The 256,699-nt window shown below is 40.7% G+C and overlaps 12 protein-coding genes and 2 long non-coding RNA genes across 36 annotated transcripts; 7 read left to right on the top strand and 7 right to left on the bottom strand.

The window, feature by feature from the left end:
- Window positions 1-18,981: 18,981 nt before the first annotated feature.
- Window positions 18,982-94,518, bottom strand: LOC100710856 (endonuclease V). 12 transcript variants are annotated; one of them, XR_003220548.1, is made up of 10 exons: window positions 94,342-94,517; window positions 93,039-93,210; window positions 88,967-89,101; window positions 87,390-87,429; window positions 86,058-86,170; window positions 79,196-79,264; window positions 78,877-79,005; window positions 58,583-58,652; window positions 19,222-19,324; window positions 18,982-19,191 (listed from the first exon to the last, which is right to left on the bottom strand). XR_003220548.1 is itself a non-coding variant. In XM_025908208.1 (9 exons), exons 1-8 carry the CDS (start codon window positions 94,383-94,385, stop codon window positions 19,262-19,264), a joined length of 765 nt encoding a protein of 254 aa, XP_025763993.1. In that variant the 5' UTR covers window positions 94,386-94,518; the 3' UTR covers window positions 18,982-19,191; window positions 19,222-19,261. The 12 variants fall into 12 exon arrangements, 11 of the variants coding, with proteins under 11 accessions (XP_025763993.1, XP_005470150.1, XP_005470149.1 ...); XM_025908208.1 differs by lacking the exon at window positions 58,583-58,652 and having other exon boundaries at window positions 94,342-94,518; XM_005470093.4 differs by having other exon boundaries at window positions 18,982-19,324.
- On the top strand, window positions 48,753-53,489 carry LOC112847163 (uncharacterized). Its single transcript, XR_003220549.1, has 2 exons — window positions 48,753-50,670; window positions 52,814-53,489. It is a non-coding gene; the product is annotated as an uncharacterized LOC112847163 (long non-coding RNA).
- Window positions 94,519-95,684: 1,166 nt separating the features above from the next.
- On the bottom strand, window positions 95,685-98,008 carry anapc11 (APC11 anaphase promoting complex subunit 11 homolog (yeast)). 2 transcript variants are annotated; one of them, XM_003447981.4, is made up of 3 exons: window positions 97,850-98,008; window positions 97,624-97,741; window positions 95,685-96,233 (listed from the first exon to the last, which is right to left on the bottom strand). In XM_003447981.4, exons 2-3 carry the CDS (start codon window positions 97,730-97,732, stop codon window positions 96,088-96,090), a joined length of 255 nt encoding a protein of 84 aa, XP_003448029.1. In that variant the 5' UTR covers window positions 97,733-97,741; window positions 97,850-98,008; the 3' UTR covers window positions 95,685-96,087. The 2 variants fall into 2 exon arrangements, with proteins under 2 accessions (XP_003448029.1, XP_005470147.1); XM_005470090.3 differs by having other exon boundaries at window positions 97,846-98,004.
- A 2-nt stretch (window positions 98,009-98,010) lies between these two features.
- LOC112847132 (uncharacterized) lies at window positions 98,011-99,748 on the top strand. The gene is made up of 3 exons (XR_003220503.1): window positions 98,011-98,131; window positions 98,874-99,148; window positions 99,616-99,748. It is a non-coding gene; the product is annotated as an uncharacterized LOC112847132 (long non-coding RNA).
- An 847-nt stretch (window positions 99,749-100,595) lies between these two features.
- si:dkey-237i9.1 (SEC14-like protein 1) lies at window positions 100,596-138,029 on the bottom strand. 2 transcript variants are annotated; one of them, XM_025908053.1, is made up of 17 exons: window positions 137,661-138,029; window positions 135,633-135,716; window positions 117,320-117,469; window positions 116,954-117,085; window positions 114,982-115,110; window positions 114,286-114,550; window positions 113,679-113,788; window positions 113,247-113,436; window positions 112,517-112,605; window positions 111,990-112,060; window positions 110,036-110,207; window positions 108,861-108,995; window positions 108,608-108,742; window positions 106,909-107,160; window positions 106,628-106,806; window positions 106,194-106,220; window positions 100,596-104,334 (listed from the first exon to the last, which is right to left on the bottom strand). In XM_025908053.1, the coding sequence occupies exons 2-17, from the start codon at window positions 135,693-135,695 to the stop codon at window positions 104,229-104,231; spliced, it is 2,205 nt and encodes a 734-aa protein (XP_025763838.1). In that variant the 5' UTR covers window positions 135,696-135,716; window positions 137,661-138,029; the 3' UTR covers window positions 100,596-104,228. The 2 variants fall into 2 exon arrangements, with proteins under 2 accessions (XP_025763838.1, XP_003448030.1); XM_003447982.5 differs by lacking the exon at window positions 106,194-106,220.
- A 5,335-nt stretch (window positions 138,030-143,364) lies between these two features.
- On the bottom strand, window positions 143,365-168,871 carry LOC109194462 (uncharacterized). 3 transcript variants are annotated; one of them, XM_025908051.1, is made up of 3 exons: window positions 168,848-168,871; window positions 145,262-145,371; window positions 143,365-145,139 (listed from the first exon to the last, which is right to left on the bottom strand). In XM_025908051.1, exons 2-3 carry the CDS (start codon window positions 145,369-145,371, stop codon window positions 143,831-143,833), a joined length of 1,419 nt encoding a protein of 472 aa, XP_025763836.1. In that variant the 5' UTR covers window positions 168,848-168,871; the 3' UTR covers window positions 143,365-143,830. The 3 variants fall into 3 exon arrangements, with proteins under 3 accessions (XP_025763836.1, XP_025763837.1, XP_013128495.2); XM_025908052.1 differs by lacking the exon at window positions 168,848-168,871 and adding an exon at window positions 147,629-147,792; XM_013273041.3 differs by lacking the exon at window positions 168,848-168,871 and adding an exon at window positions 145,758-145,941.
- rasal3 (RAS protein activator like 3) lies at window positions 150,335-163,670 on the top strand. 2 transcript variants are annotated; one of them, XM_005470087.4, is made up of 19 exons: window positions 150,335-151,208; window positions 153,260-153,402; window positions 153,500-153,578; window positions 154,863-154,927; window positions 155,034-155,119; window positions 155,667-155,796; window positions 155,886-155,984; window positions 156,067-156,741; window positions 156,866-157,010; window positions 157,095-157,239; window positions 157,325-157,561; window positions 157,754-157,955; window positions 158,622-158,713; window positions 158,787-158,903; window positions 159,352-159,517; window positions 160,434-160,565; window positions 160,655-160,845; window positions 161,623-161,707; window positions 163,312-163,670. In XM_005470087.4, exons 1-19 carry the CDS (start codon window positions 150,599-150,601, stop codon window positions 163,417-163,419), a joined length of 3,507 nt encoding a protein of 1,168 aa, XP_005470144.1. In that variant the 5' UTR covers window positions 150,335-150,598; the 3' UTR covers window positions 163,420-163,670. The 2 variants fall into 2 exon arrangements, with proteins under 2 accessions (XP_005470144.1, XP_025763835.1); XM_025908050.1 differs by lacking the exons at window positions 150,335-151,208; window positions 153,260-153,402; window positions 153,500-153,578 and adding an exon at window positions 153,603-154,094.
- LOC100711119 (E3 ubiquitin/ISG15 ligase TRIM25) lies at window positions 164,756-181,139 on the top strand. 3 transcript variants are annotated; one of them, XM_019359555.2, is made up of 11 exons: window positions 164,756-164,805; window positions 169,375-169,993; window positions 171,234-171,329; window positions 171,454-171,687; window positions 173,748-173,916; window positions 174,010-174,036; window positions 174,357-174,404; window positions 174,502-174,591; window positions 176,450-176,587; window positions 176,709-176,768; window positions 176,851-181,139. In XM_019359555.2, the coding sequence occupies exons 2-11, from the start codon at window positions 169,397-169,399 to the stop codon at window positions 177,378-177,380; spliced, it is 1,989 nt and encodes a 662-aa protein (XP_019215100.1). In that variant the 5' UTR covers window positions 164,756-164,805; window positions 169,375-169,396; the 3' UTR covers window positions 177,381-181,139. The 3 variants fall into 3 exon arrangements, with proteins under 3 accessions (XP_019215100.1, XP_019215099.1, XP_019215101.1); XM_019359554.2 differs by lacking the exon at window positions 164,756-164,805 and adding an exon at window positions 168,992-169,134; XM_019359556.1 differs by lacking the exons at window positions 164,756-164,805; window positions 174,010-174,036 and having other exon boundaries at window positions 169,397-169,993.
- A 1,191-nt stretch (window positions 181,140-182,330) lies between these two features.
- LOC109202378 (E3 ubiquitin/ISG15 ligase TRIM25) lies at window positions 182,331-193,446 on the top strand. Its single transcript, XM_019359557.2, has 10 exons — window positions 182,331-182,348; window positions 182,754-183,372; window positions 187,973-188,068; window positions 188,182-188,415; window positions 188,577-188,757; window positions 189,789-189,851; window positions 190,995-191,084; window positions 191,589-191,732; window positions 192,046-192,105; window positions 192,196-193,446. The coding sequence occupies exons 2-10, from the start codon at window positions 182,776-182,778 to the stop codon at window positions 192,735-192,737; spliced, it is 2,007 nt and encodes a 668-aa protein (XP_019215102.1). The 5' UTR covers window positions 182,331-182,348; window positions 182,754-182,775; the 3' UTR covers window positions 192,738-193,446.
- Window positions 193,447-195,311: 1,865 nt separating this feature from the next.
- LOC106098454 (E3 ubiquitin/ISG15 ligase TRIM25) lies at window positions 195,312-204,289 on the top strand. 3 transcript variants are annotated; one of them, XM_019359558.2, is made up of 11 exons: window positions 195,312-195,417; window positions 195,632-196,418; window positions 197,088-197,183; window positions 197,309-197,542; window positions 197,653-197,821; window positions 197,915-197,950; window positions 198,088-198,153; window positions 198,577-198,756; window positions 200,822-200,932; window positions 203,149-203,277; window positions 203,553-204,289. In XM_019359558.2, the coding sequence occupies exons 2-11, from the start codon at window positions 195,654-195,656 to the stop codon at window positions 203,696-203,698; spliced, it is 1,932 nt and encodes a 643-aa protein (XP_019215103.1). In that variant the 5' UTR covers window positions 195,312-195,417; window positions 195,632-195,653; the 3' UTR covers window positions 203,699-204,289. The 3 variants fall into 3 exon arrangements, with proteins under 3 accessions (XP_019215103.1, XP_013128499.2, XP_019215104.1); XM_013273045.3 differs by having other exon boundaries at window positions 198,574-198,756; XM_019359559.2 differs by lacking the exon at window positions 203,149-203,277 and having other exon boundaries at window positions 198,574-198,756.
- A 2,230-nt stretch (window positions 204,290-206,519) lies between these two features.
- Window positions 206,520-217,642, bottom strand: dgke (diacylglycerol kinase, epsilon). The gene is made up of 11 exons (XM_003448011.5): window positions 217,139-217,642; window positions 216,515-216,674; window positions 216,304-216,423; window positions 216,058-216,201; window positions 215,813-215,970; window positions 214,728-214,776; window positions 214,493-214,606; window positions 214,272-214,343; window positions 212,339-212,466; window positions 212,118-212,229; window positions 206,520-210,423 (listed from the first exon to the last, which is right to left on the bottom strand). Exons 1-11 carry the CDS (start codon window positions 217,588-217,590, stop codon window positions 210,202-210,204), a joined length of 1,731 nt encoding a protein of 576 aa, XP_003448059.1. The 5' UTR covers window positions 217,591-217,642; the 3' UTR covers window positions 206,520-210,201.
- Window positions 217,642-225,340, top strand: lg6h17orf67 (linkage group 6 C17orf67 homolog). 3 transcript variants are annotated; one of them, XM_005470082.4, is made up of 5 exons: window positions 217,642-217,885; window positions 220,230-220,387; window positions 222,914-223,014; window positions 224,308-224,427; window positions 225,145-225,331. In XM_005470082.4, exons 1-4 carry the CDS (start codon window positions 217,839-217,841, stop codon window positions 224,422-224,424), a joined length of 423 nt encoding a protein of 140 aa, XP_005470139.1. In that variant the 5' UTR covers window positions 217,642-217,838; the 3' UTR covers window positions 224,425-224,427; window positions 225,145-225,331. The 3 variants fall into 3 exon arrangements, with proteins under 3 accessions (XP_005470139.1, XP_005470140.1, XP_003448032.1); XM_005470083.4 differs by lacking the exon at window positions 217,642-217,885 and adding an exon at window positions 218,962-219,097; XM_003447984.5 differs by lacking the exons at window positions 217,642-217,885; window positions 220,230-220,387 and adding an exon at window positions 221,532-221,812 and having other exon boundaries at window positions 225,145-225,340.
- Window positions 225,341-227,010: 1,670 nt separating this feature from the next.
- Window positions 227,011-230,967, bottom strand: cbx8b (chromobox homolog 8b). Its single transcript, XM_003448012.5, has 5 exons — window positions 230,496-230,967; window positions 230,322-230,365; window positions 230,051-230,116; window positions 229,869-229,935; window positions 227,011-228,579 (listed from the first exon to the last, which is right to left on the bottom strand). Exons 1-5 carry the CDS (start codon window positions 230,562-230,564, stop codon window positions 227,737-227,739), a joined length of 1,089 nt encoding a protein of 362 aa, XP_003448060.1. The 5' UTR covers window positions 230,565-230,967; the 3' UTR covers window positions 227,011-227,736.
- A 6,775-nt stretch (window positions 230,968-237,742) lies between these two features.
- Window positions 237,743-244,892, bottom strand: LOC100712470 (E3 SUMO-protein ligase CBX4). Its single transcript, XM_025908197.1, has 5 exons — window positions 244,609-244,892; window positions 244,365-244,408; window positions 243,770-243,835; window positions 241,834-241,900; window positions 237,743-240,381 (listed from the first exon to the last, which is right to left on the bottom strand). Exons 1-5 carry the CDS (start codon window positions 244,675-244,677, stop codon window positions 238,906-238,908), a joined length of 1,722 nt encoding a protein of 573 aa, XP_025763982.1. The 5' UTR covers window positions 244,678-244,892; the 3' UTR covers window positions 237,743-238,905.
- Window positions 244,893-256,699: the final 11,807 nt, after the last annotated feature.

Here is a 256,699-nt window from a genome sequence, read left to right as displayed (position 1 = left end):
AGAAACTTAAGAACTGCGCCACACAGCAGCGAGTAAATGTAAAGTAAATTAAAAAAACTGGACATATGCTGATCATTTCAAGCTCTATATTTTTATTCTTGAACAGGTAAGTTTATACCTTTTAGCCAACTTGCTTCTTATTGGTTACCCTTCACAAACAAAAGGTTTCAGCAGCAGGTGGGAGGGGCTACCTGAGAAGTTTTATTAATAAATTTCATAACGATGGCTATTTAAAAGTGTTTAAAGTGAGTTTAGTACTAAAAATATGATACTCTGAACATTGATTGTTAATCACAGAATGGATGACGTTCGTACATTTTTTTTGTATGATTGACTATCAATAAATGCCTTCAGATTTATATATTCATTTTACTTTACTGTTCTTTATTTAGAAATGAATATTTCATGTTAGAAAAACAATTTTCCCAGAGGTTTTAAAAGCTTATAATTGACCTTTAAATGATTAATTAATCCATACTAAAGCAATTAGTTTCAAGCTATAAAGCATTCATGAGTGCTGGTCATACAGGAACTCCTTATAAGAAAATGACATAACCGAACAACACGATGCTTTGGGTTTCTCCAAATGATCCTCTGCACTGTGTTCTGTGTTGTCAGATTTCATAAGCCCTCCTCCCATCTTTATTTTCTCCCTCCATTCTGCTCCTCCTCCTCCCCTCCTTCATTCCTCACAAATCCTTTTTACTCCCTCTTATGTTCCCTCTCTGTCGTCCTCTCTGGGGAGGCAGGGTGGGCCACTCACATTGGTCAGCTACATTTAGAGAATCTACAAGAAGAAAAAGGGTGTGAAAAGAAGATTACCAACGAGAGGATAAAAAAAGACAAGACACGAAGAAAAAAAAGGCACCTGCTGAAGACAAGCAGGTCAAAAGGTTTGAGATGACAATATGGGCCAAATATAAGTCTGGGATTTGTATTTCAGTCCCTCTCCTCAGTACTCACAGGAGCTACTGAAGTGCAGGGTGAACTGTAAATGGGATGATGTAACCTCCATGGGGGTTAAGTACACGAAGTACCTCAAGGTCAGGCAGGACGAAGGCTATGAAGTGTCCTCGGATTTAGCTTGGTCAAGACAAACGCCTGGTTTTCCCCTGAGTTTTGAGGGCTCTAATGGCAGGACTCTCCCTGTAAGGAGTGGACAGAGTACATAAAACATGGATGTAGTGGCCTTGACTTCACCCACTGGTTAATGAAGTCCTGCTGTGAAGCCTCAAGCTGTCAAAATCTTAGTGTTTTGAAACTGACTGTAAAACTGGGGCCTGCTCTATGTGCTCTTTTTCATGTGCTTTCCAAGTCGGAATATGAAATCAAAAAGATGTTACAAAGACGATGCACTGCAGCAACTGTTTGGCTGCTGGCTTTTTGACTTTTTAACTGAAAGAGAAAGCCAATGAGAAAGTGCCAAAACCTGCAGTCCCTCTAATGGCCACTTGACTCTAAAAACAAGTCAGTCCCATTAGACACTTGTGCAGCCGCTTAACTTTTCATAAGTCATCGTGAAGTTATATTAGTAAGGCTTATAGATACATGCTACCATTCAGTGTGCTCTGTATTCTGCACCCAATATGCAGGAAATGGGAGACAGGAGTCAAACTTGAATGTAGCTTTATCGCTGCTTCACAAGAACCACAATACAGAATACAAAGGCACTTAAGCTGGACAGAAAGTAGGAACTTATTAACTTGAAAATTATATCAGAAACATGAAACTCACAGGGTGCAAAGCAAGAGGAAATGAGGGGTGACATAGCAGAGAGAGACTGAGACAGTACATACAAGTAAGAAAGGAAGAGGAAACAGGTGGGGAAACAACTAATGCTAATCACAGGGGAGGAGACAAGGGAATTTAAGCTGAATATAACACACACGAGACAAGGGACTATCAAAGTAAAACAGGAAACTAACACTGTGAAAGAGACAGAGAAAAAAACAAAACATGACCGACTGAGGAGATGAGATGAACTACAGAGACCGGACATGGACCAGACAGACACAACTGAGCAACCCTCAACTTAGAGGAGAAGACAGGGGGAACATGGGAAGACAAAAGGGCAAAAGGAAACGAGACTGAGACGACAAGGAACACAGCCGGAAACAAATCAGAAATGGTGAGACAGTGGGAGTAAAACTAGATACAAATGCACAGGAGACATAACACCGCTAAAGTACAAGTGGAAGTAACGAAACATGGACTCACAAACAGACAGAAACTTGACAAAGCAAGAGGCTAAACACTGAGTAATCACCACTAAACTGACACAAAGGGATGTGAGAAAAAGCACAGAAATGGGATTAGACCCGACACAGGAACATAAGGGAGGCAAGAATACAGAACGGGCTCGAGGGAGACAAAATAAACAAAAACCCAGAGCAGGACTGAGAAACTAAACCTCAGAATATGAATATACAGAAAATAACAGGAAAGTAAACAAAACTGAACACACTGAGTCCTAAAGCCAGTTATCCCAACACAGTGTTTATTATTGTGGTTCTTTTTTGAGCCTTTTAATTAATTTAATGAATAACATAATGATTTACTTAATTTACTGACATATAACCAGTTTGTGCTTCGGTGTTGGTGAGTGAAATTATTTTGTTTTGGTTTCTTAATTAGCATTAATTAGTGGCTGTGTCTGCATAAACCAAAACTTTGAAATCTGGATTCATCACTCAGACAAACCTATTCTCATTACCTCATCATTTTATACTTGTTTCCTTTCCTTAGGAGTGGCTTCTTGACAGCCAGCCTTCCTCCATTTCTGATAAGACTTGAGTGAGCAGTAGATGGATCAGTGTCTCAGGTCCTGTGTCACGTCTTTGCTGCATTTTTCATGATTCTTAAGGGTGCAACTTTCTGATACAGTGGCTATAGGTTAGTATTTTAAGCCTGCCACTTATTTTGTTCTCCATTTGTCAAATTTCCTAAAATGTTTGGAAATCACAAATGAAGAGTGGCTCAAGACATCTGCATACAGTCTACATCTGCAACTGGAAGAGTTGCCCCATGCTTGGCCTTACAAAGTAATGTCACTTTTACATTGGCTTCACTTTTGAAGCCAGAAACTATGTCCATGTAGTGAAATTGGTCTATAGGACAAAGCTATGGCATCATACAATCAGAGAGGGTGAAAAGAGGGACCGGTATGTAAAGTAAACAGAGAGCAGCAGCAGCAGAGAAGAGGAAAAATTAGAAGGTATGAAGGAGAAAGATCAAATGTAGCAACAAAAAGGCTCACAAAAGACAGAGGGACAGAAATTCAGCAGCAGAAACAAAGAGATGGTTGAGTTTCTGAGAGGCAGGCGCAGCAGGGCAGGGCTGACGACAGTGAAACTGTGGAGATGCTGCCACTGGCTACATACATATTCCATCTGTAATGCCGCGTGTCTTAGAAAACTCCGTCCTCTTTCTCCACTCTCTCTCTTTCTGCCTCTCCTCTATCGCTGCTTCTTCCATCCCTCCCTCTCTTTCTCTCACTCTCTGTGCCAGAGCACCGCAATAGCAGTATGAATAATTGAACAAGCCTGAAACGGGATTGAGCATTTCTGTTGCGGTTGTGTCTTCTGGTGAGGCGGAGAGGCTGGCATTCATGACAAAAACAAAATAAAAACACACAAACACATTTCCTGACTGCCCCGTCTGCATCACTATAAATGTGAGAGTAACCTTGAATGCGCATTAACACACACACAGATACACACAGATGCACTTCCATGGCTTGCAGAGTAAGTCGCCTGTGTTACATTCTCACTGTTGGGATTTGAGTAAAGGAGAATATTCGGCTACACATGTACTGGAGCCTTTAGCAGCTTTGTATGACATTGAGCTCATGTTCAGAGTCAAGGTCTGAGAGGGAGAACAGGCAATGTTTGATTTGAATATTCCCAAGCAGATTGCCACAGGAGGGGAATCTGCAGGATCGGATCAATCAGCTTTCCCTGTGGAAAAGAGGGGGGAGGGAACATATAAAGGGCACAAGTTGGAAGTGTACTGCAGCAAATATGTGTGTTGCAAGAGGAAAAAAGAGACAAGATTACTGCAGTGTGTGTGTGTGTGTGACGGCGGGAGGGACAAAAGTGTGCAGTATCTATGTGTGTGTGTTTATGTGGATAAAACAGGCTGGGTACCTGCTTAAGTGCCTGTGAGATGTGGAACAGAAGGGAAATGTGTTTGTGTGTGTGCACGGACAGACAGGAGGGTGTATCCACAGGGTGTTGTCAGGCCAGGCCAGGCCTGTGCTCCAGCTACAGCTGCAGCGTGTGTGTGTGAGAATTTGTGTATGCATGCTCCAGTTCCGGCTTAATTGGCCCAAATCTGCCATTCAGCGAGGCCGGTTCCTCGCCCCGCCATGTGGCCTCCTGGGAACGAGAGAGCATAAGTGACACATTAAACTAGCACTCGCTCCCTTACACACCTGCCCACTCGCCTTTCCTCTATCTGGGAACAGAGCCAAGGGATGTGCAAAGTAATTAGGTCAACTGTGAATTGACGATTGCATATTAACAGGTATACAGTACACACACACACACACACACACACACACACACACACACACACACACACACACACACACACAGAAACAAGCTTAAAACAGAACATAAACCACAAACTTCTTGCTGGCAAACATTTGGCTTATGCCACTAATCTCTAACCTCAGACTTCATCACACTATAAAACAGGACAGTTGACTGTGGGTGTCCAATTTTGCCATGTTTGGGGTGTAAAATATCAACTCTAAGACTTTTTGGGAACCGTGTGATAAGAATATTAGGGTCATATCACATCACAGCCAAGCAGTAAAAACGAGTTTCATACAGTAAAGGTGAAACAGGCCGGCTGAGCAGCCGGTTTAAAGCACAGCTTGGTGCACCAGTGTGGTGTTTGGCAACCTACTTTGCTGTCATGTCCCTCCTCATCAATCTTGAAGGATGGCAGAAGTTTATAGAAATGTTACAAGATTTACAGTTATACTGCCATCAATACCGGAAAAGGACAAATGACAAGTTTGAGGCTCACAGAGACCTTTAGGATTCATACTCTGGGATCTATGAATGTCTCTTAAATTCTTTCTTTATTGAATTATTTTATCGAACTGTTGATTCCTTTTAGGCCCAATACATTCTCCTCTAAGGGCAAAAAAATAAAAAATAAAAAAATACTGCTGCTCCGTGAGGTGCTGCTGGCATTGCAGAGATAGGCGAATGGTGTCCTCTGGCATCCCCGCTGGCTTTGGCAATACTTTACTGGGATTGTTGGGAGTTAATGGTCCTGTCATAAATTTGTCAGCCAGGAGATGGGTTTGTGTGCAGTTTGGGACCTTTGCTTTGTTTTGTTGGGTTTTGAGTTGAGATGAGTTGAGCTGGTGACCAGTTTAGTTTTCAAAGTTTTACTTTGTCTTTTATTTCTGGTTAGGTTTAGGCACCAAATATGTCTTAATTAGTTTAAGGTAATAGAAACTCCTTGATTAGATTTAGGAACAGACTGTGATTTTGGTCAAAATATGTGTATTCACAAGCGTACATGTGTGATGAACTGGACCTGTGTTTCTTTGCACCGGTGCCAGAGTACAGCTTACATGAACCTGCGAGATGCCGGCAGCTATTAGATGTCCTGGGAAAGAGAAAAGTTGTGAACTGAGAAAACTGATCACACACTGCAAACTTCAAAGCCACAATGTAACTAAAACAATGGTGCAAAATAATAAATAAACACTCAAGCAGTACACTGCACAGTATGGCTGCATATTTTCATGCTGTTTCCCATGTTGTTGGCTTGTATTCGTAGTTTGTAGAAGCAGTTACATTTTCAGTCAGTCCTGTCACTGAAGTAATTTTGTCTCCGATGCAACAGAGAGGACAACTTTTACGTTTTCAAACCTGATGTTTCGCAAAATGGCTTCTTTTAGCCGGGACCTCCTTGCACACTTTGGAGAATAACTTTTGAAATGAGTTTCCCTGGATTTGAAAGCAGACCTCCTGTTTTCTTCCCTGAAGCACAAGCTAAGATATCTTGATAACACCACAAGGGTTATTTTTCTACTTATTCATGTAGAAGTGAGCTTCTAAAGGGAATCCAGTTGAATCATATGGCTCCAGGTGTAAATCTAAATGAGACATCTGTTCTGTGTAAATAGGAAGATCCAAGAATTATGGGACATAAAAGTAACATTTCTACAACTGAATGAAGTTTGGTAATTTGCTCAGTGTATGTTAGCAAGTGAAACCAAGTTCACAAAGACAGTTAGAGTGTATTGCTTAATGAATGCGTCATGGTAATAACACCGTTGTTCACTAGTCGTGACGACTGTTCGATTCAGTGTGATTCATTTCTGCATAAAGCTTCACTGGCACGGATATTGTTCTGAGTGTTGCTGCTGCAGCAAAAATAAAAAAATATATTACATAATATAACATATAAATAAGTTGGAATTACATAAGCAAGTGCAGAGAAGCAGCAACTTTTTCTTGGATCAGCGGCTGGGGATTGAGAGCTGGCAGATGATGGAGGGAAACAGTCAGAAAGAACCGAATCAAAGCGATGATTCAGCAGTGGAGTGAAAGCCAAACAGAAGGCATGTGGCCGCGAAGTTCGCAGTGACACAGGACTGAGAGAGAGAAGACACTTCAAATGCAACCCGGAGGAAAGGAGCTCTCCTCAGAAAGACGAGAGAACGCAGCGTGGAACAATCTCTTCTGATGTGTTTCTAATAAGCGCGTTCACCTCGGCATGCATACTACTGTACTGTGTAAACACGTTAATGTAGCTGTGACATGGGTGATAAGTTGATTTAAGCTAAGAGAGGTGCCATGAGAACTTTCAGTGCTGTGATGGCGAGGGGAATAGTTAAAGGATTATGTACAGAGTTCTCTGAATTCCCTTTATGTCACTGTAGCCACAGCATTGTTTTTGGGTTGTGTCCATCAGTTATGTACTCAATGCTATTCCTGCATCTTCCAAACATTTCAGAGAAATGTTGATATCTCCCACTGTCCTCAGAGTAAATAAAGCAGCAGCACTTTTAAACTGAATGTGAACATCACGTTTGATTTCCTGCTTATTGTCTAGAATCCCACAAGACGACCAGGATAACAGTAAATATATCCTGCTAATAAAAAACAGAGAGATATTACAGAGCAGTATTCTGGTGACGAGGTAAATCATGTCCTGCCTGCCTTATGGGACCATAATTTATTTCCAGTAAGACATGAAAGTTGTGGCTGAAGTTATAAGCTCATCAGAGAAGTGTTTACTAAGGTCACAGACAAATGAGCCAGGGGGCATTTTATGATAGACTGATGGCGTGCTGTCTTTCTCTGTCTTTCTCTTGCTCTCAGGTGTGATAGAGTATGCCGGAGGTTTTATATTTCTCTGTTAAATCTAAGCTGTACAACTTCTGAAACCCTATGATGTAGCCTACACTGTCACCTGATGTGCACCTCCCTAGAAGTGTAACTAAATGTTGCGTCTATGCAGCCTGCAACTATTATGAGTAGCCTATTATTTAGCAGCACTTCCTCCTGTGCATTTTAGCTGCTTATTTTTTGAAGTTTTTCTATAGATGAGTGCGAGAACAACAAAAATCGCCTCGATATAAGGACTCGCAGATATCAGCAAACTCTCCCTTGGTTCCCTGTATCCTGTCTTCTGAACTCTACCTGACTTCACAATAAGGAAACTGTGTTGGACCAGCGGATTCCCTACACTCCTGCCCAATTCCCCATTTACCTTGCAGTATATATTTTTGAGATGTCACTGTTCATTAAACTGTAAACCCGTCCTTGCATTATGCATTGGAGTCTTTTAGAGGAATCTTAAGAAAGTATAGCTTTCTAGCCCACTCAGAGAAACCATGCCCCACTGGTGCCTTTGTAGTGTGGTGGGAAAAGTGTCCATGTGGTCACAACTAATTCCAGAGGACACCTGAACACAGCCTTGTGTACACCCTCCTACCACCGCCTACTACTGTAAGAACCAACCGGAATAGAAATGTGTCACTGTAGGATAAAGGTGATGTCTTGGAACAACTAAAGCATTGGTTCTCAAACTCTTTGTTGGTTGTATTTATTTATTTTTTGGTAGTTCAATCCTCAGATCCTGTAGTCTGCACGTCAGAGTGTGCTTGGAAAAGATACTGAACCCCAAAGTGCATCAGTGCAAGTGTGTGCAGGATAGTTTGAATATAGTGTGAACAGATTGTGGGGATTAGAGTGCTCAGTTAGAAAAAAGTAGGACATTAGTTTCACTTCATACTCTTTGCATGGCCTGCAGTGGCTTTGTGCCCACAGTTTGAGAACCACTTGTCTAAGTTGACACTAAGGTGGAATAAAAAATCTCCTGCAGTATAACAAACACTGTCACTTTCAATTCATCCCAGCCTAACACATTACCTGGAACCTCACCTTGTCATATTTTAATGTTAAGGCTGTCTTCTCTAGGGTAATATTCTGATGAGGAAAAAGAAAACCTCCCGCTCTCCAGTTTAGAAGATGAAGGACGTGTGTTAAAGTCTGTCAGACCTCCCTGCATGGTGAAAAATGCGAGATTTAACGCAAGGTTTGGCTGATGCTTTTTCAATGTGACGCCAACAGGTCCTGATCAAATATTACTCTGTTACTACTCAGGAGTGAGAATGGGGTGACTGGTTGTTCTGGTATTGAAAATCCATAATCTCAAATACTATGCAATTTAATAATATACCTTACTATTTTTATATAGACTATCCCAGAAGTCTGTGCACCTGTTTTGGTGAGTGAAATTCTAGCCCTTTATAGTCTGTAATTTCACCTTATTTAGCAGGTACACAGTATTTGTTTGTTCATTGCACTAATATAGTTTATAGTCTAAGCATGCTAGCTACCGTTAACTGATAACTAAACCCTTTTCATCCAAAAACTGTCAGATTTTACTTTGGACAAACAGCATAGTGGTGGGCAAAACAAAACAACCACAGCCACTGTGGAACACTAGCTATCTGGTAAGTGTCACCAGTTTGAGTCACTGAACAGAGGCCTGTACTACAAAGCAAGTTCACCATGTCCAGCATATTTTTCCTTTGGCTGACTTCGTTTACGCTAACAAGGTGTTTATTAAGTGTATAAGTTAACTCAGGGTTTATCAGTCTAGTTATGAGCAGCTTACATGAACAGCAGGGTGCATCTGCATGTGACCATAGACAGGCCCACTGGCAGGAGAGCAGCTGATGTTGGAAAGGAAGCTAAAACTACAATGTTAGAAAAATGTGAAGAGGTTAAACACACAATACAGGTTGAGACCAACAAAGCTGCTGCGTACAAATCAGCAGTTTAAAAAGAAATCTAAAGAAGGATGTCGGGGCGTCGCGGTGTGGATAGAAGGAAGAGAGGACCCAAACGCAGGACTCGTGGGTTGGTGAAGGATGAGGATGGTGTTTATTATATAGGCAGGACGAACAGAACATAACAGAATGCCTGACGCTGACTGACTGAATGGCTCGCTAACCGAACTGAAAAACACAGTCATGGAATTGATGATGAGAAGACCCTGAACTGAGGGAAACTGAGGGATCAAATGATGACAGGAAACCTGTGAGTACACAGCTGAAGTTAATCTAACTAATCACACACAGGAAGTGGAACAGAACAAAATGCACACACATCGACGTAAACATAATAAAACAGGAAACATGAACATGTGGAAAATAAACAAAACACGAACAAACTGAAAACACTGGATCAGCGACCCAGGAACCCTGACAAAGGAGTGCCACAGACAGGGCAGAGAAGTCTAAAAAAGGCAATCTAATTGGTCGGTTTTACTTTTTTATGGGATTTGCTGAAATGACAAAAAAATAGAAATGTTAATTTCATTAAACACAGTTTGGGTTGATCTACGTTTGGACACCAAAATGCAATCAACAATCTCGGTTACTTAAGTGCATCACATCATTTAATTAAACCCACTTCTGGTAATACTTTATGCACAACCAAAAGCACTATGCTCTATAAAATGAAAACCACAATGGCCTTACAGTAACTTAGCTTCTTTATGATCTTAGTTCATCCTATGGTAGCACGAAGCACAGTATTTAATAAAGTCATGTTAAATCTACTTACAGTGATGTAAATGGATCATGGAGTTTCCATAACTCAGTTTTATCCCCAGTCTTGAGTGACATAAGCAAACATACATATTTGCAAAGAACATCTGCTTTTGGATGAAAACTGTTTGAGGGAATCTGACGGTCTCCTAAGGCCATCACAGGAAGAGGTCCTGAAAAACAACCCCAAAAACATTTCTTCAGTCAAAGGCCCAGAGTCTAATATTAATGTTCTGCTGCAACTTTACCCCAAACAACTGTCAGCATCTTCTCCACAGCAACATACTGTACTAACATTTGTTAGTAACGCATGGATTGAATTTAGATTAAAATCAAAGAGGATAGAATCATAAAAATGAACATAAGTTTCTGCTTATGTAGCAATCATGCTAAATGAAATGTTTTTGATGCTGTGCATCTTCATATGACTAGAGGCAGCTGAACATAAGGCCAGCCAGCTTTTCCAATCCTCCCTCATCAATGACTTCACTGCTGACCCAAAGACAGCTTAAATCCTGTGCCTGTTTCTCCTGTTAGCTACATACAGGTAGCTCAAAGACTCATTAAAAAGCTTTCTCCTGGTCTTGTGTTGTACCCAAATCCCAAAGGAATGTCTGGAAATCTCTTGCGATTCCACTTAACTGTCTCAGACTGACCTTCACACAGAAAAACAAGCAAATAAGCCTCCATGTATGAATAACATTATTTATTTTAACCTAAACCATCCATCTTTTTTCCTAACGATGGGATTTTTTGTCTGTACTCCTAACCCAGCAGTACGTTAAGTACATAAACTGAAAAGTAAGTGAAAACAAACAAAACTAAACGGAAAACACAAACCTCCCAAATACAGAATGAGAAATGTGGTCCACTGGTTGACACGCTTGTAATTTAGGTCACCATAACTCACCCCTACAGCCTCTTTATGCAGACTTTGTCACTCTTGCAAACAGGACTTGTTTTCTCCCAGTTCCTAATACAGCTGTTACACCAACAAAGTTTGTCTGCTACTGGCCTTGGCAGCGAAAAGATTTTTGACAGCTGAGTGCACTCATTTGGAGAAATGAGTCGAGCTTTGGCTGAAACTTATTACACTCATCACCGAGAAAGAGTTATAGTATTAAAAAGTAATGCATCAAGTAAGGGAGGAATGAAATAACTGAAGGGAGGTTTTTAAATATTAAACCTGGACAAAAATAATTTGAATCAAACTGTAATATGTCAGTAAAATCCTGCCCTGCTCTTTGCTTCTGCCCAAAAAGCATCTGTTACACAGCTTATAAACATTTTGCCATGTCAAAGCAGGAAAATCCAATTTGTCATCAATAAAACTAATGAGTACTGCTTTGAATTTAGGTGAGTCAATATCCAGAATCCTGGTATTGTCCATGCTCACTTAATGAAGAGACTGAGTGGTGCTGAGACATGGGTAGTTAAGCGTTTTCTTTTTCTGCTGGTACACAAAACAGAGAAGAGCTCTACAGGTCACAAATTTACTTTCGGATCCACTTTCACAACTGAAACCTCTACAGCCAAACCAGGCTGCTATGAACAAACCCACAGTGTAAACACAACACAATAAACATCACAGATAGAGGGAGTAAAGCAGAAGGAGTCAGATGTTTGCCATCTGAGTTGATGGGGCTGAAAACAAAGTAAAAAACAGAGAGTGGAAAATACAATATGTCAGAAATGTGCTTTTACATTCATTAATAGTGTTAAATTGTGCAGTTTTTGCAACATGTTTAACTGATCATCTTAAAAGGAATTCAGGCTATCAACATCTCGTTTTTGTTGGTTTGTTTTGGGTTCTTTTTGGAGCCGATAGTGACCATTTTTAGGTGAAAAGGTTGAGTACTAAGTTACCAGCTAATGCAAGCAAAGTGGATCCATATACTGTAGTGGTGAAACCTTAGTTTCCCGGATGTTTACTGGGGTACATCACAGCGTACTCATCAGTTTTCTTGAAAATATCACCAGCATTCCTTGAAGATCCCTCAGACCTCGAGTGGATGGACTATAGAAGGATTTAAGGTCTAACGGTGTGTTAAGTCTTTATACTTCTGGGTCTTATCTCAAATTTTCATGTAGACCAAGTGTCTGTTTGAACTGTATTTTGATATTTATTATTTACTTGCTCTCAGAGTGTTAAACACCATCAGTAAGTGCAACTGACAGCATAAAAACTACAACTGTCTTTGCAGATCTAAATCAGATTCCCCCGACTCTAAATGAGTGTTATACTCTGTTGCTGACCTTTCTGCTTTCAAACAGGCTAAACTTTATTAATAAAGGAGTTCTTTTCCTGTCTTACAGTGCACACACATTCATGTAGTGCTTTTAAAACTGAACTCCTGTACCCTGTTTTCCTGTTACTGCTGATTTGTTACGCTCAGCCTGTATTGTGTGTTTAACCTCTTGACATTTTTCTAACATTGCAATTTTATTATCCTTTGCAAAATCAGCTGCTCGACTGCCAGTAGGCCTCTCTTCACTTAAGCTGATGACACTTTTTGTGGACGTTTTTGGCATTTTCTGACATTTTTTTTAGCCCTGGAAGTCAGACAGGACTTCACAAACCAGTGGCTGATACCACAGTGACCATTAGAGAAACTGCAGGCTCTGGTATTTAGGAGTCGGCTTCATTGTTCAACCTCAGAGGTTGCCACTTGGTTCAGATTCATTACAAGGATACTGCTTCCCTTACACATGTTTATATCCTGTAGTAGATATAAACATTCGTGTAATTGGAGGTAGCTGGAAAAATGTTGACTGCGGCGTTGGATTAGAAAATGCTCAAAAGACTCACGATGTGTTGTGACAAGTGATGCATTTTGGTGTTTTGATATCCAAGTTAGTGTTGGGATTTATACCTGTTAATGTCACATCAGACGGAGGTAAGCAGACTCAGAGGCGGTGCTCGCTGTAGATGTTTAGAATGTTTATTTACAGGCAAGAGATAACCACAGGGCACACAGATGAACAGGGTTAATCTGGGGGAAGATCCAGGTTACAGCGAGTCCAAACATCCAATCCTCAAGATCCACTCACACCCTCACGGTTTGAGGGGAAACTCTCTCTCTCACCACACTCCAGGGACACAACGAAGGGGACACCTGCACACAAGGAAAAACGAACAGTCACTGAGGGAAGCCGCAAGGAAAAGCAGGAGAAGTCAACTAGAGAGGAGCCAGGGTTTCACTAACGATGTAGGTCAACGTTCCAGCGATGAATGGTTGTCCACCCCGGCCTTAAAAAGGGCCGTGATTGTTCATCCGCTGCAGGTGGGTGATGAGCCACATGTGACTAGACTCAGGAAGAGTCTAGCCCACGATCAACACTTCACACATCAACATTGGGTGGAGAAACAAGAAGAATCCACGGGGAGATCCAGGGCCATGACAGTTAAGAAAAGATCTCCCTCCTCTTCTGGAAATTAGATATAATTTCAGCACATTGATTTCTGATTCTGGATTGTCCTTGAAAACTTTGAGGATATTTTTCTTTGACTCACAGATTGAACCCTCACATTACACTTAAAGAGGTTAACAGTGGGACAGTTCTGCAGAGGTGAGAGACCGGCACAGAGAGGACACCGAGCTGGACGAATGTAGATAGAGCTCTTTAGTTTGCAGTAAAGAATTCCTGCACATCACTCTAATGCAGACACATTCTCATCTGCTTGAACACACGGTGTTTCCCTCAACCAGGAAGGCGCAGGAGGTGTGTTCTTTATGTTCATGTTTTGTGCAGCTCTGTATATGATTTCTGTCTTGGCCTCTTTTATCTCCATCGAGCTGAAAAGCACCACAAGGTGCAGGTATACAGTAGCTGCTCCAGGAGGGAGACATAGACAGTTAATATTTAATGGCTGTAGACTTTCAGCTCATGAAGAGCTGGGGACCACATGAAACACCGTTTGATGGTTAAACCGAGTAGTGAGAAATCAGCTGGGTGAAACCCTCGGGATAAAAGCGACTGGAAGCAATTCATCTCTTCCTTCTGTTGGAAGTCGTTCATCTGAAGGAATTAAATATTGTTTTGGATCACAAAAATAGTTGTTTCCCATTTCTGTGATTCTGCACAAAGTATCAGTGACAGTGTGATGCTTACACAGACACCAGCATATCAAGGAATACCTCTCAGTGAAACAAAGGAAAACAAGGGAGTCTTATTCATCTACACATGATAAAAGGTCTGGATGTTAAGCCTTGTACTACACAGAGGTGACTGTGTGAGACTCGGATTTCAGTCGCTGATGATCAGCTGTATAAAACTTCTGTTGATACACTTGTGCTGGTGTTCGAATTGGCCAATAGTGGCTAGATTAAAGCAGGAGGCTTGAGGCAAAGAGGTGCACACCAACCAAATGTTTCGTTGCCAACATGAACATGAAATGAAAAACTAGAAAATCTCACCCACTGATGGCACCCGGCAGCCTTTAACAGACGAGCACTGATTGACCTACAAGTGATTCATTTGTGAAGAGCAGGCTGATCAATAAGAATAACCAGATTACATATATTAGACTAAATTTTAGCAAAATCCTTTATAAATCAGTCACCTAATTTAAATAAGATAAACACGCAGCCTATTATTTCAGCAGAAATTTCAAACACATGTTTACATCTCCATCTTCATTTGGTGCATTAATACTTTGTGTACAATTATTCCTGTGCTATCCTAATACTTTGTTATCATAATATTTCCAAAATTGCCAGTGTGTGAATCTATGATTTGCTTCATTGAGAGAAAAATGAAGAGGACCATCACATTATTTTGAAATTTTTCCTAATGATTTCACAAACAAGGCTATTTCTATGAAAAATGAAACAAATGACAGAGGCATTTATTAAAAACTCGTTATAAAAACAAAACGCAGAAACAAAGACAAGTTTCAGGCCTTCTGGCAGTTTTACAGTTTAAAAAAAGACACAAACAGTCAGACATGACCTCGATTTTGACAATAAAAGGCCATTCTGCATTCATAAAAGCAGCATTCACCCTAAAATAATGAGGCACTGTTATATAAGACTTTTGGAAGGATGTTACCTCTCTCTGTTGATTTGTTGTTCTAACTAGCTGCATGTACAGTATTTTTTTAAGAGATTGTCCTAGGAAATGTTTAAAGAAACACACATGTAGTCACTGAAATGAATATCTGTGAAAAAGAAAATGTCATTAAATGCAATATACCGTCTGTATTTCACATTCTGGTGGATTTTATTTTTCTTCACAGCTGTAAAGAAACTCATCAGCCTGCTGCAGACTTCACCGCAGACACTCGCTTTCTATCTCAGACGACTCCACACAAAGGAGAGCTGAACTTTTCTCTTTCAGAAAACCACAGCCTTCACCTCCATCTCATTTTTGTTTGGCTTTGCTGCAGTTCTGCTGAAATGCTGCAGCAAAGCCTGTACTCATTTATCCTGGTCGTGCCTTCAACAGTTTGACTCTTTAGGACTTCCTTTTATTCTTGTTCCAGGCTTTTAAAGACAGTTTCTCCTTTTGCTGTGTAGGCTTGAAAAAAAGAGGAACTCCTCTCTCCACTGATGATTACGGTCCATTGCTTTATCGCCTGTATTTTCTCCTGACCTCAGTGGTTGGAAAATGAAACCAGTGTGGATGTACCAAAACCTCCAGTTCCTCTAATGGCCACTTGAGTCTGCCTGCAAAAAAGAGGGTCAAATCCCGTAGACTCCTAAAATGAAACATGTTTACAGCCTGTTACGAAAATAGGTTTAGTCTGTATGCATCAGTGGTATTCACTCCTTCCTCGCTGAAAAATTATAAAATATGATTACTTCTTTATTAATCATAAAAAATACCATTAGCTGACAACGATGAGTGCGGACGATTTTCTCTTTGAATTATTCCTTAGTAAAAGTATTAAAACACCTCGCCAAACTTAAAACATTATTATTATTATTATAGTATCAAGTATAAAAGTAAAAGTTAAACAGAAAATTGTTCCCCTCCAGTGTTATATGGGTCAATGTTGATGCTGTAGATGGTTGAGGTTTGATACACAGTAATGCATCATGTTTGATAAAATCATGGTTGTAGTGTGTCTTTCCTGATAACTATGTATTTCTAAAACAATGCTTTTAATGAAAAATACCTAAATATCAAAGTATGTTTAATAATGTAGGTATGTATTAGCAAAAATGCAGGTGACCTCTTAAATCTTCTGCATCACTAATGATGGCCAAGATGGTCAGTCAAAGAAAAATTATTGGTTAATAGAATAAATCAGAGAAACTGATTTACTTGCTAATGCTAGGCATATAATTTGGACATATAAGGCTTCAGGAAGGGGTGATTCAGACTGACTGAGTAGACTGCCAACACATTTTAGTCTTCATTGTCTGCTCCTCTCTGCTGTGTTTGAACTGCTTTTCAGAACATTTTCAATTTAATAATATAAATAATAATATGGCTGTCTGTGTAGTACATCCAGTTTTGTTCTTTTTGTGAAAAGCTTGTATTTTATTCATCTGCTTAGCACTGAATAGCAGGTATGTATATATGTGCATTGTAACCATAGAACCATATGAATAAAGTCTATTTTCTCTTTGAAATTTGATCAAATCTTGCTTCAAAAAATAAAAAAATGCCATACAATTTTATTTATGTAGCACTAAATGACAACAACAGTTGCATCAAGGTGCTTTATGTTGTAAGTTAAATGTCCTACAATAAGAAAACCAGAGAAAACCCCAACAATCAGACGACCCCTTGGCAACAGTGGAAAGGAAAAACTCCCTTTCAACAGGAAGCTCCCAGCAGACCAGGCCGATTGTGGCGTAACATTCTACTTTAAAATGTCCTTGGAATCAAAAGTACAGATTCCTCCCAGCGTTACTCGAATCCAGAGTAATGCCATTGAGAGTAAGCATCTAGCTAGATACCGCATAGGTACTAAGACTTTTAGGGCCAAGTTCAATAACTTCAGTTTAATCTTAATTTAAAAGCAGGAAATTACAGGTCACCCAAGTTCTTTATGTCTTTAAGACATTCTTTCATTAAGGCAAGCAAAATCTGCATTTAAAAAGCAGTGTGTGACATCATGTTGGTGACGTACGGCATATCAAATAATGGTTAAGACTGAGCTTAAAAACTAAGTGTAATAAATTAACCCATTGCATTTTACTGTTATAAAAAACAACATAGAAGTGAGAAAGTCATATGGAGCAAGATATGCAACGCTGGAGAAGAGGCCAATACGAGAACTGTATAAAGATGGGAAAAACAAGCCAAAAAGTCATAGTTTATGCTCAGCCGAACAACTTGTTTCTTTAAAAACAACAGGGAAAATGGAGAAGACAGAAATGCTGCAGAGAGAACAATAGCAGAGCTGTCAGAACAGGACTGCAGGATCACTGTCCTCTGTCAGAGTCCTCGGGCGCTAAATAACGAAAAAGCAAAGATGCCCGCCTGCTCAGTGCCTCTGAAACACAGCGACCGAGAGGGGAGATGGAGGAGAAGATGGAGTGATTGCAGATGGGAAAACTGTGAAGCAAACAAAGAACTGCAGAAGAAGCTGTCAGATTCTGTCTCTCAGTGTCAGCTCCTCCCTGACCAGTGAAGCTGAATGATCCAGTAACAACAGTTTACTGAAGACAAAATATATCGCAAAGAAAAATCCAGTAGCATTTACACCGCTAAAGCCTTACCTTCACACAATTTATGGAAGATTGTATTCACACATTAAAATATGACCAGGTGAGGGGCACAAGTAGGAATTTATGTGTTAAAGGTAATGCTCAGGTGCCTCAAACCACCATTTTTGTAAAGTTCAGGATGAACTTTGGTTGAAATTTATATCGAAATTTAAGAGAATATTAATCTACTTCCTAAGCACACATTTTCCTGATGGATTTAATTGCTAGTTGAGCAGCTGAGCTATCAACTAGATCCCCTGTCCCCAAGCATTTAGTTATGGTGTGCTGGGAACTTCTGTCAGACACTCTAGTCCACGAGAACTCCAATTCCTTCCTCCAGCACAGCTTCAGTTGTATTCATGAGGGAGGTTAGGGACTTTGAGTTGAAGAACGAGTCCTGTAAAGGGTTGGTTAGCCTGTGAGACACCAGAGGCTCCGGAGGCAGAGTGTTTTAGGCATGTCCTACTACAACGTGGCCCTAGAGCAGACCCAGGACTTGCTGGAGAGATTGTGTCTCTCAGTTGGCTTGGGAACGCTCTGGTTAATTTGGAAGAGATGACTGAAACTCGCACCTGGATAAGCAGCAGAAAATGGTTGGATGTTTACATGTACAGAAACCTTTTAGTAGCAGCAAAACACCTTTCAGACCTCCTAGTTTCTCTGTTTTAAAAAGTTCACGACGAGAATGCAATTTCAATGTATTTTTTTATAGACAGGGCTTTTGAATTCCCTGAGATCCCTGATCTCATCAGCAATCACTCCGGCAATTTTTAAGCAATATCAATGAGAGCAAACATTGTTAGTTTGTAATCAGTCATCAAGGATATCATATCGCAATCTGTTCACTGTGTATCTACAGTATAGTATTTGTCCAGTGTTATAAGATACATACTTCACTCTGTCCAGTCTGCGGTTTTCATCAGCTGATCTTCCGACCCCTCCTGCTGATCAATACTGCCCCATCTGACCACTTCTATTCCTGGCCACATCCCTGCAGAGTCAGCCCCCTTCCCCCCCGCCCTTTTCCGCTTGCCTCGCTGGGACCAGGCTGGCACAGCGGTGCAGGTTGCCAAGTCCAACTCATTTAAAGAGAGCCACTCAGCGACAACACGTACAGGATATGGCCAAAGTGATGTTTGTGTGCAGTTACCACATGCAGCCATTATAGCTCACCACATAATTCAACATGAATATTACACACATATTAACAGCTGACAAGCACTCTGCAGATCAAGGACATTTATGATTTATTTACAAGGTTCCCAGAGTAAAAAACTGAGTGACCCAAAAACGTAATGAGAACAGTACATAAAAAGAGCCACGCTGACCCATATCCAATTTAAATATGGGGCAAGTACATAAAAAGATACAATTAATCTGACAGTGTCTTTTTGGCAGAGAGTAAAACAGCTTCGCTTTTAAAAATTACTGCGCGCGCGCACGCACACACACACACACACACACACACACACACACACACACACACACACACACTGATGGACTTTTAAGGTGTCTTCTGTACTTGCTGGCTTTTATCGCTGACATCCTTCTCTGCATCATTTGCAACCTGGCACAAGAGAAAGAAAGACAAAGAGCAAACCATTTAACCAAAGACACATAATACAAAATCTATTTTACTGAGTCAACAGTATTAAAGACCAAAAAAGAACAATGTTAAAAAACCTGTAAGTCAGCGTAACTGATGGTCACATTAAAATAAAAGTCATTTAGCATTCAGTAGCTGCTGTCACCTCAGACTGCTAAAAAACACTTGAGCTTTTGTCTATTAAGCATTTCAGAATCACTCGTATTGAAAATTAACCTCAAACTTAAAAACACTCATACTAAGTGGGATGTGAGAGGTATTCATTATGTGTCGTACTCAGCTGGAAGACTGCGTAACATTGCTCTTTTACGCTGCACAGGAGTAGAGACTTTGATCACATGTTGGTTTCTCTTACAGCTCTGGCTTTAAATATTAGTAGTAAAATGTGACATGCAGAAAATATTAGCACTTTATTATGTGTAGATTTTATATATATATAAGTTAATATGCAAAAACAGGTATGAACCGATTTATCAACCAAACACTGACGGTTGAGATTCACCTTTTTGAACATATTACAGTGGCTGGTGTTAGTTTGTGGCTCTTGCATCCAGGATTCACTTTCATAAACTTTTTTTCATGATTCAGTGATTTGTGACTGAATGCTTTTGGCAATATAGTGCATGTTCTTCTTCTTTGGCACCAAGTGTGAACAAGAAAAACAAAGAAATGAGCTAACATCATTGAAACAAACTGTTACTGTAAACAGAGTATCTGCCCTGAAATTCTTAACTGGTGCATCCCAGGACTGTAAGCTAGTAGACGATAATAATATGATGATATTAACATATGCAAACAGAAGCGCTCTGCTGTCTTAGGAAAATGTCAACTATTGAGTAAATGTATTACATGACTGTTTTTAATTAAGTTGTAGAGTGCTCATACTGAGATGCCCAGCTGTGTGAACAGTTTGATTTATGAATCATCCACTCGAACAGTCATCACTTTTTTAAAAGCGTCTCTATTTTACCTTTATTAGACGGGCACGTAAACAGGAAGAGAGGAAACATGGAGATGGACCATTTTTTTAACCTCTAGAGTGAATCTGCATAGCTGTCCTCCTCTACTCCTCAATAATGTTTTGCCACCATTGTCTTACAATAAACTTATAATTGCAGAGATACATTTGGAGTGATTTGTTTTTTTGTTTGTTTGTTTTTTGTTTTTTTTTACATTTAGTCAAGATTCGGACTGAAGGTGGACCAACAAAGACAAAAACATCTAAAACTGAAGTAAAAGTGAATTTTATTAAAAAGCTGATAAAGTCCAACAAACAATGGCAAGAAAAGTGAAAACCACAAACTGGTAAACTGGTGTCAGAACCAGAATCAGCTTTATTGACCAAATGTGCACACATGTCACAGTCTGGCTGCAAAGCTGTGTGGAGTGAGGAGGTGGACCCATGAGCAACACGCGAAGAGACAAAACAAAACTTGAGCGTGACAAAAACGAGCCGTTTATTAAGGCTGGCAAAAAAAGTACAAAACGAAAGGCAAAGATGAAACTAAACAATAACCTAAACTGGGTGAACTAAGATTAAAACATGAAAAAAACCTTGAATGTGGGACTTGGCATGGATACATGGAAAAACCTGGAAACATGACGTGAACTTAGCAGACGACCTGACGACAAATGACTGGAAACACACAGACTAAATGCACACATGAGGTGATCAGGTGAAGTGGAAACGCATGGGAAAAACAGCTGATATGAATGAAAATAACGACGTCACAGGGGGAGAGTAAAACTAAACACACTGAACATAGGACCACAAGACCTCTTCAAAATAAAACAGGAAACATAATGAGACGCAGACATGACAACAAGAACTTGACAACAGAAGACATGCAGACATGAAACACCTGAAGGGCAAAGGAGACTTAACACAGGGTTGAAGACACAAGTCAAATCTAATAAACTAAGAACTATAACGGCAACCTAGGCCTGGTAGAAATGAACTTAGAAAACCTTAGAAAAGGACTTAAACATCAAAATAAACTAAAACTCAAAACGCCGGGTCAAAAGACCCAGGATTGTGACAACACATAAAAGGAACTGGACTCTATTTCCAGAATCAGAATCAGAATCAGAAAGACTTAATTTATCCCCAAGGGGCAATTAAGAGATGAGGTAGAAGGCACCGGAGACTCATGGGAGGGAAAACAGATAATCTGACAAAGTGAAAGTCAAGTCTATACACACACACACACACACACACACACACACACACACACGTATATATATATATATATATAGATATAGATATTCATACATAAAGAGCTGACTATAAAATGCGACACAGATGGAAACAATCAGACAAAGCTAAGATAAATGATTGTGGAGCAAACAAAATTAGGAAGTAAAACCAAAACAAGTGAGAAAAGCCTTAAAGCAGGGGTCCCCAACTCCAGCCCTCGAGGGCCGGTGTCCTGCAGGTTTTAGATCGCACCCTGGGTCTACACACCAGAATCCAATGACTAGTTCATTACCAGGCCTCTGGAGAACTGGAAGACATGTTGAGGAGGTAATTTAGCCATTTGAATCAGCTGTGTTGGATCACGGACACATCTAAAAACTGCAGGAGGCCTCGAGGCCTGGAGTTGGGGACCCCTGCCTTAAAGTAAAACAGGAAGCAACCACAAGAAGCCAAAGGCTCTCATGAAAAGCAGCAGTAAACCTTATGACAGACAGAGTAATACAGAAGGCATGGGAAGAAAATAACAGAACAACTTAAAACTAAACCCGTATAGAAACCATACTAACCATAACTTAGCTATGTCACAACGAGAATTTTCAACCACAGTAATCTCCCGCTGATCAATACGAACCCCAATCTCTTCCTGGGAAAGTATCCTGATGGTGGAGAAGTGATTTTACTTAAAGGGCAGTTTTCCGCCAGGGGGATTCATCATATATTACTGCTCATATTATAGCATCCTACCACAACTCTGTGCTGCAGCAGCAAAAACTGGAACCTAACAACGAGGCCCATTAGCAGCCCGTGTCATTATTTTTCCCCCTCACTGCAGAGGCCGAGCTTGCACCTCAAGTCCAGTTAGTTTGGGCCCTATAGCAACACTACACAAAGCAATTTGCTCCCAATGGCCACCCAGGATATTTCCAGTGCATTACAGAGTCAATCAGTATCAGCAAGTTAACTGGAAGGAGAGCAACACAGAGACAAAAGCGAGAGCCAGATGGAGAAGGAGATGGAGAACTGTCATCGCTCTACAGGTGACTACCGTGCTGGTCAAGGTGCTGAATGGGTAATAAAAGGGCATCGTAATGGAGTGGTAATGGCAATGTGGTCATTACACGAGGCTGAACCAGGGTCTCAGTTGGAGGAAAGAAGATGAGCCCACGCTGTGTCTGCATCAGTGAGTGACGGCCCCCACTGGAAGTGATGTTAATATACTACCGGATATATTAGTTATTAGATATGGACACATTATGTCATGGCTGGTAATTATGGAGAGGTATTATTAGTTCTGTTGGTGGTCATATTGCTTCCTGGAAAATTACCTCTGTAGGTGGAGCTCTGTTAAATTAACATAGCACCCTTGAGTCTGTCCTGGGAGAATAGCACAACATCAAATATAAGAAATTATTTTTCTTATTTTTTTTTTCTTTCTCTTTGTCTTTATAAGTGCCCTTTCTCACTGTCCCTTTTCCCTTCTGTTTTTCTTTTCCTTCCTCTCTTTCTTTCTCCCTTTCCTATCCCCCAGTCATGTCTGTCCATCTGTAACAACTGAAAATAAAATAAATAATAACAACAAAGTTTGATCAAATGGACCAATACGGCAATGCCATGATGATCCATTTGGCAAAATAAATCCATTTGGTATCCTTGTTGGTCTTCAGACAACAATTCTGACGGCTTAAGAACCAAATGGGACAGACAAAAAAAAAAAAAAAAAAAAAATTATTTTTCTCTCTTATTTTAAATTGTAGCTTTATAGACAAAAGTATTCCAGTTCACTGAAAACTGGTCTGTCACAGCTGAGCCATTTTTAGCCTGCTTTATTAATCAAATGTTTTATAACTTGACCTGTTTAGCTGACTTACTTACTTATGTCTACTGATTATGGACTTGGGTGGGCTAGATCATTCTTACTGTATATGAATGTTAACTGTGATGAGGTGACACATTAAACACATTGACATTAAACTGCTCCATCCCTCCCTCCCTCTGAGCTGCTAAGTGGACGGGGTTAACACCTTTTCTAGCAGAAGCCTTTAATTTACTTTATTACTGGCACTTTTTCCATGCAATCCTACTTTCAGTATCAGGATTAAATGATATTTCCAGTGTAGTGCAACTTGTCCATAATTTCTGTCAGTAACAAAGATAGTGTACCTATCAAGAGATACCACACGGAAGGCAGATGGGCAACAAATACAAGCTGCCAGATATTAGACATACCCATGATAGTATGGCATTATTTCTGTATTATGAGTTTTAGGTACCTGTGGATCCCTCTGGGATAGCTTTGTGTGTAATGAGCTGCAGGTGAGCTTCTCTAATTGGCTGACTGAATAACTGTGTTAATGAATATATTCATAATTTTCCATCTTGTGACCAAAGCCCTGTAGACGAGCAAAAATGGGTAACAGTTTCAAGCCAAAAATTGTACAGTCCATTTTTTTATGTTTCAAATTACAAGTATATAGATTATTATTCAAAAGAAAAAAAGCACAACACTGCAGAATTCATGTCATCACTCTATGTGTCTTTCTGAAAGTGCTGTAACTAAGTTTAAGGATATAATTCTGCCACTGTTATATTCTTCAATGCAATGTCCCAAAACAATGCAGAGCAGCTACCTAAACCCTAGTTTTACATCTTCGCTGCGTACGACTCTGGATACTGTGGCTCCTCTGAAAAAGAAAGCCTCATATCAGAACTACCTGACTCCCTGGTATAACTCGACTGCGTTGCGATTTGGAGCTGTATAAATAAAATTGAACTGAATAGCACCAAATTACAACAACAGTCATCTCACAGCACTTTATATTGTAGGGTAAAGATCTACAATAATTGAGATAAAATTTCAGAACCCCTTATGAGCAAGCACCTGGTGACAGTGGGAAGGAAAAACTTCCTTCTAACAGGACAGAACCTGTAGCAGACTAGAGTCAGGGAGACGCAGCCGTCTGACACGACTGGTTTGGCATGAGGAAACTGCGTCAATAATATTTTAAAGAGGTTAACACAAATAGTTATGAAAATATAAAATTGTTTGTTCTATAATTATTTACTATTATTATTTTACATCTGTGCCACATTCTATAATCTTGAATGACCCACCATAGCTAACCTTAGGTGCGCTGGAGAAGACGGGTTTGGTGCATTATGGCCACTGTGCTTGAACACCTTTCTAGCAGCTGTGAAAAAGTATCTAGTAGAAAGTCTTCCAATTTAACAGTAGTGATTACCTATGCTGACAGGCCACTGTTAGTCTGTCACGTACTGGTGTGTGGTGAATGGAACAGAGGACCCAAATGCAGGACTGCTGAGAAAGTGCCCGACTTTATTGACTAAACTGAGAGGCTAAACATAAATGACTGAATGACAGGAAACACGAGAGGAGTTGACGACACCGAGACAAGGAACTGAGAGAAACTGAGTGCTTAAATAACTGGATAATGAAGAGGACTTGAAACAACCGAATCTAATTAATGGAGCTGAGGAAGTAAAATTAAACATAATGTACACTGACAAGAGGCTAACACAATAAAACAGGAAACAGGTATGGGGTCACTAAACAATGGCAAAAGGTCCAAAACTGAAAACACTGAGTGAACAACCCAGGAAGCCTGACACAGACAAATATAAGTTTAGCTTCCTAACCTAAATGCTGACAGCTTAGTAAAGTTTGTTTTCAATATTGTAGAAAACAGCACAAGATTTGAGACAAAGACTTGATGGGCTTTGACAAAGAGTTTAATTGCTTTCAAAAGCTTATTAATAAGTAATGAGATGGATTACTGTTTGCAGTTTTCATTTGCACTTTCAAGACAGTGTGACTGATCTGTATCACACGAAAAGGTGTCATTTTCTGCTTTTATATTGTTATTTTTTCTGTTTTTTAAACTGTTTATAGCATCTCCATTAAGTTCCACAACCCCAAAATTTGTATGAATGATTAACAACAATAAAAAAAAAATCCAAGCTGATTTTAAAAAACTGAACAGCTTGATAACATCTGCAACTCCAGCTTAATTTAGTTTAATTTCCCTTCTTAAATCAGAAGATTAATTTGAATTCACCTGGATTTTTCACATGTCTCAAAGCACTGGCTCTGTCTCTCACAGTTTGAGGAACAATTTCATGTTTTGTCTTGCTTTTCACGTGTGGCTTTTACCTATAAAAATGTAAAAATGTAAAATAAAAACACAGACAATGTCAGACTGACATAGAATAGTTGAAAAGAGCAAGGTGACCTATTCCCATTTCGTCCTGTATTTCTCTACTGTTTGCTATTATAGACACTAATTAAAGTAAAAATATCCTCACTGTTGAGTGTGGCCTCAATCTTTTTTTAAACACATGCTTCCAGCAACACATTTTGACATTGCATGTGTTGTCTATTAAAAGGTGATTGTTAATTAAAGACAGTTAATGAGTGCTGGAACTGACAAAGTAGAACTTTGATGGCTGATGGCTCAGATAATTAGTGTTGGAGAGCATTACTCTAATAGGCTATAATGGATCTTTTCTAAATAGATATAAGACATGATAATACATGAGAGGATACTGTAGGGATGCACCACTAATTATGAGTAGGGGCCACTTTAATTGTTTTAAATACACCCAGACTTGATGCATTTACAAACAGAAAACATGAAGTTAGTACTTTTTTTACTCCTGTGCTGTCTGCATGCAGGTGTCTGGCTGTGTTCAGGTTTAGCCAATAGCCTTGGGTTTCTTTGCTTCAGTCCTCCTTGCTGTGCTGTCAGACACCCCATGAGCTGTGTGTCAAGCAATATTGTACCATTTTTCAAAAAGGAAACCCTGAGGTTCTTTGAAGGATGAAGGAAGAGGAAATCTACTGAGTCCCAAATTATTGATATTGTAGCTACAGGTAACTTTTGAAATAAAATAGAGACTCTGAGTAAACAAAGCTGCTAGGCCTGATTTTCCAGGAAGAGTTGAAATCAATCACAAGTGCCAATGACAAGCAGGGAAAAGTTCTTTCAAATACTGGTTTAACTCAATTTAATGATCAAACTCGGTCACTATTATTCTAATAACGCAGTGTCATTTTAAGTGGGATGCCACAGGGATCCAGATTGGGACCACTTTTGTGCAACCTACCCAATAAATGTATACAAAAAAACCCAATTTCTTTTTTTAAATGAGACTTTCAGGTGATGTTATGGTGTTCGACATTTGCTGTTACAAGTTACATACCAGAATCATTGTCAGTCGACACTCTGAGCATTTTTTAAACAAAAACCTAAATGTTATTATATTCAGAGATAACAAGGTTCAGATAACAAGTCAGTATAACAATCAACCCATCTACAATGTATTTATATCTCATAACCCTTGGCTACACAAAGTTATATATATTGCTGATGACATAAAATTGTTCATTTCCGTGTCCCTAATGATAAAATTCCACAGACTCTCTTTAGAGGCTGTGTAGGGCTTGTTATAGATGGTAAGCTGCACTTTCATAATCACATTTCTAATTTGTTAATGAAGAAATATCAGAAGCTTCTTAGCCCTAATGTGATTCACAGTGCATTTTACACATAGTTCTTTACTCCATTTCTCTCTTTTTGATTTAAACTAAAAAGCATTCATTGACTGAAGCTAATTGTCCACAGAAATCTGCTCTCTGCTTGTTTCAGTTTTCTGTATTCAAATCAATTAAGCCTCTCCGAGTGTCCAAGACCCTTAATGGCTCTAAACAACATATCAGACCCACTTTCAGCCTAAACCTCTAAGGTCTCAAGGCACTCATATCCTTCAGCATCCTAAAGCTTTAAGCCAAGGGTGTCAAACGTACGGCTTGTGGGCCACATCCGGCCAGGGATAATTTCATATGTCACTTATTAATGGCCCCGTCAGTATGTGGGAGCTGAATCTTCAGCCCTGCTGAGAATCCATGCAGGCAGTGGTGGGACTTTATTTTGATGGGCACACCAGGCAGCCAATCACATGCAAAGGCAGACTGGGATGATTATGTGAAAGAAGGAAGGGGGGCAGACGTTCCGAGACAGCAAGTGTAGTGGTACAGGCCAGGTACACAGAGAGACGGGGAAGCTGGATTTAATTGCAAGCATGTCGGAAAAAAGTGACAAAAGGAGCACAAATGCTAAATGAGCAGCATTTGGCTGCACTTTAATGATAGTGGAGACTGCAAAGTGGAGGAAAGAATTTATAAAATTAGGAGCTGGATAAAGGATAAAGTAATACCTGTGAAGGACAAAAACTTTCATACTCATCCAGGCCTTAAATCTCATGTGTGTTCTCCCTCTTACTATTAAGTCCATTTTATGAAAACTAAACAAAATTAAAAAAAATTCCTTCCTTGAAAAAGATTGAAGTTACAGTTCAGCATTGAATATTACATCCAATAAACTATATAGAAAGTGTCTTTGAATGGCAGAGGTGCAGAAAAGTGTGCATGTAGCACACAGCTCAGTGTCTGAGTCGCTAAATGAGTCTCACAGGCCTCAGCGTGTGCTTGAAGCCATTTAGAATTCTTAAGTTGTCTCATCTGCTGCTCACCACAAACAAGCACAAGCAGAAATTTTGGACTTTTAACTATATTTTCACAAGTTTTACAGCTTCTCATTCTGATAAAAACCTCAGTTATGGCCAGTCATACTACACAAAGTAATTAAGCAATAAACAATTAACCTGTTGAACCCCAATATCCCCGCTAACAGGGGTGAGAGGGAGAACATCTGGTTTAACGTGATGTAGCGTCTGATCTGTTATTTAAATACAGACGTGTGGTATCCATAGAAACGTCAGAATCTCAGCTGAAAGCTCACAAACCATTTCAACAACCACCAAACAGCTAATGAAGCAAACGATTAAAGACAGATTCCTCAAAAAGATGTAAACACAAAGCACGGATCTACCCGTTCACCTGACGGCACAGACAAGCCCTCAGGTGCTGAAAGCAGTTTTCGTCTTGCTCTGACCAAAATTCACTGAACCTGCCAAAAAAGGACCTCTGGCAACAAAGCCTAATTTCTGCTATTCAGTACCAAAAAAATTTCAACATTCACAAACATGCCAAATTACAAGAGGCATGCCTCTAATAAAACCCTCAAAACTTCTGCTTTACAGTTTAAAACAAAACAACAACAAAAAACTGGACTGAACTACAGAACCATGTAAAATGAGTTTGACACCTCTGCTTCAAGCAAATCAGGTTAAAAGATTTTATAAAAATTCATCAAAAAAACAGCTGATCTGAAACTTGCACAAGACCATATGTCAGTTTGTAACATCCTTTTTGACTGTTTATGGCTTTTAGGATTTAAAGTATAGTATACATGGCTGCTGAATTTGAAGTTTTCTTCAATTAAAACCAACCTATTTATTCATTTTGTTCTCCTTTTCAATATTTTTTAATATACTTGGAGTAAAAACTCCTGGTCGATTCAATATTGAAGGGCAGTGTTAAACCTGTATAAGAGTGTTTCAGCTGAACTTTAGAGCTATCTTTCACTAAGTGGTTTTACAGAAGGAAGGAAAGAGATAAAAAGGTTGACCTTTGACATTAGCAGCCAGGTGCCATCTCTGCTAACCCGTCCGACCCGTGTGTTTAGTGATCCGCCTGAGTCGGATCTGGTTTCACTGCCCAACCACAGTCTAATTGTATGTCAGACACACAAGAGTGGACACATAACAGAGAATGAGAGCAGATCAGAGGAAATGAGACAGGATCTCTTAGTGCGTGCCAGTGAAAACTAATGGCAACGGAGCCAAAATGTCTCTGTTGCCATTAGAAAAGCCTGCCGCACATGTCTATGGCAGGTTTTCTTTCACTTTAAACACGTCTACTTTTTATATTTAGTTTTATAATAAATACTGCAACATCACCATTTTAAAAGCATTTTTCTCCCACATTATTTGTCTATGCAAGATAAAAGTATTTTTATAGAACATTTTTTCCAGTCAGCATATTTAAACAAAAACTGCATCCCTATTTTCATAACCTTTAGTGGACAAGTAACAAGAGGAAAACCCATTAACTTTTGGCAATCACATTCTACAAAGTTGCACGTTTACATTGTTATCAGCCTTGACAGACAATCCATATCTAAAGGCCGTGACATTTTGTGATAGTTATACCTGCTAAACACCAGTATGTTAGCTTTGCTATTAAATTAGATGCACATGCTTTGCCTCACAGAGCAGCTATTTCAGCTGACAAGTAACACATTGTGATTACTTGTTACAAATCTGATAAATCATACTCCTTTAAAATTTATTGGCAAAATTCAAAGTTATCTGCTCATTATGAGGGGATGCAATTCTGTAGTTGAAAACTATTTCAAACAGAAAGAGGTTAAAAAAAGGAATCGGGCCTCTGCACATCCTTCTTTTGTATGACGTGCATGCAAAAACTGCAAATAACAGCAACATTATGTAAACGTTAAAGAACAAATACAAGACATTATTAACTCATAGAGATTTTTGAACTGAATGTAGTTGTGTGATATACACTTGAGGCTGGCTTCAAAAGCAAGCCAAACCCCACAGGCCCAATCTTACAGTAAAAAATAAACATGTTTGCAGCATAGTACAAAAATGATTTTGCTCTCTATGCATAATTCTTCCTTCTTAACAGCTTTATGGTGGGTGAATATTTATATAACATCCATCTGGATACTGGAGATAGGGGTATGGCTGCTTCGACAGACAGGTGTCCTGACACAAGGAGCTGCAGCCAGTTGCTGTTTGTCTCCTTTCCACTAATTTGAGAAACTCAACTGGAACTAAAAACTCATGTTTGTATTGTTGGTGCCTTTGAGAATCTCTATTAAACATTATGGCATATTGTGAGGTACCAACTGTCCAAGAAGTTTGTGCTTCAGCTTTGCTGAGTAATTAGTCTGCTACTTAATTAGTAACTAAGTAACGGTGATTAGCAGATATGTGTGTCAGTGCATTGCACCCATATAGTTTATAGATGCAGCTTGCTAATTATGCTCACTAGGGTTAGTTGATGACTTAGTACCTCACCCTTTCATCCAAGTACGGTCACTTCTGGCACCAAAAACTCAACATAACCGGAGCCAAATGCTGACATTGAGACTTCAAACTGTGGAGTCCAGAAACAAACAGGAGGATGGTGGTTACATCTTTTATATGTGTTCATAAGGAAGTAATGACACTGACCTTTAATTTACATAACATGAACAAATGGGCATTGATTTATTGTGGAACATTAGTCAGCTTCCCTTTCACTGCCCACCAAGATGAAAATGCAATATAGATTAAAAAAGAAAGAGGAGGAAGAAGAGAAGCACTGCTTATGAAACATACAGTACAGCAGTCAACAACAGCCAGTCTCTGGGTGTTTTTTAATGTACAACAATACATTTACATTTTATAACCCCTGGTCTCACACACACACACACACACACACACATACACCTACACACACACACACACACACACACACACACACATACACACATACACCCACACACACACACACACACACACACACACACACACACACACACACACACACAGTTCTGAAAATGCATCCGCGTGTGTAGAAACATTTGCACATAAAACTCTCTGAAGTCAGCACATTTGTAGATGGTAAACAAGCCTCCGAGCTTCTTTGCCATGCTGGTCAGGCTTCGGGCATTACTAGCGCACACAAGATTTCCTCCACCCACCAACACACACACACACACACAACCACACGGCTGTAAACATTAGCAATATTTTCCCATTTCCTCTGCAAGGCAGGCAGGAGAGCAGTAGATCTTCAGCCCTTCACCGGTAATAATCTCCTTTACACTTCACCGTGCCAGGGAGATGAATCGTGGTGGATGGGGTCACAGTGTGTGTGTGTGTGTGTGTGTGTGTGAGAGAGAGAGAGAGTGCAAGAGAGAGAGAGAGAGGGAGAGAGTAAGAAGGGGGCTCTGATGTACCATGCGAAGGCTGCCCTTTATGGTCTTTGCATGTGGGGTGCAGACAGAGGCCAAGGGTCTTACAGATACAGCCTGTGGAGGTGCTGAGCTATTTTCACTGATGCATATGAGGTCACTGTTTTGTGTAAAGACCTCTAATTTTCCAAACAGCTTTAGGTCACCTTTTATGGCTGATATACATATTGTACTTTCAGTTGATATAGTAGCAATAATGAGCTTAGATTATGCTATGTTTTGCTGTCATAATGTGTTTTCTCGTATCAACAACACACACACCCTTCCTTCCTGTGGACATGCCACAGAAATATCCATCCATCCAAAGAGGCTGATGCCTTCCCGGCTGTGATGGGGGAGAGGCTACAAACAGAGTGGTACCTCTGAGGCTCAATTACTAACATTAACATTACTTCTATAAAATCTCCATACAGTATGCAAAGTATAAGTTGCAGTCTTACACGCCTCTCTGCAGCTTCTCTCCTCCTGCTACCCCCCAAAAACCCATCTCCATAGAGACTGTGTCAGCTCCCAAACAGACAAAAAACAAACCAAAAACCAGCAATAAACAACTTAAACATAAAAAATCACAAAGAAAGAACAATACAGTATCCACATCTGAACCAAAGAGTAAAACAGTGAAATGTGGATTATTAAATATTAGGTCTCTCTCCTCCAAGTCTCTGTTAGTACATGACTTAATAATTGATCAACAAATCGATTTACTCTGCCTTACAGAAACCTGGTTGCAGCTGGATGATTACGTTAGTTTAAATGAATCAACACCCCCGAGTCATTCTAACTACCAGAAACCTCGAAGCACAGGCCGAGGGGCGGTGTGGCAGCAATTTTTCACACCAGTCTATTAATTAACGAAAGACCCAGACAGACTTTTAATTCATTTGAAAGCCTGATGCTTAGCCTCGTCCACCCCAGCTGTAAAACTCAGAAACCAGTCTTACTTGTTACCATCTATCGTCCACCTGGGCCTTACACAGAGTTTCTCTCTGATTTCTCAGACTTTTTATCTGATTTAGTGCTCAGCTCAGATAAAATAATTATTGTGGGTGATTTTAACATCCATGTAGATGCTAAAAATGACAGCCTCAACATCGCATTTAATCTGTTATTAGACTCAATTGGTTTCTCTCAAAATGTAAACGAACCCACCCACCACTTTAATCACACTCTAGATCTTGTTTTAACATATGGAATAGAAACTGAACATTTAACAGTGTTTCTGTTAGGATGCCTGGGTCATTGACCCAGGGTTTTGAGGTTATTATGTTATTTATCATTTCTAGTCTTTGGTTTCTTAGTTGGAGTTCTGTCTTATGGTTTATGTCTCTGTGTTATGTTTCCTGTTTTACTTTGAAAGTCCGTGTTTCATATTAGTGTATCTGGTTTTGCTTTCCTTGTCTCGTTAGTTCTGATTTCTCCCAGCTGTGCCCTCCTTCTGTGTCTCATTCCCCTCGTTACTTCCCAGTGTACTTAAACCCTGTGTTTCTTTGAGTCAGTGTCGTGTCGTCCCTCATGCTGTGTGGATCTCCCTGTGTTTCCCGTGAGTTTATGTTGTTTCCCAGTTTAGTTTAGTTTGCTTTGTATGCTCGTTTTCCCGTGCCAGCAAATAAAGCTGAGTATTTTGAGTTCATCCCTTGAGTCTGAGTCCTGCATTTTGGGTCCACCACTCCTCTTTGCCTGCCTGCCACACAGCCAACCTTAACAGTTTCCTGAAAACCCTCTGCTGTCTGATCATTTCCTGATAACATTCACATTTACAATAATTGATTACACAGCAGTGGAGAGTAGACTTCATCACAGTAGATGTCTTTCTGAAAGTGCTGTAACTAAGTTTAAGAATATAATCCACCCACTGTTATCATCTTCAATGCCCTGTACCAACATAGAGCAGAGCAGCTATCTGAACGCTACTCCAACAGAGGTCGATTATCTTGTTAATAATTTTACCTCCTCACTACGTACGACTCTGGATACTGTAGCTCCTGTGAAAACCAAGGCCTCAAATCCGAAGTACCTGACTCCGTGGTATAATTCTCAAACACGTAGCCTAAAGCAGATAACCCGTAAGCTGGAGAGGAAATGGCGTGTCACAAATTTAGAGGATCATCATTTAGCCTGGAGAAATAGTTTGTTGCTTTATAAGAAAGCCCTCCGCAAAGCCAGAACATCTTACTATTCATCACTGATTGAAGAAAATAAGAACAACCCCAGGTTTCTCTTCAGCACTGTAGCCAGGCTGACAAACAGTCAGAGCTCTACTGAGCCAACAATCCCTTTAACGTTAACTAGTAATGACTTCATGAACTTCTTCACAAATAAAATTTTTATCATTAGAGAAAAAATTACCAATAATCATCCCACAGATGTAATATTATCTACAGCTACTTTTAGTACCATCGATGTTAAGTTAGACTCTTTTTCTCCAATTGATCTTTCTGAGTTAACTTCAATAATTAATTCCTCCAAACCATCAACGTGTCTTTTAGACCCCATTCCTACAAAACTGCTCAAAGAAGTCCTGCCATTAATTAATTCTTCGATCTTAAATATGATCAACCTATCTCTAATAATCGGCTATGTACCACAGGCCTTCAAGCTGGCTGTAGTTAAACCTTTACTTAAAAAGCATCTCTAGACCCAGCTGTCTTAGCTAATTATAGGCCAATCTCCAACCTTCCTTTCATATCAAAAATCCTTGAAAGAGTAGTTGTCAAACAGCTAACAGATCATCTGCAGAGGAATGGCTTATTTGAAGAGTTTCAGTCAGGTTTCAGAGCTCATCACAGCACAGAAACAGCTTTAGTGAAGGTTACAAATGATCTTCTTATGGCCTCTGACAGTGGACTCATCTCTGTGCTTGTCCTGCTAGACCTCAGTGCTGCGTTCGATACTGTTGATCATAATATCCTATTAGAGCGATTAGAACATGCTGTAGGTATTACAGGTACTGTGCTGCAGTGGTTTGTATCATATCTATCTAATAGACTCCAATTTGTACATGTAAATGGAGAGTCCTCTTCAGACACTAAGGTCAATTATGGTGTTCCACAGGGTTCAGTGCTAGGACCAATTCTATTTACATTATACATGCTTCCCCTAGGCAACATCATTAGAAGACATAGCATAAATTTTCACTGCTATGCAGATGACACGCAGCTCTATCTATCCATGAAGCCAGGTAACACACACCAATTAGTTAAACTGCAGGAATGTCTTAAAGACATAAAGACCTGGATGGCCGCTAACTTTCTGCTTCTTAATTCAGATAAAACTGAGGTTATTGTACTCGGCCCTGAAAATCTTAGAAATATGGTATCTAAGCAGATTCTTACTCTGGATGGCATTACCTTGGCCTCCAGTAACACTGCGAGGAACCTTGGAGTCATTTTTGACCAGGACATGTCCTTCAACGCACATATTAAACAAATATGTAAGACTGCTTTCTTCCATTTGCGCAACATCTCTAAAATTAGAAATATCCTGTCTCAGAGTGACGCTGAAAAACTAGTTCATGCATTTATTACTTCCAGGCTGGACTACTGTAATTCATTATTATCAGGATGTAATAAAAACTCACTGAAAAGCCTTCAGCTGATCCAAAATGCTGCAGCAAGAGTCCTGACAGGGACTAGAAAGAGAGAGCATATTTCTCCTGTTTTGGCTTCCCTTCATTGGCTTCCTGTTAAATCCAGAATTGAATTCAAAATCCTGCTCCTCACATACAAGGTCTTAAATAATCAGGCCCCATCTTATCTTAATGACCTTGTAGTACCATATCACCCTATTAGAGCACTTCGCTCTCGCTCTGCAGGCCTACTTGTTGTTCCTAGAGTATTTAAAAGTAGAATGGGAGGCAGAGCCTTCAGTTTTCAGGCCCCTCTTCTGTGGAACCAGCTTCCAGTTTGGATTCGGGAGACAGACACTATCTCTACTTTCAAGATTAGGCTTAAAACTTTCCTTTTTGCTAAAGCATATAGTTAGGGCTGGACCAGGTGACCCTGAATCCTCCCTTAGTTATGCTGCAATAGACGTAGGCTGCCGGGGGATTCCCATGATGCATTGAGTTTTTCCTTTCCAGTCACCTTTCTCACTCACTATGTGTTAATAGACCTCTCTGCATCGAATCATATCTGTTATTAATCTCTGTCTCTCTTCCACAGCATGTCTTTATCCTGTTTTCCTTCTTTCACCCCAACCGGTCGCAGCAGATGGCCCCGCCCCTCCCTGAGCCTGGTTCTGCCGGAGGTTTCTTCCTGTTAAAAGGGAGTTTTTCCTTCCCACTGTCGCCAAAGTGCTTGCTCATAGGGGGTCATATGATTGTTGGGTTTTTCTCTGTATTTATTATTGTGCTATCTATCAATATAAAGCGCCTTGAGGCGACTTTTGTTGTGATTTGGTGCTATATAAATAAAATTGAATTGAATTGAATTATAAACGTCTTGGTGGATATGGTTACTTCATGCATTTCTCAATATTCTGTGTATTTTTCAATTAATAAAACAAAAATATAAAACAAGTATTTCTTTAATGAGCTGCTGGCTGTAGTTTCCTATTTATTATTTATTTCATACCACGGGCACACTTTCAAACTATTACTTTAAAAAAGTACCAAGAAACCAAAATTATTGATGCATGTGATCAAATGTGTCTCATAAATTAATGAAATATTCAGTTTGCATTGTTGCTACACTGAGAGTTGAATTACTGTTTTTTTCCTCTTGTCATATTTTACTATGATTATTTTCAGCTGCGTGGGACAATCATAATGTTAAGTTAGTAAACCAGACATTTGCTTGCTGTATATCAGAGAGAGAAGCTAGACTCACACATAAGATCTTCACCTTGAGCCCTAATCACTAATGCATAAAGGCATCAGACACTTAACCCATGTCATCTGTGTGGGTGTCTGCAGTGTTTGGGTGGTTGAGTTCACAAAGGGCTCTAAAGGCAATAAGAATGAGCGATGTTGACCCACCATCATGACATAAAAAAACCCACTTCCAGTGTTTTATTTTGCATCTATTCTGACAGTTTTTACTTTGTTTGGACTTTTCTTGATAAACCTTTCGCTGGCCTTTCCAAGTAAACATTCTGCTAGGAAAAACAGAACTGAGCAGTTTGATACCACAAATAATTTTTATTTACTCAGAAGTCACAAAAGTCCTGCGACAGACAATAAATAACTAAACTGTTTTTTTAACTGAGGAATTTATGTCCTATTTGTTTTGTCTGTGTAACCAGTGTGTTCCTGTGTTGTGTCTGACGATGAAAGGTAAAAAGAAAGAAAGTCCTCCAAGTAATTAACTCGCTCCAGCTCCTACAACCAAATACAAACAGTCGGGAAGAGGGTTAGCTCAGTCCAACAAGCTAGCAAGAATTATCCATTCATGCTAGCACTGACGGTGCCTACAACACATATGTGGCACACAAGTACTACACATTTATAGCATGTAGCAAAGACAGGAATACTGATGACAATAACTGAACTAAAAACACACAATCAGAAACATCAGGGTGGCTAAATATACAGTATATGTGTGTTGTACAGTGTTGGAAAAAACTGACACCAACTTCTCCCACAGGGGGGAGGGGAGAGGCCAAAGGGGTACCCCGAATTTATAGGGGTGCACCAAAGAGGAAGAGGAAAAGGATGAGGAGGGGCTCTAACTGATAATGAACATAACTACAGGCTTGGAGGGCCTAAAAGTCAGGTATAAAAGGAACGGTTTGGGGTCTAGAACACATTTTGTGTAATTATAACAATATGTAATTTATGGCCCAGTTACATTTGTACCGTAATGAATTTACAAACCATGAACAATATGAGTGTGTTAAAAATGTTGCTGGATTCATTACATGGACACAGTGTCAGTTTTGTGACTGAAATGTGTACACAGGTTTAGGGGAAGAGAGTAAGCAAATTAATTATACAAAGTGATTTACTAAAATTCATAGCATGCAATTTACTGCAGATTGCATGTGTCTTATACTGGAACTTTCTTGCTTTGCATTAAAATGGCAGTAATTCCTACACAGCTGTGCAGTGTTGTTGTTAAAGGTCTTAAATTAAAGCTCAGTCTGCACCTCATTTACATTCTGATTGTTTTAATTCAATCCATCCAAGGCAAGATTACCCAAGAAAGTGTTACTATCCCAAAACCTATCCATAACTGTGCCATACCAAAATATGCTTTCTGTATGGTGAAAATGTATTTTCAGTTTTATGAGTAATTTATGACTAAACTAAATTTTGTATCTGTGTTGTTTTAATGAATCCTGAGCTGTCCCTTAAGCAGTATACATGACCTTGGATATGATTCTTGACTATTTTATCTCATGTATCTTTATTCATTCAAGCACATTATGCAAGTGTAAATATTAATATCCCAGTCCAGAGGACATATATGAATGTAGAGCTGTTCAGTTTGTTGATCGCTCCGTCTTTGTGACATTTCAGTGTTTACACATTTAGAAAACATCACAAGAATATGTAAATCTCATGCTCACATTTCATTAAAATGCAAACAGCTTCACAAAAGTGCAATAAATAACTACAAAAGCTGTCATTTACCACATGACAGCGTCTAGCTTGAGCTTTTTTCCCTACACTATCCTATGTTCTGTTTTGGTTTTTTGGGGAGTGGCAGTATGACCACATTCACGTGTCACTGATGGGCAAGTCTCTCAGGAAAGTTGGCACATACGGTGAATTACAGAAAGTGTGCGTAGGTATTAAGCACTCCTGCCTATGAATCCTTCACTGTGAAAGCTGAGATTGTGCGATTGAAGTGCAGCAAGGTTGATTTTCATCTGAAGTTTGAATGAGATCAATGTGCACTGTAAAAGTATTTATGTGCAGATACATGATTCATGTGTGGAGACATATATTCCATTTAAAACCTTTAAAAATAAAAACATCAAGGTTCAGCCTTTTACTTTAGGCTCTTTCACTTTAAGAAAAGTCAAGATTTTTTACAGCTTTTCACCTTTGTCAATAGAAAATTGTACTTAGTAGTCAGTATAATCTTTTAATAATATAAGTTTGCATATGATAGAATACTGCATGATGACCTCTTTATAACTCAGACTGTTTTTAATTCACTGTGACCCGTTATCATGCAGGGAAGGAGCAGTACCTGCTAGATAAGAGCTTAATAAGCAGTTTCACTTTGTACCAGGTAGAGGAGCCTCTCCTGGCGCGCGCGCGCGCACACACACACACACACACACACACACACACACACACACACACACACACACACACACACACACACACACACACACACACACACACACACACATGCTCGCGCATCAATATTCCACTGAACAAACGTATTCACTGTTGTATTACTCTTCTTGTATATAAATAAAGATCAGGGTAGTGGCAGAGTGCGAGTCTCGGAGCCCTCACTCCAAGTGCGGGTGCTCTGTGGTTGCCCTTGCATGCAAGTAAAACTGTGTGTCTGTGAAGGTTCTCAGTCATCGAGGTCATCGTAGTCAAAGGAGTTTGCAAAGAAAAGCGTCTGGACTTCTTTGAGTTGCTTGAAGACGTTTCACCTCTCATCCGAGAAGCTTCTTCAGTTCTAAGGTCAAATGGCCGAGAGTCCCAGATTTAAACCCAGTGGGAGTATCCCCCCAAAGAGGGAGAAAGGACCCCCTGGTGATCCTCTAATCACATGCGCCAAGGTGTGAAAGTGGGTGTGGGACCTAATCAGCCAGGGTTTCGGGTGAGCTCATTGTGAAACCTGGCCCCACCCTATCATGTGATTTCCTGAGGTCAGATGGCCCAGGATGTGAGTGGGCGTTAAGGCGTCTGGGGAGGGAACTCAAAACTGGATTATAGATGGCAGACAGTTGGTGTCGTAAACCACCGCCTCTGTTCAAAGATGGTCGCTCACAGTGGACATAGATGGCCTCTTTCACTCCTCTTTCAAACCATCTGTCCTCTCTGTCCAATATGTGAACATTGGCATCCTCGAAAGAGTGACCTTTATCCTTAAGATGCAGATGGACTGCTGAGTCTTGTCCCATGGAGGTGGCTCTTCTATGTTGTGCCATGCGCTTGTGAAGTGGCTGTTTGGTCTCTCCAATGTAGAGGTCCGGGCATTCCTCACTGCACTGTACAGCATACACCACATTGTTCAGTCTGTGTTTTGGAGTTTTGGGGGGATACTCCCACTGGGTTTAAATCTGGGACTCTCCACCATTGACCCTTAGAACTGAAGAAGCTTCTCGGATGAGAGGTGAAACGTCTTCAAGCAACTCAAAGAAGTCCAGACGCTTTTCTTTGCAAACTCCTTTGACCAAGTAAAACTGTGTGTTTCTCCTCTCTGATTCTCAGCTGAAGAAGTGTCTTAGAGTACATCTCTTGACAACCTTTAACTGCTCAGACCTCTTGTATCTATAGTCAGCCTCCCATTCTTAGGGTCAGTGGTTCCCAAGTCAGCCAAGAGTCATAGGGCCAGATCTGGGGATTGTGGGTAATCTCCAAAATAGTGCTGACAGGTGTGATTAGTTTTACAGGTGATTTACAGTTGTACTCTTTACAAACACAGGTGCAGTCAGTTCATTTCAATATGAAGTGCTAAAAATAAGACATGCCTTTTTTTCTGTATCACATTCTGATTCAGTAAAAGGACTAGATGTTACAATCCCTGACCATGCATTGCTTTAAATGGAGAAAATCTTGAGGGATGGCTGTTATGAGGAAAGGCAGCCCAGAAACTTTACCAGGGGGACACATCGTTGTGTGCCTCAACTTTCGGTCTTTTACCCAAGCTAATCTGCCATTTTTTTCCTTTCTTGGTTAGGTTTAGGGATTAGAGATCTGATCTAGATTATCATGTTAAAATTTGGGACACATCGTCAGTAGTGGACCTTGGATTCATCGGGTGTTTCGGCCATTATCAATAGACACCCTCATCTAAGCAGGCCCTGCCAGGGTTGATCAGGCCCTGGAGTGTGTCACTGGTTTATGTTAAATTATTATTTCTCTTCTACTTTCTTCTGTTTAGTTTCTACAGTTTATTTTCTTCTATCTATTCACTGCAACTGAGAAGTAATACTTACCTCTTTAATATTTATGGAGCCTTTATGGAGGTGATAGAGACAAGTAAGACAAAAGGGACAAGATAGGAGAGAGCAGAGAGGAGAGCCGGAAGGGGGCACCCGATCTGGCATCCCCCACCTCCCTCACGCCTCACAAATGTTTATAACTCAGGTTGTGCGCTTGATTTAATTATTCTCTTCACTATATTTTGCATCTTGAGAAACGAAATCCCAGAGTTCCTACATTTTACATGCAATCCTGTCACAGCTTTCTCTTAAGCCAATCTAGCCCATAATCTCCCCAGCATGTCCTGGGTCTGCCCCGGAAGCCTAGACCCCCTCAGCTGGCTCCTGTCAATGTGGAGGAGCAGCTCTTCTCTGAGCTCTTCTCTCTGCCTCCAAGGCTTAGACCTTGAACCCTTTGGAGTGTCAGCTGTCTCTTTATTACAGAGATTTGGTAAAGTGTACTCTCCCCCAATCATGAACAACATCCTGACAAATTCCTCGTCTTGGGGCAGCACCTCTTCTCCAGCACTGTACTCTTTTCTGGCTGCTGGAAAGAGTGCAAGAGTTTTCAGTTTTTTATCTCATATTTATAAAATCATTGGAATAGTCTTACTCTCACTAGTCTGAAATAGGTTCCGTGAAGAAGAAGTCAATTAAAACAAGTATTTACTGGTCACACCCTTGAAGTATCTAGATGAAAGAGAGGAGAGGATGATTGACAGGTATCCCGTGATAATATAGAACTTGGAGTATGTGAGATGATGCACTTTCAGGCCTCAGATCAACACTGTGACGTTAGCAGTAACCTGACTGATAAGGACATGGCAGTGTAACAGAGAATGGGACACCTGGCACTGAGCCGGTCCCCAGGAGATGCTTGCTACCTACGCACAACGCTGACCGACTTATGGAGGGGGGAAGAAAAAATGTAGAAGCACCAAAATTTATGGCTGACATCTGTGGTGTGGTGACAGGCCACAAGTCAAGATCAGAGGCTGAGTTTGTAAGAACTCATGCCTTCATGATTCAAAATGACATCAACAGCACATTAGGAGCTGACACTTTTACCAAATATTTATGACAGAAACTTAGAGCAGCAGACTTTGCACACTGCAAATGCATCAGCTGTGCATAAAACATAATGTTGCAGATTAAACTTCTCATATATAAGTTTACGGTTATCATTAATTGGATTATGTTATACAGAAATAAGTTTTTAATGAAGACGTTTTTACGTGGGGCGATAAAAAGGAGGCTGCACCTACTCCCGGGATAAATAAGGACGCACTGGCCAAGGCAGTAAGATATAAATATAGATATAAATGAGCATGCAGATGATGCAATTCGAATTTCAGCTAATGGTTTAAAGCTAGAATACTGATGCAGTGGTGGAGGCAATGCACAAGGATCCACAGAAATGTGCCGGTGAAAAGCAGCAAAGATGGAGCTCAGAGTGTGAGAGAAACACAGCCTGTGCAGAACACATTTAACTTAATGTCCAAACTGAAACACTGAATCTTTTTGGACTGTTTAACTTGTGGCATTTTTTACCAAATGTGCCTCGTGTCAGTCACAACCATGAGAGAAAAGTAGTTAATGTCACCATTTGATCTCTTTTAGCATTTGTACTTTTTGCACCTAATGTATTTCATGCTTTGAATTTAGTAACACAAAAGTGATTTTGTTACAAATTATTCTCTGGTGCTTTTTTCTTCTCTGTGCTCTCGCCCGGTTTTTTGTTTATCTTTGCAGTCGATAATGAAACACTGTCAGGATTCCTTTGAAAACAACGGATCCTAATGAGATTATCCTGTACACAATGAAATCGGCTCAACAGTAGTATTAGTAATAGTACAATAGGTGTTATGTTGGTCTACTGCTATTAGCAACATGTAAAGGCATTGTTAGCAGCAGAGACCACAGACTGCTTTTGGCAGTGTTAACATCAACAGCTTGCCTGCTGAAGCCCACTGGCTCCTTTCCAAAAAGAAATTATTTACAAAAAAAAGGAATATTCCCTCCTTTTCAGCCAGTGGAAGAGAGCGAACAGGAACAGAGTACTACTGTGACGGCTAATAAATGCTGACAGTGTGTTTCAATTCTGCTCAGGATTCAATAACTTACATTACATCTCCATACCTAGCCTGACTCATTTGGCTGAACTGTCCCTAGCACATGTGCAGCTTCTTGACTAATCAGTCAAAGAGAATCAGTGAACAGTGAGAAGTTCAGTCACAGTCCTTCATTTGCTGTCCATCTGTCTCTATGGTTTCTGCTCTACAGCAGCTGCTTGCCAATAGCTGACAATCGCTTTGAAGAGATGCTCCTTCATTCTGAATTCTGATTGGGCCGGTGCGATATGATTCACTGCCTTGCCTGACAGCTGTGTACCAGAGTGAGAAGGTGATGGACAGGAGGAAGAGTCATAGAGACGGCTGAAGCTGGAGAAATGAAGAAGAGGAAGGAAAAGATGATAAGGAAAAAAGGAACAAGTCATATGAACGGTGGACAAAATTGGATGTGGAGAAAAAAGGAGGGAGAAAGAAAAAAATAAGGTAGAAAGGCAGAAGAGGAAAACAAAGTTAGAAAGAAAACAGAGAAATGTTCAGTAGAAAGATAAAGAGACAGAATGTGCAGAGGTGCAGGTGTCACATTAAAAGTCAGGTTTTACCTGCTGAGCCTTGACACTGAATCTAAGATAAGAAGGGGGAGAAAAGATGAAGTATCCATCTGTTACACCCTGTCAGTGAAGAGAACTGACATAACATAACATGCATACTGTGCACCTATAACAATCAGCCCTACTGCCACATAGCTACATGTTCTGTAGCTATGTGGCACAATGTGGCAATCAGACAGCTACAAAATATTATCAGAATGCTGCTGCTTGAAGTTTAACAAACGCTAAAACGATCAAGCACATTACTCCTATTCTCAAACCTCTCTGTGTCCCAAATGATAGATTATAAAATATTTCTACTAGTTTACAAATCACTAAAAGCGCCTAGCTACATTTCAAATCTTCTTTGGCCTTACAAAACATCCTGAACTCTCAGGTCCACAGGAACAGACCCTCTGTGTGCTGCCAGAATTACAACAAAAGAAAGTGAAGCAGCTTCTAGTTTTGATGGTCCTCACCTGTGGAACAAGCTCCCTGAGATCAGCTAAAACTAAATCTTTATTAGGCTTATCAATAAACCATGCCTGCTCTTAACCTTATATTAATTTCTAATGGGTGTTTTTCTGTGTTCACACACGGTATAAAGATCATTCACTGCCAGAGTAAACAGCTGTCTTTAGAGGACTGGATCCTCCTATAGTTTTACTGCTGTTTTGAAATTGCTTTCACAAAAGTTTTAGTAGTAAAACCAGAGGCCTGTACTACACAACAGGATTCCATCTTAACCTACTTCAGGGTTAACCAAGGTTTTCAATACTACAAAGGAACGAAGGATCACTTCTTTCTAGGGTAAATCACCATGTAATGTAACCTGAACATGACAGTATGTTTATCAATACTTTTATCCATAATTGTGATTGGTTAGAAGCTACCAACGGCACCCTTTCATGAGAGCGTGCAGGAGAAACTTAGGATTTGATAACCAGCTCTGCGTGACCGTTTATCCAGATTGCCAATGTTAAGGTAAATAGATCCTGGGTACAGTATGCTAAACTTGCATGCTGTCTACAGTAGACATTAGAGCACCAGATAAATAGACATCTGTGAACACTTCTAATTGTTGCTGTTACATTTCTGTCATCATTGCTTGTGCATGCTTTTCTTGCATGCACAGTTATACGGTTTATACGGTGTAAATGTCTCTTTGCATTCCTCTTTCTAGCCCTCTGCATTACCCTGTGTCTAAATGATGCTATTCAGATAAATTTGACTTGATTTGACTGTGACAAGCTGTCTTTCATAAATTCATGACCGTAGAGTAGATGATGCTTGCATGCATGTGTGTGACATTTGACTTTGAAATCAAATACCAACATAGCTGATTCACTGCTCATCTCGTCAACAAATCACACTCTTGCCTCTTGCCTGGAGTAAAACACCATATTACTCTGATGCAAATCAGCTGCAGTGGGCGTGATGCATGGAACAGGATCTCTTTAGGAAACTTGCAGGCAATACAAGCCGCCACTACTCATGTTGATCTACTCTGCACCAACAAGCACATTCTGGCTTATGAATGGCCTGTGAGACGGAGCATTACAGTGGGCTGCAGTGAAAGAGGCTGCGGGTTCTTTATAGTGACTAATGTGTGTGTGACTGAGCGAGCGGGGTTAGTGCGTGTGTGTGCATATAAGCTGAAGCTTTTTCCCACGGTGAAGTGTGAGCATGACGGCATATTGCAAAATAAATAAATAGGAAAGCCCATACTCATGAGCTCAAACACATACCTGCAGCGAGAACCTCAGGGGAAATGTGAGCGAAGAGCCACACGTGGGCGAGAGGGGATAATGGCACCATAGCTACCGATGGGATGTCAATATGAGAGGCTGATGCTGCAGATCAGAATGTGATTATTTCAGGGGCTTCAACCTATATTTCCTCAGAGGTTATAATTAGTGTACATGGGCATAAGTGTGTGCTTATGTTATAAGAAGAGTTTAAAGTCAAGTGTGCGTGTATGTGGGCAAATATGACAGAAAGAGTGAAAGGGGACAGAAACACCGGCCTGAAGTCCTACCACTGCAGCACCTCATCATAATGATGACTCACCAACAAAAAGTTTAGTTTTAATACACCTGATGTTCAGCTGTATTTTTATAATAATCACTTTTTTTATCTGTAAATATAAAATATAATCTTTGTACTTTTCCGATGCCTATAAGTCAAATTTATACATATAATTACCCTCCTACACTTCATGCCTCCTCACAGGTTAAATAATTTGCTCCATAGCACACATATGGACCAATTTTAAGTATATTTATGACAAATTGATGACACAAATTGTACAAATCTGTCCTATCTTACTACATTAAAGAATCATTTAAAAAAATAGTGTTAATCCCAATCTGGATTCAGATGAATGTCAAACAATGTATCAACAACAGCTATACACCTGCTAACAGCCCCTAGTGACTTCGAAGTTCTTTATGAACCACAACACTAAATTACTTTTCAATCAATTTATTTATACAGCACAGTTCATATAATGAAAGTTAACAAACTCAATAAAAATCCAAGAATTAAAAGAAAAACACAAAATAGAAGAACTAAACATTTCATTAAAAAATAGAAAAACATTTTTATTAGTCCAAAAGAAACTAATAAAGCGAAATAAAAAACTGGTGCACTCATTAAAAGCTCAATTAAAAAGCAAAGGTTTTATGACTTAAATCTGTTTAAATCATCCAAAACTATTTAAAGCTTGAAAAACAACAAACAAGCCTCAAAGTTTATGCTAAAATGTTGTCATACTCAGGAAACGATGGGTTAAATGGTGTCTCAGCTACTCATTTTTGACCCAACACTGCCTGGAAGGTTTAATTAAGCTACTGTTCTCTGAACGAAAGCACTGAACAGTTGAACTTAAATGGCTGGACTGTTAATTTAACATCCTTATCATGGACCAGCAGACACCTACTGAACACACAACTCAATAGTTTAACACAACAGTTCAATGTTACGCAACAAAGCTAAGGTGGGAATCTCATTAATGCCCAAAACGTCCACGTCGGTGGGAAAGACTTCTGAGAGAATTAATCCCACTCTTGACGAAGCCGACCATCACTGCTGACTAAAGCACCTTACAAGTGGGAGCGCAGCGGTCTGCCGCCAGCAACGATGGAGCCACTAAGCAGGGGTGGACTTCACATAATAGCCACTCAATGAAAACAAAAGCCTTGGCCCTGTCAGCTGAGCCTCTCTTCCCCTCGCAGGAAAATCAAATAACCGCCGCCCCCAGTATCTCCTCTGCCTCGTCCAAGGCTGATACGTCCTTATTACAATGGATCGTCCTCAATTGATTTGTCTTTAGAAGCTTCAGGGAAAAAAAGGCCCAATTGATTTTATGGTTTACAGGGAGGCCATGTGAGAAGTTTGGACTCATGGTGAAGACACCTGCTTGGGGTAAAAACACACAGGTGTGATGCTGGTGTTGATGGCTGTGTTGGCGCCGAGGCTTCTATTGGATATAAACAAGGCAATTTGTCCGATGCTGCAGCAGAGCACTTGTCGTTATAAGTCAAGCACCAGGCGGTGTCAGCCCCACCGTCTATCAATCACTCACATGTCAGGTTGCCACAACAGAGCAGGAGGCTGCAGATAAAGGTGGAGACACGGTGTGAGGTCAAAGAGACACTGTTTTTCATTTCTGGGAGAATGAATACAAAACAGAACAAAACCCAGACAGTGTTTCTTTTTGGGTTTAGCCTTTCACAAAGAGAAAAGTGTCATTAAAGGCCGTGTCAAACACACTCTTTGGACATTCATCTTTTACATTTAGATGCTGTGAAAATTCAATTGAAGCCCCTCATCATTAGCCTCTAACACGGCATTGAACATAGGAATGGCATATCCGCATGAAAGGGAGAATAATTTACTGCACAATAAGAACCAAGCAGTTAATCATGGCTAGATTGTTCAGGCTAAAGGCACAGTGATTTATCACTTTGACTCATATGTCTTCAGGAACTAAAATATTCTACAGTTCTCGAACTTACAAAGTTTACTCTAATGATTCAGTAGTATTTGTATATCCACAGAGTAAGGAGGAATTTTCCAAGAAAACTTTAAAAAAAATACCCTTTGGATTATTCGTCTCAGTGCATTTAGAAATGTTCCTCAGACATTTCTCATAGTTTCAGACTATGGAGCCCAAAGGTAAACTGACCTTACTGTGTTAAATTGTTGGAATTCATCTTTGAGAGAAATAACATTAAATTTCTAACCTTGTATTAAATTTAACTCAAACGCAAATCAGTCAAAACGTGGAAAAATTCAACCCAAATTTAGATCAAATCCACTTCAAGGTTATCTTATTGTGCACCTTTGAGCTTCTATTTCCAGTCTATGGTCTTTTTCACATTTTTCTGGATGTCCTGACAACATGTGACCAGATACTACATTTTCGACATGGACTTATAATAAAGCATATTACAAATAACTCCAGAATGTAACTGACTGTCTTTAATTTGAAGGATCATCACTGATGATGAGAGCTGGGAGTCCGGTTTTGTGAAAAAAAGTCCACACACAGTGCGACAGATCAGGAATGTTGGCAGAAAGCTTGTTGGTTTTTTCTGTTTTATTAAACACTGACAGGGCTGCGCACCTTGGCTTCATCCCTCAGGGTGAGACTGTCAGCACTCTCCTCTCCTGTAACATCATCACACATCTGAGGGAGAACTTTCAGTGCAAACAACCTAAAGTGTGGCTTCCTGCCTCCCTGAAGATAAGTCTTCTCATAACTATATCCTCTTTCCCAAAATGAAATTCCAGTTGACAGATGACTAGATTCAGCACACACCACCGACACAATGAAAATGGAGGATGAGCTGGAAGTGGTGCAGAGATGCACTTGATCTTGCAAGTTGCAGGTCGAGTTGTAAAACTTTATCGCACCTCATGCAAATCAAAAACTTTATTTTAACATCAGTGTTAACAAATATTATACCAGAATTAATGGGAATTAATTTATCCATTTAGTAAAACTGTCTCTAGTTATTTGTCCCATAAAACTAACCACAAGTTTAGCAAAAGCACAGCAGTAGTCTTATACAAGTCTTGTTCCCCAATAATCCCTCTCGGTTCCTCTAATTTCTCCAAGTCATAGTTCTTCCTGCATATGGAGAGACAGAGGGGGTGTGATGTATCCCCACATTTTACTCAGAAACAGACAAACAAGATCTTTCCACCCAGTGATTTGTTGGAGCGGTTCATCAGTGCATGAACCTCGATATCAGGCATGACTCCCTCTCACTGACATTATTCACCAGCAGAAAAGGTCAAAGCATGATGGCAGCAGAGAGAAATTGATTAACTTGTCTATGTGTCTTTCCACATCTTTGAGTCACCCAAAGACCTTTCTCCTGCTGAACCGGTGTCCTGCGAACAGAGCAGTATGCGGCAGGAACCTGCGGTGTGACTCAAACCTTCCAACACGACTGCCTGGGTGAATTTTTTTACCGTGACGTGGCTGGAATTGATGGCACTGTTGGGATACGGAAGCAGGCAACAAATATTTATCTTGTCGTGCAGTGACACAGCTTAAATTCACAACTCATCAGCAGCTGAAAAAAAGACCTTAATCCTCTTGTGCCACAGTTTGAAACCTCAACGTCAATGAAATCCTCCTGTAGGTGAAACATTGTGTCATGTGGGGACAGTAGAGCTATTCACATGACCATGTGTGTATATAAAACTGTCTTTTACCTTTAATTTACTAAAAACTACACAAAGAAATTCTGCCATAACATGACGACCATGTTTACCCACAGCATGCGCTGTCAGCCAAAACAGTGCTGTAATGCATACAAATGATACTGTCCTGCATTGTAATGCTGAACAACATGTAAGTATGGAGACATGATTATACATCAGGATTTGATCATCATTTAAAACTCTCATTGAAAAGTTTGCACACCCTGAAACTTACATGTGTTTTAAATTAATACACCCTGTTTTTTTTTTAAACACTTGATTTCTGCAACTTTTTCACCTTTATTGGATCATAGTGATCAGCTCCTTAAAAATGCACCTGACCACCACCTCAAGAGGTCAGACACCGTCTACCATTGTGCTTCATATACATTTTATTACTGGCGGTGGATCCCATACATCACTGTTCTCTATTCTGCTATTAAATGTCAGTCTCTGCATATTTTCTGACTTATCTTTGTACATAGATGTGTAAAAATCAGTAAGGTCTTTAAACTAACAATATATCACGTTTGTCCCCAGGGTCAGAAAAGAGCTAAGCAATAAAAAAATAAATATATGTCACCATTCTTTCCTGAAATAAGCAGCGGAAAGATGTAAAATCAGAACTGGCAACTGTGGGGGAGATTAAGTCCAGTTTAAAGGACGGAGGAAAGATTTATCTTGGTCAGTGTCTTGAAGGTGTTTTTCATATGTTTTTGCAAATGATTAGTCAGACTTTAGAGATGGACTCAAATGCAGGAGGCAAAAGAAAAACAAGGGGCAAGGAAAAAAAACAAGCAGTTGATTGCACATCAAGAAAATCCACAGAAGTTCCACACCTTCACAGAGTAGGGAGGACCGGACTATATGCTAACTGAGGGCTGATTGGGGATTAGACTCAGCTGTGGAACGAGGTGCACGTGCAGGTAACTGACACAGGTGAAGACCATCAGACAAGGAGGAAGCAAAACCCAAAGCAGCAAACAAGAGGAAACATGTAAACCAGGACATGAATAATCACCATACTGAAACAAGGAGACCCTCAAAAATCAAAGATTAATAATAATCAGAAATGAACTCATTCATGAGGGAACACAGAACATTAAGGAAGTCAAACTAACACAGGACTTCAAAGCAAAAGAGGAAATGACTTAAAGGCTACCAACATAGACATAAAAATGGAGGCTTAACAAACACAGGGAGAACTAAGGCATTATTACAGAGATACAAACAGGGAAAAGCCGAGGGAACTAAAAACACAAGAGATAAACTCAGAAAAGGAACTGAAGCTAAATAGAGAACAAGAACTCTAAACGAACACGAGAACAGTAAAAACATATTCAAATATTACAGTCAAACTAAAGCTTACGGTAAAGATGTCAAAACAGGAATCCAGTATATCCAATATATATTCAATGTAAAAATCAGAACTCCAAACACAAAGTTGTTACAATTTGCTGACAAATGTGTTTCACACATGAAAAATGATGCCCAAAGCATGTTAAACTAAAACTAAATTAATGTTTGCAGCTGTGTTTTCATTTCTCTGCCCCCTTCCTAGAACACACCTACTTATCCACCTCTCCTTTTGTCCTTCCCCTCTATCTCCTCGTCTCTGATTCCTGGGGTTCAGCGATTGTTCTTGTTATTGCTGAGGAGCATACAGGGGTTTTGTGTCAGTGTGTTTGACGATGAGACGGCTGCGGTGAAAAATGAGGTGGGTGGTGGCAATTTATCAACACTTGAGCGGCATCCTGGCAGAGGTAGGCAAGGCGGCACAAAATGCGATGCCGAGGGTTTTACTGTGTGCGGCCATGGTGGAATTAATGCAGTTTCTCCTCCAATGCATCAGACAGACGGGAGGGAGGATAAATAAAAAGAAGAAGAAAAAGACAGAGAGGGGAGGGTCGTTTCTCTATCTGCAGAATTCCACATAAAGCATCGGCTTTTCTCCTTTAGAAACTCCCTCGACATCTTACTCCTCTCCTCTTTCTCCTCCTCCTCTGCTTATCCCAGGGAGTCAGTCTTTAAGTGCAACGTGTCCTTTTTACTTTCCCCTCTCTTCTGTTTTCTATGCAATTTGTATCTCTGCTGACGTGGAAACTGATGACAGAATGCCGATAGAAACGGGAAATATACAAGGAGAGAAACTCTTTTACAGTCCAATGATGCCAACTCTTCCTCTCGCCTCCTCCCAGCTTTTAGGTTTCAAATCATCTCGTTATTCGTCTCCTTCCCCATCATCTCTGCTCACAACCTCCTAAATCTGATCACGCAAACCCCTGCCCATCCTTGCACTGCCCGACCCTTTTGCAGTTTGTCTTCTTACTTATCACCCCATCAATGCATAAACACAGAAATGCACACTCATCGTATACACACTCTTCACTGTTACTGTACTATGTCAGCCTCAGGCTAGCTGTGCAACTCTCTCCACTGGGAAGGGTGCAGGAAGGGAAACACACATCAAGGCAACCCAGAGTCAAGCACTAACAAGTAGAGAAGAAAAGGAAAGAAAACATGGATTTAAAAAAATCTTGGCTGAAGGTTGCCCTTCACTAATTCAAAATTACTAATGACTCCATCTGCTAATATCTCAACACAGAGTAGAATGTGCCAGTGATTGCATCTGACTGCCAGATAAAGGAGGAGTCACACAGCGGATTAGAGGGAGCTAAATATATACAAAGCACAAATAAATTTTGATGAAGCTGAGCCAGTGAAACTTGAACAAGTGAGTGGGGACTGTGAAATGAGGCCTAATAAGAAAAGGAAACGGGAGAAGTACCAAAGGGAGTCCTCGGGGATTCAGACAAAAATGGCCTCGTCATAATTCCAGCTTCAATTCCAACATTAAATTCAACAGGGAGCATTTTCTGTTTTTTGTTGCATGCACACACAAAAAACAGAGACAAAGAAAAAGTACAAAGCAGAAACGGAGAAAGAAACAGCCCAACAAACAGTAATAATGCGGTGACATTACTCTGCACCCCGCGCCGACAGGATGTGATAAAGCATATTTGGATTTCGGGAAGTTAGAGATAAAGAGAGATTGTAAATACACGCTGGGCTGCTTGAATGCAGTTCATCGGGCACTTAAAAACAGGGATTCCATATATTTGATTATGAACAGAAGAAATATGAAAAATCTGACACTACTGATGGCCAAATGTTTGGATTTGCAGTTATTGTGAACGCCTACAAAAAAAACAAGCTTCGAGAACACACTGCACGCTTTAAAATGCAGGTTTAAGGCAGCATAAATCAGTGTTTTTTGCTGCTTGGGGCAGAATCACACAGAGGAGGCTGTAACCCAACCCTACTGCAGCGTTAACAGATGACACTGGTTTTTGTTATTTGTGTGTGTTATGTACTCATCAAAGTAACACGTCTGAGAAAGCATCGAGAACAAAGCAATGAAATCTCACCCAACAGAAGTGAGCAGAGAATCAGACCGGCTGTTAAAAAGCCAACTGTTCAGCTAGACTATCTATGTCACTTTAGTTGGAGCTAGAAAATGAGCACAGCCGAAATGTCAATAGATTTTATTGCACGGGAAAAACCGTGTTTATGTTTCCATTTTCTCTTTCCAATTTGTATGTTTAGCCTTTTGGTTTACTGTTTAACCCTCTATCTGCTCGTGTAAATCAATGGCTCACAAATGATATTGGCGTACTCACTAACAATCATCTCTAACTGTACTCCTTCACATTAACTTAAATTGTGAATTGATGGTGTATGCATGCAGCAAAGAGAATGAAAATGAGGAACAAATGGACACAGAGAGTAATAGGAAAAAACTATCATTACAGCTTTGTGCCCCTTATTCACCTGAACATGTTTTATTTACTGTCCCTCAGAAGCAGAGTTGGCGTAAGAAGTGTTTGTTCCACAGTCTGGGTCAGTCTGGGCCGAGCGCCTGACACACACAGCCGGAGGCTACAGTCCTGCAGGACACACTGAGCCGTGGCGCCCTCCACACACAATGATGAAGCAAACTTTGGGATATTGTGTCGGGCCGAAATCTAACAATGATACTCAATTTGAACTTAAGGCAAGACTTTTGATCTAAAATAATCTCTCTGTCACAAATGACATGTTTCATAACTAATAAAATCCCTGCTTGATTCAATGGACTCGAGGTTTTTGATGCTACAGTTCAAAGTAACTGAAGTTAGCTAACATTAGGAAACTCCTCTACCTGTGCTACTGTTTCTCAGCCCCTTTAACTTATTGGTAAATTTGGAGTTTATGTACTTCTAGTGAGTTATCTGTAGTTTTTGTCCACATACAGAGCAGTTTAACTCTGCATATTGTTTTATTTCATAATTTTCATTGCGTTTTCTAGGGCTTGTGTAGCCAACAGTAGTGTTTAGCAAGATTTAGTTATTAATAGGCCACCTTAATTGAGACTAGAAACAGAGGAGAGGTTTCTGACACAACTTCAGCCACCCCACGGTCCACAGAGAAGAGGATAAGCTGTGATAGGACATGATGATGTGAAGTGGTTAAAGTTCCAGTAAAGCTTACAGGATCTGCAAAGAGCAGAAAAATGTGAAAAACAACCAGTTGCATGAACATATACATCTGCCACCGCAGCACCAACAAGGATGGGCTGGTCATGTAAGCACATGGTTTAGAGTCAGGCGATGGGGAGTGTCCAGTGAAACAAATCTGGGTGGTTACAGCGCCATAAGGTGTTAAGATGCATCTGAGCAATGGCGCTTTAAGTTTTGCACCAGCCAAAGTCATACAAATCCACTTAACTCATTTACTTATGCTCTTTAAAATGTTGTACAGGTATTCTTAGCTTTCTAAGACAAACATTTCGGCCATTTACACTAATATTTTCTTACTTTAATTTGCTAAAGAGAAATTAGAGCTAATTTAGTTTGCTAAAGTATTAAGTTCATGTAATGTATCTTTTTTAAGTACGGCACATTCAAAATGAGTATATTTCTACAAACATATTTGTGTGAAGAAGCATAAAAAATCTCTCCTCATACGTGCCAGACTCAAAAAAAGATGTTAGCTTAACTCCAATATAACGCAGCCTGGGCACAAACACACATCTTCGCTCATGACGGCCCAATTAATCAGTCCAAAGTGAGCTGAGACTGAGTGATTGTGTTTAAAAAATGTCAGACTGACAGCCGGTGATAGACGGTGGTACCTGTGTTTCTGAGATGGAAGAATAGAAACACCAAATGCCTCTGCAGCTCCGTCCTCCAGCTAATACTCATGCTGAATACTACTTCCAGCAACAAGCTGTGTCCTTGTACTGCTATAAGTTTTTAATGAGTGCGGCTGCTCCCAACAGAGCTCATCGGCCCAACCTTGGGCCCGACTAGTTCTCCAACATTTTCCTTGACATTTTAGAAATGTTTTTGTAAAGGGCAGTAAAATTTGTATAACAGCAGGATGTAGACTGAACTGATCTCAATAACTCAAACTGAATAGTTTGCAGATGGCTTATTGAAAGTTTGTGACAATGCTACAACGGGGCTATTAGGATATGAAACAACAGAACCTGGACATACTGTAACTCACAAATACTAGCACTCAACCTGTTCAGCCTGTGGCTCATCAGCTTCTTCCCTCTGTCATTTTCTCTCCTATGGAGATGCACATCCTTTCCAGCTCAATCTTTCTTCCTAGCCAAAAGTCCTTTTCTCCTTCCTTAGTGTCCAGCCTCACATGCTTCTCCCTCTGTCCAGAGGATACAACAAACACATTCATGGCAGTTTCTTTCACCACATCAGCTGTACTTTCACAGCTATCTGGTAATTCCTTCCTACCACTCAGAGCTTGTCTCAAGTCCTTCCTGGACTCTGCACAACATTCTTCCTTCTTCAGCTTCCACCATTTAATCCTTAGCGTCTGCCTTCACTTGCTTCCTCTTCTTGATTTCCGAAGCCATCCTACAGACTATCATTAAATGTTGCCTAGCTACAGTCTTCCCTTTACACCACTGTGGAGTCTCCTTTTTCAGAATGCACCTTCTGCATAAGCTGTAGCCCACCTGTGTGCACCTCCCTCCTCACTTATATGTCACCCTATGTTCCTCCCGCTTCTTGAACTAATCAAAAGATCAAACTAATCTATATTAATCTTATACTGGGACTTGGGGAATCCACATAGTTCATCATTTTTCTGAAACAAGCTATGCTTTCCCTGCTCCCTTAAACCTTACTTACTAAACTTTGTAGTTTTCTCTCTGTCTTGTTTTAATCGACAACTTTGTCATGGAGAATAAAAAATATATGCTCACCAGAAACTTTATTAGCACGGGTGCACATAAGTGGTCCGCAGGTGCGCATTCGTTGTCAAAATAAAAGACGCGCACCAGATAAGAAGTTGCAACACGCGTTTGCGAACATAAGATTTTCTGGAGGAGGACAGACATTTGTTTAGGACTCTTAAAGATGTTGAAGAAGCAAGCTCCTTTAAACAATTACTTTGGTGTTCCTCCACCTCCAAAGAAATGTCAGAAGGAGTCAGAACCACAAAAAAAGCGCGTATTCTCGGAAAAGTGGTTGCAGGAGGTGAGCTGGCTTCAAACAAATGATGAACGCACAGAGATGTGGTGCAGAATATGCCATGAAAATCCCACTCTGGCGGACAAAAACAGTGCCTTTTATATGTACGCAAACACACGTTGCAACTTCTTATCTGGTGCGCGTCTTTTATTTTGACAGCGAATGCGCACCTGCAGACCACTTATGTGCACCCCTGCTTATTAGCTATAGTCTAACCTAATTCTCTGGGTGGTCCAAAGACATGCATGGGGTTAGGTTATCTGGTGATTCTAAATTGGCCATAGGCATGAATGTGAGCGTTAATGGCTGTCTGTCTCTGTATTAGCCCTGTGACAGACTGGTAACCTGTCCAGAGTGTACTCTGCCTCTCGCCCTATGGCAGCTGGAATAGACTAAATCCAGACTTGGATTTTTACAGTAATTCCCATGTAAAATACACAGCACCAAGTAGACCACTGAGCCCATTCAGCCCATAGACGAAGGGTTACATCAAACCCTTCTGTAAACATAATGGATACTGTTATGATGACTGTCATTTACTTTGTGCTGTGTTTAAATGCAGAACTGAGACGGCAAAACAGCAGAAAGACAAACTGAAGTCGAGGCAGAAGCAAACTGTCATGCAGAGTAAATCACAACAGGTAAGCACATCCAGCATATCTCTCTATCACTCACATTACTGATAAGCTTTTATCGTCTTGCCTTGACTCCTTTCCTTTTCTGTCTTACACAGCCATTGATTTGTTTTTCCACACTCTTGCTCTGTCTCTCTCCTTCTGCAGCTCCTGTTGTATCCATCCTTTATTGGATCTCCTCATTTCCTCTCCTGCTGCTCCGTCTTTCATGTGTCTCTCCTCTTTCTGACAGACACAGAGACTATTTCTCTTCCTCTGCCACCCAGGGACAGAGTCTTCACAAGGTTAGATATTTTAAATCAGGTAGACTAGCACTGCCGGAGTAGTAAGTGTCCAAAACGTGTCAAAATTAGAGACCTCTTTTAAATGATGTTGAACAGAACTACCTCACATTTCTAAAAGTCTAAAGCTTCAAACACACTTGGGAAAGTAGCTCATAAATCATTGGAGTCACGCAAAAATAAAAAATAATAACAATAAAAAACAAAATTGGATGATGAAATATTTTAGGCTTATGTTATGTTCACATTACGTCTAATCCACCACAAATAGAAAGAGAAGAGAAACAAAACAAAAACAAAACAGAAGAAAATGCATGGATGGATGAGCAAACAGTACAAAGCATTTAGTTAATTAAAAACTGGTATCAAAAAGAACCTATTATGCTCTTGAAAAATATGTATTATTAGCTTTAAATTTTAAATCAGCACTCTTTCAATTGGCTGCCCCTAAAAAACAAAGCGATGGAAACCTGCAGATCCTGGAGTAAAAAAGTTGTCAGAAATCGAGCACTGAAGTCAGTCTGATGCTCAGACAGACAATCAGGAAAGCATAGTGGATCCACTTAAGTGTTGTGGTAGTGGGGTGTGGTTTGTGGCTCAGCTGTGGGAGGAGAGAGGGGGCGGGTGATTCAGGGTGCAGTGCTAGGGGAGGCTCCGTGGAACACCTGTTACATAACGTCCAATCAGCCTCCCCTATTCATGCAGTAGCATGTTGGGACCGGGTGGAGGAGCTACAGTGTGGAGGAGAGTTGACAGCAGCTGAAAATTCAGTATCGAGGTGCACAACGCCCAATCCGAGCACGGTGCAACAAATAAAGAGCACAGCAACTATTGTGTCCGTGTGTGGCGTTGGGAAGGTGGTTCTCACCTGTTCCTATGCAGCATCCCTTTTTTCTGATAGAAAAACATTTCAAAGTAGCAATTTCCTACAAAACGGTCAGCACGCATACAAGTCATAGTCTATCTATTCTTTAAATGAAGCAATTACCTGCCTAAAGTGTGTACTTCAGCTCAAACCACTAAGGTACAGTGCATCTGATCAAATGTGCCTGCAGTGAGTGAGAGGGTAAAGCTGGGTTAAGGCCTGGAGGAACCCGCTGTAGCCCTGCCTACTCAGCACAAAGCCTCTCTCGCTGTCTCAGTCTCTTTGTAGAGAGGGTGATCAAAGTGTGGAGCGCGCTCAGAGGATTCACAAAGTCAGGGAGCTTCTGAGCGGATGAACACGGACGTCCCATTATGTTTCCAAGTAGGGTATCAAGGGACGTGAGGGTGCACACATCCTCAAGCGCGTGAGTGTGAGCTCGCTCGAGCATCTGCACTCCAGACCCAAAGGTTTGATTCTGTGCACGATTAAAAATACTCGGGAAAATGAAAGATGATTGCGTTTTCGAAGCATCTGAGTGTGCTAACTGTCTGCAGCTTTGATCAGTAATGAGGAAGGTAGGGTAAGATTCGGCAGCGCTGCCTGTTATTTCAGATGAGAATCAGAGGATCAAAGGCTTGTTCTCTCCTCATCCTTCCCTCTCTCTGACTGCCTGTGTGTCTCTGCTTAACCTGAAGTGTCCTTGGTTCACCTCTGGCCTGTCCACACCCCCCTGAAAATGCAGAGAACCCGTCAAAGGCTCTTCAACATAAACTTTTCCACTCTTCTGTGGCAGGATGGAGTTGTTTACTGTTGCAGAAGACAAGCTGTAGGACTGCTGCTTCACAAATACTGTAGATGACCTCTGACCTCCCTGAGGATGAAGGATAAAGCTCAAATATCTTCTTACAGACATCGGCATTTGTGCCGTGGAGTCCATAAATATTTGGAGCAGTTTTACGGGTTCTTTCCTGCCGCTCTGCCTTCAATGCTTGAACTAATAAGCAGTAAGAAAACTGACTCTGAGACAATTTCAGTTTTCTGAACACAACGCTATCTTCTGTTTATTCATCTACATAATAGATTTGCTTAATTCCGGCAGCAAATTAAATGAGAATGATGAGGCTTTGTACCAACAATCTGGGCTTTACTTTTGGATTTGGGGAATTTCCTTTGAGTCACTGGCTTTAAAGCTTTTTTTAAGACTGTAAATTACTTTAGCGATGAAGTCACTACACATACTTCGGAGTGTGTATGTGTGAGCGTGTACACCGAAGTGTGAGACCCACACGTGTAAGATTTTGACGCTTACCTCATTCTCTGAATCACGTATCTGCAGCTGGGAAGTGTATGCGAAGGTATTCTCTGGAGCGACAGTCGGCCTGCGGGGAGGGGGAGGTGGGGGAGGGGGAGGATGAGGATGAAGTGAGAAAAAATGAGATTCCACATTTAACACATTGTCCCAAACTGTGTTCAGCAGCGGAGCTGTGATCCGAGGTGAGCAGGAACGCCCTTACACCCCGAAGTCATTCCTCAGAAGTTTGAAGTTAAAATTAAGTGCCTTGATGCTGACTTTGTACAAATCTCTTCTGTTTGCTACCAAATCTGACAAACAAACTAAATGATACAGCAACTGTTTGCACATACGTTTCTGAGGCAGCATTCTCAAACATCATTAGATTTCAGAAATTTAGCTTTGGGTGAATTAAAATCTCCAATTCTTAAATTGTAGCTCTGACTAATCTAACAGAAGAGACAGCACGTGCAATATGATCAAGGGGCCAAAAACTTCCCCAGTTTGTTACTTTGTTACAATTTTTCTAATCTGATAGCTTATATTTAAATATGTAAATGAGACATGATCTACTATCTCACACCACAAAAGCTTTTCTTCATTGTCCTTCAAAGTGCTTCCTTCCTTCCTTTCCTTTGGAATCAGCTCAGAGTTTGGGTTTAGGATACAAACACTCCCTACTTGGAAAACCAGGCTTGGTTAACGCTTCTATTTTCTGTCATTTACTTGTGTCTACTCTCCTGTACAGTCTGTTTTTTATTCATGGCCTTTCTTTGCTCCTCTTTTCTGTCTTCTCTTTCCTCTCCCTGCGCCTGGTTCTGCCAGAGGTCTCTTCCTTTTAAACGGGAGTTCTTCCTCGCTTTCATGACCAAGTGCTTGCTCAGATGGGATCAGGAGATCGTTGGGTTTTTCTCTTTAATATTGTAGATTCTTTACTGCTTACATTGTAGAATACCTTGAGATGACTGGTATGGGGGAACTGGTGCTACAAATCTACACAGACATGTCCTTGACACATTTTTCTCTAATAGTCTGCAGGAAAACATGTTATTTAAGAACAGCCACAGTCTCAATGTGAGACAATACCAAAACAAAATATGTAACAGGTGAAAATGAGTTTTTTTAAGCCTGTATATTTCTTGCATCTTGGTATATTCATCTGATTATTGGTTTATTGCATACATTTCTGTCTAAAAACTGACTTGAACATACCTTTTTTAAATTTGTGTGTTTTGTGGATATACAAATAAATCAATCCCACACTGGAAGAATGGCACTGTCACCTGACATAACAGCAAAAACTACAAAAATAAATAAATAAAAGATAAAAAAAAAATAAACCTCAGTTTGATCGTTTTTGGTTAATTTGTGTCTTCTTTCCAACACATCAAACAGAAGTTACATTCACCAGCGTTTGATCAACACTTTGATTCAGTGAGGCTGTTTCAGTTCATTACGCCACACTGATGTGAAATACTTGCAAGAAAGCGGTGGAGTGTGGGTGTGTTGAGGGAGACGAGCACTTTTAAATCAATAAAAGTGAAGCTGCAGTGTGAGACAAACGAAATAAAAAATAAAATAAATACACTTGACAAAAAGTAAATCATTATGTTTCTCCCAGTGCAACATGCTTACCATAAAGCTGGGATTTTCTTAAGACTGGAAAACTAATAATTGAATCACCTCTATCACTCTGCTGAATACTTCTCATGCTGCCTTAAAGGCATTTTAGCCATCGGCACTCTCATCTAATCTGAATGTGGCGACGTCACATTTCCAAGCTGAACTGTGGATCTGTTGCTTCCCTTTTATGGTGCTCGTTGTGCTGAGACGAAAAAAGTTCTCACAAAGTCGTCCAGCCACTCTGACGGAGCCAGGTAGCTGTGTGTTCAGACTGTGGTTGGAAAAGAAGGAGCTGATCACATTGGTGAACTGGTAGCACTACTGAGCCACTACTACTGCACTACTGGGCTCCAGTTTCATCTGCTAGGTTCCTGTAGGACACTCCCACAAAAGACATTCTTTTTCTCAAGTGTTAGATAAAGATAACCCTTTGTATGTGAACAGACACCGAGTGCAGCTCATGTTAACAGCTCACAGATGGTTTATTAGCATGGATGTACGCAGCTTCCAGCTGTGAAAAGTGAAGCCAATGAGGAAGCGCTTTAAACCTGCAACTTAGAACTTTATTTATTGTCATTGTACAGTTGCCTGCACAACAAAATTAGGTAGCAAAACCACAAAGGTGCAAAAAAGTGACAAATTTCAAAACAACAATATAAAAACACTATATACACAATAGACAATATATATACATTTTATACAATGTATAAGTTACAAAAAAAATGTATAAGTTACCAAAGAAAAATGGGATTATTGCACATTTGCCAAGATATTGCACAGAATGACTGTATGAGAGAGGTCTGCTCACACGTACACACCCACATCCACCCACGCTGACATACACACACTCAGGTTACCATAAGTTCAAAGGGGAAGACTGCAGGTTTGTCAGTGTTCTGGTGCATTGAGAGTTCTGACAGCCCAAAGGTAGAAGCTGTTTTTAGTCTGTTGGTTGGATCTGAACCTTTTTCCAGAGGGCAGGATGTTGAATAGGTGGTGGTTAGGATGGAGGTGGTCTTTGGAGAGACATCTATAACTGTCAATGGAGTCCAGGGAGGGGAGTGGACGGCTGATCACCTTCTTTGCAGTTTTCGTGACCCTCTGGAGTCTCTTCTTATCGGCTGTTGTGCAACCAGCGTACCACATGGAGATGGCGTGCACCAGCACATTGTGGCTCGATAGAAGGACAGTAGTAGGTCAGTCTGCAGCCTGTGCCATCTCAGAACCCTCAAACAAAGAAGGTGCTGCTGGGCTTTCTTCACTAAGGCGGTTTGTAGTGTTTGTAGTCCAAGATAGGTCCTAGGAAATGTGGGTCCTGAAGAACTTAGAACTTAAAGGAAGACACCCTCTCCACATAGGTCCATGACCACTTGTTTGGTTTTCCTGGTGTTGAGGGTTAGGTTATTGTAGTCAAGCCATTCTGTCAGATGCTGGACCACATCTCTGTAGGCGGTGTCATCATCGTTAGTGATGAGCCTTATCAGAGTGGTATCTGTGAATTTGATGATAATGTTGCAGGGATGCATGGGGATGCAGTTGCTGGTGTAGATGGTGTACACGAGAGGACTGTGCTGAGTGACAGGGTGGATGATCTTTGGTTGCCAACCTTGACAGATTGTGATCAATCAGTAAGAAAGTTTTTGATCCATGCACATGTAGCAGAGGGGGGAGTCCAAGTTAACCAGCTTGGCTATGAGGATGTCTGGGATAATGGTATTAAATGGTGATGATGCTACTGATAACCAGCAGGGATCGACTCCTTGGGTTGCACAAAGACGTGTGGTTGTATAGAAGTTTGTGGAATAACAGCCTTTTGCACTGTTGATCTATGTGCCACGTCATGGTTGGCTACACCAAAAACTCAGCTAAAGGCTACAGAAGGACACTACACTGAAGAATGGGGAACATCGTGATGGCATTACTTGCTGTATATGATTAGCAGCAAAATGCTAGTTACACTGAGAAAAAGTCACCTGAAACAAATGTGCAATGTTATACAGTTTTGGTCGTGTGATTAACAATTTTCAATGGCTTTTAAATATATATTCAGTATTTAATCATTTAACCTTGACTATTAAATTCACTTCGGAAAGTTTTCTCAGAGTCTTCTTACTTTTGCAGCATTTGAGCCCTCTGATTTTTTTTCTCTCATGCAATCAGCAAGCAAATGTGTTTCAAGGAGCATCCCTAACTTTTATAAACCAAGCATTTCCTGCTCTACGTATGATTATCACAGTGCACCTGTTTGATCAACAGAAAACGGCAGTAAAAATGCAGAGAAGACTTTGTTTAAAACCAGTTTGCTCTGGCCACAGCTCTGCCACGGTGGGAGCTCAAGAGGTGAACAGATGTGCACCGTTGGCTCTCTACAGGGGCTTTCGATACATTCAGGCCACACATATACAAACACTCACACAAGAAGAGCAAAGGCTCTGGTCCAGTGGCCCAGGGCAGGTCTTTATCCTCCAACTCCCCCAAAGGCCCTTAAGCCCTGCAGCTCTGCCTGCATGCTCTGCTCTGTCTTCCCTTGAAATCCATCCTTCTTTTACCAATTCATTCTCCCTCTACCTGGAATTCACCTCTCATCACTTTCTTTTTTCAAGCCAAATCCTTTTTATCACTCTACTCAAACTTTTTCCTCCAAACCTCAACCTTTCTCCCCCACGCCTCTCTCATGTCCACCCCAGGGCTTCCTCTTATGCTTCTTTCCAACTCTCCTCCAGTTTCTGTCTATGAAGGTCCACAGTCCAGTGACTGCAGCACCAGAATGTCAGACAGCCATATATTAACATTTAGACAGCCTCGGGGCCTGAAGGGGAGCTCCAGTTTAAAACAGTCACATCCTCTCAGCACATTCAGAAAAGTTGCACAGTCCGACTGCTACAGCTGGCACCGGTGGAGCTCTGCTGTCAATCTTCACCAATGTTTTATCCTGTCAGCTGTTCGACGTGACTGTTTTACGGCTGTGTAGCCTTCTCGTTCGCTGAGTTTCTCCTCACAGGCATGTCTCTTTTCTCTTCAAATTCCACTAAAGACATCGTGCTGTGATGCTATCATTATCAAGTCAATGAGATGCTGCTCCACAGAGAATCTGGTTTTTAAAGCAGAACAAATGAGGAGATTCATGCTTGGACTATGAAGTTATTTACTTCGATTAATCTGTCAGGTTGTGTTATTTTTTTTAAATTGAGCCATAAAGTGTCTAAACAAAAAATACACAACCCATTTAGCCTAAACTGGCAGAGCAAACTGAAATATGTTCAATTTTCAAAGAAAGGAAGGAAGATTAATCATTTGAGTCTAAGTCACTGTCAGACTGCCAAACAGCTGGTTTACCATCTTAGTCCAGACTAAACTATCGTGAATTGTATGCTTGAAAAACTGTGTTGATCTCCTAATTGAGCTAAATGGAAATAATGAACAGATGAACTAAAAAAGTATTATGTCTGCTATCTACCACAAACCCTGCCTGAGAATAGTTTAATATTTGCACAAAACTTAAGCTTTACCGTGCACGACAGCCCTTCAGATACACGTGCAGAGACACGCTGTGTGGTAGAAAACATACTTTCTAACCAGGAGCGTGGGTTTCACGATGAATCACATTTGTCTGCATTTTTGTTAAACATTTGCATCTTCTAGAATCATTTGATCACACACGCTTAAAGCACCTAAACACTAAACAATACCACAACATGTGTAACGGTAAAGCAGCGGTCATAGTGTGCGTCATGTCAATTACAGACTGTATATAAAAGATGGACTTAGCTATCGCTGGACATTGCCACCACAACGCCACCCACTGCCTTCTGGATTCTGCATTTTGAAGAGTCGTCTTTATCATTTTTGTAGTGGTTAACACATTTGCCTCATATGCATAAGATCAAAACCAGAAAGAGACAAAAACCCAGTTGCAGGATAAACGGGAGGTTGTGTCAGGAAGGGCATCCCCAAAATCTGTGCCAAATTAAGCATGTGGATCAATCTGTTGTGGAGTATCCAAAAAGTATCTTTTTATCATTGTTGGTCACTGTCGTGTTTTTGTTTGTTTGTCTGGTTTTTTGGGGAGGTGTTTGGAGCCAGAAGTGTCCATATTTAATGTGCAGTGAAAAAGCATCATTACTTGCATAAATACACTTTGTAAGTGAAATGCAGAGGCAAGTGTATCTGCTAATTAGTTGTAAGTAACAAACTAATAAAATACTAGAATTTCATTTACTAAACTTGAGCGCCACCAAACGCCAAACAAACAGTTTTATTTGTTAGATAATTCGATAAAAAATGTTCCAAAAGGTCAAGTTTAGTGACGTGATTTAGGGAAGGTGAGGCGTCGCGAACAGCGATTGGCTGAGGTAGCCTGTGCAGCACACCTGTCAATCAAAGCAGCCACGCCCCTAACAACAAGACCTAGCAGCATCCAAAGAGATTGTTTTTGATTTTAAATGCACCCCCCGGACACGTTTGTCTGTGTAATGCTTTCCTGAATAAGCTGTAATAAACTTCTTGGTATACAGTTAGTTTGTTAGGAAGTGACTAACTGCTGGATGATTTCTTAATTTGAGAGTTATGTATTTTTCCGTGAAGTTCGTGGAAAACATTTTGGATACTGGACCCTTACTCCATGAATACTTTCACTATTACAGCATTATCATGTGAGGTCTATGTTGCCCCTTCAGGATGTGCTGAAAAGAAAACCGGTGATTGAAACTTTAGATGAATCCCTCGATGATTCCTGACATCCACAGGATGCAGTGAAGCCTGGGGCGTTTTATGTACTCAAATATTTTAGTGTTGCCTACAAATTCAAAACTGGCCTTTAAATAATATGTAAATGTGTTGCTTTATTCAGCAGATTTTACACTTAGCTTAATGATAGATTCTTGATCTCAATGGGACTAATGAAGACAAATAATGATTACATTTATAAAACTAAAGCCTGGCTTGTAATGACTTCTAAATTTATTCCAGAAACTGCCTAAAACCCAAAAGTCAGCACATGCACGAAAACAAGTAGAAGTAAAGGGAAATCCATGTGAGCAAAAGCAGGCACTGAAAGTTTCAGAGTTTTTCCTTTCCCCACAAATTACTCAACACTCCAACTTTCTGTAACTTTCGAAGACAGAGAAAAGTGAGACATATTATTATTCAGCGCTGGGACAGCAGGGCAGAGACGGGGTGGAGCACGGTGATGATGTGAAATCCCTGTAAGTACGACTCTTCTTAGTTAGCGAGTCTCAGCGGTCTTACAGAGTCTGGTTCTTTTCTGTCTGCATCGTTTGTGAGGATCGGCACGCACGGGTGTGCTGGCATAGTCACGTGTGTACGTGCATGCACGCGTATGGGTGTATTTGTGTTACTGTTGAGGTGACAACAACCAAAAATACACTAGCTCTGCAGGCCTGAATTATTCAGAGAGTGGAGACACAGCTGCGGGTGGCGGGGGGTGGAGGTAGATGGATGGATGAGAGATGGTGGCGGGAGAAGAAAAAAAACAAGTACAGCAAAGACGAACAAAGTCAAGAAGAGCAAGAAGCGAGAAAGCTGAGAAAGTGGGCACTCGTCAAAAGCAAAAAACACACATGCCATGTACAGAAAAACAGATTTTGTTACAGTCGGCAGAGGGTGTAGAATAAATTCATGCATCTGTAGTCTTAAAAAAACAAAATGTAAAGCTATATATCTGTACTTCTTGCACAAAATGTTTCTGGGTTTCAATAACTGCACACAAACCATGCATCAGCAATATCTCTCAAGCACATGCATACCTCCTCCTTCTCTTCCTCTATCTCTTTTATTCTATGCATGCAGGCTCCCATTGCCAATCACTCACATTGAAATTCCATCTGTTTTTGCAATCTGGGAGCACAGCTGTCAAACATTTCTGTCTCCCTGCCCGACACGGGGGGATATATCGAAACCCAAAAGGGAAACTGGAGCGTGGAGTCACATATATCGCCTCTTAGCATGGGAAACGTGTGCATCTTACATCCAAAGAGGAGTACAGGACTGCCAGGGAAGATGTTATTAGCATGGCTGACTCTGCAGGAAGGTTGTTCAGATGTAGTGTAAATAAATTTATATTGTATGAGGAAAAGAAAAAAAAAAAATCCAAACTTTATGGTGCCTTTTAAGAATGTTATACGTGTTAACTAATTTTTATAGAAGCACACAGCAAGTCAGATGTTTACAGGTAACATCTGTAGGAGGAGCAGGAACATAATTAGCTACTTGTGTTTTGTAAAGCATCCAGGAAAGGAGAGGTCTGGAAACCTGCTGTTACCGTACATCTCAGCCAAATCCACAGAGTCCTGTTACCAGTGGATGTCTTCCCATTAGTGTGTGGAGGAGGAAAGTCTGCATAATAATGGATTTCAATCCCTCAAGTAGGCTTTGTTTTTCTTTTTTTTTTAAATTTCTGCCTAAAAATTATCCTCCAAATCTGTCAGTTATGGCTACACAACCATACGGCCAAAATAAAAGATACGGGGCTGGATAACCTTGGATAATGTTGGAAGTCTCGCCATAGTGGGATTTGAAGTAGTCCAACAATTACTTAGCAAAAAATTCAAGAAAACAACATATACCATTGCTTCAGTGATGTGCTTGAAAAATTCAGTTGCAGCTCCACCAAATTAGATGCAATAGAGGCAAAGCACCACCATCACCACCAGCTGAAGTGATGACAGCTTTATATCTTACAGTACTTGATCTATTCTCTCCGTGAATACTTGAATAGGTGATAAGATTAAGATTTCAAACATCACAATGTTCATTTACAATTTCAGAATAAGGCAAAGTTTGCTCATTGGCTAACAGCTTGTGATTAACAAATTTTGTAGTTGTAATACTACTAGTCTGTACTACTGACAGTAGTACAAAAAGTAGTAACAGCTGTACCAAAATAAGAAGGAAGCATCAGAGAGGCCAGTTACATCCGAGTGAAGCAGTCTGACAGGATATAAGTATGTTTGTCAAGGAGCATTAGCAGAATTAGGTTTCACTGTTGTCCATTAGCGCTTTTAACTGACTGCTGAAGAAAAGGGTGGAGGCGGAGGAGATCGACTTGTTGTGCATGCGTATGTGCACTGGATGTGTGTGTCCATGTATGTTTAGTGTCTGTATACAGTACGTCTGAGCGAAGACATCAGCAGTGTGAGCGTCTAACCAGAAGACAGATGCATTAGGAAAAAGTCGCTCTTGTTGTTGTATTTTTTATTAATGGATTTCCTAATAGATTTTTATATGATATTTCAGTTTGATTTTAACTGGAACATACTTAGTGAAGCTAAATACTAAAGCTACTTATATTATTTTGGATGCAAACACAATTGCTGGTTCACAGAGAAATGTCCTTACAGTTATATTCTCTCTGGGGAGCATGACTTGAATAAAAGTCAAAAGAAAATATTAGAAGTGGTAATTATTTATCAAGCTCAACTGGTGAATGAAGCATCATAAAAGATGAAAGATAAAAGAGCCTGAAAAGGTATATTTTCTTAAAACATAATATATGACACTAAAAAGAGTGAAAAAGCACAAAACATCACCTCAGACAAGAATATTCATAAAACGGAGTCTGCCAAAACTCACAGTTTCAGAAATCATTAGGTCGGTGGTAATTAATGTTTCTCATTTATCATTTAATAAATGCAATCCATTATTGCACCTCCCAGTTATTGTCTCCATTCATCATTTCATCTGTAACATGTCAAAAAATATGAAAAAAGGTCCACTATAGCACCCAGGCTCTACATTATGGTATTTTTGGTCTAGCTTTCTTAAAACAGCAGTCCAAAAGTGAAACATATTCAGCTTTAATTATATAAAAGAAGCAAACAAAGCTGCAACTAATTAGAGAAACAGGAACTAAATCACTTGGCGGGTAGAGGTGGCTGTGGCTCAGGGGTAGAGCAGGTCATCTACTAATCGGAAGGTTAGCGGTTTCATCCGTGCTCCGGTCTGCATGCCAAAGTATCCTTGGGCAAGAACTGAACCCAGAGTTGCTCCCGATGTGTTCACTGGAGTGTGAATACGTGTAAACAGAAAAACACTTTGATATGTTTGGGAAGTGCACAAAGTTACCGTCGAGATTGTTTTGGTTGGTTAAAGAAAGTCTTTTAAATGGGCTTTGTTCCAAAACGTGATGCAAATGCCACAGCTGAGGTTCCTGTTGAATGTTCTCCCTCATTGTGTTACAGTAAAACTCAGCCTGTCTTGTCTGGTAGCTTTTGCAATCAGAATTCGAGTCTTAATCCAGTGTTGTGCCACACACGTGCTGTAGGGTCTTGCCCGAACACAAAGCAGCACATGGAGTGGCCTAGCCAGTCTCTAGACCTCAATCCTATAGAAAATATGTGAAGGAAGCTGAAGCTTCGAGTTGCCAAGCGTCAGCCAAGAAACCTAAGACCAAAACCCTCCTTAGATGTGTGAAAACCTGGTGACCCACTACAAGAAACGTCTTACCCCTGTGCTTGCCGAGGGTTTCTCCACCAAGTATTAGGTCATGTTTTGCTTCAGAATCAAACACTTACTTCACTGACACGCACGTTAATTGATGACTTTTATGTACTGGATTTTTCCTGGATTTTTGGTATTTCTGATATGATAGATGATATATGATTTTTGATATTCTGTCTCTCGACTAAAATGAAACTACCATAAAAATTATAGACTGTTCATGTCTTTGTAAGTGAGCAGAAATCAAATTGAGCCGGGGATAAAATAATTATTTCCCCCGCTGTATATGAAGCTATACATCTTAACAATGCTGCAATCTCTGCGAATTAGAGTGAGCTGCACCTCAGATGACGACAATGAAATCTCTAGAGATCCACGAGATACAGTGAAGTTCTCTACGAGACAACGAACGAAACCCAGAAAAGCTTTTACACGGATTAGATTTGTGTTTTTTGATCTGCAACATCCCTCTGATGTGTTAGCCTCCTTTATCTGCCCTCTGCTTGCTATGCTCTTGATGTCATGGGGACCGCAGGGGATAAGCTGAGGCAGGTGTCTGCTGGTCTTTTACCTCCATCACATGTTGAGGCGTGGGATACCAAAGGACTGTGAGAATTTAATGGAGTGAGGGAGCACAACTGAGCTGAGGCGTGAATTAGCTCTGTGTGTGTGCGTGTTTAAGGCTTTCCACGCTAACATTCTGCTGCAGTGCATTCACACATGAGCCTTCACTGCAGAATCCAACCATGATGTCATCTTTCCCTTTCAACTTTTTTCTTTGTGAATCTCTAAAGCTGCTGAAGGCGGGGTTTATTCCAGTCGTGATGCAAGGTGAGAGGATTTTTGTCAGGCGCGGGAGAGAAGAACAGAGAAGAACACAAGAATTATAGAACACAGGATTCAGATGCACTTGTGTTTAGTTTGAAGACGTAAAAAAAATCCAAGGTCATTTTACAGACTTATAACCAACGTAATGGGGAAAAAGCCCCACAGATATTAAAATCGGCTCTCCTTTAGTTTCAGAAATAAGAACATTTGCTGCCTCTTTCCATCACTGTATGCTAAAAAAAAATAAAAATAAAATCCAGCTCCCAAAAGAACAGTTCAGTTTAACGTTTTTAAAAATAAAGGGCCATTTTTGTCATGATGGAGTTTATCAGTCTTTCAGTTTGATATTATTCATGTTAAAATTTGGTTCTTGTTTCCTTTTATTTGTAAGCCTTCCTGTGTGTCCTCTGTATATCTTACTCTATCACCTGAATTTTTACTTTAGAATATCTTTATGTTTAGTTCTGTTTTTCCTGGTATTAGTTTAGTATTTCAGTTGTCGGCATTCTCCCTCTGTTAAGTTCTCATTTCTCTGTTGATATTGAACACTTCCTGTTTTACATCGATAATGAGTTTCTTCTGTTTAACTCTGTTTAATCTGACTTTCTCCTGTCTCAGTGTTTTGTTTGTCATCACCTGTTTCTTGCTCCCCAGCTGTTTCCATTTTCCTTGTCAGCCCTCAGTAGTTCTTGTATAAGTAGCCATATCTTTCAGTGGCTCATTGTCCAGTCGTACCGTTCGTACCGTTCCCCCAGGTGCTCCAGGTGCTTGTTTCCCTGTTTCCCTTATTAAAGGCTTTGGATTCTAATCAGACAAAATAAATGGTTTGTCCTTCAAAATTCTACCTCAGTTCTTGCATTCAGGTCCTAAACCTCCACATTGCATGACTTCATAGTCAGAAGTGCAAAACTTTCTCTTTTTTTGGTTTAGTTTTACATAACTTGAGTTCTGAATTAAATGATTTGATGTGAAAATGAAAATCAGTTGATCATCTAATTCAGAGAAAACAGGAAAAAACCAGACTGAATCACATTATTTCAAAATGGGAATAATAGTAATAGAGTTATTTTTAAAAGGTACGCAGATAAGATAAAAATATGAAAGAAAATTTCAATGTTGTTAGGCACAATTTCAGCTAAGACATGATTATAAAAAAATACGATTCAAATAATAGGAGCATAAATGAATTACATTTTTAATGGGAGCATGATAAATTATATCAACATCTATGGATCATTAATGATTAAATAGCACAAAATCTGTGATATTTAGAATACTGAATAGCACAAAATAATATATCAGTGATTAAACAAAATATGCAGAGCAACTATTCAAACCATTAACTGCCAGACATGCCAACAAGAATTTAATTAAAGTAAAGAAACTAGTTAGATTCAGGTTAACAATATTAGAAAAAACAGCAGCTATGTGGTGACAATCTTAATAATGGCTTTTTTTTTCTGCAACATGTTTGTGGATAGACTGATCAGCGCCTGTATGTGGCTTTATGAATTACAAATACACAACAGTGCCTTAACAGATTTACACTTTGGGCCTCTGCAAATGGAAATTGGAAATCTGAGTTGAGAGTTACATTCCACATGTAACTATATATGTTTTTTTTTTAATATATGTTTTTTTACACATATATGCACTGATGAGCACAACTTGCCAAATGGTTGTCAACAGGTTATAGTCCGATTAAAAATAATAATAAGATGATTCATTAAATAAGACATTTTTTGCAGTTAAATCACCATTCTGCAGCAACTATATCACTATTTGTGAACGTATTTCTAAATTTTTGCTTCAAGTTAATGAAGCTGTAACTAGATTCTGAATTTAAGTGACTAATATGAATTTCTGTGCACGTAGACAGCAACTGATTTGTAACAGACAACAAGTTTGCACTTTATTACTGTTTGTCACAAACAAATTTGATGTAACTGCTAACTTGTCCCTATTTAACTGAAAACTGATAGCAGACTGACATCTAATTGCTGTTTTCCCTAGCATGACTTTAACATAAAGGCTGTGCTCTCTGATTACTGATTTGTAAGCAATTAAATAACTGGTTATTTGTATAGAACAATTAACACATTACTTTTTCCATTGCAACAAAAAAACAATTTGAATACTCTAATGTGGTTCTTTGTAATCACTTACATTGGAGGGAAAAAAACTGAAGTCTGACAGTGAAGATAGAGTTGCTAAACTGGGGACACAAAATGAAAGAAATATGTAGGACCAGCCCTTCTTCCTGAAGCCAAGGAGCACATCCTCTTAACCTCTAAATCATGAATTATCTCACATTTCTAGTTTTCATGGATCAGACTGAAATCAGTAATTAGGTTTCTCATTTGTCTCTCCATGCCTCTGTGGCACTGTACAACACCATCTATTCTTCACCCGTTCTCTTCATCTAATTATTCATATTCCTACCCTGTGCTTAATTTGTAGATCAGCTGCCAGAACAAAGAGAGGGAGATACTCCAGCGGGTCAGAGGAGAGATAAAATGTCACAGAACCCATCAAACAAATTCACAGAGCTTGGAGCACATCAGAGCTAGTCAGCTCTAACACTGCCTGATATATGTGATTCATGTAACCAATGGCACAATCTACACAGCTTTAACAAAGCTCACACCAAATAAAAGGAAGCCTGAATGCAAATCTTTATATACATAAAAAAGCACTTAGATGCTAAACTGACTTTCTGTGCACAAACTATGAACATCAAGGGTTTTTTTACATTTTATCACAATGACCTCAAAAGAGAAAGTTCAAGCACTTCAACTAAACGAGGTGCACACTCCTTTAAGAATAAATTACAGTTATGCAAAAAAACATACCAAGTTCTAGGAACATAATACCAAAAATAAAGTTAGTTTTAATGTTTCTGTACATCCCAGCTTAAAAATAGAGGAGATCTGAGTTTGTCTGTTTTTGCACCACAGGGTCAGCCACTCAAGGGGACCTTCAGTACCTTATGCTCATTTCCAGCTTCATTTTTTATTGCTGAACTCTCATAGAGCAACTTTGAATGACTAACAGTTTAAAATCATCCATATTTATCTCATACTGGTCCAGTTTGCTCCTCTCCTTTCACTCTAAGACGCTTTTTCTCTGATTAAACGGCGCTCACAAGCAGAACATTTGAACAGATCTGACCGTATTAGGGCTCTCACTGACAAGCAAAGGACTCACAGTACTTGCACATGCATTGACCTCATTACTTGGGAACCTTTGCCATGTTTAATATGATCACTCACCATTTTAACATATTTGATTATAAATAAAGAAAAGCACAACAGGTCCCCCTTAAAAGCCCTGTCAAAATGAGACCAGTGAAGGATGTGTCATGTTTCGGCTGTGTGGAGGCAGGAGAAGGACCCAAACGCAAAACTCACCATGCAGGAATTAAACTCAAAAAGCTGCTTTATTGCAGAATGGCATGAAAACCATAACAAAACTAAACTGGGACACAGATAAACTGACACACAGGAAAACACAGCCATGAGGGAGACTACGACACTGACAAAGAGAAACACAGGGCTTAAATACACAGAGGGATAACGAGGGAATGAGACACAGAAGGAGAGCACAGCTGGGAGTAATCAGGCTGGACGAGACAAGGGAAGCAAAACTAGAATCACTCACATGAGACACGGACCTTCAAAGTAAAACAGGAAACACACTAACTGAACTCTAGACATGCAAACTTAACAGCAACTGAGGAGACAGAACATAGGGACCTGAAACATGGGACAGAAAGGCACAGTAGACACAACATGGACATAACAACGCCACAGGGAAAGAGTAAAACAAAACACAGAACCTCTCATAATGAAACGCAGACATGACTACATGAACTTAACATCACAGACACATGAAGGGCAAGGGAGACTTAACAGGGGTTGGAAGACACAAGGGGAATCTAATAACAAGGAACTAGAAAAACTCATGAGCTTAATCATATAAACATCCAAATAAACTAAACTCAAAACACTGGGTCATAAGACCCAGGATCGTGACAGGATGTTTTTCATCAAGTCCTCCTTCGGAATTTCTTTCTTACTTATTGCACACACTTGTAATGGAGGTCGTGTTATAAATATATAATCTCAAGGCCCAGTCAGTAATAAAAATGTAAGTGCAGTATCAGGGACAAACTAAGGAAGGAATCTCTTTACTTAATATTAAACATGTTCCGTCTGGTTCAGCTCTCCTCTCTTTTTGCTACATACAGATTGGTAAAGGCAGAAGAGCCAAAACAACTCTTGAATACATGCTAAACCTTGATATATTCCCAACCAAGCCAAAGAAATAGGAATGAAAAGCAAGCTCTCAGGAATACACTTGCAAGCAAAATATAACAAATGCGGATGCTTCCATGTTCAGTGAACAGTTTGAGGATGATGTGAATCATAGTTTTTGACCTTTAGCCACCAGACGGCAAGCAAGGACCTGCAGAAGATATCGAGCAGTCAGTTCCATCACATGAGCTCCAAATGAGCCAACGTCTTTTCGAAAAATTCCCTATATATTTTCAGAAAAGTTTAAAAAAGACCTGAAGAAACATAAAGAGGCGCTAAAGTTACTAAACAGGAGGCTCACAATGGAAACATCAGCTTACTGACCTTTGCTTTATTGCCTCTCCTGGCACAAATATTAAGGACTGTAAAAATCTTGCCTTCCTTTCACAATAATGCCCTGGCTGATCTTATTACTGACATTTTAACACTCGTGCAGCACCTGTTCAGGAAGAGTGTCACACGTGTCACCCCAGGCTATCATAAACTCTGTGTTTTGAAAACAGGACAGCCACAGTTATGACGGTGCACTAACTTAAAATCTGTTTGTGTGTATAACTCGTTGTAGGTTGCAGCTTATTCGGGAACTGCTCGTCCAAACAACACAAGTGACTGAAATCATTTGTGACAGCAAAGACAAAAAAATAAATACAATGAAAGGCAAACGTGTCAACCTATCTTTCTGAGAACCTGTTTTTGGCCATGATGCAGTTTTCTAAATGCTAGAACTTTTTGGCAGGCACTCATTAATATTTTACACCTTTCAGTCTCTTTAAGCGTTAAGGTGCGAGAGACTTGGAAAACTTGGACTCGTGTCAGTGAATATCCCCTGAGGCCTGTGTGTTTATGTTTGTCCTTCCCCTTACATACTGAGTGGAGACAGCACGTCTCACTCTAAAGGGAAAAACAGGTTATAGAGGACAACTTTTAGCCAAATTATGAGAAGTCCTTATCTAAATAACATCAAACTCAGCACAGCAGTTCCCAGCAACACACAGTGCATCGGATGAACTGTTGCTAAGCTACAAGAAGAAAAGACAGGTGGACAGAGAGGGATTTCTTGAATTATTCGTAACATCCAACGACCAGTTTTTCACTCCAACCATCTCACATGGTCATGACATCAGGGTATGACCAGTTAATGTCACAAACATTTGTGTGTCACAAGCTTTAAAGTAACAGGTTACTGCAATCACCATTTTTAGTGATGCAATAATGTAAATGCAAATATAAAAATCTGTAATCACACTACAGTTACAATTATTATTACTTGTATAACAAGGGTTTATTAGTTATCTGCACAATGGGAGGATAGGACGAAAAACACGCCTTTTTCTTCCTGGTAGGGGGAGGAAAATGGTGAAGCAGTTTATGATTTGAGGACTGGAGATGTGGACATGACTTTTATTTTTATTACACAAAAAGGAAAAGAGTCCAATGGTAAAGTGCAAACTGTGTCAAGGATGGAAACAACTGCTCTATGCTTGCAAAGAGCCGATGCTGTCGGCTCTTTGCAAGCATCTGCACAAACAGCATGCTAACACAAAGCTAGCCAAGATCCCAGAATGATGTTAAACCTGAGTGTATGCTGACCCCAGCCCAGCAGCCAGAGCCTGAACTTTAACAGGTAGCAAAGGCAGCGATGAGCAGTCGACAGTAGACATAGTACACATGTAAACAATAAAGAAAGGTTGTATGTGTGCCCTCATTAGAACACTGGTTTGTGTCGGTGTGCAGGATGTAGCATAATGGTTATACTGTTAACTAGTAACTATGTGATGGTGTGTTTCAGGTCATGTTATGGAGTAACATCAAAATAATGCAATAAGTAGTGTAACAATTTACTTTCTCAGGTGAATTATTAAGCAACGTAATGCAAACCTTTTGAGAAAAGTAACAAGTAATGTGTAATATATTTTGAATACAACCGGCTGAAATGAGTTTTGTCTGTAGGATGGCAGGGCTCAGCCTTACAGATGAGGAGCTCAAACATCCACAGAGAGCTCAGAGTAGAGCTGTTACTCCTTTTGTGTTAAAAGGAGCCAAGTGAGACGGTTCAGTATCTGATCGGGATGCCTCCAGGGCACCTCCATTTGGAGGTTTTGTTGGGCACTTTGAAGACCCAGAAGAAGATGTGGAACCCACTGGAGAGATTATATTGTTGGGACCTCTCATGCAAACCCATGCTGGGGAGAAGGACATCTGGAATACCCTGTTTAAACTGCTGTTACAGCAACCCGACTTCAGATGAGCAGAAGATAATGGATGACGAATGGTTTAAATGTCTGGCCCAGTACATTAAAGATAACATTTCAGTCAGGCTGAACCATCAAAGGATCAGATCTTCACTTCCTCCCACTTTGCCTTGAAAATCAAGGCACAAATATCTGTATGTTGTTTGTTGATTTCAACCCAGCAGCACAATCTGACATTAGACGTTGGACGTCCTCAGACAGGAGCGTCACACCACAAACCTCCAGGGTTGAGTGTTCAGCCTCGTCTTGTTCACACTATTCTCCCATGATTGCATTCAGAGACGCAGAGAGAACTCTATCGTGAAATCTGCAGAGAGTGCAACCGTTCTGGTGAGATTATAAACACTGATGAGAGGAAGAGAGGATTTATATCTAGAGGAAATCAATAATCTTACAGCATGGTACACAGAGAATAACCCACTGCTCAACATCAGCAAAGGTAGAGAGACAAGGAAGCAAAAACACGCTCGCTGGAGCTGAGGTGGAGCCGATGCAGAACAAGAGGCTGACTAGATGGTCAGCCAAGCAACCTTTGGATGTAAAGTCCTACCAAGTATGTGCAAGTGTGGGACTGACACACAATCTGTTTAAGTGTGGGTAGTTATATATATTTGCATGTTTTTAGTTTGTCCATGATGGACATTTGCACACAAAAACCTGTTTTCATTTTCTATTGTCAGACATATTCAGTTATTCAGTCTTCCTGTCAGGTTGATATCTTTTTGATTTTGCTTTTTTCATGAGATGTGACTGTGATTTCAAAAGCCTGAGAGATGAAAATTTGCCTGCCAGCGAGAGCAAACAGAACTCTAGACGTAACATCGCAGCTGGATCTATGAAGGAGAAAGTACCTGTGGCAGAAGCCGGGAGAGAACACAAGGGCAATACTGGGAGACACAGAAGGGAAGGTGGATGTCAGAGACTGAAAGCAGAACAGTTGGCAAAGAAAGGACGATGAAGAGGGAGGCACCGGTGACTGGACAGAGGAAGGTAAGATTGTTCCTGCTTCTCTCTGATGTCCACATTCAGTCCCTGCTGCTGCCGGCTGCCCCTCTTCCCACCAGCTAAAACACATCACACTTTGATGAAATAACCACACACACACAGGAGGAGGTGAGTTAGCCGCTGCTACTGCAGCTCCCCTGGCGAAAAAACTGATAAAACTGATTTTGAGTGTGTGTGTGTATGTGTGTTTACAGTGCAGTCAGGTGGCTTGCAGTAATCATATGCTGCACTGCAGAAGCACAGCACAGCCTAGTGGCAGAAAGAAAAAGGTGAGGTGAAGCTTGTTCCTCCTCTTCCTCAGGAGAACATTTAGTGGTTGTTTTTGCTATTTTATGTAGTGACTAAAACTTTTAAGACATTTAAAAAAGCACTTAACTTTCTATCCCAACTTACCCTGTTAACAGTGCCAGCATGCACAGGGCAGGAGGCAGAGTACGATATAGCTGAGCAACACGAGAAAAAGGACACTAAAAAATTCATAGTGAACTTAATCGCCACCACTGGGCAACAATTCAGCTCACTTTATTGGGTTGTCTTAGATTTTTGCAGGCTGCAGTTAAACAAAAGGAATCAACAGCACATTGAGTCTCATGCATAAATATTTTTTATCAGTGGGATTTTTAAAACCAAAACCAATCAGTGCAGAGGGCTCATGGGAAATCAGTAATCTCTATCAGAAAAGAAAAAACAGTTGAAATCAGGTAAAAAAGTGTTGATTGTGGACACACCTCCAGCCTCCGTAAGCATTTAATCAAAGGTTTGGTTGCTTCATGACAGTGTGACAGCTCAACTGAAACACTGAGAAGAGCTAACAAAATGCACTCTGGCTTAAACTGTATTTATGTTTCACTTTAAGGAGTGATGGTAGTACAAAAACAACGTCTCACCTTTGCAAAGTAAAGAAGGAAGGAAATTTTGACTAATGATACATTTTATACAAATGTACTCGCAAAGTATTTCAACCTATCAATAACAACAATAATAATAATAATAATGAAAATGAAAATGTTCTCTCCTAATAAAGCACACTGTTTATATATTTAAATGAATAAATATTTAAAATTTCGATTAAAAAAATTGAGTGCATATTTTGATCTATGCAGGCTTACTTTGTAAGCACAATGCACTCTGTGTCAGTGTGGTGAACTGGTGGCACTACAGAGCTGTCATTATGAAAGCTGATTTTAGGTTACACGGCTCTTAGTCGACTAAAAAGAGCTTTTACTTGTTGATGGTCACAGAGAACGTCTAAAGTAAGTAAAATATTATTGGTCTAAGTAAAAAAGTTCACTCTGTTCATCATCCATTCATTTCTGTGCATCTCAAATATAATAGCAAAGTATGAACCATATACTTTCCAACTTTGCAAAGATCCTGTCTGCCTTGCAGTTAAAAATATCTTCAGTGTCACACTATAGCTTTGTTGCACTTGTGTCTGACAGCCGGCATCATCTTATCGTTTGAAACTGTCTGCACAGTTTTCTGCGCCGGGGCTGGAATTCATATAAAAATACAGCCAAAATTGGAACATCCCTAATTTGGCTGCATATATTCTTCTTCTCTCCATTTTTACATGTCTCCCAGGCCCTGCTGCCAATAAAGCACTGCATAGCATGATGCTCACACCTCCTCGCTTCACAGCAGGACACTGTTACACAAGTGGTGAGCACTGCTCGCTCCCTGAAACAGTGTTCTGCTTCTAAGATGAGAAGTTCAACTTTTGTTTCTACTGTTCACAAAAAAGGCTTCTAGCGTTCCTGCAGCTGCTCTGCTCAACACTCCTGATGGCTTTACAGTGTGTGTGTGTGTGCGAGTGTGCACGTAGGCCCACCTGTCTGATTGGCTCAGGGACCCGGTAGCGGCAGCATGCGTGTGTGAGGCGGACAGCTGTGTCCAGGCTGATCTTGTGGCCCACAGACACGTACACTGGCTTCGAGCTCTTGTCAGAGCTTCGCAGTGCCTGAATTCAAAGACAGAAGTCTGCTGTAACTTTTCAGCATTCGTCTCACTCTCCAGTTGTGATCATCATAAAAAATTTGCTGCGTTTGACTTTCAGCAGGGAGGGTTTTCTTTGAAGTCAGCAGCAACAAGACAACACCTTTGTCAGAGGTATTTGTTTCTATTTTCTGTGCATCTGTCCTTTGCCGCACCTTTCCGAGCACTTTGCCTGAGGCGCCTATGAGTGGGAAGCTGTCTCCTCCTCTTTGCAGAGCAGCTATCTGTGGAGGCAAAGAAACAAAAATCAAAGTCAAAACAGATGTACAGCTTGCCAAAACAAATAGCAGCAAGCTGAAACAAAGTATTAACCTCCTGCAGAGGCTTCACACTCGCGTCACTTTGTCTCTAACCTCTGCGTGACCCCACTTTCATGTCTAAAACCGGACCAAATCTTTATTCTACTGAAAGAACGGCGGGTTATGACTTTGAAAAAGAAAATCTGGCACAAAGGCGTACAATAATAAAACTCCTGATACAGATTAGAACAATTAAATAAACTGTATTTTGAAAAAATGTTTTTTCAAAAATAGAAACTTTTTTAATCTAATTTTTCACAAGTAAATAAATAAAATTAGGAATGAATTCATTTAAAAATGAAGGCAAAGATTTTATTTGGACTTTGTCTCTTTGGAAAAATGTCAAAATCTTTTTTCTAAAACTGTGTAAAAACAGAGTTTTGTCTCAACAAATTCAAATTCGTGACATTTTTTAATATTCCTTATTTTCAGTTAACCACCACATATCTAAAGAAGTCTGCCGACTGAGTTTGAGTAGACTAGAGGCCCAAGACCACATTTCAAGTTGTGTTTGAGTTTTGTGAAACGAAAGCATGTGATCGTGCAAAAATATAATTATTATGTATGAGATTCAGAGAGAGAGATTTTGACTCAGCTAGTTACCAATATGTCACTCACCACCAATTGCTAGGAGACGGTCTTCTGTCAGAATCACTTGGGTATGCCATCTGTGCAAGCTGTTAAATACAACCTGAAGCAGGACCGTGCAACAGATCGAATTTAGATTTCAACTGCAATGTTGTCTGCCATCAATTATTAAAATAAGATAATCAAGATAAAATGGTTATTGTGCCACATTCTGCTCATTCTTTTCTGTCAGCGCTCCGGCTTTCATTTCCTTCTGCCGCCCGCCTGCCACTTTGATGGAATATAGTTTCTTTGTTCTCAGTTTGTTTGCTGTCTAAGTTTTGGTTTTCTTTATTCCGGGTTATTTTAGTTTAAGTTACTGTTTGTATTTATAGAGGTTATGTTTTTTGTATTTTCCTCTATGTGTTCCCCTCCCCTGCTGATTCATGTCTCTCTGCTTCCCTGTTCAGTTACTGAGTTATTATTAGTTATTTGTGTCCTGTGCCTTGCTTATAGTTTCACTTCCTTCCCATCCTTTCCTGATTGCCGTCACCTGTCTCTCCTAACCCAGCTGTTTCCATTGCCTGCACTGATCTTTCACAAATCATATCACTGCCACACTGTGCCATGTTCACTTTACTTATCAATTCTTTTTAAGCAAATGTTCTGTTAAAAAGACAAGTTTTTGTCTTTTGTTTTTTAAGTTTGGTGACTCAAATATTATTTTACAAAGTCTCTGAGTAATAGTGTTATATAATCACGACTCAATAGTGGCTAAAATATTTGTGATGAGAACATTTGTCCTAACCTAATCTATGTTATAAAGTTTGGACTTAATATTTTAGACACATTAGACAGCAAAAGCAAACATTTGATGTGATCGTTCAGGCGTTAGACTTGAAGTGTCACTGAGATATAATGAAATAGCCAGACAGGACATAGAAACAGTCCTTGAGTCTGAAAAACCTTTAAATGTATATTTTTTTCCAATTAAGATAGTTTTAAATCTAAAAAAAGAGCTAACTCTAATAAAAGACTAGAAAATTATTGATGTACTAACTGGCTCATCTTTGACGTCTCATGAGAGCCCATCTGCAGGATGTTGGACTCAAAGAAAGATTTTAAACGACCTCTCTCTTGATTTCTGTTAGAGCTAAAGTTTTGTTCTCACAGTCAAAGAGACGGAGCAAAGTCAGATGCAGTGATGCGGGCTGCTGTTGACAGGTGTGCTCTGGGTTATGGGCCAGAGCGATGAAGGGAGTTTAGCCTCCATGATGGATGGAGTGTCTGCTCTACTATGACTGATTACAGCAAGCAGCCAGCAGGGAGACAGGAGGGCCGCACGGGGCATCCAATCCCGGCTGGGATGAAGCCAATAGTGTGTGTGTGTGTGTGTGTGTGTGTGTGTGTCTGTGAAAGAGAGGGTTCGATTCAAGAATAGGACTGAAGCCAGCGCACCAGAAGTCAGAAACACGGGGTAAGTCATCAATAACACACTAGTTTGAGTTACAGCCAGGCTATCAGCGAGAGAAGAGACAAAGAGAGACAAACAGGGAGAAGGAGATGAAAGCGAGAAAGGGGATAGAGTATGAGAGGAGGACCGATAAACTGGAGGTTAAGGGAGAGAGGAAGAAAGAGAGGAGAGGCGATGAAAACCTGAAGGACTCTGAGCAACACAAAACTTCAACAGAGATACAATTTTCCAAAAGTGTACTGAGGACAAAAAGGAGGGAAAGAAACATTTTCTAGCCTCTTTCATCCTGTCTCTTTTGTCTAAAGCTCGGCTCAGACAAAGGCCCACTGCATCACTTCCAGCACAGGGACATCATGTTCAGCTTCAAATAAAAAACAGCGAGCAGAGAGAGAAGGACTTTCATGTTCATGGACACTTCAAGGGGACGCATGCATGTGCTTTAATGACGACAGAAGGCAGGCAATACAACCTAATGATTCTCCATCTTAACAAGTTATCCGGTTCTTATTCACTGCTAAAACATGAAGAAACAGCTGTCTGTTTTCAAGACCTGTGGCACTTTGCTTTACTGACTATTACTATATATAAAAGACGAACTTAATTATAGTCACACATTGTATGTGGACTAATATTTTAAAGCCTCGCATCTGGCATTCTGCCCATTGTTTTCTTGTTTTCTGGAGTCAGCAGTGACACACTTTTGACAAGAGGCTGGAGGTCTAAACATCAGCTGATGCTTACTCGTTTGCTTTATTAGCAAAGTGAATCTATAAGTGCAGCGCTGCTCATAACACTGGAGTTTCACTCTCCAAGCTGGAGTTTAGACAGTGTGTTAGTACAAGCCATATTAAGCAGATAAGTGCACAAACACGACTGGGATTGAAATTAGATGAGGTGAAGCACAGCGTCAGTTTTAGCAGTGAGGCCCCTAAAAATGCTATTTTTACGATACAATTTAAATAGGTGAGTTACAGAAAATAACCCACTCTATGTGGAATAAAGCTGCAAATATAAAGTTGGCATTTTAACCATGTACTGTAGGCAGGTGTAGCTTTCTGAGTGAAGCCACTGCATGCTTAAGTGTGCTGAAGCTGTTTTCTTTTTTCATGGCAGCACAGGGTGACTCCTCCGGTTTAAAGTCTGACTGTATAAAACTGTGAAATTCCCTCCTGCTCACATCTATGACTTCAGTAAACACTGATGGGTTTAAGATGTATTTGATGTAAATTATGGTCGTCATTGGACTCAAAAAGGATGATAAAGCAAGTTGAGCTTTCGGAAGGTATACCTTGTGATTAACAGCCATCAGTATTGGCTGGGACTTTACTAACTAATCGCTGATGTCATGTTGGCCATTCCTAACTTTACCATATGATTTTAAGACTTCAGCCTTAAGCGGCCATTTGATGAACTGCAGTTTTTGGCACTTCCGTGTTTCCTTTTTCAGTCTTGGAGGCTGACATTCGTTTACAGGCTCTTTTCCTTGAATTTTTTTAAACTGATTTAAATCACTCTTACAAAACAGTTAATTTTTTTCCCCCCCAAGTGATAAATCAGAAGATTAATAACTCATTTAAAAGTTTCATCAAAGCAGAATTCATATAATTTTATGCATCTCTATTAAAGGCAACCAAACCCTGAACAAGTTACATTTAAGTAAGAAAATGGTGAAAATGTTTTGACCTACATACAGGTGTAATACATGTGTGATCTTTTACATTTTGTACCTGACAAACTTTGGGTGACACCAAGACCACTAATTGCTATCAAGCCCAAAATAAACAGATAAAATTAGAGCGACATTAATACTCTCATCTCAGATGATGCACTGAGTGTTTCTTCTTCAGTCACCTTTCTCACTCACTATGTGTTAACAGACCTCTCCGCATTGAATCATCCTTGTTATTAATCTCTGTCTCTCTTCCACAGCATGTCTTTATCCTGTTTTCCTTCTCTCACCCCAACCGGTCGCAGCAGATGGCCCCGCCCCTCCCTGAGCCTGGTTCTGCTGGAGGTTTCTTCCTGTTAAAAGGGAGTTTTTCCTTCCCACTGTCGCCAAAGCACTTGCTCATAGGGGGTCATATGATTGTTGGGTTTTTCTCTGTATGTATTATTGTAAGGTCTACCTTACAATATAAAGCACCTTGAGGCGACTGTTGTTGTGATTTGGTGCTATATAAATAAAATTGAATTGAATTGAACTGAATAGAGGTCTACTGTTTCTTAATGAAACTGAAACCTCCATGCAAAAATTAATTTGTTTTACAGTGTCTCTTTAACATTTATGTACATTATAGTTTCTCTGAGCACAGGCTCATCCTGCAACATATTATGTGCATTCGTACATTAACACAATCCCTGTGCTTTACAGTGTTTCATTTTCACCTTTTCAAGGAGCCTCCATCTGATAAAAACACACATACACACCTTTACTTTCGAGGTTTGCACATTTAATTGCTGCAACTAAGAGAAAGTTCTGTAACCTTGAGAGACACTTCTCAGACTGCATATTGGCTTTCAGAAACTCTGTTTGCTGGAAATGTTGAAAGAAACTCTGACATCTGATCTAATCGAGTATGGCAGCGTATCGCTCGTCAGTGGTACGTGGCGGTGTGCTCGTAGCTCCAGTAATGGCTAATCTTGTTTCAAAAGAGCTAATTTTCTGAAATTTGGTAGGAAGCCTGATATGGCTTGTGTTTCACAGATTACTTCACAGCTAATTTCCCACCAAGCGCTCAAGCGCCAAAGCTGGTGTTCCCTTGAAGCGTCGCAATCGTGTGCGTGCCTGTAGACAAATTAGACAGAGCCCCAGAGAGTGACAATTACATCAATATGGGCGGGAAGGGACTTCTAAAATTTCACGCTGATCCAAAGCTAATAGCTTGAGCCAAACATGCAGCATGGCCGTGTAATGCCTGTGCTACCTGATCCTGAAAGTAAACGAGCCACATGTATTTGGACACACATTGTTTCAGTAGATAAGTGTGACTGGATCCTCGGGGGTGACCATGATAGGTGTAAACAAAGATCAGATTCCCCCCAGGGGGAAGAGACGGGCGTAATTTTTCTGACGCCAAAGCCACTAACACTAATTCATGAGATGGATACATTGCAGAGAATTGAATTAGCATCTTACACGACTACACGAAGATTGCCGGGGTTGTAATCACACTATGTATCTGATGCCAATTGAGAAGTGGATCGGATGTCTGTCCACTCCTCTCCGAAACTTTGGAGGACCACTCAGCATTAAAATGCTCATAACTGCAGACCTTTAGATTCTATTTAGAATTTGCATAATGGCTTTTCATAAGTGACCACACTTAAGCTCAGCTAATTCACTGTCAACTCAGACAAGAAGGCCACAGGGTTCGAGCTTTTTCTGTGAGGAATCTGGAAGTTTCCGAGGAAGATGAAGTCTTAAATAACCTCCTGGAGCTGCATGAGCATGTGAATGTGTGAAGTTCATGTAGGATTCAGATTTATTGATCCTTCTGCTCCTCCTGCCTCAAAAAGGAAATAGCTTTCACAGTTTTCACAGGACTGTGCAGTTCTCTGAAAAACGAAATAAACTCCATGATTCAGTACCAATAACCTTCTATAATTTCTGTGAATGGAGTGAAGGTGTACTTACACAGATTCCTGTAAAAACCTCTGACTATATAAGTTGTTTTACTCAGTTTGCGCTGGTTTTGTTGCAGTTCCTTAGTCTATGCCACATGTAGTTTTCGGTTCATTCCTATTCATTAGTTGCATCAGGTTTGACTTGATGTGGTTTCCTCCTTATTACATTAAAAAGAGGGAACAGTTTTTTAAATATTTTCCTATGGCTTTACTGGTCTGTCCCTCTTCAGTTCAGTTTGGCCTGAAGTGAAATGAAAGTGACGCACCTGCTCGGTTCATCAGGTAGATTTAACTTTAAAGAGTTTTGTTTTTTTTCCTCAGCAGGTCACTGAGCTGCAGACTGAAACAAAGGGAGCATTTGCATATTAATGAAAACCAGGTTTTGCTGTCCCACAGGTATACTTTGACCAGCACACATTTGTTGCAGCTTGATTTGTATTCAAAAAGTCACATTAGCGTTAGCTACACAGCAAGGCCTTGGCTCGCAATAAAAGTCACAGTGAGAACAGAATACACACAAACAAAGCGCACTCTCACACACACACACACATATATAAAATGAGAAGTTGTGAGTTTACATGCACACAGAGTCACACACTGAAAAACAACTGAAGACTCTGTCCTTTGCTTCGTCCCTCTCTGACATTTCTTTGCTTTTCTTTTTAGATGCAGCGAGCAGAGAAAGCGATTACACTTTGAAAACTTCAATAATTCATCCAGTGACTCCTGTCAACACTGGGAGCTCTTAAACAAGAGAAACATGTGTACACAACTACAAGAAACATTAAATATGAAGCAGGTTTTCTGAAGGCCAAACCGCAGAGTGACGAGGCTCTGCAGCTCGGTGGGATAAACAGACGTTCAAGTCTTAGACTCGTCATTTTAAAATGGCCTTCTTATAACACTGAAAACCACAATGGATACAACAATGTTGTATGACTGGAGACCTGAGCATAACAAAGTCCACACATAGATTCAGTAGGTTTAATGAGCCAAAGTTTAAAACAAAGAAGATCTTAAATTAAATTAAAAAAACAGGTGATGTTTCCTCACTTGTGACTGATGCTCCTCACTCTTGTTGACTCCTTGCACCTGCAGCAGGTTTTTGGCCACGCCCACACAGGGCAGCCCTGACAGCACTCCCAGGTGACACGCCAAACCAAACTCTGCAACGATCCAAACAGCGACAATCAAGTCACATCCAGAATTAAACAGCGGAGAGTAAACATGCTTCACTGAACTGTGTGATGCAAAAAAACGTTACAACAGAGCACTTCACGGTGATTCACTCAGGACTGATTTTGTCAGGTGTTACACCTAAAAGTCCCTTTGGTGAAAACCAAAGTTTATACAGCTCATCCTCAAACCTCGCTAGACTCACCTTGAACTCTTAGTTAGTATTTTTAACAAGCTCGAGTGGAGCTGAATGCAAATCTCTGAAATAATGATCAGTGAAAATCAGACTGAAATTTTTAGCGATCTCTTTTTTTGAAGATGCGCTGCTGACGAGCGTCATGCTACGACCCGAACAGCAGCATCGGCGTGCACGTCATTTTTTCCATTTTCCTTTCAGAAGGTTATTAATGTCTTTTACAGTAATGAGTGTACTCTAACATGCCGAGCCGGCTCATGGAAAACAATCAGTGGAAATCCTGAGCCTAGGTTATGTGTCACTTCTTTGGCCACACAGACACACAATCACTGATCACTACCTGCCCCGCTCGACCGATCTGAATCCCTACAGCTGTCTCTTATTCCACAAAATTATGTTCAAGCTGAAGGGATGCTGCGTTGATATAACAGAGGATCAAACCAGAATTTTATCATGGGGTGGCAAAAGCAGAGTTTCCAGCATCAAATATAGGTTACTTGAAAAATATGGTAAAGAGGAGAAAATAAACAGAATTATTTACCTAGTTAATTTCCTGCTAATGAATTTGAAAATATGTACATATGAAAACCAAATAAGATTTTAAAATCCAACCATCCCTTTAAACATTCTTCCTCACTCTTGTGCTCACGTTTATTAAAATTATTACCAACACAGAGGCGGCCACTGGGGGGCGGGCAGCAAATTTTGAGGGGTGGCCAGTGCCCCTCCGGCCCCCCTTTGGTGGTGCCTTTGAATCCGACGTGAATCACTAAGGCCCAGATGGACAAGAAGATGACCTTGAGGGAAAACTGGACGATGATTGTACAGGTACAGAGAAACTAACAAACACATTATTCATTAAATGTGTGTTTTGTTTAGATTTTTGTTCTTTGTTTGATTTTTTACAGTGAACTGTTAATATTTTATCAGTGTTATTAAAAGTTTATTACATTATGTTATCTTTAAAGTAAAAACAGAAAATCTAAAATCCTTTCTTCGGTCAGTCACCTCACCTCTGTAATGAAAGAGACCATTCCCATCCACAAACACCACCTGTACAGAGAACACACCTGACATGAGTTTGACTGCAGGAAGCTCGACATTACTCTATATTTCGCTTTTTCCACAGCAGACTTTTCCACGTGTCTGAGGATTAAAAGCACAGGTGAAATAATAAACAGGGCTACTTCATCAACAGAGGCATTATTAATCTTTTGCTTCTACCTGTGCTATGAATGACATGATCAACTAAAATGTCCAGAGTGAAAGATTTTTGTTGTTATCTATTGTGTCTATAACCCTGGGATGGCAGAAGATCCTCAAAAGCCGAAGTTAGAAAGAGCTCCTCAAACTGATATTGGAGCGCTGCCAGCTCCAACACAACGATGAATTTTTGAAGCCAAAGGTGACTCCACAGACATGTTTCTGCTGTGAATCATAAGTCACCAGCAACACTCACTTCAAAGGTTGCAGATAAAGGGAGCAGTGACTGCATCTGTCCAGAGCTAAATGTCACTGGAAGTAAATCTGAGTTTGTGTGTGTGTGTGTGTGTGTGTGTGCATGAATTTCTAAGTGTGAATGTGTGCGTTTCTGCACACCTGCGTGCACGAGGACGACAGAGGGACAGAGTGGGAGGCGTGTGGGCTGCGACAAACAGAAGCGAGTGGGTGAAGATGAACAAGAGGCGTCGCTTTAGAAAAACAAAAAACCGAGAGGACAAACAGAGGAGCTTCATCGTCGGAGCTGCACTTAATGTGCATGAAACGTGACGCGAGGTTTTAAAGCACTTGTCCAAATCCAGTAATGTTAGCAGGTTGTCGGTCTTGTTGGATTCATAGGTAACTTTTTCCACCTTGGAGGATTTATCGGTTATTAAAACATTTCCAGCTCACTGTGGCCTGGAAATGGGAATTATATCACTTCTTCTAGTACTACTACCATAAATATAATAATAATAGTAATCACAATAATAACAAGGTCTTACTGAAGAAATTTTAATTACTTAGTTTGCCCAAAATTCTCAGGCTCAAGGTTTCTAACCTTTTCTGTAGGAATTATGCCAAAACTGCAGACCAAGGCTAACAAGCACAGACCAAAACATTTTCTTTTCACTCTATTCTGAATATGAACCATCAACATCAACAAAATAATGAAAAAAGAGTTTGTTTTACTTCCTGGTCAAATAAAAATGCAAAATATATATATATATTTTCCTTTTCTGTGTAGCTTTGAGTAGTTAATCTGACAGAAACAAGTCAGATACAACAAATACAGTTATGATGACATTAAAAAAGTGAACAGAACCCATTTCAGTAGTCACTAAAACAGGGGTGGGCAACTCCAGGCCTCGAGGGCCGGTGTCCTGCAGGTTTTAGATATCACATTGGGTCAACACACCTTAATCACATGATTAGTTCGTTACCAGGCCTCTGGAGAACTTCGGGACATGTTGAGGAGGTAATTTAGCCATTTGAATCAGCTGTGTTGGCTCAAGGACACATCTAAAACCTGCAGGACACCGGTCCTCGAGGCCTGTAGTTGCCCCCCCTGCACTAAGAGGTCATTATTCAAGTTCTAGCACATCCAGACCTGAGGAAGGAGTGTGGGCTGGTTCTTCTTCAGCCTCTGCAGAGCCTCCAGGAGGAAAGGAGTTTCTCTGAATGCCAGAAAGCCAGCTATGTAGGGAGCCGTCAGGGTCACCATCTGACTGTCTTCATACAGCACCTGGCAGGAGGGAGCAGAGACGGCTTCATTTCTTCTGACTGAATTTTACTAAAACCTTTTTTTTTTTAATAACCCATCTTTTTTAAATTTTGTTAGGGGCATGGCTGCTTTGATTGACAGGTGGGCTGACACAGGCCAGTATCTGCCAGGTGTCACTTCTGCTGACCTAACAAGTGTGTTACTGTTATTAACCTGGATCATTGTGCAGGACGTCCTGAGTTCAGTCAGTCAGATGACCTCAGCTACACAGAGAAGTTCATGTTAGACTCAGTGACTGCGGAGTGCCCGGGTCCTGTGGCTGCACAACAAGCACAATCATCACTCCTCCACCACCGTGCTTACAGTTGTTATGAGGTGTTTGTGCTGATATGTTGTCTTTGTTTTTTTCCAGATGTGGTGCTGTGCATTATAATCAAACATCTCCACTTTGGTTCTGCAACTCTTGTGGTTTGTTCAGATGCAACTTTGGGCTTTTTTGGAGAGCAGAAGAATTCTCTCGACAACCATTTGAAAAAAAACTATCTTTGTTCATTTTTTTTCTTTTAACATAACGTTTGCATGCTAATTGAGGCCTGGAGAATCTCAGATGGAGCTCTTGGGCTTTTGCAGTTTCTCTGACGATTGCATGGCCTTGGGGTGAATTTGCTGTGACATCCACACCTGGGATGTTTATGGCATTGTGTTAACACACACCTGAATCCTGCAGACCAGCAAACTGCCCAAACTTCTGCCTTAACAGAGGTGCTCACAATCGCTGATTAATCAAGTGCATTTGATTAGAAGCATTGGCTGCTTCTCAGCCTTTTATGTTCTAAGGAAGCAGTAAGTCTGTACTCAGCTTTTCACAGCACTGCACAGAGTCCTGTGAAAACTTACATTATTGCATGACTGTACATAAATGAGTCAATCAGGGACACTGTCAGGGTGCTTTGGACAAATGTGTCCACCCTAGTGTATATGTAAGGGTGAGTCCAAAGGCACAGACAAGCTGTACAAGATAATCACCAACATCGCCCATCTGGTACAAAATGAAACATCTGCTCTCAGTTGACTAAAGGCTGTGAGTATATTCTGAACATCTGACAATTTATTTCATTTAAGTGACCTGGTGAATTAAGTGGACACAGTTACAGTTTAACTGTATAAACTGTTAAAATTATTATTTTTATGCCTATTTTGGTGTACATCTAATCTCATCCTCGGGAGGCCTGTAGTGCAGAGCAAGTTCAACAGCAGGATATCTACTCGTTGTCAGACTACCTTAACATCAGTGTGGTTACTGATGTTAAGGTAGTCTGACAACCACAAGAGGCCACATGAACTTGTAATGAGTCAGCCCACATTTTCTAAATCCCGTTCAAATTAAACCGGTGATCACCAATCATGAACATGGAGAGGTCTAGAGCCACAAATTTCTCAGAAGAATACACTATAAGGCTCAACACATACGAGCCAAGCTAAAGCAACAACATTGTTTCTCCATGCTCCATGAAAGTTAGCTTAAAGGAAGAGGATCTAAACTAGTTTTTAAGAGGAGACTGAACTCAAGGGCTTCACCGGCATAAGATAAATGAGGGTTATTTTGAACTGTGAATCATACAAAGATACTTTTGTGTCCATGAATACAAATGTGGAGCAGAAAAGGGCCTTTTCGTTTATGTAAAACACCATCAATACTGCCTAATTAACAGTCTTTGTATTGCCATGCAGACTACACTTTGAATAGAACCACAGCAGGTTGTAAAATCAGCACAATATATACTGTAAACAGCCTTTCCCATGTTGGCAGGATCCATGTATTTCTGTACCTCTCTCGCTGTCCTGTCTATTTTAAGCAGCATCGCCGCAGGTAAACATGTCTGCCATGATCTCCTTCCGAGTATCCTGTGAGGTATCAGCAGGGTCCAGGAGACCCTCTGAGACCATATGCAGATTACAGGTGCACAAGCTGTCGCAACTTTCTGACCAGTATAAAAAATCCTGTTCTCCTCACAGCAAAGAGATGTGCTAACATCTCGAATGATGTAACATCTAACAGCATCACGTGTTATCAAAGCTGTTATCGGGCAGGAGCTACAAACAAAACACACAAAAGCTGTCCGCTGAGTCGAGCTCGCAGAGCCTCAGAGCAGAAACCTTTCTGAATACCTGCCTTGTTATCTGGCTTTAGAAATGCCAAACACCTTTCAGGATATGTCATTGTCATATTGTTGGCTGCCGTGACCTTCATCTACTCCTGAAAAACAAGCACTGATACATCGCCGCGTGTGACGCAAGACAGTATTGTTATAAAGTATACTGAAGGCATATTTATTCAGCGAGAAACAATAAAATTATGAAACTTTTGCCTTTTTTCTGTGTAACTTGCAGCAGCATTGAGCACACTGTGGAACCTGTAACTAGCATTCTTTTGAGCCCCAAATAGCCTCAGGTGGCAATGTTGGAGTAAATTGAAAACAAGCAGAGAACATAATCACATTATTGAACAACATTTCTGAACACATTTCATTAGCCTCACTGGGTCCATGTATCAACAATGTATGGTGACATATGTCATTAATTATAATTGGAAGGTGCCAGCAGGCTGTGTTAATGCACAGATAAATAACTGCGAGGAGCAGTGCTGGTGAAAGGCTGCGGGGAAAGTAAATGAAATGAAAAGCCGGACTGGGAAGGTCACTTTGAGGAGCTCTATTGCATATTAACACTTTCACTGCCAGACTGCTGTTTAGAATTTATGTGGATATTTTAAAAAGCAGGAAATTACATTAGGGACACAGGATGCATACAGGATGGCGTTCAGGCACAGCTTTCCTGTGTGTTTACAATTCTATTTTACTTTAAATGAGATCATAATTTACAAAATTAGAGAACACGCTGCACTGAAGAAAAATTAAAACCAGCGGCTGAGTGCATGAACTCATCAGGGAAGATTTTATCCAGGTTATAAATGAAGTGAAACAAAGAGTCTTTTTCTTCTTCTATACAACTGGATCAGAAGGTATATCTATGCATGAAGTTTAATTATATTTAACACTGTAATTACTTGACATAAACGTATATATTTATCAAAATGTGGAAAGCCAACAGAAGAAAGCACCACCTCTGAGGAAAACAAATATGTGCTCCTCGGGTTTGCATTCTAATATGCCTAAAATAACATTGTTGGCATATGACTGTTCATAAGCCCCACAGGCAAAAGCTCACAGGAGAAGTTATCAAAAGGTGAGGGTAAAACATTTAAAATCACTTCAGTGGCTCCCTAGAACAGCCCGACAGCCCCGGTGAGAGCGAGAATAATTTCTTCCTCATGCCGCCAGCTTTCAGGAGTCATAAAAAAAGCTGTGACTTCAAGGCGAGGAAGTAAGAGGAGAAAAACACCCATAAGGACTTTGTATTCAGTGCCCAAACAAAGTAAATGCGACTACTTTAAAGGTTAACAGCTGGCCTTGCACAATATTCCAGCTGCACGTATTACAAAGCCTTCAAAGGCCAAGCATTTTTTTTAAGGATAGCATTTTGTATCGTCATGTGTTTCCTTTTCATTAAAGGTGTCACTGGTGGAAAAAAATGCAGCCTGTGGAATTCAATTTCTGATCCTCAGCCTTCTCCTCGAAGCACTGCTGCTGTTCCCACCTGTCACCACTAGAGGTCAGAAAAGCTTAGAAAACCTGAAGGGTTAAATAATTTCCAGAAAATTCAGATGTTTTTAACTAAAGTGTTTATTGAACTGTCTCACAAATTAAAAAATAGAAATTAAATTTTAATTTACATATATGAGTTTTAATCTGTAATCTTTTATTTATCTTAAACAAACAAAAAACATAAAAGGGGTTAGGGTTATAAAATAACACTAATGTTGTATGAAATATGATATATTTGGCATTACAGGGTTATTTTATCTGTGTTTACTGGATGTAGCGCCCAGGTAGCTCACCTGCAGATCTGGGTAGCTGAGTACCACGAGCTGGGCGCAGGCATTGACGTCATCCCCTTTGATGAAGGAGAGGTCCACCCCACCAACTCGCTCCAGACCTGAAAAGTCTGGGCTCCCCTGCCAGTCCTCTGTGTCCTCCTCCAGCACCTGCTGCCTCAGACGTGCCTGCTCACTGCATCAGGAAACAAATATATAAACACACTCGCTGGCAATTACTTCATGTCAAAATATGAGGCCGGCATGTAAAGTCTATAGCAGACAAAAGGGCTGTTAACAGCAACAAATCTGAAAATCTCACGGCAACTTGATGAACCCAGGTGGCTCGACTCCTGCTGTGGTTTGTAGAGCTGCAACTAATTTAATTATTCAAAACAAGGGCTTATCTGGACAGCTTTCAAAACCAGTGACATTCACATCATGAATGTTTAATAATGTCTAAAAGAAGAATCAGTCAGCTGATAATATTGTACTGTTGAAATGTAAATATATGAAAATGCTGTAATGGTGTCTCTCTGCAGGACTGCAGGAGCTCCACACGCTCACATTAATCAGAGACATCAGGACATGATATAGACTAACATGATGATATCACTGGTCTTGTCTTTACAAACAAGTAAATCAATGAAAGGCTGATGAGGTGTGAAGGTGGCTCAGCTCCAAGAGCTGCCTGTGTCGTGCCAAAGTAGTTGGCCCTGACAGAAGTTGCATCCCCAGCACAGCAGCATCTGTCAGCACAGTCGCTGCTTTTTTACTAACAAATGACATTTTTACAAACTGTAAGACACGTAAGACAAACATTTACTGTGAAACAATTACTGCTGCTCTAATGTAGGGTGAACAAAAACAGAGTCCTTACTGATACAGAGATACGCAGAGAAAAGAAGAATATAAACAGGAAAATAATACAATCATGATGAAATTAAATAATATGGTAATGAAAATACTAAAAATATATTTTTAAAGAATAGAGATCTCTGGTATTTTTATATATCATCATTCTTGAAGTTGAATTTTTGTCATTTTAGGATCCCAAAATATGGATGAGGTGGTTATAACTGTATCCTTGCGTTAAACGATTATAAGTAAAGCATAATATGATTAAACTCTTCGGCACTGGTGCTGTTTTGGTATTTCACCATCCACTGAAGCTGACTTCTTCTGGATGGGACACTTTAGAAAACTTTGAAGATAAAGAATCAGCAGCGTTTGGAGCAAAATGCGTCTAATGGACTTAACTGCAGAATAAAAACTGGGTCGTATCTAAGGTGTGCTGTGAGAAGCTGAGGCAGAACAGCACTCTGACCTTTCCCACTGCTGGAGCAGATCTTCTGCGGGAGGAGCGGACATCTGTCAGCCTGCTAATGAAGACACGACCAGCTGTGAAATTACTGTTTTTAAGAAAAGAAAACACCAACTGACAGCAGCAGGGAGCAGGCTGTTTACTTCCGTACTGCCTACGTCGCTTTGAGGGCGGGGTCACTGGGACTATCCGGGTAAATGCTGCCATCCAGCGGTTTAAACTGTGAACTACAACAGGTTTCTGCTCACTGCATGCAGCAGGATGAGTTAAGGTCCGAAATATTGCTCCTCATGTGGCAGTTCCCCATGTTCCGCCGTTCAGAGGATCCCTGTTCAGCTGTTTTCTGGTACCTTCTCCACACACTTGAGACAGCAGGTTAGCAGGTGGACTCGCAATGGCTTCTGTTTCCTAACTGAACAGATTAATATCCCTGAAGTTAAAAGTGATTTTGCCTTTTACAACCTCAGACGCCATGCAGGATGGTCATGCACTGAGGTTATTACAGTTAACTGCAATTAAAATAGAAACTAAAATCAGCTGAAACTAAAAACAAACATCATAGTTAACTGAAATAAAATTAAAGGATTCATGCCATATATCACATTAATATATTAATTTTTGAGTCCTCGCAAAAACTTACAAAAGTGACTGAAATGAACAAATAAACCAACAATATAAAATAAAAGGTTTTAAAAGTTTTAAAAATTTCAATACAATCAGCTTTTTAAAAGAATCTAAACTGGGATGACCACATGACATGTTCATGTCCTCCACAGTTTCCTCTAGTTACTACGTGAAACCGAACTTAAAAAAAAAAATTACAGGACAAAAACTAAAATATAAAACTAAATTACTTTAGCCAGGTGAGAATATGGAGCAAATCTAGAATGACTGACTGTAATTTTTCAGTACAAACATTTTATTAATCATTGATGACAAAAATACAGGCTCCTGAGTGAGGAGTGAAATAAAAAGCACTGGAAGGAACGGTCAGTGCAAATCATTACACAGTGATCATGTTGGACCACCTTTGTTCTTGATGAAACACCTGGATCCGGATGGGAGTCATCTCCCGCCACAGCACAGCAGGGGTCACTGAATAGTTTGAGGATGAAAATGATGTGAATCATCTGCTACGGCCTTCACAGTCCCCAGATCTAAGCTCATCTACAGAAATGTCTCCAACCCCAGTGTGTCAGTAAATAAGAGGATATCTTCTGAAAGTATGGTGTGTAGTGGCTCCAGCAGAGATGCAGACTTAGAGAATAATTGTTAAAGAGCACTTAAGTTATTTAAGACCTTATTTAAACAATTTATGTTTTTGGAGACGTCCAAGAGTTAAGGGATAAATTGAATAGAAGATATTTAATCAGCATTGTTTTGATAACCTTGTAAATTTTTTTTCCATTTTTATCCAGACAGGTTCTGACATATGAAAAGCTACAGTCTTTGTTTTACAGTGAAAAGCTACACAAACAAACAAGAAATAATACATCAGTGTGGAGCTGCCATGAAATCAAAGTCAAACTTCACGATCCAAGGAAATAATCAGCCAGACCTTCAAGACAGACTCAATACAATGCATGTTTTTTTTCTTATTTAATTTAATCACAAATCCTTACCAGTAGAATAAAACATATTCAGCGTGTGTTCTGCATTAGTAGAAGTACCAACACAGATTTATTTACAGTCTACATAAAAGTCTGTGAGCGAGCCTTTCGTCTCTGTGGCAGCGACGCCTCCACAGGTTCACTCCTTGAACTTCCACTCCTGCCGGCACATGGGGCACTGCTGCTGGACCTGCTGTGAGTTCAGCCACTTCAGGATGCAGTGCATGTGGAAACAGTGGGAGCACTGACCCCAGACCAGCGGGCAGTCATCCCCAGGCACTTTGCCTGCAAAACAAACAAACAAACACATTAGAGATACTGGGCAGGATTTTGCATTCAGTTGCTGATTAGCAGATACTTGTATCCTCTTGTAATACTAAATGAGGATAAAACAAGTGTTTCCCCACACAGACCACTTAAGTATATTTAAGAACTCATTTCATCCATTTGTGTGAGCAGCGCCATTCCCCGATCAATTTAGGCATTTGCTCTTATTTTGAAAGTTGAGTTGCTGCTAACTAGCTACCCGTGACCTTTCCCGTGTTGCCTTTTCTCCAGTGAGTGGCTCACAGACCTAGCTGCTGTTGTGGCGGTCTTCAATATCAACCTAAAGAACCTACGGACAATACTACAAGACACTGCAGCTGGAGTTGATCTCCAAGATGGGTCACTGGAGCAGCCATCCATCCATTTTCCATCGCAACTTATCTGTGATAAGTGGTGGTGGAAGCTCTTTATCCTAACTCGGGGCCTCCTCCCAGTTGGACATGCCTGAAACACCACCAGAACAACCTCAAGTGTCTCCTTTCGATCTAGAGGAGCTGAGGTTCTGCTTTGAGCGTCTCCTGACTAAAGTGCTCATCCTGTCTGTAAGGCTGAGCCCAGACAAGCTTCACAAGAAGTTAATCTCTCCCACAAATATCCCAAATTAATATCTTTCAGACGCCTCTCACAGCGACACCTTTTCCTTCATGCTACCGTGTCAACAGCGTCTGTGCTGTTAACAACCAGGAAGGTTCCTCTCCTCTTTAGTCCAGAGGATGTGGTGACCCAGTACAATTTCAAATTTCAATTCATCTGACCTAAGAACAGTTTTTCTACTTTGCCTCGGTCCATTTTGAATGAGCCCAGAGGAGATGTTGATCATGTTCACATACAGTTTGCTCTTTGGATGACACAAACCTGGATTTGTGGATATTTGTGGTAAAACTGTCTTCACTGACAGTGATTTCTGGAAATGTTATTGAGCCCTTGCAGTGATTTCCATGACAAAATCGCGTCTGTTTTAAATGCAGTACAGCCCTAAGATCACAGGTATCCTATTGATTTTTGCCCTTAACCCCTTCACACAGATACTATGTGCTGTAGACGACGCGATATTCTGAGGCTTTACAATTTTATTTTGAGGAACATTTTTCTAAAATTGTTCCACAGCTTGTAGAAAAGTTTTTTTGTAGAGTGGTGATTTTTTCCCGTCTCTGCCATCGTTCTCACTACTTAGTTTGTACAAACGGGAGGGGCAGGATAAATTTGGCATATTGTCGATCGGATAATACGTAAAGCGTTATATGTTTTAGAAGCAAAACCACCAAAATAATAATCTTGTTTTGTTATGTTTGCATCTTTAATGCGGACACTCGTTACTTAATGCTATGTTATTAGCTCTGATACTCACAGTCAGGACAGCAGCCGTTGAAGGCCATCCTGCAGATCCCACAGTTGTCATCGTTGGCCACCCAGAGCCAGGAGGCAACCCCGTTCCACTGTTTGATTTTCACCTTCATCCTGCGGATCTGACAGGAGCACAAAAGCATCACACCGGAGCAGCTAACGCTAGCACGAAAGCTAATGTTGACACACGATTTCTGAATATTAATGTTCAGCAACACGTTCTTACGTACAAGGCAGCGACCACCGTCTCCTTCAGGTATCTCACACTCGTTAGGTTAGTCCGTTTCTTAGCAAAAAACAAATCATTTAGAGCTTGTTTGACTGAAGTCTACAACATAAAAGTGATGTTTTAGCAACCCGGGCAAAAATCGTCTCTTCTTCTTCTGTTGAAAGACTGCCAGGCTATGTCCCGGGATGGCGCATGCTGCCCTCTACAGTCGGATGGGGGGAAACCTCAAAATAAAAGAGCACCAAAGATCTGATTTTAAAGAAAACAATCCTGACATCATCAGGTTAGTAACACAAAGGAGCTCCTGCCAGATGTTTCACGAGCTCTGTAACGATTTTGAAAAGGTGATGCTGTCATTCTAATGTTTACACTTGCTTATTTTTTGACAAACATACTTATTTTAATGAACCTTTATTCTATCATTGACCATTTGAGGCAATCTCATTCATTTGGACCTACCTGATATTTTCTATAATATAAGAAATAATAACAATGATTTTTTAAGGGGCTAAACAGAATTGAAATTGAAATATTTGCAGGATGGACACTTGTACAACAATAAATCTGTAATGTGCACATAAAAGCAGCACATTTGGAAATTAATAAATAAATCCTTATTGTTAATGTTTAAAACAACTAGTTTTCGCAGCAACATCAAAACAGACAAGAGCATGAATATGAAAATAAAAGGATACAAACAGCGAGGTAGTATATGCAAAATAATAGTGCATGATGATTATAATATACAGTGCAAAAAATGAAGAATGAGAGGGACAGGGGTTAATTCACTTGTAGTTCTTGGGGTAGGGGTTTATTGCAGTAGAATAGGAGAAGAACTGGGGGGATGTATTTGACTTGCCTGTGGGAAGAAGCTGTTTTGTAATTTGTAATCTATTGTAATCTGTTAGAGCTCAATCAGAAGCAGAACCATTTCCAGAGGACTGTGGCATTGCTTCAGGTGATGTTGAGGATGTATCCATTAAACTTAGTTTTTTTTGCACTCATCCTGCGTAAATCTCACTCAGGGATGGTAGTATCACACGTCTGGAATGACCCAAGCAGGTCTTTTCCGTTTTTGATGAACCACACCGTGCAGCAATAGATGATGAGGCCCGCTATTGTTGACTGAGAGAAGCTGGTCAGCAGGTGATGAGAGAGGATCTTTAACTTCCTAAGGATATAAAGCCTTTCCCCACCCGATGGGAGATGTGTGGTGTGGGTGAGATCGACCAGGATGTCCACACCAAGGAACTTAAAGCTCTCCACTTCCTCCACCTGTACGCCTGGAGCAGAGTGCTCGGTATGCTTCAGGTTTCTTAAGTCTACATTGCTTCTCTGCTTTTTGCTGTGTTTACGTCCAGATTATTGTGACAACATCATACAGTCAGAGGCTGAACTCGTCACCTGCCATCATCAGCAAATTTGACAGTGGTGTTGGTTTGGTGTATGTGCAGTCATGGGCTAAGAGCGAGCTGAGGACAAATATGCACACATACATGAAAACCTTGACACGTCTCCATTTTGTTTTGTTTTCTTTACAAGCAATTGTAATGCTAGATGTCCACTAGATGTAGTTGGTCTGCAATCCAGTGTGCTGAGGTAATGCTCACACTTACAGCACTGGAAGCACATCTGGTCTTCCTTCTCCCGGACATTTTTGTGTACACTTTCTATTCCTGCATCTTGTTAAAATTTTATGTATCCGTTTCTATTTTTTCTAACATTATTTTTACATTAAGGGAAACAAGCACCATTTCCATTTTACAGAATCTGAGATGATCAACTTTCAGTGATGAAATGCAGGTCACTCAGTGCAGAGAACCTTTGATCATTAGTGGAGTTGGAGATGCAGCATGAGGCCCGTATTTGTAACTTCACAGATCACCATGTCACTAACAGATGACTGCAAGGAATGTAAAAGCAATTTTTAGTTCTAAGTAATAAAAACATTTTAATACAGGACTTAAATAACCGTGACAGGAGTCTGCAGTTTCTTATAATTCAAGTTTAATGCTGAAAAACGTAAAGCCACCATTTTCTCATTAATCCACACATCCTTTTTACACAATATCTCACACAAAGGTAAAGAGAAGATATGCAAAGATGAACAGGGAGCAGAGAGACTGATGAATGTGATGAACAGTCACGACAGACAGTTATAGCCCTCATTTTTCAGTGAGATGTTGGTGAGAGGTGCTCACCCTCCAACAGCTAAAGTCAGAGGCAGGTGAAATTTCTGGTGTTCAAGAGAATGAACTGAAATGGAAATGAAAACCCATCGCATCTGAGCACACTTACTTATGCCTACAGCTTCAATTCAAAAAAGGTCCACTCTGCTTTCTAAGATCTACACACAAAACTGGAGTGTGAAAGTGTGAGAATAGTAAAAGGAATATAAAGCAGTAGTCAGGTTTGAACTGTTGCCTCATCAGTCGAACCTGTGAGAAGATGAAGATCAAATCGCCTGAAGGAATAACCAGGTGAAGTCAAGTGTGCCGTCTTAGAGCAGGAAGAGAGAAGAGTGGAGAAACACATTTTACAGGCATCTTCCTCCCCCCACTGTAATTAACATTCACCCCTTTACCCCATCACACACCCATAGCCCTCATCACGAAGAGGGCCACTCAGTAAAACAATTCATGTTATTGCAGTTAATGACATGTAGATACCACAAGTTAACCAGTAACTATTAAAAAAAAAGGAAAAAAAGAAGCAGTTTTGTGTATCAAAAACAGGCAGGGTCCTTATTTTTTTTTTTTTCGTAGGAGGGAAAACAAATATGAACACACAGATGCCACAGCTGTCTTGCTCACGAGGTCTGAGCATTTCCTGTCATCCAGTCCTATAAATAACGCCAAATTTTTGTGCTTCTTTTTGATGTTTCAGTGAAAGAAATGCTAAAACCAACTTTCCACAGTTGTTTTACCGTTACAAATGTCTTTAATTTGGTATACCAAAAAGTAGTCCCGACTGTCTTATATCAGCTAAAGGAGATTCATATTTTATTTATCATTAAATATTTGATCTGATATTCGGTCCAAGTGCTCCAACATGCTCTAGAAAGACTTGAGTCATGTGAGCTACAGAAACCTACAGAGCTGCTTTCAGGGGGACTTGTTTTGGTTAAAGAGTCCCAGAATAAAGACAGACTGCAGGAGTGAGAGAAAGACCAACACTGGCTCATCTGCAGCTCTCTTTTCAAGTCAAACTTTGACGGGACAATAAACACGTTAAAGTGATGCAGTAATCCTGTTGCTTTTTACAGCAGAGTATCACAAAGAAGCAGCTGCCGGACTGTAACATTAGATTAAGCATTATAACTGTTTCAGCACATGTATCATAAACAAAGTTTTAACGTTTGTAACCCAAACTGCTCGAAAATCTGTTGAAAATTCAGCGAGGTACAATGATCCGTGATCGTGTGCAGATGTGCGCTGCCCGAGGAACATGGCGCTGCGTGAAGTCATTACAGTGAAGAGCAACAACCAGTGTGGCATCTGTGTGCATATATGTATGAGGAAACCCCCCCCCTCTTATTTTTTTGCCGTTGTTGTCAGCTGCACTGTGTAACCATGGCAACAGCACCCAATGACTCTTGGCAAAGCTGAACATTTCTGCCCTCGACGGGGAGTCTGATCTGTGCGAAGTCATCAATGCTTATCAACCAAATAGAACACGTTTTAAAAAAGAAAATGAAATGTTCATTCGACTCACGATCGCTTGTCTATTACAGTGGTGACTAAGTGATGCTTACAAAGGCTAAAATGGTATTATTCATTGACACATGGCTCTTAAAATGGCTATATCTTAAATCTTAAATAAGAGATCCGTAAACCCAATCACCGCGTGAGCATGCGGCAGGCCGCCATGCCACTTCACCCATCAATTGTCTCCAAAACACAAACAAACCAACACTAGCACTTGTACAGTATCGATGTGGTCTACTGGCGCGCTGTCAAATGATAAATCACAAAGAAACATTCACCCCTAAAGCACACTGAAATCTACATCACTCTGGAAAAGTAACGATGGCAGTTCCACCCAACTGACCACAACCGTCCAAATTCAGGCATTTCATTGGTTAGCAAGCGCCAGCCAATCAGTAGCACATTCACCAATCAGTGACAAGGCATTTCCTTGACTGCTTCATTTAACTTGAGTTCCTCAAATGTGCAGACGCTTGACAGAAAGCAAAGTAACTGCGGCCGTTCCACGTTAAGATTATTTTTTTATATATATTTTCAAAGCATGAGGTAGGGATGCACCGATGAATCAGCCAAGTATCAGCTGATAAGATGGCGTTACTGACTTTTGCGCTGGCTAAATGTTCAAAAACTGTTCCATGAAGAGCTAAAACATGCATTTTTTTTTTAAATAAAGTTTTTTTTTTTCTTTTCATTTCACCTAGAACAAAAACAAAATAAATACTGAAAAAAAAAATGTCAGTATCAGTGCTGGATTACGGCCTAGTATTTCACAGTCAGTGCATCCCTTACTACGAGGACAGAACACGTGTCGAGGAGAAAATCTGGCAAATTATTTTTGTTTCTCTCCTGACAAAATGTCTGTAGACAAGAAACGGTGGTGCCACAGAATTCAGCCGTTTACCGACTCGAGTTTGCCCGTCTGTCTGCCTGTACACAAGAAAAAGTTCATCTGCAATCAGCACCCGTGATGACGGTGGCCCAGCGGTGCAGCGCAGACATAAAAAGAAAAAGACAACATTTCACTGCAGAGGAAGAGGTAATGACATTGTTGTTTTTGAAATACCAGAACCAAAGTCAAAGGACAATCATGATGTACTTTTTGACACGACTTTAAAATGTCCTTTCAAACCCTGAAAGCACACCGAGATAACAGGGCGGTGTGTGCATGCTGGTTAGGACTGTAGCCAGAGTGTAAACATTTCTTAAGTAAAGTATGGCCTGTGTTGTATAACCAAAGATAAAAAGGCAGCAGTCGCACAAGACTTCAGGAATAAGTCACCTTTACCAATCATGTCAAACATGACTCAAGTTTGGTCACATGACAGGAATGACTGTTGGATCTGTCAACTTATGCCTGAAGTATTGTGAGTGCTGCCTTTTTATCTTTGGTTATTCAACACTGGGCCCACGTCACTTTGATAGTTCAAGTCTTTGACTCTCATAATACTCATTTCTAAATGTTCTCTATCAACTTTCTTCTTCCATCCTTTCAAACTTTAAATTCATGTCAAACCTCTGAAAGTATTACAGAAACAGGAAATGACATCACCCTAACATCAGGTACTTTGGTTCTGCCAATTCAAAAACAAAAATGCATGAAATGTCCCATTTTCAGAAATGTTACTGGTATAAGTTTTGTCATCTTGTTTTCTGAAATGTGGCATTTCTACTTTAGTTACTGCATTTTGCACCTTGGGGCCACCGTAAATGATCCTCATACATTTTCACGTTAAATAGAAATATTTCACACAGTAGAAAGTCAAACTCGTGTTATTGCTTCTAGTGGATTTACTTCGCTAAGTGTCAGATCTGGGTCAAATATTCAAAAGATGTGAAGCAACCTGTACAGCAATGCAATGAGTGTCAGAAAGCTCAACTCAGCCACAGGAGCACGCTGGGAAGATTATACCTGTCAACTGCCAAAGTTACTGACACCTGTACTGTCGTGATACAGAGAGCTGATCTTATTTGACCCAGATCTATTAAAAGATGTTCACCCCACCCACATTTGACCTATAAACAGCTCACCAGAGACATAAACCCTCCAGTAACAACATGGCAAACACTGTCAACTTTTTGCATGTCAAACGTTCTCGTGTGCGTTTGTGCCCGAGTGGCGTTTGTATGTAACAGCTCATCCAGTCTTTATCAGCAGACGCACGTGAATGAGGTATGCGTCGCCTCGGTACTGTGTATATGTGTGCATGTGTAAATGCATATATGTAACAGCGCCTCCAGTGTCGTCATCCCATTCCATAGCTCCTAGGATGAGAATATTGCTTCTTTCTTTCAGCTTCTGGTGCCTGAAAGGCGCCACTCCTCACCTCCTGACCTTTAGCCGCTCCATCGTGCACAAAACATTCTGCTGAGGGTCTTATTCAAACTGCAGCCCAGCTGAGATGCCAGGCATGAAAAATATACGACCCTTTGTGCAAAAATCAGCCCTTTAAATTGTACATTTAGTTTCTTTTTGCCTCAGAATTTTTAAATTCTTTGTCTTCCGTTTGTGCAAGCATGCATCAGTTCCACAGAGACTGGCTGTGCAATAGGAACAGAATCCAAAGATGATGGTTTAAGAGTATGGGGATAGGAAAAGTTGGCGTCCGTGTTGACGGTATGGGCAGTGGAGGGGGCATGTGGGTTTTGGGAAGTGTAGTCCTCTGACACCAGTTTCTACCTGGAGATCATGGAGCTGGACTGGGATTGGTTGGAGTTGGTGGTGGCAGCACTGAGCTGAGAGAAGCCGCTGTGGCTCGACTCCAAGCTGGTCATCGATCCCCTGAGAGAAGAAACAAACATGCGGTGAACACGCGAATGTGGTGAAAACTCACACTTCAGCTAATTTCATTTGTACGTGACACCTGTGCAGCCTTAAGACTGCTTGGCACTAACTGAACGCACTATGCGTGCATGACCCGTGCTCATGATGCAGAACCATGCAGTCAGAGCAAACCTAAAGGAGGGAGAATCACTCTGAACCCTACAACATTCAGGCCCTGCCACAGGCTGCAACAACTCAGGGAACGGTTTTACACCAGCCACTGTTTTTAATTTTAGAATGAAAAAAAAACAAAAAAAACACCCCAAACAAAAACAAACAAAAAAACAGCCAAAGTTCAGGCCGTAAAGGGGATCCATTGTCCTTTTATCATTTCCTGTCATATCTGTATTAAGAAAAGTTTTGTGGTGGATGTTCATGTTAAATATGGCAAAATTTTCCAATAAGGGAGGTCCATATAACAATCCCTGGAAGCTCGAGACACTGTAATGTTAGCAGTCATCTCAGGCACAGAAGCCACACCCACATGCTGTCCAAACTGTCTGTTTACAAAAGGCACCAATCAGAACAAAGCTGCATGAAATTGGGAGGAGCAGCAAGGCCCAGTATAAGGTAAACAAAACTGTAGAAAGCTACTCTAACGAAATCTAAAAATAAAATATGCAGCTGGAAGTGAGCAAAACCGGCCCACTTTAATGAGGCTTCCTGTGGCAAAGCATGGGGCACCATTTTTCTTCTATTACTTTTGAATGAATAAAAGAAACCTTAGGTATCAATTCCCATGTAGTAGGTAGACTGGTTTTGCATTTATATGGATGCAATATAAAATTACCATGTGCACTGATAAAACCCATGTCTGTCATGTTTTCATATATGCCTGAATAAATTCAAAAGGCTGGCTTGTATTAAGCCAAATTAAAATAATTTACAAAATATGACATATGGCAGTTTTATTAACCTCATCCATTTTGTATGAAGTTATTAAATCCTCCATAAAAATGGTTATGGATGATTATGACCCGCGATACCTCAACTTGTATAAATGTTGTTCATTTTTGATTCCTTTTAACTGTTAACTGTAATAACCCATCCTAAGTAATTGGAACTGACCTAGATAACTCTGAGGGACTCACCAGAGAATTAAAAATGAATAAAAAGAGCAGCTTTAAAGAGGATGACTTTAGTTCACAGGAACCTTTTAACTCCCAACTCTACAGTATAAGGAGCCATAAAAGGGTAATAGAGAATTACTGTTGTGGCATGTATTATACATTACAGACATGGGAAAAAATATTGCCTATATTGAAATAAATTCTACATTTACTTGATGCAAGAAGGCATTTCACATAAGTAAATGTCAACCTTTAGCAAAACAGCTTGTTAAAAACTACTAGTATGAGTTAGATGATCACGCCAAGTCTGTTTTTGAAGATAAAATAAACTGAAGCAGCATGTGCACTGAAAGCAAAGTGAGACTGAGCTGGTAGTGCAATGTGATGAGTGAAGAAAAGCAAATACAAGTCAGAAAATGACAGTGTGTTTGCGTGTCAGTTGGGCGGCTGTTTGCTGAAGTTAACCAAATCAAGTAATCCTGAGAGTTTTAGTTATGCAAGCAGGGTGATTAATGCCAGCAGGTTGCACCCGATTCTTTCACCAGTGTGAAGAAAGCAACAACATCCTGTTAGCCAACACTAACAAAAGTCACAAGCAAGAACAGATGCAAATTAGCATCTCTTTGCAGCATCAGAAGCAAGACTGCCATGGAGGGAGGGAGGGAGGGGCACTCAGATTAGCAGCCAAAAGCAGCGATGATGATGAGCTAGTGCTAAAGAAAAAGGGGCAAACACCGAGCCACTTACAAACTTTGCACATCACAGCAAGCCGTTCTTCACAGGAAGAAGACAGAGCAGGAGGAGGGGGTTGTGAGCGATAGAACAGGAGTGGATTGGAAAGAAAAAGCTGGATTAAAGTAGACTTCAAGGAAGGGAACAGTATCCTCATCTCAAAACTGTGGGCCTGGAAAACTCATTATAGTCCAAAGGCAATTCCGAAAGTAATCTTAGCAACATTACTGATTTCATTCATTCAAGTATCAAATGTCATACGTGGCACTATGTGGAGGATTGTAGAGAGGGAAAACTGAAAGAAGACAGGAGTGAAAAATGAGTAGTAATAAATGGATGATGTCTAAAATAAAAACCTTAACATCACAAACAGCAAAAATATGAACACATGACATATTTACACATCACAGATGCATATAAATGTCTCCATCTTCCACCCACACACTAACCTGAAGTCCTCAGAGCCCAACACCTCAGTGTAGTACATGACTTTACACTTATGTGAGGAGACCTGGAGGGTGGCCAGCACGTCATCCACTCTGGGCAGGTTGGTGGCCGAGCAGGCCGCCATGTTGTGGAACTTCCACTGGAGGATGTAGAAACCCGGCCATCTCGTTATGTGGGAACCCTGAGGAAAGGAGGGATTCAAAGTGCAAACAAGCAAAAATGAGGATCTGTAGAAGTAACAATGATCCAAGAAGACATCAAAAGTTCACGACCATAAACCAACCTGCACACTCTCGCCCTCCTTGCAGGTGAGCGGAGACTCGACCATGCTGTAATCCTGACCCAGCGTCCAGGACTTGTCAATGAGCTGCACGTTGTTGCCTCCTGGGGAGGTGATGCCGTGGGCTCCCAGGGTATCTTTGCGCGGTACTTGCGGAGCTCGCTTTGAGTGGTAGATGTTGAAAACAATGTCGCCTTTGCACATATCGAAATCCCAGGTAATGACCGAGGAGGCATCGATGATCTCGATCACAATCTGATGGGGTGGAAGAAATTAAGCGGGTTAAGTAAAGTGCATGGACTGTATAAGATGATGTTTTTGGAATTAAAAGTTAACCGACTGACTGCAAAAAGAAGTACGGCTGTGAAGATGTGTGGGAAAATAACTCTTTACCTGTCACTTTTGATGATCTAACCCAGAGGTGTCCAACTCAAGGGCTAGTGTCCTGCATGTTTTAGATGTGTCTTTGATCCAACACAACTGATTTAAATGGTTAAATTAACTCCTCAACATGTCTTGAAGTTCTCCAGAGGCCTGGTAATGAACTAATCATTCGATTCCAGTGTGCTGACCCAATGTGATATCTAAAACACCAGCCCTTGATGCCTGGAGTTGGACACCCTGATCTAAGCACTAGTTTTGATGCTGTTAGCTCTGGTCACATATGTAAAATATGTATGTCCTCAAATATGTGGGAAAAATGGTATAACTTCAAGAGGGGAAAGAGAAGTATCTAAAACATAAGACCAGCGATGCAGTTTTTAGACCTGGTGACTGCTGAAATTAAGCTCAAACTTGCTACTAGGAGGAAACTGGCTTGTAGTCTAAAATGGTAAATGGCCTGTATTTATATAGCGCTTTCTAGTCCCTAAGGACCCCAAAGCGCTTTACATATCCAGACATCCACCCATTCACACACACATTCACACACTGGTGATGGCAAGCTACATAGTAGCCACAGCCACCCTGGGGCACACTGACAGAGGCGAGGCTGCCGAACACTGGCGCCACCGGGCCCTCTGACCACCACCAGTAGGCAACGGGTGAAGTGTCTTGCCCAAGGACACAACGACCGAGACTGTCCAAGCCGGGGCTTGAACCGGCAACCTTCCAATTACAAGGCGAACTCCCAACTCTTGAGCCACGATCGCCTAAAAGCAACTTGAAACATCAAGCTCAGAAAAATAACAATCCTTCTGAGAACCAAGAAAACAAAACTGTTTTTGTGATTTGTGTGTCCACTACAGAGGACATAAATGAATAGTCTGGGTCTCAGAAGGCTATAAATGCCAAATCCTTTCCATATACAAGCTTCAGGTAAACAGCAAACTAGAGAACTCAGTTAGCAAAAGCAGTGAGATAAAACGGTTGATTTGCATGTGACGGTCTGAGACCATTAAGATAAAAAGCAAAACCATTTCCAGATGGGTGATTATGTTTGACAGTGTTCCTTTGGTATAAATCATGCAACATGAGGTTACGCCACATCACTGCAGGCAGATTATATTTCAAAGTCACGCTACGTGTGTTCCACATCTGAATTCAGAATCTACCTAAGTTACAACCACTAGGTGGCAGAAAGTTTCACAACACCTCCATCAGAGGCACTGTGCAGTTCTCTGTTGTCCTGACCTACATATTAATATCAGAGCGACACAGGCCTTCCATCCTTTTCTTTTACTTTCCGTGCATTCAGCCTCACCTCATGTGGAGCTCCTTTGAAGATGCTGGCGCTTTGATAGATCATCTCAGTCCACAGACGGATGTCCTCGTTCTCGACCTCCTCGGCTGTGCGGTACATGGACTTGGGAACCAGGCCACCCTCCGGTACCTCACACTGCAAAGGAAAAAGCACACGTGTACACTGGGTCAGTAAAGGAAATCTCGATGTGGGTGGTGTCATGTCCTAGGATCAGATTTTACTCTCAGAGTTTAAATCTTACAGTGACACTCACCATGCACTCTCCTCCCAGGAAATCAGGAATGATCTCCTTGTCTATGTAGTCCACGAGACCTCCAGCACCCTGATAGTCATTGCCTGCGTAGATCAGGAACTTCTTGCGGGTGTTTTCATCAATAAATGGGCTCACCTGAGGGAGAAGGCAGATATCAAATGCATGACCTGACTGCAGTAACATGAGGAAATGCTGGTGCAGCATATGAAACTTGTGTTTGATAACAATCCACATTCCTTTCCCACCCTAAAACTTATAAATACTAAAACAAGGAAGTTGTTTAATCAGTTTCTCGGTTAATATATTTAAGCAAATAATGTAATAATGCAATAATATGCAACAATTCTACCTTTAAATAACCAGTCAAACCCATGTTTAAAATACATTGACTTAATTATGTGTGACCCTAAAGTCAGGAAGGTAAACACTATAAAACAAACTAAAGTCTTCTGTGACGTGCTTTTTGCATGAGCAGTCAAGAGGCAGCAGAGCTAGGTGACCAGGTGTCCTATTTTATGTGTGACTGCACAGCATTTTTATCCCTTGTCCCTCATTCTACATATTGAGTCAGTGCTCTACATTTAAAAAACCTTTCCTTTTTCAAAGTCAACACTGCAGGACAAAGCCTGGCTCTTTTCCAAAGACTGTAAAGAAAGCAGGAAAGTTATCATCGTGCATCAAGCGCAGGCTAACCTGTAACCTATCTTCTGCCGCCTAAGCAATGTGTAACAGGGAAAACTGTGAATCCTGCCAATTCAAATTCACAACTAGACACGTTTTGTCACAATATGATGGAAAACCAATAAAGAAAATACAGGTCGAACAGCTGGAAGGTGATTCTTAGAGACAGCTCTTCATTTTTGCCAGAGTAAAGCGATCCTTCACATGCCAAACCTGTAACATTATCAGATACAACCATACTCTGTTTGCTGTGATCTTGTCACCTTAACTACAACCTGGCAGAACTTCCGGGACTCAAAAGCTCTTATTTCCATTTGGGGCCAATAATGCTGCTGTTGCCACTGCTTAGCAAATACTACACATTTGTGAATACTGGCAACTTCTGCATGTATCAAAATAAGGGTATGAAACAGACTGAAAATTCACTGTGTGCATAATCTGGTCCTGTAACAGGATGACCCCACAGGGGCTGAGTCTCTTATCCTGGGTCTCACCAGTGTCCAAAGGACTGGGAAGACTCTTGGAGCTCTCAATATAAGCAGCCGTCCTAGAGTCTCAGGGTAGTTAGCCTCCACGACCTCGATGATCCTCAGCAGCGCCTTGACTCCTGGTCGCCATAGGTGACGCATGTTCAGCCCCTCCAGATCTACTAGACATGTCCAACAGCTAGACAAGAGGAAGTGAGAGGATTAGTGATACGTGTGTATAAGGACATGCCACAAACCCATAACTGGGCTACAGCCTCTTTTTGACCACTTAGCACTTGTCACTCTGAAGTGAAGCTTAAGTGGTGAAGGCAATGCTTGCTAATTCTGGATCCCTCCAACCCTTGCAGGACATTCTTCCTTTCCTTCTATCTGTCCTGGCAGAGTGCTGTGACGTGACAGCCTCTCATAGTTCACATGCCTTCCTGCGCAGCTCTTATCCCAGCCATCTCCTCCTCTTGCTGCTGCTTCAGAGAGCTGACAGATGACAGATACCATCTCTGTTCCCTCCCTCTCACTCTGTCAGTTGCCATCTGAATGAGTCCCCTGAAAGGCGAGCCTCATGTGCACTTTCCATTTTGGGGGAGATAAATTCTGCGCTGGACTCACTCATAGTGTGTATTTGTGTGTGTACCTGTGCCCAGTTCTGACTGCTGAACTGAATCAAAAACGGCTTGCATGTTTTTAAGCTGCTTTTAACCTGCATTTATATTCATCTACGACCACATTCAAAGCAGTTTTACACAAGCACTGGACTAGAGCTGCCACTGATGCTGATTATTTTTCTTTGTCAACACTGACACTGTGACATTAGTTCATATTAACTGTCTAGATCACAGGCAGTATGGTGAATTCTGTCTTCATACTCTCAACCGCTATGGAGGCTTCTTTAAAAAACCAAACATCTAAATTCATTTAGACTGACATAATGTATAAAAACAGCAAAAAAACAAAAAAAAAACAAAAACAACAAAAAAACAAAACAAAACATGTAAACCTGCAAGTTCTGAAACTCCAGAAGCTGGAAATAAAGTATGCTGAAATGGTTCCTTCATATGCAACAAATAACTGATTAGCAAAAATTACTACTTTTTTTTTTTTTTTTAAACAGGTATTAGATACATGTAAGTAAAAACAAAAGAAAAAAAAATCCATCTTAACAACACAGAAATAATACAAAAAATAATAATTTTCAGAATTAAATTGAGGGTGATGACATGTAAATGTTACCTTTTAAAATGTTCTAATAAATTATTTTTCAGTAGTACATTACTTTTCTAAAGCAGCAAAATAACTGAGACCAGTTTTTCTAAGGTCAGTGTGAATAAAAGGTGCAGCCTCTGTCATACTGTCGTGTGATATGAGACCAAGTACTGTGTTTAAAAGTAACCAGAGAGCAGAGATAACAGTTTTTGAAATGGAGCCTTTTAAGTCAACGTCACACAGTGCTACTCCCTTGTTTGTTATGGAGGACTATCAAACTCTTGTATGATGTAACAACAAGCGAGAAAAGTATCACTTGTGATGAAGCACAGCACAGTTTAACAAATAGATGTTTTATATTTATATAAATCACAATAAGCAAGCACAGACAAAACAGGAAATTGTACAACGGTGTTATGAGTAATAGAAGAAAAACTGATTTGTTTCTGTATATAGTACATATATATACATATATTTATATCAGGTCTTTATCTTCAGTTTTCTTGAGTTGTTCCACAAGGAACAACTTGTGAATCTAGCATCCAGTCAAAGGCCTGTTTGAATATGTGATGCATTTCCATTTTACTCTTTTCTTGAACTAAACTCAAAGGCAGTCTGTAGATTTAAAGCAAGTACCAGTGGAATATAACATAGTATCACCTTTGAGAGGGAGAGATATATTGGTTTACATATATGATGAATAACAGAGGTCCAAGATTTTTTTAAAGATCTAACATATTGACAGGTTGTAAAGGTTTACCTGATTGGCCGACCAAACACCTTTGTGTTCTCCTCACAGCGTCTCAGACCCTCCTCATTGATAGAAAGCACCTGCAGTGACATGAATTGTACATTTGACACACTTGGCTACCAGACTCCACTCCACAGTGACTGCAGCATTATAAATGAGCACCATTTACACAGCCTGTGTTCTGTATATAGCCTGGTGTTAATTTACCTGTCAGGAAATGCCACCGGACATTAATTCCCTAACCCTGTAATCCAAAACCGACCTGACCCAGGGCTTCCACCCGTGTATTACAAACCCAGCGGCCTGCCTGGACTAAATTGCCCACTTTTTCTCTCTCTTGCACAAACCGTGTGTGTAGAAATGCAACTAATAGAACAAAGCATCAGGTTGATAACATGGGTAAATTAATTGAGTGGGTCATCAAATTCTCCCGTGCAGGTCAAAGCAGCAGGAGTTAACAAATATTGCGGCAGAAACCCTGTCTGACCTATAAACTCATCAACCTGCACTACTGCATTACAGTGTGTGTTACATACATGTCTGAGCAGAGACTCCTCCCCGAGAGCGCGCACCAGTCCTTTGGTGTCCATCTGGCCGAGCCTTAGGATGTACAAAGGACGGCCATCTGAAAAATTACAAATTAAACAAATATTTACATGATATATCACATGATTTACATTCCACAAAGACTGCAAGCTAAGTGGAAAGGTCTGCATTGCTGGCCATCTGCTCTTGTTACATAAGTTATTGTGTACACTGAGGAATGCTTTCATGTTTTGTCCCTGTTGATTCAAGGCTAATACTTGTGGAAAAATTTTAAATGAGAAGATTAAATTGGCTCTGATGTGGCAACATAAAAGCTTTGTTTGACTTATACGTTCATTCTTTTCCCAAATAAGGAATCCAAGGCATCTACTCCAAAGAAGACTGTCACTGTGAGTGTGCGTGTACTATTTGGGTAACCAAGTAGCACCAACAAGCTGGATCATTTTTATTTTACACACTTGGCTGAGAGCTGCGGGTTGCTAAGAATGGTTGAGATCTGTTTACACTGTAAAGTCACTTAAGAAAACATTAGGTTGAAAAACTGCAAACACGACTGCATGATTGTGTAAGTGGAGTCTCCTCTACGGAACAGTGCAAGTTTAGCTCTGACATAACCTACACAAGTCATAAGATTGTGTGTGTTTCCATACTGATGCACATGCAAGATTTCAGCATGCCTAATAAAACTATCTTTAGGTGTGGCTGTAAATACCAACCCACCTTTGTCATGGTGGTGCCAGCCGCCGGTGTAGTAGTCCTGAAGAACCTGTGGAGAGCTCCAGGTTTCCAGCAGGTAGTCCACCTGGTGCTGCTTCCTCCAGGTCAGAGACTGGCACAAGATCTCCCGTGCTTTATCCATGTTGAAATCTCTGGCCCGCAAGAAACGAAGGATGTGCTCATCTTTAGGGATCTGGACAGAGGGAGAAATGGTTACACTTGCCACCACAAAACACATCACTGTTATTTAAAGACATTATAAAGCTAATTTGTAAACAGGTAATGTAAAATACAACATTATCAGTAGCCTAGTTAAAATAGAGTAGTAGTGCTAAATATTACTTTTAGCAATAACTAACTCAAATGTATCAAAAAGTATTAATAATGTATTCAGTCATATTTTGTTATTATTCCTTTTTAGAAACACTGCAGTACCTTTCCCTTGTGTGTCTCCTGAAGCCACTTGCGTAGTCTGATCAGACAACTCTCCTGCAGGGGTGTCAGGTCACCCAGGTAACGTTTGATATAGTCTGCATCCAGCTTGTCTGCAACATAGAAACACAAAAAGTTAGACTGCTGGATAGCGAATTAATGTGTAGTAAACTTTTACTGAAATATAACACCCATAAATCACAAATTCTAATTAAATTTCTTAGATTCTGTAAACCAGGCCTTGCCCTAGCTGTCAATTGATATGTAATTGGATGTCACGATTCACAATAAGAAATATGTTTTTCAGAAATTACATTCATAACTGTAAACAACTTTTCAAGATGCTGAATTCCATTCTCACACTCATCCCCATTCTTGAGCAACTACTTTTCCTCAGTTATTTAAATTATTCACCAAAGTTGTCTAACTGTTTTTTTCCCAACGATGCTTGCAGATGACAAACTGTTGTGGCAGCAGTTTAAACCAAATAAAATGTCCCTCCAAGTTCAGTTACACAAAATGATTTCAATTTTAGCCATTTTTTGCAGATTATATACACAATTATAAAATAAGCTTCTAGGATCCATTTTCTGAATCTTCAGGTACAGACCTTCCGGTGTCCCCGCCAGAATCTCTGCAAGGCTGTCGTTCTGAAGCATGTTGCTGTCCTGCTTTGCATCCTGTGAGGTTCCATCCTTGGCATCTGCAGACAGTGGGACTGAATCGGCGGGCACGATTCCAAGCTCAGGTTGGTTCGTTGAGAGGCTGGTAGGGCTGGAGAGAGGCAGGGAATGAGAGGAGGGACTCCAGCGGGGCATATGAGTGATCCCCTCATCATCTAGCTCCTTTAGGTAGTATTCTATGATTTCTTTTCCCTGTTAGAAGGAAGAAAAACAAGTGTGAGAATACCGAAAAACATGATCTACATGTGTTTTTATTCAACCAAGAAAGGCCCTGTAGCGTTTAGAATTTTCCAAATCAAATGTCATTTCAAGCTGAAGCATCAGTTAATGAAAACAGAAGGAAAAAATAAAAGGACTGTATTCAACATTGTTCATTAATGAAGGTGGATGACTCACTGGGTCCACAACAGAAGAGCTCTGTCCAGTCTAACAGATTACACAAGCTTATTTATGCAGTTACAGTGTGAGATGGACTGAGTCATGTTCCAGAAACATCTAACCTCGTAGGACAGATTGATCTCTGAATAATTTATAAAGCAGTCGTCATGTTGTTTAATGTTACTGTGCATCGGTACATTCACACATAAATGACAGGATGAAACAATAAGCACACACAAACACACCTTTTTGATACTGCTGGCATACTGCTTCATAGCAATCTTTTCCACGGTGCTCTCAAAGCCGAAGAAGGACTTAATGTCCAGACTGGCGGTTTGCTCAAAACACGTCCAGTCTTCATTCTCCGGGTGGACCTGGACATACACACACACACACACACACTTTATGTTAAAGCTGTAAACAACACAGAACCGCATAACCATGTTACTATGGTAACCATACACCCAGCTTCATTACATGATGACGCACAAAGAAAGCAATTTTCACACTGAGCACTGTGAGTGGGAGTCTGTGTGTCAGTCTGTCCATGTTAAAATTAGCCAGTATTTTACACATGAACAGTCATGAAGCTTGAAATACACACATTTCCCTCAGTGCTGTGTGAAGGTCATCTTTGGCAATAGCAAAAGTCATTCTACAATCATGCTCGGCAGCTAGAATTTATTTCTTTTTTAAGTTATGGCTTTTTGAAGTTATTAAAATGAATGGGAGGGAAACTCAACATTAGTTTCTGTGGGTCAGGGACATAAAACCTGCATAAACAAACTCACCAAATTCAGTGACTTGAATAATTTCATATTTGTCCGCTAGACTTTTATGCACAATCCTTAAAGTGTTGTTTTCAGGCCAAACTGCAGTAGTAAGGACTGGCTGGCCAGTATATAGCACTGTACACTGCACATATTTTAGATCTATGATGGTTCTAGAAGGATTTGTGAGGATGACGCTTATGACAAAAATCATTCTTAAATGTATTTTAACAAAAATGTCATTTTGATTCAAGCTACAATATCAGTAAATGAAGAGGTACACACTTCTAAAGCCATAATGATGGTAACTTGTTCACCCTTGACTACCAAAATATTTCATCTTTAGCCCGGTCCATTAGCTCAGTCTAACAGCACTGTCCATCCTGGTTACTGTTATCACAGCATGTTAAAGTACACAGTATAAGCCTCTGTTTGGCCTTAGACCTAAAATTAGCACTCCAGTTGGTTGGAGGCTAACACAATGTGCTTGACCTCATTAACTCAGCACACATGGATTCATAAATAAGTTCATCTGGAGTCACAGTTTTGAATGCATAGTGCAGAAAGAACGTGAAGACATGCTGGTTTCATTTCAGTATTTTGTGAGTGACCAAGCAGAATGCAGACGACTAAATAATTCACAAGGAAAGATGGGCCGAGATAAACAGAAGCCGGCTCAGTGGTAGTCCAAACATGGATGCAGGGAAGAGATTAAAGGAGGCACAAACATCAACATGGCTGCGCTGGTGGCAGCTTGCCATTCAGCAGGTGAACAACAGCGTTACAGAACATGTCAGTGTTTGCTCATTTGTCTGTATGCACAAGTCAGCCTAAATAGCCAAACGGGTTGAGCGTGTCACACTGCCAGGATCTGGGTTTTAGTTTGCCTCTGTAAAACCTGCCTCAGGAATACACACTTTCATGTTACAGCCTGCTTTCTATAATTTATACACACTTCTCCCACCTTAAAACGAATATGTTACTTCAAACCAGGAACTGGGAATGTAAATTGGTTGTAATGTACCTTGGCTGTACAAGACCAACAAAATAAGTGGACACAAGGTTCTGGTACAGGTGGATTAAAGAAACCTTGCAGTCATTTGTAGATCACTCTCTGGAAGTCCCATATTGATCACCTGTACAAACCTCAAACGTCTGTTTTCTGAACTACTCGGAGTTTGTGGTAAGGATCACTACTGGTGATGAAAGCTCTTGTTGAGCATTTTTCCAGCAGTTTCAGTGAAAGGGTTGAGTTTCTATGCCAGAAGTCAGCATGCTAGGTGTAGAGCAAAACCAGGGGAGTGGATTCTACTTAAACAGCTAAAAACAGCAGCTGCACCGAAACAGTTTAGAGGTGCGTGAGAAATGACTTTCATTAAAATTAGTGAGGATTTTTAACAGTTTGTTTTTTGCTTGAAATGTCTATTGCTGGTAGTATGCTACATACCGAATAGCAGCATGTCTCGTGGACGACAACCCTGTTGGAGAAGGTCTCATTATGGGACTCAATGTGCAGAGTCCTCTCCTTTCGGTTCAGCGTGTTTTTCTGGATGAAGTAGACATAGTCTACGCCTGCGATCTGTAAACCGCAATAGAACTTGTGTTATAAATGCAACTGGCATGAAACACAGACACTGAAAATAAAATTACAGATAAACTACCTTTGCAAAAATTAACACTTTTATTAGCCAATACATTCTGTAAAAGGCGAGTACTGAAATGTATTGTTCTCAAAACAATATTAAAAGTCATTTTAAGCATTAAAGCTATATTTATGATACTCAATTGCTGGAAATCTAAAAGTACAACAAACCCTTTTGAGAAGGCGTGGGGCATCCACATCCAGGGCACAGCGGCGCTCAATCTTCTGGGTGGAACCATCCTCGCTGGTCTCCTCATTCACGATGTCACTCGCCACAAACATGGGGATGAGGTGACAAGTGGGGAAGCGGCGCTCATAAGCCTGAGAAAGAGAAGAGGAAATGCATAGCCTGTTAACACCAGAGCTTTTAAGCTGGAAACACATTTTTAGATTTCAAGGATAATTCCAGTCTGCTGACTTAGACTGGCTAATTTTCAGCAAGGGTTTTTCCTCTGTTGTTCTCCAAACCGACATCTAGACATGATTAGTCAACAGAAGCCTGACTATAAATAGAAAACTCGAAGGGCCAAAACTCTTATCTCTTGCCTACAGATTTGATATATTCATATGCCGACACATTTAGAGATTAAGGTTTGCTAGTCAACAGTGCCTGACATTTATTATAGCGCTCGTGGTATATCAAAATCTGTTGAATAGTTTTTTCATCTTACCTAGAAATATTTTAACTGGCTCAGAAATTTAAAACACAGCAAAAGTTTGGAAAGAGAAAAGCTCTAATGCTTGTTAACTGAGGCTCAGGAAAACTTCAGCAACAATGGCACCAGCCAGTTTACATAAACTCCATTAGAAAACACTTCATGTATTCTAAAAGGGAGGAATTTAAATAGGTGGGACGGGTAGAGCAGAGATGAGAGGCTAAATAAAGCTCCTTCAACTTTGTACACTTTCAAACTTCTTACTTGAGCTGAACCACAGTGGCATCAAATACAGCAATTTTTAATTGTTTTACAACAAAGGGTTGAACATACAATAGCAGTTTTTGTACTTGAACACAACACCGGCTCCATAATGCGTTTACTCATAAATGCAAAACACAGGCAAATTCAGCTCTGTAGCAGAGGCCAGCCAGCTGTTATACAACTGGGTCTGCTGGCACACAGTGCAGGAGCATTACTTCATTTTCTATCATCAACATTCATCCATCTTAGATATGATTACTGTGGTTGCGCAAGCAGCAAGTCCAAACAGAGGACTGGAAAGGCAAGTCTAAAATAAAAACAGTGATCTTCCAGATAACTTGTGCTGGAGATAGTCCAAGTTTATCATAACATTGCAGTAGCCTGAAACTCCCTTGTCACGTATCCTACTAACGTGATATTTCCTCTTTTGTACTTTTGTACTGTCTGAAACTCGATCCTGAAATTTAATTCCCCAAAATATGAATGGAAGCATTTATCTATGACTCAAAGAACACACACACACACACACACACACACACACACACACACACACACACACACACACACACACACACGGAAAGACAAAGAACGAAAAACAAAGGGAAAGGGAAAACACAATGTCGGGAATGTGGTGGTGCAATCCTATCCACAGCATGTTTACCATTTCAAAAAGACATGGCCCGTATGTTTCAAAATATCCACGCATAGAGTGAAATTAAAGTCTATGGACAAACTTTACAAGATCAACTGGAAGAACAACTGCTGCTCACAAGACTTTTGAGGTTGGTGGAGTTGGATGTCAGCTGAATCTCTGACAAAAGGAGCTTTATTTTGTGGAGCAAAGGACAACCAGTAACCCTGAGGTCCTTTGAAAACCACAAGAACAGCAAATTGGTGTGAAATAAGCTTCAAATTCATCAAAGCTCAAGTTTAACATTCTTATAACACTGAGCCATTTGCTTTCGAAAGTCACTATTAAAATATTTGTCTTTTCTACATTTAAAAATATCAAAAATACAAAAGAGGAGGTTTCGAATGTTTAGTATGCCAAGTAACAGCAGTTTTGTGTTGGAGGAGGCTGTCAGTGGGGTTCAGGAGCTCCTGGCATTCCTGTGAGGAGCTGCCCACCGTCCACTGACTGCATGAATGCTGAGCTCTGTTTTTCAGCCCCGATGCTCTGGAACACTGGGGGTTTGGTTTTTGTCCTGCCGTCAGCACAACATCACTGACTGTAAACGTCAATTTCATCCCTTTAAAAAAATAAAAAGAAAAAAAAAGAGAAGAAAAAAAAAAATCATATGTCAACAAAGTCAACCACAAATGTCACATCTTCATAAACAGCACTAGGTTTCATTCCTACAACAGGCTTAGATACTGTATGGATCAGGTCATACAGCAAACCATGAAGAGGAATAAGCTTTCTTCAGAGCTTTCACTTCATGCGGAAACAAAGCAGCTTTTAACTGCTTTGTGTTCCCAAAATAGCCAGGCTGTTGTACTATTAAAAACAGGAAACAGAAGGGTCGTTATTCTAGGTTATTCCTGAAAACATTTTTTCTTTTTTCCTTCTGGGTAAGTCGGGGCTTTTCAAACCTCAGGGCACGTCAAGGGACATTCAGGTCTGTATTTATTTGTGAAAAAACTGGACATCTGGATATTGCATGTGAGCATAGACAGTACAAAAGTCAAAATAAAAGAGACCAACCACTTTGGCTCCAAAAAGATTGGATAGGCTTATAAAGAAAACCTGATCTCAGACTCGCTTTGTGACGTCAATAAATACATCACTGATTAGTTGTTAATTTCGGGTTATGAAATAAATCATGAAGTTTGTTTTATAAATTAATATTATTATTAGAGTCAGAAGAAAAGATTACCCAGGTATGCATACTGACCAATCACAAGTTGTCATTCAACGAGTGTACGGCGACCTCTGTCTCAGTCATATCCACCGTTCGCTCATCAAGTCCAGTTTCAAAAACCATGATGACAAATATGAAGGTTTCAAAAACAGATCAGCCAGCTGTCTATTATGGCAACTCCGTCCATCTTTTCTACTGCCTATATGTAAAAGCACTTCAGCTCGCCTAGCATATAGCTCCATATCACACTTTAACATGGTCCAACAAAGGCTCTAGCTGCATCTTATTCGAATCCAGGACTCTTCAATTTGGCCAACTTTCTCTCCGAAGACATCAAATTCTAAATACCTCTTTAGCTTGTTTGGAACCATCATTGCATCTTAGCTCAAGCTGAGGGTTCTTGACTGTGTATAGGAATTTCTTTTACTTATGTACTAATCACATTATTTTATTGTATAATGCCTTGGTGCCACTGGATTTTAACATGTCTGACACCCATACTGTAAGACAAATAGTGGGGGTCTATTTAGGAAGTTGGGGGAAGCAGACAACTCCACAGGAAGGAATCTTTTGTCTCTTGGAGGACTCTGGGAGGTAGCAAGGGAGTGTGAACCTTAAGGTGTGAAACAGCTGTGTACTGCCTTTTGTTCCTGGAGAAGGTATTTAACTGAGAGCCATGCTAGGCTCAGTGAGACTCTGCTGACCCTGCCCCGTGGTCATGCAGGCTCTCCACAAGCTTGGTTTTCTGTTCTGTGTGTTTTGATTAAAGAATGTTAGCTACCGCTCACCGCTCATCTGCAGGCTTTATTTAATGGAAAACTTCCACAACAACTGCTAAAAGCATGATACAACGGGGCTTCTTTTCTTTTGGTTGTTAGCCATTTGCTGCACAGAAGAAAGCGATTCCACTAATGTGAGTAAATTGATTTGCGTGCACAGTTATACATTGCAATAATAATGTGTGGCTAACGCAAAAAACAACAACAAAAAACAAAGAACAAAAAAAAAATAAAAAAAAATAAATCACAAGGTAAATTTTGACACAAGGTAAATCATTATGGAATCACTGGATTCTCTTATACTTAAACAGAAAGTCAGTCCTACACTTGATATTTTGAACAATGGTGCAACCTAACTATAATTAAAGATTTACCATGACCAATGAGATGCAGGACTGAAAACAAAAACTTTAGGCGAAGACCAAAACATCTTTCAGAACCATTGCCTGAGGTTATCAAACACTAGAGCTTATCTAGGATCTGCCAACGCACCACAAGAGGATCGAAACCTTCCTTTAATGATGTGTCGAAAAATCTTTTGCCAGTGATGCATCATGTTACGAATGGCTCTGCACACATGACTCAAATGACAGCTAAATGCATATTTGTGCCAGCATGAAGTAAACATTCAGGCTATTTGGCATTTATCCTGATGATTACTCAGTTCTATATTAACCTACAAATCGAAAGTTGACAAATAGTTTGGCATCTGTTATTCCATTAAAGGGGACTGAAAAAGCTTTTCTATATTTTTGCCACACTGTTATAGCAGTGGACAATAATATTACACACAGTTAAAGTTTTGGTTAAAGTAGTTTCAGTGTATGTACTTGTAATCCCTGAGACAAAAGATTGGGCTCCTCTTGTCCAATGTTACGGTAAAAATGGACACCAATAACTGAAAGATAAGAGGCTTTCCTAGAAGTTTCAATTGAGTGTATTAAACAAGTAATGTATAACCATCAACATGATGCGTGTTTTATTAAAGCTGACACCTGCAGCACTTGAAATCCAAACCCAGAAGTTTTCTGTAAGAAAACAAACCAGCCAGAACAAGACAAACATTTGTCCGCCCTCTATTGAGTCACTGGAATAAAAAGCAGGCACTGATGACACATCAAGCCAAACATACATGGTAACCAAACTCCACCACTGTAAATATTCATTTGCCCTTTGACAATACTCTTTCCTGGAACATAACAGAACAAAATATTTCCAAGTTTCCAGACTCCAGGTATTTTAAAGAACAAGTTTAAGGACACCCTCCACCCCTCCTCCACCAGCTTCCATGGTTTAGGGATTCAGACATACCTCAAGTGGCCAAACAATGAGTAATGGTTCCTGGATTTGTTTGTTCTTTCCAGGAGTGAATGAGAGAAAATGTATAACAATATACTGTTACTTACATCCTTCCTGCATACACACAAAACAGTTTCTCCATTGGAGAAAAACAGCAGTGTTGATTAAGGCACGGGTCTGGAAAATAAAGCTAACCCTGCACAGGAAGGGAGATTCAGGAAGTTCCAAGAGTTCTGGGGAGTACACAATCAACTTTAAGACTACAAAGGACCACATAGTGCGTGTGTGTGTAATATAATACCAGGCAAGACGTAGTAGTTCTGGCAGATAGCCCAGCTATTATCTGGCCTTTAATGGTGGGATATAGAAAAAAAAGAAAGAAAAAAAAAGACAACAAAAAACTTAAATATAGCTGCAAATCCAATCCAAACAAATTCAGGAAAAAAGTCAAGTAGTTAACCACCTGACTAATCTGCCTTTTTTTGTCGTCTTATTTCTTTTATCTGGCTCCAGTTCCTCAAACAATTTTATCAATTTCTGGCACATAAACATCAGGAAAAAAAAAAAATAAAATCCCAAAATATCTTCAACAATTGAATTACAAGCAACTGTGCAGAAGCACTGCAGAGGTGTTTTGACATCTGACCCAGTTTATGCCCAGTGTGCAAAGTCTGGGACGGAGTATACTGAAAATGAATAGCTAACTTACTACATCTTTACCTCGCACTGGCAGGTCGATTGGAGATGTAAGATTAAAACAATACTGCTAAACAGAATCATGTTATATCTTGTTACAGTATGTTGTTAACATCAGGAACAATTTAATAAATTCAAGCCTGAAAGTTTTGCTGCAGATAAATCCTTTATTTTCTGCACAAATTGACTACTGCCTCTGACTGCTTAAGACCGTTCTGATGCATTTACACCAGAGAAAAGAGATTCACTTTCTCCTCTTATCAGCAGTGAGATCTCTACCTACACAGATCTGCTGTTCAATCTGTGCCACACAGAATGTACATGCAGCAGGTGGATAGTGCCATGTTAAATCTCCCGACCCCCACATAATAAAAGCTGCTGAGTTTAACAACTTTTCTAGCAGAAACCACGCGTGAGTAAGTATCAAGGATGGCAGAAAATGACCTAGTTTTGCTCTTAAGATTTGAGAAGAAACACAGCTGGGAACATTTAGTGCAAAAACATCAGCGCTATCACTTTATCTGCCAGCTAAAGCACAGGTGCAGACTAGAGGACATGTTGATGACATCTAGTCACGTTCTTAGCCACAACATAAGAAAAATGCTTGGTACTGAACTGGATGAAAAGACATACAGTAACCAACCGGCTATTTTTTTATTTTATTTTTTAATAGCTCTGACACGATGTTTCTACCTACTTAGATCTGTAATTTTAAATAAATAAATAAATGTAAATTACAGATGATAGCAAGCATGAGCTAATTTCCTCTTAAATGTTTAAGTGTATCGGATTTTACAGAGCTTTCAGGGTTTAGCGACCAGTTTTTGGTTGACACCATTCTCTTTTAGCTGCCAGAGTTTACATGGCTTAATCCCACGTCTTGGGTGTGCTGCGTCTTAGATAAAAACGGCACCTTGTCAATCCTGAGAGACACTAGGGTCAATCTGCTAAAGACTAAGTCGAAAATGCTTGGCCTGTAGGTCTCTGGGGATTAACGCTAATCAGAGAACACTTCCAGCTTCCTCTGCAGTAGTGTCACATCTTTGGAGCTTATGAAAATGGTTGTGTAATAGAGACGACAGTTGCCCAAGGGTCAGACTCGGCTATTTTTAATAGCTGTCTGGGAAAATGGGAACATTTTGGTTGAGGTGGTGGGGCACGGTGGGGGGCTGCATTATTAAGATTAAGATACTTGATTACGACGGCTTAGAGACGATGTCAAAACAAACCAGCACACACAGCACACAAAAGCTGACATACAGCAGCTAATCTGGCTGCGCTGCCTCAGAGGAAATTCACAAGAACCACTTTAATGTTTTATTCACAGGGCCATTCAAGTGTACACACAGTAAACTGTGGCTTTTTTCCTCTTCAGTTACAATGACTAACACAGTTTTTTCTTCTGTCATTTCTGTGTATTTAAGTCATGCTTATAATGAGGCCTACTCTCAAAAGGTTTCCTCTTAAAAGACCCAATACATATTGCATAACAAATACCACCCTTGACGTAAGACAAACAAAACCTGGTTTTGTGTGAGGGCCGCTGGCACGGGTGTGACGTTAGTTAGCCTGTATTTGGTGGCAAAAATCATTAGGAGTTCCCTCCCACCACCTCAGGCTATCCAAGGTTTGACCCGTTATGGACGTCATTATATAGCAGTGGGCATCTCATCCTAGCCCAGAACCATGTTTTTTAACTTTTGTTTGACATTGCCCACCACATCCATATATATTTAAATTGGGGTGGTCGGGTTATGTTTGCCGCTCCTTGCAAAGAGGATGCCACAAACCATTTGAATGAAAGCCATAAAGGATGCAGATGAGTGTTAAAGTTGTGGCTATTACTGGGCACCGACGAAATGCCAGTGCTGCCAAATGACAGATAACATCATGTTCATTCATGAGACAAGTTTTCAATGAAACCCAAAACCTGCCCCTGAAAATAATGGCCCTGACGCACAAGACCAAATTACATAGACTTGCGTTTATATAATTTGAGGTGACCAGGTGACGGAGAATGAAGTAAGAAGGATGGAAAATGGAGACGGGGGGGGAAAAAAGAAAAATCCTGATTTTACTTCAGAGAGCAAAGCTTAAGCTAAAACTAGGTCATTACCAAAGAGGAAAGTTACGAAGGAGGCAGCCTGAAAATTGTGGGTTTCTTCTAGCAAACTCAAAAGACACAGGGGATGCTGGGATTGGAGACACAAATCAATGTTAAATATATTTAAATATCATTTTCTGTGATAAATACTTTACATCCAACAAATCAGGGGGTGCATTAGGGATGCACAGATTAGGGATAATAGCTAATAGAACCTTAATTGTTTTGTAGTAAAACCTAGGGCTGTGCGATATATGACCAAAATCTCATCCTGATATAAGACATCTGTCATCCCGATAACGATATAAATCACAAACTTTTAACATTTTCTGTAAATTCTTTGAATCTCGGGCAGCTCGACTTGCGTGAAGTGTTTCCAGCTGGGCGTCGTATACCTGGAGTCGAGTGTTTTAACAGATGCATGAAACGATACATTTTTAGTCATAAGTTGTAACGGCCGACGTTTTCTTTGTGAGTATTTATTACACATCGTGCTGCGGGGAAAAGCCTGTTCTAACGTTTGAGTCTAAGGTTTATTTTTTAGCACCTGGCGGCTTTTTTTTTTTTTGCTTCTCATCCGTAAACACTCTGCATACTCTTTCACGTGATTCAGTTTATTTTGAAAAGTCTCAACAGGATCTTGAGCTTTATTGTGAAAGGTTTATGTGGAAAATAAACAAGCGGACACGCGATGGTTTTACCGTTGTTGTTGTTGTTAACAACAATGCATAAAAACAGGCGCTTGTCTGTCCGTAGTGTGGTTATATTAAATATAAGAGAAAGAGAGAACTTTAAGAAATTAATATAGCCACTACAGTGACCATCAAAACGATGAAAAAAAAATATTGCCGTAAACAGTTTATTTTGCGACACCACGAAACAAACGATAGCGTAAAATGAAACTATAGACGTTTTTATATCGTCATCCGATATATATCGTTATATCGAACAGCCCTAGTAAAACCAAGGTGAGAAATCTCGTTCATGTCTGTAATGTGATTTGTTTTAAATCTTTCAGTTTATTTAGAAACATCCAAGTACAGAAAGCTCAGAAAGCTCAGAAAGCTCAGAAAGAAAGAAAGAAAGAAAGAAAGAAAGAAAGAAAGAAAGAAAGAAAGAAAGAAAGAAAGAGAAAAAAAGATTATGATTAGTTATAAATGGAATTTAGAGTCTAGATTTCACTTTCACCTTAGAGAGTTTATACCATTTTATCTAACATGTAAATATGCCGAAAGGCATCACTCCAGTCACATTCTCACTTTTAAAATGTGATGCATGCAATAAGAGGATTTTTGGAAGCATTTTTGATCTTACTTTAAAACCACAAGGATTTAGGTTTTAGTCTGGACTGACACAAATTGAGACTAACGAAAACAATAACAGCCATGTTTCCTACTTGATGGGGTCTTATAAGTCAACAGGTGCCTCTTTCTTGATCATGAGACAGCGATTCTGTGCATGCGAGTAATAGCTTAGATGTACAGAAGATATGTCCAGTGTATATCAATGGCATTCAAGCATTAGCATAGTTTGATTTAAAATATACTAAGTACAAGTGCGGATTTAGCCGAAAACTATGACAGTCTAAAGAGAAGCAAATTTTAGAGCTTTATTTAAACTGTGACATCAGCTATTTCCATAGCACAGCCCAAGGAAATCAGACATTTAAATAAACAAAGCAATATACTTGAACCCTAAATTAAGGAAAATACATTGCTGAAAAGCACAGGAGGAAAAAAATGAAAAAGCAAAAAAGATTTTATTTATTTTTTTATTATTATTTAGTAAAACATTTTTTAAAGGCCCAAACCAGTTTGGCGAAACAGCTTTCAGTGAGACTGGTTTAAATATGACACACATTACCATTTGAATGTAAATGTACAGATGGAGCATTTGAATAGTTTGTAAGAGGTCAAGTAAGTGAAAGCATTTTTGGAAAATTATCCTGCAGTTTCTTAAGGCCTTCCATGAGTTCAGTCTCCGATGCTAGTTTAACAGCTTTAAACCAATCACCCTACAGGAATGCTGTGCCTCCAGCCTTCAATGTATATCTCTGTGCTTACACAGTGCTAATACTGCAAAGAATTTATATATACAAGATGCATGTTATTCTTCAATGCGAAAGATGAATGTGTAGTGCAAATGGCCAATCGTGGCACTATACAAAGACGGTGATTATGATGAAGATTTTGTTTACCTTATTTTATTGCCAGGTTAAAAGTCTGAGCCTAGGTATAGTCTTATGAGGGGCAGGAGCAACAACAAGCTGTTGACTGAAAACACAATAGAGCCTTTGGTCCGTGCATGCCATACCACCCACTTCTCTCCTTGCAGTGATCTCACTGTGTGCATTGTAATGGCAGAACCGCCTGGAACTAGCAACTCGGAGGGAGGAGGGGAAATCTGCCAAGTACACAGACCTTACATAAAGCTCCTAAATTTTTGCTGGCCTGAATAATATGCTAAACTGTAATGCCAGGGTGTGCATGCATGGCTTGTTAAATGCGTGCACGAGGGAAGAGGAATCAGCAGATGGCCATCTGTCTGCAATCAAAAACTCATCACAGTAAAAAAAACAAAAAAAACAAAAAGCTCAGCTATAGGCATATTCTGCTTGTGTAAGAGTTACTGAGACACAAATCTGTCAAGTAAGCTTCAACACTGTCAACTCACAGAGATACAAAAAAAAAAAAGTGCTGAAACAATTATGTGTCAAATTATGAAAACCCCTTACTAAGACTCTTTTTTTGTGAAATGTATTATCATTTCACGACAATGTATTCCTGTGTTTAGTCTACACTGAACATTATGAGTAGAGTATTACTTATACAAAAACAATAACAGTTCCCCTGACCAAAGAAGAAATGATTTCCTACACCCATTTCTGCAGGTTGCAATTAACTAAAGACCATCCTAAAATTAAAACTTGGTGTAAAAAACATTTTCTTTGACTACATTGATTTACAAAACTACGACTCAAGTCCAATTTAGTTTTATTCTTTCATAATTTGGTCAAATTTGCCAACACAAACACTATGAGGATGATTTGGTACAAAGCTGATGGTGTATTTGTGTACACTGTCAACATGACTATGAGGAAAGTGCTGTGTTCATATTATAATTCCCATTCTGAAGAAAGAAACTCCCATTGTATAATAAAACCATAATACCAATAAAATGGTAGCTTACTGAGTCACTGGCCATAAAAACAACAAATTGGATGTTGACCTTGAGCAGTTTGGGTGAAGACACATTAGGTGATCAGTGTGTTCAAGTCTGATTGAATTCTATGAGTATCTTTTAATTCGAGGAGCAGCAATTGCTGCAAATTGTTGGACGGGTGGACGGATATAGATAGATTTCTGGAAGCCAAATTTGATACATCAACTTTTATTTGATGAGAAATTAAATTAAAAAATTCTAGTAAAACTGACTGGCCCTACATTAAAAGTAAATGGTAAATGGAGTGCTTCTTATATAGCACTTTTCTGCTCTACCCGAGAACTCAAATTGCTTAACACAACTTGTCTTATTCACCCATTCATACAAGCACTTTTTCTATGCGTAAGTGCTTTAACACTCCTATGGACGCATCAGAGAGCATCCTGGGATTAATATCTTGGCCAAATGATATCTGGCAGACCAACTTCTGATTAGTAGATGGCCTGCTCTACCTCCTGGGCCAAAGATACCCCTATCATAATATGAAGCACATATATTATTTAACACACACACACACACACACACACACACACACACACACACACACACACACACACACACACACACACACACACACACACAAAAATCAATTTACAAGCAGCTGATTCTGAAATGAAGAGTGAAAAGATGATGAAATCTGCCTCTACCTGTGCCAACATGCTCACCATCCGACTATTTGAAGTAGAAAGCATTGCATAAAGGCTTATGAGAATTCATTATTAAAACTGGGTTACAGGAAACTGAAGCTTTATTAACATCCCACTTTACAGTAAAAGAAAGAAGTGCTGGCACTTTATATTTATTGCTGCCATTGCTCATTCTCCTATCATGGGTGCAAGATTCAAATTAACATTTATTAGGCAATTTCTGTAAACGCTGAAAAAGCATCAGTGATTTATTTTAGACATGGCTGAAATAACTGCAGTGCATGTAAAGAAAGCTAAAGGGCATTCACAGGAAGACTTCTTGGATTATTTGTCTGTAATTTCACTGGGGGCGGGAGTACTAAACATTAAAATTATGTAATTCGCAAGTGAGAGGGAGCTTTAACCAGTCCCTAAAATTATAAGGAAACATGGCAGTGAACACAAACATACTAAAAATTTTATAATATACTGTACAAATACTCCTAATGTCACATCTCTGCCACAGAAATCCGAGTCACAATTTCTTGCCATACTGCAGGATGACTGCATTTTTAACAGGCAAAAGGGTCATTGTACAAGAGCATGAGTGAGCGCGTTCATCTAGCAAAGGAGAGCAGGGTGGGGGAGGGAAGCTACAGGGGCAGCATCTCGACCTTGCAGCAGGAAAGAGGGTGAATGAGTGTCTTGCTGATCAGTGAATGAAATCAGCTGCAGAGTTTTCTCATTGGCTCACACAGTCACATGGTGGTGTCTGATGGTCCTCGATTAATGCCGTTTGAAGCAGCACACCGGACGATAAGAGCCTCTGCCCAGCGGAGGCCATAACTCTTCACTGTTTCTGGCAAACATCATCTAGTCGAGTAAGTGAATTACACACTGCAGGAGTGGATGAAATACTGAATCAGAAGAGCAATGCTGGGAAAAGCTAATGATAAAAGCATTTTTAAATAGCTCAATAATCAAACATTTCACTAGAGCAGGCTAAATTCTGTTCTGATGCATCTCCCTTGAGGTACTCTGTCTAAATTGTCGACATGAATGAATTAACTGTGCTCTCATTTTCAACAGAAATATGTCATGTGAGAAAAAAGAAAGAAAGAAAAGAAGTGAATTAATAAAATGACCCAATTCCTCTGTTGTATGACATAAAAGAAGGGCTTTGGTTATATAAGTAGATTTCTTTATATGTGAGACCATTAAGTGATACACGCCACAGTCAATCCTATGGCTCAAACAAGGATTAAAACAATAGACTAAAGCTCAGGATGCTTCTGCAAAAAAGAAGTGGGGTGAAAAATCCTTTAACCAGACCTGGTCGTAAATGGGTCAGAACATGGTAGGACAGGACACCACCCTGACAGAGCTGCCCCGCAACGAGCCAGGCTAGTCGGAGAGAAGGGGGACAGTAGGATGAGCCAAGTTTAGAAACATTGGCGAGGAAGCAAACACTCACTAAACAGTGTGTTGGCAAGTCTGGAAAAACGTGTTAGGAATGACCTACATCCAGACTGTGAGAGGAAGCACAAGATGCTCAAAGAATAAATCACCTGTTTGCAGGGAATTAAAAGCTATAACATTTCATTAACAACGCCTGCTTTGTTCACACTCTGCAGCACTTATCTCAAACGTGGGTTTGGTGGTGTTATGTAACCATCAGTGGACACACGTACATCCTTGAATAAAACGTTTTTATTTCCAATTTGCATGAGGGAAGAAGAGACTGACTGAACTATTTCCTACATCGAATTTGAAAGCTCATCTCATGTGCCCTGTTGGCAAAGGTTTCATGAACCAGTTTTTGAGAAAGGCCCTAAAAAAAAAAAAAAACAAACAAAAAAAACCACACAAAACAGTAAAAGGACAGATGGTGAGAAGGAAGAAAAGCAAGAATATGTGACACTGAAAGGAAAATGAATATGTATTCGACTTGCACAGAGCTACTCTGGTTTTTCTTCGGGTGCACAACAATTCTGTGCATTTACTTGACACTTTTGCCCATTTGATAAACAAAATGTATGTATAGGCTTGAGTTAATTATGAGCCACTGTATACAAAATGCCCAAGTGTGCATTAAAAAATAAGTAACATCGCACCACTCATGTCTGTGAAGGTTCTCAGTCATCCAGGTCATCATAGTATAAGGTCCTTAGATCGCACCGCTCAGCACGTGAGAGGGGGTACTCATTTCATCAGCAGGTTTCTGTTTAAATGTCATGTGTGTCACACTGCTGGCTCTAACCCATATATAACAAACACCAAAGAGCTAGATAAACAGCACTTTCGGGCATACACAAAGAGCCTCATTAAGGAGCATTAGGTACGAGTTTCACACACAACAAACACCAGGTTCCGGTGTACCTTTGTGTTGTGTACCAGTAAAGCAAGTGTGCAATACATGCTTTCACTCTCCAACCCTAACAGTGTTCGTCCCACAGAGAGAAAGAAAAAAAAACAAAAACACAAACTGAAATTCAGAGAATCGAAAGTCACGCTGCTGTAGCCCTACGTGACTGTATTTGTAGGTCAAGTTCAGTCTAGTAAGTAGTTAACACCATCCGGGCCCCTCGTTTTTCTCTTCAATCCCCTCCACCGTTTCTTCTTGTGGCATCCTTTAAGACCCACAAGTTTAGTTTACCCTGCTACATTTCCTCTTGTCATTTGTATCGTCCGTTTACAAAACTTTCTGTAATGCATTTATGCCATTTTGACAATTTTAAAATGTTTTGTTCATATTCTGATCATCTTTAAGGCAATCCAATTTCATTCTGAAGCTCACCGTGAAAACAATTATCTAAAGTATACTGTATCTTTTTGTTGCTCTAACTGATAAGGAGGGTTAAGTCACTAAGAAGCAAGTGTCCCCCGTCGTTGCTGCCTGTAATTCCAGCAGGTATTGTACCAACATGGAACATCCTGTTTTTTTCTCCACAGAAACTCTGCTGGGATTGGAGAACAGGACCAGAGCACTTTGTCTTTGTGGATTAGCCACAGACGCATACGTTTCCATGGAGCAGGTTAAGCTAACGAAGGGCTTTCATTCGCTTAATACCCTCTCTCCCTCTGTAGCATGAGTATTAATCTGGGAGCTGAGGGACTTTAGGGATAGTTATTGTCCTTTAAGCTTAACTATGACAGCATGGACTTAGTGGATAATAACTACTCCAGGGTCAGCCAAATTTTTATTTCTCCTGTGGCTGTTGAAGTCATTCTTCATCTGTGGATGTGTTCTAGAAACAACCCTCCCTGCAGGCATAAAACAGCAGCAAGGGGTGTATTGCATTGTGTTTTGGACATTCCACTGTGACTCCCTGAGGATAAACTAGAGGCTCTGAGACTGGACTGGTGCGATAACAGCAGCAACAACTACATTTCCTGTTATTGAGATGTGGACAGAGAAACAAGGGATTGCTGTGGCCAAGGGAAATTTAAAAAAAAAAATGCTGATATATTTCCTTACTTCAGTAATAGAGAAACAGACCAACTTTGTGGAGAGATAAGAAGGTTATCAAGGTCAATACTAATGCACATCAGTGTTTGTGTACTTTTAGACAGCTCAAACAAACCCAGTAGGCAATTGCTGATACAAAGCCACCAACTGAGCTGTGCTTTCCAAAGGACAAGAGGTTTTGTGATTGAGTTACCTACAAAAGAAGCTCATTATGTTTTATTAGCATGCATACTGAACATTTCTCACCAGTGACTCACAATTTCTTAAAAATCAGGGAGGAGAATACAGCTGAAGCTTTTGTTACCTGCCATGTGTAGTTCTGACAAGTGTATTTGGATAATCTTTGGCAATTACACTGCAATGTGCTTCACGGTGCCAACAAAACAAATCAAAACAGGTATAGCACCACTCTACGATACACAATATTCCCTTAACAGTTACTTTCAAATGACTTTCAAAGGACTGATTTAATGTCAGATTTGAACAACAACAAGCAGAGTTGGGCATGACTGCACATTTAAAGTCAACTGCATCGCATTCCAGCTCCAAAGCAGCTGCAGGAGCTGATACGTGTAATACCAGAGACACTGCAACACAAGTCACCAACACTGGGAATACTGAGAATCCATGTTCAGAAGAAGGCGCAGTAAACGCTGCAGAACAAAAACAGCTAAAGGGCATCTGAGAGTCGAGCTTCATTTATGCACAATGAAGCCACAGGAGTGTTAGCTAGATGTTGGAAACACTCTGATAGCACCTGTCAGCGAGCCGAGTGGCTTCTCAGGGTTAAGAGAAGAGAGGCTGTATTTCATCTTGACAAAAAGAATGTTAGTGTGTGGCTTTCAGAGGAGAACATGGAGCCTTAGTTTTAAGCTCAGTAAAAGGGTTTTTTCAAAGCACCAACAGCACCCAAACAACAGAATCAAGTGGACAGAAAGCACCAAATTCCTCAAAGCTAAGTGTCAAATATAATCCCCTACCAGACGAGAAGAACAAGCTATTACTGGCAAATATTTCAGAAGCCTCTGGCAAAAGGAACCCTAAGAACGAATAGCACGGTCAACACAGTGCTATTCATTTGGCATTTATTTGGAAATACCCTGTGTAATGCCATGTATGTAAAGCATGGGTGTAGAACTCATTTTAATCTGCGTGCCACAGAAATCTCAATTTGATTTTGAGTGGGCCACACACTACATCTATTGCATAATAACCAATAAAAAGCCCTCTAAGCTGATTCCCTTTCTGTTAGGGTAAATATGTTAAAGTACATACAGAAAAACACTAACATTTCTTTAGCTTTATAAACCTGATGAGCAGTCTGAGATATCTCAAGTTACATATGTCCCAGTTTTTCCACACTGCAAAAAATACAACTGAATGGAAGCAAAAAAATCTGTTAGAATGGCTCCCACACTTTGTTTGACACCACGGACGTAAACCAAAAATGAAAGTGGTCCTCACACAAAGAACCTGGTCTGTGTTGGTACAGTGCATCAGAAGTAGACATCGGTGTTCATGTTGGCTTCCCACAAGCCCAGGATGTTGTTATTGCTGTAAAACTGTACAGCTGTGGTGACAAACCTACTACTATTGCGGAAGTGAGAGGAGAGGTTTCACAGGGTTTTCAAAAAAAAAAAAAAAAAAAAAAAAAAAGAGCCACCAAGGGTTGTGACGCACCATTAAGTCTGCTCTGCAGTGTCTGCAAAAACACTCACTGCAGAGAAAAGTCACAAGGAGGGGAAAAGAGTCCAAATGCAAACTCAGCTTCAAACTGACTGCAATGTCCATTTTACCCCAGCAATAATTCAAATTACCAACACTATATTGTGCATGAGTCATAATGTCATATATTACAAAATTAAAAGCTAAAGAGGTCCGCCTTCTGTTGCTGGCCTAGTTTAAAAACATCCAGGGGTTACTTCATTAGTTTTGTCCGTTCTTCAAAAAGCACACGGGGTGGGTTATCTGGGGCTTACAAATCATACAAGTCAGTTTCACTATTATTACCGTTTCCCCCCTTTGGCTGCGTGTGTACAACCAGGTGTGGGTATGGGCATTCTATTTATAGCCATCTCTTTGCCTGCTGCTCAGTCCAGCCTGTGCTAAGGAGATTTAGTGTTCCTGCATCCTGGTTCTTGTCCGTGTCGAAAGCCGATTTCCATTTAAAGAAAACTGCACCTGCAGCACAGACAGAGTGCTGAAGGGAGTTAAACTACAAACCAACTTCCTGCAGGAATTTAAATAGATAATTAAGAAAAATGTACATATTGCTGACATTATCAGAACAGTAGGGCTGTTTGTCTAAAACTGGTGGTTGTATAATCAGAGCGAGTGCCTGCAAACGTGTACTGATACCACATTACTGACAAGCAGAAGCTGAGGTCAAAGCACTGCTGAGCAAAGCATCCATTGGGCTTGTTTTTACAGAGCAGTTTGCCTCATTCTTTTCTCCATGTAAAAGCAAAAAAGGTCTCACTTAAATGACAGACCATTGCTATGACAAGTGAATCCGATTCATGTTACAGACCCAGAGTTGTCATGACACCACAGCAGGAAAAGACATTACACCATAGGAGTTTAGTCAGTTCTGTTTTCCTGTGAACATACGCTTACATCAACCAATCTCCTGGCCCGCAGCTCTCTAGCAAGGAGAGATTAGTGGATATGTGAGGAAGGCTAAATGCCAAAAAAGGGTAACAGAACAAGTCTAAATTTGAGGTATGGAGAACACAAATGGCACTACGAACGCTTCTAAGACACCCATTTAGAAAAGTGCAAAAAGAAGAGAGGAACAAGCAAATCCATTCTGTGCACTTGACACAGGCACTCATGGCTGACAGTGTACAAAAACACACTAAAAGCAAAGCAGGGCAGTGAATTTTTTATGCTGCAAGCAGACTACCGGCACAAAGACTGGTGGGACTTTCAGTTTGCCATATAAGCACAGTCTTGTTGTACATTCAGCCACCAACAAGTGTGCGCAGTGGTTCTACATCTCACTGAACAAATGAACAGATCTTAAACCACAAGATGACAAGCCACATGAGGCAGTCAGTTGTTCCAGGGGGCTGCATGGCCCATTAGTGTGAGTGTTCCTTGCATGGGTTTGACCGCCTAATTATCTACCAAATCTAAAGCTGAGTGGGAGGCATCCTTTAGTGCCTTTTATCCGTCTCTTCAGAGGATTACTTTGAAACGACCAAGCCTACGTCTGTAAAAGCCTTGCGGCGTGGTCTACAAAACTACCAAATAGGCCATTGAGGATGTTCTCTTCTAGCTATCCTACAGTTTATCATTCCAGTTAATTGCTGGCTTCTTCAAGACAGTAACACAAAACAAACTGCATGCATTTCCAGTCTCTGAGCTACTCACATGCAGGGTGCATAATTCAATGACTAACACCTAACCTTTGAAGAAAACACCTGTGTTCATTGCATAACTGCATCTACTACTTACAAAATACATGTGGACAGGTGGTGTACCACGAGTAAAGATAACACTTACCGTCATCACCAGCTCAAAGGGATGCTTGTACACCCGCACAGGTGACTGGTATTTCTGCACCATGATGGGGATTACGCCAACAATCTGAACAGAAGAACATAAGATCAAAATCAATCAGCAGTGATTACAGACATTTGGGGAAGAAATCTAAGAAGCAGGGCTGTATCCGAGTCATTCTTAAGAATAACCACTTGCTAAGTGCTAAAATTACAGCATTATAGCTGCATCTGGTCCTTCAACGAGAGGCTTGGTGTGCAATTAGGAAGAACTGTGTTTTGGCTGACTGATGGCGTGATGCCGAGTGAAGCCAGGTGCTGCTGTGTGTGTGTGTGTGTGTGTGTGTGTGTGTGTGTGTGTGTGTGTGCGTGTCTAGCAGTCCAAAGAGACAGGAAACTTTGTATAGTGATGGACTGCAGAAGGGAACTCTCCTAAGCTTTGCCCAAGGACCTCGCTGATCAATAGATGCAGCAGTTCTTACTACTTTATCACATAAGCAGTGCCGCTGCAATGGCTTATCACTGCAAACTACCGAGGTATAACCATGCTAACATCAGCTGCAGAAGCTTGGATCAAAGCTGCAAATGACAGGACTCAAACAGGGTTTTTCCTACCCGTCAAAGAATTTTGTGCACAACAGAGAAGCTTTGGGGTTCCAAAGGAAAATCACCTAATGGATTTTTTTTTTTTTTTTAAGGTAAATACAGGAAAAACTGCAAAGGCTTTTCCTTATCTGAAGACCAATTGTGGTTATGTCCATAGATACCCCCAAATGCCTGTTTTAGTCCAGGAAAAAATTCTGTCTATTTAAATATAAAACAGCAAGGTAAGGTAAACAACTAGAGCAGCGGTGCATCAAATATGCAGCCCAGGGTATTTCCACTTCTTTCAACTGTAACTTAGCTGTGACATGAGGAAAACCAGAGATTTCTCCCATTGTCTAAAAAAAATTGCTTAAAAATAGGATTTAACAAGTAAGAACTAATGATAGCTGGCATTTGTTTTTCTGGGGAGTGGGGTAAGAGGTCTTTCACTTGGGCTTATAGTTGTAGCTTTTTTAAAAAGTTTGAATCTGACCCAGGAGTTGTGTTGTATTATTTGTCAGGCCCATTTGACACCCACAAACTGGGTGTGACACTCCTGACCTAGAACACTAACACAGAGACAACAGCATGAGAGTAAATTTAAAAAAAAAAAAAAAAAAAAAACTTGAATAACCTAAAATAAAAAGACAAAAACATGGGCCAAATCCCTTTACTCCAGTTATTTTTGCGCAAGTACAGAGCAGCCCCTTGGATTTCATGTGTTTTTGCTCAGCGTGCTGCTACATGTCTGTAACTCCTGCTATGCTTTGATCGGTATATGTCTGCAAGGAGGGGTGTGAGCCAACGTCCCTGCACTACTTAATAAAGGGATCAGGGCGGGCAGACTAATAATAACCAGTCTAGGTCACACAGGATACATACTGCTACAGTATCCCTTTGCTAAACACCACATGTCTTGACGATTGCTACTGCAGTACATAATTACCGTCATGCTTCAGGATCTGTTGGCAACTTCAAAGACACAAACAAGACAATTACTTCAGAATGTGCTAATTAGGAGACTTCAGTGACAGAGATGCCCGTTTAGTACCCAACCATCTTTACTGATCGCTTCCCACTGTTTTTAGCACCCTCTTCTCACGGGTTACTCGTTTTTGGTTTTTGTTCTAGCTTGTTTTGGTCTTCTGCTTTCAGGAACTATTTGTAACGTCACGGTTTAACTAATCCAAAACTGACTTTTTTGCCCTCAATTTTCAACACTTTTTAATAATATTAAACAATTTTTTAAAACGAAAAAAAGGTTAAAAAAAAAAAAAAAAAAAAAAAAAGATGGGGACTTCGGTACTGACTCATAGTGGTTAACAGCATTTGAAACGACGGTTTGCTAGCTGCCACACAAACAGCGCTCGCTGAGACTAGCCGCGTAACTACCGCTAACTTTATAAATCGAGATTATCTTGACACACATCAAATTAACGGATCTTACCTGTGATTTAGAAAGGTAAAGAAATGTTGAACAGGATGATTCTTGTCAGTGTTCGTTTCTTCTGTGAGGGCTATCCGAGGGAACTCATGCTATTCCCCTCTTCGGCTCTTCACTTCTCCGGCTCCAGCGGCTAACAGCAGTTAGCTTTGTTATGCTAGCTGGCCATTAAGCCGGAATATTTATCAAACCCTTTGGCGAGTCCTTTTCAGAGCCTCACAGCGACCAGCATCCCAAGATCAATAAACTGAATATCCCTGATAGCTCGCTGTTAAATCACGCCTATAAGTAGATGATGTTTGGACACAGGAGACGGTCTCCCTCCCTCGCTGTCATGCCTGTGGTACCGTCGCTCCTCCCCGTTTTCTAAGCTCAGTTTTTTTCCACCTCTTTCATAAAACCCGCAGCGTGCCCGACCTCTTCTGTTCAAGTGAAGGACACACAGCAGAGGACAGCCAGTATTATTGTTGCAATTCTGAAAACATCAAATAAAAAAATAAAAAAATGTTTCTCTGCTTTTACGTTTTACATTTTAGTTCTAAATATTGGGAGTTTTACGGTACAGCAGGGGAAACAAGCTGTGTTAATCTGACAGATGCTGCTGCCCTGGTTGCATAACCTGTGCATGCCCCTTATGGGCTGTGCAATGTAGTTCATGTTCTCTGCAATAAAATGATAATTCAGTTGACATGAGGACGTTTTTATTATTATTTTGACTTGATTCTTAATTTAAGGTTTACGTAGATCGAGGTGATTAAAGGATTTTCAAAAGGGTTTGTGTGGGGGGTAGAGGGGCACAAGAAATTTGAATATTTGATCATTCACTGACATAGAAAACAGATGCAGATGACAGGTAAAGCACCTTGTTTTCTCTAACTGCCTATTTGGCTGTCAGTCTGCCATAGAGGCCAAATATAAATAAGTATGAATGATTATTAGGAGGATGTAAAGAAAGAAAGGACAAAAAGGAGGAACTTATGTGATAAAAAGGGGGCTACCACTTTATCTGTCCAGATTGGTGGTGTTTCTGTTATTAGTTAGATCATGTTAATTTGTGAGTGCAAACAGTGTCCATGCGTATTTTAAGTTGCTTATATAACTTAAATTTTAGAGTTTTTGAGTTTAATTACTTTTACTTAGTTGTCTACACTTTCTGGCAACATCCTGAGAAGTTTACCCTACAAACAAAAGTCTGGTGCTAGTCTCTTACAGCTGCTTTACGTGTGTAGTACTAACAGCAATGTGTAATACTAACATAAAGACGTAAGATCAGGCACTGTCTCAGCGAAGCTGCAAAATAATGTTGTGAATACATTACAGTTATTTTCCAAAAAGTCATTTTTCACCAGCCCAGCATCAAAGTCATTTCTAATCACCTGAGTTGGCTCAGGTGAATAGAAATGAATACATCTGAGGGACAGCTCAGGTTGAGCGGTTTGAAAAAAAAAGTATGAGAGGTACGTTTCAGATCATTTGGACATATGTTAAATATGGAACTGCTAGGAAATAGAAAGAGGAAGACAGAGAAGATTTGTGGATGCTATGAGAGAGGACATGCAGAAGGTTGATGTGACAGAGGAGGATGCAAGGGATGGGGTGAGATGGAGGTCACATCTAAAGGGAGCAGGTGGAAAAAGAAGAACTCAATTAGTTGTTTAACACATTAGTTAATGAAGATAAAATTAAGTCAAGACAAATCAAGTGGCTATATAGTCATTTCAGCCGTGTACAGTGGTACAGTACACAGTGAAACAAGACAGCGTTCCTCCAAGACAATGGTGCTACATATAATAGACAGTCCACACAGAACTACATGAAGTGCAAGTGTTCAAACATTGAATGATAGAGACACACAACAGTGCAGCAGAAAAGTGCAATAATGGGTCCTGCAAAAAGACTGAGCATTGTGCAAAAAGTACTTGAGGTAATGGGGTTTATGAATGTGTGTGTGTGTGTGTGTGTGTGTGTGTGTGTGTGTGTGTGTGTGCGTGTGTGTGTGATTATGCAGATAAGTTTTTGAGGCAGTGACATGTATGAAGGTATGTGTGTTTGTGTCAGTCCAGAACCTGAGTGTTAATGTGTCTGACGGTTTGTGGGAAGGAACTGATGGAGCGGGTGTTGCAAGTGTCTGTGATAGAGGGAAGAGAGGTGAGAATGGGTGATGGGAGATGGGCTTTTCTCAGCTTTCGCAGGAAGTAGAGACGCTGTTGGGCTTTCGTAGCTATTGAGCTGTTTGGGGGGGACCATGACAGGTTCTCTGCTTTGGTGTTCATAGAGGTTCTCTGTGAACACCAAGGAATTTGGTGCTGTTAATGAGCTCCACAGAGGATCCATCGATGTTAAGTGGACAGTGATATCTCTGTGCTCTCCTGAAGTCAACAATTATCTCTTTTGTTCTGTCCACATTCAGAGACAGGTTGTTGACTCTACACCAGTCCAATAGCTGTTGCACCTCCTCTCTGTATGCTGAGTCGTCTTTCTTGCTGATGAGACCCACCACAGTCATGTCATGAGCAGACTTGATGATGTGGTTCAAACTGTGCATTGCTGCACAATCGTGAGTCAGCAGAGTGAACAGCAGTGGGCTGAGCATATAGCCCTGAGGGGCTCCAGTGCTCAGTATGGTGGTGTTGGAGATGCTGTTACTGATCCGGACTGTCTGAGGTCTCTCCGTCAGAAAGTCCAGGATCCAGTTGCAGAGGGCGGTGTGCAGGACCAGCAGGCTCAGTTTTCCAACCAGGTGCTGAGGAATGATTGTGTTGAATGCTGAACTGAAATCTATGAACACATTTGTACATATGTGTCTTTATTGTCCAGGTGGGTGAGGCGAGATATAGGTTGGTGGTAATTGCATCCGGACCGGTTGGGGCAATAGTGGAGTGGCAGCAGGGTCTTAATGAGCCTCAGGATGAGCCTGTTGAAGCACTTCATCATGATGGGTGTGAGTGCAACGGGAAGGTAGTCACTGAGGCAGGACACAGAGGACTTCTTTGGCACAGGAACGATGATGGTGGCCTTGATGCACGTTGGGACGACAGCAGTACTCAGGGAGTATAATACTGTCACTAGTTTATGAGTAGTAGAAATGCAAAGAATCATGTCATGATATACTGTATTTTGCAGGCAAAGAGTTACAGGACTCTCTCCCAGACCACAGCAGGAACCTCACACACTGGCTCATACTCATAATACAAGTCAGAGCTTTACATTAAAAATGTTAAGTGTGTTTTCAAAATTGGAGTTTATAGTTGGTTCGGTTGGCAGTTCATGTTTTGCCATAGCTATAATTAAATATTTATACTTCCAATAGCATTAACATACTACGCAGATCATGAAAAAGACTTTTGTAATTTTCATTGTAAGTGGGGTAAATAACTTAATTAAAAACATTCTAACAGAAATGTAAATGCTTTAATTTGAATCTTTTAATAAACCATGTAACTTGGATGGATGCGATGCTGGCGTGACCACAGTGCACACGTCTGATGTTGCTCACAGTGGTCCTGTCACAGTGTGGGGAAAGTAGGACCCAAATGCAGGACTTTCTGAATGGAGATGGTGCGTTTATTTACAATGAAAAGAAACTATAAAACAGTGCCAACAATCCACAGTGCGTGCGTTCTTTGTGCGCTCGTTCCCAATCCCCGCGCCATGATCCGTGGTAAGTGTTTAGTCCTCCTCGGTGCCTATGTACAACAGTGTGCTGCTCCCGCCACACGTTTCCACAATCCACCTGGAAACGAGAGAGTCCACAGTGAGTACCGTCCCATTCACCGGCCAACAAAAACACTTTAACCATTCCAACAGGAAAAGTTCAGAGAACACAGTAAACAGAGCAAGAGCACTGACTATGTTCCTGGTTTAACAATCCCGCGCTGGCTGCCGCTCCAATCCTCTCTTGAGTAGTGTTTCCTTGACGATCAGCAACAGATGGCTTGAGCCTTGAGCCAGCCACACCCGGTGTGGCTGGCTCAAGGCTCAAAGACTCTCCAGGCCTGGTATGGCAGCAAAACTCACACACCGCAACACACACTCACACACGGACCCAGGGAAACAAGGGACCAGGAGCAGATCACACCAACAAACAACAATAAACAATCCACAGAGTCAAACCGAACTTATAATATTCACTAAACCCAAGAATAATGCATGAGCCCTGAGTCCCCAGACCCATGACAGGTCCATGGGACCGCTCAGGGAGTTTGTGTGTTTGCTCAGACACATGAAAAGTTAGAGGGAACATTGTCTGCAGGAAGAGGTGTATTAGACATTCTTATTATCAGAACTGCTGTCTGAACTCCTGTCATACCATCATCTTCATCACAGCTCTGGCACGGGTCCCTGGAGTTTGGAAGATCCTGAGGTATTCCTCTTTGACAGCCTTCAGTGGCAGTTACATAAAGTACATTATATCTTAATGGCATAAATATTGTTCATAATGGGCTGATTGTCATTTTGATATTAAGAAACATTGTTGAAAAATGTCAAATTCTGTAAATGATTAAAGGTTGCCCAGCCTTAGCCACCTTGCTGTCTTCTTTTCCAAAACTCACTGCAAAACTTTAAAGTTGTTTAGACACTAATTAAACTGTGTTTTAGTTAACAAATAAATGTGAAGTTTTGTAGTATTAAATTTCATTTACTTTTATAAAACCAGTGTCTGACATGAAGTTCAGTTTGTGTGAATCCAAATGTTTGTCTCCATCTAGTGTTTAGTTAGAATCATTACAAAGCTGTGTGACTAAACCGTGTCGTCTTTTACTATTAAAAAAGCCTTTTAAAGCAATTCTCGACCCAAAAAATCTGTCTGTAGTCTCAAAACATATTTTAGCCTTATATGTTTGTATGTTCCCTATTTCCTCCAAGACCAGCGACCCAATCTTGATGAAACTTTACCTAAACAATGCCTAGGCCACTGTGAGTGCCAACCTTTACAAGTTATACGCAAATATTTTTATATAAATTCCCCAATCATGTACCACTGACAGTTCAGCTGAGCACCAAAGACAATGTCATAGTATAGGATGGAATGTCAGATTACAATGGTGTCTCACAATGTATCACAACATAATAGCATTGTAACTATGTATGTGTGTTTATGTTTCTATAAAAAAACTGGGGTAGTTGAAGACTTCTACACAATACTGCTATAACTGTTAGCTTATTATTTACTTTTTTAATTAATAACAAACAGAATAATTGTGAAATGGTGAAAAAAACGTCTACAAGCATGTTTGAGTGGTGCTGAGCACACTGCATCTCCACTCAAATCAGAGCCTATTCACAGTAATTAAAACATGCAGCAGCCTAAAAGCTTTAAAATAGTCAGAGAAAAAAAAACAACAGATCCACGTTTTTTCAGTTGTTTTTGTCTTTTATTTTCCAATTGTTTTTTGTTTTTTAAATTTGGAATTTCCAATAGGAGAATCTGGAGGAAAGCCAGGAACACAGGGTGAACACCAGAGAGCGGCTGAGGGAGCAAAATACTCCAAAACCTTCCTCTGGTGAACACCCACAGAACCACTATGGTGCTTAGAATTCAGTACGATGTTATAGAGATATAGCACCATAGGCAAAGACCCTACAAAAAACCCTCCAACAATCAGATGATCCCCTATGAACAAGCACGTGGCGACAGTGGGAAGGAAAAACTCCCTTTTAACAGGAAGAAACCTTCGGCAGAACCAGGTTCAGGGCCTCTAGGGGCGGCCATCTGCCGCGACCGGTTGGGGGTGATGGAAAAGAGAACCTTCTTTCCAAAAAGTTGGTACACTCATTCAGATGACAAAAGTATTCTGGACACTAGTTTAAACAAGCTGAGCTAATTTAGGATGGACACAGTCAGATATGAACAACTGGCCAGTGACAGACAGATGGTTAGTGTACTCTTGTCTTACCTTGTGTTTTGAAGAAAGCAAATTAGTATTTTTTTTAATTATCCAATGTATTACATTTAACATTACAGCTTATGTGTCCAATAATCATTATCTGTGCACTATTTTTAAATAGTTGCACATGTCCCAACTTTTTGAAAAGAGGATTGTTTGTAGGTCTTTTTAAAATTCCAGATCTCCTTTGTCAACTTAACTTTCTAAAAGGTATTTTAACAAGCCCTACATTGCATTTATTTTTATCTTGAGAAATGAGCCTCAGATCAGTTTTCAAGATAAAAATTACAGAACAGGGTTTGTCCAGACGGGTGGGTTTGTCACTGTATAGTCAAGTCTGTGAATGTCACTGTCCAGGGCTCTATTGAGCGTGTTGAACAGACGAGAAAACCAGCCAGTACTCTTCTTGAGAGTACTGGCCGGTGATGTGTTTGAAGGCAGGGGTATTTTTGGTTCATTACTTTCTTCAGTGGGGGACTCTGGTGTTGGAATCTCACGCACTGGAGAAAGTTTACCATCCTTGACAACTCTCCATATGGTCCCAGAATTCTTTGACCTTACTAAAGATTTCTGGAGCTGTGACACTAAAACCTCTGAAACAGCAATCTCAAATGCTTCGTCACCAGATTCCATGGCAGCCTGCAACAAGTATTTGGATCCAAACACCTTGCACAGCTTTTTATAGATGGGGATGTGCAGGTTTTCAACACTTGGTGGGGGAATGGAAACCAGTTCTTTTTCAGCCCTCATTGTTACACCACCCAATAATGCAACCAGGTCCACGTTTAGTATGGATGTTCTGGTTTTTGATGCAATATGGTCGACTAACTTAGCAAGAAGCACAGTAAGAAAGGTCATGTTGACTGGACAGTCAGGAGACTCCAGACTTGGTGAAGAATTCTCCTGGTAGGCTAAAATCAATGCTGAAGGGACAAATGTTTCTGAATACTTAGGGAGCTCTGGAGTTGGAGGAGGACTCAGATTATCCATGCACAGTGAATTCTCTAAGGAACAGTCACTTATTTGTGGGATTTCTGCATCTTCCTCCTCCTCCACATCTAGACAGCAAATCTGCTTGCAATTAGAGTCTGAGCATGTCATGCTGTCAGATGCCCTGTCTGTGATTTTTCGGCTGATATTCAAGATGCATTCAAAAATCTCAGTCACATTATACACCATTTGTATAATGCTCATACCTGTCACTGAGTCATGAGTTTTTGGGGTAGGAGCTGGCCCTGTGATACGAGCCAGCGACGTGTTGACTTTTTTAGTAATTTCTGCTGAAAACAGCTTTACTAATATATCCGCGTTGTAGGACTTACCTTGTGCCATGGATAGGGCTTCACCAAAACAGTGATGAAGGGTGTTTCTGAAGCTGGCTTGAATATTATTTTCTGTTACTCTGCAGCAGCTGCACCCATCCTGCAAACTTACCTTATCTCCACTTGCATGATTGTGCCCCTTGGCAAGAACCTGAGGTTCTACAACCTCCAGGACCAAGGCGCTTATTTCTTCTATAACCGCATGGCACATGCTGGACAAGAGAATGACAACTTTTGATCCAGGGTCACCATCGGCTAAAGACGCCCACTGACTAAAAGATGAAAAAACAAAGATAAACAGTTGAGCAAAACAAACCTTTAACCAGAGTATATGTGTGTATTAGTGATCATTTTTGCTGCTTGTAAGCTTGATGGCTTTAAATGTGTGACTTACTCCTGTGAAACATCTTTCACATAGGGGGTGATGACTTTTCCAAGATTTTCCAGGGTCAGAAGAGGCAGTTTCAAATGCCTGCAATCCAGTGTTCCCATTTCCTCCAACATCTAGAAAGAAAAGGCAGTCAGGTTTTTAGGAATCTTTGACACAATCACAAAATGTTCTGCAATGGGATTTAAAATTGTCACTGTTAAATGCTGTGCACTACAGTTCACTAATGAAATCCAACAACTGATAACACAAAAATATATGTGTGATATGTCACACTAACAATATACAGTATATTAACAATTTGACATCACATATTATTTGATATAGCAATGTACTGAAGGTTATTTTATCAGGAATAAAAGTAATTTATACAAAAATGCTAAAGTTAAGTGGACAATGGCAAAACCACCAAAGATAGTGATTATCATTTTGTCTGCAGATTGTTCTTCTTTCTTTCTTTCGTTCTTGTTTTTTTCTTTTGCTTTGTTTTGTTTTTTTTTACCTTATCCGGTTGAAGCAACGAAACGATTTCCACAGATTTCCCTCTGTTCACTGAATTAAATTCTGTCATGTCTTTACCGTTTAGCACAATTACAAACTGCACGTTGTTCAAATTATTTCCAAGTATCTGATTATGAAGCTTCTTCACGCCGAAAGTCTGTCTACAGTTTGAACTGTCGGTTTCTCGATACGTCATAAAGCTGACATCACAAAGCTGACATTCGATGAGTGCGCGCGAACGTGCACGTGGTGCGCACACTCATCGAATGTGAGCCCCCCCCCCAAAAAAAACAAAACAAAAAAAAAAACAAAGATTGTACATTAACATATGTTATTGTGAAATAATCTCCCACTATATAAAAATTTTTTATATAGTGGGAGAGAGAGCGAGAGAGAGAGAGAGAAAGAGAGAGAGAGAGAGAGAGTATGCAAATGGCTAACAAACAGCCATTATATCTCATCATACATTGAGAATAGCAGAGAAATCAACAATACACGTGTCACAGTCCTGGGTCAGTGACCCAGTGTTTTTTGTATTATTGTTGTTATTCTATGATTTCTTCTTTGTATATAACTTCTAGTGTTCTGAGTTGTTTTGTATCCTAGTTTCGAGGTTTAGTTCTGTGCCCAGTCTTTTTCCTGTTTTGCTTTAAAGGTCAATGTATTCTGTTTTGCTTCCTCCCCACCTCTTCTAATTAAGAGGTGGGGACACTGCTGAGGCGGCCGAGGTCGTTTGGAGTCCGGTGAGAGCTTTTAAAGACCTTGTATGACTCTGTGGTGGCATCTGTCATTTTTTTACAGTGTGGTATGTTGGAGCAGCAGTTTATCAGCAGCTGAGAGGAAGAGGATGGGTAAACTCATCAGGAAGGCCAGCTCTGTTTTGGGATGCACCCTGGACCCAGTGCAGGTGGTGGGAGACAGAAGGACTCTGGCCAAAATAACATCTCTGATGGACAGAGTCTCCCACCCCATGGATCTAAATGTTGCTGAACTGCAGAGCTCCTTCAGTGACAGACTGCTGCATCCTCGATGCATGAAGGAGCGTTTCCGCAGGTCCTTCCTCCCTGCAGCTGTCAGACTGTACAATCAAAACTGCTCCCAACAAACATAGATGTTTACATCAGTGCTGTAACTTGCACTATTTTATCAACCGATTCACACTACAACCTGAGTTTGCCTCTTATCTGTATTTAATTTTATTTAGTTTAATAACGGTACAGTACTCAACTTTTGGTAACCATTGTCCTTGATGTAAATATGTAAAAGCTGTGTATGTTTCTGTTTTGTGTCTTGTGTACTGTTTGTTTGTATATGTGTCTTTCTTGCTGCTGTTACACCCAAATTTCCCCTTGTGGGACAATTAAAGGATTATTCTATTCTATTCTATTCTATTCTATTCTATTCTATGCTAATCGTAATCGTAGTGTCAGCCTGTTTCCCAGGTGTTTGCTCTCTGGCCTGTTCCCCACCTGTATTTAGCGTCTGCGTGTGTTCGTCCCTCATAGCCTGTGTGTTCTGTTTCAAGTTCTGTTTTCCAGCTTTCCAGTTTGGTTTCTGTTTTCCTTTTTGCCAGCAATAAAGCTGAGGTTCTTTGAGTTTCTGCCTCCGTGAGTCTGCGTATTGGGTCCGTTTCCTGCCCGGCTGCACACAGACCATGACAACACCTCTTCCAATTAATGGCTAATTAATATTGTGCTGAACACAGTCCAAAAGATTCAATGAGCCACATCAGTGTCTACTGTCTGTCCACTGTTTACTATCATAGCCAAGTGGCTAACAAAGGTAAACAGAAGTTTTCCCAGTCCCTGCTAATGCATTATCTTGTTTCAGGATACATATTACCTGCCATTATCCAAAGACACATCTGCTTACCTGTATCTTTTGTTCGTTTCTCGTTCTTCTTTTCTCCTGATGGCTTTGACCTTTTCTTGTTCATCTTCCATCAGTAATTTTGCACTCCAGTATTAACACCCAACCCCACAACATAGACTAATAGAACTACACCTTGTATAAAGTTTTTTTTCCACACAACCCAGGAAAATAATACATAATGGGCTTGGATGGACAATATTATGAAAGAAATGTGCACTATTTGGAAGCAGCCCGCCCCTCCACTTTCGACAGGTTGTGTGACTTCAGCATAGCATCAGCAGCAAGCAGGCGCACCGAGGGCCCTCGCGCTCACTTTTTGGGTATATGTATATGATAGATGATGTGTGTATATGATGTGTGTAATAGAATTTAGAAAACACATCGGTGCAAATTATAAGTCTATATCATGATGTCTTCAGTTTTTGTGTTTGTTGTCGGGCTGTCAACATTAATGTGTAATGGACAAACTGCCTGAAATGCGTTGACAAAGACATTTGAGGGATTTTGAGTTAAAAAAATTTCATAGCATTAATTGTGATGACGGCTTTAAAGTTGACAGCCCTAGTTTGTTGGTTTGTTTTTATTTACTTTTATTTTGCGAGCTGGTTATTAGATGCCGCTCCAGCCAGCCAGAGAATCCCCCGCCGCCCGATCGGTGCCCATGCAATCCCCAAAATGCGCTGGCATGATGTCGGGCAGCATGGGTGCGAGCAACTTTTTTTTTTTTTGCCGATGCCCATAATGCCGCACCCAGCACGATGGCCCCCTGGCCAGCCGCCCATGTCGCCCATATCAAAAACCACCACTGTCTATACCACATTTTTCTAGTTAAGGTAAAAGGTTAAACTGTTCTGCAGTAAATCAATTGACCACTAGATGAAGACAAACACTGTGACCTCCACAAATGAATCTAAACACTTTCCGATTTTGTGAAAATAGATTAATTTTAAATATAAATGACTTATTCTATACTTAATTAAGTATACAGTAGGGTATTTACACCTTTACCCCTTTATCTTTATTATTTTTCAAATGTTATAGCTGTTTTTGGCTCGAATTGTAAACAGAACAAACACTTCCTGCAGCATTCATCATTTTTGCCAACATTTTGAGGAGCTGTATATACATGCTGCTTTGTGAAATACTTCTTTTGTTGTGCTTTAAGAATACTTCTGAACCAGCAAAGATTCATTTTACTGTTAATGTTTAACTTCAAATCCTGTTGTGATCAGTATTCATGGTTTGCAGGGTTTTTGTGGCCAAGAACAGTGTTAAAGTGTACAGAGCAACCTTGACTAGGACTCTGTGTTGTGACTGAGTCCAGATCAGTGTCCTTGTTGTTCAAATGTTAACAAAATCAGTGTTCTTGTAACTGCACAGTGATAAACCTGAGATTAGTGCCTCTTATCACATAATGTAAATATTCAGCTTTTAGCCTGTTAAATAAAATAAAGTGCATTCATACATAAATGGTTTTAGTTTATTTACCACAAAATGCTCCAAAATAACATTATAAAACATCCTGTCATGTAAAATTAAATGGACCCCTTCTAATCTAAACTAGTGTCAGGTTAAAGGTTGATTATAGTTCTAAAAGACAGCACATGCATTATAAACACTGTCAAACTTCAGTTACAGTTTTTCTTTTAATTAATTAAATTTAATTTTAATTTATTTGTTTTATGTTGAGACAGTCAGTTTTCATTGATTACGTTTCAAATTTGACAGCATAGAGTCACAGCATATTTTTGATACCAAATGCCCCCGGCCACCAGAGGGCCTGGACTAAACAAGACAAAAAATGTAACTTGGTGTTTTCACACACTCAGCTCTTTATAGAAACACAGATATAAGCATGCTGATAGTGTAACACTGTTACTGTGTTTAACGTGTTATTTAATAGCTTAAAGAACTAGAGAAATGTTCCCAATGAAAAATCTAAAAATCCTGCTGTACTCCACCATTGCGATCCATCATTTGGGAGACAACATCTGACTATATTGCTGGCAGTTCACCCCACTGGCACACAGAAATACCCTGCAGGTGTGTACGAGCAAAGAGCAGCATGAGAGCAGGAAGTGGTTTTCATAGTCTGTTTCCTGTAGCTTTGACAGGAAACTGACTCTTAACTGTCAACAGCTTGTAAACTCTCAGGTAGCTGATACCACATGGATACTGATGTTTATTTCTCACAGATATCAATTTAGTGGTCTTACTAAAAAAGTAAGACTGGGTCCAGAGCCTTCTATACAATATTTTTCACGTATATTTGACAAGAAAGATGTTGTCCTTGGTGGTTTATTTCATTCAAGTTACCAAGAAAATGAATCTCATTAACTGTATAGGGACTGGTGATTTATTAGATTCATCCATTCATTAAATATCTTCACATTATACATCTTGCCTAATATTGTCTCACGATGGATTTCTATTACATTGTAACATGCTAAACCACATTTCCTTTGCTCAGCAGCTCCCTTGCTCATAATGTGACAGACTGAATCTGACAAGCAGGCTTCCTTTGAGGTCAAGGTGGACAACCTAAAACACACATTTTATTATAACATCTGTGGACATTTCTTTGAGTTTCACACAAATCGAATGCAGATTTGTTTTATTTTTTAGACAGAACAGGAAGAACAGATGACGGGAAGTATTAAATGAAAACACTGAACTTCTCTGTGTCATTTCATGAGGAAGCAAACAGCCCAGAGAGATGGGAGTAGTGCTGCAGCACAGCAACCACAGGCAGAGCAGCTACGTCGCATGTTGTTGATCAACGTTTTTGCAAGACAGGAAATGAGAAACAGACAGTTAGAGGAGATACAGACTACGTTGTCTTCCTTTCGCACACGCAGCAATCTCCAAGGCGGCGGTAAATTAGGAGGGAGACAGGTGAATTCTCCTGTGAAGGTTTTTGATGCAACCTTGAAAACAGAGAGAACTTTAGTTACAGCCTAAAAGTGTGAAATGGGCACTGAGGAGAAAGATCCAGAGCCTGCAGCTCAGCCAGCATCAAAGGAGCAGGGATCACCTGAGAAGGAAAATGAGCCTCCACAAACATCTGAGACCAGCGACCCTCTCAACACATACAAGTGGCATACTGGCTCCAAGGGAACCCTCAATGAGCAGAAAGAAGAGGGAGAAGGAACGCCAGCATCCTCCACATCCACGATGGAAAAAATTCAGAAGGCCTCTAGCAACAAGTGGAGCAAGATGCAAAACTGGCGTAAGGCCTTGAGTGAGGACCCCGGAGAAAAGAATTCGACCAATGGGAAAAGCAGCGATGCAGCCAAGCCTGAAAAAGCCTCCGGAGGAACAAGAAAGAACCCCTTCAGGAGGGCCCTGTCCGAGCCTCCTGGGTCTCTGTTTGCGGCCCTCTCCCCTGCCAACTCGGCTCACGCAGCTTCATCCTCCGCTGCAGCCACTTCTGCTGGCACAGAAGCCTCGGGGGCTGCCTCCAGTGACCCCTCACAGAAAGGGGGCGGAGGGGCACTTTTTAAAAAATATCTTCGGACTGTGTCCCAGAAGCTCAAGAAGCCAAAGCTACAGCCCCGCAACAGCACGCCATCCCTGGCAGGTAATACCACTACAATAAAAGTACAGCGTACACACAAAACGCTGCGCATTAAGTTCATTACTCAATTCAAATATTATGTGAAATATCAGAAAGTGTTTCCTATTCCCTATCTATTGCACACAATTTGTGATTTCCTGTTAAGTAGGTAGGACCATTTAATAACACTCATCAGTATGAGTGGTATGTGTGACCTCTGTCAAAAGTGCATCTGGAAATTTCATCTGCAATGTTACTATTAAGAGTATTTTAGCATCTGGCTCAGTATTAAACACATGTAGAAATAAATAAAGAGAGAAGCTGAGAATTTAAATAGGCTTACATTATGTTAAAATACATTATAAATATAAATCATTTATAAACCACAAGTAAAAGAGTGGATCTCAGAAGAGTTACAGGTTATGAAAGTGATGAAAGAGTTAAATACAGCCAAACATCGCTGAATGACTTTGACACTTCCAAAATTATCTTAAACATCAGCAAACAATTTAAACAAAATATTGTAAAGATGTTGAGTTGTTTCTGGGCCATTACCCAGTAAGCTAAATGATAGTGTGATCTCGGATATTGTGACAAATCTGATGTCTATTGATGGCTATTTAAAATCCTCTAACCTCAAGAAATCTCTTTTAGAAGATTTGCAGATGCAACATTTACATCCTCAAATAAACATTAAAAAATTATCAGTACAAAGACAAAAGGAAAGTCTGTAACTGTTGGAATATTTTCTAAACAAACAGTAGTATTATAGGCCGAGATTATAAACATTAGTAGTAGCAGCAGTAGTAGTGGTAGCAGTAGTAAATCTGTGAGGCAAGTGTGGAGTCATTGGACAAGCTTAAAATCTAAGCCCTGTGCCCATCAAGTCTATGTTTAAGGGCTCTCTCCTTGTAGATAACAGATTTCTCTCTCCTTCTACAAAGCAGAACCCAGACAATCGTCATCATCTCTTTCAGATTTGAATCATTGCGAGACCAAAACCGCCAAAACAGCAGAGAAATGACCCAGAAATTCAAAGTAACTGAAGAACTGCAAACCAGCACCCACACTTAACTAGATTCACTAACCAAGTTCCCCAGCGCTGAGAAACAAATGCATACTAAGAGATAGATGGCTAAAAAATGTACAGCAACATAATGTGTTGTTGTGACTCAGAAGTTTCTCTGTCCCTTATACGAAAATGGTAGGCAAATCCAACCAGAAGCCTACCCGCTGTTAAGATACAAAATATGAACTCTAGTCAGATTTGCACGCATTCCCCTACTTGTGCAGAAACTAAAAAGGAGTGCCCTCAGACAGCTAATACAAATGATGTCTGAACATTTGTCTAATGACATCAGAAACCTCAATCCACCTCAGGACAGAGTTATACCTATACTGAAGTTCTCTAGGCGTCTTTCATCTCAGCTGACAGGAAATGAGAGAAACATCTGCAACACACACAGACAGATCATGCAGGTGTGAGCCAAATGAGGCATGGCTGCATGGAGAAGATACCACATTTTATTATTAAAAAGAACAAGAAGAAAATATAATTGCCTTCAAAAAAACATTACTTTCCTGCCACCTTCTGCTCTCCTGGGCTTTTATGCATGTTTTAGTGATGCAATATTATCTTTATCTTCTGCTGGCGTTTCAAGAACAGCATATACCCCTTGATATTAATGTAAACATTAAGACACAATGGATGTTGACATCGAGTAAAAAAAAAGACACAAAAAACCTAACGACAGCCCACAGGATGTGCGCAGGCCTACGTGGCGTGTAATAAAAAAGAGAGAGCGATAGCGTCAGTAGCCAGGGCAACACCTCAAATGGGAGTGGCCAAACGCTGTGTGAGATAAGTGTCATTACCAAAAATCTAAAACAAACCAGCCCGGCAGCATACGCCTCCAGTTAAGCAGTATCTGTCCATCATAAACAATTTACTGTCAGTTCTTCAAAGTGAGAGAAATCAGCACATATTTAGCATATGATTACACGCGTATACTGACCTTACATCATTGATCAGTATCAAAATGTGTTTGTCTGTGCAATGTTTACTTGAATTGCAGGTTTGAATGAGGTTGTCCCGACACCAGCCGGTGCCTCCGAACTCTCAAGACTGCAATGGGTCCCGCCTCAGGAGGTCCCCTTATGGGACATCAGCAACTGTTGCCTGGAAGATGGGCAGATTCTCATTTCTCCAGAGGAAGAGGTACCCACAGATAACAGCATGTTATTTACACTGATTTCAAATCATGTTGTCATAACCACGGAGAGTGAAAATGCCCATTTTTGTGTGTCCGTCTTAGCCAACAATGTGGACTCGAAACCGTGTCAGCAGCTGCTTGTCCAACCTCAGCATGCAGAACCTTGTAGACATTGACACAGGTCCGTATACACACGTAAAGCAAACAAAATGACGTGCAGATTAAAATGCAATGAAGAAAAATCATCAAACACCCCCAGCTTAACTGTTACTGACATCAGCGATGACTATTGCACTATTTCCGCAGAAGACACAGAGGAAATAGCTAAATGTTTGTTCGTGGCAATGTCTGTAAGATCGCTTCCTCTGCTTCCTCTGTGTTTTTTTTCCTCTGGGGAAGATAGCATCAAGACAGTGTTTTAGCAGTCCAATGAAAACTCGCAGAAAGACAGAGCTAGATGATATAGTCAGTATCTTCCATCCATGCAGTTTAGATATTTTGCTTAGAAGAGGTTCAGAGACTGCACTGTGGAGGTGTTCGATCCTGCACCGACTGGCTGGGTGACTCAATCAGCTCTTTTGAGGACGACAGAAAGGAAATGATAAAGACACCAAGACGGAAGTAACAGGACTTTTGCACAAACCTCTGGACTAAATGATAGGATTTAAACGCTGGATTGTTTGTGGTGGGAATTTGGGTAAGCAGAGAAAAGAAAATCGGACACCTGTGTAATCTTGTAATGAAACACATTGATATCGCTGACTATAGATAAGCAATAGAGGATATCATAATCTCTAGTTGGAGATATCAGTCTTCTGACTGAAGGGTTAAAAAGTTCACACAAAACAGGAAAAATCAAAATGGGAACATTTGAGTTTTTTCTTTGTAAAGCTACAGTAAACTACGTGTTATTTAGTGATATATGCGCAATTAGTTGACTTTACTCAGATAGGTCTAGCTATCAGATTACAGCTATAAACCACATCCTGAACTGCCTCATCTGAAGCCATCTGGAAATATTAAAATATTTTGCTTGATGTTTTTGAGAGTCTTCAGTAGAAGTTGTTTGTGTTAGATGAGTGAAAAAACAGAATTTTGCTTGAAAACTATTCATAAAATGGTGTGCATAACCACTGATTTTACTGCTTTGTTTTCAGGTGCTCTCATATGACCTAGAAGTCACTTACCGTAATGGAATTTAGCCCATTTTAATTGTTTTAATATTCGTGCTATTCCTGCTTCACCAGCACAGAATATCTGCTCTAAAGTTAGCTTGCCAACCATTAGATTTGATGCCTGTAAACAACTGACTCATAAAAGGGAAGAAACATGTAGAAGTACTGACCACAAACTCTAAAAGGAAAGAATGAGTACTGCCTATAATTTCATTTAGTTAAGCTAACTTGTCCTGCCAACACTAATGAAAAACACTGACAGAGAATTTCATTTTCATCCCGATCCCTAGAATGCAGCCCAGACCACGGAGGCCAGCTTGGTCCTCGACCAAAGACTCAAGATGGCGGTGTGAGGGTGAGTGCAGTATGCGCCAGAGTCAATCTTTGCGCTAGTTTTCCTTTTCCTGTTGATACAACACATAATTGCCCAAATGCACTGTGTTTGCATTCTTCACCCGCAGGGACTGATCAAGCGACGTCTTGAGAACAAAGCCAAGAGGAATAGCAACACCCAGCTAAACCAACAGGGTCTTAACAAAGGACGCAGGTAAAGTACACGGCTGTGTTTTTCAAAGCAGATGTACTCCATATCCACCTGTAGACTAAAGTAACTTCTCTCGTTGTCTTTCATAATTTAATGCCAAACTCTTATCTTGAAAAAACCCTGCTCATAATCCATCTATCATCTTCTTAATCACTTCTTCAACAATAGACTCTAAGCGATCAGTTTCATAGTAAACCTCACTAAAGGTCTAAGAAGCTTGCAAAGAAAGCGACTGGACTTCTTTAAGTTTCAGAAACTTAAACAAGTTCCGCATGACCTGGTTGACCTGGTTGTCAACCATGGATGACCTGGTTGAGGGAGAACCTACACACACATAAAACCTCACTAAAGAGTAATTAAAACATGTGGGCTAAAAATTTTGGGAAAATAAGACTTTGCAAGATGTTCTTTTTAAAAACAACCACAGTGTTAATCTAATGTCTCGATGGTAAAACAACCTGCAGGTAATGAAAGTGTACATTGTGAGTACCTTTGACAAAGCTCCATCTCCTTTTTTTGACTGAATTCTTCCACTGTGTTTAATTTTAAGGCTCTATGAATCCCGAGAGTCTGTGTCAATTCCAGTCAGTCCAGTGGGGACACTAGATCTGAGTGCAGACACCAGCACCGTCATCAGACCCGTCCACAGCTCCATTCTGGGGGAGAAGTACTGCTTTGAGGTAGACTTTAAAGGGCACTCCTATAGATTCATTAAGGAGTACCACAAAGTATTCCAGTACCATTAACTGTTAGTTTCAATCTGCTATAGGTGATAAACTCTGAGAACACCCACTGCTTCGGCTGCTCGTCGGCTGCTGAACGTGACCGCTGGATTGAAGATCTGAGACGAGCTGCCCAGCCCAACAAGGTGAGTTTTCAGACACCGGTCCCACCGGTCATGCAATATTCAAATTGTGTTGTGCTAATAAAAACATTCAATGTTTTCACAGGACAACATCGAGCGCACAGAGAACTCTCTGTGTCTGTGGGTCAATGAAGCTAAGGATCTGCCACCCAAAAAGCGTTATTACTGTGAGGTACACCTGGATGGGACCTTATTCGCCCGCACCACCAGCAGAGCTGTTGGCAAGCTGCCGAACCGTTCCAGCCTGGCAGGAGATGGCTCTGCTGGGTCTTCGGGAGGCCTGGGGGCCAGTGGAGGTGCGACTGGAGGGTGCCAACTCTTCTGGGGTGAATTCTTTGAGCTCGACAACCTGCCTTGTATCTCCCAAATCAGCCTGCACCTCTTCCGGGAAGAAGACCCCAAGAAAAAGCGTCATTCCCGAGACGACTCCAGCCTACACCCTCTGGGAAGCGTGACCATACCTCTAGCTGACATTCGAGGGAGGACATATCAGGAGAAGTGGTACCCCATCACTCCATACAAGGTGTCAGGTTCAGCAGGGAACAAAGAACCTCTGGGTCCTCAGGCTTCACTCCGCATCAAGGCCCGTTTCCAGAACTTGCAAGTTCTGCCGATGGAGAAATACAAAGAGTTTGCCGAGTATGTGACTGTGGATTATGTAGAAATGTGCAGAAACTTGGAGCCACTTCTGAATGTGAAGGAGAAAGAAGAGTTGGCAGGAGCTCTGGTCCACGTACTCCAGAGCATCGGCAAAGCCAAGGTGGAGAATGAGCATACATTTTTGAAAATTTTAATGCAATTTACGAATCAAACATTATTTTTTTCACAATATGTATTAAAAATACAACAGAAAGCATAATCAGAAGTATATTTGTATTCCTTAGGAATTCCTCATTGATTTGGGCAACGATGAGGTGGAGCGTCTTGGAGAAAAAGAAGCAATGATCTTCAGAGAGAACACACTGGCCACTAAAGCTATAGATGAATATATGAAGTTAGTTGGTCAGAAGTACCTAATTGACACACTAGGTATGGCAGATCAGTCGTATAGGTGGCTGCTTATATTTGACTGTATTGGGGTTTCCTGAACTCTATCCTTTCTTTTCAATGCAGGGGAATTTATCAACCGTCTATATGCATCGACTGAGAACTGTGAAGTTGACCCTCGTAAATGTCCTGCGGCTGAACTGTCAAGCAACCAGAAGCACTTGAGGGAAACCTGTGAGGAGGTGGTGCAGAAGATCATTGAGCTCCATGGGTGAGAGAAATCAGCTTAACATACAATACAATTGGGCATCTCTCACATTCAGAGATCTCATACTTGACATGCTTCTTTCCTCTAGGCCTTTTCCTGAAGAGTTAAACAGGATCTTCTCCAGCTGGGTGGAGGTGTGTGAAGACCAGGGCAAACCGGAGATTGGCCATCGGCTTATCTCTGCTTCCCTCTTCCTTCGTTTCTTGTGTCCTGCTATCCTCAGTCCTTCCCTTTTTGGTCTGACGCAACCGTACCCGGAGCCAAACACCCTGCGTACCCTTACGTTGACAGCCAAAGTCATCCAGAATCTGGCCAACTTCACCTTGTGAGTGGGTTATGTCGCATTTGTGCATTTGTTCCTGAGCAGATTGTTTACTGTTTGTTTGTTTGTTTTGGCATACTGAAAGACATAATCTGGGAATATGCATAAAGATATTTTTTTGTTGCACATGTACAATGACAATAAAGGGCCTAAAATAAATACCTAAAGTAAATTAAATTTGTTGTTCTTACTTAGGTTCGGGGAAAAGGAGGAGTACATGCTCTTCATGAATGAATTCCTGGAGCAGCACTGGGATGGAATGAGAGGCTTCCTACAAACAGTGTCGAGTGGAGACACTGAGATTGCAATGACATCCTTTGATGGCTATGTGGATTTGCCTCTGCGTTTGGCTGTGCTCCATGGACTGCTGGTGGACATCATCTACCAGAAGGACCAGGTAGGCAGGCAAACATGAGTCCAGTTTGGTAGTTAGTTTTAAAGGTTTGTGTAACTCTTGCATTGCATGGCTCCACTAGCTAGCTTAACCACAGTGGAAGACAATTTATAATCAGCTATCGGGGGGATACTTATAATTATAGAATTTATATGAAGATAACTTCAGTTCCAATTATCAGTTATACATGGTGAAATGCACTAATTCTCACCTCTAAGACTGTGATGACAAGATGGAGGCTGTACAGGAGTGTTTCCAAAAGCGTTTCCTGTGGCCCCCAAGTGGACTATGGGGATACTGCAGATGAAGTCACAAGAATTACATAAATAGAAGGATATTATTAGAAGATATTATTTTTATGTTTCTGACCCCTCTTTTTAAATCCTGAATTTAGTAAGTGTACAAAAAAAAGGCAGTGACTGTCAGGTGACCTAAGTAAAACTATTAATAGTGAACTACAGATACAGAAGGAAATAATCTTAAAGAGGTTAAAGGCCTTGTAGAAAAAATGTGGTATGTGTGATATGCATCGCTGTGATGTTTGGTCATAGATGTAGTTTTTCTCTCAAGTTTACCAGAAGCAATTATGCATCCGTTCACTATATAAACATGCTTATTTCATGCTTTGTGTATAAATGAATGTTAACATGTTACTTGTTTCTCCCTCAGGAAACAGTTGACAAGCTGCACCCTCTGCCTTCAATTCTGAACCAAATAACAGAGTCACTAGGCCCTGAAGCACCTCGGATAGATATTAACAGGTATGTTGATTTGTGTGATTTGTCCATTATATTAGTTCTGCTGCGTGTTACTAAAACAGTGCTATTCCTGCAGCCAAACAGGACACATCAAGCCAGCGTATATTCCTCCTAAGGACTTGAGCAAGTACAGCCCTCTCCAGTCGTCTCTCCAGCATATTCCTCAGGAATCCAAGAGCACACGTGACAACAGGTATGATGTCTGTATGTCTAAGGCAAACTGTGACAGCTCCCATTTTTTCTGTATTGATGATGAATGATTATATATTGACACAATTTAAAGCACAGCACAAGATGTGATGTCGGAAGCTGTTATAAGATCCCCAAAACTTTGTGTCAACAAGAAGAGGTTCAGAGACTGACCACATTTCAACACTAGCTAATTACTGTATAATTCTGGTGTAAAGGTTGGGTTGTCAGTTTCAAAGGGGCACAGTGGAGGTCGGACACAGCTCCTCCCAATGTCAGTGTGGAGGAAGGACTTTCTGAAGCTATTCAATTACAAATGAAGTTTTCCTCAGATACATTTGTTTTTTTTATTCAATTTAGGATCTCTTATCTGTACATTTTAAACATGGGGTAATGTGTTCATTGGCATTTAAATAATTAACACTGATCCGTTTAATCACCGTGGATATCAGGAGTCAAAGGAGGAAACCGATCGCCAGAACTCAGAGTGCCCCACACAGACGTCCGGCACAAGTAAAACGTGAGATGAAGAGGCAGACGAGCTCCGAGGCTCTGCCAACGTCTGACCATGAACAGGAGGCGGAGCCCAACCAACCACTTATCTCACCACCAAATACTGTGAGTATAAACAGGAACTGTGAACTGCCTATAATAGCAACTGAGCTGTGCAGCTCATGTTCTCGTGTTTATGTAAAAAGGACTTCAGCTTTTCATACAGGAGGCTATAGTTCATACTCAAAATCCTTTAAACAATAAACAACCTTGGCCACTTTTAATGACCAAGCATGACCTCATTAGATTTTATACAGAAATACTATGAATCTGTTTTTCTTTATCATATCTCTACTGTATCTTTTGACTGTGAAAGAAATGTTGTAATATAATTACAACATTAAGTGTTTAAAGACACAAATTACAAAGCATTACATGTATCTTCTTAAGTCTTGCAAAACAACTTTACTTTATTGTAATAAAAGTAGAAAAAAATTAATAAAGTTAAATCTGAGTCAGTTTATATCCTACAGTGTGCAAATGTCAGTGTAACAGCAAAATACAGATAAATTTGTGACTCTGTAATATTCTAATCAACAACAAAGTACGATTTTGTTATCACAGTCAGGCTGGTTTTTCATCCGTTGTTACTTCCTTTCTTTTGTTCAAGTTAAATCTGGATCAGATTGTTTCTAGATGTGTAATATTTAAATATGTTATGTAGAAGCACTCAAAATATTCAGATTAATAGAATTCCTGAGAGCCGTACATTATTGCAGAACATTACATTGCATTGATTGGAAGTGGACAAACACTTATCCTTGCCACACTTAATGGCCAGTTCCAAGTTTTATGAGTAGTGGATAAAAAAAATCATCAGAGGAAACATTTTTATGTCTAGGAATATCACAACAGCATACATAAACACAGATCAGGGGTCTTAAGTAGCACCTCTCAGTCACGCTCCTGCAAGCGCACACATATTGTTTCCAAGTTTCACTGAGAGGAATAACGCAGGGAATTTCTGCTGATGTTTTCCCAGAGCGTCTCTGTCAAGCGTGCACCTGCACCGGTTCCCTGGATTAAACCCGGGGACCCCAACCCACCAGGCAGCCACACCCGACAGCCGAGCGAGATCAAGACTGAGAATGAGCAATTCAGCTTACTGGATAAGGTATGTCAAGCCTCCTACATATTACAGTGACAGTGTAAAGTGCATGCTTCCAATGCTACAGTTTATATGATGCCCACGTGTAATTACAGCATGCTCAGGAGCTGTCAGAGCTTCGTCTGGGCATAGAGCAGGTGACGGAGCGCGAGCTGGACATGGCTAAGCGCCTGGAGGACTTCATCATCCAAAGTCAGGACCAGAATGCAATACTGCAGGAAGAGGTCAACGAGCTCAGGAATGTGCTGGCTATGCGTGAGGAGCAGCTTGCCAGCGCCACCTTCAGGTTAGTCTGTGCATTAATGTGTGAGTGTTCCATTTGAAAGTAAACGCAAGCTGTGACTAAAGAAATTGAAAAAATCTTTATCCATTTTAAATTTGGAGGATCTCATGCTTAAAACCAGAAGGTCGTGCATCTCTGGACTGTGTTGAGAGCACCTACTATTTTAGATCTCTCAGTGAAAGTCATGTTCGATCAGCTTGCACTCGTGCAGTGGGATCTCCCCCCATGTGTCAAAATCTTCTGACCTCTGATTCCTCTTTCTCACACTACACAAAAAGCTGCACACCTGTAAATCATGCTCATGTACCACTACAACTGCTCCAGATCAATGGCACCAAGGCATCATCTGCAGCTAAATTCTACAGCAACCTAAAATTTGATCCCACAACAAACCGATCAGTGTTGAGCACACATATTTAAAAGCACACTTCATCTGAGCTCGTAAACTGTGGACAGCTAAAACTGCTCAGTTACAACTGGACGCCCAGCTTTCATCAGCATTGATTATTCTCCACATTTAATTCATGTCAGTTTAAAAAAATGTTTGCTCTCCAGAAAGGTCAAGATCCGAGGTGACCACACGCAGAAGATGAGCCAAATTGAAATCAGGAAAGAGTTTTTAGATTTGAGTTTTTTATCAACCAGTTCTCAGAAGGTTTTGATCACACCTCATATAATCTGTTTTTAAAGCATGCATTTTGTTTGCGCTTTATCCTGTTCAATCTGCAAACTCAGTGTTTCTCACTTAACAGCATGTCTTCTTATCTTTGTGTGTTGCAGGCTGGGTGTGATTGAAGAGGAAAGGGAGGAAGATGAGAGGAAGCTGAGTGTTGCCATTGCAGCAGCCGAGAGAGTGAATGTGCTGGTAAGTGAGATGAAGATGAAGATGAAGTCCACTGTCAAAGAGGAGTGCTTTTATATAGTTCACTTCAGGATCCGCATTTTATTTTCCTGAACTCCACAGAGCAGTGTGCGCTGGTGCTCCCTGGTGGGCTGTGATGGTACTGCAGGTCACCTGCATTTGTTATTCCTCGTTTCTGCCTTCATTTGATCCAGAAAGTATCCAGTATTTTGTCAGTCACCGTGAAGGAAGTCCTTATTCTTAGCCTGATGAGTTTATCAGAGATGAGGTTTAAGGTTCCAGTGGGACGTAAAAGATTTTCACATTTTAAGGTGAGATAGAAAAATAGAACCAAAATAGTCTGAGTGTGCACTTTATTTCTACATACAGGCTAGATTTAACCTTTCAGACCAAGGCCTGGCATTTTTACCCCACAGAGAGACATACTGACGTAGATTAGACACATTAGACAGATGGTGCAGATGGTGCTAAATTATTTGAAATTTGAGAGAAATGGCACCACTGATTTTTAAAAGTTTCAGAAATCAAAAACTTTCTGGTAGAACAATTTGTGTCCATAGAGAGAACGCTAACATAAAGCAGTTCACTTAAATTATAAAGTATTAACATTTAGTATTTTTTTTATATTGATATAAATTTGGTGGTTTTATTTTCTGTTCTGTTCTGACCTAGTTAGACTATTCTGACGTGTGCAGCTACCCCAGGGTTTGGAAATTAGCCTACAAATACTTTATTAAGCTTTATATGCAATTTAATTTAATTTATGAGCAATATAACTGCAAGATATTTATAAACCAGTACCAGTAGAGGTGGTCACCTCTCTTTGCAAGCCCATTACATCATTTTGATGTTAAAATTCAATCTTGAGCCATCAGCTGTGATCTGTAAGGTCTATTACTTTATCAGGATTTCTCTTGCATCTATCAGTGGAGGAGTGAAGACAGCCAGAACTGGCTCAGAGCATCTCAGTCCAGCCACAGAGGTCCTTAAATTAAAACTTAGCAAACTAAAAGGCAGAAATATATTCATTAATCTCTTAAAAACTGTAATGGAATCTGCTATTTAATAACAGAGAGTGCAGGTTATGTTTACTATGCAGGCAAACACAGTCTGCCTCAAATAGTAGAAGCAGCCTGTGTTACCTTATTCTCAGCAGTCATTGACTTCCCTGATATCTGTGATCATTTCATAAACAACCGTGTATTTTATACCTGATTAAATTAAACCCTCAAAATATTTAATACAATGCCGGTGACTTTCCTTTAGGGGAATGCCAAAACCTCATGCAGGAAAAAGCCCGGATCACAGCTGATAGACAAACATCCTCTGCATATTTCAAACACTATTGTTATCAGTAGGCTAAAAGATTACAGTTTCATATGCTGTAGACCCATAAAAACTCAATATTTAAAAGCAGTTAAATGCAACTATGCTGATTAAGTTTTATAAGAAATGATCTGAGAGTGGTTTACGTGCAGTTGATGCCCTTTAAACAAGCTAATTTGCATTTCTTAACCAAATATGTTCCCTTTAAGGTACTGGGTTAGAGTTTAGCGACAGTGGTTGATTTCAGCATATTAACAGCTGTTTTTAATGTCCTCACACAGGAGGAGCAGTTTGCGGGTTTGCTAAGGGACCTTCAACAGCTCAGCGAGGCGTACAAGAGCAGCCAAAACAACACGCAGCATCCTGAAAAACCACTCAACACCACCTGAACCCTGACAGAGAAAAAGGGTTACGCTTTGGGCTTCACAGTTTTTATACACATACACACACGCACACAGCCTGATGCCACAATCATGAATTCCTGGTTAGATATAAGTTTATTTTATAAAGATATCCATAATGAACTCCAGCTGAGGTGAACATGAAGGCTGTAGGATTTGTTTGCATTTCCTTTTTCACTGTATCTCTGCTTGTAAACCTTTTTTTTAAATAAAAAAAGCTGCTGCCTAATGTTTTTCTATTTAAGGAGTCTATTTTGCATTTGTCACGGTACGTGGTCTATTTTGTGTCTATTTTAATCAAGAATAATCACTGCAAGTTGATTATGATTATGAATTTTTAGGGACAGGTAACCCCAAAATCTATAGTTTTTCTTGCCTGTAGTCATAGACTGTATAAAAAAAGCAGAGCCACTATGATGTTACCCATTGGCTAGTGAAACTGTCAAGCTTCAGAGTGTTTTCTCTGAAAAATCCACCACAAAGCAGGCCAAAAAACCAAACAGAAAACTAATACAATTCTAACAGAAAATAAAAATTAAATAAGAAAAATGAAGAAAAACACTTTAAAATTGGTTTGTAAAGATTTTAATGTGCAAGGACGTCCTACCTCCAGAAAGCTGCATTAGTAAACTTTGCTGTCCTATAACTAAATCATATGGTCAGATAACAATGACAAAATATTGCCTGGTAAAAACTACAGTATACATATTGAATTTAGTAGTGGGTGGTAGTGTAGAGCAAGTGGCAAGGAATGTGATAAGTAGACAGCATCAGCAGACAGGTCAAATTTCTTTTAAGTGTACTTTATTTCCTTGCATCTCCATTCTACCATTTTAAAACAACCCAAAATCTCACTTGTTTTATACAGAATTTTACAAACATCTCAATTTCATTATTCTCTACCATTAAGAAATAGGTTAGACCAAACAAGACAATCGAAACAAAGAAACAGGAATAAAATTATTCATCCAATTGACAGACTCATTTACACAGCTAAATGATTTGAAAAGTAATAATAATAATAATAATGGATTGCATTTATATAGCGCTTTTCGAGACCCTCAAAGCGCTTTACAATTCCACTATTCATTCACTCTCACTTCACACACTGGTGGAGGCAGCTACAGTTGTAGCCACAGCTGCCCTGGGGCAGACTGACAGAAGCGAGGCTGCCATATCGCATGTGATACAGTACAACTCAAAAGGTTACTTTAAAGAAAATAAACAATACTATCAAAAGGAAAAACCCTTCATTTGGTTGTACCCAGTGAATCAATCAGTGACCTCATGACCCTATATAAACAGGAAGTGCTGGGTCGGCCCCTCCCACACACCTGTTTTGGATATATGACCAGAACAAAGGGACAAACAAAGGTAAGTATAACCAAAGCAACACAAGCAAACATAATTTACCAGAAATTTTCCTGTCAACAGAAGAAAATTCAAATCACCTGATGGTTAAGTAGTATTTGCTTTAAAAGAATATGCGTGGATGTAAATGGTAACATAATGCTACCACAAACAAACCTGGGATAGTATGTAGAGCAAAGTTACACCAGCAATATCGAAACTAAAGCATTATGGCCAACTGTAAAATAACATGGGATAAATAATTAATATGTTTAAGGAACAAGAGGTAAATAAGTTCTACCACTTTGTCACAAGTGGAGGTTAAAAAAAAAACCTTTAGTCCTTCTTTCAAACCATTTATAAGTCCATATTTCCATTTATAATATGATGGTATTTTGAACTAAATGGAATTTATTAACTGTGTAAAGTAGCTTTTCAAACTAATACCATTAATGCTGCCGTCTGTTAACGGAACACTGATTCTGATAATTAGGGGTGCCGCCACATTTGTTGTTTATTCCTGCTTAAAACAGATTATATTTGGTTTAAAAATCTTATTTGGTTTTCATATGTGCCTATTTTCAGTGATTACCTGGTGGACCACCACCAGGTGGCTCCACTCACACCCAGTGTTAGGGGAAGTGAGAGGGCGAGGTTTGGGGGCTTTGTGTGAAGTTGTGTGAAGCTGTGATTAAAGTTGGAGTAAAATATTTGGATCTCTCGTGTTGTGTTTACATACCTCCACATTGGTGACCTCTGAGGGGAACATGCTAAGATCCGAAGAAGAAGCCACCTCCAGCCTGGAAGCATCGTTGGCTGCGGGACGTCCACCTCCACCTACAGCTGCGTTTGCTGTGGTGGTTAAGGTGCCGGATTTTTGGCTTCACAACCCCCCTTCATGGTTCGTGCACATCGAAGTTCAGTTTGCTCTTCATGGCATTTCATTCTAATGACCCGAAATACCATCATGTGATGGCACTGCTGAATCCGCTGTCCACCCAGCATGTGATGACCCTACTACAGGATTGCCCCCGCCCAAGGGAAATCCACACCACTGCTTCTGCGGCGCTGGTTCTGCAGCACTGCTCCCTCTCCAGTGAAGAGAAACTCGTCTCTCGCGCGCGCGCCTGGGTGATGGTACCGCTCTTGAGCTCATGGAGAGCATGCTGTCCTTGCTAGGAGCAAATTACGGAGGATTCCTCTTCACCCACCTCTTCTTCTGACAGCTGACAGCTCCAGTGCGACCTGGCCTTGCCAACTCCCTGCTGCTGGCCGCAAAGGATTACCACTTGTGACTATGGACCGCCTGGGCATTGTGCAGTGCCTGGGCTTCCCCGTTACACATGGTGGCCAAATCTGGCGGTCGGTGGCGGCTTGTGAGGATTTTCGCCGTATTAATAACGTCACAGAAAACAATCGCTATCCCATTCCCCACATCCAGGATTTTTCCGCCCATCTTGACGGGACCTCTATTTTTTTCTAAGATTGGTTTAGTACGTGGGTATCACCAGGTTCCCATGCTCGCTGAGGATGTCCCCAAAACCGCCGTAGTTACTGTGTTTGGCCTTTTTGAGTTTTTGTGCATGCCTTTCAGCCTGAAAGGTGCCGTCCAAACTTTCCAGCGTTTGATGGACTCGGTCTTGCGCAGGCTGTCTTTCCTTTTTGTATATCTAGATAATATCCTGGTGGCCAGCAGTTAGAAGAGACAGCACATGTCCCATCTGCGTCGGGTTTTTCAGCGCTTGGCGGCATGTGGCCTAATCATTAATCCGTCTAAATGCCAGTTTGGGTTGCCGGCTCTAGACTTCCTGGGGCACTGTATTTCCGCTGAGGGTGCGGTTCCACTGCCAGAGAAAGTCTGGGCTGTTTAAGACTTTCCACTTCCGACATCTATTAAAGCACTGCAGGACTTTTTGGGGATGGAGAATCTTTACAACCATTTTCTCCTCAGAGTGGCACACCTGCTGCAGCTGCTATATGGCGCATTGCTGGCCCAGGTGGCTCCACTCACACCCAGTGTTAGGGGAAGCGAGAAGGTGAGGTTTTGGTGCTTTGAATGTTCAGTTGTGTGAAGCCGTGATTAAAGTTGGAGTAAAATATTGGGATCTCTCGTGTCGTCTTTACCTCCTCAATATCAACTTTTATAGCAGAAAATTAACTATGCTTAAAATTCCTTTCTTTTTCTATTTTTTGACATATTTTTCAAGCATACAGTATAATAAAACTGGAAACTGGTTTTTGGTGTGCCACCCCAATATTTTTAGTGGCCCCATATGGCCACCCCTATGGAAAAAATTCTGGAGACGCCCCTGCTACCCGACAGGGCTGGACTGGTAATCTGGCATACCGGCCATTTTCGGGTGGTCGACGCACTTTGTGGCCGATGGACTGTCCTGAAGTGCCTCTGCGCACCGTACACGCAGATAGTACCCCATTCTTTCGTTTTCATTACTGACACTAGATTGCCCAATCATATCTCTTAAAAGCGACTGGCCCCTCCCCTCCCTTCGCTGTTCGCTAGTGCACCGTGTAAAAAATGTTAAGCATGAAAGTGGCCAAAAGGTGGAGTTGAAGTCTGAGAGAAAACAATATAAAGAAACCAAAAATAAATGCAGCAGATGTGTAAAATTAAGGACTGCTGCTGCATTAGCTTGTTGCATGACTAACCCAACAAAAACTGTACCAACCTGATTTAAACCTCTTTCAATACCAGTTATTTGGCCGCCTCGACCAAAAATGCCAGGGCCGATTTTCTTTTTGTCTCAGTCCAGCCCTGATGCCCGGAACACCTCACTCAGTAGGCATCCTTGTTAGATGACTTCTGTTGTCAGATGAGTCAAATCAGTCAGAACGATTTCTTTAAACAGCCATAATAAATAAACCACACAAATTCTATTTTATACATATTCTGTACATTGTTACCTGAACTTCGGCTGCTTATGTTTATAGGACCACCTTGTGTCTTTCTTTTATATTTTATTTTCCCTTGCTGTAAGAGCTCTGTAACACCGAAATTTCTCATCCGTGGGATAATAAAGGTTTATTCTATTCTAAAAGCACCGCAAGTGTAGCAGTTATTCAATTAACTTAGTTTGAGGTAAAAACTGAATCCATTTTTGCACAAAATGACTTTGTGGATAAACCGGATCACTGATGGTGCTGACACAGCGAATGCTACTAAAAGTCTAAACAATGATGACTGTACACAAAAACAGCGAGAAGGTTTCCTTCGTTCGTTCTTTTGTCATTCTCCCTCTTTGCGTGTGACCTGTCACGCGCTTCCCTCAGGTGTGTGTTCCAAACTTGTTCTTTAAGAGTACGCTCAACAGCGGCTGAAAAATCCCTGTGGTGGACTTCAGCAAAGCATTTTTTTTTTTTCACATACAAGGTTCACACACATCTCTCTTACCTGTTTGGTTTCAGGTAAGAGAGATTATGTTTGTTATTGGTGTCTTTGGATGCTCTGTCTGTGGTCTAGATGCATCAGTTTGACTGTTTTTGTTAGTTTCCGTGGTGATCTGCACGTGATTTATTGCTCAGGAATGTAAGGAAGGTGCAGGGTGTAACCTGCACTCCCGCTCACAATGAGACCTACTGCGTGTGCTCGTGTGCGCTTTTGAGCCATACGTACAGGGTGGGAGGAGCAGTGTTGCCAACTTAGCGACTTTGTCGCTATATTTAGCGACTTTTCAGACCCCCTAGCGACTTTTTTTCTTTAAAAAGTCTTTTTTTCTTTAAAAAGTCGCTAAAAAAAGACGTGAAAGCGCGTATCGCTTTTACTCTCAACAAGCAGCGGGTGCTGTAACACAGTCAGTTCTTCTTTTACTCTTTTACTCTTCTGTTTTGTGGATCACAAGGTTTAAAACTACTTATAAACACACACACACACACACACACACAAAGTAACTCCACCAGAGTGCCTATTTCGGATCACTTTTGCCAGTCCAAGCCCGGGTAAAGGAGCAGGGTTGGAATTGTGACATTAAAAAAAACAATAATTGCTAAAAGAAATCTAATTTGTAGTTCTAAATAAACTCTAAATGCATTTAGGACGTTTTTTACTCACTTTGTCTCTTCCACGATGTTATTTCTCTCTCCAACAACATAGGTTAAAATTATATTAGCATGACCAATTATGCAAATTAGGTGATGACGTCATTTAGCGACTTCTAGCGACTTTTAGGACAACCAATAGCGATTTTCCTTACTGAGGAGTTCGCAACACTGGGGAGGAGTGACTTCAGCAGGAACTGTGAACTGCGTACAACACGGCAGCTTAAAGTCCGAAGTTGTTTATTCATTTGGACTGCGTTCATTCTGCAGGCAGGCTGCTGCACACCCAAACCAATCCAGGTAATGACGGATAGTCCGAATATATTTAAACGACTTTAATTTTGTCATTTATGTAAAAGTCTGTCGCGCTTTATATTCAAATATATTATAGCAGGGTGGTTTATATGTTACATGAGCGGATTTTTATTGTTTTAAAAACAAAATTCACCGACGATATCGAATATTAGGTTCAAGAAATAACGCGAAAAATTTTACTTTCGTTTTCCGCCTCCTGACGTAAGTTTCGTTTCTGCCTCACAGGCTCACTCACATCAGTCGCGTCATGGCCGAAGTGGACGAGTCTCAGTTTTCTATCATGAGTCTGGAGGATGAGCTGACCTGCAGCATCTGTCTGAGCACCTTTGACTGTCCGGTCACCATCCCCTGCGGACACAACTTCTGCCAGGACTGCCTGCTCGCCACATGGAAGGAGTCGTACAGCTGCCCTCAGTGTCGGACCCTGTTCGCCACCAGACCCGAGCTGAAGAAAAACACGGTCCTCACCGCCGTCGTGGAGACCTTTAAAGTGAGATCGAGCAAGAGCGAACCCAACCTGGCTGCAGAGGAGAGCCAAGTGAAGAAAAAGGAGATCATCCGCTGTGATACCTGCATGGAAGCAGAGGCGTCGAAGACCTGCTTCACCTGCATGGCGTCTTACTGTGAGGAGCACCTGCGCCCTCACCGGGAAAATCCCATTTTCCGTCTGCACAGCCTGAGCGAGCCTGTCGGGGACCTGTTGGAGCGCATCTGCCCCGACCACCACAAGCTGATGGAGCTCTTCTGCAGCCAGCATGATCGGCCAATCTGCAGCTTCTGCCTCCAGCAGGTCCACAAAGGATGCTCCTTCACGACCCCTGATGAACAAAGGAGCCGGAAAGAGGTGTGTGTTTGTCAATATTCACCTGAGAAGTTTAAAGAGCCACATCTAAACAAACATGGGTTTATTTTCCTTTTAAAACATAATTATGTCTTAGTTTCTGTATTTTCATCAGGATGGCTAGCCTGAGTTTCACTTAATTGAGGAAAGTGGTAGATGCCATGGATGAGTAGTTGTTCCTGTTACACTTTTGTCCAGTACCTGGATACAGTCTATGGATGTAGCTATCATGACATCTCCCACTATTTAGAGGAGTCCTGTAAAGCCTCAAGCTGTGTAGTTTTCCAGATGTCACAGATCTAGATAAGAAACTGAAACACGGATCATTATTGAATAACATATGCTTAGCCTGGTTCATCCTCCTTTCTGACAGCAAATAGGACCATAATTCACAAAATGAGCATCATATTTTATTCATTAAGAGCTGAAATTAGCGATTTAGACCAGTGACCAGTAAAATGTGTACTGAGGTGAAGTAAGCTTCAGCTTGGTACTCAGTTGTAATGGAAAACGACTGAAATCAAGTAGAGTAAAGTTGAGTCGAGGCGAGTAGGTGCTAATGGAAAAGAGATATTAGACATGGCCTTGACTTTTCAGACATGGAAGCTACGTCCATCTTTTATACTCAGTTGTAGCAGTGCCTTGTGGACGACTCAGCACAGATCTTTGCATTCCCCACGCAGATCCTCAAATAGTATAGGGCCTACAAACCGCACACTACAACCTGATGAGGTTGAATAGTCATTCCTACGTTTTGAATGTCTGTTTGGAGGCTCAGAAGGATCCATGCATGCAATTGCTACATCATAGTGTGGCGTTTCACAGAAACACAGGTCTTTGCACAGAGCCTTACGTTTACCTAAGAAGACAAAATTGATGAACCTTAGTAGTCCTTGCACAGCTGCAGATGCAGAAACTAATACTGGCAGGTGTCTCACAGTTTGAGAACTGCTTTAAAATATGAATGAGTGGAATTCTCTTTTAGCTGCTCACAGCTTTAAAATTTTGGGTTGAACGTCTGTTATTGTATTTCCATATTGGTTCTGCTGTCATTAGAATATCTGAATTGTCAAAAGAGAGACTTGATAACCTGAGTATAACATAGCATCCATTTAGGAGGTGACCCTCATTGTGAAGCCAGAAAGCCAAGATTACGGCCAAAGTTATCAATTATACCAACAAACTTTTTTTTCAAAGAGATAAGGCTAATGTAAGTGACCGTATCATGTTTCCCTGTTTGCAGTCTGACCTGAGGAGCAACTTGGGTTTGCTGGATGGGAAGATTGTGAAAAATGAGACCATCATATTTGAAATGAAGGACATGCAGAACAAGCTAAAGGTAAGACTTCTCATTTAAGATACATAAGCAAAAACAAAGACGAGGCTAAAGGAACGTTTTGTATTATTTTGAATCATCTCTTTGCTGATCTAGTTATGAATGTCTTCTCACTCCTGTCCTCCAGGACTTGGCGACCAGCAGGAAGAGAGCCCTGACAGCTGAGTATCAGCAGATGAGGGAGATGTTGGTCCAAGATGAGCGCGATGCTCTGAACGCAGTGGACCGAGAGGTGGAAACTGGTCAGACCAAACTCAGAGTTCTTATGAAGAAGTTTGGTGACAACATTGACAACATGACGAAAGCTAAAGAAGAAATCCACAGCCTGCTGAGTCGCTCTCAAACCCAGGCCTTCCTGCAGGTGGGACGTCTGTGATTGTTAGTTCATACAGCCGCTAGTAATGATAACATACTAATGCATGATAAAAAAGTGTGTAATGGTTCTAAAACAGCGACTTAAATCATGATAAAAGCAGCCGCACCCTCATGTTGCCTTTCCCCTTCCTGACTGCAGTGTGAGCCATAATTTACAAAGTGAGCAGCATGTTCATTTGCTTGGCAAAGTATAAGAATATCAACTTGACCCATTCAATCGTAGACTGATATCCTCTACTAGTTAAATGTTCTGTGTGGAAAATTGCTGGAAGAATTTCAAACACACCACTTACTTTGATGACGAATGGCTTTTGTTTCCAAGGAACAGAGGGGGTAACGAATAAGGTCCATGTTGATGTTAGACAAGAATTTCATAGTCGGTGTGTCTCGAATCTAAAATGCCAAGCAAACCACATTTCTTGGACTTTGATGTTTGAGTTTTATTGCTTGAAAATGGGTGAAATGTATCAAATAGGAATTTTAAAAAAAGTTGACTGTTTCCCTATGACCACAAAAAATAGCAAAAATTCAAAGAAGAATTCCTTAGCTATCATAACTCTAATCACTTCCCCTCTGCTTTGGAGAACCAACCAATGCCTTTATTATGAAAAGCTTTCAATTCAATTTTATTTATATATCGCCAAATCACAACAAAAGTCGCCTCAAGGCTCTTCATAGGTACAGATAAAAACCCAACAATCATATGACCCCCTATGAGCAAGCACTTTGGCGACAGTGGGAAGGAAAAACTCCCTTTTAACAGGAAGAAACCTCCGGCAGAACCAGGCTCAGGGAGGGGCGGGGCCATCTGCTGCGACCGGTTGGGGTGAGAGAAGGAAAACAAGATAAAGACATGCTGTGGAAGAGAGACAGAGATTAATAACAGATATTATTCAATGCAGAGAGGTCTATTAACACATAGTGAGTGAGAATGATTGATAGTTTTTTTTTTTTTTTCTAAACATGTTAGAATATTTCAGGCTTCTTGAGCTCACTAAATGGCACTTACGACCTTTAAACCATAGATCTGTCGGGGTTAGGGGCTAGGTCAGTTTTAAATGAGGTAGTGTTTTAAATGATGTTGGGTGGCAGCACACCCAACATCGGTCATGGATAGACACTTTAAACAAGAAGTTAGGGTTAGGTCAAGCTGTTGGGTTGGCTTTAAATGCCATTGTTAGTTGGGGTTGGACACCACACCCAACGTGTTAAAGGTCAGGTTAAACAGTTGGGTCACATGTAATTGAGTTTTGTAAGCTAGGTTTGGGTACAAAACTTCAGGTGACTGGGCTTAGGTTCAGTGTCGGCAACAGACCATTTAAACTTAAAATTGTTGGGATTTACTCTGCTTTATTTTAGTGTCTTAACCTTACAATGTAAAGCAAATTGAGGCAAAAGTTTTTTGTGATTTGGTGCTATATAAATAAAACACTCCCTATATATGTTTTATTCAGCAAGACTTGAAACTAGCAAATGAGGTCATACAATCATCAGTAAAGCAATTAGAACCAAACTTTCAGTCAGAGGAGTCTCTGCTTGCTAGGCATTGTCAGCAATGTCTAATCAATATATTGTATGTAAATGGTATTGTTTGGGGACGATGGCTGCCCCTACCTGAGTCTGGTTCTGCTGGAGGTTTCTTCCTGTTAAAAGGGAGTTTTTCCTTCCACTGTCACCACCTGCTCATAGGGGGTCGTTTGATTGTTGTGGGTTTCTCTGTATTATTGTAGGATCTTTATGTTACAACATAAAACCCCTTGAGGTAACTGTATTTGGTGATATATAAGTAAAATACATATAATTGAATTCTAAACAATTATAGTTCTATCTACATAGAAATCTGTAACAGAGATGTGATTTCTGATTTTATGATCGTGTGTTAGAGGGATCTTTTAACACAACCATTACAAAAAACCCCACACATGTACACATAGATTTGTTTGTTTATTATAAATGTATTACATCACATAGTAGTTCATTACATTTTGTAAAAGGGGATATAATTATCTTCACTGATCAGACAACATTGTGTTCCTCTCTTCTCAGGCACCATTTAACCTCCCCCAAGCTATTAACTTTGAGCCTTACTCCCCTAAAATCAGCCTGGACTCCAAGAAGGTTTTGGCATCACAGGCCTTTGCTGCTGCCCTGAAGCAGCATCTGACAGAGCTCTTCAAACAGCCCGTCGAGAGCCGACTACCGTTAAATACACCAGGTGAGTGCATGGACACATTTTTTAAGTCTGATGTTTTAAAGTTTAAGGTTCATTGAGAAAGTTTAGTGAAGATAGTGTCCAATTTTGTTGCAGAAGTTAACCCTGATATTTTGGCAGCTGGTGAGTTGTTTCATGTGGGGACCAATGAAAACAGGATTCCAATCAAACTGCTCAAAAAATTAAGGGAACACTTAAATTGTGTATCGGATCTTGAAGGAAAAATTCAAGTTGAACATCTTTGCTGAGGGCAGGATGAAAATCACACCAACTATCAAGTCAGTTAAGATTGTTCAAGTGTTCCCTTAATTTTTTTTGAGCAGTGTATTTTGAAAATACTCAAATTGATACCGCATTTTGTGGTCAAGGGTTGAATACATTAAGTGTTGATAAAAAGTGAGTGCTGTAATGATGCCATGTTCATGCTTTCATTGAAAAATCAGGTTCAGCCGCGGGGTCTACACTGAGCTCTGGAAATTTATTGGAATATGGTAAGTCAATTCATCTGTCCAGTACCAGGTTTATAAAACAAGATTTTTATAACAGGTCAAGCATAAATGTCTGTTCTTTTATTTACTGCTTCTTCAGAGGTGGAGTCCAGTCCAGGTCACCCTAAACTCCCCAGGTCTCACAGTCCAGGTCCTCAGGCCAAAACAGGCCAGAAGAAAAAGACTCCAAGTATGAAACAGCTTTAATTTTCGTTTTGTGTTGCCGTGTGTTGTGGTTCAACTGTATTGTCGACACTGAGCACATAACGATACGTTTGTGGAGATTTTTCATTATTTTAGTTGTATGGTCATTCAGTTTTTTTAATGAACTACAGTTATACAGGAAATCACTTTAGCCTCTGCATTTACTGATGTGACTTTTACAATACCACCATTAATAATGATAAATTATTCAGACATTTTATATTCATGGATTATTTGTAATTTAACTCATAGTTCAAAGAATTTAGTTAATTCACTTCATGAAATCAGTCCAGATTCGTAGTGTTTGATCAGGAAAAATGTCATCTTTCATTTAATTGGCACAGCAACTCACTGAGAAACAAGCAAAATGTTTATAAATGTAATTCATATCTAATAAGACTAAAAATAGATTTTATTGTAATCCTAAACTCTTTTATAATTTGTTTTGACTTCTGTGATTTGCAGTCAGCACAGAGGACTGTGAAAGTCTCTTATTGTGAAAGGCAATGACAGGAAGAAGCACTTTTATTGCACAGAAATGGGTTTCTGGTATGGGTCAGGCAATGGCCATTAAAGAAGTATTCCTCTACATCAGTGATTCCCAGAGTGTGGGCTGCAAGAAAATGTAATCCCATTACATTAGAAAATGTAATAAGTGACCCAGTGGCACTTGGATTGCACATTGACCTTTACACTTTGCATATGACTGCGTGGCATTATCAATTTATAGCCAACAGCCTGTGTTGTTTATGGTTATTGGGGGGTTTTTAATAACATTTTTTAGTAAATACATCTCTTGATCTATATTTAGCATTATCTTATCTTGGGGCAGGACGGTGGCACGGTGGTTAGCACTGTTGCCGCACAGCAAGAAGGTCCTGAGTTAGGCTGGGGTCTTTCTGTGTAGAGTTTGCATGTTCTCGCCGTGTTTGCGTGGTACTCCAGGGACTCCGGCTGCCTTCCACCGTCAAAGACATGCAGTTTGTGGGGATAGATTAATTGATTCATCTAAATTGCCCATAGGTGTGAATGTCGGAGTGATTGTGAGCGCGAATGGTTGTCTGTCTCTGTGTGTTGGCCCTGCGACAGACTGGCGACCTGTTCAGGGTGTACCCCGCCTCTCGCCCTATGAAAGCTGGGATAGGCTCCAGCGCCCCTGAAAAGGATAAGCAAAGGATGGATGGATGGATCTCTTTATCTTGTATTTTGATCAGAGTGAAGATTTAGATTGGGTGGGCCCGATGGGATTTTCTTGTTTTTAAGTTGGCTGCAGAACTGTTGACTTGGGAATGGCTGTTCTACATGTTTGCTTCACATGTGTATTTCATTTGAAGCTCCTCTCTAAATGAATGGGAACAGTTCCATACTGTAAAGTTCTTGGTCAACAGGATAAAAAAAACAACAAAAAACTCCCACATATTTGAAATGATCACTCATTTCTGATTAAAAACCATTTAAAATATTTATACTTGTAATTTAATATTTGTACTTTGTACTGTGCACATGCAGCTGTCTGCAGCTTCATTAGTGGCTCATTTCAGAATGCTGATATGTCTGACTCACCCACTGAGCACACAGAAAGCTGAGGCAAAATATGCTTTCCTATATCATTACTACAATAAAAAGCAGATATGCCTGATATCACCGTTTACATGGGTGAAACAGCACAAATGGCTCACTTGCTTCCTGGTTTGACTCTTGAATGAGGGCGGACAAAAGACCGTCGTTGCTGTTACAAAATCCTCCCACATATTTGAGGTCCATGCCTCTCTTTCGTGTAAGAGTTTCTCTTAAATCTGATATATGCACATTTAATTTTATAAATACTTCACTTGTTTTTCTAGAACCCAAACCAAAAAATCCTCAGACCACTGGGGACGGTATGGGAGATAAAACTACTGGCCGTTCGATGGAAAACCTGTTGGAGTTTGGAGGGAAACCCAGAGGCCGTACTCCTGCAGCTGAACCTAAACAGAAACCAGGTAAACATCAGATTTTTGCATTTTATGCTAAACATTGCTTAAAGCTCAGAAATGGACTAGTCCATGGGAGCCTGTTCCTGTTGTTTGAGATCTAATCGTGTTTATTTGTCTTTAATTGTAGAAACTACAGATATTCCCCCGGACATAAGCACAGCTGAAAAGAGATGTGAACTACTGAAATGTAAGTGTAGCAGGTGTCCTTCCATCATGTGGTAACAGCAGATGTGGCAGTTATGAAATAAGCGTTTTTTTGTCCCTTCCAGATGGCACAGTACTCACCTTCAATCCAAGGACCGCCCATAAACGCATCGCGCTGACTGAGAACTTCACTAAGGCCTCCGTGTCAGACGAGCACATAAACTACCCCGACTGCCCCGAACGCTTTGCTGTCTGCTCCCAGGTGCTCGCCTCCAAGGGTTTCTCTACAGGGCGCCATTACTGGGAAGTGCGACTGAGCAGCAGTAACTTCGTTGGCATAGGCTTGGCTTACAACAGCATCGACCGCAAAGGCCCCACCAGTCGACTGGGCCGCAACGCCCAGTCCTGGTGCGTCGAGTGGTTTAATGTCAAGTTGTCAGTCTGGCATAACAGCAGCGAGACCGTGCTTGTTAATCCTAATCCAAAGCGCGTAGGTGTGCTGTTGGATTGTGAGGCCGGCACAGCTACGTTCTACAACGTGGCTGACAGGGCATATCCCTTCCACTCCTTCATGTTCCCCTTCGCTCAGGCTGTCTATCCAGCCTTCTGGATTTTCTCGAGTGGCTCCTCCATTACTTTGTGCAAGCTGCAGTAATGAGTTTGCAGTCAGCCAGTCGGCTCTTTGTTAAAGGTGCCCGGTGGAGTATTCTTGTAAACACGTAACTGTTATTGTCACTTTGTAACTATACGTAACTGTAGAATATTCATCAAATTTTTTGAGGTCCAAAGGTCTAAAAGTGCAGGAAAAAAGTGTTGCAAAGCTAATTTATTAAAATTGATTACTTAATTAACAAGGTAATTATTATGGTTAACAACCTGCTTTCTACTTAACTGCATCTGTAGGTGTTGGTTGCTGCATTTGTTGGCTTTTTGGATTCATGAACTGGTTCAGTAAATAACCATGAAACTAAACTGAGGTATCATAAATCTTATGCATCAGTGCTGACAGTAGTTAGAAGCTCCACAGGGCACCTTTAATCAATCACTCTTTATTACAGAGTTAATCTACATAAAATTATATAAAATTATTTCAATGGAGGAACAAAAAAAGATTGATTAGAAAAAGTAATTAGTTAGCAATAATTTTTGAATGTTTTGAACACCAAAAAGTTGAACCCCGATATTTTTCACATCAGAGCCGATTATAGCTGCCCTCGGGGAACTATTTGTTCAGCTGTTGTTGAAGAGGAAAATGTTGTCTTTACACAACTGATCAGCGTCTTTGTTGACGTTTGATCAGGATAAATATCACTGTCTCATAGAAGAGATTTCTGTTACTGCTTTTCATGTACATCAGGGGTGTCAAACATGAGGCCCGTGGGCTAGGATTGGCCAAACAAAGATTCCAAACTGGCCTACTGGGCAGCTTTGGAAAATATGAAGAAGGGCAAACATTTTGGACTCGTAACTGTATTTTCATAGGTTTTACAGCTTTGGCTGCAGATATGGACATTCCCCGTGCCGATTCATGCTACATTAAAGTAACTGATACACAAAAAAATGTTACGGTCTACCACAGAAATTTAATTCTTTTTACAATGGGTCCACATAAAAATTGCATTTTCTGTGAATTAACAAAAATATTCTGTTTTATAATTACAGTCTGGGCAGTGAGCTATGAGAGCCTTCCTGTAATTATACACATTTATTAATTTTCATTTTAAGCCCAGAGTCATGCTGACAGATTTCTGTCGTTTAATACAGCAGGACTTCCTTATGATGTAGAAAAAGAGATGTGCTTTTGAAACTTATATTAAGCTATTTTAGGGAGTTAACATCTTTATACTGACAGAACTGGGAGTTTCATTGGTCCAGCCCAAAAGATCAAAGTGGTCTGTATGTGGCCCACAGTGGGAAATGAGTTTGACATTCCTGATGTACGATAAGCAGAACTGTTGCTCTAGCTGCCAAATCTTGGGGCTATTTCCAATTTTTTGAACCTCTGACCGCCCACATAACCATCCACCCATTTACAATAACGATGACTCCAAACTATGCGACAGCACGTAATGTTAATACCTAAGTTAGGCAGCAAAGCATTGTTGTTGCAATCAGTGCTGTTAATGCACTGTCCTGCTACTGAGTGATAATATCTTGGTGGTATTTGAGGGTAATAAAACATTCAGCTACACGTGTGCATCCAAATACTTGCTGTGCACCGCGTGTAGCTGTACTTACCAATCTCAAAATGGCAAGTGGGAGAACAGAAATGCTCGATTTGAGACACAGAATGTGAATGTCCTGATTAGTAGTGCTTTCTGCTAATAACGTCTGTAAGATCTGAGGAATGTATGGCGGCGGTTTCTCTGTCCTGTCTGACAGTACTAGTAGACAGAGTTACGCAAACAACCGAAGTGGATATCAAGAGTTAATGGCATGTCATATCTGATGTTATTAACTTTTGTTATGTGTGCTGGATGCGATAAACAGCAGCTGAATTCATTAAAATGAAGCTGTCGTAAAACGCAGGTAATGCACTATATCCTGTTTTCTAGTGACCGTGAAGCAAATAGGTGTTCTAGTCACTTTATGAAAAGTATTTAAAAGATAAAAACCATACATATGTTGTTGGGTTTGTTTTTTTCATGTATACGATAATTTCACTTTCAGTGGTGGCAGGGTTTCCTTGTGGTGGTTTATTTTTCAGAGATTTGATTTATTTCCTGCTTTTTCTGCAGTTCTTGCAGAACACACACACATACAGTGTGTGTCCTGTGCAGGTTTTGTATCGTGCACTGTAGAACAGATGTGACTACAGCTGGATCAAGAAGTGAGTCTACCTGTGAAGCACATGTTTACGTAGTGTTTCGATATCAATTCTACATTTGGAAACTTTGTTTTGGAGTGTGGGAACTGAGGTTCTAAGACTGAGTGATGCAGCGGTTTTTCATGATATGAACAATGTGTGGTGACCTTAAAAATTTCCCTCAGCGTTGTGTTGCAAACTGCAAAAATGCTAAATGTAAATACCTGACATCTGAAGATTGATATGAAGCTAGAGTGACTTCCATTTGTCAGTTTCTAAAATATGTTTCTGCGATATGATTGGCTGCTTAATGTGCACAAGCACCGCACATGTCATGGCAATGTTATCAGCGTAAGAGAATCTATGCTGTAGCTTGTATCACCCAGCTCTAAATGCTCACTTCTTTCAACTGATGGGAACAGAAGCCATGTTTCCGGTTTTCATCATGTTCTGAAAGTCTCTCTCCTCTCTTTTGTATTTGGGTTGTTTTTATGGCATTTTGGCCTAAATGATGGTGTTTGAGTCAGGAAATAACGGAAAAAGAGTCACTGATTATCTGCAGCTGATCAGATCCTGGGCTGGATTTGATCCTGGGATATCATGTTTGCATGGGATGCCCCATAGAAGTAAAATGCTATACACGTTTTCCTATGGTAGGCATATTAAACTAACAAGCCATCAGAAAACCTTGTTGGCTTGTAAAAAGGTGGAGGAAATGTAGTAAACGTACAGTTTCAAAGGGGTAAATTATTTGTTTTAGCGAAGTTTACTCCGGCCTGTAAGAACAGCGACTCGCTTCCTGATGTGGCACGCTCCAGTCCACCAGGTGTTAAAGTGTTTAATATAGTGATCACTTTAAGAGTCAGACGTGCATCTTATAGAAATGAGACTGCAAGTGTTAAACATCTTCAGTGTGCTTTAACAGTGAAGTTTGCGGTTCAATCACAGCTCCTCTAACTTGGTTCTTTTTGACAAAGTTAAACAAACTTTACTATATTTAAAAGATTCAGAAGACTCTTTTGTTCCGACTGACTGATAAGCAAGGAAAGGTTCACACGTAAACAGCGTGCATCCATAAACTAAGTATAATTTTAGGTTGTACACTGATATTGGTGTACTGCATCTGAACCTGTGGTGAAATGAGCTATCACAGTGGAGAAAGCACGGAAGGGTTTAAGAAACTATCAATACCTTTCCTGAACCATGGTGACACTTGTGTACTCTTACTACCTTAAGTTGAAATCACATAATAGTGGTGTGTACAATTAATCAAAATATTTTACTTCCTGTAGCTTCTGTTTTTGCTCTTAAAATGTTTCAGAGTTTAAGCAGACTCAGGACTGTGATGATTTGTTCTGTGTAAATTAGTGAATGTCAGCTTAACTGTAGTCTTTGCATCACACGGAAGTGTAGCAGTATGTGTGTTTCTGTAACGCTTCAATGGTTAACTATTTTGTGCCCTCACTGTCTTTGAAAAAGTGCTCGTTAGTACATTATATTTAAGGTGTTCATGCTGTATTCTGTTTAATTGCTATATTGCATAATTAAAAACTGCATTACCAATCAACCAGTGAATATTGCTAATAAAGTGTTTTTCTGATTCTGAAATGGCTCTTTGTTTCTTTTAAAGACACTTCCAGTGAAATAAGATGCAGGTCAAAGAATTTTGCTCTTTTGCTGCCACATATCGACATCACCCGCCCACATCTCATGTCTAGTTCGGATGTAAGACCTGAGGCTGCCAGGAAGAGCAGCTGATTAATGCTGCCTTAGCCCTGTAATGGATGCCAGGCTGTGGAGTATATGACGCTGATTAAGGCCAAGTTCTGACAACAGCTGCTTTTTTGCACAATGTATAAAAATGCAAATTTTTAAAATTTAAAATCATTTAGACAGAATTATCTTTAATTTGGATATTTGTTTTTGCATAACACAATCTTTCCCTTTCCTGTCATTATTTTCATAACTAACCTTTATAAATATTATTAAATACTATTATTTGTCTATTGTCACCTTGAATCCTCCTCAAATGTATTTAAGCTGCTGTTAAATAGTTATTCATTATTACATATTCTTTGCTTGCCTGGTAGCTCCATATCCAGCATCCTTTGTCCAACATATCCACTACTCCTCTGACACACATCCAGACCATCTCAGCCTTATCGCTCTAGCTTTGACTGCAAAATGCTCAGCCTCCGCTGTCTCTCTGATGTATTCATTACTAATCCTCCTTTTGTGCTCACGCCCAATTAAAATCTTAGCATCTTCACCTCTGCCACCTTCAGCTCGTCTTTTTTTGTCAGTGCCACCGTTTCCAGCCCATACCCATCACCGCAGGGCTCACTACCAGCTTTAAAACTTTTTTTTCCAGTTTTTTTCCAAGATTGTTTTTATTTTTAAAGTTTGAATGACTATAACTAATGATCTCTATAGTCATTTAAACAAAGTTCTTTCTGCTTATGGGGTTATTATCACAGCAGTATTCTAGAAGTTTTTAAATATGTAGGGGTAAAAACTGCATAAATAAAGATATAAAAGAGCTGGAGATTCATCAGTTAAAACTCCGCTGGCTGTCTTTTAGCGTGTGAGCCTCTGATGCAGGGTCGGTGTCCTGCAGGATTTACATGTGTCCTTGATCCAACACAGCTGATTTAAATGGCTAAATTACTTCCTCAAACTGTCTTAAAGTTCTCCAGAGGCCTGGTAACGAACTAATCATTTCATTCAGGTGTGTTGACCCAGGGTGAGATCTAAAACCTGCAGTTGGAGTTCCCCACCCCTGCATGTATTCATAACCTCTTTCTTGTATTAAAAAAGGTAGTGTTTATACATTAAATTAAATCATGCAATTTTCAATGAAATGTTAAAAATTATTAAACATAAAGATCTTTGATTCTCTTTCCTAATGTTTAATTTCTTTCACAGTGCCCTAAAACAAAATCAAATAAGTTCAAATATCCCTCTATTCATTTATTCATTATTCAGGGTGAATCTGCGTTCATGAAAAAAATAAAAATCCAGGCACAAGTTGGTGACTTCCTCATAAGTCCTGTTACATAAGCAACTTTTCGAGAGCGAGACAGAGAGAGAGAGAGAGAGAGAGAGAGAGACAGAGGGATATAAGCCTACAAATGTATAAGCCAACAACTTTGAGTTAACTAACTTGCATCACACGGGGTTTGGCCAATTATTAACCACAGAGGTTTCGTTTGTGCCTCGCAGCTTCATTCGCATCAGTCCCGTCATGGCCGAAGTGGACGAGTCTCAGTTTTCTATCATGAGTCTGGAGGATGAGCTGACCTGCAGCATCTGTCTGAGCACCTTTGACTGTCCGGTCACCATCCCCTGCGGACACAACTTCTGCCAGGACTGCCTGCTCGCCACATGGAAGGAGTCGTACAGCTGCCCTCAGTGTCGGACCCTGTTCGCCACCAGACCCGAGCTGAAGAAAAACACGGTCCTCACCGCCGTCGTGGAGACCTTTAAAGTGAGATCGAGCAAGAGCGAACCCAACCTGGCTGCAGAGGAGAGCCAAGTGAAGAAAAAGGAGATCATCCGCTGTGATACCTGCATGGAAGCAGAGGCGTCGAAGACCTGCTTCACCTGCATGGCGTCTTACTGTGAGGAGCACCTGCGCCCTCACCGGGAAAATCCCATTTTCCGTCCCCACCAGCTGAGCGAGCCTGTCGGAGACCTGTTGGAGCGCATCTGTTCCGACCACCACAAGCTGAAGGAGTTTTTCTGCAGCCAGCATGACCGTCTGATCTGCAGCTTTTGCCTTCAACAGGTCCACAAAGGATGCTCCTTCATAAGTCCGGAGGAGCAGAGGAACCTGAAAGAGGTGCGTTTGTTAGTATTCACCTGACAGTTCCTTATATTCAGGATAATACTAGAGTTTTATGTATAGTTTGTGGTCACAATGAATGAAAATCGAAACTACCCTTTTGTTTGGAAAAGTGGTTAATTCTAAAATGTGTCCAAATGCTAGCAGCCAGTAAATTTAGGTTAGACTGGAGATAGATTAACACCTGTTTCATGACTTTGTACTGTTAAGTATTATTTTCTGTTTACTGTCACATATTGTCAAGACTGTATAGTTTCTTCTAGTATTACTTTTGGCAACACAGTGAAAGCTTTTTTCTTGTGTCAGTATTTGTTGTCCTTTCCAGCCGTCTCCGACCTAATATTAGAAATCCACCTGCTTGGGAGCTTATAGAAGCTGGATACCTCTTAAGATAGCTCTCTGTCTCCCAGCATGCCTTATTAACAAGTTACAGTCTATGTTTAACACCATGCTTGGGCTGTTGACCAGGGTGAGCTCAGAGATCCTGTGCCAGGATGTAAAAAGAACTTGTCATATAACTTGTACGTCATATTAAAAGAGGGGCCTGTCTTTTGCAATGGCTCAATGGCTTTAATCAACATTCCAATGCCATAAATTACCTTATATGATATTTTATTATCCTTCCTACAGCTCCTGTTAAAACCTATCGGAAGTTGTAGCAGACTGACACAGCCGTCTGATATAAGGTCAAAGCATGCAATAGACATGCCGGTCGACCGTTTATAATTTGCACGTTAGCTCTCGAAAGAGTGAAATGGACATGGTGTTTGTTACACTTTACAATGATACTGGTTTACACACCTCTGATGGGAAACATTATTATCATTATTATTATTATTATTTATGGTCAAAATATGACAATCTTGCATATGAAGCTGGGGCTAGAGAATGAGCAATCAACCTTAGCAGCATTATTCTAAGACACAATACTACACAACACAGAGGTTGAAATGAGAAATACAAATAACATTGGACATAATGAGAAAGACGTTGACATCACAGGTGCAGTTAAGTTGCTCAGATAAGATCCTCAATAACTGGTCTTTCATACCTTGTAGGGTTTACATTTGTCACGATTGGGGACAGACAGATAAGACATATCAGAGAATGAATGATTTAGTTGTTGCATAATCCCCACAGGTAAGTCAGTTTATCATGCCTTACTGCTAAGAGCTGACAACGAGTTCAAAGTGCAAGCAGGGCTCTATCACAGTAGCACCCCTCCCTGATGTAGTGTTCAGTGGAGTAGAGCGCTATTCTTCTTTCCATCTGCTCTTGTTGGTTGTCAGCTTAACGGGATGTTCAGTCACGTGCTTCACCTGTCTGTAATTTGACATAATAGAAGAAAATGTCAGAAAATAACAGAAAATGAAAATGTCACTGTCACGCACCGCTTCTCACACAATAGCAGTTTTTATACATTAAACAGGTTCAAGCCTGTAGTGGTTAGCTGCACAACTGTTTTCCGACTAGGACAAGCTTATTATAGTAAATTCATCCATTTCTAAATTCATCCTTGCAGCTCTGTTTATCAAGGTCAAGTTTATTTATATAGCACATTACTAACAGTCCGTGCTGCACAAAGTGCTTAACAATGTAAAATGCCACTAAAATAAATAAAATGCACAACAATGATGCAGTAAAATATAAAAAAATAAATAAAGAAATAAAATAAGTCAATAAAAACAACTAAAATAACAACAACTAAGGCTGTTAAAACCAGAATGTTTAGGTACCATAAAAATGTGTCTTTAGTAACGATTTAAGAAGTTCGAGCATTTGTGCAGGTCTAATATTAAAGGGAAGGATATTTCAGCGTCTAGGGCCTGCCACAGAGAAGGCTCTGTCGCTAGATTTAAGTTTACACCGGGGAGTAGTTAAGGTTAGTTTTGACCTGGACCTCATGGTTCTTTCTGGAGCATAAATAAATAGGAGCTCAGACAGGTAAGAAGGGGCTCGACTGTTAAGGGATTTAAGAACACAAAGTAATATTTTAAATTGGATCCTATAAGGAACAGGAAGCCAGTGTAGAGAGGCCCAAACTGGGGTAATATGCTCCTTACGTTTAGGGCCAGTTAGCAGACGAGTAGCAGTGTTTTGGACAAACTGGAAACAATAAAGAGACGCCTTGTCCAAACCAAAGTACAGAGAATTGCAGTAGTCCAATCTGCAAGTAATGAAGAGATGAATAACACATTCAAAGACATTAGCTGGAAGGTATGGCTTTACTTTGGCTAGCTGTCTCAAATGAAAAAAGCTGGATTGGACTACTGCGCTCACCTGCCTACACAGTTTAAAGGAACCATCAAGATACACATCGAGGTTTTTTACATTTGACTTACAATAGGAAGATAAGGGGCCCAGAGCACTGTCAGTGTGGTTTGTTTTTTTTTATGAAGTTACCAAAAATGACAACTTCTGTTACGTTTAAATTAAACATAACAGAAGTTGTTTAACGTCGTCAAGGCAGCGTAATAATAGCTAAAGTGAGTCTGTATCTGCTTTTAAAGGCAGATAGATCTGCAAGTCATCTGCAAAACAGTGAAATCAAAGGTTGTACTGTGAGAAAATAGACCCCAGTGGCAACATGTACAGTGCAAAAAAGGCAGGACCCAAAATAGAGCCTTGAGGTACACCATTTGTACATCCATGTACATTTTCTTGTCTTCTACAAAAGTAGTTCACTTATGTAACCAGCTGGTAGTCTCCACTAATAAGACCATAACAATTTCTCAGGGCCAAAAAGTGTGTCAGAGTTTAAACCTTTCGAGTTTAACTACTGCTACTACTACTACTACTAGGCCTTCAGGGGTCTAAATAAATCTGAACTCGACCAACAGATTAAATCGTTAACTCATCAATCATAATTTTTATTTGGCAACAGGCAAAAAACAGGCATGAGTTATTTGCCAGCCTCATTTTAGGTTAGACAGCCTCATTTGGTCTCAAGTGAGCCCAACCAGAAAAACATGATTACCTATAGAGCAATAAGCTCAAACTTGTGTAAGGAAGCACCAAAAATGATGAACAGTCCACTTCTTCTTTTGACTGCTCTCTTTAGGGGATGCCCAGCAGATCATCTTCCTCCATCTCACCCTATCTCTAGCGTCCTCTTCTGTCACACCAACCCTCTGCATGTCCTCCTTCACTATATCAATGAATCTTCTTTTTGGTTTTTCTCTTTTTTTCCTGGCCAGCATCTCCATATTTACCATCCTTTGTCCAATATGTCCACTATCCCTCCTCTGCACATGTCCAAACCATTTCAGCCTTATCTTTCTTATCCTTCAGCCTTATCTTTCTGACTTTGACTCAAAACTACTTGACCTGAGCTGTCTCTCCGATGTACTCAATACTAATCCCGTCCATTCTAGTCACTCCTGAAAAAAATCTTTATATCTCCAAGCCTGCAACCTCCAGCTCATGCCTCTTGCCTATCCATCCACCAGTCAGAATGGATCCTGTTACAGCAGACATGACAACCCACTATCTCTGGAATGTGGTTCAGTCCCGTCCCCGTGTAATAATATCCGATCAGAGACATGAGATGATGTCACAGTATCGCAGAACTTTATTTATTGCTGCCACGCATAAAGCACACAACCTGGCTGGCGAGTAGAAATGTGGTTCTGAAACTGATGCAAGTAGGAAATAATATAAACATCTCTTTGAATAATTCAGCATCTTTCACATTAAGTATTACAGTGAAACCACAATAAAATATAATGTTAACCAAGGGATAGAAGCCGATAAGAGCAGCACAGACACAGAATCAGAGCTAAATTGTATTAAATCTCTTGTTTGTGGATCAGCAGGGCCCTAGTGGACCCAGGAATTCACTCAAGTGCCGCTCAGAAACATAGAGCTTGTCAGCATGTACAGGTGCACATGTTACCACACTAAATTACAACAGATGAGACTTTCTTGTAAACACTAACTTTACACAATAACAACAATCAGCTTATTCATAGAAATATAGCCTGTGAAGCAATGCTATCACGCAAACCAGCGTTATGGAGGGTCTCAAGTACCAAAATGAATTAAATAAATAATTCATTAAATGTGTCATTAACGATTTAAAATAGGAAATAATTAATTAAATATATAGGTAATTAATTCAATGTTCAATTCATTTCATTTAATAAATTATTTATTTCCAATATTAATTAGTTAATGAAACAATTAATTACTTAATGATTTATTTAATTAGATTATTTTGGCACTCAACACCCTCGTACTATAGGTGAACACTGATTGACTGCTGGATCGTTTCTATTGGACCCTGTGGGGATCATGCTCCTCCCATGCAGGTAAGGTGTGGGCTGTCAGGAGAGCTTCTTAACAGATTCTTTGAAGGGCTAGTTCAGTCCTCAGGTTGTATTATTGATGCTCCTAGTTTAGGGTAATGGATCTTTCTTCCCCTCAGCATCTAAACACACATCTTTATTCAAGGCAGCACTATCTACAGATAACACTGAACTCATTGTAAATTAAGTTTGACGAGTATGTAAGCATTGCTTGCAATCTTCTGCAGGCCCACTGAGCAGTGTCTGTATGAAAGTTGTCCGCTGAAGTTGTTCTGTGTCTGTTCTTATAGTCTGACCTCAGAGACAAGTTGGGTTTGCTGAATGAGAAAATGGAGAAGACTGAAACTGTTGTGTTTCAAATAAATACCATGCAGAGCAAGCTGAAGGTAATTTCCATAGATTACTTGTCATACAATTTAATCACAGACAAATGTGTAAATGTGCTGATAAAACCTCATTATTTTCATATTTTATTGTGTCCGTATTTATTCTGCTCCAGGATGGAGCAAACAAAAGAAAGACTGCACTCGCAGCTGTCTATCAGCAGATGAGGGACATCTTGGCTCAAGATGAACGCGAGGCCCAAACTGAGGTGGACCGTGAGCTGGAGCTCGGTCAGATGAAACTTCGGGATCTCATGAAGAAGCTGGATGAAAACTATAATAAGATGGGGAAAGCCAGAGAACATATCAACAAGCTGCTGAGTCAATCACAATCCATGGCTTTTCTGCAGGTGAGGCAAACATTATCACAGAAATGTGAAGCAGGAAAGAAGAAAAGGGTGGAAAACTTAAACTGAAGAATAAGACAGAGCATGTATGGTACTACATAAATAATTAGGGATTAAAAAACATGTCACAATAAACAGCGTTCCCTGTCTCTTATTCCTCACAGGCTTCAGCTGAATTGCCCAAAGTTGTAAAGATTGAGCCTCAAATGCCTCCAATCAATCTGGACTCAAGGAAGATGATAGCGATGCAGAGCTTTGCTGCAGCCCTGAGGGAGACTCTGATGGAGATGCTTAAACAGCCCACTGAGGCCAGATTACAATTATTTAAACCGGTCATGTGTGCAGGTACATGTTAGCAGAAGATTTTGTTCAAATTTTGTTGCAGAAATTAACACTTACACTGGCGCAATTTGGTGAGTTTGTGTCATGTTTAAAATGTTGGGAATCAAAGGGGGCTTTGTGGTAAAGGGTTATAAAATGATTTTTTTTTCTTGGCCATGCCATGCTTTAAATGTGGGGCTGTCCATCAGGTCGAACTTTTAAACCTCTTGTTTCTTTGTGTCCCCGAGGGATGTGGAAGGGCTCACTCCTTTCCCCTTTTCAGTACGCACTAAGTTTCTGTTCGTTATTTGGGTGTAGAAGTTAGTCTGTTAGTTTTGATTGGTTGTTTGTGTTCCAGTCATCTCTTCCTTAACCAGGAAGGCTGTGTAGACAGAAGTGTAAGCCTAAGAGGAAAGAAGAAGTGATAGTTAGCTGTGAGGCTGCGTTTTTGTTTGATTGTATTTTAGTTTCTTTTTATTTGAATTCAATTTTTCTTTCATGTTGTTAATGCCATCCATCCATTTTCCTCCGCTTGTCCAGGTTCAGGCTGCAGGGGCAGCAGCCTAAGTCTAGTCCTCCCTCTCCTAAGTCACCTCCTCCAGCTAATCAAGGCGACACAGACATTCCCAGGACAGCCAAGAGATGTATTGTCCTCAGCATGTCCTGGGTCTACCCTGGGCCTACCTCTGGTGGGACGTGCCCAAAACACCTCACCCAAGAGGCATCCTTGCCAAATACTATGGAGGTGCAAAACATGGTCCATTCAGGACAAACATGGTTCAAACATGGTGTTCGTTATGGACAAACTGTGGTTTGGACAGAAGTCCAATAACAGAACACTACTCAGGTTCAGGAGGGCGATCCCATGTAGCTTTTTGGGCTGCACCTGGCCAGGCCCAATGGGCTAAGGCCCAGCCAGCAGCCGCTCTCTGTCAAGCTGCCTCTCAGGGCTGCCTCCTGGGTGGGGCCCCAGTAACCATACACTGGGCAGGGTACACTGGTCCCTCAAACAAGAAGTAAAGTACTGTTTAAATGCAACCGTTTACCCTCCACAGGTCAAACTGCAGCTGTCTCAGGACCAGCAAGAACCGAAAGTACCGGAGCTCAGCCAGAGTTGGGTATGTTGTTCTCAGGAAAGAAAATCATTTAAATCCAGTAACACATGCAACAAATATCTGAAAATATCTGCATAAATATTTGCTTATTTTTAAATAATATTTGTGTGTGTACTTATTTATTTATTGCAGATGTGCAAAACATATTTGTGCAATATACTGAAGGTGCCACAGCCCATCCTATAAACATTACTGATATGCATAACTATGTATCTTTTAAAAAATAATTGCATAAAAATAATATTTTAATAAATAAAAATCACATGTTACGACTCTAAAGTGCACTATTTGGTACTTTATTATTGCAATGAAAATACGATGTGTTTTTGTTCCATTTAAAATATCAGAAATTATTCTCCCCACAAGGGAGGGATGATTGGTTCCATTTGTTTGTCTGTTTGTTAGCAGTCTAGCATCCACAGTTTTCAAGATATCATTTTCAAATTTTATTTGATGGTCAATCTCAATAACATCTCAAGCTGATTTAATTTTGGTGAAAATCTGGTCAAGATCAAGGTCGGGCCATTCAGAGGTAGTTGCGAATTGGAGGAAAAATCTTTATCTTTTTAGCATGTTTAGGCCCAGATTGAAACACAGTAGCTGTACAGGTCTGCAGGCCACTTTGAGTCCTGCCTATGTTTGTATAAATGAACCAAATTAAATTTATTACCCAGGCGGTGGCTGGAAACCAGTTTACTGGCTGTAGGTCAGGAGGTAGAACAGCTCTTCTAGTGAAGTCTGCATGCATTAGCATGATACTAATCCCAAATTGTTGTCTGATGCAGGTGTTTAAACAAATGCAGGAGGCCCGTTGGGAAATATTTTTTTCTACACACTATTTATTTTGTAATAATAGTACATTATCATTATAACCACATAAATACTTTTTGGAGATGTTTGTGTTGCTCTGCATATATCTTGCACACTGCCTATGACTGTTGCAGATGGGGAGACCATTCAGTAAACTAAAAATTTTTATTGATAAGTGAAAATTGATTTCCAAAGGATTATTTAATTTATTTTACCAATATTTAGTATTACAAATAACAAATTCCACCTGGTCACACATAGGAGTACCTCCCCGTCTCCCACCGTGGGCCAGGGTTAAAGAATAAAATGCCTCTAATTTTTAAAATGTTTTTTCAGAAGTGGAGTGCTGTCCTGGTCAGTCCAGACTCCCCGAGTCCGACAGTCCAGGTCCTCAAGCCCAAAAAGCCAAAAAGAAAAGAACTCGAAGTAAGTAACATGTGATTTATTTTTATTTTTTTTAATGAACCAATAGAGAGTACAAAGTCCCTCGACAGTTTGTTTGCAGGACTTCTAATAGAAGATGACGCCATATACAGAATCCAAGTCAAACGTTTTGGTGGTGGTCGGTTTTAGAAGCAAGTCTATTTTAAAGCCCTGCACAAAATAAAGTGGGAGAGATCCATAATTGTAATTTTAATGTCATCAGGACATAAAGACTGCATAAACCCAAAGAAAGGTTTAAAAAGCTTTTTTCTTCTGCTTGTGCAGCTGTGTGCAAACATCTGTTATGATGATGTGAAGGATTGTTTCAGTGCCATATCTTTTCCTTAAAACGTCTGTGTCAATTCTTACTGGTAATGAACTCTGTTTTTCCACACACACTCCTGAAGACTAAATATGGAGGATGTCGGGTCTTCCCTGCCAGTGTTTAGATCTAATTTATGCATATTCAGTGTTATAAATACTCGGCTGTCTTTCTCTACTTTCTAGAAACCAAAACAAAGCCTAATGAGTCCACTGGGGACATTATGAGAATTAAGAAAAACGCCCGTTCAATGGAAAACCTGCTGGAGTATGGAGTGAAAGAGAAACCCAGAGACTGTTCTCCTGCAGCTGAACCTAAACAGAAACCAGGTAGACAGACATCAGATTTGAGCATTGTATGCTGAGTTGCTAATGTAGTCCCAGCACCACAACATAGACTTTAGAACAGTTGGCATTCGTCTTCTGTTATCTCTGAGCTCGATGACAAAGTTGGTCTATGTCTTTATTTCACTTATTACAACTCTGACAGCTGTGTGGAAAGCAAACAAAATCACCAAATCATCACTATCACCATGTAAATACACCCCAACTTGGCACAAGCTACAATTCCAGTTTTACAGTAACCATGTCCACTTTCCAATATGGCAACACAAAGGATGTACTTTTTTGTCTTTAATTGTAGAAGCTCCAGATATTCCCCCGGACATAAGCACAGCTGAAAAGAGAAGTGAACTTCTGAAATGTAAGTGTAGCAGGCATCATCCCCTCATGCAGCAACAGCAGCCGTGTCTGTTTTTTTTTTTTTTATGACCTTTCCTTTTATCCCTTTCAGATGGCACAGAACTCACTTTCGATCCAAGGACCGCCCATAAACGCATCGTGCTGACCGAGAACTTCACTAAGGCCTCCGTGTCAGATGTGCACATAAACTACCCCGACTGCCCCGAGCGCTTCGCTGTCTGCTCCCAGGTGCTCACCTCCGAGGGTTTCTCTACAGGGCGCCATTACTGGGAAGTGCGACTGACCAACATTAACTTCGTTGGCATAGGCTTGGCTTACAACAGCATCGACCGCAAAGGCCCCACCAGTCGACTGGGCCGCAACGCCCAGTCCTGGTCCGTCGAGTGGTTTGATGTCGGCCTGTCAGTCTGGCATAACAGCAGCGAGACCGTGCTTGTTAATCCAAATCCAAAGCGCGTAGGCGTGCTGTTGGATTGCGAGGCCGGCACGGCTACGTTCTATCGCGTGGCAGAGAGGGTGTATCCCTTCCACACTATCAAGTTCCCTTACCCTGCCTTTTTAGAGGCTATCTATCCAGCCTTCTGGATTTTCTCAAATGGCTCCTCCATTACCTTTTGCAAGATGCAACCATGAATACCATACACAGTCAGCTGGTGCGATTGTTGCTATAATTAAAGGTGTCCTGTGGTGTTTACTAAGCAACCAAAACCTATAGTAGCCATATTCATTAGATTTTCCTCCTGAAGTAAAATAATAATAATAATAATAATAATAATAATAATTTATTTTAATAATCCAATTTATTAAAAAAAACTATATTAACTGCTTTGTGGATAATTTATATCTGTATTGTTACCAAACAGCCTTCTTATTCGCTGTTTGTCCAGGTGCAGGTCTTGGCTGCCACATTTGTTGGCTCCATTAACTGTATCAGTGGAAAACCATGAAACCTTATAGATCACATGCAGAACATATAGTACTGTGCTAATATTGGCCAAAATCTCCTGCTTTTTAAGCAGTGGTCATCGATTCTGCATCAGATTAAGATCTGGTCTTGAATCCAAAATAGTGATTTGATCACTTTGAACCACTTATGACTTTTGGTTTGTGACATGGTGAGCCATCATGAACAGGTCATCACCAAATTGCTCCCAGATCTATGGAGTCACCGAGGATGTTTTATCGTATGGTCAGTGAATGTGTAACACTATAAATACTGACTTGTTGTATAAATTTGACTTCTTTTCCAATAAAACTCTTTAAAATGCTTATGATTGTTCCTCACTATATAATAGAAACATGTCAAATAATAAATAAACAAACAATGTGAATAAAGACTGAAGCAGCAGGGGGTTTTGTGTTTTGTGTAAATTCATTATTCTTTCTTTTGCATTAGGAAGATGATTTGAGTTTTAGTTTTGTACAGTTTGGTCTTGAGCTTAGTTCTTTCAGGTCTCTGAGTATTTTTACTTCATGGTGTCTTGTTTTGATATTAGGTTTCTTTCATGGCTTTGTCTCGTCCCCGTGTTTTGTCCCTCACTCCCCTCCTCTCTGTGTCTCAGTCATGTCTCTGTCTTCAGTCTGCCTCACCCGTTTCCATTTTCTTTGTGTTTCATCCTTTGTCTCCCCAGTCTGTCATGTGCTTCCATGTCTGTTTATCCCCTTTCCTAATGTCAAGCTTACGTGTCCTTGTCTGGGTCTCAATGTGGGAGTTACTTCCTGTTTTATCTTGACGGTTAGTCGAACCTGCAGTTTTGCTTCCCCTGTTCTGTTAGTCAGATCTAGCTGTATTTCCACTTGTTGCTCATCCTCTCGCTATCCTGAGTATTTAACTCCTCAGTCTTTTTCTGGTTCTGTGTCACGTCGTTGTCTCCCAGGCTGTGCATGCTCCTTGTGTCTTAGTGTTCCCAAGTGTTCACTGGTGTTTCCAGATCACCATGTTTCTTGGTTTCTGTTCTGTCAGAGTTTCAGCTTTAGTGCAAAGGTTTTTTTTTTTTTTTAAAAATGGTATTAACTGTTTAGGAATTAGACCTATTTTTATACATTAAAACCCATTTTTAGAGGCTCTGAGATAACTGGACAAACTAACATAATTTTGACTATAAGGATTGCTTTTTTTGTTTGGAAGAAAATCATTTGCAGTCAGTGCCTGCCAGCAGTCAGATAGGCATAACCAATTGTTGCTTTTCCCATATGTTTTGGGTCATTATTTATTTGCAGTGTGAAGCGTCCACTCAGTTTTGCAACATTTGGCTGAATCTGAGTAGAGAGTATAACCCCGTATACCTCACAATTAATCCTGTGGCTCCTATCACCAGTTATATTATTAACAGCGAGCCAGTTCCACTGACAGTCGTACACGCCTGTGCCATAACGCTGCCTCCACCCTGTTTGACGGATGATGTCATCTGTTTCAGATCATGAGCTGTTTCTCTCCTTCTTCATACTTTTCCTAACCTGTTGTTCCAGTTTCTTAGTGTAACCAGTGGTTTTTGTCTTGTTCTAAACCCTCTGGATTTACATTTATGAAGGCAGACCTTGACAGTGATACAATCAAGAGTGTTCTTGGTTTGGCTGGATGCTCTAAAGAGCTTTTGTTAACCAAGTTAATTATCCAGGGACTTTTGAGTCTCTGAACATGGAGGACTATGTATAAAAATGACTGCAATTTCTAAACAGATAATGTAATATTCTGATTAACCCCCTGAATTTAACCTGAAATTCAAAACTTCAGTCACAGCTTGATTTTTTTTTCACTTAAAATCCACTATAGTTGTATACAGCGGTAAAGTCACACAACCTGTGTAACTGTCCAAATACTTGTGGACCAGAGTGTAAATAAGTATATTTGGTAAATTATTGCTACAGTTCATTTATTCTAATTTAAAAAGCTGTATTCTGAATTAACCAGTGATTATTACAAGTAAAAAAGAGACAAGAAAAAAAGATCTCTTTCTTTTTAGAAGGACAGGTGGCATAAGGATCAGGTACAATACATTTTTACTACAACACATATTTACTGTCACACACTGAAGACAGCATTTTAGCTATTGGCGGGCACACGACTCTCTTCCAACAGACTTTTTCAATGTTTTTCATTTTAAAAAATGTTTTGAATGTGTAAAATGGGATGAGAAATAACTCATTTATTTCTCACAGCGAAAATCGGAATGTGTTCATAAAAACATGATTTGGCCCTGACGTGCACTCGGAGGGTGGTAACTGTATCACGAGTCCTGTTACGCAAGCAGGAAGGACTGTTTTTTTTATAGCCAGAAGAAGCTCTAGTTTTCATCACGCGCAGCAGAGGCCTGTGAGTATAAAGCGGTCTGCAGTGTTTTGTTTTACAGACAGCAGCTCCGCGTGGATTCTTTATTGGTTATTTATGTGCAACGTCAAGAACTTTGCTACAGTAAAATGACTGTTATGAGTTTTGGTGTGAGTGCGTTTGCTGTTGTTTAACTACCAGAGGGTTTGGCCTTCGTTGATTATCTGTTGTAATGATAAGTTCCGTTTGTGCCTCGCAGCTTCATTCATATCAGTCCCGTCATGGCCGAAGTGGACGAGTCTCAGTTTTCTATCATGAGTCTGGAGGATGAGCTGACCTGCAGCATCTGTCTGAGCACCTTTGACTGTCCGGTCACTATCCCCTGCGGACACAACTTCTGCCAGGACTGCCTGCTCGCCAGCTGGGAGGACTCGTACAGCTGCCCTCAGTGTCGGACCGTGTTCGACACCAAACCCGAGCTGAAGAAAAACACGGTCCTCATCGCCGTCGTGGAGACCTTTAAATTGAGATCGAGCAAGAGCGAAGACAACCTGAATGAAGAGGAGAGCGAAGAGGAGAGAGGCGAGGAGAGCGAAGAGGAGAGAGGAGAGGAGAGCGAAGAAGAGAGAGGAGAGGAGAGCGAAGAAGCGAGCGAAGGGGAGAGCGAAGAAGAGAGCGAAGAGGGGAGCGAAGAAGTGAGTGAAGAGGAGAGCGAAGAAGAGAGAGAAGAAGAGAGCGAAGCGGAGAAAGACGATGTCATCCGCTGTGATACCTGCATGGAAGCAGAAGCATCGAAGACCTGCCTCACCTGCATGGCGTCTTACTGTGAGGAGCACCTGCGCCCTCACCGGGAAAACCCCGTCTTCCATCTCCACGAGCTGAGCGAGCCTGTCGGGGACCTGTCGGAGCGCATCTGCTCCGACCACCACAAGCTGATGGAGTTCTTCTGCAGCCAGCATGACCGTCTGATTTGCAGCTTCTGCCTCCAGCATATCCACAAAGGATGCTCCTTCCTAACTCCGGAGGAGCAGAGGAACCTGAAAGAGGTGTGTTTGCATTCACATTGACAATTATACTGTATCAAACATTGACATATGTACAGAGTTAACTGTCTCTCGTTAATTCATACATATTTTAACTTATTTAATCGGTAATATTATAAATTAATATGGTGGTGTGTATATCTTTAAACAAAGATGGCAGTCAGCTGACTTCCTGGATAGGAAACATTTATCAGACTGTATATAAAAGATGGAAGTGAGTTCATACCTGAAAAGGGAACCTTGTGTTCAACTGTTTGTAAATGACAGCCAAGTTCAAGTCTTCCTCTCTCGATTTAACAAGTTTTTCTTAGTGTGGTATGCCAGGCTTTGAGCTGTGTCTGTTTTGATCTCAGGCTGTATATTTAACATCACTGCTTTAGGCTGATGGATCAGGTTGTATTACACTTCTTTTTCCACAATATCTGATTCATGACTTTGGCCCACACATCTCTAGTCAAGGCAAGACTAGAAACAAATAACAATGACCTCATTGTAAATGCAGTTTAACAATATAAAACTTCTGCATGTAAGATGTAGTGGAAAAATGAAATAATGGAATAATGCAGATGGTGGACATGCAGTAAAAGCGTTACTTGCAAAGTTCTCCAGGCCCACTGAGCAGTGTCTGTATGAAATTTGTGCACTTAAGCTGTTCTGTGTCTGTTCTTATAGTCTGACCTCAGAGACAAGTTGGGTTTGCTGAACGAGAAAATGGAGAAGACTGAAAATGTTGTGTTTCAAATGAACAACATGCAGAGCAAGCTGAAGGTAATTTCCACATGTCATACAGCAATTTAACCAGAGACAAAGTAAATGTGCTGGCAGTAGCTATGAAAAACTCACTGTTGTCATATCTTATCTTATCTTATCTTATCTTATTGTCACTGTTCCAGGATGGAGCAAACAAAAGAAAGATGGCACTCGCAGCTGTTTATCAGCAGATGAGGGACATCTTGGCTCAAGATGAACGCGAGGCCCAAACTGAGGTGGACCGTGAGCTGGAGCTCGGTCAGATGAAACTTCGGGATCTCACAAAGAAGTTCGATGAAAACTATAATAGGATGGGAAAAGCCAGAGACGATATCAACAAGCTGCTGAGTCAATCCCAAACCTCGGCTTTTCTACAGGTGAGACGAACACCCGTGGAAAACTTATACCATGCCCATTCTATCTTATTCTTTAGTTTAAGTTAAATAATTAGGAAGTTAAAAAAAACCCTTTCTTTTGCCCCCCACAGGCTTCAGTTGTGTTGCCCAAAGTTGTAAAGTTTGAGCCTCACGTGCCTCGAATCACCCTGGACTCCAAGAAGGTGATAGCGACGCAGAGCTTTGCTGCAGCTCTGAGGGAGACTCTGATGGAGATGCTTAAAGAGCCAGTTGAGGCCAGATTACCATTCTTTAAAGCAGGTCTGTGTGCAGGCATGCATTAGCAGAAAATCTAAATTTGGATTAATATTCTAAAAGATTAACGAAGCAAATCATTCTCACGTTCTGATGCAGATCTTAACGCTGGCACTGGTGCATTTGGGGATTCTGGTGAGTTTATGTCTTGTGGAAAATACTGTTCAGGATTTTCTGTTAAATACTCAAGAATTTATTCTTCTTCAGTGGTGACTGTTTCTTGGGAAGTATTTGGGAAGTACTCTTTAAATATAACCCTTTGTTTTTAACAGGTGAGAAAGCAGCTCCTGTCTCCAGACCAGAAAGAGCTGGAGGTACTGAATCCCAGGCAAATTCTGGTAAGTTCATATCAGCGAGGAGTTGTTATAGGATAATATTTGAATACAATAACATGTGAACTGAAAGAGTATCTGAAAACATCTCCCAATTTGACAATCTCCTAGTGTGATGCAGGTATTCACTGTAAGTATAACTGTAACTGTAACGTCTTGTTGTACAGCTATAATTACTGAGTACACCTTCCTGCACTTGTTATTTGAGGGTATTTGCAAGAGACAAGCACACAGTGTAAAAAAAAAAAAGTATATTACATTTTGATTTAAAATACTGCAAATCATATTGTAATATTGTTAATTTCCTTCCTCAAGCACGTACGTGAAAACTATTAAAAAAATTACAAGCACTTTGTGACACATGATTCTTTACAGTGTGATAAAGCTGTTCAGAGTGCTTTCTCATTTCACTGTTTCATTACTCAGCAGCGCCTCAGCAGACAAGCAACCCCACGTTCCAAAGTCCACCCATCCAGCCATACTACCAGCCGGTTCCTATCCCTGTTTTTATTAGACCACAGCAAAGATGGAATCCACCCCATTATCCACAGGCCCAACCTCGATTGCAACATTTTGGGCAACCTCGATTTTATGCCCAACAAAAGACAAGTAAGATAAAATCTAAAAACTCTCTCTCACACACACACACACGTCTGTAATGACAAAAATCATATACTGTATGTCTGTGTAAACAGCTTAGTCTCCAATCACCACAAACGGGACAATGTGTTAATTAATTGGTGCCCTAACAGCTAATTAAAAATTCAATGACATAATACTCCGTACAACATAATACCTACCCTTTGCAAGCCAGCTTATAAATGATGAAAGACAGAAGCAAGATGTCTTTCATCATGTTTTAATAAACAGTATAAGAGTTGACCAGGATATGACTTGTTACACACATTGATCCAACCTGAAGGAACACCTTTGTTTTATTTCAGTCTGATATGAAATCACATCCACTAAAAGTCAGTGTGCTTAAGGCAAGCTAGATCAGTCTGACAGTGCATTTAGTGTTTTAACAACTTACCACTGGGCATGTCTCTGTTCTGAAAGACAACCATGATTGCGCAGTCAGTTAAACATGTGAAGAAGGTGTGTGAAGACCTAGACAGGGATTGGTTCTAAAATGACCTTACTTCATCGCCCACACTCACCCAGAAGCTTAAAGAAATTTGTAGATGTCCTTCATGGTTTGGCAGTAATAGTATGCAGCTAGGCACTTTTAGAAGCTATTAGGCAAGAAGCACTGTGAGGCTGAGTCCTCCCATAACCAGTAAACCCATCATAAATTATTTAAACTTTTAAAGTATAAAAGACACATGTCAAAACGAGCCTTGTGCCAAAGTGTTGTCTTCATTCCTGGCAGTCATTATTAAAATTGAGGTCATAAACTGATCAACCGTAACATTAAAGCCACCTGTCCAGTATTATGTAGATCCTCATTGTGGTGCAAAAGCAGCTCTGTGACACATTTGTGTTTCTCGTGGCGTCTGAAAGGATTCAGCTTGTTCTTGTGCATCTTGCAGATGCTCAGCTGGATTTTGGTCTGTGGAGTTTGGAGTTTAAGTCGATGGGCTGAACTTTATTATGTTCTTCAAGCTGCTCCAAAGCAGTTTTAAAGGTGTGGCAAATCTCCCTGGTGGAGGAGACCACTGCTGATGGGGAGTGCTGTTGCCATGATGAGGTGTGCTTACTCTGAAATGTTTAGGTTGGTTGTGCATGTCAAAATAATATCCAAATGAATGTTTGGAGTTTAAGAACACTCAATTGATTAACTGCAATAAAAAGCACACCCAGTGATAACAGTGACAGGTCCTCATACAGAGACAGCAGTGAAGATGGAAAACAGCATCTCACACTTGTCATAAAACACAAAGCAGCCACGATATTAAAACCACTGAGAGTGAACTATCTGCATTATCTATTTACCTTGAAGGTGGACATGTAGAACACAATGTTATTCTTGGAAGTTTTCCAAGTAAGCACTGGCTGAGGAAGATTTTGACAAGTTACATATTAACTAGTTTGACTTATCACCAAAGTCAATAAGAGGCAACTTTTAACTGCACTGCAGATATTATAAATTCTAAGAGTCAGGCACAATGTTTTACTTTGGACAGACCGAATGGCACACAGAGCTACACGGCAGCTGTTAATCGCATATTTGGATTTCCCAAGATGAGAAGACAATGAATTGTTAACCTGTGTTTTCTTTTGCACACTTGGGTTTTATTTCCCTAATAGGTTGGTTGTTACCAATCTCCTTCATGGTTTTCTTTGATTCTAGAATTGAAAAAAGTGAAAATTTTTCCTCATGCAAACCGATTTCACTTTAAGATGCCACTTCAGTTCAGTGTACCGTGCGTGTCTGTAGCGGTCCTCAACAGTGAAGTTAACAGCAGCAGGAACCAAAGTTCTGGGGCCTTTCCAATAAAAACAGTTTCTCATTGACCAGATGTTGTATGTTGGGTTTGTAAATGTGGCTTCAAAAACAACTTCACAAATGAAACATTTATAGCAATTCTAGCATTGACACTGTTCGTTTTAAACCTGACAAAATGTAATTCAGTATGCCTGTGTACAGTTCAGATTAGTGGGCGCGTTGCACATCTCCTGTATTAAAGACAACTGACTAACTGTGGAAGACTTTTTGCATATTTTCCTTTAGCTCAAGACAGAAAGCCGCACAGTGCTCCTGGAGGAGGTAAACCAGCCGGGAAAGGATCTGATTTCACCAAGAAAGATAAACCCAAAGGCTATGCTCCTTCTGAGAAATCAAGTATGAAGCACTCACATCCTTATGTGTCATAAAAAATGTCAGACTGCCAGCCAGATGATCAATAACAACACTATTCCACTGATTAAATGAACAGTACACATATAACAAGAAGCCCTCTGAGTGCAAACCTCACTCTCTGGGTGGTGTTTACTTTTGAGGGATTATTCCATTTTGTACTTAAGAACTATGTAGGAGGAGGTAATGGCTAATATGTATTCATTTGTAAATAACTGGCCATGTAAAACTTATATAATTGCATACCACAGCATATTTCCAGCTAAATCGTCAGCTCATTCTATTTCTCTTGACGGTATTTTTAAAAAAAAAAAATAAAATAAAGTTATAGCACATTTTGTGGTCAACTTGAAAGGAAGGCAGATGTGAAATGTAGAGGTGAGGTGAGAGGTCAAATGTGACAAACTATGTGCAAACTATATTGTGATATTTAAAATAAAATGCTTCCAGAAAAGGTTCCAGCTCTGATCTGACCATGGGTTTCTCTACTTTTTGATATTTAATAAATTTAATTCAGATTAGTTTAGCAAATTTGATAGAAACAAATTGTCCTTAAATTTAAATAAAACAAAATTTATGTTATTCGGAAACTATAAGAAAAACATTAACAGTGAAATTTGTGTTGATAATGTATATCTAGAAAGGGTTAATACCATAAAATTTCTTGGGGTGATCACTGATCATAAGGCCTGTTGGAAATCACACATCACTTATGTGAGGGGAAAGTTAGCTCGGGGCATTGCTGTCTTGGGGAAAGTAAAACAATTTCTGGATAGGAAAACATTGTATATGTTATATTGTGCTTTACTATTACCATACATGAGTTATTGTGTAGAGGTTTGGGGAAATACATATAAAAGTAATATTCAGACTATAATCATAATGCAGAAAAGGGCTATTAGACTAATAAATCAGGAGGGGTATAGGGCTCACACAAACGCACTCTTTATTAAGACGCAAGCTATAAAATTCCAGGATCTGGTGAAGTTTAAAACAGTGCAAATAATATATAAGGCAAGGAAAGGGATGCTCCCAATCGAAATAAGTAAATGGTTCTTAGAAAGACAACGGAGGTATAATTTTAGAGGGAAGTGGAATTTAAAATTACAAAGAGTAAGAACAACATTGAAAAGGATGTCTATTTCAATAGCGGGAGTTAAATTCTGGAATGAGTTAAAAGAAGAAATAAAGGTCAATAGTGATATAAACCAGTTTAAAATAAAACTCAAAAAAGAAATTTTAAATAAGTATAAGAATGAAGAAAATGCAATTAACCCAAGACAGCAGTCAAAGTGATGTTTATTTTCTTCTGCAAATTAGCAAATCTAAATATATGTCATGATCTGGAGTCCGTGACTCCGTGTTTATGTTTTAGTTTATTATTATTCTGTGGTTTTGGTTATCTTGGGTGTTTGTACTCTTCTGTTTCATGGTTCATGTTCCTATGTTCTGTGTCCCCCAGTCTGTGTTAAGTTGGTGTGTTATGTCATTACGTGTATGTGTTTCCTGTTTTACTTTGAAGGTCCGTGTCTGTTTTCAGTGTGTTCAGTTTACTTTTCCCCTGTCTCGTCAGGTCTGATTACTTCCAGCTGTGCCCTCCTTTTGTGTCTCATTCCCTCGTTATCCTTCTGTGTATTTTAACCTCGTGTCTGCCTCTGTTAGTTGCTGGTTCGTCTGCGTTGTTACCCTCCATGTTCTCGTGTGTTCTCGTGTGTTCTCCCTGCATCTCCGTTTCATGCTTCAGGTTTGTTTTTGCTTAGCTTTTCCCAGTTTAGTTTACTCTTAGGTTTTGGTTTTTTGTCCACCTTATCTCCGTTTGTGTCACTCTTTGGTTAATAAAGCTCGCTCACCACTTAGCAGTCTGCATCTTGGGTCCATTTATATTTACACACGGCCTGCCTCGGCACCCCGTGACAATATAGTTTTAGTTGAACATGAGAAAATATTTTTTTGTGATGTTATGTTCTAAGTTGAAGGCATTGTATACTTTGTTGTTCAAATTTAGATGATGAGGATGTAAACCTGAGGGGGTAGGGCTAAATAAGTATATACTTCTGCCTACTCCTTTTCAAACAACTGCATGGAAAGATTTTATGAAATGTTGGTGAATGTATATGTTTGAAATAAAACTGAACTGAACTGAATAAGTGGTGCTCATCCTACATTAAAAACAAATGACTAACTACTATGTTTTCCTTCAGATCCAGACAGGAGGCCGCACAGCGCTGCTGGAGGGCACAAGCCTTCAGGATCTGGGAAAGGATCTGATTTCACCAAGAAAGATAAATCTAAAGATAAGCCCAAAGGCCATCCTCCTTCTGAGAAATCAAGTATGAATCAAATCCTCACGTGTTATAAAAAATGTCAGCCTGCCAATCAGATGATGAATAACAACACGATTCCACTGATTAAATAAACAGGACACATATAACAAGAAGCACTCTGGGTGCAAACCTCACTCGCTGGGCGGTCTATAGTTTTAAGGGATTGTATTTTGTACATAAAAACTGTGTAGGAGTTTTGTTTATTTGTTTGTTGATTTGTTTAGCAAGTGGTGCATGTCCTACATTAAAGACAACTGACTTACTACTATGTTTTCCTTCAGATCCAGACAGGAGGCCGCACAGCGCTGCTGGAGGGCATAAGTCTTCAGGATCTGGGAAAGGATCTGATTTCACCAAGAAAGATAAACCCAAAGGCCATGCTTCTTCAGGCACACAACACTCACGTCCGCATAAAAATCAGAAGTAGAACCAATATTTGATTTTGATCTGAAGCATGAGGGCATTATGAGATTTGTGTATCTATCTATCGGATTCTAATTAAAAATTTTTATTAACAACATTTAAGGTCTAGAGAGCCAGTTTCTTTCCTGTATTAGATAAGATAGTTGGCACACAACTCCACTCATACTTGATTAATAATAATCTGTATGAACAGTTCCAGTCTGGTTTTCGCCCCTCCCATAACACTGAAACAGCACTTATAAAAATAACCAGTGATCTTCTTACTGCAGCTGACTCTGGTTTACTTTCCTTTCTTATTCTCCTCGATCTGAGTGCTGCTTTCGACACTATCTCTCACTCCATTCTCTTTAGTAGGTTAGTCTCCGTCGGTCTCTCCCATACTCCAAATCATATTTGTCTGATCGCACTCAGTTTATTTGACTTAAATCCTTTACTTCTCAGCCCTTTCCTCTGGTCATTGGTGTGCCCCAGGGATCTGTCCTGGGGCCCCTTCTTTTCATTATGTGTGCCTATGCCAAGAGGCACACATATTACTGCCGATCGACCGGTGTTTGCTAACGCGGAGGTCAATCGTGGATCAGGGAAAGCGAAGGCAGGAGCGTGAGGTGCACTGAATTTCAGGTAAGAAGTTATGACCTGCACTCTATTTGGGTCAGATATAAACCGAGTTTAGGTGTAGTTTATTTTCGTTGTGCTGACTTTTTCAATCACTTACAACAACTTGTACTGCGTGATAGCTAGCACGACGGAGTTTCTATACAGCTGTGTGCGCGCTAAGTTACCAATGTTACCGATGTTGAACTTTATGACAGCCTCCCCTGTCATTCTCTCGCCTGTTGAAACTTCAGTCATGAAACTGATCAATGATCGGCTTTTCTCTCTTGTTTGTTTATGGCGCTAAACAACAGCAGCACGTTTAAGCTTGATCAGCTGTTGTTAGAATTCATTTGCTTTTAATTTCTAGTATCAGCTGATGTTTGCTGCAGCCACAGCTGTAAAAACGGCTGTTCCAAACCAGATGTCCTTACTGAATCATCAGAGCTGAACTGGTGATGGAGAAACAGGTTTACCCTTAGGTGACATGAATGAGTTGAAGGGAAGTTATGAACTGTTTCTGAGAGACAAATATACACCAAGCTCCTTTCTTTTGTGTAGCTGACAGCTGGTAACTGTGCAGGGGCGGATCTAGCAAAGCTTTTGCCAGGGGGGCCAGGTAGGGCATTAACAGAGAAAGGTGGACACAAAGATATACTTTTCTTTCTTACTCTCATATAAAATATTTAGCTTTTATTAAATAGTTATCTGAATCTCACAACCAAAGTTTGTATAATAATACACAAGATTGGCTGTAGACCATTGTTCATCATTCAGAACACTGTGTAAAAATAACAAAAAACAAAAAGTGAATGCAAAAGTGCATAAATATTTATTTTACGTTTTTGATGTGTGTGGCGGGGCGTGGTCTGCAGTGCCGCTGCAGGGGAGGTGGACCCACCTGAGCGGCACCTGCAATCACGCCTCTCGGGCGTAGTCTGTGCTCTCTCGGCTGTTTTTGGGGTGTGTGTCGGACTGTGAGTTGAAAAGCTACAGCCGGCTGTGTGGGTACACCAACCATGTGTGAAAAGTGGTCCATAACGTAATGCTTCAAAGCGTGTTCATGCAAACATTGTCGGATCTGCCGTGGTACAATGGGACTTCTGCTCATGAACCTGTGTGCACAGCGTCTGCAAATCGGCGCTGTACGAAGTAACTTCATCTTTACACAAAACTGTAAGCTGTTATCTGTGAAGCGTGAGCGGTGTTTGTTTTTACCATAGTTCATGGTGGAGAATGGCTGCTCTTCTGAGTTTTGCTCTCTGTAGCTGTATGAATGGCAAACTACACTGAATAGCAGCGGCATAGGCACACTTAAAATTTCTTCTGAAATTTTCGCTTTCTAGTTATCTACCTTCTTCTGCTTGTACACATTTTTCATAAATATAGTATTCAGTGTCAGTGTTATGCTGATGATGCCCAGCTTTATCTGTCCACTAAACCTGATTCTGCTCTTCCCCCATCCTCCCTCACCCTCTGCTTAGCTGAACATGGTTCTCATCTAACTTTCTTAAACTCAACAGCAACAAATCAGAGCTTCTTTTGGTCGGCTTTAAATCAACATTATCCAGAACTAATAGTTTTTCTATTACTATCAATAACTCGCTAGTACTTCATCTTTTAATTCACACATCAATAATGTCACTCAGTCTGTATATTTCCAACTGTGCAACATTAACCTGCTGAGACCTTATTTGAGCAGTTAGCTTCCGATTGTCGGGTCAGGGTGTTTGAACTGTTCCACACCGCTCTTTTAAGTCCAGCGGTGATCAGACTTTTGAGAATGTAGCTCCTAAACTTTAGAACAGACTTTAACTCTGTCTTTAAAAGTGCTGTGCAATCATCATCATCATCATCATCATCATCATCATCATCATCATCATCATAATAATAATAATATTATTAGTAGTATTATTATTACAGCTTTTTTTTTTTAATCTTGGATGATGTGTGATTAACACTTACATTAACACTTGATCTTGTACTCGGCCTTGGTGGAGCCCATCAGTTTTTTTTCTTAAAAAGAGTTTGGGATCCTCTCCCTTTAGATCAGAACCTTAAAAATGACACCCAATATGCTTCCTTTTTAAATAATGATTTGATGATTAAAAGGAATCCAATTTGAATATTACGTTAATAAAGGTCAGCACAAAACACAGTGTAAGTGTTGTAGCTGCTGCTTCAAACTGTCTCTTAATCAGTGTTTGCAAAACTGGTGAATGATTAATGAATTCAAACATCATGATGTGTCATGTTTGTTAGTGTGTGTGTAGCTGCTGTTGTAATCTTTGACCAGAGATCATAGCAGCTGTTTTTCAGGTGTTTTAATATTAAAAGTGAATAAAGACACAAATACAGTTGGTTTATATATGAAAATATTTATGGGAATGTCATCAAATTCAAAAGATCGCTTCATTACATTCATTTCAATCAAAATGAGTTTCTCTCACCTGTAGTAACCCATCGAACCCTCGCTACTATTCTTTTTGTAAACAGCTTTGTTTGACATGATTGTTTGATAAAAGCTTTTTTCCCCCAGATGGCGTTTCTGTGTTTAGCAGAGGACATTTAAGTTTTTCTACTGGAGTCATCTTGTAATAAAAATGTATGTGATTTTTGTGTTTTCTGCAGATGTCTCTGTCTTTATAATTATTATAATTTTACCGATGTCAAAAAGAATTAGGTATATTCAAATATGCAATAACGAAGTAATATGAACAGCATTTTTGTACACACAACACAGTGAAATGTATCAACTGAATTTCAAATGCAAAAGCCGAGCTCTAGTAATCTAATCCCAGTGAGGGACAGCTGCACAGCTTCACTCAATTTGCCTTAGACTCTAAATAAATACTGTTCTGTGTCTTCATAAATAATAAACTATAAGCTATGACTTGGCAGAATTCAAAACAACCATTAATGTCACAGTCATACCTCCCAAACAAGTTCATTAGCCACGCTAGCATCACAGGGAGTGATTGTTATTACGGATACATGCGACCAAGTGCCAAAAGCTGCAGGTCCTTGAATGACCACTTGAGGCTCTATTCAAACGAGAGTGCCGTGTTCGAGTGTCCAGCTTTACCGCAGAAGTAAACACGTTCACAGCTTGATGGAAAAAACGGTATTGCCTCCGTGGAGGGTTTCATAACAGCTGTGCAGCGGGTGAATTTTATTAAGGCTTATAGTTTGCTTTGTTAGAGCTGCAACAGGTGGATGTCAACACAGACCTCCAGACCACCACCTCAGATAATCGGATTAATGCGATGGAAAATGTAGTTACACTGAGCATGCAATCTTTTCACTGCAGTTATCTTACATATAACTTGGCTTGCTGCTACAGTCCATCCAAGAAGGTTGTGCTTAACTTTTTATAACTTAATTATATGTTTTAAATTTGTAAACAAATAACTGTAAATTTTTAAAAAGCATGTCATAATAAGGGCTGTTCTTTGCATATTGCACTCATATTTAATTAATAATTTAATTCAGTTTTATTTATGTAGAACCAAATCTAGATAGCGGTCGCTTCAAAGCAAAGCACTATATATTCAACAGTAAAGACCCTACAGTGTACAGAGAAAACTGAGTCGACCCCCTATGAGCAAGCACTTGACAACAGTGGGAAGGAAAAACTCCCTTTTAACAGGAAGAAACCTGCAGCGACCAGCTAGGTGTAAGGGGGGAAAGACAGGTAAAATAACTGCTGTGGAAGAGAGCAAGAGAATGATAATAATAATAATTAATGATTAAATGTAACAGTCTTTACACACATAACTTGGTAATCAAGCTAAAAATGTGCCATTCTGTCATACAAATATGGTGACTTCTGGCTCAAAATAACCAAAAAGTCAAAATGCAAAAATTTAGGTGACATGACAGAACCAACGTCCATATTTTATATGTTTGGTAAGATTCAGCTACAGGTGCATAAAAGCTGGTGGAATCAGCAGTCTAATTCAAGTTTCATATTATTAAATTTTATTTGAAAATATGTGTATGTGATGCAGCCATGACACCCACTGCAGCTGTATTCAGCTCCAAGCAAGGATGTTGGCATGTTGTTCCTGCCATGTTAATTACGCTAATTCTCTATATACCAAAGCATATATAGAATTAGCATCATGCTAAAACTGTAGCTGAGCCTGAGACAGAAATTTAGTTTTTCTGTTTTGAGTATCACATCATGATCTGAAGTGCTCTAAATAAACCAAACATTAGGATTCATTCTTTGGAGATGGCTTTCTCTACAAAACTGTAGTGACTCCTACAGAAATCAGGGTGTTTTCTCTATAAATATACTAGAAGCATGATGCTGGCGTGGCTAAGGACCTAGTGGCTTTAAAACCCTGTCACATTTAAATAGAATTCAGTGCAACACAGACAGCTCTGGTAAACATGGATGACAAGGTAAAAGTTCAAGCAGGTGTCCTTGAGCGACAACGTTCGCCAAACAAATAGAGGGTGATGAAACCATGCGGTTTGGTTAACTGCCAGGGAGGTGCATATTTCGAAAGCAGTAGGCATCGCGCAGCAAGACTCGTATCCCTGTTCAGCCTTCGGAGCAGCAGGGCAGCTCCAGGTTCAAAACGAAGCACAAACTAACACGCTACAGACTTTCCTGATGTGGCTCCGAGCAGCGGACCACCTCAAACGGCAAAACACAGAAACACAAAGTCCTCCTGCACAAATTCTGCTGAGTACAGAATAAACAGGAATTAGTATTTCACCTGAACTTTACACGGACACGTACATGCATGTGATGATCCTAATATATATGAAGACCACTCTATTGTCCTGTCTACAGAAATACTGTGGGCCACCTTGTGGTGACTTTTGGGAGCATAATCTCAACAGCAGTTATTATGACGGCAGTAACATCAAAGGTCAACATCCTGGGCAGTGTAAGGTACTTATCAGTGTAAACGCCAAAAAAGTGCAACACAAAATATGTAAACAGGAGCGAAACAGAGGAAAAACAACGGTTCAAAATGAAGGCAAAATGGACCCACTAACTACGTCTACTTGGCAGTACTTTCCAAACAAGCCTCAGCAACTCTGGCTGTTTCCTGTAGCTCATACAGGAGTGTTAAACATAGTTTATACACTTTAACTTAGTGTAATTTAACAGTTTGGCAAACGGCAGTGCACTCTAACGTAAACACTGATGTCTGCTGATTGACAACACGCTGCGGTTTTATCAGAGTCCATGCCCCATCGAGACCACACATTTCAAAGCCTGTGTGACTAAAAACCTGCCAGCAGTGTGACGATGAGGATCCTCAAAGATGATAACACATTTGACACATGAGCCACTGGGGCCTGCCGGCACACCGAGCCTCAAAGCAAGTCTTTCACTTTTTGTGCTTTTTGTGGAATACAAAATTTGTGGGAAATAAAGCATCAACCAGACAGCGCAACCTGCTGTTCTCTCAACAAACACAACGTCATCACCTGCTGTTGATTTAAACATGGCTTTTAGGGGTCGATTAAACCTGGGCAACCTGTTAGAATGGCTCACTGATACCTGCAGGGCAGCACGGAGAATTCAATCGTAAATACAGAGTAATAAATACAGTATTGTTGTCTATAGGTTATCTATGGCACGGAGGATCAGTGCAATTAAAGAGCAATCTCTCGGGGGAGACACTGCTTGAGCTCTGAGTTAGAAGGGGAGTGTGTAGATAAAACACCGAAGAAACAATTCACGCCAGCTCAGTAACAAACTGATCTTTCCCCGTCTGTGAGCTCTCTGAAAAGATTCTAAATTAAAACGTCTGTTCTAATCATCACGATGTGACTACAGAGACCTCAGAGGAGGAAGACTAATGCAAAGGAGGGAATAATGCAAACTTGGCAGAAATAAGTAACGAGGATAACAAAAGCTTCACGTCACACGATGTTTGTGGCGGGTCACGCTCGAGCAGACGCCGGCCCCGGCGCCCTGGGTGAGTCGTGAGGAGTTGGGCTCTCCGTCTCAGAGGCGCTGGTTTCATCGTCATCATCGTCCGTCTGCTCTGCGCTGTGGTACAGCATCAGGGCCTGGGTCTTATGGGTGATGGTGATGGTGCAGGGGCCCTGCGCCCACGGCTCTCCATCCACCTGCATGGGCATGGTGGAGCTCTTCAGAACCAGCTGGAGAAGGAAGAGCAGCGCGCAATGAAAGAATGTTAGCTAAATCACACATATTAGCCTTGAGGTTAGCTTAGGCCAATCATTCACAGTCTAAATAGTGATCTATTACACATACTGGTACAACAGTGGGTGCTCATATTAAATATGACCAAATTCTTAAATCTATGTACATAAAAGTAAACACTGTTTCAGTTTTTTTTCTACTATTGGCTCTGTAGATGTGCACAAAGACACACAGCTCAACGTGAGACTAAAATCAGTCACTTTTATCTATGTTGTTTTTTTGTTGTGGGTTTTTTTCCTTTAACAACTTTATTTCATATTTATTTCAGATCAGATTGTCAACACTCCAGTTTAAAGCTTTCCCTGCCATTAACAGCCTGTTTTTTAATCAGTATTTGTTTTTTATATGAAAGATTTTATATGTATTCTCTTATTTTTATTTTTTTTGTAAGGTATGTGTAAGTGCCACCCTAAAGTACCTTCAGAGCCCACCAGGGGGCTTCAGAGCAAGCTTTGGCAAACACTGGATTCGGGAATTAATAGCAGATATTTAAGCCTCATTTCTAATTCTTCTGATTGAAGCGAGAGCAAACAAAATGAGAAAAACAAATGGCACTGCCTTAGATTATGTTTCTTCTCATCTATAACTCTGTTCCTCCATTACCTACACCCTCAGTTAGCAGCAATACTTTTAGTATGTATTTAGTTAAATATTTGAGGTATTCAAATACCAGTAAAATGAGCTTGTTGTTGTGGGTACGCTCTGGCAGCAAAGTCAAATACACACGCAGGTGCGCCTTTACAGTTTTTACAAAATGATGTTTGAAAGTGGCTGCTTTAATCTTTGGGTTATTTACATGGTTTATTTTTAGGTTAATAATTGCTTATTTTTTTGTTTTGAATCTTTGTAAGTCAGCCAGTAAGAACTGTAAGGCCATTTTCTGTAAGTAAAGGGACTGGTATAGGACCAGCATGCACTGGGGTGGGCCTATTCTTTTTTACCAGAGGTGGAGAAGCAGCAGGAAACAACAAGAAATGGATCTTTGTTTGTTGCTTGCCAAACTGGATAACTTTCAAGTTTTGGACATTGGACTTTTTTTTGCCTGCGTACAAAATATCACCACAGTTACAATATTTATGTAGTTAAATATGTGAGGTATTCAAATACCAGTAAAATGAGTTTGTTGTTGTGGGTACGCTCTGGCAGCAAAGACAAATCCACACGCAGGTGTGGGCATTTATAGTTTTTACAAAATGATGTTTGAAAGTGGCTGCTGTAATCTTATGGCTTTACACAGCAGGCGTTTAAAATCTGTGTGAATATTTCCTGTGTTACAAAAAACGCACAAAATAAAATTATTCTCAACTCACTCGCTGATATCCTGAAATATGTTCAAAATCATGCATCAGGATATCTATTCTGCAAAAACGCATCGCTTTTTCACTACATGCTTGGTGTGTGATGGCCTTAATTAACAGTGAATTTTTTTAATGAATGCTCTTTATGTCACAATGTAAAAGGAGAATGAATGAAGGTGAAAGCAATCGAGGGTAAATGAACACATGCAGGAGCTCAGTAACAAAAGCCTAATCAGATTAGTTACAATTAGATTGGATTGAGGCGAATGGCAGTGAAAAGTAATTACTGTCGTTCTGCGTGGCCAGTAAATGAGGTAAACAGGAAGCCTTACTCTGACAGTGTGAGCCTGTCCCAGCCGTACAGGGTTGGCCAGCTTGACCTGGATCTGCGCACAGTGGAAGGAGCCAAACACACCCACCACCTCCAACAGGCCATCATCCAGCCTGCAGAGACAGGAAATAACGTGTTTACTTTCCATAATAACCTGAAGCAGTCGGTGCCAGATGGACAGTTTTTTTATTTTCCTGACCAATATGCTCTTAAATGACCTACCGGGTAGGGGGGCACGGTTCATCTCCCATACCCTCCCACAGCCTGCAGCCTCCACCCCAGTAGCCGATGTTACAGACTATGATGCCCTCCAAACTGGGAAGCTCCACCCTTTCCCCATCCAATTCCAGCTGTGGCAGGAACACATGCAAACACACATGAATGTTTTGCGTATTTTTATGTGTTATAAAAACATTTTTTCAATAAGGATCTCTCTTAAAATGTCTTATATTACACAGCTGTAACTACGATACACACTGATCGAGACATTTGTCAGTAAAATAACCTCAAAATGGGCAAATATGTCTGAAAATGTTGATCAAAACATAGAAAACATCAACCGGGTAAGAAAAATAAGACAGTGCAGACTATAAAATATCTCATTTGTTTTTACACATTAAATAAATAAATTAATTAGCTTAGCATTAATACTGGCAGCACTGGAAACAAGGCTCTTACTAAAGTTAAAATAAATATCTTCAGCACCTGCAAAGCTTCTTGATTCCTAAATGTTGAAACCTATAATTGAAAAGCTGTCAGGTTGGTTTTTTTAACCTTTGTATTTCTGTTAAAGTGTAATCAAGAAAAGTGTGATTTTTCATTAAAGCTTGGCTACATAACAGCACCAAAAAAATCTAAACCCCCATTCAGCACACGGATCTGATAAAGAACTGGATTCCTGCACAGCGTCTTTGGGCTCTGTGACAGGAGACTCTGACCAATCACAAGTGAGCAGAGGACTCTCACCTGTGACAGAAGGGTTCAAATCCTGTGTGAAGATAATCATTTCTAAAGTAAATTCACGTCTGTATTTTGGAACTGTGTACTTTCTTTTCATGTCTCATCAGAAGCTTTTGGACCGACTTGGCAATCACTGGGCAGCAGTAGGCTTATATACCGTACTTTCGGCACTGTAAGGCGCACTTAAAATCCTTTAATTTTCTCATAAATTGACAGTGCACCTTATGTATGAATTCTGGTTGTGCTTACTGACCTCGAACCGATTTTATGTGGTACACGGCGCTCACAAATCTGTCAAAAATGTTTTAGTATGACTTTAGTAAGCTAGCCACACCGCTTGATGGATTGTCGGAGCATTACGGCTACCGTAGTCAGGAGCCCCGCAGAGTCATCTGGGTCCAAAACTCCGTCCTTCAGGTCCGAAAGTCAAATGAACACTGCGGCATTGCTGGGAGTTAAAAACTGTCTAAATTCTTTCATCTTTAATAAAATGATCGGCGTTGCTGCTTTACCAGGTGTAACAATTAAGTTTAACATCCAGGCATCCATGAAAACTGAATTTATTAAATTTAACGGAGTTAGAAGTTAGCAGGAAGTTAGCTCGCTAGCTTCCACCTAAACATGATATAGCATGTTCTGACTGAGATCTAGGGTTAATGAAGTTGGACTAGCTGGAATATAATGATGTGCTATGTGATCGCTAGCTACACAGCTATGTTAGCATAGCATAAACACAGTGAAGCTGGAGGATAAACGCTAATTTTTTTCCACTCGACAAAAGTTAACGTGAGGGTTCCTGATGGTTAGAGACAAATGCAATCGCATGGTAGGATGCTGTTTTGTTTCGCTTAATGTACCTTATAATCTGGTGCGCCTTATGGTACATAAGCTGTTTACGGTCAAAAAGAGCACTGAAAAGTTTAAAAGATAGTCTTATTTTCTTTGGACTGCAGTTTCTGTGGGTAATACATTTTCTGTGTCTGGACCTTTCAAGAGATTTGCTGCACAATATAATAAATAACTGATGAGACACTGGTTTCTCTGGCTCCGCGATGCCTGCTGAAGTCACAGGACAACAAATTCACATTTATAGAGAAAGCTTGATATGGAAGTGACTTAGAGTGACTCTGATTCTCTCTATGAGCTTAAAACAAAATTTGCACAATGCTTCATCACGTGCACAAGTCAACCGTACCTCGATCCTCTTATCCAGATCTTTACATTCCTGCACTAAACAATCTCTGGTGCCATACAAGAAGTAGACAGCCTATGGGAAGAGGAAAGTATTCATTAGTACAAAAAGAAACTGCTTCTTTATGTCTCTACAAAAAAAACAACAAAGACAGTTACAGGATTACGAGGCTTTTGCATTCATATTTAAACCCTGAACCTGCTTTGTTTATTCAAATTACGGACCTTGTTGATGATGCGGCTGGAGAAGAAGGAGGGCGTTTTCTCACGGTGTGCATGGAAACTGAGCGCCATCAGAGCGTCGGGCCCCACAGAGAAGTAGTTGTTCATGGACAGAACCTGAGGAGGAAATCCAGCGTCTGCTTTATAATACAGCTGAGTGCTTCCGCGGGTCAGCCATCAACATGTCACAAAAGACACTGAAGCTGTTCATCGATCAGCACAGAGAGAAAAAACTCACCTTTGGTTTGCGAAAGTAGACGCCTTTTGATGCCACCTGGACTTTCCATCTGAAAATAATCATGAAGGTGGTTAGTGGAATGAAAACAAACACAAACGGGTCAAAACTTTGGTTTTCAGGAATCCAAGTTTTATTTCTATTTGGACTATTTATATTTCCTCACATCTCGGTACTCACGCTGACTGTAATAACATTACATGAGCCTCTACATAGCTTTAATTTGTTAAGCGTAAATGATAAAATGTAAATGTCCTTTTCATTTGTAATTCACATGCTTTCGGAAGTGCAGCTTGTGACATCAGATCACAAGTGCAAAGCATTAAATCCAGTGTAAACAACCATGAGGACACAATGTGACCCAGCCACTCAAACCACTTCTCAAGGTCAAGTGAGACGCATTTGACCACATCTGATTTGCAGTGTAAATGACTATGCGCCCACACCACTGACTGAACATGAGCTACAGCCACCTGATGATGACCCTATGGAAGGCCCCAAGCTTAAACATGTTATCCAATGAAGTTTTTTCATATTCAGCAAGTGTTGCTGGAGTTCTGACCTTTTCGTACTTTACCCTCTCACCCAAGTACCTTTGGAAGGAGGCTAAATTGTGCCAGAAACCGAGATAAAGTTTTCTGGCACAATTTAGCCTGCTCGGTAAAGAGAAGTCTACGAGAATAACAAACGCTGTACCCATTGATCTATGACCTCAGTAAATACTTTCCTGATGAGTTCATGATTATGGATCCTATTCAACTCAGAAATGACAACAAAGTAGGGTACATCTTAGGGGTAGCTAGTGGATGATCATGATGTTGGGGATCGACAATGGTCAAAGTGACTCACCAATTAATTTCCTAATATAGAAAGAAAATCTAAACACTAGCCGTCAACTAGAAGACACATCTGACTGCTTTTGTGATATAGCCCCGAAGACGCGGGAGACCCTTGTGGATGGGGGTGTTTTAATTCCCTATATACCTAAGGGACAACAGTTTTATAAAGACTAGTGAAAATGATTAGTCTGTTCAGGAATTTCAGACTGACCCTGAGGAGTACCTGTCATCAGTATCAACACCGCTCACCTGTCCATTTTCACCACTTCAGCATCAAGAATGTTACGGAGAACCTGCTCCACTGGGATCTCTCCAGCATAGCCAGCTCCCCAGCCTAAAGTGTTAGAGAGGTCATTTCCCGTCCCCAGAGGCAGGATGGTCACCCTGGGGATGAACTGGTCCTGGCCCTGACAAAAGAAAGAAAAGTTTCAAAGAGAAGAAGTGATGTGTAAAAGAAAGAACTCTCTCTTTTCTTGAGTGCAGAGGCATCTCACCTTTAGCTTCATAGCATCAATGGCATCGAGCACCCATCCCACTGTGCCGTCACCTCCACACACCAGCACCTGGACACTGCCAGGGGGAAGGAGGGTGCACAGCTGGAGGGCTTTGGAAGGAGTCAGCTGAGATAAGTCAAACACCTGGAGGTGAAGCAGAAAACAAGATTAGTTCCAGGATCTGAAAAAGAGCAATGACAAAGTTTGTTCTCACTGAGACAAAAGATGGAGAAGCCGCAAACTGACCTGCACCGGGTTGAGGAGGGTGCGAAACTCCCCCAGCAGCACCTCCCCCATGTTGTTCCCACTACGCGTGTTAGCCAAGACCAACACTGGAGTCCAGCCGCTGCCACAGGAAGAGCCGAGCTACAAGATACAAGCAGAAAAACATTTTTTAAAAATCTCCGGAGCACCTGACATAGGAGCACCACGACAAGGCCAGTCCTGACTTCAACACCTTGCTGTACTCGTCGGGGTGCCTGCGGCGCAGCTTGTTGACACGGTAGAGGTAGTGAGGGGGGATGATGAGGCTGTGGAACTCGCCCAAGTCGCACACGTCTCCATCCGTCAAGCTCTCCATGCAGTCATCGTGCACTGTGGTCTGGCACCACACACACCTGAAGGAGGAGCATGGGAAGCAAAACTATAAGAAAGGTGAGGAAGCACATAAAAAGAAATGCTGCCAATGAAGGGAAGACCCTGAACTGCTCACAAAGCGGGGTATGAGTGTCATACTAAGGTGGGATCTTTTAAGATTGAAATTTCTTATGTTGAACAGCAGCAGGAACCCATTAGAGGCGGTTCCTTTAGTACACTAAACCCTAAAGTCATGTTGAGTCGTGAGAAAACCCAGATTTAAAATTCTAAAGAAGAATGTATCGATGTGATTAAAAACCAATCTACAAATATAAAAAAGACTAAATAACCACAGTAAAGAGTGAGGGCTTTTATCATCCAGCTCTAACTCAGGAAACTTGATCTATTATTTTTTAACTCGTGGTGTAAAAAGAAGCTTTTGACCGCAGAAACACGGCTGCACATCTGTTGCATCCCTTTAGCGGTCCTCGTCCACCTACGCTACCTGAAGTCGCAGAGCTTCGGCTGGGTCCCACACTGCTGCTTGCATACGGCACAGTAACTGGCCAGAGGTACATTTCCGCGAACCCAGCGATGCTCCATGGCTCCTTCGGGGCTGGAGGGGGCCATGATCTCCTTGCAGGGCAGGCTGCGGTCGGCCCGGCGCAGGCACTGCTCGTCGGCGCACACGCCGCAGCAGTCGCAGAAAGCGCCTTGCAGGATGTGCTGGGAGCACACGCAGCAGTAGGTGGGCTTGTTGAACAGGTCGGTGTAGTGCCAGCCGTGCTTGCTCTTGCGAAAGAAATCCTTCATGTGAGTTTTCCTCTTGGAGCGTTGTGCGCTGCACCACAGCGTGATGATGACCGGGACCACGACGGCCACGGATGTCCAGAACAGCAGCGTCCACTCCTCCCGGGAGCCGCAGTCGTCCTGCGCCTCTTCACCCTCTCCGCACATCGCTGCGGGACCGTGAGACGGAGCGGAAATCAGTAGAAGGCAGATAAACGGCACCTAAAGGAGACCGGACACGCTCCACAGCTCCACGCGACGCTCATGATCACAAACACCAGCCGGAAGCTCGTTCTGAATCCAGCTAAAATATATTTTCACGTATAGGGAGCTGTAAACAAGAGGACAGAGATATGACGTTAAAACCACGAGTCACCTCCTGATAGAACATCAGCAGAGAGTTTTCACAAGACAAGATGATCAACCCACGGAGGAAAAAACGTCATGACTTACATACTGCTGGGTAATTTCAGTAACAACAATACAGCAAACTAAACGCTTATAATAGATGACACGAAGCACAATGTAGGCCTACAATACTTGTAAAATATTAAAGTTATATATTATAGAAGTACATATCATATATAAGGAAGCAGGATGGTTTTCGTGGTCAGCACTGTTGCAAGAAGGTGCTGGGTTTGAATCCAGCATCTCTGTGTGGGTTCTCTCCGGCTTCCCCCCACAGTCCAAAGACATGCAGTTAGTGGGGTTAGGTTCACTGGTGGTTCTAAAATTGGTCGTAGGTGTGAAGGTGAGTGTTAGTGGTCTGTCTCTCTGTGTTTGCCCTGCGAGGCTGATAACCTGTCCGCTCACCCTACGATCGCTCCAGGATCCCCGTGACCCTGAATTGGAAGCAGAAGAGAATAGAATAGCTTTTTTTTTAATTGTCACTGTTACAAGAACAGTGAAAGGCAGTTTGGCATCTCTCCATGTGTGTGAAGTACACAATAGCGTAAGTATTTACACAATGACAAATTTACATTTACACAAGAAAGATATGTACAAGTTATACATACACCTGCAAACATACACGCACATACATACATATATGTATATATACATATTTGCATCCGTACATGCATACACACACATATTTCCACATACACGCTTACATCTATATACATACACATACATGCCATCTAACTAGCAGGTGCATTGGATTTATTTAATTTCACCACTGACCATCCTCATGCTCTCAGTCAGCTGTGTTTGGCATTATAAGGTTAACAGTACTGTAACAGGAACTGAGGTCGCTGAGAGGTGAGACTACTTTTCCGTTTCCGTTAGAATGTGAGCGAACACGGAAGTAACTGAAAGTCAACATCTCACAATTTAAATTTCATCTTTGATTCAGCTGCCCAGGCTTGCTAGCAGCTGGTTCACAGCACGCATGCGCCTTGCGAGCGCAGAGCGTGTTAGATAATCGCGTCTAGAGAACAGAAAGCTCTCTGGGTCCCGGGAATTAATCAGAGCAGGGACATTATGAGGCCGTAATAAGTCCACGTGGTTATTAGGACACGTGGATTAAGTTAAACGTGTAAAGGGAGTCGCGAGGAAATGGTAACAATGACGCACGATGACGTATTCCATCGAACGTCACCGGAGGCACTCCTGTACAGCAGCTAAATAAACAATAAGGGTTAAATTAGGATGACCAGACTTCAGCAAACTAAATGTAAGCAGGGGAGAGAGTGTGTGGGACACTTCACCCGTGATGCTCAGAGATATTTGAAACTAACGCTAAAGTTGGTTTTGGGGGACAGAATCGATTTATTTTTGTCTCAAAATAACGTTAAACATTGTTCATATCTGTATTTTAGCTGCTGATTTATTGAGTTTCGTTAGGATCCATCTGTTTGTATGCTACGGGCGCACTCGTGAAACTCAAATAACTGATTTAACAAAAAAAGAAAAGAAAATAGGAAATCCTGACCCATAACTTTGCGAGAATCACCTTCAATCGGCTCCATCAGTTTCTAGAGATTTCCCATCTTTGCTTTAATTGCACTTCCTTTTCTTTGTGGCAGTTTTTTAAATCGAATTAAAAAAAACAAACAAAAAAACTCTGTTAACTTTGCTGTGATTCAGATTTTTTATTTAGCGCAGACATCGTGAAAGGTTAAGCTGCAGGTAACTTCAAAACATGGAACACTGTCCGAATGTGTGTGACAAAGGATAATGAATAACAATCCTGCTACTTCACTTTAATTAGTGACTATTCATTCATATCACTGGCGTTTTGAAAAATAAAAATCTGAAATGCAAAATGGAAAAACAAGAAAAAGCCAGAACATCCCGGCTGGTCTCTAAATGGGTTAGACGGTAGAAACAGCGGATCCTACACTTCCCATGATGCCGTCTTTCGCATGTCCGGTCATCGTGGTTATTTCCTCTAACACCCCTGCTGCGCCACACAGTACAGACCAAATGGTACAGACTCTATTCACAAGTCAAGCAAAGTGACGTTTCAGTGTACGTTGTGTGGAATATCCTTTTAAATTCGTTAACCGCTTTTATTTAATAATGTAAATAAACGCAGAAAAAGGCAGAAAGAAAGGGGAAGAAATAAAATGTAGTTAACAGACGGATAAATGTAAATATTACATTGTGAATGGGGTGTACAGCTGGTATGACATAAAAATATAAGAGCATCTAAAAACAGGACTATAACTAAGCATATGTCTATGCTTGCAGCACCATCTAGTGGACAGACTTACACCTGCAACCTTATTATAGAGACCTACGTTTAATACATTGAAATAGACTTATTCTGCTTTTCCTTGTTTTTATATCTTTGCTGTTCCTAGGACTACGCTCTTCTGGACAGAGATCTCGGATGTTGTTCCTGGGAGCTGCTGGAGCCACTACCCCAGCTTGGGGGTCACTGCACCGAGCACTCTGATTACCACTGGGACCACTGTTGCCTTCACTCTCCACATCTTCTCCAGCTCTCTCTCTACCCTTGGTACTTCTCCAGCTTCTCATGTTCCTTCTTCTTGATGTTGTTGTCATTCGGTATAGCTACATCTACTACTATGGTCATCTTCCTCTGCTTGTCCACCACTACTATGTCCAGTTGGTTAGCCATCACCAGTTTGTCTGTATCTGTATCTGTGAGGTAGACCCCAACCTCTATGGACCTTGTGCTCAGAGCTTGTTCCTGTGCTGCCATGATTAGTGCCTTTGTGCTGTCTTTCAGTCCAGCTTTGTCCAGCCACTGGTAGGATTGTTTTGATTTTGTTTATTTGAATTTATTTATTTAAAAGGGACAGTGCAGTTTAACATAGTTCAAGTGCAAGACATGAGACTGATGTACCGCACATAGGTTTATAGCTACTGCTAATTTTCAACAATTGTCCCTTGTTGGGCTTACAGTCTAAATAAATACATATTACAATAAAACATACAATTTCATAAAACCAAATTACATCATAAATACAATTACAATTAATAAACAATAATTTAAAATAAAATTAAAATCATCAGATAAAATGACTACAACTTTGGTTTCCCTTTAACCACACTTTAACCTTCAATGTAAAGGATCTAATGTCTGTAATCAGTTTGATATCGGTTGGAAGTGTGTTCCACAGATGGCAGGCCTTTATAGAAAAAGCTGACTGACCGAATGTAGATCTGCGATATAATATCTTGCAGTTGCCGTTCACCTTACTCCTAGTAACACGATTACTGTCTTGTCTGGCTTGCCTGGATTTTGTTTTTCCCACTCAGCTGACTTGCCTTACTCTCTGTAGGTGTTTGATGGTTTAAGACTGCTCTGAATGCGTGGTTTCAGACAGCTTTTTCTACTTTTTGCTCTATATGATGTCACTGAACAGAAGCTCCGCCCAGCTGCTGTGCAAATCTTCTGTTTACATGGATCAACTGATCATAACAAGTTTGTCTTAAGGGGGGGGGGAATCTAAAGCAGCTTGTTTCAGAAAGAGGAGGAACTGATGGGGTCCACAAAAAGCTCAGCATAAGATAATATGGATAATTTTTAACTCTCAATCATGCAAAGCTACACTGTTAGGGTACAAGAATAAAAATAAGCAGCTGTAAATGAGCAGAAAATGTTCCCTTAGATGCCATTAGTTAGTTATTCACAGGAACTGTTCACGTTTAAAGCATTAATCGATAAACTATATATGTGCTAATGTGTCACTAATATTTACGGTTTATTTGGAACCTTGGTAGTCTGAGGCAGTGTGTTGTGGCCAGAGTCAAGGAGGAAGCGTAGGAGGAGGAGAATCTCCCCTTTTCACCCCCTCTGGACTCTGGTCAAGACCTCAGAGCTGAGAGGGATCAGGCAGGAAAAGGGCGGAAAAGAAAAAGATGAAGAAGCTGGTGGTGTTTTTGCTTTGCGTGGTCCTGCTGACCATTTACACAGGTAGGAAATTCTCAGGGAATTGACCCAAGCAGGACAGCGACCTGTCACATCAGAACGCCTTTTCAGGTGCTCTGCGTCTTGTTTTTTGCAATTGTGAGGGAGCTGGTGTAGTTATATTCTTAGACGTTGAAGAGTAATGCATGCCATTGTGGTAAGAGTAGGTTATTTTAAGGGTAGTTTGCTGCACCTTCCTTTTGTTGTTGTAGAAATCTTTAGATAGATTTACAGAAGATCTTTATTTGTATTTTTAGCCCAATCGTTTTGAACCACTGTTGTATTTTATAGCAACTGACTTTTGGCCTGATTTAAGCCAGAAGACTTACCTGTCATCAGGGTGGTTTATTTTTGTGGCAATCCACAGTCTGTCTTAATGAGCTAGGTGGACGTACACCGTGAGTATTTTTGCCACGTTGCTGTGAGGCTCCAGGCAGCACCAGCAACTCAGGCCTTGTGTTGACAGAGTTTCACAGCAGCTCCCTGTGGCAGCAGAGGAACAGAAAGCCTGCTGGGGTCATGTGCTGCATGGGCTCGACTCCCTGGGGAGTAAGGGGGCTGAATGGGCACTTTGTTACCTTCCACCAAATACCCTGCTTCCTAATGCAGGCCTGGGCTTAGAGAGAGGGAGACAGAGAGCCCTCACTCTGCACAAACTGGTGTGTGTGTGTGTGTGTGTGTGTGCGTGCCTGTGCGTGTGTGCGTGTGTGCCACAGGGGAATAAACAGCCACACATAGACACTGGTTAAATAGATCAGGCCAGCCACAGCAAATAGTGTGAGAGGTTTATTTATGGGCCTAGTACAGCTTTCAGTGAGAGGAATGCTATTCTTATTAACCAAAACTTAACTGCCAAGAAAACAGATGTCACAAACAAAATATCTCAGGCAGAGGTTAAATTCAAAGCAGGCAGTTTTAGTTCCTGAGTCTAAGAATAAGTCAAAACAGAGGAAGCTGCCAAAACACAAACACTGACTCACGTCTACAAGGCAAGAGCAAAACAGTCTTATCCTAACCTGCTAAACCTTCTTTTTCAGCACCAAAAGAAGTCAACGTAAGTAAACATTTGCTTCCAAACAATTATCTTTTCATTTTTTTCCCCTTCAGATGCAAACCCCATAATCAAGGAGAGCGTAGCTAAGCAGCTGCTCCGTACCAAGAGGCAGGACCGGCCAATGAAGGCTGGCTACCCCGATGAGCCAATGAGGGTAAGGTCCACTCAGAGCAAAGAGCACAATTAGTATATTGAAAAAAAGCACAGATTTAACCAAGAGTATTGAACCTATTCAGTTCTGTTGCAACAGTTTGTGCTGTCCTGTTTGTCAGCAGGATAAAAACCAAACAGAGTGTAAGTGCTGCAAGCATGACAGAGATGTTTAAAGTAATTTAAATTTTGTTTTTTGTGGGAAATTGTCACTCGTCCATATAATGAATTCATTGTGTGTGTTTTAAAGCTTTTACTTATAGTGTTTAATCACATTTATGCGGGTTAAAACAGTTTTAAGTTGAAGATATAAAAGAATAAAATCAGTCATATCACTTTGTGTTTCCAGACCAGTCAGCATTGACTCAGGTGAGCAGCTTTGCAAATGCAGTATTTTTAAAATATTCATAGATCTTCAGAGAACATTTAAAGCGTGTTACAATATTTTATAAAACATTTATTATTATTATTTATTGTCTGCTAAGAGATGGTAAGTGTTAAAGCTTTGTGAGTGTTTTTATGAATTAATTTTAGAATTTTTTTACATTGCAAATACTTTTGATTTCACCTCATTTTATTAGTCTTTGTTTGTTTAGTGTAATTTAGACTCTTCCTATGTTAAATCACACGCAAAATTAAAATAAGGTCAAAAAAAGGTCAAGTGGCACGAGAAAAATATTTTAAAAAATTAATTAAATAAGGTAAAAAATACATTAAAAACAAATGAAAATTAAATATAATAACAAATACATACAATATAATTTTTAACATAATTATTAGATTTTTTAAAAATTCCATCTATTGTATAATTAAAGGGAATTTTACCTAGGATCATTTTTTCAGAATATATTCTATGTGTGCATTTATAATAAACTGTGTCATTACATATTATTTAATTAGTCACATATGGTACCTGTAAAAGAAAAAACAACAAAAACCTTTGACCCTTTCTCTGTGGGACAAAGAGAGCACGGACACAAAGGTCTGAGTCACCTAATCTAATTTACAGGTTAAGAAATGACAGCTGAGACTCTGAGCTTGTCAGTTCCTGTCAGTACCTGAGCCTCTTAAAGTAATCTCTCTGAAAGCACGTGCACTGCACTGCTTTTATTACATCCCCCAGCTCTCTACAGGACACGTGATATCGCCCTCGGTTTACTCATCTCTGTCATTTTATGTTGTGCTGTGTTTCAGTTTGCAAAACGAGCTCCAGCATTTTTCTTTCGTTGTTTCTTTCAGTGTGCACTCATCTGTCCTTTGGTTCACCTTATTCATTAACGCAATCTTCTCCCTGCAGGAGCATCTGCTCCACATGCAGGCTCTGGATCTGAGGGCCCGGGAGACCAACTTGGAGCACTGGCTGAACCCTCATTGCTACCCACGCTGCGACAGAAACTATGGACACCCGGTTTAAAAGGTGGCAAAAGTTGCCCAGTCTCAACTTTCACTTCTAACCCCAACTGCAAACTTCATGAGTGACTGCGGCACAGCGCACCCACACAGCAACACAACCCTCAGTTTTCATCTCAGTCACCTTTTTACACACCTTTTATTCCCTGATGGCTAAAGGCCTTGTCTCTTTTGAACTGAATGACTTGTTTCTGTATTGGAAGTTTGTCTCTGCTGTTGTGTTAGTGCTCTTCCTGTTTTTTGCGATTTTATCAAGACTGTTTGGCACAACAGGAAACCTCAGAAACCTATGAGAAAATAACTCACAGCCGGGGCTCTTTTCTTTGAACACTATTAGTTTTCTTGCTTAACTCATTTCAAAAGTCAAACTGGCTCACTATCAGTGTTTCAGAGTTCAGAAATCAGGCTAATTCGCCAGTTCAGAGTTAAATTGTGATAACGCCAAAGTGTCACTTTGACATGAAAGAGGATCTGAGTTCCCTGTGATAAAGTTTCAGTGAAGGGTGAAGTGATGTCCAGGTGGTTTGGTCATAGAGATAGTAAACCAAGTTTGGTGGCCTGCTTGAATCTAAACTATACCTGAATATTAGATGTTAATATGAATATTAAGACTGATTTGTGCCTCACTTCACAGTACACATGGATTTAAGGGGATATAGAATAATTTTTTTTAACTACACTAACAAACTTTTTTTTTATCTGAACTTTTTTTCTCTCTCTGCAGTAAAAGGCCTGCTGTGACTGACTGACTGACCGTGGACTGAAGCTGGAGTCTCTTTTCTCATTATCTTTCAATCTAATGACCAAAATATGCATGTGTTGTATTATTTCTAGAGTTAATTCTTTGTAATTTGCTCCTTTACTCCTTTATTTCTGTAGCTGCACAGACTGAAATTTGTTAATGAATAAAATAAAAAAATTAAAAAAAAATCATAAGCTCCAATAAAGTTGTATTTATTTGTTTGAATAAGAGCGAGACTGCAGCTTACGTGTTTCCTTTTTTCTGAAGACAGTCGACTGGATTCTGGTTTCAGTGACATAAAAGTTTTAGCGCCTCAAATCATTTGCATATTAGATGGCGTTTTTTTTCTCTGCTTAACACCTTGAAGCGGAGGCAGGCCAGAATGTTTTTTCCTTAGCCGTGTTTGTGCGTCTGAACGCCCCTTTCACACACCTTTCCCCCCGTCCTCACACTTTCCTTTATAAAAGCTCTCAGAAACATTTTATTTCGTTTTAGGGGACATGAAACAAACACGAAGGAGTTTGCTGCTCTGAAAAAGTATATTTGTGTGTTAATTATCGGATTTCAAACTTGGATAAACTGGCTGGCCGGATGCATAAAACTAAATGTGGGACAAAACGTGCGCGCGCACGACGGCAGTCCAGACTTTTAGCTGACAGAAAATTGAACACAAGCAAACGTTGAAGATGCGCCATCGTTCACCTGTCCAGCTGACGCAGGGCGAAGGGAGGCGCACGCCGTGAACAGGTCACCACTGTGACACCTCAGAATGACCAGTTAACCTAACGCGCATGTCCCCGAGCTTTGAGAGCACACAAACTCCACAGACAGTCGTGCAGGAAGTTTGAACCCACATCGGCCACTGCACCACCCGCATCAAGTGGAGGACAAATACAGGCCTGTTGTATTCGCCCCCCAGTCTGTCTACGTGCAGAAATTACTAATAAAGCTAAAGAGGGTTTGCTTTTGTCATATTTTTTTATAGGCGACATTTGTATGTTTTATTATTATTATTTTATTCTAAAAACTGACAAAACCGATTGTTAATGACTCCACCCGTTTTCCTGTCTGACCGCGTCGCTCCTGATTTTACGCCACACACGTGCGGTTATTGAAGCGCTCAAATCTGTAAAGTATGAACGCCGTAGAACCCGCGATCGGTCCACATATGAGTGGGCCTGTGTCGCGGATGAATAAAGCAGACCCGCGCTGCATAGAGCTGTGAAATGTGTGCACCTGCCTGCGGAACATTTTACCCGTTTCTCATTTTTCACCTCACTCTGAGGCTGCTGTCTGAGGCCTGTCCTGGCGCAACTGCACACACAGAAAATATCATTACATCAATCAAAACATTAAAAATGTGTTTGCTTTTAAATATAACCTCAATAAAAATGGAATAATTATTGGAATGACTGGCTGCATTTGGTCATTTCAATCGCTTTCTTTTTCTTTTTAATAAAATTAAGCGGGCATGCACCCATGTAGAGTCACGACGCATATAAAAATTAAACAATGAAAGCAGATTCACGGACTTTTCCACAGACATTTATAGACCAAAGGGGGGAGAAATTTATGTTGTTGTAACTCTGGAGGGAGAATAATGTAGGCCTCCCGCAGGACTGTGCGAGCCGGGCTGGGTGATGAGCCTGAGGCCTTTAACTTTTGGCGCAACTTAGCAGAAATTTCAATAAATAAATAAATATTAAGCAACGCGTTGAAATCGAGAGATATCATTATATGTAGGGAATATAAAACTAAGCCCGGCGGTTAAATAGTTTGTCGGATCTAATTGATGGATCTAAGCGGAACCCGGAAGGTTGACGATGGTTTAGAAACAACACAAAGAAATGAGAAATTCAAATGATTTATTGAAAAGCGTCTAAAAAGCAGTTTGACAACAACCTCTTTTTTTGTCAGTTACAACAAAGCTGTATGATCGTTTTTCTATGAAAATGTAAAATATAGTAACTATGTTAATGGAAAAATGTTATATTAACTTCGGGAAAACTTTAGAGTGTGTGTTGAATTTGTTAATTTAGTTTAGGTTTTAGAAAACTCCGAGGCAAACTCGGTCTTTGAAGACAACATAAAGTTTTTTTTCTAATACTTTTAAATTCAAAGTGCTTGAGTTAATTTTTAAATATCATTCCAGGATTTGAAATCAAGCAAAACTTTTCAGTCAAATCAGTTCAAATAAAGAGAATTATTCAGACCACAGACTGAATTAAATATCCTCGCTGCAAAGCTCAGGTGGGAAGAAACGTGTGGAAAAAATACATTCTTGTTAGTTATAAATGCAAAATAGTAAAAGTCACAAGCTTTGTACAGAAAGTAGCCACTCGCTGCAAAGGAAACATGCAACTCATGTTAACCATTGCACAATGTGAAAGGGACTTCATTTGATTTGGTCAATACATTAAATAGATGTCCAGCTTTATATTATATACACATATGCACATTATGTTATTTGCCTTTTTACATTACATACAAAATCTGCTTTGCTTGATAATCCCACCATGTCCTATAAACTTCAGAGTACATCTGCTGAAAGTCAGAAAACAGAGCGTCAGTCAGTCATCTTTTGTCCTTGAAGAAGCCTTTAGAAGTGCTGCTCTCCTTGATGGTGACCGTCAGGAAGTTGGCGGTCACGTCTGTCACCAGAACTTTCTCCACGTTGCCGAGAGACGGCCTCCACGTCACTTCATCCAAGTCGTCATCGAGCCGCGTTGGTGACGGCCTGTCCAGAAAATAAGGCTTTTCCATTTGGGTGAGCTCAGCGGGGCGACTCAGACTCATTTTGGAGTGGTGCTTGAAGTGTGCAGGTACCAGGTAGCCGGAGCCATCCTTCATCCTGTGAGTGTCCATGTCTGTTCTGTGAGGATGCAGGCCACGGTCTGAGTACAGCTGTTTGTAGGAGCTCTCCCCAGAGCGCTGTGTGTGGTGATGGTGGTGGTGATGGTGGTGGTAATGATGTTTATGGCTGTGGCCGTGGTTCTCTGGATGTCTGTGGGCCAGTTTGACCAGCCTCATGTCTTCGCCCCCCTGGAGCTTAGCCAGTTTGTGAGGGCCATGGCTCTCCTGCTCCTCTGCTCTCCTCTTATGGTGCTCAGAGAAGCCATCATTAAACCGTGGCTTAGGCTTGGGACCTCTCTTTTTAGGTATGTGGATGAGTTCTTCTGAATTAGTTTGATGAAGCAAAGACTGATGGTGCTCACGGGGGCTCAGTTCAGGTGGTCGGACACGTACGCTTTCTCCACGGTTGACGGTACTTGGTGGAAAGATGGTGGGCACGACAGCTCTCAGGCCCTCTCTGGCCCTGGGGGTGGCGACTGGTTCTGGGGTCGGGTAGGTGACGCGCATTCCTCGGACTGCTTCGCTCCTGAAGTCATAGGACTTGGACTTCACCTTTGCCTGAGCCTATCAGAAAATTTTCAAAATTAGTATTTTAAGAAAATGACACCATTTTTCATAGCGAGACTCAAACTGAATCAGTTAAAAAGGGATTCATTCATTCTTTTATCAAACATCAACATGTTTATTACTCAACTTCCACCAATCCCCTTTAAACGAGCCCTGTCAGTGGAGACTCTGGCATTTTGTTCAAGACAAACTGCCGCTCATTAAGCAATTTTCACGGTTCGCCGCTCTGAATAGATGAAGCATCAGGCCGTGATGTTTTCCTCGGCTCATGGGAAAGTAACATTTAATAATAAAATTTAAATTAAAAAATTTATTTCAGACACATATATCAATTTCAGTATAAAAACTACTTGTTTTATATTTTTTAAATATATTTATAAATTACACAACAGGGACAACAAATGCATAAATGGAATGTGTTCAAGAAACAAAGAAAAACACCTTGTGTCATTTAGAGCAGAGTAGCTTTGTAGTTCTTACAACTACATTTTTAGAGGCAAATAAATTTGTACATTAAAATTCAAGTGAGAAATTTTATTATTGATCTACAAAATTAGAGAACTTAAACATTTCTGAATTCTAATTTATTACATGCCACCTGCAGCTTTTCCATTTTTACTTTAAAAGTGGATTTAATAAAGAGACAACAGACCCAGAGCGTGTAAAAGAAGAAGAAGAAGAAGAAGAAGAAGAAGAAACAGCCTGGCTGTTTATTAAACACATTTTATTTAACAGGGCACAAACAGTCCTTATGTAAGCTAGTCCATTAAAACAGCTGCATAACAACTGGTTTTTCTCTTCATTTAGAGAAGCGGAAATAACCAGATACATGCCAAACTCTCTGGGTCAACCCATTTGTCAGGACCTAGAAATAATTTTATCATATATATTCTAATGCCTGGCATCACCACAAAATTAACAGTTCAATTTCCCCAGTTGAAAAAAACCCCTGATGGATTCCCTGATGGGACACCTTTTGCGATGTGCTTCTGGCCCCAGGGGCCGCTTGTTTGACACCCCTGTTTTAAGGTATTCAAAGGCCGTTTTAGCATGTCAATACATCCCCATTAGGCAATAAACAAACTGAATACACTCCCATTCATGGGCAGGCTGTTCTAATTATGCATAATTAGCATATTTAACCTGCTCATTCACTAACGCATGCAAAGAAAAAAAATTAAGAAGCCACAATCTACAAAAGTGGAGAGAGCGCAGGAAGGGTTTGTACGGGCTTTATTAGACTCAAGCAATATAAAATAAAAAATAAACCAAGCTGCCAGCTTTACCTTAAGCAGAAACGTCTTGGGTTTTGGTCCTCTCTTTTTGGGCCCGTAGAGCTCCCTTTCACGCTCCCTGTGAAAAAGCAGACACCCATTTTGAGTGTCACGGGAGCAAAGTGCACCGAGGACAGCGTACAGTTACCGAACACTCACTGGCTCTGCCCAGAAAGGCCACACAGACATCTTACCTCTGCTCAAAAGCGGCGAACAGGCGGGAGTCCAGAATATTTTCCTCCGGTTCCCAAGTGCTGTATCTGCGAATTAAAAACGCGGAGTTAGACAGAGGGAGCGGAGACTGACACACGGCGCTAGCCTGCGAGCTAAAAATCTCCACCGTGCTCAGTTTTAATCCCGCTGTCTCGCTAGCTGTGGCGTGCTAACGACAGCCACAGCCGAGACAGTGCGGGCAGGGCAGCCGCGGGCTGAAAACATGATGAGGCTCAGTGTAGCGGGACTTACTTGGGAGACCACCCCTTCCATTTCACGAGGTATTCAATGCGACCCTGCATGCCATCAGAAACAAACAGACAGGACTTGGTTAGCTCGCAAGGGTTAACAGTAGTATGAGAGTGCGGTGGTGGTGCTCTTATTCAGCATTCTGGGAGAAAAGAGCACGTTACATCTCCCGCCTACCTTCCTGATTCTGCGTTTGATGATAGACTCGGCAGCGAACACCCTCTCCCCGACGGCAGAAAGCTCCATGTTTACCCCAGTGCTACCTCCCGTTAGCTGGGTGGACGCTAACGCTAGCAGAGCAGATATTTTTCTCCAGTCCCAGCCACTCTGAATTCCCGACAGACCATAATACTCCCGAACAGAATGGACGTCAGCGCAGTTTTTTCACAGCGTTGCTAAGGAACCGCAGTCGGTGGAACCTTTAGGCGAGCACCCATTGGTCGAACCGTTGCTACGTGCTCTGGTTGCTAAGTGGAGAGGAGGAGCTTGCGCCTCAGCGAATTCTTCGGGGAGGGGGAAATGGTGGCTTCTTTCCCCGCGCGGCGAGTGAATCATTTCGCGCAAGTTATGTGCGCAAAAATGCACGCGGCATCAAAGCGGTCTCGTTATGCGGACACGCCAGCGTTATCCGGCAAATAGAGAGAAAGTAGGAAATAACGAGGGCGCCCGAATTGCGCGCCAGCGCGTGGGTAGTTTCCCTCATTTGCGTTTGGTCGCTACAGCAGCGCGTTCATCAGCTGATGAAGCGGAGGTTATTTTTTGTTGGTCCATAAACACCAAACGATCGCCTCCACGTCCTGCCTGCGTCAGGCCAAGTGCTACATATCTGCCCGGTCCGTTCACGTGATTTTATCTAATTATTCTCTGCGCGTTCACCTTAAAGGGAAAATATTGTAATTATATCCAGCCGTCTGATTTACCGCATATTACACGCCGGCGCTCTGTTGTTTAAAATAAATGCAGAGTGGGTGATACATTTAAATCAAATACACGCCCTTAATGTTATAAAATAAATGTGTGGTTTGGTAAGAGGTCAGTCCACTGGATCTCAGTGATTAAACTGAACCTTTCAGTGACACTGATTCATCAAACGTTAGGAAAACAGCTGTCATGGCCCAAAGATAAGCAGTAATAAGACGAATTTTCCAGGAAGAGATCTGGGAAAGCTTCTCGCTGTCTGAGGTTTAAAGGCATCTGATTGGTCTCTTCAATGAAACGGGGGGTTGTGATTTGTTTCTTTGAATTATGAAACACAACCAGCTTTGAGTTATTATTTACTTTTTCCCGATAATGAGATTTCTCAGCCAAGATAATCGGAAATTATGGACGAGCTCCTGCGAGGCCCCTCGTTTTTAACGCACATCAAACAGAAAAAGGTCAGAGTTAAACCCCAGTTTTCACTTTTCCTTTTTCACAGCGAGGCGCCCTTCCGCTCATAAATCAGATCCCTGTTTTTCCATACAGTGACACATTTATGTTACCCGCAAAAAAATAATATCAAATTAAATAAATTCGATTATTTATGCATTTACTTTGGTATCAGTGTAATAATAAAAAATAATAAAATAAAAAATAATTTAAAAACATTATTATTATCATCATTATTATTATTATTATTATTATGCATTCGACTATTTTTATATTTATAATTTTTTACTTGCTCATTTTTTAGATTCGATTTTATTAGGTTGAAATAACAAGAATAACTACGTTTGTATATATATTATTTATCTATATGAAAAGATCTGTTTAACAAACGTTTATTTGCTTGACGTGTCTGTTTAGCGCGGACGGTAACGGCTGAGTCAGCATAAAGAGCGGTTAGTCTCGGCTGAATCATTTGAACATCTTTGCTGAGATTGGCTGATCTTTCTTCGTCACTTAAAAATGAGATGAAATGAATTCCAACACAAGAACAGCGGCGATAAAGGGAAGCGTAAGTAAGTAAGTAAAAAAAAAAAAAGAAAGAAAGAAAAGAAAAGCTGGCCATACAATCAAAGGGGTTATTTGGTTATTAATTATGCATTTAATTCCTCTTCGGTTGGAACATTTTTAAATAAATAAAAAAATTTCAAAAATGCCTCAGACTCATGACTCATCATTTAAATCTATTACATCTAGGCAGCAGGTCAGGTTAAACTTAACTGTGATCATTTACTGTTAAATATGTTCAAGCACAAAACTGATGTAACAAACTCAACTTTTAAATTATTTCATATACTTTTATTTTTTCTATCTCCAATTATTTTAATTTTTTTTTTTCGTCCTTGAGCACCACTCCCAAATATTCTTTTAGGAGTCATTTGTGTAACGCTAGGGTAACCACAAGAGAGATATGATTTTCGAAGACAGAGAAGCTTGAAAAGATAATCATCGAGAAAAGGTTTCAGAAACGTAACATTACATCTATCCATTCAAACTCTGGCGGTGGTGAGCTTGAAGAAGAGGATGAAACTGACCTCTAACCCCTTCCAAAGTAAGCCTGCCCCAGGACCCCGCTCAGCGGCACACCGCGGGACCGGCCAATCAGCAGCCAGCCAATCAGCAGCCAGCAAGGGATAAAATACGGATCTGAAGAAAATGGTCTCCCTGCACCAAAGAAAGAAACACCCCGCGGAGCTGACAGTGTAAAAATGCAGCGGGCACCGATGGGATTTACTCACGTGCTGAATTTGCAGTCTTCCTTTTAACTTTTTCTGGCTGTGCCTGATGACGTCATTAAATCATTCTGAGGTACATTGATTTAGAGGGAAGAAGCGTTTTTAGAGAGGGGTGAGAGAGATGGCCCAAATCCACTCACATGCACTCCTTGCTGGGGTTTCGGATTCTAACTGGAGACCACAGAATTCCTCTGGGACGAGCATTGGTGCCATTTATCAGGAAGCTCTGCAGCGCTGCTTGTGATGCTGCGTCATCAAATGCATTTAAATGCAACTTTCGTCTGTTTACAGGGAAATAATGCAATATGCAATAGCGTTTTTATGTCACACAAACTGTGATCGGAGTCTCTAAAGAGGAAGCAAACAAAGGTGGACGGTCCTGAAAAACGGCCCAGACACAAATCTTTCAGCTCTTCCAGGTGTGCGTTCACCTCCTAGGTGTCCTACATAAAAAAAAAAAACGGAGAAAAATCTAAGGGTGTGAGAGTGTTTGAGCAGGAACATCAAATACCAGAAGTCATCATGGATCATAATCCCATAAGGGACGGCTGGACGACATGGGCAAGCTGGTGACTGGCTACAGCTGGAAAATGGGAACCCTAGGCTATACTTGTGATATGTTTCAACATCTTAGATATCCCAGCGTGAAATGCTTTTATCATCTGGTTATATCCAAACCCACACTGAAACACAGGAAAGCTCCAGAGCAAAGGATTTTCTCGAGGAGCCTGGCAAGGCCCTGGTGCAAACTTCAAATGCGGAGAAGACAAATTCAAGAACAAGAGCTTCTGCAACCTCCGTGAGGAGCAGGAGGATGATGCCTTCACTAACTATAATCTGTGTGTATGTACGTGTGTGTGTGAGTGTGAGAGAGAAATCCATAGTTTAACTTCTGATATTCTCAATGAATAAGATTCCCTAACTAATTCATCTTAAGTAAGCTGCAGTTAGTTTTTCTGAGGCAACAAGTTTGCATACGTTTTTTAAGTTCTGAGAAGTAATTACATTTTACAGTACAGGTCTCTGCCACACACACACACACACACACACACACACACACACACACACACACACACACACACAGAAAAGAGAGAGTAAAGCCGTCCCTCTTCTGAAGTTGTGCAAAGTGATGAATGCTGTTTGTTTGTTTTGTTTAGACCGACATAATGTGTTCAATTTAATAAAATTCCTCGTTTATATTTATTAAAAATAAAACACGTTTTGCTTCTTCTTTTTCACGTTTCATCACTTCAAAATATAAACACTATCATGTAAAGCTAAATATGTAGCTACATGGTAAATAATATATGCTGCCTTTATTGCTTGTAAGTGTAATAAAACAAACAGCTGAGGTTGGTTTAAAATCTCAATCATGCGCGCGGGTCCAGCAGGCCCACGATCACTGACTGAGGAACAAAAACATGAAAACCACACGGGGGTGAAGAGGCCTCACATCGGGATAATTAAGAGCAGAGATTGACTGACCACCAGCAATTTCTGGAATATTTAAAACTATCCAGAGCATTTGTCGTTTTAAATTCCTAAACTGTTGTTAATAAAAAGGTGTGACTACAGGCTGAGCGAAGATGCCACGACGCATTAAAATTCCCCAAATTTCTAATAAACCAAATTAAAACATTTTTTCTGTTCTTCTCTGTTTTTGAGCGAAAGAATCTTCAAATAAAAGTCATTAAAACCGGCTCAAAATCACCTGAAAGAGCCAGAACGGGAAGTGACTCGCAGTAATTTGGTGTTGCGCGCAGAGAGGGAAATATTTACCATATATGTAAGGTAATTTTCCCCGGAGGTGAAACCCAAAGGGAATGGCCGAACACCCCCCCAAACCAAATATTTGAAAGATGCCCAAATCTCCAAAGCACTGCTTTGGATCTGTGGCGCTGCGGTGAGTGACATATCGGAACCTCTTAAAGGAAGCAAAGCTCGGATTAAGCCTTCAGCTGGCCCGGTGATTATTCCAGGCTACAGGTTCCGATCCATGCTTCGGCTTTTTTTTCTTCTGAGCGCAGACAGAAAGAGAAGATGGGCGCACCTCAGAGTCTGGATGCGATTGGTCTCGGCGCGCCTGCAGTGCAGCAGTGCCGCCGCCATTAAAACACCATTGGTTGGCTTGTATCCGGGCAAGACGCGTGTTCCCGGTGTGCGCACAAAACAGGAATCCCCGGCCACAGCACAAAGGGACTAATACGAAAAACAGCGCAATAATAAACAGACATTTCAGACATCCCATTGATCAAGTTCAGCCCGTTCTGTGAGGCTTAAGCATTGAAGGAATCCTGCCCCAATTAAAGGCTTTCCCCCATTTTTTTTCACTTGTCTGGGGATCTAAACGTTTACATCAGACCCAATTTTTAGCCTTTATTAATTTCATTTATTCATAGGCAATCGCACTAATGGGCAGGTGAAGAAGAAATTTAGTTCAATCAGGTCTCATGGCAGGTAGTCAACATTCTTCATGGTTCTCTTCATTTTTAAGCTGAATTCCTTTCACGGATTCCCGTCATGTCTCATAAAAACTTGATTTCCGTGCAGGCTCAACCGGTTTCAAACCCACCGGACTCGTACAGCCTGCAGGGTGAAAATGATCAGAGAACAGAGAATAGACCGAAATCAGAGGCGCGAGGCTCCAATTCACTACTTAGGGAAAACACTGTGGATAATCATGTTACGTTGACACGAAAAAACAAAACAAAACAAAAAACAAAAAACACCACCCGAGTCTTCATGAGTTCACAGTCTTCGTGAGGGCTGAGCTCATCTGCCAGTTACCGCTGGATGACTGGAGCTTTAGTCACTTTGTTCATTGGAAAAGTCAGGGAGATCCCAGCAGGCTGCCTGCGTAAATGAAACTATTAGGCTCTGATGTTTTTATGTGTAATTTACACTCCAGTTTCTATTCCCACCCGTTTCCCCTTCAAACAACTTTTTTTTCTGTGTAAAAACGACACAAAGACTCCTTTATGTGAGCAGCTTTAAAGGGTTTCAGAGGAATATTTGTACCAGGCTCATTGGTGGGTTTGGGACAGAACCTGAGATGATTTTTTCCCCCATTTACAAACGGAACTAATGTTCACATCATAAAGAGCTCAAACAGTCGGGTTCAATCAGTAATTTTGTCACGCGTGGAAATTTCTGTCCAGTTCACGGCATTTGAACCGGTTCTAAATTTAAAAAGGGCAGACGGGTCAAGAGGTTTGTAACTGCGCTGATGTGTGGCGCAGTCCAAAATCTGCACTTAAGGATGTGTGCGGATCTCCGTGCGGAGAAAGTGCAGGCCCACTCGAGACTCCTGTTGGAATAAAAGTTTGGCACTTCAAAAAGCACGTGTCTTCTGTTAAACGAGCCCCTGAATCTGTTCAATACGCACACGCAAAATCAGCTCAACCTGACAGAAATCAGGAAGAGGAACAGCGCAAATCCTCAGTGCAGCATTTTATGCAATTCTTGTTTAGAAGATTGCAGTAAGAAACCAACTTGTTTGGTGTCTGTCACGTTTTGTTTTATTTTTTACACGAATAAACGCAAACAGCCATTAGAAAGGAAGTAACTTCGTCTTGAATCCTGCGGGGAATTTCCCGCTGTAGCTTCTCAGCTGGAACATCGCGGTAATAATTTGCGGGCTGCAGCTGCTGCTCAGCGTTTCGGAGAGACGCGAGAGAAGAGCGCGCATGGAGGAGGAGAGGACAGCCATTTTCTCTGTCGACGCTCATATTAATGCGCACAGAAAGCAGTTTTATTGGCGGGTTGGAGCAGAGAGGAAATGGTCGAGAGCTGCCATCTCTGTCATTGCGGTCGTCGAAATGTCAGATTTCACCGCTTTTCTAAAGCTTCTTTATGCACACACATTGTCGGAAAACGCGGATATCGCGCATTTCCCCTCACAGCAGATGGGTAGATGATGCATTCATGTGGCAAGACAAAAATGTTTCGGGCAGCTTTAGGACTGAGCTCACCTGCACGAACCAGCCCCTTCACTATATGCATGCATTAAACAAGAAACGTGAAAATAATACCCCGCCTCGTACCATTAAAGCTGAACCTGTAGGTAAAGCGAAGAAATCGGTTGCCTCCTGTTGAGTCTCCCAGCATGGCAGCAGGATTTATCGAAGAAACACCTGGCACGAACAGCTGTTCAGGTCAAAATTATGAGCTTTAAATTACAAAAGTACTTCTTTACCATTCATTTCAGCACAAAACATACGCTTTCTTTGTTTTTCAGTCAAAGAATTCAGCGATTTAGTACCGCAAATGCTACTGAATATTTAAGGTCTTTCTTTTACTGTTGCATAATTCAGGCCTGTGATCGTTTTACTTTAAACTCAGTTGCTGATATAGGACAGAATTAAACTGAAAACTGCTGTAAAAAGTTGTTTTTATGTGAGTAAAAAAATTTGCACATATACAAGTGAAAAGGCCTGACTTTGAGCTCCAGTATGGCACACATGCTGGTCCAAAACAGCCTGTGGGATTGTAGGATGCTCATCTGAAAATACACCCCGGCTCTGTAATCCTTGTGGCCTGCAGCCCACACGCACGCACGCACACACACAGACAGAGCCAAGATCAGATTTAGCTTCTTCTGAGGTAACCGTTTAAGACTATAGCAGCCGTCCTCCGTCCTCTTCCTGCTAAAACATTCAGCTCTCTGAGGGAAGCCGAGGTCACACACGTGATTAAGGGTACCAGTCATGAGGTTTTTTCCCCCGCTTTTCTTTAGGAGCATGGAGAATAAACACATCAAACACATTCAGTTGCAAACAATTTTATTATTGCAAATTATGATTCATCATAAGAAGCCTTTATTTTTTCCTCTGCACACAAAAGCACACGGTGCTCCACGTTCTCACAGAGCAGCTCAATCCACCTCCAGCAGCGCAGGAAGAGACACAGGGGATCAGAAGTGATTATGAAAAGTGCTTTTACACACTTCTAATTGCAGCTCCACTGCAAACTATGTCAAGAGAAGCCTCTGGGATCCCATACATAATAACTGCGCTGCCTTCACTGAACACGTCAGGGTGCCAAAGAACAGAGACATGAAAAAGTTGAATCCAGAGAACCCAGCTGGTGGTATTAGTCTGTAAGATTAGACAGCTCAACTAGCAGATTTGTGACTGATGTCATTCAAATGAAAGAAAAAGAAGCCACGTTCAGTCAGTGTGCTGCTGCAAAACATAAATTATCAGAGTCACAGGCGACTGGTGCTCGGCTTCAGATCTAGAGAGGCATGGCTTAAAAAAACAGAACAGAAGCAAACATCAAGCTTGAATAATCTTCCATTTAAAAGCCTTTTTAACAATGCAAATCATATTTATTGACAAAAAGGCGCTTCATTTTTCTTTATTTGCTTGTTTAAGCATGCCTAATGGCATAATCTGTCCAAGTAGCACGCATCCTTTAAATCTGTCCATCTGTTCGCACACACACACACACACACACACACACACACAGAGACACAGTGTAATTTACCAGGATTCAATATAATTTTCTTCTTAACAAAATTCTCCATATAGCCAACATTTGTTTGACATTATCTGACATGTAGACGGTTGACTGTATAAAACGAATTACATCCATAGAAAAGTGAAGCGTATTTATTTACATGAGTAAGTGCATCTTTAATTAAAGTCCCCATCTAATTTTGCAGTTTAGGTTTCAAGAGGATACTGCATGTTACAAAATCTCCAGAAATAACAACAGGTTGAGCTTATAAGAAGAAATATGCAAATAGACAGTTTCTTGTTGAGCTTATAAGAAGAAATATGCAAATAAAAAGTTTCTCTTTTTATCTGAACTACCAATATACAAAATGAAAACAACAACAAGGGTCCATTTGTACATTCAAGCATCCAAAAATACAAATATATGTCATGTACATTTATACAGATGCACAGCTGGTACCCAGATTGTTACGCTGCTATGTATTCCTTGAACGTAACTGTGAGGCAGTTTGTGGTAATGTCCGTGATGACTATATTCCCAAGGAAAGGTTTGAAGGAGGGAAATGTGTCCTCCGTTTTCTGTTCGTGGTTAGAAACGGACAGCGACTCGGCGTTCTCCTCTTCTGCAGGTTGTTGTGTTTCAAGCTGAGTTTCTGTTTGTGTGTCAGGCTCTGTTTGTCTTTCCTCCTCTGTGCGTGTTAGCGCCTCAGGCTGTGTGTGTGTTTCGGGCTGGGCTGCCGTGGGAACTGCAGCTTTAGGCCTCGACTTGACAATACTCAAGTCAATGGGCTCCACTTGGTCCACATACCCACAATCCTGCAGTCCGGGGTGACCGTGGTGTCCATTTTGGTCGATGGTGATGCTTTGGACAGGTGATGATGCTGTGTTGGGAGCGCTTATGCTCCTGGAGCTCAAAAATCTTTTACTACCCTCACGTTCCTCGCCATCTGTGTCAGAGAGGTGTCGCTTTAGCCCTTGAAACCCACCTTGGCCTTCTCTTTTGTCCTGTGATGAGGGGACTCCCCTGTTCAAAGGCCGGGAGAGCAGATTAGGCTTGGTTGTCAATTGCAAAGGCTGATCCTCTGGAAGCTGGCCCTGACCCCTGACCTCAACATGTTTATCCTGTTCCGTCACAGTTAGCTCCGCTTTCAGTGACGGTTCCTTTTCTTTGGGGCAATTTCCATTAAATCCAGAACTGAGAGATGATGCTTTGTCTACGGGGCTTTTAGCAAATCCATTGATGAGGCCGAGCTTTTTGACGAGCTTCATCTTTTCCAGGTGCTTTTCTGCACCGTTGTCAGAGCCTTGCAGTGGCTTTTCAGCAGCATCACACTCGCCGTTTTTCACTTTAGCTGGTTGCATCCCATTTTCCATGTACTTGCTCATGACAATAACAATCCGGCCATTCTTGTTTTTGTTCTTTACGATCTTTAGTTTGCTGCTGCTGACACCGTTGGGCTGTGGTAAAGCGTCCTCCTTAGGTTTTGGCTTCTCTGGCTCTTTGTGTCCGTTGAAGTTTGCTGGAAGCTTCTTCAGCTCCATGGTGATATCCTTCACTTTGGTCAGACAGCCCGAGTCCTTGTCCCGAACCCACTTTTGCTGCAGCACCGGAGGAAGGTTATACTCTTTGTTAGCCAGCTCAGGAGCTTGGACGTCTTGCTTGGGTTTAGCAAATATGGGCTCGTGGACCTTGATGTCTGGCTGGTAGTGATGATGCTTCTTGCTGTTGAGCTGATAGTAGAACTTCTTGCCGTTAGCCTGCTGCTCAGCCTCACGCTCCCTGCATAGCGGCTGGTACTGGTGGTGCTTCTTACTGTTCAGCTGGTAATGCTGGGGCTGCGGACGAAGCATCTGGATGGGGCTGGCGTTCTGACAGCTGTCCTCATCCAAGGACGCCTCTTGTAGGTCAGCCAGGATACTGGACCTCCTGGCAAAGGAAGGCACCTGCGAGCAAACACAGTAATCAGCATTATTAAAAACGCCCAAGCCCCATCGATAAAGAATTAAATGATTTGTGTTGTTTTAATGAGCATTTAAAATAAAGGGCATCCCTCTGAGCTGGGAATTTGATTAATGATTAACAGTCTCCAGTTTCTATACATGTGTTTTTGGTCGGGTACAAAAAAGCTTTCATTGGGCCCACGAGCTGCAATGAAGACACTGTGCTTGGAATGTGTGACGGGGCTCCAAACGAGCACAAGGTTTATTTCAGGGGCCTTGGGTCCATGTTGACACAGCCCTCCTACAGATCGCTCGCAGCTCTCTGAGCCACCAGCCCGGCCATCACAGTGACATTTCAAAGTGTCTCCCGTGGCTGTGACCTCAGCTTGGAGGAATGTCACTGGCTGCTTTGTGTCCCGGCATTGACTTTATCCCATGTGTTACCACCAACACCCTCCTGAGAGGAACAAAAACATGCCTCCGAGGGGATCCCTTAGCCCTTTGGGCCAGTGATTGATGCATTAATTGTACAATCGCAGTCACCTAACTGCAACTGTTAGGTCAGGAAAACAGATTCCTATAGAATTTAATGAAGATAACGTCCCTCGCTCATTCAAATTTTCACTCCGTAAGTAAGCCAACACCTACATTTTTACAAATGAAGCTTGGTTATTTCATCATACAGGTAAAACAAAACCCTGTGGAGTAAACCATGATGGGTCATCTCAGTTTAAAATAGGGAATACTATATCTGTAACGACTCTTATCAGCCTTGTTGACTGATACCCAAATACATTTACAGATGTCTGTGGCCAATATTAATCTGCCGTGTCACATGACTTTTACGTTAAAAAGATAATGTGTAGTGGGTTAAAGACGAAGATGCTTTTATTCATATTTAAATAACAACAAGAACAAAAACAAAACAGAAAAATATATTATCCACATATTTACTTGGAACATCTGCATCTAGCACAGCTTTCATAATCACAGTTTGAAAGCCACAAAATTTGAGTGTGAAGCCCAAATGTTTAACAGGCAGGGTCTAACAAAAGGAGCTTTGAGTTGCATTGTGGGTAATGTAGGCTTTAATGGTACCAAAAGCTTTAGCCATGTTAGAGACGAAAACTTGTTGTTTTTTTAGTATCACAACTTTCATGCCATGTTTCATCATTTTCACATGATGAAACGTGACATATTTCACATTTTCTTTAATACTTTCTGAAATTTCCTGACCTTAGAGAGGGAAGTACATATAAAAATGAAACTTAAGCATCATTCATCATCACTGATGATCAAGATTAGTATTTAGAATCCCATTTTGAGGTATATTTCAGTGTGAGAGTGTGCTGTGTGTAAACAATGCTATTTGAGCTGCTGCCTTTTTGATGTTCTGGTTAATAAAAAACTGAAAAACTGAAGTCCTGTTTCCTCGTTATATTTTTTTTTTCTTACCTGGACCAGAAGATGTTTTGGCTTGGGCCCTCTCTTGCGATATCCCATCATCTGCTCTTGACGTTCCCTGCGGGAGAGGAAGACAGCAGCCAATCAGTGAACCATGACACAGAGAAGAGTTGCAGTTGCATGGCAACACGACGTCATGGGTGTCCTCCTCATGCTCAGTTAGAATACGCTGAGCATGCGTTACACTTCCTGATGTAAGGTGAGCATACATTTTTATTTGTTTATCATATATTTACCTGTCCTCACCTTTGTTTAAACGGGATCAAATGTACATTTATCCTCAGCTGCTACAAAAACTAAACAGTCAGTTTATACTAACACTCAGAATCCAGTAAACAAACTCTATCCACGGTGGAAGATAAGGGCCAACCCCTCTCTGACTTTCCTCAGTCTCCATCCAAGTCCCTCCAAGACAGTAATTCAATACCGCAGACAGGAGTGATGTCAGATTCCTCCCCCACCCTCCCCCCTCACATCTAATTACAATGACGACTCAGTGTATTTTCATAGCCTGGCATTCAGACGATTTGGCTCCCCCGAGAGGCACGCAATTAGTTTCAATAAAATCCCTCCTCTTTGGAGCGAGCGAGAGATAATTGCGAAAACAGCCGTAGAGTGAAGTCGATGTTTTGCCTTAACGTGTGACCTGCGCCTGAAAGGTTGCTGTAGGCAAAAGCTAAAGGAGACTGAGAGAGAAGCCAGTGACAGTTTAACACAGCATGCATTTAGGAAATTCAATTACACTGCCCTTCACATGGAGCAGCCTGGTCAGCCACTCAGCAGAGTATTTAGTATTTGCCAAACAGCTGAAGTCACCAAGCTAGCCAACGTTAAAGGGTAATATTTGAATTTTTCTGATATATAACGTTTACTAAGATACTATGTAGTTCCTTCAATCTTGCTTTGCATTTGCACCGTCATCACATCATGAGCCCATTACGTAAAGATGTGAACCATAATGTAAACTTCCCCTCGACTCCAAAATACACTTTGCTTCATGTTCCTTCAGACAGATATTTAAACTCTACCATGCACAATGATGTAATGTGCAGAATGTGACTCTAAATTATTTTCACATTCGTCTGCTGAGGTTTCTTTGTGCCATCAGAATGTCTGACTTTAACATGTGTGCAGGCAAGCTGGATTTATAGCACTAGAAACTGTGTAAATGCAAATCCATAAGCAATTTAAGCAATGTGAAAGATGCAGATACTTTAAATAAGCAGTACACCTATACTACTAAAGAAGTATAATCTGACATAACTCTGTCTCGTAGATGTGGACTGATCCTAGTACTAGACTTTATTGATTTTTAATGGAGATCTTTTAGTTGAATATTAAGTGTAATTCATCTCTGAAAACTGGTGGTATGTGTCTCATGTCCTCAGTATCTGTGTTCTTTTCTTTGGGGCAATTTCCAAAAACGGTGCACATCAGAAAATTCAGGGGAAAAAAATCTAACCCGCAAAAAAGTCAATGGATCAAACAACCTTTGGACAATCATCATTCACTTATACAGTCATGCTGTGGAAAATGACACTGGTCATCTGGTGATTGGATGGCAGGACAGCAGGTAGCACTTTAGCAGGATAACCTGATGCCGACACTCAAATAACTATCAGGTGACAAAAAGTAGATGCGCAACAAAGTGGTTCAGTTTGATCTGATAACCCTAACCTGAGTTTAACCCTAATCCAACTCTGATGACACAGGGTTTAATCTAAAGACAAACATTAAGGCTTTTCTGTTAACCAAACTCAACACTTCTAAAACATACAGGGAGAACCTCCTTTACTCTCTGGGGATGGCTGACAGATATTTTATGTGCTGTGACAAAAACTGGAAATACAGTGGATTAAACCTGTTCCATCATGTTTTTCAGCAGCTTGTGCACTGGTGAAGCTTCTTTATCAAACTAAAAACGTACCTGTCTTGAAACGCATCAAGTAGTCTTGGGTCCAGGATGTTCTCCTCTGGTTCCCATGTGTTGTATCTGTCCACAGAGGAGAGACAGAGCAGTGAGTGCATGCTGGCCAGTCAAAAACGGCTCACCATAACAGGCACTGGCTGAAGATACCCAGGTGACAGGACCTAATTCAATCTATTACTTATAAAATCTCCCTGGAGTCATAATTGTGGGCGTACATGTAAACAACATGCTGAGACGCTTGTCCTCCCTGTGGATACACGTGTAATAAATCATGGGTAACTTTTACGCACGGCAACCGGGGGAGGAAACAACGGCCCGGCCTCCACACAAATCTCGATACGTGGCATTTCTTAAACATAGTGTTCAATTATAGACATGTCTTCCTCTAATTGGCACACTGGGGATTGCATACATTGGAAAACCACATCCATCATCGGGGCCAATAAACGCGCCGAGCGCCAGGAGCAAGAACGCGCAACCCCCCGTACGCGCGCCCACGCACAGAAAAATGCAGACATTTACACTTGGGCACAGTTTCTGTTTTGGATGTGGCGTCCTCGTTGGGTGTATTTCTGTTATCAAGTGCACTCACCTTGGAGACCATCCCCGCCACTTGACCAAATACTCAACCCGTCCCTGTGAAGGAGGAGAAACGGGATAATGAGCGTAACGTTACTTTACTCCGCGCTGCACAGTCAGCTGAAAAATATCGAATAACAATAATAGTAATAATAAAACAACATATGCTCCGCTGGAAGCAGAAGTGAAAAAGAAAAATCAGCCTCCTTTCCAAGTGCATGTGTGCACAAATGTCCTTCGGCGCTCTTGTGACAAACCTTTCTGCTGCGCTTCTTCTCGATGCTCTCCACCGCAAAGACGTGCTCTCCCGCGGCGGGTAGCTCCATTTTCCGATACAAGAGAAGCCGCTCTTCTGCTTTTTTCCCCCCTCTCTGCTTTTGTTATCGGACACCTTATCCTCGCTTTCAGCCCGTTTTTCCTCGCTGCTCCTCTGATGTGAAACACAAGACTCCCCCCTCCTCCTCCTCCTATTTTCACTGCACCGCTTCCCTCGCTTTCCCCCTCAGAGGATCTCGCTCTGCAGCCGAGCTCGAGCTGCAGCCAGAAAACACTTCATGCAAATAGCCGTTGGTGTGACGTTACATGAGGGGGAGGTTATTGGGGGCGGGGGTTGTTCCCGTGCTGCATTCGGAGACTGTGGGAAACATTGTAATCACGACTTCAACGGCGCGTAAACGACATGAAAAAAGCTGTAAGGGGCTGATGTAGAGGATGTCTTTGAGAAATTTGGGGAGGGATGGAAATCAAGGCAAGAACTGGTAGCTGAAATTTTGTTGTGGGCTAATTTATTGTGCCCGGTTATTAAGACCAACCACACATGAATGGCGTTTACTTTTTTTCTGTAGAAAAACAAAAATATGACACTAATTTTGGCTACAAGGGAGTGTGTCTAAGCTTGTACCCCTCCAGCCTGTTGGTTGGAAGTTCTGATATACTTAGGTACTCCATGTCTGACTGTGGGGAGATGCCAGTGTGTGAAATCACCTGCTCTTCTGTTTGTTTGGGTGGAAAATCACCTACAAACTACCATATAGGATGGCTTTACTTCCAAGTGAGAGAAATACAGTGATGACGTTACCATCTTGGATTTGCATTCTAAATAAATAAATAAACATTTATATTATTACAACGTTTTTTTTCTTAGATTGTGATAAACTGTTGGAACCATGAATAGTGAAATGCTGTGATTTTTTAAATACATATATACATATAAAACTATGTATGAAGGTTTCGCGTTTTTGCGGAGCCTCTGTGATACACCTGTCAGAAGACGCATTGTTGACATTCCACTTATTTTTAAGGTGTAGCCTGATTATTATCTGTTTATGAGCAATGGTCTCTTTATACTGAAACAAAAGTGGGTTATTATCCCACCCTTTTATTGGCCCACGTGAGATCAAATTAGACTGTTTGTGACTAAAGAACTAACGTGAGGGTGACACGCCTATCCGAAAAACAAGTGCACCACACAACGTGACTGAGGTTGTAAAAGTTACGAGCCAAAATAAGAGCCTGAACGCCTCACCTACCCTCCCTTGTCGCTGAACACGAAGCCAGATCTAACTGGAAGAGACTGCTATGAATGGTGAGTGTTTCATCCTGAAACGTGATGGCCCGAATGTGCTGCTCACCAGCCCGAATTCAGCAGCTGGGCAAGGCCTTGCAATTAGTGTTGTATTTGCAGGCACAGCACATCGACAGTCCGAGTTTACACCAGATATTTTTTTCTTATCTTTGCGCCTTCGCACTTAATAGCACCTAAAGCGCTATCAAAAATGTATTTATGAGGGCCACAGGATGAGTTGGTTAACCTGAGATTGTATGTTCAAAAGAGGCTCAAAATGAAAACCATCCACCTGAAAATACACAACAGGCCCAACCAAAGTCAAGGCCAGAGCCCATCTGACATTGATTTATCACCGCCACCATAACAAGGCCTTCTCTATTACGGCAAATGCCACTGAAACGGGAAAAACACATTCCCATCCGAAGCCCTGTAGTGTGGATAACGCGATGATAATGCGGCATGAATCGTGACCCTGTGTAAAGTTAAATTGCGAACAGAGCCCCTGCGCTGCTATGCACATTACAATGAATAGATTTCCATATCCTCCCTGAGTCAAGGTCACACAAAGAGATGACATTTCGCATGGCAGCGTGTCGCGGGGATTTTCTGCTGGATTTTCGCGTTGTTAGAAGATAGCTCCTGGTTGAGTGGCAGCCGATGTAGGTCACCCTCTTACTCTAGCCCCCGGTTTTAACTCCGGAGGGGTTATTTCTGACTGAGCCCCGACAAGACAGGCACCAGCCGGTTCCATTATTGTCACGGACAGCCTGAACCAGCTCGGGCCTGAAGCTGAGGGGGGCACACGGACCTGCAGCACCAAAGCCGACGGTTTGTGCTAGAAACGGTTGCGCTTATTTGCACCTGAGGGAAGGTTGAGGATTTTGATATAATTAGACGGACACAGAGGAGGTTACAAATAACATGTGCTGTTCTTTCCCGCTGTTGGCACACGCAGCTCTCTGTTCACTATTATTCTTTACATTTAATCCGAGTCTGAAGGAGGAAGTCATTTCATAAACATCTATTCGAAAACAAAAGCGTAAAAATGTCACTGCAGCCCCGGCCGCATTGTTTCAGACGGCAGAACTAAATAAAATTCAGCAGCGAAAGGGTTAAAGTGCAGAGTTCCCGCAGGCTGCCGCGCTGGGCCTATTGCAGGCAGGCACGGCGGTCTTTCCTTATAAGGCAATGGGCGCAAATCGGCGGTGAATTATCGCCTGAAATGAACGAACGCAGCGCACTCGCACTTCTCTGTTTACCCCCCAAAAAGCTTTTCATATGTACAAAACATTCAATACTCATCAAGTCGGCCCCTCTGTGCTGGGCTGCACAGCAGCCTCGGCGCGCGCACACGTACAGCGCCGCTCGTGCGGTCTGCTAATTCATCTGCGTCACTCCTGAATTAAGGATGAGCAGAAGAGCCGAGGTCGCAAATTAGAATCTGGGGGTGAAGGGGAAGGTGCCAGTGCCAAAACGTGCTGGTCAGAGAGCTTCTACCAAGCGTCCGCGCGGCCGTGCACGTGTCACCTGTCTGCACTTCAAACCTGATGATGTCAAAACCTGAAATATCTCATCTAGGTATCATATTTGTCTTCGAGCATAAAAAGGCTGCTGGCGCCAAATGTTGATATACGACATATTCTTTTTCTTTTCTTTTCGGTTTTTTTTTTGTCTCGTGTTTGGGGAACATGGGCACGTGCTCCAGGGGTGGGTGTAATGTGATGGCGCACGTGCGTGTTGGTTATTAACGGTGTGTCGGAAACTTTACCTGAGCAGCACCGCGCGGCTGCATTTGCGCTTTTAAAATGCGCCAACGGCAGGAACGAAAACCAGTGCAATCGTCGGCAGTTTAGCGCAAATCAGCCCGTTTCTTTCCAGCTGCACGGGCGCAGTTTAATTAATATTTCGGCGTTAATTCCTCCCACAGCCCGGGCTCCGTTTTATTTTAAAACCACCTGAGAAAAAAAAGTGACGCAGAGAGAGAACAAACAGGTCTCGCGTGATTGGATTCGCTTTTGTCTCGATCTCCTTCTAAACTCATCCTCATGCCAACTTTCTGTTTAAAAAAATCTAATAAATGCATCAGGACGCTGCAGGAATATGTTGGAAGTTTCTGCCACATTCCCATTAAAAAAAAGAAAGAAAAAACATTTCTGTCTTCCTTCGTATGTGTGTGGACAGGAAAGTCCTTTAGATGGAAAAGCCCGACGTGCAGGTGCCAGTCAGATCTGTGAAATCAGTGCTTGTGAGAGGACAGGATGAAGGGAGCGCACTAACAGGAGAAATCCACAGGAAATTACAGAGAAATGAGCTCATTTTGAAAGGAGAACGTTTAAACCCACTCCTGCCCAAACCTTCACTCTTCTCCACCTGTAATGAGCTGCTTGTTTAGTCTTAATAGATGCAAACTTTAAGTAAATCCGCTTGTTTTTATGAGTTAGAAGCAGTACTTCCCCTCTGCTAAAAAACTAAAGCGCATGATTGCAAGTCTTTGTGTCACACAGGGGGTAGTTTGAAGTAAAATAATGAGTGGATTCATTAGTGACAGGGTGAGTGGAGGGGAAGAGGTGACATTACAGTTAGAAGAAGTGAAAAACAAAGAAACAAAAGAAAAAAAAATCTTCCTCATGCATCACATAAGTGTCTTAGATGCGTGATTTATATGAAACCAATGCAAGTTTTCAGCAGGTGGACACGAAAGCTCATGTTCATTTACAAAAATCCTCCGATCCCGAGCATTTGATGACGCTCTTTCTCTGAGTGGGAACATCTGATTAAGATGACATTTCCACGTAGGAAGACATGACGCTCTGCCTGCATCACAGCGCAGTGCTGCAGATCCGATGACAGCAGAGGAAAAACAGGAGATGGAGGGATGAGTTGACACGAAACAAAGTCCAGAAGAAAAGATTTGATTAACGGCAGTGAAGGGAAAGCTGAGATCTAGATGTGTAGTTTCAAATCAACTACTGATTGTTTGACTTCTGAAGAAAGAACTTGGAGGGAAAATTCAGATTTTGTGGAGTTTCCATAAATAAGTCATCTGACCTTAACCACAGAGGCATTTAGTAATCTTAAATCAAAATATTTTCTGGTGAAAGGTCAGCCAACTACCACGGCTGACATCCTTTAAGTACATATTAAGCACATAAAGAAAAGCGCTGCCTTGGAACTAAAAGCTTTACAATTATTTAATCAATTGAAAGGTTTCTTTAATGTAGGAGAAAAGCAGCAGACCTCAGACTCTCTGACTGAGACCGGTTATAAAAAAAGTAAGGATGACAGACTTCATTCACCAAATGATTCCAGACTTTTGAATTATGCAGATTTTCACAAAGTTTAAAAATACTGCTGTTTTTTAAACTGTTACCTGAAACTGAACAGTTTAAACCAACACATGTTGAGTATAATGGGATCTGCGTTATTGGTACAAACTGCTGCAGTTTTGTTGTTGCTCACAGCCGAACAGCCCAGTCTGTCATCTCTCTATTTCACTGCATATTTCCTTTTCAGCTGGGATTCACCGCAGCTTCTTTTTTCTCACCACAAAGATCAAATGAGTGAGTCAGCGCTGCACTACAGACAGGTTTTAATGCCATTCTCAGCCTGCGCTCGTGACATGTTTTACTGTCTTTGGTAGGCAGTGACGGCTGGTGGGAGGGAGACAAAGAAAGCGTGATTCATAATGTTTTAACGTGAATGGACACACGGATTGTTCAAATCCCTAATAAATATAGCGCGTACAATAATGTTAACAAAGATTTCTTCAAGGAGACTTTCACATTTGGTTTGAAGTATAATTTTGTAAATATGGCACATTAACTTTGTAGTATTTTAAATCACTCTACACATGTCTGACAGTTTCAATTCATTAAACAGCTTACATGTTTGATCTTTGAGCCTGAAGTAATTAATTAATACATTTTGCTGCTTTGGATTTCATGAAATGAAATCATCTAAGAAGTTTAGAGGAGACAGGAATGTTTAGTGGAAATGGTATAAACTCTGGGGAGCCCAACCAGAATATTGTTGGTTTAATGTTTTATTTTAATAACCCATCATGTCTTCTTTTTCAATCATCTAAAGGTTAAAGGGCTAGTTCAGCCCAAAAAGTCAGATTTACATATATTTCCCTGGAGTTTGTTTATTCACCTTGGTCGTTTTAGTGTGAGTTGCCCAGTTTTGGAGATATCGGATGTAGACATGTCTGCCTTCTATTGAATGTAATAGCTCTAAATGGCTCTCACCCAGTGGTGACCGGGTGCCAGAAGTAGATTTGGAAATTCCAGCTGCCGTGTTTTTACCCAGAAATCACAACTAAAAAATGAAAAAAACTTTGCTCTAATGTTTTATTTCTTATTTTGTCTGTACTTTTTTTGGGGGGGGTTGTACTCTGTCATAGCCTTTTATCTTATATCTTATGTTTTAACCTTGTTGTGAAGCACTTTGGTGTACCTTCAGTTTTAAATGTGCTATATAAATAAAGTTGTATTGTCTTGTATTGTAAAACAGCAGTTTTTACAAGCAGGAACCCGGGCCCAGATAGTCCTCACTGAAGGCAGCTAAACCTTGACAAAAGCAGTATTGAGGAAGTCTGAAATAATATAAAACAACAACTCTGGTTTGTTTTTTCTTGTTTTTTTTACAGTGATGATGACTTTGTAAATAAAATACTGGCATTCTAGTAATACATGCTGATCGGTAGGTTAATGACACTGACCTGCTCCCTTGATGAGCCCCACTTAGAAATGATAACTAAAGGAGACATTAGAAGTGCAGCTAAATGGCAGCACAAGCTTAAACGTGTTGGTGAAGCTGAGTGCTATCAGCACGCTGCTGCTCACTTCATGCCATAAAAAGTAGCTCATGGTATCTATAATGCTCACAGAAAGAGATTTTACTGAACCCTTCAAAACTAGAAATAGAGCTATATTTATTGTTTTTCCCCCTTTGAAAATGAACCCTTTAGCCTCATATGGCCCCGTTCATTCATCTCATGAGCGCCCGCCATGAAACCAGAAGTCCAGAGAGTGGGTGTTCTTGAGCATTTTGAAGTTCTTTGCACAAGTGTCTCCAGATGTGTGCATGGACCCTTCCTTCTGCAGCGTGATATAGTTGGTAGGGTGTAGTTTGGAGAAAATAGCTGGTCACAGGAGGATGATTTCTGGAAAGAGGCACTGGTGCTTTGAGTTTTTAAACTAAACTGTCTGCCGGTTGTGTGTTAGCTGGAGAGGCGTAGTCCTTCTCATAATCATTTTCATCTTTCACAAATTTGTCTTTCCAGACATTTCTGATTTCACTGAGGTGTTGTATGGTGCAACAAAAGTATTTGTTGAGAACACTGTTCCAAGCAGAGTTGGATTCTGGATTATCCTTGTCAAAAGAAGGTGGCTTAAGAAAATGTAACATCTCTTATTTTCTGATATATTCAGACAAAGTTACTGCAAAACATCATTTGGTGCAGAAATAAGAAATGAGGTGGTCCTTAATGCCTCTGCGGGATTAAAGCCACGGAAGGCAGATGCTCTTTGGACTAAAATGTGTTGGGCAAACAATAAAGTTGCTCTTTATTGTTTTGCTGGAACCTTATCCTCCTCAGACTTTGTACTCATCTAATATGCACCTTAGAAGTAGCTGAAGTTGTGCCAGAAACCACTGCTCGTTTTAAAGTTTTGAGCACCAAAAAGCGAGTGTCATTCAGTTTCATGATATTCAAGAGAAGGGAAACAACTCTGCAGCAGATATTTCCAAAAGTGCGCAAACCAAACTACCAAAATTGATAAGCAGCACTCCAGGCGAGAGGGAAAACATGACCGTTTGATTTTGGAGTGAACTGTCCCTTTAAAATGAAAATTAATTATAGCTTTTAAAGAAATGTAGCCCAGTAAAAAAAGTACTTTATTTTCCTCTAGAATAAAGTGGAAAAACTCTAATAAAGCGCGTCAAAGCTACTTAATGATGTGCGGTGATGGAAAGATGATTTTATAGATGGAGTGAAACAGCGACCCTGTCATAAACGCCTGTCTTCAGAGATTTGTCTCTGTGGGAGTTACTGTATGAAAGCCAAATGAAATCCTGAGAGCCTCTTCTAAAGAATCTGATTTCCCACCGCGTGTTGGCGTGTGACAAATGTTTTTAACCTGCTGAGGCGACAGAGTCAATTCGACGGGATTCATGGAGTCGCACGTGTTGTCTCTTCTTCTGAGTATAATTCAAAAGGATTCAGAGATGCACAAAGCGAGCCTCGCGCATAAATCACTGGCATGTAATTAGAGACTCAAGGCTCCGTCCCGATATGCAAGTTATTTTTATCTGGATTGTAATGACGTGGAAGCTAATAGGTGAGCGTGACTCATGGGTTAAATGAGTCTCTTGAGAGGCTTTGCTCAGGCTTTCTAAAGAGACCTCCTGCTTACGTCAGCAGCGGCAACCTGCCCACGACGCAAGCTGTGAGCCTCTCCTGTGCATTTTAGAGTGGAAGCAGGAAAGATGTGCTCCGGCATCGCAGTGACTCAGCCTCCCATCTAGACGTGTAATTGATAAAGATGTGTGTGTTTGTGCGTCAAAGGCAGGTACCAGTCATGAGCAGTGACCACTGTGCCGAGTGACTCACAGCAGCAAAGTGTACATAATGGATCCTGCGCCGATAGTGACGTGAGCTGAGCCTCCCGCAAACATCACATGGGCGCACACGCACCGAAACTTTTTTATCAAATCTTTAAATTTTCCAGTCATTCCAGAGTTCATCTCCCATCCTGCCTGACTCACTCAAAAGTCCATAAATGCGAATATTGACTTCAGTGTGCGGTTTATGACTAATCAGCTCCAGTGTACCTCCTTTGGTCCTCATACAACAAATGAAAACAAGAAGCTGCCAAAAAAATAAGAGCAAGTTGAACTGTTAAACTGCCTCCTAGGAGATGTGTAGTAGCATCGTATACCTGCTGGTTCTTTGTCTTTCACACTTCCACCTGATGCCGCTGATGCCAATGGAAAGCGGGATAATTATGTATTTGGCAGGGAGCGGTGGAGCCGACATGTGCGTTGTTGGCGGGGAGGCTGGAGGAGGGACAGGGACAGCAGCTGAGTGCAATCATCTGGAGCCTGGCCTTGTAGTGGACACATGGTTTGGTTTGATGATCTGGTCAGCAGGTCATGAGAGGAGCAGACGTGGGCATGTTTAATACAAACACACATGTGCTTAGTCAGAATGGGGCAGGGAATTTGCTGGACTGGCCTGGCAGGCATCCTGGGAAAATATAAGCATGTGAGGAAGCTACAGTGAAGTGCCAAACAAAACACAGCTAATGCATGCCATAACAAGACGCTGACTAATTTATAGCCTCAAAGTGAGCGTCACGCCTGAGTGAAAGTCTATAAAAACGAGAGATATCAGTTTTCATTGTCTCCCATACCAGTGGATTGTCTGTTTTACTGGTAGTTCTCAGGTATTGTCAATGAATAATAACATTTAATTAGCTTTTTCCATTGTGGGAGGCATGAGTGCTGCCTTTCATCGTTAACATCAACCTGTAGTGTTAGCTTTAACTCTTTTTTTGTTTTTGTTTTTTAAATGGTATTTTAACCTTTATGGTAAATTGAAATCTTCTGTCTGGTGAACTCTTCTCCCAAGCAACACTTTTCAATTTCTGTTGAATGAGTTGCTTTAAGGCAGCGGTCCCCAACCCCTGGGCCACGGACCGGTAGCAGTCCGCGAGTTGTTTGGTACCGGGCCACGAGAGTTGAGGCTCGGGTGTGAAATTTATGGTTTTCAAGGTTTTTATCGTTAACTCGGTTTCCCTGGATCTTTTCCTGTGTTGTAGTTTTGTGTCTTATTTTGAAAGAAATATTTACGTGTCACCATAGCGACCAGAGAGCATTAAGGGGCAGAGAGGAGGATGTTACTCTCAATGTTGTTGGTGCATTTCAGGAGGGCACTGCTAATAAAGTTACACAATTACACAGTGAATTTGCGTTTATTATTATATTTACAAAATACCACCGTTTTTGTCTCGGTCGTATCATTTTATTTTGTTGTATTTATCCGCGACACCTTAAAGGCCGGACCGTGAAAATATTGTGTGACATTAAACCGGTCTGTGGTGCAAAAAAGGTTGGCGACCGCTGCTTTAAGGTGCTCTCAGGCCAGATGAGATCTTCTCTCCAGTTTGCATGCCTAGATAACCTCCAAAGGTAGGCAGCCAGTCTGACCAGACTCAAACTACCTCAGCTGGCTTCTTTTGGCACCCTTAATGGTGACTCTAGCCACCCAACAGTGGAAACACTCATATCTCATTTCCACAGGTGAGTGTTGGAATGTAGAAGAACTGGCAAATCAAAAGTTTCAACTTCCAACTTAGGCTTTTTTTTTTATCACCACAATCAGATACAACAGCCACACCAAACCTGCCTTTCCACCTCATGCTCCACCTTCCCCGTCACTTGTGAATAAGATTCCTTGCTTTGAGCTCCCTCGCTTTGGGCCACCTCTGTACCCCAACCCAAACGGAGTACTTAGGCACATGCACAACATGCTCTTAAAACCCAACCCCAGTGGGTAGTGAGCCGAAAATGGACAAATGGTGGGTTTAATTGAATTACGATGTGTACATGTTTTTTTCAGATTCATACTTCATTTAATTCATTTTGTTTCCTTCTTAGCTGGTGACATTTCTTTTAACAAATTCGGAACTAAGAACTAATTACTGAGAAAATATAATCTAATGCACTGTCTCGAAATAGTTCATACGAACAAACATCAAATTGAATTCTGAGGATCTTTTATTCTTTTAGGTTCACCTTTTAAATTATTTATAATGTGAATATTTCTGATCAGGAGTGTTGAAAAACTATGGAGGACAAACGCTGAACAGCAAAAGCAAGGAGTTCTTGTCAGAGAAAGCTCTTCAGGCTTTCAATGTTTGAAAGTTGGAGGCACGACGTAGACTCTACGAGAGGTGAGAGAGACAAACAAATGTGCAACTTTCAGGAAAATGACCTTTGTCTTTGAACCACAAACAGTTGCAGAGTTTAAGAAACTGTGTCAGAAAAGTAAGGAGGAAAAATAAAGACAAGTTCATCTCCCTGAAGGCCTTTCTTCTCCCAGAGAGGGAGAATGGCAGGTTGAAGGCCAATAATGGAGAAGACTGGAGCTGCATGCCTGCAGAAGATCGATGACAGACTGTAGAATAAAGTGAACAGACTTGAGGAGCTCAAGGTGAAGCAAAAAGACTTCTAGAAGGTATAAAAACTGCTGTAACTTCACAATCTCTGAAAGCTCTGGAAGTCAAAAGGAGAGTGGTTTGAAAAGTTTGTTTGCCTGAAAGATCCTTTCAAAACTCCTTCAAGAAATGTCTCTAGTCAGAAAAAAAAACTCAGCAAACCAGGCGATAGGAGACCTGGTTGGTGCGGAGCAATCCAAAGAGGAGCTGGATAACCCAGGTCAGAGATTTGAACAGAAATAGATGAAAAAGGATTCTTGTGGCCAGTTTGCTAATCGGGGTAAGCGCATCCTTGAAAACATCTTGTGATGGGATTTTCCCAGTGTTCATTATGTCTATTAAAAGATAACCAGTGAACTGGCAACAGAGGCATGGCTGCCCAAGGCTCACAGATGAATGCTGGGAGTGACGACTGTCCAGTTCCACAGAAGAGCGATGCCAGAAAACACACAGCACTGCAGCTTCCTGCATACAGCTTCCTGCAGAGCTGCAGGCCTTGCGGTGAGTTTTAGAGGTGGATGAAATTCGCATGTGAGAATCAGAACTGGACCATGGAGCAATAGAAGAAGTGAACTCTGTGCCCCGTTTAGCTGGGAAGGAGACTACATCGAGACTGCCAGAGACAGTAGAGTTCTTGAGAACCTTGGTATCTGACATGTGGCTGTTACTCTCAACAGGTACCATCTACATAAATGTTGCAAAACAGTTACACCCTTTCAGGAAAATAATATTCCCAGATGCCTGTTTCCTTTATTAGCATAAAAAAGCATATCAAGTTCTGCTATCTCCCAAACATTGTTCAAAAGTGGTGTGAGGAAAAAAAAAAAGATCTTGCTCTTTTTCCCCAGATCTATGTCAAACTTCTATATACGAGTGAATCTGTAAGTATTACCACTGTGGTGTGAAAGTGTAAAGGAGACCAAATTGTGCCTTTGCATGGGAAAACAATTTTTGATGGCAAATGTACTTTAAGAGCAAAGATTGTCTTTTTTGTTGTTTTCTTTTTAAAGAGTCCTTTGCCTAGACTGCCTCGTAGACTGTAAATAAAAGATTTACATAGCCACTGTGATTTCACACACTTGTTAGTGAGGTCATGTCCTGAAGCTTCTGAGCTGAGCATTTTTGCCATCTTGGTGTTATGAAACCAGACATGATGAGCAAAGAGTGGATCTGAGAAGCTGAGGGACCATAATGAGTTGAGGGAGCCATGAGTTGTTTACCACGGAGCTTTATACAACCAAACTTTTCTGACTATCAGAGAAAATTTAAAGACCTGGAATTTAGGTCAATATACAGTCTGTGGTCGGGCTCTGTATGATGGTCAGGAGTGTTTAGTCACTGCTTCACAGTACAGCGTCCCTCTGGCTGAGTCGATCTAGCACCAGCTCTGTTCAAAGGCGGCTCATGTATCTTCTAGGTGCATTAAGTCTTACCATCACACTGAATTAATGCGCACCACAGCCATTCACCCAGCCGGTCTCCTTTCAATGGGCAGAGCATCATGTTTTCATTGTCTACAACCAGAGCTGTTGGTTTTGGGTGGGGTCTATATTGCGATCT

The sequence above is a fragment of the Oreochromis niloticus genome, linkage group LG6 (assembly GCF_001858045.2).
Source record: "Oreochromis niloticus isolate F11D_XX linkage group LG6, O_niloticus_UMD_NMBU, whole genome shotgun sequence".
NCBI classification, from domain to species: Eukaryota; Metazoa; Chordata; class Actinopteri; order Cichliformes; family Cichlidae; genus Oreochromis; species Oreochromis niloticus.
This window is presented reverse-complemented; position numbering and strand designations above follow the sequence as displayed.

Excerpts from the sequence above, each read along its gene's own strand:
- dgke (XM_003448011.5), bottom strand. The coding sequence starts at position 217,590 with ATGTGCGGAGAGGGTGAAGAGGCGCAGGACGACTGCGGCTCCCGGGAG. Across the intron at positions 214,777-215,812 it reads GAAGTGGTGAAAATGGACAG|ATGGAAAGTCCAGGTGGCAT; the intron begins GTGAGCGGTGTT and ends GATTATTTTCAG. Across the intron at positions 210,424-212,117 it reads GACAGGCTCACACTGTCAGA|CTGGTTCTGAAGAGCTCCAC; the intron begins GTAAGGCTTCCT and ends TTCCTTCTCCAG.
- LOC100710856 (XM_005470091.4), bottom strand. The coding sequence starts at position 94,385 with ATGTCCGCTCCTCCCGCAGAAGATCTGCTCCAGCAGTGGGAAAG. Across the intron at positions 79,006-79,195 it reads CAGGCAAAGTGCTCGGAAAG|GCACTGCGAAGCTCTGACAA; the intron begins GTGCGGCAAAGG and ends CTTTGAATTCAG. Across the intron at positions 77,716-78,876 it reads TCCCTGAGCCAATCAGACAG|AGATTACTGATTTCCCATGA; the intron begins GTGGGCCTACGT and ends CTTTTCTGATAG.
- rasal3 (XM_005470087.4), top strand. The coding sequence starts at position 150,599 with ATGGGCACTGAGGAGAAAGATCCAGAGCCTGCAGCTCAGCCAGCATCA. Across the intron at positions 155,797-155,885 it reads GGGAGAAGTACTGCTTTGAG|GTGATAAACTCTGAGAACAC; the intron begins GTAGACTTTAAA and ends AATCTGCTATAG. Across the intron at positions 159,518-160,433 it reads TTATCTCACCACCAAATACT|AGCGTCTCTGTCAAGCGTGC; the intron begins GTGAGTATAAAC and ends ATGTTTTCCCAG.
- si:dkey-237i9.1 (XM_025908053.1), bottom strand. The coding sequence starts at position 135,695 with ATGGTGCAGAAATACCAGTCACCTGTGCGGGTGTACAAGCATCCCTTT. Across the intron at positions 108,743-108,860 it reads TCCTGGGAGGAGAGTGCATG|TGTGAGGTACCGGAGGGTGG; the intron begins GTGAGTGTCACT and ends TTTCCTTTGCAG. Across the intron at positions 107,161-108,607 it reads TCAAAGGAGCTCCACATGAG|ATTGTGATCGAGATCATCGA; the intron begins GTGAGGCTGAAT and ends CCACCCCATCAG.
- cbx8b (XM_003448012.5), bottom strand. The coding sequence starts at position 230,564 with ATGGAGCTTTCTGCCGTCGGGGAGAGGGTGTTCGCTGCCGAGTCTATC. Across the intron at positions 230,366-230,495 it reads TCAAACGCAGAATCAGGAAG|GGTCGCATTGAATACCTCGT; the intron begins GTAGGCGGGAGA and ends GATGGCATGCAG. Across the intron at positions 229,936-230,050 it reads TTCGCCGCTTTTGAGCAGAG|GGAGCGTGAAAGGGAGCTCT; the intron begins GTAAGATGTCTG and ends GCTTTTTCACAG.
- anapc11 (XM_003447981.4), bottom strand. The coding sequence starts at position 97,732 with ATGAAGGTGAAAATCAAACAGTGGAACGGGGTTGCCTCCTGGCTCTGG. Across the intron at positions 96,234-97,623 it reads CAACGGCTGCTGTCCTGACT|GCAAAGTGCCTGGGGATGAC; the intron begins GTGAGTATCAGA and ends TTTGTTTTGCAG.
- lg6h17orf67 (XM_005470082.4), top strand. The coding sequence starts at position 217,839 with ATGATCAACCCACGGAGGAAAAAACGTCATGACTTACATACTGCTGG. Across the intron at positions 217,886-220,229 it reads CATGACTTACATACTGCTGG|GACTACGCTCTTCTGGACAG; the intron begins GTAATTTCAGTA and ends TGCTGTTCCTAG. Across the intron at positions 223,015-224,307 it reads ACCCCGATGAGCCAATGAGG|GAGCATCTGCTCCACATGCA; the intron begins GTAAGGTCCACT and ends TTCTCCCTGCAG.
- LOC109202378 (XM_019359557.2), top strand. The coding sequence starts at position 182,776 with ATGGCCGAAGTGGACGAGTCTCAGTTTTCTATCATGAGTCTGGAGGAT. Across the intron at positions 188,758-189,788 it reads TAAACCGGTCATGTGTGCAG|GTCAAACTGCAGCTGTCTCA; the intron begins GTACATGTTAGC and ends TACCCTCCACAG. Across the intron at positions 189,852-190,994 it reads CGGAGCTCAGCCAGAGTTGG|AAGTGGAGTGCTGTCCTGGT; the intron begins GTATGTTGTTCT and ends ATGTTTTTTCAG.
- LOC106098454 (XM_013273045.3), top strand. The coding sequence starts at position 195,654 with ATGGCCGAAGTGGACGAGTCTCAGTTTTCTATCATGAGTCTGGAGGAT. Across the intron at positions 196,419-197,087 it reads AGCAGAGGAACCTGAAAGAG|TCTGACCTCAGAGACAAGTT; the intron begins GTGTGTTTGCAT and ends CTGTTCTTATAG. Across the intron at positions 197,184-197,308 it reads ACATGCAGAGCAAGCTGAAG|GATGGAGCAAACAAAAGAAA; the intron begins GTAATTTCCACA and ends TCACTGTTCCAG.
- LOC100712470 (XM_025908197.1), bottom strand. The coding sequence starts at position 244,677 with ATGGAGCTACCCGCCGCGGGAGAGCACGTCTTTGCGGTGGAGAGCATC. Across the intron at positions 244,409-244,608 it reads AGAAGAAGCGCAGCAGAAAG|GGACGGGTTGAGTATTTGGT; the intron begins GTTTGTCACAAG and ends CCTCCTTCACAG. Across the intron at positions 243,836-244,364 it reads TGGCGGGGATGGTCTCCAAG|ATACAACACATGGGAACCAG; the intron begins GTGAGTGCACTT and ends CTCTGTGGACAG.
- LOC100711119 (XM_019359555.2), top strand. The coding sequence starts at position 169,397 with ATGGCCGAAGTGGACGAGTCTCAGTTTTCTATCATGAGTCTGGAGGAT. Across the intron at positions 174,037-174,356 it reads CCCTGATATTTTGGCAGCTG|GTTCAGCCGCGGGGTCTACA; the intron begins GTGAGTTGTTTC and ends TTGAAAAATCAG. Across the intron at positions 174,592-176,449 it reads CCAGAAGAAAAAGACTCCAA|AACCCAAACCAAAAAATCCT; the intron begins GTATGAAACAGC and ends TTGTTTTTCTAG.
- LOC109194462 (XM_013273041.3), bottom strand. The coding sequence starts at position 145,826 with ATGACAGAATTTAATTCAGTGAACAGAGGGAAATCTGTGGAAATCGTT. Across the intron at positions 145,372-145,757 it reads CGTTGCTTCAACCGGATAAG|ATGTTGGAGGAAATGGGAAC; the intron begins GTAAAAAAAAAC and ends TTTTCTTTCTAG. Across the intron at positions 145,140-145,261 it reads GTGAAAGATGTTTCACAGGA|TCAGTGGGCGTCTTTAGCCG; the intron begins GTAAGTCACACA and ends TTCATCTTTTAG.